The sequence below is a fragment of the Hordeum vulgare genome, chromosome 4H, assembly GCF_904849725.1.
Source record: "Hordeum vulgare subsp. vulgare chromosome 4H, MorexV3_pseudomolecules_assembly, whole genome shotgun sequence".
NCBI classification, from domain to species: Eukaryota; Viridiplantae; Streptophyta; class Magnoliopsida; order Poales; family Poaceae; genus Hordeum; species Hordeum vulgare.
The window spans coordinates 530,372,361-530,660,718 of record NC_058521.1 but is presented as its reverse complement, the minus strand read 5'-3'; the positions used below and the strand labels follow the sequence as shown (position 1 = coordinate 530,660,718).

Sequence of the window (288,358 nt, the reverse complement as noted above, 5' to 3'; positions counted from 1 at the left end):
CATGAAAGTGCAGTTTTCGATCTGAAGCAATATTGACAACAGCCAAACCTATAGCTACGTGACTCCAAATGGCATGAAAATTCACAGCATGCTAGAGAAACACAAGGGCTACAACTAACTCCATTGCAGCAACCTCAAAAGAGCTACATATCAAAAGATACAAGCAAGACAAGACAACAACAAAATATAACAAATTCCAGATCATAAGAAATATTTCAGCTCCTCCAAATCAGCACTATTTCTAGCAACTTGAGGGCAATCAAATCACACCTAAACATGCATTTCTATTGCAACTAAAAATACCAGGGGCTAGTCTAAACACCCAAGAACAGCTCCCTAGTTGACAACTTAATCAAACGGAGCACGGAGTAAATCCTATGAATTAAACAAAAGGGCATCACGGCAAAATATCACGCGAACTAATTTACTCAAAAGCTAAAACTAATATTGGATTTTTCTACCCCGAAAACATATAAAATATGTGGGGTTGCGCAACAAAATAATACCACACGTAAATGCGAGACATTGTCCTAAGCACGGGAAAATAAACTAGCGGCAATCCCTACACGCAAAAATACCAATGATCACTCTAAATTACATGGAAAATAGGTTCCTAAAACATGGGCATTTTATCTACGACATACGATCAATCCGGGCTTGCGCGAAAATTGAATACGGGGCGCAACCTATTGAAACAACATGTTAATCTAGGCATATGGCAGCTCAAACGTCGTCAAACAATTATGCAAGTTACGAAAACGGATTCTACGCGCAAAACTACACGAAAAACATATCTAATTCATCGCAATCCGACTAACGGTTTAAAATATACACGCGTTTTAATATCGACTACTTTTCTGGAATTTTATTATAATTCCGAAATTCCTACTAACCTAATGGGCCAAAACCTAAGGCGCACTATAGCATAAAAATGCTCTGGGCGGGGAATAGCCTCAGGATCACCTTGGTTGGGCCTCTTGGCCTGACGCTTGGGAGGAGGTCGGCCGAGGCCTGGGCCGGCTCGGGGCGGAGGAGGCCGAGGGGGCAATTGGGCTGTTGGCGCGTTGTTGGGCCAGCGCGGGGCGACCGAGCTGGGCCGGCTGGCCCACGTGGTGACAGCGGTCAGCGCTGCTCGGCTGGGCGAGCGGGAAGTCTCCCCGATCCGATCTGGATCGTGGGTTGACCCGGCGGCGGCGACGAAGCAGCGAGGGACGAGACCAAGGGTGGTGGAATCCGGCGCGGGACGACGTGCAGCGGCAGCGCGGGCGGCAGGAGGTGCTGGCCGGCGAGTGGAACGGCGACAAGGGAGCAGGCGGCAGCGACGAACATTTGGTCGGAGGCGGGCTGGCGGCGACGCTGGCGAAGTAGGCCACGGCGGCGGGGGCACGCTCCGGCAGCGGCGGCTGCTGGCCGGTGGCGGGCACGGCTCCCTGCGGCAAGGGGCGAGGTGGGGCTGCAACTCGGTGGCGGCGCGGCGACGGGGAAGGCGCGGGTGGAGGAGGGCTGCAGGGAGCTCGGGCTCCTTCCGAGGACGGCTCGGTGGCTCGGGCCCGTGCGGGATCCAGATGGGCCTGGGCGGGCCCGCGGCGGCTGGAGGCTGAGGGGAGGAGAGAGAGGTGGGATTAGGGTTTGAGGGGCACGGATCCCGAGGCAAGGAAGAGGGGCTGTCTAAAAATGCACTCGGGAACTATATATAGACAAATGGGGGGGGGGCTAGGTTTAGCAAAATTTCGACCCGGATCCAACCGCGCAGTCGGATTCAGACGATTCCGAACGCGGGAACGGTTACGAGGCCGTGTAGAGGGGATATCCGGAGATGAGAGGGAGAACGGGCGTCGCGGCAATGCGTTTTAAAACACCGACAAACGTCCGATGAATAACCGAAGACGGTGCCGCTACGGTCGACCGTTCAGGTACCAGACGGACTCCAATCGCAACGAAATTCGACAGGCGGCGTACCTATATTAAAACAACACCGCACGTCAAATCTCACCCAAATTAGAGAAAGTTTTACGCACACTTTTAAAACAAGGTTCGAACGATGCCGCGGGCGCATGCGTGTGTGGCCGGGCTCCGAACGGGCATCGACGAGAACCGGCAACTATCAACGGATGCAAGTTTTGAAAACTGGCGGCAATGGAGATGCCGACGCAATGCAGATGATGCACATGATGCGATGATGATGCAACAAATAAAAATACCCACACGACGGAAATGGAAAGGTAAGGGGAATCTTCTGAAACGTCAGAATCGGGCTGTGACACAAGCAATGTGACTAAGGAGTTAGTTACGGGATTTTGTATTACAGAACGAGTAAAGAGACTTGCCAGTAATGAGATTGAACTAGGTATAGAGATACTAACGATCGAATGTCGGGCAAGTAACATACCGATGGACAAAGGGAACATCATAAGAGATTAACTGAATCCTTGACATAGAGGTTCAACCGATACAGATCTTCATAGAATATGTAGGAGCCAGTACGGGAATCTAGGTCCTGCTATTGGTTCTTGACCGGAGAGTGTCTCAGGTCATGTCTACATAGTTCTCGAACCCGCACGGTCTGCACACTTAAGGTTCGGTGACATTTCAGTATTATTGAGTTATGTATGTTGGTGACCGAAGTTGTTCGGAGTATCGGATGAGATCCCGGACGTCACGAGGAGCTTCGGAATGGTCCGGAGGTAAAGATTGACATATAAGAAAGATGCATTTGGCTCCCGAAAAGTTTTCGAGCATTACCGGTAAAGTACCGGGACCGACGAATGGGTTCTGAGGTTTTACAAGGAGGGGCCACCCACCCGGGAGAAAACCTAATAGGCCTAAAAGTGGTGCACCAGCCCTTAGTGGGCTGGTTCGGCCAGCCTAAGAAGGCCTATTTCAGCCAAGTAGCAAAAGGGAAAAGAAAAGGGAAAAAGGGAAGGAGGAGACCAAGTGGAATCCTACTGAGAGTAGGATTGGAGGTGGACTCTTCCACCTCCACCACTTCGGCCAAACCCTTTGGGTTTTGGGGCTACCTCCTTCCCTCCCTCCCTCCTATATATACTAGAGGATTTGAGGGCATCCCTAACCCTTATAAGCCACAGGTTGCCCTCTCTCTCTAGGTCATTTTCTCCTCTAGATTAGTTCAGTGGAGCTTGGCGAAGCCCTGCTGAATTAGTTCACCACCACCACCACACTGTCGTGCTGGAGAACTCATCTACCTCTCTGTCGCTCTTGCTAGATCAAGAAGGCGATAATTGCCATCGAGCTGTATATGTTCTGAACGCGAAGGTGTCGTCCGTTCGGCACTAGATCAGGATGGATCGTGATGGGATCGTAGGACGGATCGTGATGATATCGTGGGATGGGCTGCGATTTGGATCACAAAGATGTTCCACTACATCAACCGCGTTATATACGCTTCCGCTTAGAGATCTACAAGGGTATGTGGATCCAATCTATCCTCTCGTAGATGATCATCACCATGGATAGATCTTATGTGCGCGTAGGAAATTTTTTGTTTCCCATGCAATGTCCCCCAACAATGTTTCCATAGGACACATAGGAATATGGGGGCTTAAGTGATTCGCCACCCAACTTATTTTACCACAACGATAATGTCAACAATAATAAATCATGATCATCCAAATCCACTTGGGTATATAAATCTGAATCTTTCATAAACACATGGTGCTTGTCACTATAGGATTAATAGGCTGAAAGAGGAATAAACTTTATTGACTCAAGTATAGAATTGAGCTCCTCAAAGTAAAAGACAGACCCTTCATAGAGGAAAACAGAGGTTGCCATGCGCTTTTAATTTGTTGGATGTGTGTACTCTTAATTGAAAGGAACGTCACTTTATATTGTCCCTTATGATAGCAAACTTTATCATGCACTCTATCGCTTTTATTTCTTTGCCATCACAAGATCGTACAAAGCTTATTTTCCCTTGTAATAAAATATCATACATATTTAGGAGCAATTTTTATTGCTTGATGCATCGATGAGAACTTAGTTGAAGGTTCTTACTCATTCCATAGGTAGATATGATGGACTCTCATGGCAAAAAACTAGGTTTCAGGGTTATGGATGCAAAAGTAGTATATCTACTTAGTGCAGAATTTTTGGGCTAGCAAAGGATGTAAAGCAAGCATCACATATTGAAGGATACAAGACCATATAACTTCTTTATGAATATAAACTACAATGATCATTACGTTGTCTTCCATGTCCAATATCAACACTTCATCATTATATAATAACTGATGAAGACTCACAATCTTAAAAGATCTCCAACATAGTGTATTTATATGTGAGTCTCGTCTCCTCTATCATAATCTTGCTTAGATTGCAGCAATGGCTAATACTATGTTTGTTTACTATCGACAACTTTTATCACTTATACCCTTTTTGTGTGAAGTCATTACTTCTCATGAGATGAGCATATGACCTTTATCTTTCTTTTTATTGTCATCTTGTGATGATGGGTGCCCATAGGTAAAGCACAAAAACTCAACTAATCTTTATGCTATAACTCGCATACTCGATTACAAGGATAGATGAAACTCGAAGCAAATCTGAAATTTATTTCTCTAAATCATGAAACAACTAAGGATCTAACTAAGATAGATAGTAATGATGGAAGTGACGGTGATACCATACTGGGGCACCTCCCCTAAGCTTGAGATAACCCAAGGGTGGTGCACATACCTAAGTGCTCAAGTGATGGTGATGGTGATGTAGTAGCATTCTTCTTCTCCAACTTATGTCGGAGGATAAAATTCTCCTCCCTCAGGTCATCACTTTCTTGCTCAAGTTTCAATATTATTTTGCATAATGCCATCTTTCTTTCCTGTAGAAAATGTGATGGGATAAATTGATCCTTAGATTTATTTACCCCGTTTGGGAGACTTGACTTCTTGAATTCCCCATGCATATCTTTAGGCTGGGGTAGTGGAACTTCATCTTCATCTAAGATGCTTCCTTTGTTCCCTCCAAATCATTGTCCTCCTCCTCGTCCATGGACCAAACGTAGGGATAGATATCCCCAAAGATATTTGGGTCCGAAATGTAGTGGGAGACAAATCTCTCTCCATCGGAATCTTGGGACGACATATTCCGAGGCCCGCCAGAAAAATGGCTCGAAACAAGAATAGAGGAAATCTTGCGATGCGGTGGTCAAAACACATGAGAGTATATATAATGAATGTTTCCAGGTTAGAATACATGCTTGGGAAGAATTTAGAGCCCCGGAGGCACACGAGGGCCCCACAATCCATCACGGCGCGACCTAGGGGGCGCCCTCTTGGATTGTGCCTCCCTTGTGGGTCCCGTGGACTCTGTTTAATTTTAATGTTTTTCTAAAATATCAAAACTAGTAAAAAAATATTTTTTGGAATTTTTGGAGTGTGTTTACTTACCGTACCATGTATCTACCTCTTTTTGGGTTTTTTGAGCGTTTCGGAAGACTTCCTTTATGTGCTCCTCCGGTTTTATGACTTGGATGACATTAGTTTCCTCATTAATGGGTGTACCTGAAATATAATGTTTGATTCTTTTTCCATTCACCACTCTCAGGTTTTTACATTTGAAGTTATTAATTTTTATAGCATCGGAGTGGTAAACTTGCTCGACGACATAAGGTCCTTCCCATTTGGAGAGGAGTTTCCCTGCAAAAAATCTAAAACGAGAATTGTACAAAAGCACTAGGTCTCCTACATTGAATTATCGTTTTTGAATTCTCTTGTCATGCCATATTTTGACCTTTCCTTTAAACAACTTAGCATTTTCAAAAGCTTGTGTCCTCCATTCATCCAGTGAGTTAATATCAAATAACCTCTTTTCACCGGCAAGTTTAAAATCATAATTAAGTTGTTTAATTGCCAAATAAGCTTTATGTTCCAACTGAAGAGGTAAATGGCAAGCCTTTTCATAAACCATTTTATATGGGGACATCCCCATGGGATTCTAATAAGTACTCCTATAGGCCCACAATGCATCATCAAGTTTCTTAGACCAATTATTTTTGGACCTATTGACAGTCTTCTACAAGATTAATTTTATTTCACATTTTCTCAATTCAACTTGACCACTATATTGAGGGTGATAAGGTGATGCAATTCTATGGTTAACGTCATATTTCGTTAAAAGTTTACGGAAAGCACCATGAATAAAATGTGAACCACCATCAGTCATTAAGTATCTAGGGACACCAAACCTCGAGAAGATAATATCTTTAAGCATTTTAATGGAAGTGCTATGATCAGCACTACTAGTTGGAATAGCTTCTACCCGCTTAGTAACGTAATCAACAACAACTAAAATATGAGTATATCCATTAGAGGAAGGAAAAGGTCCCATAAATTCAAAACCCCAACCCCACACATCAAATGGTTCAATAGCAAGTGAATTGTTCATAGTCATTTCCTGACATTTACCAATATTACCAAGTCTTTGGCACTCATCGCAAGAAACGACATACTTACGAGCATCTTAAAAAAGAGTAGGCCAGTAGAAACCGGGTTGTAATACCTTGTGTGCAGTTCTGTCACCGGCATGGTGTCCTCGATAGGCCTCGGAATGACAGTTCCATAGAATTTTTTCGTGCTCATGCTCACGTATAGAACGTCTAATAACACCATCTACTCGTTCTTTATAAAGATGTGGGTCATACCAAAAGTAATTTTGTAAATCATAGAATAATTTTTTTCTTGTGTTTATAGGTGAAGCTAGGCATAATAATTTAGCAACAACGTAATTAGCATAATCTACATACCAAGGAGTACTATGTGAAGTGTTTATAACAACAAGTTGCTCATGAGGGAAATTATCATCAATAGGTAATTGGTCATCAAGAGCATTTTCCATCCTAGACAAGTTATCTACTACATTGTTCTCAACCCCCTTCCTATCAACGACATGCAAATCAAATTCCTGGAGTAATAACACCCATCTAATGGGTCTAGGTTTAGCATCTTTATTTTCCATAAGGTATTTAATAGGAGCATGATGAGTATGAATAGTTACTTTAGAATCAACAATATAAGGTCTAAACTTATCAAACGCAAAAACAACTGCTAAAAATTCCTTTTCAGTAGTAGCATAATTTCTTTGAGCACTGTCTAGGGTCTTACTAGCATAATGAATAACATTCAATTTCTTGTCAAATCTTTTCCCTAGAAGAGCACCAACATCATAATCACTAGCATCACACATAATTTCAAATGGTAGGTTACAATCAGGTGGTTTGACAATAGGTGTTGAAATTAAGCTTTATTAAGTATTCCAAAGGCTTCTACACAATCATCATAAAAAAAGGAACATATTTTTAAAGAAGATTAGTTAATGGCCTAGAAATCTTTGAGAAATCTTTAAGGAAACGCTTATAGAAACCAGCATGACCAAGGAAACTTCTTATACCTTTGATATCTTTTGGGCAAGGCATTTTCTCTATTGCATCAACTTTGGCCTTATCCACCTCAATACCTCATTCAGAAAATTTATGCCCAAGCATTATACTTTCATTCACCATAAAGTGGCATTTCTCCCAATTCAAGACGAGGTTAGTTTCTTCACATCTTTGTAAAAATCGATCAAGGTTGCGTAAGCAATCATCAAAGGAAGTCCCATAAACGAAAAAACCAGCCATGAAAACCTCAGCAATATTTTCATAAGAGTCAGATAATATAGCGGTCATGCATCTTTGAAAGGTAGAAGGTGCAGTGCATAAACCAAAATTCATATGCCTATAAGCATAAGTTCCAGAAGGGCAAGTAAAGGTAGTTTTACCTTGGTCCTCTTTTGACACAGGTATTTGAGAGAATCCAGAATATCCATCAATAAAGCAAATGTGTGTGTGCTTGGATAATGTTTCTAACATTTGATCAATAAAAGGCAAGGGGTAATGATCTTTTCTTGTAGCCTTATTCAATTTCCTCAAATCGATTACCATCCTATAACCAATTACTATCATTTGTGGAATAAGTTTATTTTTATCCTTAGGAACAACGGTTATACCACCTTTTTTAGGAACACATTGAACATAACTTACCCATCTACTATCAGCAATATGATAGATTATACCTGCTTCCAAAAGTTTTAATATTTGAGTTCTTACCACCTCTTTCATCTTAGGGTTTAGACGACATTGATGATCAACAACTGGTTTAACATCAGGTTCCATATTAATCTTGTGCTGATAGAGAGTGGGGCTTATGCCCTTAAGATCATCAAGAGTATATCCAATAGGATCCCTCCGCTTCTTTAAAGTTTTGAGTAATCTCTTTTCTTAATGTTCTGAAAGGTTAGCACTAATAATAACATGATATATCTTCTTGTCATAAAGATAAGCATATTTCAAAGTATCAAGTAAAGCCTTAATTAAGCTCAAATACAGGTTCTCCCCTGGGTGGAGGAGGATCACCTAAAATTTCAACTAGTAAATTTTTCTTAGGGATAGGTTGTTGATCAAAGATTATCCTATCTACTTCATTCATTTCATTAAAATGCATATCATTCTCATGGGCTAGCAAATATTGTTCTAGTGGATCGGTAGGAGGTACAACAATAGAAGGAAGACCAATTATTTAATCCTTACTAGGAAATTCTTTTTCATGTGGTTGTTTTATAAACTTGGAGAACTTAAACTCATGTGAATCACCAAATCTCACTTTGACCTTCTGAGTATAACAATCAATTTCAACATTAACGATATTCAAGAAAGGTCTAGCAAATATGATGGGACAAAAGTTATCTTGTTCCAAACCAAGTACTAGGAAATCAGTGGGGTATTTTACTTTTCTGCACAAGACTTCAACATCTCTAACGATCCCAAGTGGTTAAATATTATGTGGGTTTGCAAGCTTAATAATGACATCAATATCTTCAATTTCAGAGGGTGCTATATCATGCATAATTTCTTGATATAAAGTAAAAGGTTGTCACATCCCTAGTCTTTCATTGCTTGTGCTAGTTAGAGTGTGCATCATGTTTAAATTTTTGCTATTTTCAAATGGGTATTAACATAAACCCTAGCACCTCACCTAATTAAAACAATTCAAATAGTTGTGATTTTCATCGAACCCAAAATGGCCTTAAAAATGTTCATCTTTTCTGAAAAATATTGGAAACAATATTTCAGAGGAGTATTTTATTTTAGACATCCCTTTTGGCAATTAAAATAATCCAACAAAGCTTCTCAAGATGGCAATTAATGCACTAAAATTAGTTAGTTGCTCCAAAATTGCTGAAACTTTTGTGAGAGTTTGAAAATATTCAAACTATATTTTATAAAATGTTTCAGTCATTTTGTGCTAAGTATTTCTGGCCAAATAAAATAAAAACAAATGTGAGAAATAGCAAAACATAAACAAAATAGAAATAAAATAAAAAGGGAAAGCTAACCTCGGCCACTTACGTGGTCCAGTGGTGGCCCAGCCCACCACCGAGTCCCCCTTTGTCGTCTTCTTCCTCGGCTAGTAGCCAGAGGATAAGGAGACCACGACGAGCGGGCTGGGCGCCATGCCGACAGCTGCCTGGCTACCTCATCCATCGCATTGGCGAGGGGCATAAGCTCCAGAGCCGCGTGGATCCATTCCAACTCCCCATTTCGCCCTCTCCTCTCTCCCTCGCTCTGTGGCCATGGCCGCCACACCCGCGCTCTTGTAGCCGTCGCTAGGCTAGCTCCGCAACCCTCCATCGCCCCTGAGCAGTTCAATATCTCCGCCCTAACATGCTACTGCTCATTGCCAAGCAAATCGACGCGAGGAGCTCCCCAGTCACCGCCCCAAGGTCATATTCAACCTCCGGCCACCGAAGATGCCGTCGTCGATTCATCGTCATCAGGCCATCTTTGAGCATGCTTTCAACAGCAATGAACTCACAGTGAGCTTGTGAACCCATTTCCCCTCTTCCCCCGGTCGATTGCGCACCATAGCCACCAATTTTGTCACAGCCCGAAGAGCTCCGCCGTGCAAGCTCGACACCGGCGACACTCTCGTGCCCCTCAGGTCCAACCAGTACCCCCGTTAGGACTGCATGATCGTGTAGGGCATGTAGGTGGTCTTAGGTGGGGATTCCACCCCCTGTGGCGTCAGCCCGAGCTCACCCGAGCTCAGACAACCGCAAGGCTCGCCCTCGGCGACATTCTGGGGGTGGAATTCCGCCCCCTCCATCGTTAGTGGTGCCATCGGTGGCTCAACGCCGATGAGCCCGACATGTTTGACCATGGGGTTGACCGCCCTGGGTCACTGGTAGGTGGGGCCTAACCCTTGATTAAATTGGGATTAGGAATAATTTAATTAACTTAATCACTCACCGATAGTGGGCCCAACCCCCACTAATTTAGTTTAAAGTTAAATCTTAACCCTGTTTATTGTGTGGGTCACTGACCAGTGGACCCCACCAGTCAGGTTTGACCTACAATGGTCATTTGACCAGCTGACGTCATGCTCACATGTTGTTGATGCAATAAAGACATTCCCGATCTAATTTAATTCCAGAATTAGTTTAAAAGTTCTAAAATTCATAGAAAATAATCTGTAACTCAAATTGAAATAAATTATATATGAAAAATTATCAGAAAAATCCAACGAATCCATTGGAGCTATTATCATGCATGATAGAACAAGTTATACCTGCTCATGGGGTCAAATTAATTGAAGGGTATTTCAAAATACCCCATTTGAAGCGGAATTTGAATCTTTGATCCAAACCAGCTTCAACCAATTTGTTAATAGATGCATTAGCTCATCCAACATAGTATTTTCATGTCATGATCATGCATCATATTGTTTCACTTGCCGTGTGTTGATTGTTACTTGTTTGCATTGCGGTAGGCTCTGCTTCGCCCGATACTTTTGAGTATCATAATGAAGAAGAGTTTCCCTCTCCCGATCATCAAGGCAAGCACCCCCTTTGAGAATTCTGATAAAATGCCATGTTCTCGCTCCTGCTCTCATTTATTGCATTAGGACACATCATTTCAAATTCTACTTCCTTCAATAGTTGAACCAATTCCTCTTCATGACGTGTCATTGTCATAGTAAATACCTAAACCATGCAACCTAGCATACCTGGTAGATGCTTGAGCCATGATGTGCCTTACCTTGCTAGGCTTTCTATGCTTAGAGTTGTGTCAAGCCTGTTTCATCTAGATGATTAACTCGAGTGAATGAATGTGTTCCCATGACCAAAGTGAAACGATGAACCCGATTTGGTAAAGGTATAGATGAGAGGCTGTGTAGGAGTACATGGCGGGTTGTCTCATTGGAACCAGTCTTACGAATTGAGTTTCGTGTATATGATCCAAGATTAGCTTCTACCACATATTGGGTTCCGGTAACTCGGTCCCTCTCGGCTTATTAATCGTCTAATACTCTGTCCAGGAGTTGCAAGTAGTTTCTGATGTTTGTAGCTAATGCTGGGGCCTCACATAGCGCTGACCTTAGAGGTGGGCTGTGATGCGGTAGGCAGTGGCGTGGTTTACCAAGTGGCACCCGAATGGTGGGCTTGGGAACCCTGCGCACATCATTTGAGGCTGTAGTGGGAACTTCGGCTGGATTTCCGTGCGTGTTCAGTCTCAAATAGGCGATAAACCTGGACTAGGTGCTTGAGTCGTTAACGGTCGTGGCCGATTCCCTCGCTGGGCTTCTGCTTGAAGGTTGTCGAGGTGTATGAAGTACACATGGCGATAAGTGGGGAGAGCGTGTGTAAATAAGTACACCCTTCAGGGTTATGATCTATTTGAATAACTGCGTCCTCAGATACGGACTACTTGGGAACATATTATGTTCATAGATAACTTCAATGGCTACTCATAAAAGTATAAAGACAAGTGTGAGTACCGTGGATGGGATTCTCGTAGGGAGACGAGAAAGGATCCATGGTAGTGTATTGTTGTGGAGATAGTGGACTCGTGTACAACTTCTCAAACTTGTTCAAAAGTACTCGTATTCGTAGTACAGGTTAGCCAAGAGTCAAAGCTGGCTTGCTGCATGAAACCCCACAACCCCTCTTGTTGATACATATGCATGAGTAGATAGATCTGATTTAAAGTCTTGCTGAGTACTTTTGTACTCATGTTTGCTTAATAACTATTGCAGACAACACCCACGAACCATTAGGTGGGTTCTACCTAGATGTCGACGACATCGACTAGCTGGTGTCCTAGCTACGATCTGGTCCCTTCGGAAGGGATTTGTAGATAGTCACGCTTTATGCTTTTCACCTTTCATTTGTTTGTACTCAGACAGCTTTAAGCTTCCGCATGGCTTGGATGACTTTGTGTGTATGACTTGAGTGTCTGGTCATGTGACGCCTACGTGTATGAACATATTATGCAAGGCTCTTCTGAGTCTTCTAAATAAATGTTGTGATGTTGTATGGTTATGTTGTGATGCCATTGTTGTACCTATGCATATTGAGTATGTCATGCGTACATGTGATGTGATGCGATATGTATGGGGTTCGACACCTAGTTGTGTGCCTTTAGTAGTGCTCTTTACATGGAAATGCCCATTTGTGCTTCCACTGAGCCTTGGAAGCTTGCTACTACTCCAGACACATTGGTTAACCAACATGTATCCTTGTTTGTTGTTGTGTCTATCCCTTCGGGTAAATGTCACGTGGTGTAATGGAGTCCATGTAGCTTGTTACGACTCCTCTACACTCGCTGATGACCAACACCTGCATTGTTGGTTTATGTATGCTTGTCTCTGTACGGATGTGCCACTTGGGTTTATAACTAGTTATGTCATCCGGGTTCTTTGAAATTGGAATGCTGGCGGCACATTCACATACGTGAGTCAAAAGACGCAAACGGTCCCGGCCAAGGTAAGGTGGCAGCCATGGGTATAATCGTGCGTGAGACCGCAAAGTGATGTGATGTGTTACAGGCTAGATTTCTATGGCTTAGGATTGGGGTCCCGACAACGTTGGTATCAGAGCCTGACTAACTGTAGGATTATCGAGCCAAACTGGTCGAAGTCGAGTCTAAAAACGTTGTAGTTATATAAGGGAACTGATTATGAAAGGGAACGTAAGGCTCTTTTTGCTTCTCTTATCAAGTCATTCTATTCTGAGTCACTCTCATATTTTCTATGGTGATTAAGAACTAGGCTTCTTATCTATCTCTCAGGATCACGTGTTACTACTCCGTAGACTTGTAGGGAAAATTATTTGAGAGTCAACTCCAGTTTTCAAGTTTTCCTTTGTGAGTAAAAAATGTTGACCATGGAACCCTCAACTTGAAAATTGAGTGGTTATGCTATCCAATCTTTTGCATGATGTCTCAAAATGGTTTTCGAGCATTTCCAGCCGTTATGCTGCCCGATTTTTGCTAAGAGCTCTAATGCCTTTGCATTATTCTCTATTTCACATGCCTTCTCGTCCTTCTCGTTAGGTGGTCTGTTTGGCTAGGTGCATCGATGTACCGGGTCACATGGCCATGTTTGTCAGAGTGATGTCAGTAACCGGTTACCGCTAGTACCCAGAGTATAAAGTGGAGGAGCAGTACCGGGACTTTAATCAGAGTGAGTATCTCTGTATTGTTAGGGTATATCCATCATACCCTGGAGCTGTGCAACCAATCCATTGGTCTTATGGATCGGGAATTACCATTGATATGCCAGTCCAGGATGCCGCTTACTCAATGTTGACCATTATGAGAGCCAATCATGCATTACTGAAGAACACAGAGTTTTACTATATCCTAGTCTCTCATCTAGGAGAAGAAGGTTATCTTAGTGGAGTTTTCTGTGATTCTTCTTCGGAGGACCCGTTGCTGCAGGTTACCACTCAGATGCTAGATAACAGGGACCAAGATGCTCGTGCTCTTCGCATGGAGCTTTATGCTACTCACGCCCGTCTATGGACATCTTTGATGCAGCTAGCACATGTAGTTCAGACAACCTATGGAGACATGGAGATGTTGAACCCGATACAGACTCATTTGCCAGCTCATGAAGGTTGGCTTGCTCTTGGAGGTGTTACCCCTCTTCGTGGCCCTATGTTGCCACCAACCAGGGGACCTAGGTCACATCCGTGTAATTATGGTTCCTAGGGATCTCAGGCTAGGGTGTTTCCTGACCCTCAGGTTCATCTCCGAGGTCACGGGGGAAACCTGTATGAGATGTTCTACGCGGATGCTTGATTTCGTGAGTGGTTGTAGTAGTGTTGTAGCAGTTGTATTTGCCACAATCCTGCGTGTCTTGTGGAATATGACTCAGATGTGATTTTAGTTTCAGAGGCTTAGATAAATAATATATAGGAAGCTTGGAATGCCTTTGATGAGTGGTCCCATCTTTTAAGTAGTTTGCTTTTCAGCTTGGGCTTGTACTGAACTATATTATGGTGTGTATGAACCATGGTGTATATATGTCAGTTTACTTGTTACCATGATGTTCGGATGTTTATTCCCGCATTCCATATTGTTCAGTGCATTCTTTAACTCCTTTGTTAGAGTTGATGTCTTCCTTGTCTAATATGTGATTTTTGCTTGTCACGATGGTGTTCACTAGGCTCAACCGTTCTCCTGCTCATGAGCAGGGTGAGAGGAGTCAAGCAGCTGAGGAGAACCTGCCTCACCAGCTATCGTTGTCGGAGGTTATGCTTGAGGCAGAAAGAAACAAAGAGAAACCAACCGTCTGTTGGAGCGTATTGAGCAGAATATGGCTCGCCAACAACGCAATGATGTAGTGACCCTCAATGATTTCATGAAGCTGAATCCAACCAAGTTTCACCACTCCATCGACCCCCTTGATGTAGATGATTGGCTGACTAGCATGGCACGCAAGATTCGTTCTACCAACGTCCCTCAAGCTGATAAGGTGACATTTGCTGCCTACATCCTGGAAGGCCCTGATACGTCTCCAACGTATCTATAATTTTTTATTGTTCCATGCTCTTATATTATCATTCTTGGATGTTTTACAATCATTTTGTAGTCATTTTATATCATTTTTTATACTAACCTATTGACATAGTGCCCAGTGTCAGTTGTTGTTTTCTGCATGTCTTTTTACATCGCAGGAAATCAATACCAAACGGAGTCCAAACGCAGCGAAACTTTTTGTGGATTTTTTTGGGCCACAAGACATCCAGTGGGCCAGGAACACACCTGAGGGGAGCATAACCCACTAGGGTGCGCTTGGGGGCCCAGGCGTGCCCCGATGGGTTGTGTCCTCCTCGTTGGCCTCCCGCACCGCCTCTTTGCTCTATAAATACCCCCATATTCCACAAACCCTAAGGAGGGGGACGAAAATAAATTCCGGCCGCCGCAGAGTCCAGAAACACCAGATCCAATCTAGACACTATCACGGAGGGGTTCATCATGTCCATTGGTGCCTCTCCGATGATGCGTGAGTAGTTCTTTGTAGACCTACGGGTCCGTAGTTAGTAGCTAGATGGCTTCCTCTCTCTCTTGATTATCAATACAATGGTCTCTTGGAGATCCGTATGATGTAAGTCTTTTTGCGGTGTGTTTGTTGGGATCCGATGAACTTTGAGTTTATGATCAGATCTATGTTTTTATCCATGAAAGTTATTTGAGTCTTCTTTGATCTCTTATATGCGTGATTGATTATAGCCTCATATTTCTTCTCCAATATTTGGGTTTTGTTTGGCTAACTTGATCTATTTATCTTGCAATGGGAAGAGGTGCTTTGTCATGGGTTTGATCTTACGATGCTTGATCCCAGTGACAGAAAGGGAAACGACACGTATGTATCGTTGCTATTAAGGATAACAAGATGGGGTATGTTTCTACATAAATAGATCTTGTCTACATCATCTCATCGTTCTTATTGCATTACTCCATTTTTCTATGAACTTAATACACTAGATGCATGCTGGATAGCGGTCGATGTGTGGAGTAATACTAGTAGATGCATGCAGGAGTCGGTCTACTAATCTTGGACGTGATGCCTATATAATGATCATTGCGTGGATATCGTCATGATTATTTGATGTTCTATCAATTGCCCAACAGTAATTGGTTTCCCACCGTTTGCTATTTTTCTCGAGAGAAGCCACTAGTGAAACCTACGGCCCGCAGGTCTCTTTTCATCATATTTGCCTTTGCGATATATTTTCCTTTGCTTTCATTTTTAGATCAGTAAAACCAAAAATACAAAAATACCTTGATGAAATTTATTTGTTCCGCGATCTATTTATCCTATCTACCACTTTTACCTCACATTATTTGCCTATCTTGAGGCGCCGTACCCGAAGGGAATTTTGGCACCGTTGCCGGGGAAGATCAATTCAATATAGTCTCCCGCCAACGTGCCAATTTCAGGCGCTATACCGGAAAGGGATTGATAACCCCTTTAACACGTCGGGTTGCAGGTATTTGTTATTTGTGTGCAGGTGCTGTTTACGTGGTGTGAGAAGGCTCTCCTACTGGTTCGATAACCTTGGTCTCATCACTCAGGGAAATACCTACCATCGATATACTGCATCATCCCTTCCTCTTTCGGGAAATACCGACGTAGTTCTAGTAGACATCAAAAGGAATTTCTGGCGCCGTTGTGAGGGAGGATTTTCAACATCAACCAGGTTCCTAATCACAAATCTCATCTCCTCGCAATTTACATTATTTGCCATTTTCCTCTCGTTTTCCTCTCCCCCACTTCACAAAAATTTGTTGTTTTATTCGCCTCTTTTCCGTTTGCCTTATTTCTTGTTTGCTATCTTTGCTTATATTGCCATGTGCCTTCTATTTGCTTGCATATTTTCTTGCTAAAATCTATTGATATGGATCCTCATCCACTTGCTAATCTTTTCAAGAGATCCAATTATGATGAGCCAATTGCTAGTGAGTTGAGTGTACTTGATTATCTCTATGACGTTTTGCTTGAGATTCGTGAAACTAAAAATTGTGATGAAGTGATTCACAATGTTTCCTTGAATGAAAAGCATGATTGCAATGAAATTTTTACAAATTCTATTAATATCAGTTGTGCTAATGATATGCAAACCCACAAGCTTGGGGATGCTATATTTGATGAGTTTGCCATGACCGCTACTTATTGCAATGATCATGATTGGGGTGATAATGCTTCTTATGATCTTGATAATTTATTTAATACTCTTGATGAATATGATATTGAAAGTGGGTTTGGAAGAGTGTCAACTTTAGGCATTATTGATCGCACTATTTTGTAGAGTGTTCAATCTTATGAAATTTTTGATAGAAGTGGGTTTGGAGAGGTCATGGATTTATTTGATGATAATCCCACTATTTTGGAAGAGTGTCAACTTTGCATGCATGTAGATCATGAAGAGAAAATTTTATATGTTAGCTATATTGTTGAATTTGAGTATGATCTTACATGCAATTATTATGAGAGAGGAAAATATGGTCCTAGAATTTTTCATATTACTATTTTACCTCTCGTTATGTTGAGATTGTCAATCCTTTATTCTTCTCCCTTGCATATGCTAGTTTTTGCTTGCTTTGATAATTTGTTTGCTTATAAAATTCCTATGCATAGGAAGTATGTTAGAATTAAATGTGTTTTTTACATGTTGAAAGGACGTGGATGTCGCCTAGAGGGGGGCGTGAATATGCGCTTTTAAAATAGTTACGGTTTAGGCTTGAACAAATGCGGAATAAAACTAACGTTTAATTTGTCAAGCACAAAACCTACAACAACTAGGCTCACCTATGTGCTCCAACAACTTATGCTAAGGAAGATAAACAACTAAGTGATAGCAAGATATATGATAATAAACAATATGGCTATCACAAAGTAAAGTGCATAAGTAAAGGGTTCGTGTAAGAGATAACCGAGGCATGCAGAGACGATGATGTATCCCGAAGTTCACACCCTTGCGGATGCTAATCTCCGTTGGAGTGGTGTGGAGGCACAATGCTCCCCAAGATGCCACTAAGGCCACCGTAATCTCCTCACGCCCTCGCACAATGCAAGATGCCGTGATTCCACTAAGGGGCCCTTGAGGGCGGTCACCGAACCCGTACAAATGGCAACCCTTGGAAGCGATTACCGGTACCCGTACAAATTGCTCGGGTCAATCTCCACAACCTAATTGGAGACCCCGACGCTTGCCCGGAGCTTTACACCACAATGATTGAGCTCCAAGACACCACCAAGCTTCTAGGACGCCAAAGCATCCACGAAGAACAATCTCTAGGGTACTAAGTACCAAAAGGTAATATGGCTTCTCAAACTTCACTTCCACGTATCACCATGGAGAACTCAAACCGATGCAACTCATGCAATGGCAAGAACACACAAAGTGGTCAAGTCCCTCACACTCAAATCCCTCCACAAAAACAAAAGCTATGGAGTCCAAGGGGTTCCCCTCACATAGAGGAGAAAGTGATTGGTGGAGATGTGGATCTAGATCTCCTCTCTCTCTTTCCCTCAAGAACAAGCAAGAATCATTGGAGGGATTGAGAGTTAGCAAGCTCTAAGAAGGTCAACAATGGGGGAAGAACACGAGATCAACAGATAGATAAGGCCAAGGGGGAAAAAGACCCCCTTTATATAGTGGGGGGGGAGGAATCAGACCGTTACCACCACTTACAGCCCGAGCCTAGCGGTACTACCGCTGACCCTCCAGTGGTACTACCGCTGGCTGTAGTGGTACTACCGCTGAGCCCATGGTAGCGCAAAGATACTACCGGGCCAACCACCGCCAAGAAAGTCTTCGCAAAAAGTCTGACGTAGTACAACCGCAAGGATGACGGTACTAAAGTCCTAGAGCGGTACTACCGCAGACCACGGGAAGTACTACCGCTGGTTTAGCGGTACTACTGCCAGCTCTAGCGGTACTACCACTAGGGCCAGCGGTACTATTGCTAGATCCAGCGGTACTACTGTTAGGACTGGAGCGGTACTACCGCTCGCCATTGAAACAGCCATAACTTTCGCAAACGAGCTCCGAATCGATCAAACCCAAGCTTGTTGGAAATCTTAAGACCATGTAGATATGAAAATGCCAATGATATAGAGATGTGAGTCCTCTATGAATGAAGAACCGGCAAAAACTCCAACATCGAAAACATCATAGTAGATGCATATGGACTCCGTTTTCGATGAACTCGAGCTTGTCATGAAGATGACCATAAGCTCTAGAACCCACAAAGAGAAACACCAAATAATAACCAAGAAGTATGATGCAAGGATGGAAATGGTTTGAGCTCTCAACAAACGATACGATCGAGCTACTCACTTGAGAGCCCCCCTTGACAGAACGACAATCTATCCTAAAACAGAAAACCTATCAAGGGCAAACCTATACCTTGCACCTCGTCCTCTTGAGCTAGATGACGATGATCTTGGCTTCCTCGAGATGGACCACCTTCTTGATTGCATTGGCTTGATGAAGAATAGTTGATTGCTCCCCATACTCACTATGGGTGAGCCACTCTTCAACATATCTTCACAAGTCCATTGCCACCACAATGGACGACAAGCTTCAAGCATGATATATTCGTGCTGATCCACTTGAACTTGCACACCGCAATCTTGATGATGATCACCACTTGATGTCATCCTTCATGGGTTGTATGAGATCTTCCTTTTGACGCAAGCCCATGGAAGCACACTTAACCCCCACATAGAACTCTCACGAAGACCATGGGTTAGTACACAAACACGTAATGGACAATGCTTACCATACCATGGGATCACTTGATCCCTCTCGGTACATCTTGTACGCTTTGTGTGTTGATCATCTTGATTTACTCTTTGTTTGAGATCTTGATCAACCTTGTGTCTCTATGACCATTCTTTGGATAATACCTTGAATACCATCTTTGTCATCATATAAACTCCTTGAACCCAACAGATGGACTTCAAGAAGTGCCTATGGACAAATCCTATAAATATAACTTAAGGCAACCATTAGTCCATAGGAATTGTCATCAATTACAAAAACCACATATGGAGATATATGCTCTAACACATGCCATATGATCTTCTCTTTGTGCTTCAATTTTTGTCTTTCGTGAGAGCACCATTAAAATTATCAATGCCTAGCTAAAAGGTTTTAAAGAAAAGCGCTTGTTGGGATACAACCAAATATTTTTATTTTCTGTTTCAAATAAAAGTACACAAATATTCCTCTGATTAGATGTGTTTTTGTGGTTTAAATTAGTGTTTGTGCCAAGCAAAGCCTTTGGGATGATTTGGGTGAAAGTTGTTTTGATCTTGCTGAAAAACAGAAACTTTTGCACTCACGAAATTATTTTTTGTTTTTAACAGAAGAGTGCTTTTGAGTTTATTATTTTGCACAAGATTAATAAATAAATTATTCAGGTCTTCCTAAGTTTTCAAAATTTTTGGAGTTACAGAAGCATTCGAAGTAGTCAGATTGCTACAGACTGTTCTTTTTTGACAGATTCTGTTTTCTTTGTGTTGTGTGCTTGTTTTGATGATTCTATGGTTTTCTTTGATGATTTTTTGCCATAGAAAAGTTGGAATACAGTAGATATAATACAAAAATAAAATATGAATAGGTTTGCAACAGTACTTATAGTAGTGGTTTGCGAAAGTGCGTTATATCGACTAGAGGGGGGTGAATAGGCGATTTTTAGAATTTCATCACTCAGGAAATTCCTGGTGAGGAAATTCCTCAATGATGAATTATGTGCAGCGAAAATAGCACAGGATTGGAAGTGCAAAGACTACTACAACAGATTACTTGGTGAAGATTATGAGAATCAGTTTGCACAGTACGCAGGTACACAGAACGCAGGTGAAGATTAACTCGAGTGAAGAATTTGAGGTTGAGGAAATTGAGAGAAAGTCTTCAAACAACACAGACGAAAGTCTTCAACATACAATTTTGAGGAAATGAAAGAGTTGAAGAAATAGAACCCGTATCACGATGAAGACAGTTGTTGATGACCCAGTTCCAACTGTTGTGACAGTTGTACGTCTGGTTTGGAGCGGCTTGGTATTGAAACTAAGGGACACACAGTCCAGGGACACACAGTCCCTAACATATTCTCCTTGAGCTAAGGACACACAGTCCTCGCCCAACACTCGTGGTAAGTCTTCAGGGCAGACTTCCAAACCCTCACAAACTTGATCACCCGACGATCCACAATTGACTGCTGGATGCTTTAGACCATGATGCCTAACCGTTTGGAGGATGCACAATCCTCAAAGGTAAAAGGCTTCAGTTCCACACATGAACAAATTCTTCAGTGATGCTCAATCACTTGGTTTTTGGTTTGGGGTATTTCCACACTTGATGATTTACTCTCGAAGACTCTGAGGAATTTGGGTTGCTCTAAATGAAAAGTGTCAGTTTCTCTCGGAGTAGCCAACGAGCTAGTGGTTGTGGGGGCGGCTATTTATAGCCTGGGAGCATCCCGACAAGATTTGACATAAATGCTCTTAAATAATGTGACCATTGGGTGGATAAGATAAGTGAGGTGGCGCAAGTCGCGGCAACGGTCGGAACTTTCAACTGTTAAAGTCCTCATGTCTCTCATATTCCTCACTTTGAGGCTTTGGTAGGTTTAGGCTTGGGTTGAGCATCATGAGGAAATTCATTCCGTAGTATTACTTCGACCCCTTTAACAGTACGGTGTTCCTATGACTCAAGAGTAAAGAAAATGAAACATGAAGAGAAAATCTTCAAGCTTCAAAGTCTTCACACTGTTTTTCTTCAGTACACACCGAGTTCCTCATCTTCAATATCTTCATGAGGAATATCAATTTCATCGCAATTTCTTCGTGATCAAGGTCTTCAAGTTAAGGCCGATTTCTGGAGCCGAAGACGTTCATTTTTAGGGGTCGATATTCATCGTATAACTCAAACTCCTCAACGACTTATAGAGTCTGTGTACACTTATAAACACATTAGTCACTTAACCTATAAGTCTTCAAACCACCAAAATCACTAAGGGTACTAGATGCACTTACAATTTGCTTTCTTATACTAACGGATCTCACAAAGGTTTTGTTGAGTTTTGTGTGATTCAAGTTTTCAAGTTTTGGGTGATCTTACAACGGATGAAGGTATAAGGATTAGCAAAAGGCTAAGCTCAGGGATGCCTGAGGCACCCCAAGATAATATTCAAGAAGTAGCAAGCAACTGAGCTTGGGGATGCCCCCGCGTCGCATCCCCTCTTTTTTCTAACAACCATCGGTATTTTAGTTGAAACTATATTTGCACATATTATGAGTTTTGCTTGGAGCGTCTTGTATGATATGAGCCTTTCTTGTTTTTCTTTGTGTTTTAAGTCTTGAATCCTTGCTGGAAACACCTTTTTGAGAGAGACAAAAATTATGCTATGCTTGCTCCTATGCTTCACTTCAACTTTTAGAGCCATGGATTTGCTCTAGGACTTCACTTATATCTTTTTGAGCACGGTGTGCTTTGTTATTTTTTAAGAAATGCTCTCATGCTTCACTTAGATTTATTTGGGAGTTAGTAAGTTTTTAAATAAATTATGTCTTGCTTCACTTAGATTATATTGAGAGAAAGAAAAATTATGCTCATGTTCTTCACTTAAATTTGTTTGAGCTTATGAAAAGCAACATATGAAAATAGTCCCAAAGTGATAGATATCCAAGGAGGATATAATAAAAACTTTCATGAAGATCATTGGACAAAATAAACTTGACTCTTAGTAATGGTTTTGAGATATGACGATATGATATGTGAGTCATGTTAATGAGTAACTCTGCTTTAGTAAGAATATTGATGTTAAGGTTTGTGATTCCCTATACAAGCACGAAAGTCAATAGTTATGCAATGAAATTTATATCCTACTTGTGGTGCATTATTCGGTGTTACTTATGTTTAATTCTTGGGTACAAGATTTTCCGTTCCTTGGTTGGTCGCTTCTCAATCTTTTTGCTAGCCTTCATTTTGCACTAAGTATGATCACTACTTGTGCATCCAAAACCCTTTAAACCAGTTTTGCCATATGAGGCCACTATACCTATCTATATGCGGTATTGCCATACCGTTCTAAGCAAATTTGCATGTGCCATCTCTAATTTTCAAAAATAAGTTTCACTTTTGTGTGCTCTACCGCTTGCCAGGCGGTGAGGGGTGGCCAATATTTTCCATGCTAGATGTTTTATTCTCACGATGAGTGTTTATTCACGTGTCATTGCACGAGAGTACGACAAAGGTATTAGGGATGCCCAATGCCGAAGTGAAAAAAATGAATTTACTTTTTGTTGTCAAATAATAAATTCCTTGGAAAGTGTTGGTATGGAGGGCAAGGGCACCCGTGGATACGGACAAGCCATGGAAAGTGAAAGTAATGGTGGAAAAAGGAATAAACTTTATTTTCTGTTTGGGAACCACCTATGATGAATCTAGCATGGAAAGTGTTGGGAGCTCTAAGTCGTTTTCGTTGGTGGGAAAAGTATGCCTCCCAAAATGTTTTTATCTCTCAAATTTTGCTTTGAGCTCTGGCACTTCTACAAATCCTTACTTCCCTCTGCGAAGGGCCTTTCTTTTACTTATGCAATTTTTATTTTGAATTTGAGTCTCCAACTTCTCTCATAAAGCACCAACTAAGGGGCACTATGATCGTATTTGAACATTGGGTGCAGCTAATATTTGAGTGTGTTTCATGAATGGATCAATGATTGAGCATAATGGGCTATGGATAACTTGCTTTAGTGTTGATATGTTGAAAGACATGGTTGCATGTTGGTATTCTTGAGTATTCAAGTCTTCATGTCAAAACTAGACTATTGCTTTGAACCATATAAAAGTCCAAATGTCCATGCTATAAAGTAAAGAAATGTGATGAACATGTTAGGCATCATTCCACATCAAAAAATCTGTTTTTATCATTTACCTACTCGAGGACGAGCAGGAATTAAGCTTGTGAATGCTGATAAGTCTCCAACATATCTATAATTTTTTATTGTTCCATGTTGTTATATCATTTTATATCATGCTGTTATATCATTTTATATTATCAAGTGCCACGGATGTTTTCTGCATGTTTTTTACATCGCAGGAAATCAATACCAAACGGAGTCCAGACACAGCGAAACTTTTTGCTCTATAAATACCAAACGGAGTCCCTCACCGCCTCTTTGCTCTATAAATACCCCAATATTCCATAAACCCTAAGGAGGGGGAAGAAAATCAATTCCAGCTGTCGCAAAGTCCAGAAACACCAGATCCAATCTAGACACCATCACGGAGGGGTTCATCATGTCCATTGGTGCCTCTCCGTTGATGCGTGAGAAGTTCTTTGTAGACCTACGGGTCCGTAGTTAGTAGCTAGATGGCTTCCTCTCTCTCTCTCTCTCTCTTGATTATCAATACAATGGTCTCTTGGAGATCCTTATGATGTAGGTATTTTTGCGGTGTGTTTATTGGGATCCGATGAACTTTGAGTTTATGATCAGATCTATGTTTTCAATCCATGAAAGTTATTTGAGTCTTCTTTGATCTCTTATATGCGTGATTGATTATAGACTCGTATTTCTTCTCTGATATTTGGGTTTTGTTTGGCCAAATTGATCTATTTATCTTGCAATGGGAAGAGGTGCTTTATGATGGGTTCGATCTTACGGTGCTTGATCCCAGTGACAGAAACGGAAACGGCACGTATGTATCGTTGCTATTAAGGATAACAAGATGAGGTCTATTCTACATAAATAGATCTTGTCTACACCATGTCATCATTCTTATTGCATTACTCTGTTTTTCCATGAACTTAATACACTAGATGCATGCTAGATAGCGGTCGATGTGTTGAGTAATGCTAGTAGATGCAGGCAGGACTCGGTCTACTAATGTTGGACGTGATGGCTATATAATGATCATTTCCTGGATATCGTCATGATTATTTGAAGTTCTATCAATTGCCCAACAGTAATTGTTTTCTCACCATTTGCTGTTTTTCTCGAGAGAAGCCACTAGTGAAACCTACGGCCCCAGGTCTCTTTTCATCATATTTGCCTTTGCGATCTATTTTCCTTTGCTTTTATTTTCAGATCTATTAAACCAAAAATACAAAAATACCTTGCTGCAATTTATTTGTTCCACGATCTATTTATCCTATCTACTACTTTTACCTCACGTTATTTGCCTATCTTGAGGCGCCGTACCCGAAGGGAATTTCTAGCACCATTGCCGGGGAAGATCAAGTCAAGATAGTCTCCCGCCAACGTGCCAATTTCAGGTGCCGTACCCGGAAGGGATTGACAACCCCTTTAACACGTCGGGTTGCGAGTATTTGTTATTTGTGTGCAGGTGTTGTTTACGTGGTGTGAGGAGGTTCTCCTACTGGTTCGATAACCTTGGTCTCATCACTCAGGGAAATACCTACAGTCGCTATACTGCATCACCCCTTCCTCTTTAGGGAAATACCGACGTAGTTGTAGTAGACATTAGGCCCCGCTAACCAGTGGTGGGAAAATTATGAGGCTATGCGCCCTGCTGGTCCAGCAGCCACCTAGGCTGACTTCAGTGCAGCTTTCCTCTTGCACCATATCGGAGAAGGTCTAATGGACCATAAAAGAGAAGAGTTATATGCTTTCACTCAAGGGAAGTTAAGTGTGGATGCTTATAGCCACGAGTTTGGAAATCTCGCCTGCTATGCGATAGAAGAGGTGTCGACTGATGCCAAGAAGTAGGCAAGGTTCCGCAAGGGACTTAGCCGTGAACTTCGTCGTGAACTGCGCCTACATGAGTGTGCGAGCTTCTAATTTCTAGTTAACAAGGTATCCGTGCTAAAACCGGACAGACCGATTATGAAGCAACCAACAAGCACTCTCGTGATTCTCGTTCCTCATCCGGCTCTGGATTTCAGAAGCGCCGGGTGTGCGTCCCGAACAACTCTCTGTCTTCAAGGTACACCGTGAGGCCATCCTATCGGGCGCCTCGTGTAAATCAGACCAACCCTCCAGCCAAGACATATGGTGGTCCAGCTACCAATGCTGTCCCATGAGCCCACATAGTGGTCAGTTAAATGTGGAGAACCTGGTCACTATTCATGTGAGTGTCCTCAAAACAATGCTGCCAACCAACCTAGAAAGTCTGTTGGACGTGGCAAGCCAGGCAAAGCATATTATGTGAATCCAACCCCTGCACGTGGACGTGTGAATTACGTCTCAGCCGAAGAAGCTTATCAAGATCCCGACGTCATTCTGGGTACGCTTCTTGTCAATCGCCATCCAACATCTGTTTTTTATACTGGGGCATATCATTCATTCATTTCTGAAACTTATGCGCAGTTGCATAACATGACATTTTGTGATATGCCCACTTCATTAGTGGTTCGGACTCCTGGTTCTAAATGGCAGACTTCTAGAGTAAACCATGACAATGAAATTCTTGTAGACAGGCTAGTCTTCCTAGCATCTTTGATAGTCCTTAAATCTTAAGATATCAATATCATCTTGGCTATGAAATTCTTGTAGACAGAGCTAGAATATATTCCGGTAGTCCGTGACTTTCTGGATGTCTTTCTGGAAGAACTGCCAGGCATTCCAGCTGACTCGGATGTAGAGTTTGTGATAGATCTTATTCCAGGAACTGTCCCAATAGACAGAAGTCCCTATAAGATGGCACCCTTAGAGCTAGCCGAACTTAAGAAACAACTCGATGAGGCCTTGAATAAACGTTTCATTCATCCTAGCTCTTCTCCTTGGGATTGTCCTGTCCTCTTTGTCAAGAAGAAGGATGGCACGAATTGGATGGTTGTAGATTATCAACTAGTTAATCTGGTTACCATAAAGAACAAGTATCCGCTCCCTAGGATCAACAACCTATATGATCAGCTCGCTGGATCCTCGGTCTTTTCCAAAATGGATTGGAGGTTGGGCTACCATCAAATCAAAATCAAGAACAAGGTCATTCCAAAAACGGCCTTTGTCATTCGTTATGGCCAATATGAGTACACCTTCATGTCCTTCGGTTTAACCAATGCCCTAGCCACTTTCTCTCTCTTGATGAATTTGATCTTCATGGAGTATTTGGATAAATTCGCCGTGGTTCACCTCGGTGATACACTCATTACTCGAAGAACAAACAAGAACATGTTGAGCATCTAAGGCTGGTATTGATGAAACTTCGAGAGCATCACCTTTATGCCAAGTTCTCTAAATGTGAATTCTGGTTGCCAGAAGTGACCTATCTAGGCCTCGTAATCCTTGGTAAGGGTATTGTGTCAATCCCGAGAGAGTTCAAGCTATCCTTGATTGGACTCAACCTGAATCGGTTAAGCAAGTTAGGAGTTTTCTTAGTCTAGCGAGCTATTGTCTCCGTTGTCGTGGATATAAGCCTGCAAGTAGATGTGTAGGATACGAAAGTAGAGGGCAGAGTCTTAGCTACAGCAAGGTTGTATGAGTTCAGGCCCCTCTGCGGTGGAGGTAACAGCCCTACGTCTCAGTGCTCTTGGAGCTTTAGTGTCGAGTGGAATATGAATGTTACAGAATGCGAACCCTTGTGCCAGAGGGGAGGGGTGGCTTATATAGAGTGCGTTTCCCCTCATAAGTGTCCAGCCTTCAAGGGTGCAATACGTGGGATTGAATGCATACATTACAGGTAAAGTATGCCATCAATGACATTAACTACAATCGTCTAACGTCTGACCGTTAGCCTTGCTGGAGTGGCTTCTAGTCTTCTATGTCGACTGACTTCTGGTCTTTACCGAGTGGAATCCAGTCGTCAAGTATTAGGTAACCTTCCGAGTGGATCAGAGCTTGTCTTAATCCAGTCGGTAAGTATCTTGTGATCCTTAACCTAACAATGAGGTGCCCTTGGGTAGGACTTATAGGTCAGGCCTATGACCCTACCCTAGGGCTATAACCCCATCATTAGCCCCCGAATGGATCAAGGTTAGGGTGGTGAAGGTGCAACTGCAAATCTTAGTATAGCAGACTGAATTTGAATGTTCTTCAAAGTTTCGCCGAATTGGATGTCGATTGCAATCTTCATCGTTTGCCTTGATAAATTCTGCTTGGTATAAAATATCCGAGTGGATTCAAAGATCCAAATGAGCAAATGAAATGGCGCGTCTCACAGGATCTTTTGATGTGACCAATCGCCGTGTCAGTTCTGGATTTTCTAGGATGTGAAAATTTCGGTTGACGCGAGTTACGCGGTGGTGATGCCATCACCATCAACTAGATCCCCGTCGCCTCGATTCTTGCGCCTCAATCTCCGCCACGTATCTTGCGGTGGCTCGCAAAGAGATAGGCCAAGGGTCCACTTGCTAGAGACTCGGTCGGCTGGTTATAAAGGCCTTCAGCGCTAGGGTTTGGAACGGCATCGTCTTCTTCCTCTCTTCTGGTCTTCCTCCTCCTTAGCCACCAGTGCACACCTGAAAAAGGATCGAGATGGACCTAGAGGGGGGGGTGAATAGGTATAGTTCCAAATTTTAATAGTTACTTAGCAATTTTAGGCAATGGTGCGGAATATGAGAGTGAGCCTAATAATTGCAAAGCCAAGAACTAAGCTATTTAGTGTAAAGTAAGGCAACCGGTAAACTATAATCAAATGCAAGTACGTAATAAGGATTAACACAAGTAGAGAGTTAGGGTTAGGGATAACCAAAACTCCAAGAGAGACGAGGATGTATCCCGGTGTTCACTTCCTTGGAGGGAAGCGACTTCACCGTTAGAGGGGTGGATGTTACCATGAAGGCACACCAACGCCACGAAGGCTCACCCTATTCTCCCTTTGAGACAACACCACGAAGGCGTTTCTCAACCACTAGTGGTAAGCCTTTGAGGTGGCTTCCAAACCTTCACAAAATTTTCGGGGGTAATCACAAGGATTTGGTTCCTCTCCGAAGACTCCTACCGCCTAGGAGTCTCCAACCTCCAAGAGTAACAAGATCACGGGGATTGCTCAAAACTTGCTCAAATCACAAATCGCTTTGGTAGAGAGGAGGAGGAGGACACAATCTATCTTTTGATTGGAACAACACTCAAAGGGGCTCACAAATGCTCTTGGAAGATTGGGTGTGGGCAAGAGTGAGTGAGGAAGAAGGTGTATTTGTAAGTGTTCTTGCTGTGTTGGTCAACTCCTCACGAAGTGGGAGGGGGTATATATATATAGTGGGGAGTCTAAAGTAACCGTTGGGGTCACTTAAGTCTGACAGTGGTCGGACATCCGACAGTTCTCGGATGTCCGGACGCCCACAAGGGGCCGGACGTCTGACAGTGGTCGGTCGTCCGAGGGATGTATATATATCAGGAACCACTATGTAGTCGAACAGGGGCCGGATGTCCGGAGGAAGCCGGATGTCCGAGAATTTGGCTCTGTTCAAGGTTCCGGATTTCCGAAGTGATCCGGCGTCCGGCCCTCGGACGTCCGGAGGAAGCCGGATGTCCGAGGCATTGGTTCTGTTTTGAGATCAAAGCAGAGCAGTGGAGGTGTGGTATGAGCAGAAAAGTAGAGATGTAGTTTGAGCAAATTCATCGCAAAACCTGTGATCCCCTCTTAATAGTGCGGGATCCCTATACTCAAGAATAGTAAATTAAAGGATAGGCTACATCATCTTTTCTCAATCCCGAGCCTTCTTGACATATAAGTCCCGATCTTCTCAAGCCACCTTGACACATAATTCTTGATCTACTAAGAGTACTTTAAAAGCCATCCTGAGATATATTCAACAAATAATATTAGTTTCCTATGTATGTGTTGTCATTAACACCAAAACTCGATTAAGGGCATGATTGCACTTTCTATCTCCCCTTTTTGGTAGTTGATGACAACATATAAATAGCTCTCAAAAGATTTAACATACATTTTAGCTTTGGAGAGGTTTAGTTCGGAGCTCCCCTTAGTATGTGCACAGTAAAAATAACGGAGCTCCCCCTTAATGTGTGTATTGAAGATATCATAGGACTTAGTAGAGATAATAGATCATCATATGAAGTAATAGAGAAAAACATAATAACATACAGTGATATCATAGCAATCACGCCATTCATAGGTAGCCATACATAGTGCATCACAGTTGTTTATCCATTACATTATTCAAACATGCAAATTGAGTTTAAAAACTAAATCTCCAAAGACTAAAAACTAGGATACATTACTCCCCCTTTGGCATCAAGTACCGAAAAGGGAGGCACCAAAAGCATCAACCATGCTCAGAGATCATCAGCACCATCATCCTCATCATCCTCATTCTCAGGCAAGCCACTGCCACCAGGCTCGTCAAGAAAATCAGCCCACTCAGGACCAGATGGGAAGCCAAAACCAGAAAGAGGAATAGCAGGAATAGCCTCATCGTCACTGACATCAAGAGTGCCCGAGTCTCTCAGACGAGCCTTGAGGTCATTCTTGGAGGAGATCAAGCGCGAAACCACATCGTGGTTCTGAGCGCACTGGAAGGAGAACACCTTCATCAGGGCAGAATGTGCCTTGCCAATGAATTTGGCAAAGCGATCGAGAGTAGCTGAGCTGGATGAAGGGGTTGCTGATTGGGCAGCAGTGCGACGAGTGGAGGTGGATGAGGTTTTCTTAGGAGCATAGTAATCCGCCATGTGATTGGGAATGGCCCACTTGTGATGCGTGTGAGTGGGAGCAACAGTGAATTCAGCAACATGGTGAATAAAGGCCTAGATGAAGGGGCATGAGGGAAGGCTCGCTTGTATTGAAGACTAGCGAGCCGAATCTCATGCCAGAGAAAGTGAGGCACATTAATCTTGCGCTTGGGGAACTCGTGTAAATGTGACATGATATCAATACAGTAGCCGCTGCAGGTTCCCCTGTCACCCATCTTGGGATAGATGGTGCGGATAAGACACTGAAATATGATAAAGAAGGGAGAGCGCTAGATGGATACTTGGTTAAGATCCTTCATCCGTTCGTCTGCATCAAGTTCATGAAGTAGTTTGAGGAGAAGGCCACACGCCTCAATGGGCTTAGGTGCATGGTTAGGATCACTCTTATGGATTTTAGTGCCGGAGTCGGGGAAACCGAGTGCAGCAACAAACTCAGATAAGAGGCTGTGAACTCAACATCAGAAGTCATCCAGCTAATAGTGTTGTTTGAGCCAAAGAAACACGTGGCATAAAATTGATGAATAGCGGCACTGTTAAAATCGCACCGAAAAGCAAAGGGGGCAGTGAGCCCCGATGACTCAATGAGCTCAAGGCACCCGGGTATTTTGCCGGGTGAGTGCGAATATGCTCAAGATCAATATAATGATGTACTGAGAGACCCGAAGGAACGATGACAGTAGAAAAGATGTCCGCTTGGACGTGTGTGTGGAAACGTGAGTCCATAGAGTCACGTTCAACAGAAAATTGGTTAACATCGCGGTGGAATGTAAAGTAGGAAGACTTAGGAACCTTGGTGAAGTCCTTGACTTCATGACCTAAAGCAGGAGGAGGTTCAAGGGAGATGCGACGAGCATCACCTTCGGGCTGTTCAGGAGGAGGTGGTGGCATATATGAGGGCCTGCGAGTCCCCGACTCCGGCATAGTCTTCCGAACGGCAACGTATTTAGCATGTTCCTCAGCAGCAAGCTCATCCTCGAAGTCAGAGCCATCAGACGAGGAGCTGGGCTATGGAGGAGGACGCCGGGCGAGCCGTTTGAAGGGACGACGTGGTACATCGGAGTCATCCGACCCCATGCCAGGAGTGGCATGAGCGGATGAGCCAGCAGAGTTCTTCCGGCCAGTGTGCTTAATCTTGGGCATGATGGAAAAAGGCCTACACAATTGGAAACCCAATGGGGAACGGTCACGGTCAAAACACATGAACGAACACATGAACTAGTGAGAAGGGGAACCAATCACGAGAGAAACCGAGAGGATACCTGCAGATTGAGAGAGAAGAGGAATGGAAGAAGGATCCCACGGAGGAGAACAGCCAGATCGCAGGGTAGGGCCCCCGTGGCGGCGAGGTCGTAGGGCCGAGCTCCTCAGGCAGCTGGTGGCGGCTGTGAGAAAGGGGGGGGCATGGGGGCTAGGGAAAGGCCCAACCCCCGCCCCTCTATTTATAGAGGCTCCCGATGTGTCGGATGTCCTACGGGCGTTGGACATCCGGAGAGCATCAGCCGTCGGACGACCGACATGTGACGGACGTCCGGAGTGTGTCAGCCGTCGGACGTCCGAGACTCGTCGGACGACCGAGAGAGAAGTAGGCAGAGGCAATTTCTGGGATCTGGATGATGAGGTGATTTGACATGGTCTATCACAAGGGACACCCAACAGTGTTGCCTATAAGAATTATATATACTACTTGTGGAAGGTAGTTGATTTATGCATATTATAGGGTTAAAACAAAAATTATGACGTGAGTGCTAGTGTCTCCCCCTAAATGCATGCCGACATCAAGACAAGAACATAATGTGAGTGTGTGCATGTGTACAGGATTTCAAGTGATGTTATCAGGCTCCAAGATACCAAGTTCACGCCTAAGTTGACAGAATCTTGCTACGCATAGTGGCTTGGTGAAGATGCCAGCGAGCTGCATGTCGATACCCACATGAGCAATATCAATGTCACCCTTTTGCACATGGTCTCTCAAGAAATGATACCTAATATCAATGTGTTTTGTACGAGGGTGATCAATGGGGTTCTCGGAGATCTTGATGGCACTTTCATTATCACAGAGAAGAGGCACGTGTTGATAAGTGATGCCATAATCCTTTAGGGTTTGCCTCATCCATAGCAGTTGGGTTGCACATCTTGCGGCTGCAATATATTCGGCCTCGGCCGTGGATAGAGAAACACAATTCTGCTTTTTCGAGGACCAACTTACCAAGGAACGTCCAAGAAACTGACATGCACCGGAAGTGGATTTTCGTCCCACTTTGTCACCAGCCCAATCTTCATCCGAGTACCCAATGAGATCAAACTTTGCATCCTTAGGGTACCATAAGCCTAACTTTGGAGTGTGAACAAGGTATCTAAGAATATGCTTAACCACCGTATGATGGCTTTCCCTAGGGGAAGCTTGAAATCTAGCACATATGCCTACACTTAACATGATGTCCGGTCTAGATGCACAAAGATAAAGCAACGAACCAATCATAGAGCGGTAAGTAGATGGGTCAAAAGGAATACCGTTGGTGTCTTCATTTAGAACAACATCTGTGGCCATGGGTGTCTTCATTGGTTTAGGATTTTTCATATCAAAATTTTCTAGAATGTCCTTGAGGTATTTAGTTTGAGACAATAAAATTCCTTCTTGAAATTGTTGTATTTGAAACCCAAGAAAGAACTTCAAGTCCGTGTTGAGTGACATCTCAAAGGTCTTGGTCATGGAGGCCACCAACTTCTTGCATAAATGGATGTTAGGAGAACCAAAAATGATGTCATCCACATAGATTTGGCATAAGATCAAATCACCGTTTTCCCTCTTAGTAAAAAGAGTGTGATCGATCACCCCTCTGACAAAGCCATCATTGAGTAAGAACTTCTTAAGATGATCGTACCAAGCACGGGGTGCTTGTTTGAGGCCATACAGGGTCTTGTGAAGTTTGTATACATGGTCTTTGTGATGGGGGTCAACAAACCCAGGTGGTTGTGATACATATACCTCTTCTTGTAGAGGACCATTAAGGAAAGCACTTTTCACATCCATTTGATGCAAAGTAAAACCATTGAAAGCAGCATAGGCCAATAGAATGCAAATGGATTCAAGACGAGCAACAGGGGCGAAAGTCTCACCAAAGTCCAAACCTTCAACTTGGAAGTACCCCTGTGTTACTAACCTTGCCTTGTTGCGGAGGACAGTCCCATTCTCATCTTCCTTGTTCTTGAAGATATATTTAGTTCCAATGACATTGTGTTCCTCAGTTGGTCATTCTACCAATGACCATACTTCGTTGCGTGTAAAACTGTTTAACTCTTCTTGCATAGCAAGGAGCCAGTCGTTGTCACACAATGCATCCTGAACCCTGTGTGGCACAGTACTAGAGACAAACGAAAAGTGAGCACAAAAGTTTGTTAATTGTTTACGAGTCACTCTACCTTCCGACACGCCGTTGAGGATTTGATCAATATCAACACGATCGGCCACACTTGGCATGATGGAGGTCAGGGTTTCATGAGGTTCGACTTCGTTTCCATCATCAACGTCCTCAACATATGGATCATTAACGTGCGGTGGAAGATATTCTTCTTCGCGTTGCACCTTTTGAGGTTCATCATCAACCATATCCATACTTTGGTCTAGCTCTTGAAAGTCAACTTGTTCTTGAGTGTGATCAGGGTGAGAGACATGTTCTCCCACTTGATCCTGAACAACTGGCATGATATGTGTGCTAGTATCTTGTGGAGGTACGGGCAGTGAACTGTCTTGAGGATGAGAAATACTCTCATCATCTTCATCATCATCATGGGGTTTTTGTTCCATGGGAAGAAGTGCACCTACACCCATGTTCAAGATATCTTGCGAGGAATCTTCTTCACCTGCATCACTTAGATCAACTTGCTCCCCATGGGAGCGGTTAAATTCATCAAACGTCACATCACAGGTTTCTATAACACATCCATTGGATTTGTTGTAGACTCTGTAGGCGTGACAGTTTGATCCATAGCCAACAAAAATCACTTCAATTGTTTTGGATTGAAATTTTCCTAACCGGTCCCGTTTGTTGAGGATGAAACACTTGCATCCAAATACATGAAAGTACTTGACATTGGGCTTGTTCCTGGTTAGGAGCTCATATGGAGTCTTTTCCAATATTGTTCGAAGGAAAAGCCGGTTTGATGCATGACATGCTGTGTTGACAGCCTCAACCCAAAAACTATGTGGTGACTTGTATTTGTCTAACATGGACCTTGCCATTTCCACAAGTGTCCGGTTCTTCCTCTCTGCTACACCATTTTGCTGAGGGGTGTAAGGTGCGGAGTACTGATGTTCAATTCCCCCATCACTAAGAAATTCTTCTAGGGTGTAATTCTTGAACTCGGAGCCATTATCACTTCTTATTGCCTTGATGGCCTTGTCAAACTTGCGCTGGACTTGTTTGGCAAAATCAATGAAGGTGATCTTCGTCTCGTCCTTGGACTTGAGAAAGAATACCCATGTGTATCTTGAGTAATCATCAACAATGACTAGTCCATACTTTTTCCCACCAAGACTTGCCCATGAAGGAGGCCCAAACAGATCCACATGAAGGAGCTCTAAAGGCCTTGAGGTGGATACAATATTCTTGGGTGGGTATTTTGATTGATGTTGCTCCCCAGCTATGCATGCACTGCACACACGATCTTTCTTAAAAGATACATTAGTTAGTCCAAGGATGTGATTGCCTTTTAAGAGATTTTGAAGATTTCTCATGCCGACATGGGCGAGCCGGCGATGCCACAGCCATCCCATGTCAGCCTTGGCCATCAGACAAGCTGTATGGAAAGTGCTCTCTTTCGAGAAATCAACCGTGTAAAGGTTGCCATCCAACTCTCCAACAAAGGCCACTTCGAGAGTGTCTCTCTTAAAGACTTTCACATCCGTTAGTCCAAATAGTGTGTCATAACCAATGGAAGCCAATTGGCGAACTGAAAGCAAATGATATTGAAGAGATTGGACAAGCATGACATTTCCAAGAGACATGTAATTAGTGATTGCCACCTTGCCCAACCCAATTACCTGCCCTTTCGACCCTCCTCCGAATACAATGCTCATGTATGGTCGAATTGCTTGCATGAAGTCATAGAGCAAGTTACTATCTCCGGTCATATGATTGGTGCGTCCATTGTCGATCACCCATTTGACTCCTCCGGAGAAAACAGCCTGTGCACGAATTAAGACTTGATTTGAGGTGCCCATTTCGTCATGGGGCCTCTCACATTAGTTACAAGAGTCTTAGGGACCCAAATAGCATGAAACCAGAATGCATTATGGGGACCAACAAATTTAGCATAAACCTCTCCTTCCTTTGACTTGCGAAGTACATAGGATGGAGGCATGAACTCTGTTGTCTTGTTGAGAGTGGGCAAACCCCTAGTGGCCAACCCACTCACAACCTTACCTCTCTCCTTGTGTCCCTCTCGTACAAATGTTTCTTTAAGCGGGGTGGTGCACTTGAGAGGAGATACACTTTTCTTGGCGGTGCTTGGATTAAACCCAAGCCCTTCCCTGGCAAAGACCTCATTGTGTTGACCTAAGATCTCATTGAGAGTATTTTGCCCTTGTGCGCATGTCATGAGACCTCTATCTAGCTGTGCCTTTAGCGAACAGTTTTCCTCAAGAATAGATGCCAGTTCACTACTAGAGTTAGCAGCGCAGGTATCAACATTAATAATAGGTGAGGAGTAAGCCTTAGCTAGAGTGTCAAGGTAAGTAGCCTTGAGTGCCTCAAAGCTCTATGTAAGAACAGTGAGTTTCTCTTCCTTGTCCTTGAGAGACAAGGATAGGCGCTCACAGTCCTTAGAAAGAGAAGCATGAGAATTCACAAGTCTATTTTTATCATTTAATAACTCTTTGCACACAGATTCAGCCTTTTTCAAAGAGGCAAGATCGTTAGCATGTTTATCAAGGTTTTCACCAACTTTTGAGCATAATGCATCATTTTGTGCTTCCTCATACAAGACTTTCTGCTCAAGGATTTCATTCCTTTCCTTCTCCCCAGTGATGAGGGTTTCGAGTTCCTTGATGGTATTGGTGTGCTTACTCACCATTTCCGTAAGTATGCGAAACATAGTGAGCTTCTTTCCTTTAAGAGAGCACATAAATTTGTTTATTTTGGCAAACATTGGATGATCTGAGTCATTGTCCTCATAATGATCCTCCGCATCAAGGTACTCATCAGATGAGGTAGACACTAGACTGAAAGAGTTTAACCGTGGAGTTACCTTAACCTTATCATGGGAGCTTTGGTCTTCCTCATCTTCTATGGCAGTCTTTGCCATCAAACACTTGTGGGTGTTGCCCTTGTAGTCTTTCATATAGTTGTAGTGAACAACATCGCCACTTTTGTTAACGAGCCTCAAGGTGTTTTGTGTATCCTGAGAAACTCCGGCAACCCCACCAATGTCTTCTGGATCTGATTCTTCTTGTGCAACCATTGCTCTTCCATCTCTCCTCTTGAGCTTGGAGTTCATAGGGTTTGGCAATTTCTTCTTTACAAAGGTCTTCGGAAACCTTGGTTTATCTTCTCTCTTCTCATAAGGGCAGTCATTTGAGAAGTGGTTGGTTTCCTCACAGTTATAGCATTTTCTTACTTTCTTCTTTGAGAATCTTCCCTTGAATTTTCCTGCACTGAACTTCTTTACAAAGAGAGCAATGTCCTCATAAGATGGGCTTTCATCAGAGTAAGCATCATCACCATCTTTGCAGTCTTCATCACCCTCTTCGTCTTCACTTTCTTCTTCGTCACATTCATGCTTGGCTTTCAAAGCAAGATTGATCTTTGATGTTGAAGTACCATGCATGGCAAGGTGCTTTGTTGCATTTGCCTTTGACTCTTGAAATAATTGGAAAGTGGATATGATGTCATCTGGGGTCATTTCTTTGAACCCATGGTGCTGCCTTATGTCCCATACCATTTGATGGTGGTACGGAGCAAGGGCATGAAGTAACTTGTCCACGAGAAATCTCTTGGTCAGGTTGAAACCATCTTGCGTCTTGTCACAGTCACAGGACTTAATGTCCGCGGCGAGAGTCATGAGCCGTTCTAGCAGTTGCTTGGGAGATTCACCCTTTTCCATACAGAAGTTCTGTAATTGCCCCTTGGCAATTTCATATTGAGCAAGCCGAAGAGTGGAGGTACCGGTCTTGGTCCTTATAATGCTATCCCACAGTTCCTTGGCGCTTGTGATGTGTATGTAAGGTCTCCGTTGCTTGTCATTCATCCCTTTTCTGATGCACATGATCGCAGTGTCGTTGAGATGCTTGTCATAAGTTTCTCTGGGAGTGAGGCACCTTGGATCTACAAGGTGGTAGCCATGCTCGAGGATGTCCAACATCTCATCATTGGCATACCTAAGATGATCCTGCATACCAACTGTCCATAAAGCAAAATCGGAATTGTCATCAAGCAAAGGAGGTTTTCCTCCAGGATTGTACTTAGGTTTCTCAACTTGAGATCTAGCATAAAGCCATGGAACACTAGTTTGGTTATTGCCTGGAGGTTGTTCGCCAAATGAAGAACCAGGCACATTTTGCCCTGAGGCCCTCGGAGATGTGGCTGTCCCCGTGGTTAATGAGGCCAGTCTCATTTGGACCAAGGCCTCAAGAGAGGCATCATGCTCCTCTTTTTGCTTGGCAAGGGCCTGTTCCAGGTCCTCAAAGGTGAAGGACCTGACTTCCGTGGAAGTCTCGTCCCTCTCCACTGGAGCTACAGTAATGGGAGTCCCGTCCATCTCGCTCTAGGGCGGTTAAGCCACAAGAATAGAGCATGAGGCTCTGATACCAATTGAAAAGGATCGAGATGGACCTAGGGGGGGGGGTGAATAGGTACAGTTCCAAATTTTAATAGTTACTTAGCAATTTTAGGCAATGGTGCGGAATATGAGAGTGAGCCTAATAATTGCAAAGCCAAGAAGTAAGCTATTTAGAGTAAAGTAAGGCAACCGGTAAACTATAATCAAATGCAAGTACGTAATAATGATTAACGCAAGTAGAGAGTTAGGGTTAGGGATAACCAAAACTCCAAGAGAGACGAGGATGTATCCCGGTGTTCACTTCCTTGGAGGGAAGCTACGTTACCGTTAGAGGGGCGGATGTTACCATGAAGGCACTCCAATGCCACGAAGTCTCACCCTATTCTCCCTTTGAGACAACACCACGAAGGCGTTTCTCAACCACTAGTGGTAAGCCTTGAGGTGGCTTCCAAACCTTCACAAACTTTTCGGGGGTAATCACAAGGGTTTGATTCCTCTCCGAAGACTCCTACCGCCTAGGAGTCTCCAACCTCCAAGAGTAACAAGATCACGGGGATTGCTCAAAACTTGCTCAAATCACAATTCACTTTGGTAGAGAGGAGGAGAAGGAGACGATCTATCTTTTGATTGGAACAACACTCAAAGGGGCTCACAAATGCTCTTGGGATCTAAGATTGGGTGTGGGCAAGAGTGAGTGAGTAAGAAGGTGTATTTGTAAGTGTTCTTGCTGTGTTGGTCAACTCCTCACGAAGTGGGAGGGGGTATATATATATAGTGGGGAGTCTAAAGTAACCGTTGGGGTCACTTAAGTCTGACAGTGGTCGTACATCCGACAGTTCTCGGATATCCGGACGTCCACAAGGGGCCGGACGTCCGACAGTGGTCGGTCGTCCGAGGGATGTATATATATCAGGAACCACTGTGTAGTCGAATAGGGACCCGATGTCCGGAGGAAGCCGGATGTCCGAGAATTTGGCTCTGTTCAAGGTTCCGGATTTCCGAAGTGATCCGGTGTCCGGCCTTCGGACGTCCGGAGGAAGCCGGATGTCCAAGGCATTGGTTCTGTTTTGAGATCAAAGCAGAGCAGTGGAGGTGTGGTATGAGCAGAAAAGTAGAGATGTAGTTTGAGCAAATTCGTCGCAAAACCTGTGATCCCCTCTTAATAGTGCGGGATCCCTATACTCAAGAATAGTAAATTAAAGGATAGGCTACATCATCTTTTCTCAATCCCGAGCCTTCTTGACATATAAGTCCCGATCTTCTCAAGCCACCTTGACACATAATTCTTGATCTACTAAGAGTACTTTAAAAGCCATCCTGAGATATACTCAACAAATAAGATTAGTTTCCTATGTATGTGTTATCATTAACACCAAAACTCGATTAAGGGCATGACTACACTTTCAACACCGAAGCGACCAATCTTGCCACTGCCACTATGACGAAAGGGCGGACCGGCAAGCTAGAGAAGGCGAAGAAGAAGGGCGTCGCCAAGTCGAAGAAGCAAGCTCTCCCACCGGGCTGGATCTATGGGGATTTCCTCCCCTCCACTTTGCGAAAGGAGGATCCCCTCGACCTCGTCGAGCACGACATGCTGATGGACAAATCTTGGCGCCTTCCTGGAGATGAGGCTGAGCCTGAGCCGCGAGAGGGGGAGCGGGTCCTCCTCCTGACTCATGTAGAAAGAGGTTTCTCTCTGCCACCCCATCCTTTCATTCGGGGTTTTCTGAAATTCTTTGGGGCACAGTTGCATCACTTTCTGCCGAATGCTATTGCCCACCTTTCTTGTTTTATCACCTTGTGTGAATGTTTCTTGGGGTGTCCTCCTCACTAGGGACTCTTCAAATCCATCTTCACTGTGTGATCTCAGTTGGTGAAAAAAGTTAATCCGACTGATGACAAGACTAACGTCATCCAGTTATGCGGAGGTTTCGGGCTCCAGAAGAGAGCCAAAAGTAGCTATCCTGCCATGACCTTTCGTGAATCGATTTGTAACTAGCAAGCTACTTGGTTCTACTGTACTGATATTGCTTTCCCAAACATGTCGAGTGGACTCCCTCCGTTTACTCTAGAGCGACCGAGTGCTCCGATGACGCTAACATTGACGAAGGAGGAGAAAAATCAGGTTGATCCCTTGGTCAAAGCACTAATTGGACTGGTCCGCAGCGGAGTGACAGGAATGGATCTATTAGAGACCTTCTTGGGTAGACGCATCCAGTCTCTCCAGGCTCGTGACCACACCATGTGGCATTATATTGGTCCTGAAGATTCCACTCGGTCTCATCCCGAGTAAGTGAGTGAAGAGACAGTAGCAAAGTGGATCCATGGAATAGCTAGTCCTTGCGATAATCCAATGGGGGCGAAAAGGGTCCTGCCCTTCTCGGCTGACAATCCGCCGACCAACAAGGTTAGCTCTGCTCTGTTAAACATTGTTGCGTTTGAACCGAGTGCTTGTGATTTCCTTGTCGACTCAGTTTGTGGATTGTATCTTGCAGGAGTGGACGAACTACATTCTCCGGTCCCAAATGGCAACACAATCGACCTTGACAAGGGGAGCATGGAGGACAGTGCAGAGAGTGAGGACTACATAGACGATAGCAAAGAGACGGAGGAGGAGGAGTCGGAGGAGAGTGAGGAGGAAGATTCGTCTCCTTCTCGCCCTGAGCCTCGGACCAAGCAACGTCATGACCCTGCAGGCACTCCAAGTAAACCTTTGGCGCCTAGTGGCAGGATTGCCAAGAGCGTCAGGGGATCGTCTGGAGAACCAGTGGAACAACCCGCGAAGGTGTCCAAGCCCAGCGGACCCAAGCCTCGGAAGGTCCTGTCTAGGATGAGGATTACCATTCCAGTCGCCTCCGCGTAAGTGCTTGATCTTACGCTCTTATCCGGGAGAACATTTTGGTTGCTGACGAATGACTGAGATTGTCTTGACAGAGCTGCCACTTTTATCACGTCGCCGCCGCGAGGAGACGAAGATCTCATGGAAGTTGACACCGCGAACGCAGCCACCTCACAACAAGGTGCGAAGTTGATTTCTCATTCCGTGTCACTCTTCTGCATGTATGTTTTCCTGACTGTAACTTCTGATGTTTCTGTTTGCCAGCTGTGCCTGCTGCGAGAGAAGTCATCCAGCTGGAAGACAACGATCAAAGGCAGCCAGCTGCTGCGGTGGAACCCGTTGTGTCCAAGGTGCGTGTGGTGACAATTGCTGTAGTGAGCGCTTTGCCTGTTAGTTCAGTCGTTGTCACCATGACTCCGGCTGGAATGCAGTCAAGCGTTCCAGTTGTTTATGTTGCGGCTTCAGGATTAATGTCCCCCGTGACTGTGTATGCCATGCGTCGTATCCCTGAAGATCAGACTAGTGCCGCCAAGGAAGCTATGATCCAGGCAGGACTGATAACGCAACAAGCAAAAGGAGCCTATGACGCCATCGTCTATGTGTACAACAACAGTGTGGTGCTGCAAGAAAACATCCGAGTAAGTTCAACCGTAAGTTTGAATTCCAACCCACACCCACCGGGGGTTGCTTTTTGTAGAATTGTCTTTGTTTCATTTGTGTTCTAATGGGGTCACTCTGAGTGAACCCACTGGGTGTAGTCCCAGAGACCATTGTCGAGTGCTTGCACTGGCAGTGGTCTTAATTAGTAGAGACTTTTTTGCCGTTCAAAATCAACCAGAGCAGATCTAGTTGAGTTTTGAATCCAGTGGGGGCACACTAAGTGCACCCACTGGGTGTAGTCCCCGAGACTATTATTAGAGTGTATAGTGTATTTGACTCAGCAGGGCAGACCTTGTCGAGTGTTAAACCAGTGGGGTCACGCCGAGTGAACCCAGTGGGTGTAGTCCCCGAGACTACTGTTGAATGCTTGCATCATCAGGAGTCTGGATTTGAATGCTTGCATTATTTGTCGAATGACTTGTATTTCTCTACTCGGAAGTAGAAGAATATGCGTGTTGAGTGAAAGTGATTTTTCCACTCGGATGTTTTTTGTAGAAGGCTTGCGAGATTGGGTCGCAATACGCCAAGGTGGAATCAGAGAAGAACAAGCTAAAGTTGGAGTGTGATGCCATGAAAAAGTTGCTGGAAGCCAAGGATGTGGTCCTTGCCGATCTAAAGAAGAAGTCCGAAGCTGATGAATTGAAGCTTGCGGACGTTGAGGATTTGAAGGCAGAAAATGAACAGATGACGACCGAAAGAGACGAATGGGCGAAGAAACTCCAGTCCATTTCGAAAAGAGGAAATGCCTTAGAAAGTTTTGTAAGAGACTGCCTAGCAAAGATGCTTGAGTCTCTCATTGGTATGTTTCCTTTACCGAGTGAGTCTTTGCATTTTTTGTCGACTGACATGCAACTGATATTTCGTTGGTCTTCCGCTGCAGAATTCTGTCCTGATTTCGAGAAAGAGACATTCGAGGTGGAGCCATACTTGGATCCCATCAAGTTTCCTGTTCCCGATGACCTGGTCGTGGATATGTATCGCCTCAATTGTCGCCTCATTAAAGTCGAACGATACTTCACTCGTCTGCGAGCTGCTGTGGGAAGAATCGACAAAGAGCTATGGCTTGAAGACACATTTCTCGTCGGTCTGGATGATGTGATGGAGTGCCTGGGTCGTGTCCCTGAGAGAGTCCAAGCATGGAAGAAATCAGCTGCTCGGTGTGGGGCTGATGTGGCTCTGTCTCTCATCAGGGTCCACTGCAAGGAGACTCGGGAGGAGAAGATGAAGGCGTTGCAGGTTGCGAACACGAAGAAGCTTCATTTTGAAGACTTCATGGAGACCTTCATTGATGCCGCAACTCACATCGCCGACGTCATCGACCTCGATACCTTTGTGGAGCCAGCCAGTCCAAGTGAGCCGTGAGGGAGTTGATCACTCGTGAGAAAAACAGTTATTTGCCTCAGTATGCTGAGTGGTTCTTGTAAACGCTTAAAACTTTGTTTGGGTAATAACCCGAGTACGTTTGTCCTGCGCGGATAACCTTGATCTGCGCCGGGTATTATTTATTTGCTCACTTCGACTGAATTTGATTTTATCTTTGTTGGATGAACTTTTTGTTTTCGGGGATGCTCTTGGCGTACGCCAAGTCTTCCCACCTAAGTGAAGCTTGATTCGCAATTGGGCATGGATTTGGGAGGGATTTTGTTACTTAGGCGAATCTCGTTCGCGGCTAAGTCTCTGAGTGAGAGGGTGATCCTTCACTCGGAGGAATGTTTTAACTTAGGCGAATCTGGTTCGCGGCTAAGTCCCCAAGTGAAAAGGTAGCGATTCACTCGGAGGAATGTTTTAACTTAAGAGAATCTTGTTCGCGGCTAAGCCTCCGAGTGAGAGCTTAACTCTTCACTCGCAGAAGTTTATTAACTTTGGCGAACCTCGTTCGCGGCTAAGCCCCGAGTGGGAGGTTAGCTCTTCACTCGGAGAAGTTTTTTAACTTAGGCAAATCTGGTTCGCGGCTATGCCCCCGAGTGAGAGTGTAGCTCTTCACTCAGAGAAGTTTTTTAAGTTAGGCGAATCTGGTTCGCGGCTAAGCCCCCTAGTGAGAGCGTAGCTCTTCAATCAGAGAAGTTTTTCTAACTTAGGCGAATCTGGTTCGCGACTAAGCCCCCGAGTGAGAGGGTAGCTCTTCACTCAGAGATGTTTTTTAACTTAGGCGAATCTGGTTCGCGGCTAAGCCTCCGAGTGAAAAGTTAGCTCTTCACTCGGAGAAGTTTATTAACTTAGGCAAACCTGGTTCGTGGCTAATCCCCCGAGTGAGAGGTTAGGTCTTCACTCGAAGAAGTTTTTTTAACTTAGGCGAATCTGGTTCGCGGCTAAGCCCCCGAGTGAGAGCGTAGCTCTTCACTCGTAGAAGTTTTTTAACTTAGGCGAATCTGGTTCGCGGCTAAGCCCTCGAGTGAGAGCGTAGCTCTTCACTAAGAGAAGTTTTTTAACTTATGCGAATCTGGTTTGCGGCTAAGCCCCTGAGTGAGAGCATAGCTCTTCACTCGGAGAAGTATTTTAACTTAGGCGAATCTAGTTCGCGGCTAAGCCCCCGAGTGAGAGGGTAGCTCTTCACTCTGAGAAGTTTTTTAACTTCGGCAAATCTGGTTCGCGGCTAAGCCTCCAAGTGAGAGGTTAGCTCTTCACTCGGAGAAGTTTATTAACTTAGGCGAACCTGGTTCACGGCTAAGCCCCCGAGTGAGAGGTTAGCTCTTCACTCGGAGAAGTTTTTTAAATTAGGCGAGTCTGGTTCGCGACTTAGCCCCCGAGTGAGAGCGTAGCTCTTCACTCGGAGAAGTTTTTTAACTTAGGCGAATCTGGTTCACGGCTAAGCCCTGGAGTGAGAGCGTAGCTCTTCACTCGGAGAAGTTTTTTAACTTAGGAAAATCTGGTTCGCGGCTAAGACCCCGAGTGAGAGGGTAGCTCTTCTCTCGGAGAAGTTTTTTAACTTAGGCGAATCTGGTTCGTGGCTAAGCCCCCGAGTGAGAGCGTAGCTCTTCACTCGGAGAAGTTCTTTTAACTTAGGCGAATCTGGTTCGCGGCTGAGCCCCCGAGTGAGAGGTTACCTCTTCACTCGAAGAAGTTTATTAACTTAGGCGAACCTGGTTCGTGGCTAAGCCCCCGAGTGAGAGGTTAGCTCTTCACTCGAAGAAGTTTTTTTTAACTTAGGCATATCCGGTTCGTGGCTAAGCCTTCGAGTGAGAGGTTAGATCTTCACTAGCAGAAGTTTATTAACTTAGGCGAACCTGGTTCGCGGCTAAGCCCCCGAGTGAGAGGTTAGCTCTTCACTTGGAGAAGTTTTTTATTTAGGAAAATCTAGTTTGCGGCTAAGCCCCCGAGTGAGAGCGTAGTTGTTCACTCGGAGAAGTTTTTTGACTTAGGCGAATCTGGTTCGCAGCTAAGCCCTCGAGTGAGAGCGTAGCTCTTCACTCGGAGAAGTTTTTTAACTTAGGCGAATCTGGTTCGCGGTTAATCCCCCGAGTGAGAGGGTAGCTCTTCACTTGGAGAAGTTTTTTAACTTAGGCGAATCTGGTTCGCGGCTAAGCCCCTAAGTGAGAGCGTAGCTCTTCACTCGGAGAAGTTTTTTTTAACTTAGGCGAATCTGGTTCGTGGCTAAGCCCTTGAGTGAGAGGGTAGCTCTTCACTCGGAGAAGTTTTTTAACTTAGGCGAATCTGGTTCGCGGCTAAGCCCCCGAGCGAGAGCGTGGCTCTACACTCGGAGAAGTTTTTTAACTTAGGCAAATCTGGTTCGCGGTTAAGCCTCCTAGTGATATGATTGTTCTTCACTCATAGAAGTTTTTTAACTTAGGTGAATCTGGTTTGCGGCTAAGCCCCCGAGTGAGAGCATAGTTCTTGACTCGGAGAAGTTTTTTCACTTAGGTGAATCTGGTTCGCGGCTAAGGCCCCGAGTGAGAGGGTAGCTCTTCACTCGGAGAAGTTCGCTAGACCGGAGTCGACAGATATATTGTGGTCACCTAAACTTCTGGCAAGTAAATTGCTTTATGGAATCTTGTTCGTCACATCAAAACAGTTGTAAATCAGGCATAGAAACGCTTGAGTAAGTCTCTGTTCCATGCTCGCAGCTCGTCGAACCTCTTCTCCAAATTGTAGAGTATGTATGCTATGTTGTTCAGCAGCTTGGAGACGATGAAGGGTCCTGCCCAGGCGGGGGCCATGTCGTGGTTTTGTCACGGCACATGTACTCGTGAAAGGACTTAGCGAAGGAGCCATCGCACCTTGGTGGCGACTCAAAGGGGGTGAGCAGAAGCGAGACTCAGATTTACCCATGTTCGGACCCTCGTGTAGAGGTAAAAGCCTACGTCCTCCTTTATTTATATTGATGGTAGTTTGGATTACAAGGAGGGTGTAACTCGCCTGACCTAGCTCTCGATGATTTCTAACGTGATCTATCTGTCCCAGAGACTCGCCTTTATATACAGGTCGAGGCCCTAGGGTTTACAAAGTCCCGGCCACGTTACAAATCGTGGCCTTCCTTATCTCTAGGTCGCCGTGCTCATCAAGTCAAGGGAAACTCCTTGGCGGTTTATCTCCTTTGTCATCCTTGAACCGCCATCCGGCTCATGGGCCGTTGCGGTCTTCTTAGAAGATCTCTCTACACACCTCAGGCCCAAACCAAGGCTTATATTGGTCATGTATGTATGTGTCGCCACTCTCATGACTCAGCCCATTAGGGCGGGTCATACCGCACGTAATATCCCCAACATTAGGCCCCAGTTTGACTTGAATTTATTCATGCCAACAAATCTTCTCTCCTATTTTTGGTGACTCATCTCATTCCCATCTTTCCTTCAACGAAAGACAAGCCGCCAACTTCCTCAATTTGCTTGAGTCGCCAGGTCATTTGTTGACGACGTCACCTTCTCCACTATTCCAGGAATTCCAATGGCATCACTCCCAACGGATCCTTTTTCGTCCTTATCTTATCATCCTGAAAATTTAGGCGCCATCATCTCCAGATTTCAATACGTCGCCTTGATTCCCATGCCTGCCGTCTTTTCCTTGTCTTGCGTGGGCCTTTAAATAGCCACGGGGGAGTGGGAGGGCAACGCCACCTACCCCCACTTTCTTCTTCCAGACGCATCGTCTTCTCCAGCCGCACCTCGAGCACCTCGTCACCGTCGAAGGCTCGCCTCAGTTTGTTGCTCTCCAGCCGCTTCATGAACCAGTCAAAGGCACGGCCGCCGTCGCGGGACTCCGACAATCCTCGCCTGGCATCTCCTTCCTTCAGGTAAATCCCTTTCTCCCATTAAGAGTAGATCCAAATCCGCGTGCTTTTTAGGTCAGCACCCAAACTCCATGAACGTTGCATCCTCCTTGCTTTTTAGCCCATCTGGATGTGGTATCGTAGATCCATATAGGAAACAGTAATGGCGGTAGTTCCTGTTATGTTCCCTATTAATCCGTCATTCCTTCGTTGCTCATGGACCTACGCTCCATTTTTGTTTTGCGTTCTGCAGTATTCAATCCCCCAGCCAGCATTATTTTTTCCATTGACAGTGCCCGTAGATCTGTAAATTATCACCTGACGTTAGAAACATGTTTGTCCTCCAATAGAGAATATCCCTAAGGAAAATACCCTCTTAGAGCCGTAACCTGTCTCCTTTTTCCATGAAGAGTTAGGATACTCCGGTAGATGCATCGTTGCTTATTTAGCCGGAGAGTTGTAATATCTCAATAGATACACCATAGACCATTTAGCTGGCGAGTTGTAATATCCCAGTAGATACACCATAGATCATTTTGGCCGGCAAGTCGCCATTCCGTAGTTCCTGACAACCCGCCCTGCTCTTTTCCTTTTGTAGTTATGAGTACTATCTCGAAATGCAACTGGCTGCCAACAGAGGTCAATGATGCCTATCTTGACAATTTTGTAAAAACGGGTAATTTAGATCCCAAGGAAGTTATTGGGTGGCGGACTGCCTTTGGGGAAACAATTCCCCAACCCGCCGAAGGAGAGGTAGTCGTGTTTGCTGATCATTTGGAACGAGGTTTCAAGCCGCCCGGCTCAAAGTTTTTCAGAGATGCCCTGCATTTCTTCCGCCTTCATCCTCAAGACTTGGGACCAAACTCCATCAGTAATCTTTGCCAATTTCAAGTTTTCTGTGAAGCTTATCTGCAAATCGAGTCGACTCTGCTGTTATTACGGAAATTTTTCTATCTGAACCGCCAAACAGAATTTGCCCATGGACCTAGCTTAGAGCTAGGGGGAGTCAACATTCAGCAGCGTCGTGAATGCGGGTTTCCGGCAGTCACTTTGCCCAGTCATCCCGAAGGCTGGGCAAAGACTTGGTTTTACTGCCGCGACACTTCTCCACCCAATGAGAACCCTCTGTCGGGCTCAGGGAAGATCGCCTACCTATGGACTTTGAATTGCCTGAAAAGTTGACTGAAGAAGAAGAAGCCACATTCGTTCCTATCTTTGGAAATCTGAGGGCACTCACCACCAACGGTCTTACTGGCATCGACTTGATCCGCTGTTGGGTAGAATGGAGGATTCTGCCCTTAAGCCACCAGAATGGTTTGATGTGTGAGTATGATGGCGACTTGAACCACCCCCAATGCTATTTCAATGTGAGGCTCTCAGAAGAATACATTGTCAATATCATAAAAATGCTATGTGGCGAGCCTATTGAAAATTGCTCCCAAATTGGGCTCAAACCCTTCTGCATCACCAACCCGGCTCCAGAGGTAAACAACCCGGCTCGATAACGTAACTCTTTCATATACTCATCTATATTTCTAGTCTTGAACCTTCCATCATATTTAATCAGAGGGATTTGGCATTCTGGACCCGGAGAACCAAAACTATCGTCAAGAAGACAACCAAACCTCCCTCCAAGACGACGAAGAAGAAGAAGAGCAAAGGCAAAGTTGCAGCCAAAGAGTCATGTGTCGTTGGCGAGTCTCGTGCTGTTGAAGAGCAATCAGAGGTAAAATTCCTCATCTTTATTGCTTCATTTTGACTTGCACTTATGCTTTTACCACCTTTTGTTTATAGGACGATGACTATGAGAGCCAGGATGAAGATGTCGAGGTAATTTCCGTTTCTTCCGACTCAACTTCTTCTCCTCCCAAGCCGGCCAGGCAAATTTGTAAGAAAGTTCCCATGTCTCACCCAGATGCTCATCTGGACCCCAATTTCCTTTTGAAGAAGGCGAGTCACACACCTAAACGTCATACTCGAAGCCATTCTGGAGACCTAGTGTCCGGCTTACCAGAAAAACAACTAGTCGAAAACGACAAAGCGTGGTATGTTTCCGCGAACATCCTTTCCTTCTTGTGTAAAATATTCTCATAATTTATTCATTCATTGGATTCTTGTTTCATCAGGTCTCACCTCCTTCGTCCGGTGACTCAGCAATGTTGACTCTCCCCCCGATGATTTGTGTTCAAGGGTAAATTTCTTTACTAACATGTTCTTTCAATCATCAATGCTTTTTGTTCCAACATTGGTACCTTTGTTTCTTAGAGCACAAGCAAAGAAGAGGAAGACAGGCGACTCATCCTCAGCTCCCAAAGTAGCTGAAATGTCTGGTAAAGGCGCCTCCATCCTAGAGGCTCCAGAAGATCCAATTGAAATCCATGGCGGTACTTCTGATGATATTCCTGATATCCGGGTCGAGCCTTCAAGCCCTCAGAAGGAGGTGAGTGAAAACATCAACCCGCCCAGTTCTGCTAAGATGCCCGAAGATCCAGACGCAGTCATTGTTACTGCCACTGGTTACTCTAAGCGTGCAACCACGGTGTTAACCAGACATACTCCAAAAGATGCCCAAACATTTGCAGAGAAAGATATCACCAAGCTGAAGCTTCCGCATTATGAAAAATTGGAGTTTGAAGAGTTATATTCTGGTTTTGTGAGCCTCATGGAAGCAAGCCGTGAGATGGAGAAAAGTCTGGCAAACTTGATGCGAGTTAAACATGAGGTATGGCATCTTTATTTTTATGAATATATCCTCCCATTAGCCCTCGAAAGGGCGGGTCATCCATGATGAATCATACTTGTGCATTATTCAACCATGTGTAGCCCCGAAGGGCCGGGTCATCTTTTGAAATATGAGCCGGGTCTTGGAATATAGAATTTCTTCAACCTGTAGTCCCCAGGGGCCGGGTCATCTTTTGAAAGATGAGTCGGGTCTTTGAATATAAAATTTCTTCAACCTGTAGCCCCCAAGGGTCGGGTCATCTTTTGAAAGATGAGCCGGGCCTTTGAATATAAAATTTCTTAAACCTGTAGCCCCCAAGGGCCCGGTCATCTTTTGAAAGATGAGCCTGGTCTTTCAATATAAAATTTCTGCAACCTGTAGCCCCCAAGGGTCGGGGTCATCTTTTGAAAGATGAGCCGAGTCTTTGAATATAAAATTTCTTCAACCTGTAGCCCCCAAGGGCCGGGTCATCTTTTGAAAGATGAGTCGGGTCTTGAATGAAGGTACGGCTTAAAAAGAATTAATTCATACATTAGCCCCCAAGTGTCAGGGATATTGCTTGCAATGGTCTTGAAACTTGCTTCCCAAATTTTTGTTTACAGGAATCCTTGACTCGGGCCGACTCAACCTTGACCAGTTTAAAAGAAAACTTAGCCGAACAGCAGGATGCTTGGGTTAAGCCTGAAGAAAAATTTCACCTGGCCCTTGCTGACATGGTGAAGATGAAAGTTGAACACCAAAAGTTTGAAGAGAAGGCCCATGCTGAACAAGCCGCCATCTTGGAGCGGGCGGAACAAGCCGAAGAAAAGCTAAAAGCCGCTCTTCAAGAACTCTCCGGCTTAAAGCATCATATCTCCAATATGACCCAAGCTATCTTTGGTAAGAGTCAATTCCGTTTTTCTGAAAAGTGTTGCAAAGCATATTGCAAATGCTAATTATCTCGTTTTGTCCTGCGTAGGTCCGCGAGCCGCCACCCTACAGAATAATTGCATTCTGAAGCTGAAGGCGATTTATACTTTCACAGAGCAGTTATACACGGGAGGCATGATGACTATGAAGGCCGTGATGGGCAACAAGGAGCCCATAAAATACATCAAGCACATATTGGGTTGCCTGTCAACATTGCCGCCTCAGGTAGAAGAATTAAAAAGGTCAGCCGCCCATAAAGGAGCACTGACCACCCTAAGCCGGTGTCTGGCCTATGCTCCTGAACTTAAGCCGGAGGAAGTAGCTGCTGGCTTTCCTGAATTAAAAGATGGTGCGTTGGAGTTCACCGAGGAGGATTACCATCATTGTGTGAAAGAGTCTCGCTCTGCAGCGACTCAACTAGCAGCCAGCCTGGACTTATGCAAATACCAAGCGGCTTATGATGAAAGCAACAAAAAGGTGATTGCTCCTTCGTATGAAGTTACCAGCCTGAGTCCATGACATCGTAAGAATCCCTTTGACTTTGACGTTGATCTGTCCACCATATTGAGTGATGAAGAAGAGTCCGTCGCCTTGACCAATTGCAATTGGAAACTGGATGACTTACAGATCGAAGACGGTGAAGGCTCAAAGCAGGATCACTCGGAGGCGGCTTGAACCGACTTGTCATGAAATTGCTTCTCCAAGAACATTTTGATTCCTTTCTGACCGGTGTATGATGCCCGGTATGGCCTGGTGAGCCATGTAATAGTCTTAGGTTTCAGGAAAACAGTATGATAACCGTACCTTGCGACTGGTCTTTGGAAATTTTAGCCTTCACTAATATGAATCGCCTTTCCCAATGCTTTATCATGTCTTGACAAAAAATGACCTTGTTTTATCAGAGAAAACAAAAAGCTGGCTCAGTGAGTCGTGACAGGTTATAGACAATAAGTCGGCTCAGTGAGTCGCGGCGGGTTATATAAATTTTATGAAACCTTTGTCGATGCCACAAAGATATCCATAAAGTTCGTCGGCTCGATGAGTTACGACGGGATAGGACAAGTTTGCAAAACTCTAGTGCTACCCCAAGAAGGCTTTTGCAACAGCCTTTAGTTGTTTAGACCGGCTGATCAGGCGCAAGTCAAGCTTCATTGAAGCAGGTTCAGTGAACCCATGGTTTGTCTATTTTCCATCTGTCGACTCTTGCCAGTACCTTTCATGTTTTAACCAAGGCAAGTTCAGGGTCCATAAGTGGATTGACTCGCCAAGAGTACATAGGACCATAGGGCGAGTCGTCAAACACACAATCTAGTATAACCATTGTAATGCGTTAATTTTTTGCTAGCCAAGAGGGTATTCAGGCTGAACTCAGTGAGTGGAAGCCCCCAAATGACCTATGATTAGGGAAAAAACCACATATAGGATTGCAAAAGTGTATACGCTCTTACTGCAGCCCCCAAGTAAGCCGGCTTAATTCTCAAAACCATATAAGGTGCCCATGTTTGAACCGTGCAGCGTGGCAACTTTGGTCCTCTTTGGCGTATCAACATCCAGTTTTGAAATAAGCGCGATGTGGCGACTTATGCTCTTTGATGATGATAGCGTCCATGCTTGGATGACTTGTAGAACAATAAAGGCTCATGCTTTCAAGAAGCTGAAATGACAAAGGACCCCGAAGTTCGTGGGTGCCGGCTTTATTGCTTTGTAAATAAGATAAAAGATTACAAATTCGAAATTGTAAACATAGGTAAGGAGCCAGTGTCTCTAAGTATAGTATGGCCGCAAGTGGGTGATGTTCCATGGGCGAGTTGTCTCAACCTCTGTCGTTGGCCTATCTGGGCGAAGATCCACCAAGTAATATGAACCATTACGGAGATTCTTGCTGATGACAAATGGTTCTTCCCATGGAGGGGATAACTTATGCATACCAGTATGATCTTGAATCAATCGGAGCACTAAGTCGCCCTCTTGAAAAGCTTGGCTCTTGACCCGGCGGTTGTCATAGCGTCGCAAGTCTTGTTGATAAATCACCGATCGTGAAGCGGCCAAGTCACGCTCCTCCTCCAAGGCGTCTAACGAATCTTGACGTGATAACTCGTTGTCTTGTTCCACATAAGCGGCGACTCGTGGCGAATGTCACTTGGCAATACTGCCTCTGCCCCGTGGACCAGGAAAAAAGGAGGAAAACTCGTAGATCGATTTGGGGTGGTTCTGATGCTCCATAAAACTGAAGGCAGTTCTTCAACCCAACATCCCGGGGTATGTTCCAGAGGTACCATAAGCCGGGGTTTGATTCCTCGAAATATTTCTTGATTCGCCCTCTCTGCTTGTCCATTGGACCGAGGGTGTGCAACTGCAGAAACGTCAACCTGGATGTGCTTCCTTGCACAAAACTCTTGCATAACGCCTTTTGATAAGTTAGTACCATTATCAGTAATGATACTATGAGGATACCCGAAGCGGAAAATCAACTTCTTCACGAACTTGAAGGTCGTGTCTACATCACAGCTACTAACCGATTCTGCTTCAACCCACTTGGTAACCTTGTCAACCGCCACCAATAGGTGAGTCTTTTATTGGACGACATTTTGAAAGGTCCAACCATGTCCAGCCCCCAGACTGCAAACGACCATGTGATTGGGATCATCCGTAATTCCTGAGCCGACACATGCATCTGACGCCCAAATTTTTAGCAACCATCACATCGGCGAACTATATCCTCAGCATCCGCATGAGCCATCAACCAGTAAAACCCATGCCTAAAGGGTTTGGATACTGATACCTCTCCAATGTATCTATAATTTTTGATGGTTCCATGCTATTATCTTGTCAAACATTGGATGTTTTGTATGCCTTTTATATCTTTTTTGGGACTAACTTATTAACTAAGTGACAAGTGCCAGTTCCTATTTTTCCGTGTTTTTGACCCTTTTCATAGGAGGATTTTTAACGGTGTCCAAACGTAATAAAACTTCCGAAAAGATTTTTTCCGGAACAGAAGATACGCGCAAGACTTGAGAACCAAGGCAGGGGCCACCAGGGGACCCCACAAGCCCCTAGGCGCGGCCAGGGGGGCGCGCCTAGCAGGCTTGTGGGCCCCTTGTTGCTCGTCTGCCCTACCTCTTCCGCCTATAAATTCAGAAAAATTCCAAAACTGACGAGAAGATCAACGAAAATACTTTTCTGCCGCCGCAAGCTTCTATCTCTGCAAGATCCCATTTGGGGCACGTTCTAGTGCCCTGCCGGAGGGGGGATTCGGATACGAAGGGCTTCTTCATCAACACCATGACCTCTCTGATGATGCGTGAGTAGTTCACCATAGACCTTCGGGTCCATAGCTAGTAGCTAGATGGCTTCTTCTCTCTCTTGGATCTTCAATACAAAGTTCTCCATGATCTGCATGGAGATCTATCCGATGTAATCTTCTTTTGCGGTGTGTTTGTCGAGATCCGATGAATTGTGGATTTATGATCAGATTATCTATGAATCTTATTTGAGTTTCTTCTGATCTCTTATATGCATGATTTCATATCCTTGTAATTCTCTTCGAGTTGTGGGTTTTGTTTGGCCAACTTGATCTATGATTCTTGCAATGTGAGAAGTGCTTGGTTTTGGGTTCATACCGTGCGGTGACCTCACCCAGTGACAGAAGGGGTAGCGAGGTACGCATCGTGTTGTTGCCATCAAGGGTAAAAAGATGGGGTTTTCATCATTGGTTTGATTTTATCCCTCTACATCATGTCATCTTGCTTAAAGCGTTACTCTGTTCGTCATGAACTCAATACACTAGATGCATGCTGGATAGCGGTCGATGTGTGGAGTAATAGTAGTAGATGCAGAAAGTATCGGTCTACTTGTCTCGGACGTGATGCCTATATGTATGATCATTGCCTTAGATATCGTCATGACTTTGCGCGGTTCTATCAATTGCTCGACAGTAATTTGTTCACCCATCGTATTATTTGCTATTTTGTGAGAAGCCTCTAGTGAACACTATGGCCCCCGGGTCTACTTCACACCATATTTTCAGCCTTACTATTTTACTTCGTTGTAATTTCCGCCTTCAGATCTCACTTTGCAATTAATCTTGAAGGGATTTACAACCCCTTTATAGCGTTGGGCGCAAGCTCTTTTGTGTTGGCGCAGGTACTATGGACTTGGCGCGATTCTCCTACTGGATTGATACCTTGGTTCTCAAACTGAGGGAAATACTTACGGCTCCTATGCTGCATCGCCCTTTCCTCTTCAAGGGAAAAACCAACGCAAGCAAAAGAGGCAGCAAAAGGATTTCTGCCGCCGTAGCAGAAGAATTTCTGGCGCCGTTGCCGGGGAGGATCAAGTCAAGAACTCATCCAAGTAAGTGTCGCAAACTCATCTCTTGCATTTACTTTTTTGCCTCTCGTTTTCCTCTCCCCCACTTCTGAAAAATAGAAATTTACAAAAATATTTGCCTTTTTCGTTTGCCCTTTTCTCTCGCTTGCTTTCTGTTCGCTTGTGTGCTTGCTTGCTTGCCGAAGTCACCATGACTGAAAACACCAAACTTTGTGACTTCTCGAATACTAGTAATAATGATTTTATTAGTACTCCGATTGCTCCCGCCACTAGTGCGGAATCATACGAAATCAATGCTGCTTTGCTGAATCTTGTTATGAAAGAGCAATTCTCCGGCCTTCCTAGTGAAGATTGATACGTCTCCGTCGTATCTACTTTTCCGAACTCTTTTGCCCTTGTTTTGGACTCTAATTTGCATGATTTGTATGGAACTACCCGGACTGACGCAGTTTTCAGCAGAATTGCCATGGTGTTGTTTTTGTGCAGAAATGAAAGTTCTCGGAACGTCCTGAAAATTTACGGAGATTTTTTCTGGAATAAAAGAAAAAACCTGCGCAAAGTTCTACTTGAGGGTGCGTGCCAGTGGGCCACAAGCCCGTGGGCCGCGGCCACCCCCTATGGCCGCGCCATGAGGGCTTGTGGGGCCCATGTGGCACCACCATCCCCAATCTCAGTCCTATATGTTCCATTTCACGTGAAAAAAAATCAGAGAGAAGGTTTCATTGCGTTTTGCGATACGGAGGTGCCGCCACATCCTGTTCTTCATCTAGAGGGCACATCTAGAGTCCGTTTCGGGCTCCGGAGAGGGGAAATCGTCGCCATCGTCATCACCAACCTTTCTCCATCGACAATTCCATGATGCTCTTCATCGTTCGTGAGTAATCTCATCGTAGGCTTGCTAGACGGTGATGAGTGGGATGAGATCTATCATGTAACCGAGTTAGTTTTTGACGGGGATTGATCCCTAGTATCCATTATGTTCTAGATTGATGTTGCTACTACTTGGTTATACTTAATGCTTGTCACTAGGGCCCGAGTGCCATGATTTCAGATCTGAACCTATTATGTTGTCACCAATATATGTGTGTTTTAGATCCTATCTTGCAAGTTGTACCCACCTACTATGTGTTATGACCCGGCAACCCCGGAGTGACAATAGTTGGAACCACTCCCGGAGATGACCATAGTATGAGGAGTTCATGTATTCACCGTGTGTTAATGCGTTGGTTCGGTTCTTTATTAAAAGGAGAACCTTAATATCCCGTAGTTTCCATTAGGACCCCGCTGCCACGAGAGGGATGGATAATAGATGTCATCCAAGTTCTTTTCCCTAAGCACGTATGACTACATAAGGAATACATGCCTACATTAGATTGATGAACGGGAGCTAGCCACATATCTCTCCATGTTATAGCTGTTACATGATGAATCATATCTGCCACACTCATCCATCACCTATCCACTGCCTACGAGTCTATTACTACTGGTTCTCGCTATGTTACTTTGCCTACGCTTGTCCCTTGCTACAAGAGGGATTGGGCCACTTTGCTGCTGCTATCACTTTGCTTTTGTTGCTACTGTTGTTACTTGTTACTTTGCTGCTGAAACTACTATTCCTTGCTACCCCGCTGTTACTTGTTGTAAGCCTTTGTTGGCGCTAACATCCCGTCAACACGGCCTTTTCTGGCGCCATTGCTGGAAATTGTCAAGGCTTTTTCTGGTGCCGTTGCTATCATACTACCTTGCTACTGATACTTTGCTTGCAGACACTAATCTTTCAGGTGTGGTTGAATTGACAACTTAGCTGCTAATACTTGAGAATATCCTTTAGCTTCCCCTTGTGAGCGAATCAATAAATTTGGGTTGAATACTCTACCCTCGAAAACTGTTGTGATCCCATACGCTTGTGGGACATCAAGGCTTTTTCTGGCACCGTTGCCGGGGAGGCACAGCTATTTCTCCGAGTCACTTGGGATTGACGTCTGCTGATCACTGTGAGGAATTCGAAAGATCCAAGAACTAAAATCCTGCCTTCCACTACGAGGAGAGGTAAGGAACTGCCATCTAGCTCTGCACTTGATTCACCTTCAGTTATGAGTAAGTTTGCGACTTCGCCTCCTTCTAGAAATCTCGATATGTCGCCTGTGCTTGATGATGCTACTTCGGTTGCCCATGATGCTTATGATGATGCTATGCTTGATACTATGCCTGATAATGCTATGCTTGATACTATGCGTGATGATGCTATGCTTGGTACTATGCCTGATGATGCTATGCTTGATACTATGCCTGCTATAACTGGTACTGCTTTGCCACTTGGTTCCCTTGATGCACAAATTGCTAGAATTGTTGCTAGATGTGATGATACTTCTGAAACTGCTGATACTATTGAAGTAGAACCTGCTACTATGCCTGAATTGCCTATTATGCCTGATACGCGCTATGTTATGGAGGGAGAGATAGATGAGGATTTTCTTGCATGTAAGGATAGCTATGATGTCGAGAAACTTCTGCACAAGTGGAAACAAAAATCTCTGAACGCTAGGATGAAATACGAGCCGAAGTTTGCCACTTCACCTATCTTTGTGACCGATAAGGATTATGAATTCTCTGTCAACCCTGAGTTAATCACTCTAGTCGAATCTGATACCTTTCACGGTTATGAGTCTGAAACGGTTGTAGCCCATCTTACCAAACTGCACGATATAGCCACCCTATTCACTAGTGAGGAAAAGATCCGCCACTACTGTATGCTCAAGCTGTTTCCTTTCTCGCTAAAGGATGATGCTAAGACCTGGTTCACTTCTCTTGCTCCTGGTTGTGTGCGTAGTCCCCAGGATATGGTCTACTACTTCTCTGAAAAATATTTCCCTGCCCATAAGAAGCAAGCTGCCTTGCAGGAAATATACAACTTTGCTCAAGCTGAAGAAGAGAGTCTCCCACAAGCTTGGGGGAGGCTCATCCAACTACTGAATGCTTTGCCTGATCACCCTCTTGAGAAGAATGAAATCCTTGATATCTTCTATAACGGACTTACCGATGCTTCCAAAGACCAACTAGATAGTTGTGTCGGTAGTGTTTTTAGGGAAAGAACTGTAGAACAAGCTGAGATTCTCTTGAACAACATCTTGTGCAATGAGAATGCTTGGACTATTCCCGAACCACCTCCTAAGCCAACTCCGAAGAAAAGTGGTATTCTATTCCTTAGTCCTGAAGATATGCAAGAAGCCAAGAAATCTATGCGAGAGAAAGGCATTAGATCTGAGGATGTCAAAAATCTACCACCTATCGAAGAGATCCATGGTCTTGATAACCCGATACAAGTAGTAGAAGTAAATTCTCTGCGTAGGTTTGATGAGAGTGATATTCCTTTTGATAAACCTGCTAGCCTATGCATGGATGAATTTGATAACTTTGTTGCCAAACAACAGAGTTTCAATGATTATGTTAGCAGACAATTGGAAAAGAATGCTCGTATGCTTAGTCATTTAAGTGCTTGTGTAGACAGAAACGTGAACGATCTCAAACTTCTGAGTAAACATGCATCTATGGTTACTACTCAGGTAGAACAAGTACTTCAAGCTCAGAATGACTTGCTCAATGAGTTGAATGACAATGCCGTGAGAGTCATTACTAGAGCGGTAGAATGACCCAGGAACCTTTGTATCCTGAGGGTCATCCGAAGAAGGTTGAAAAAAGGAAGATGATAGGAACCTGCTCGCTACACCTGAGAATCCAAACGATGTCTCTGTCTCTGATGCTGAAACACAATCTGGTGATGAACATGAGCCTAATGATAATATCAATAGTGATGTTCATGTTGATGCTCAACCTAGCAACGATAAGGATGTGGAGATTGAACCTAGTTTTGATCTTGATAACCCACAACCTAAGACTAAGAGATACGATAAGAATGACTTCGCTGCTAGGAAGCACGGTAAAGAAAGGGAGCCATGGGTTCAGAAACCTATGCCCTTTCCTCCCAAACCATCCAAGAAAAAGGATGATGAGGATTTTGAGTGCTTTGTTGAAATGATCAGACCCGTCTTTCTGCAGATGCGTTTGACTGATATGCTCAAGATGTCTCCGTATGCTAAGTACATGAAAGATATTCTGACTAATAAGAGGAGGATACCTGATCTTAAGATCTCCGCCATGCTTGCTAACTACACTTTCAAGGGTGGAACTCCGAAGAAACTAGGTGATCCCGGTGTGCCCACTATACCTTGCTCCATGAAAGGCAACTACGTTAGAACTGCGTTGTGCGACCTTGGAGCCGGTGTTAGTGTTATGCCTCTCTCTCTCTCTCTTTATCGTAGGCTTGAACTTGATAAGTTGACACCCATTGAAATCTCTATGCAAATGGCCGACAAATCAACTGCTTTCCCTATCGGCATTTGCGAGGATGTGCCTGTTGTGGTTGCTAACACCACTATGTTAACAGACTTTGTTATCTTGGATATTCCCGAGGACAATGCCATGGCTGTCATCCTCGGAAGACCCTTTTTAAACACTACAGGGGCTGTTATAGATTGCAACAAAGGCAATGTCACTTTCCATGTCAACGGTAATGAGCATACGGTGCACTTTCCGAAGAAACAATATCGAGTACATTGCATCAATGCCATCGAAAAAACTTCATCGATTGTTATTGGGAGATTTGAATGCCCTATTCCTTGTGTCAAGATGAAGTATGACTTGCTTGTTGGGGAGATACACATCCCCATTGAGGTGACTTGGTGACTATTCGAAAATTCTCCGTTCTCTTTTGCGATTCGAAAAGTTTTTTCGAGGGGATTTGATCAACCCCATTGACGGATTTCTTTCGATGACCATGAGATGGATGAATCAAGGAGTCACAAACCTCTATTTCAAGCTTTCACTTTAGGTTGCTTAGAAGAAAAATGATAGATTTAGTTTATTTTTCCCGGTTTTCTGTTTTAGCGTCCGGTAGAAAAATACCCCGAAAATCAAAGTTCTCCGAACGCTGTGAAAATCAAGTACGATTTTTTCTGGAATATTTGAAAAATATAGGGACAAAGAGTCTGTGTGGGGGCCACACCAGTGGTCCACAAGCCCTAGGGGCGCGGGCACCCCCCTGGCCGTGCCACCCAGGCTTGTGGGGCCCACAGGCACCCCCTCCACTCATTCTTGCTCCCATCCAGTTCTCCTACCTCCAGAAAAAATCGTTTCGCAGCTCAAACCCGTGTTCTTGCTCCTCTTGCTGGGATTTTCGATCTCTTTGCTCAAATCACCGTTCTTCGAACTATTTTGGGGAAATTACTCCTTGGTAAGTGACTCCTCCATTGGTCCAATTAGTTTTTGCTCTAGTGCCTTATACTCCGCATATATTTGCTGCCTTGGTGACCATGTTCTTGAGCTTTGCATGCTGATTCTAGCTGGTCCCAAGTAGTTTTGATGCGTAATATGGTCTCTAGGCACTTGTTGGAGTAGTTGCTACAAGTTTCGTTGAGCCTTATTCACCTTCCCTTATAATCGCTAAAAAATTCAGAAATTTTCAGAGATAGAAAGGGAAAAGATGAGGAGGTTCTTGAGAGGCTCGTCAAGCCGTGACCCCAAGGATGATGGGAGTGAGAAGAAGCCCAAGTATCCAGTCCCTTGAGTCACGTAAGTTCGAGCGTGCGAGTGGCCAAGCGACGTGTTCTTACGCGCCGCTGGAATTTATGAGGACTTTTATCACTTGGTGGAAAACGCAGGCCTTACCGCCTTCGTTGAAGATAAGTGTTTGCAATACCTCCTCCTCACTAATCTCTTCGTAGAAAGCTTTAACTTCTATCCGAGGAAGAATCCTCGTATGGTTGAGTTTAAACTTTATGATGTCCCCCAGCGCATGTCACTCCAGGATTTTTGCAATGTTTGCAAATTACCTTACGTCGGGGATATTCATGAACCTCGTCCACAGGACTTGGAAGCTTTCATCGGTACAATTGCTGTAGGAGGGGAGAGAGGAGTGTCTTGCGCTAGAGCTGCTAGCATTCATTTTCCAGTGCTTCGGTACTTCTCATTATTTGTGGGGAAATGTTTGATTGGTCGTGGGAAAGCTGGGTCACTTAGTTCCCCAGATCTTGCGGTCTTGCACGAAGCCCTTTATAACGATAAAACTTATAGCTTGGGCGCTATAGTAGCTCAACGGTTGAACCTGAACCATTCTAAGGGTGTTATGTATGGAGGTATCTACGCTACTCGTCTTGCTAGAAACTTTGAGATACCCATTAGACTTGAGGAGGAAGAAGAGATGCTTCTTCCCGAGAGATATCTAGATTACGATAGCATGGTTCGCCATGACTTCCTTGATAGAGATATAGGTGGAAGGATGATTTATAACGTGGTATTTAGTCAGGGTACTCGTGAGACTATTACTTTGCCTGCTCCTTCTCTGTTCAATCTTCATGCAGGCAGGTACATTGTTATGCCCTCGGACATCTACGCATATTGGGGCTTAGCCCAACCACAGGTGCACGTGCCCGAGCCGCCAGTCGAGTACCAGACGTCAATTTATTAGTGGGAGCAGGAGGAGCTCACACAGTAGTGGCATCCACAGTCCACTCTGGAGTACCTAGGAGCTGGTTATTACCCTCCTTGGGAGTAGACCAAGCTAGGCCAAAAGCCTAAGCTTGGGGAGTACGTGTTCTCACCGACTTTACATTCTTGCTGATGCTTTCACCTTGTTAGCCGGTGTTCACACTTTGCCACTGTATCATCCATGCTAGTTTATTTTATTTTTCTAGTTTTATTTTCGTGTGTCTGTCTAGTTTGAGAAAAACCAAAAATATTTTCTTTTCTTCTTTTGCTTGTTGGGAGCTTTCCCATGTAGATAGTTTTCTTTTTCTTTAGGCCAAGGTAGAAGATATTGGTTACAATGTTTAGTGGCTCTTGCATGCATACCTGTTTAGCTTTCAAAGAGCCATATTACTTTGTCTTCTCCTTTGTGTTTGCCTGCAAATTCTAGCTTTAGTCCAATGCACGAGCACTCTTTATTATTGTTCACATCGTTCGGTCGTGCAAGTGAAAGGCAATAATGACGATATATGATGAAGTGACTGAGCCTGGAAAAGCTGGTATGAACTCGATCTATTTTGTTTTTGTAAATATGACTAGCTCATCATGCCTGATTCAGCTTTGTTGTGAGAGAAACATGTTTGCAATGACAACTCAGAGATCATAGTTGCTTATGCCATGCTTACTTAGCTAGGAGCTTATAATGGTTTGTCTTGGTTGCCAACATGAATGTTGAGATGACTATGATGTAGTATGATAGGATGGTATCCTCCTTTGAATGTTTCAAGTGGCTTGACTTGGCGCATGTTCACGCATGTAGTTGAAACAAAATCAACATAGCCTCTATGATATTCATGTTCATGGTGATTTATGTCCTACTCATGCTTGCACTCAATGTTAGTTACTCTCAATGCATTCTGATGACTGTTGTCGCTCTCTAGTTGGTTGCTTCCCAGTCTTCTGCTAGCCTTCACTTGTACTAAGCGGGAATACTGCTTGTGCATCCACCTCCCATAAACCCAAAGTTGTGCCATATGAGTCCACCATACCTACCTATGTGCGGTATCTACCTGCCGTTCCAAGTAAATTTGCATGTGCCACCCTCTAAATCCTAAAGAAATAATCTGTTTTGCATGCCCGAACCGCTCATGTGGTGACAGGGGGCTATTGGTATCTTCCATGCTAGGCGTGTTATCCTCGATATGTGTTTATTCACTATCATACACGAGAAAGGGGCCGGTAATTGGAATTCCCAGTTCAATGCTCAAATCGAAAAGATAATTGCAAACAAAACTCCCCCAGGATTGACGTTGGTATGGACGGTACCCGAGGATTCGGCTAGCCGTGGAGTGTGATTGATTGGTTGTGGGAGAGTCAAAACTTTACTTTTCTGTTTGGGAACCGCCTATAGCATGTGTAGCATGGAAGATGTTGAGAACTCTTAGTCATTGTGTTGACAATGAAAGCATGCCACCCAAAATTATTATCTCTGTTTTCAAAGCTTGAGCTCTGGCACCTCTGCAAATCAATGCTTCCCTCTGCGAAGGGCCTGTCTATTTATGTTCCTGTTGAGTCATCCTCCTCTTACAAAAGCACCAATTAGAGAGCACCTCTGTCATTTTTATGCTTTGCTTTTAATTGTGTAGAGTATGACTATGATTGGATATTCATTGCCATGAATTACAATGTTTAGTCAGCCCTTGGTCTTTTAAGGTGCTCTGCATTTATGTTTTGCGGTCTCAGAAAGAGCTAGCGAGATACCATCTATTTGTACTGCTTCATGTTGTTTTGATTGAAGTGTTGACACTTGAGGCTTATTATTATTTGTTCGCTAGTTGATTATGCCATTAATATGAGTTTATCGTGAGACCTAGATGTCATTTGCTTTTGTGGTTTGCTTGTGATGTTGCTGAAGTTGTGGTCATAAGTTAGACATAGTTGCAACAACAAGATCAAACAGAGTTCGTCAATGTTTTTCTTTTGTCTCTCTCAGTTTGTCAACTGAGTTGCTTGAGGACAAGCAAGGCTTTAAGCTTGGGGAGTTGATACGCCTCCGTCGTATCTACTTTTCCGAACTCTTTTGCCCTTGTTTTGGACTCTAATTTGCATGATTTGAATGGAACTAACCCGGACTGACGTTGTTTTCAGCAGAATTGCCATGGTGTTGTTTTTGTGCAGAAATGAAAGTTCTCGGAACGTCCTGAAAATTTACGGAGATTTTTTCTGGAATAAAAGAAAAATACCTGCGCAAAGTTCCACGTGAGGGGGCGTGCCAGTGGGCCATGGCCAGTGGGCCACCACATCCTGTTCTTCATCTGGAGGGCAGATCTGGAGTCCATTTCGGGCTCCGGAGAGGGGAAATCGTCGCCATCGTCATCATCAACCTTTCTCCATCGACAATTCCATGATGCTCTTCATCGTTCATGAGTAATCTCATCGTAGGCTTGCTGGACGATGATGAGTGGGATGAGATCTATCATGTAATCGAGTTAGTTTTTGACGGGGATTGATCCCTAGTATCCACTATGTTCTAGATTGATGTTGCTACTACTTGGCTATGCTTAATGCTTTCCACTAGGGCCCGAGTGCCATGATTTCAGATCTAAACCTATTATGTTGTCACCAATATATGTGTGTTTTAGATCCTATCTTGCAAGTTGTAGTCACCTACTATGTGTTATGACCCGGCAACCCCAGAGTGACAATAGCCGGAACCACTCCCGGAGATGACCATAGTATGAGGAGTTCATGTATTCACCGCGTGTTAATGCGTTGGTCCGGTTCTTTATTAAAAGGAGAACCTTAATATCCTGTAGTTTCCATTAGGACTCCGCTGCCACGGGAGGGATGGACAATAGATGTCATGCAAGTTCTTTTCCCTAAGCATGTATGACTACATACAGAATACATGCCTACATTAGATTGATGAACGGGAGCTAGCCACATATCTCTCCGTGTTATAGCTATTACATGATGAATCACATCCGTCACACTCATCTATCACCGATCCACTGCCTACGAGTCTCTTACTACTGGTTCTCGCTACGTTACTTTGCCTAGGCTTGTCCCTTGCTACAAGAGGGATTGGGCCACTTTGCTGCTGCTGTCACTTTGTTGCTGTTGCTACTGTTGTTACTTGTTACTTTGCTGCTACTACTACTGTTCCTTGCTACCCCGCTGTTACTTGTTGCAAGACTTTGTTGGCGCTAACATCCTTTCAACAGGGCCTTTTCTGGCGCCATTGCTGGAAATTGTCAAGGCTTTTTCTCGTGTCGTTGCTATCATACTACCTTGCTACTGATACTTTGCTTGCAGACAATAATCTTTCAGGTGTTGTTGAATTGACAACTCAGCTACTAATACTTGAGAATATCCTTTAGCTTCCCCTTGTGAGCGAATCAATAAATTTGGGTTGAATACTCTACCCTCGAAAACTGCTGCGATCCCATACGCTTGTGGGACATCAAAGATGCCGCATCCCATATTAATACCTTCATTGAGCTTTGGGATATGCATAAGAAGAAAGATGTGGATAATGATGTGATTAAATTGAAGCTTTTTTCCTTTCTTGTTGCGGGATCGAGCAAAAACTTGGTTTTTGTCTTTGCCCAAAAATAGTATTGATTCTTGGAATAAGTGCAAAGATGCTTACATATCCAAGTATTTTCCGCCGACTAAGATTATCTCTCTCCGTAATGATATTATGAATTTTAAGCAACTTGATCATGAACGTGTTGCACAATCTTGGGAGAGAATGAAATTGATGATTAGAAATTGTCCCGCTCATGGCTTGAGTCTTTGGATGATTGTACAAATCTTCTACGCTGGCTTGAATTTTGCTTCTAGAAATATCTTGTACTCCGCCTCAGGTGGAACGTTCATGGAAATCACCTTAGGAGAAGCCACAAAACTCCTAGACAATATCATGACAAACTACTCTCAGTGGCACACTGAAAGGTCACCTACTAGTAAGAAGGTACACGCTATAGAAGAAATTAACTCGTTGAGTGCTAAGATGGATGAGTTAATGAATTTGGTTGCTAGTAGAAGTGCTCCTTTAGACCCTAATGACATGCCCTTGTCTTCCTTGATTGATAGTAGCAACTCTAGCTTGGACGTTAATTTTGTTGGTAGGAATAATTTTGGCAACAACAATGCTTTTAGAGGAAACTATGTTCCTAGGCCTTTTCCTAGTAACCCCTCTAATAACTTTGGCAACTCCTACATCAATACTCATGGAAATTACAATAGATTACCCTCTCATCTAGAGAGTAATATCAAATATTTTATCAACTCGCAAAAGATTTTCAATGCGTCCATAGAGGAAAAACTACTCAAAATTGACAATTTGGCTAGGAGCTTCATAGAATGTCTAGTGATATTGATGCTTTGAAAGTTAGATGTGCTCCTCCCAAGATCAATATGGATGAAACTTTGAAAGCTATGTGTGTTTCCATGAGTGAGAGCAAAGAAAGAACCGCCCAAATTCATGCTAGACATGAATGGCTTAAAAGGGCGTGTTCTCGTGATAAGAATCACGAAGATCTTAAAGTGCTTGGTGTGACTCCCATTGAATCTTTGTTTTGTTGTGTCAAACCTAATGATGATGGGGCTGGATATGAATCCACTTTGGTTGAAAAACATCCCAATGATTCGGAGTCCATCTATCTTGATGCTAAAAGCATTAAAAGTGGAGTAGAAGATATTAAAACCTTGAGTAGTAATGAAACTACCACTTTGGATTTCAAGGAATTCAATTATTATAGTTGCTCCTTGCTTGAATGCATTTCCTTGATGCAATCCATGCTAAACTCTCCACACGCTTATACCCAAAACAAGGCCTTTACCGATCGTATCGTCGATGTTATCATAAAATATCTTGAAGGGAAACTTGAATTAGAAGTTTCTATCCCTAGAAAGCTTCATGATGAGTGGGAATCTACTATCAAAATCAAAATCAAAAATTATGAATGCAATGCTTTGTGTGATTTGGTTGCTAGTGTTTCCGCGATTCCAAAGTCTTTATGTGATGTTCTGGGTTTTAATGAGATTGAGGAGTGTTCTCTTAATTTGCATCTTGCGGATTCTACTATCAAGAAACCCATGGGAAGGATCAATGAAGTTCTTATTATTGCAAATAGGAACTATGTACCCGTGGATTTCATTGTGCTTGACATTGATTGCAATCCTACATGCCCTATCATTCTTGGTAGACCTTTCCTAAGGACTACCGGTGCTATCATCGATATGAAGGAAGGGAATATTAGATTTCAATTTCCTTTGAAGAAAGGCATGGAACATTTTCCTAGAAAGAAAATAATATTGCCTTATGAATCTATGATGAGGGCTACTTATGGTTTGAGCATCAAAGACAACGATACGTGATTCTATCTCCTTATGCCTAGCTAAGGGCGTTAACAATAGCGCTTGTTGAGAGGCAACCCAATGAATTTATCTTTTTCTTTCTGTTTGGTTGCGTCTACAACATCATAATTTTGTTATAATTGTGTCTTTTGTGTTTCTTTTTGTGTTTGAGCCAAGCAAAACCTTTATGACTAGTCTTGGTGATGGTTGTTTGATCCTGCTGGAAAAAGACAGAAACTTTTCGCTCGCGAGATTATTTTTCATTTTTATTCAGAAAGAGCTTTTGAGTTGATTATTGTTGTTGCTGGTTGATATGCCTTTTTCCCAGGCAGTTGTAATTGTTCAGTAGTTTTGAGGTACCAGAAGTATACGAAGTATACAGATTGCTACAGACTGGTCTGTTTTTCATAGATTATGTTTTTGTTGAGTTGGTTGTTTGTTTTGATGAAACTATGGATAGTATCGGGAGGAACTAGCCATGGAGAAGTGAGAATACAGTAATTTAACACCAATATGAATAGAAATCAAGTTTTCTGCAGTACCTAAAGAGGTGGTAGTTTGTTTTCTTGTGCTAATGATATCACGAGTTTCTGTTTAAGTTTTGTGTTGTGAAGTTTTCAAGTTTTGGGTGATGTTCTCATGGACAAAGGGATAAAGAGTGGAAAGAGCTCAAGCTTGGGTATGCCCCAGGAAGTCATCCCCTCTTTCGTCTTCAATCCATCGGTAACAATACTTGGAGCTATATTTTTATTCACCACATGATATGTGCTTTGCTTGGAGCGTCTTGTATCGTAGGAGTCTTTTCTTTTTGTTGTGTCACAATCATCCTTGCTGCACGCCTTTTGAGAGAGACATGCACTCATCATGAATTTACTAGAATGCTCATCGTGCTTCACTTATATCTTTTGAGCTAGATAATTTTTGCTTTATGTGCTTCACTTAGATCTTTTAGAGCACAGATGTGCATGACTTGGTAGTTGGTTTGTGCTATGAAAGTAGTCCCAAAGGTGATATGTACCCAAAGAGGATACAAAAAACTTTCATGTTCACGTGCATTGAGTAGAAAGAGAAGTTTGATTCCTCTCAATTAGTTTTGAGACGTGGCTTTGGTAATATTAAGAGTTATGTTAGTAGGGTGTTGTGAATCTAGAAATACTTGTGTTGAAGTTAGTGATTCCCGTAACATGCACGTATGGTGAACCACTATGTTAGGAAGTTGGAGCATAATTGATCAATTAATTGTCATCCTTTGTGTTGCGGTCGGGATCACGCGATGGTTAACACCTACCAACCCTTCCCCTAGGAGTATGTGTTTAGCACTTTGTTTCGAGTACTAATAAAAACTTTCACAACAAGTATGTGAGTTCGTCATGACTAATGTGAGTCCATGGTATAGATGCACTTTCACTTTCCGCCGTTGCTAGCCTCTCTAGTACCGCGCAATTTTTGCCGGTGCACAAGCCCACCATATGCCTTCCTCAAAACAGCTACCATACCTACCTATTATGGCATTTTCATAGCCATTTCGAGATATATTGCCATGCAACTCCCACCGTTCTGCCTCATGACTTGTGCCGTCACTCTCATATTGCCATTGCATGATCGCAAGATAGCTAGCGAGATGTTTCAATGTTATACTCCAAGCTAGATCGTTGCACATCCCTGTACACTGCCGGAGGCATTTCCTACAGAGTTATCATCGTTCTAAGCTTTGAGCTGTGAGTAAATAAAAGTGTGATGATCGTCATTATTAGAGCATTGTCCCATGTGAGGAAACAAATAAAAAAAGAGGCCAAATATCCCAAATAATAAAAAAAATAGAAGAGATAAAAAAAAGAGGCCAAAGAGCCCAAATAAAATAAGAGAGAAAAGGAGAGAAGGGACAATGCTACTATCTTTTTCCACACTTGTGCTTCATAAGAGCACCATGTTCTTCATGATTGAGAGCCTCTTGTTTAGTCACCACCATAAGCTAGTGGGAATTTTCATTATATAACTTGGCTTGTATATTCCAAAGATGGGCTTCCTCAAATTGCTCTAGGTCTTCGTGAGCAAGCAAGTTGGATGCACACCCACTAGTTCTCCATTTGAGCTTTCACATACTTATAGCTCTAGTGCATCCTTTGTATGGCAATTCCTACTCATTCACATTGATATCTATAAATGGGCATCTCCATAGCCCTATAATACGCCGAGTCAATGTGACCATCTCCTCCTTTTTATCTCACAACCACCACCACACTCTATTCCACCTATAGTGTTATATCCATGGATCACGCTCATGTATTGCGTGATAGTTGAAAAAGGTTTGAGAAAGTAAGAGTGCGGCAACAATTACTTGGCCAATACCGGGGTTGTGCATCATTTAAATTAGTTGTGTGGGGATGATGGAGCATAGCCAGACTATATGCTTTTGTAGGGATAACTTTCTTTGGCCTTGTTATTTCGAAAGTTCATGATTACCTTGCTAGTTTGCTTGAAGTATTATTGTTTTCATGTCAATTGAAAACTATTGTTTTGAATATTACGGATCTGAACATTCATGTCACATGAAAGAAGTTACAACGGAGAACTATGCTAGGTAGCATTCCACATCAAAAATCGAGTCTTTATCACTTCCCTTCTCGAGGACGAGAAGGAGTTAAGCTTGGGGATGCTTGATACGTCTCCAACGTATCTATAATTTTTGATGGTTCCATGATATTATCTTGTCAAACTTTGGATGTTTTGTATGCCTTTTATATCTTTTTTGGGACTAACTTATTAACTCAGTGCCAAGTGCCAGTTCCTGTTTTTCCGTGTTTTTGACCCTTTTTAGAGGAGGATATTAAACGTTATCCAAACGGAATAAAACTTCCAAAAATATATTTTCCGGAATAGAAGATACGCGCAAGACTTGAGAACCAAGGCAGGGGCCACCAGGGGACCCCCACAAGCCCCCTAGGCGTGGCCAGGGGGACCTCCGCCTAGCAGGCTTGTGGGCCCCCTATTGCTCGTCTGCCCTACCTCTTCCGCCTATAAATTCAGAAAAATTCCAAAACTGACGAGGAGATCCACGAAAATACTTTTCCGCCGCCGCAAGCTTCTGTCTCCGCAATATCCCATCTGGGGCACGTTCCGGTGCCCTGCCGGAGGGGGATTCGGATACGGAGGGCTTCTTCATCAACACCATGACCTCTCCGATGATGCGTGAGTAGTTCACTATAGACCTTCGGGTCCATAGTTAGTAGCTAGATCTCTTCTTCTCTCTCTTGGATCTTCAATACAGAGTTCTCCATGATCTTCATGGAGATCTATCCGATGTAATCTTCTTTTGCGGTGTGTTTGTCGAGATCCGATGAATTGTGGATTTATGATCAGATTATCTATGAATCTTATTTGAGTTTCTTCTGATCTTATATGCATGATTTCATATCCTTGTAATTCTCTTCGAGTTGTGGGTTTTGTTTGGCCAACTTGATCTATGATTCTTGCAATGGGAGAAGTGCTTGGTTTTGGGTTCATATCGTGCGGTGACCTCACCCACTGACAGAAGGGGTAGTGAGGCACGCATCGTGTTGTTGCCATCAAGGGTAAAAAAGATGGGGTTTTCATCATTGGTTTGAGTTTATCCCTCTACATCATGTCATCTTGCTTAAAGCGTTACTCTGTTCGTCATGAACTCAATACACTAGATGCATGCTGGATAGCGGTCGATGTGTGGAGTAATAGTAGTAGATGCAGAAAGTATCGGTCTACTTGTCTCGGACGTGATGCCTATATGTATGATCATTGCTTTAGATATCGTCATGACTTTGCGCGGCTCTATCAATTGCTCGACAGTAATTTGTTCACCCACCGTATTATTTGCTATTTTGAGAGAAGCCTCTAGTGAACACTATGGCCCCCGGGTCTACTTCACACCATATTTTCAGCCTTACAATTTTACTTCGTTGCACTTTCCGCCTTCATATCTCACTTTGCAATCAATCTTGAAGGGATTGACAACCCCTTTATAGCGTTGGGTGCAAGCTGTTTTGTGTTTGCGCAGGTACTCTAGACTTGGCGCGATTCTCCTACTGGATTGATACCTTGGTTCTCAACCTAAGGGAAATACTTACTGCTCCTGTGCTGCATCGCCCTTTCTTCTTCAAGGGAAAAACCAACGCAAGCTCAAGAGGCAGCAGAAGGATTTCTGTCGCCGTAGCAGATACCAGGGAGTGTGACCCGGCGTGATGACCACAGTCGCATGCATGAATCTCGTTAAGAATCGCACACCCTTCCTCAGAAGGGACACACCTTTGAAATACGCCGGAAGTGCTTCGCTTGTGTAACTCACCTTTATGTATGACCATGGATTTGCATCGACTAACGATTTGGCGGGCCAACAACTCATCAGTAGGTAGCTCGCCTCATGCCAAATACGCCATGTAGGGGATGGTCCAATCTGGGGTAGCACGGAGAGCCACCACAAGTTGAGACTCAGGATCATGAACCGCCAAGTCTTCCTCTGAAGGCAGCCTTGCCGATGGGTTATGCAATACATCCAAAAAGACATTAGGGGGAACCGGCTTACGCTATGAACTAAGTCATGAAAGAGCATCCGCCGCCTCAATAAGTCGACGATCAATGTGATCCACCTGATAGCCATGAAAATGACCCACCACATCCGACACGGCTCGCCTATAAGCCGCCATCAAGGGATCTCTGGAATCCCACGTGCCACAAACTTGTTGTGCTACTAGATCTGAGTCGCCCAAACATCTGACTCGGTTGAGATTCATCTCTTTAGCGAGTCGCAACCCATGGAGCAGAGCTTCATACTCCGCCACATTGTTGGTACATGGGACCATGAGTCGGAGGACATAGCAAAACTTGTCACCCTAAGGCAAAGTCAACACCATGCCAGCCCCCGAGCCTTCCAGCTGCCTGGACCCGTCAAAATGGATGGTCCAGTATGTGTGATCGGGTCTGTCTTCTGGAATCTGCAACTCGGTCCAATTGTTGATGAAATCCACTAGTGCTTGAGACTTAATGGATGTGCGAGGGGTATATCGCACATGGTGAGGTCCTAGCTCAATGGCCCACTTAGCAATCCGTCCAGTCGCTTCTCGATTCTGTATAATATCACCGAGGGGGTAGAACTAACCACCATGATAGGATGCTCTTGAAAGTAGTGTTTCAACTTCCGATCCGCCATAAACACCCCAAAGACCAGCTTCTGCCAATGCGGATAGCGTTGTTTGGAGAGGGTTAGGACTTCGCTGATAAGTAGACTGGTCGTTGAACCAAGTATTCCTTCCCTTCTTCTTCGCGCTCAACGACCACTGCGACGCTTACCCCTTTAGAATTGGCCGCGATGTACAAGAGCATAGGCTCCTTGTCAGTTGGAGCAGCCAATACACGCGGCTTAGCTAATTGATGCTTCAGGGCTTCAAAGGCTTCGTTGGCTTCATCCGTTCAAACAAAATGATCAGTTTTCTTGAGCAGCTGATAAAGAGGGATGGCTTTCTCCCTAAGGCGACTTATGGAACGACTTACAGCCACGATGCGACCCGCAACGCGCTGAACTTGATTGATATTGGCCGGCTTGCCTAGCAAAGTGATCGCTTCAATTTTATCTGGGTTAGCTTCAATGCCTCGCTCTGACACCAGAAAACCCAATAACTTTCCTGAGGGAACACCAAAAACACACTTGGTAGGGTTAAGTCTCATCTGGTACATGCACAAATTGTCAAAAGTCTCCCTGAGATCCTCCAAAAGTGATTCCTTCTTTTGGGACCTGACCACGATATCGTCAACGTAGGCGTGAACATTGCGTCCGATCTGGCTGTGCAGGCAATTCTGGATGCAACGTTGATAAGTCGCCCCGCGCTCTTGAGCCCGAACAGCATGGACACGTAACAAAAGGCTCCAAAGGGGGTTATGAAGGAGATTTTCTCCTGGTTCGCCGCAACCATCTTGATCTGGTGGTATCCTGAGTAAGCATCCAAAAAACACAACCGCTCGCAGCCCGCCGTAGAGTCAATGATTTCATCAATGCGGGGAAGGGCGAAGGGGTCCTTTGGGCAGGCCCTGTTGAGGTCGGTGTAGTCGATGCACATGCGGAAGGTGCCATTCTTCTTGAGCACCAAGACCGGGTTAGCCAACCATTCAGGATGGAAAACCTCAATGATGAACCCAGCGGCCAAAAGCCATGCGACTTCCTCCCCAATTGCCTTACGCCGTTCTTCATTAAACCGACAAAGATATTGCCGAACCGGCTTTATTTTAGGGTCAATATTAAGATGGTGCTCAACGAATTCTCTCGGCACACCTGGCATGTCTGAAGGTTTCCATGCGAAGATGTCCCAATTCTCACGGATGAATTCGATGAGCGCGCTTTCCTATTTGGGATCCAGACTCATCCCAATCGTGAACTGCTTGGTTGAGTCGCCAGACGTGAAGTCTATCACCTTCGTGTCATCCGTTGGTTTAAACTTGAGGGGCGGCTCTGAGTCGATTGTGGATCTCTTAATTGGTGTCATATCTGACGGGTCAACATTGGCTTTGTGAAACTTGAGCTCCTCGGCCGCGCAAGCCAACTCGGCATAAGCCGCGTCTCCTTCCTCACATTCTTGGGCTATTTTCCTGTCCCCATTGATCGTAATAGTCCCCTTAGGGCCAGGCATTTTGAGCTTGAGGTAAACGTAACATGGGCGAGCCATGAACCGAGCGTAAGCCGGTCTTCCAAATAGCCCGTGGTAAGGGCTCTTGATCTTGACCACCTCAAACATGAGGGACTCGCTCGTGTAGTTAGACTACGTGCCAAAAGCTACATTAAGTTTGATTCGCCCAATAGGGTATGCCGACTTACCCGGAACAATACCGTGGAAGACGGTGGAAGATGGCATCAAGTCTTTTTCTGAGAAATTCATCCGCCAAAAGGTATCAAAATATAAGATGTTAATGTTGCTGCCGCCATCCATAAGGACTTTGGAAAGGGTGTAACCTCCGACCTGGGGAGCCACGACCAAAGCCAAGTCATCGGGATTATCAACTCGGTGTGGGTGATCTTCCCTACTCCAGATAATGGGTTGTTCAGACCAATTGAGGTACCTAGGGAGCACCGGCTCAACCACGTTAAAAGCTCTGTGTTTCACTTTTTGGTCCCGTTTGCAAGTGCTGGTGGTGAACACGTGATATTGCCCGCTGTTCAACTTCTTAGGATTATTCTGAAAGCCACCATTGTCATCCTGCTGCTGGGGATCACCTTGCGGGGGCGGTTGCTGAAACACACCCTGCGTGTTGTACCACTGTTGATTGTGAACCTGGTATTGCCCGTCATTAGACTGTGATCCACCCCACGGGCCCGGGTTAGGGAACCCACCGAACGGGCTTCGGTGTTACCCGGGCGTGCCGAACTGTTCCTGACGCCCACCTTGGTCACCTCCTTGACCTTTCTTGAGCGCCTCAGCTCGGAATTCCTGCATCACATAGCAATCCTCCCAAGAGTGGGTAGACGACCCTTCGGCGGTGGCATGCTGTGGGTAGGGGCCTCTGAGCATCTCGTGATAGTTGCGTGGCTTCTTCCTGCTGAAGCCCCTTTTCTTCTGGCGTTGGTTCCCGTTGCTAGCATTAGTATTAGCAACAAAGTCTGTGGCGCCTTCATGCTGTCTCCTTTTACTTTCTCCCACGTGGTTGCGGTTGCCCCGCCCCTGGAATTGGGAGTGGCCTTTTGACAACTTGCCTCTCCTGGCGGTGTTGACCTTGTCGTCATCTTCCCCGGGATCTTTAGTGTCGTCTGACTCGGCGTACCTGGTCAGGGTGTCCATCAATTCGCCCATGTCCTGCACCTTACGCTTGAGTCGCCCAAGCTTCAGCACCAAAGGTTCGTAATGACATTTTTTCTCCAGAATTAGTACTGCCTGAGCCGCCGAGATGCCATCTCATGAACGGATAACTTCTGCAACCTGCCGCGTCCAATGATGGGCAGACTCATCCGAGCGTTGGATGCAGTGCTGTAGGTCAACGATGGTCATCGGGAGTTTACAGGTTCCTCAGAATTTTTTGATGAAACGTTCCTTCAACTTGGCCCAGGTGTTGATGGAATTGGGCGGTAGGTTTTTCAACCACGTGCGCATTGTTCCCTCGAACATCATGGTGAAGTACTTAGAGCAGACCGCCTCATTCACGTCGAGCATATCCATTTGAAGCTCGTAACTTTCGATCCATGACCCTGGCTCGAGATCTGGTGTGTAATTGGGCACTTTTCTTGGTCCTTTGAAATCCTTTGGCATACGCTCATTGCGGAGGGCGGGTGTTAGACAGGGCACCCCGAGGCTCGTGCCGCATCCACAAGATCTTGAGCCCGTGTCTCGGGCATCCCGGGTGGGTTGGTCTGCAGCAGGCGCCGTTGCTCGCTGGTCATCACAGGCAGGTCATCATGGCGACTCCTGGTGTGACTCGCCTGGAGCATGGAGTGTAACCGATCGCGGCTATGTGAATATTGCGCATGTTGTACCACCGTTGTTTTCAGCATCTCGATAGTGTTTCTCGCCTCCACTTCAGCCCGGGAGTTCCCGTAAATCGGGAGAGACTCCAGGTGGTGGGTTGCCGCCAGCACGTTACCACGGGATTCGAGAAGTGACCCCGTGGTGTCTGGAAACGGGTGCACGAGCCTCCGTTGGTTGAGGCGGCTGCGGGTTAAGCGGCGGTCGAGCCAGATCGTCTCCTCGAGTGGCCTGCCAAGGCCGATCGGGTACCATCCCGGGGGTATGAGGGCTGTCGAAGAGGCGAGTCGGCGGCCACGATGTCTCCTCTGGTGGATCGCATCGGAGGCACGCTGCTGTCGCTCAAGCCGCCAGCCTTTAGTATTCCAACGCTCCGTCTCCACGGTGATCTGGGCCTGCTGTGTTGCCATCCTGGAGGCTTCCGCTTCCACGTCCCACTGAGTCTTGGCCATCTCCTCCCTTAGTTTCGTCAATTCGGCATTGATTGTTTCCTGGTTCTCCGCCGTCACAGCGATCGCCATGAGTTTGACTGTCTCCGCTGCGAAGTCTGCCATGGCCTGAGCCGGAGCTTTCGTTGACCCGCAAGCTTCCTTGTTGCCCGCCGGGTTTGGCTGAGGCGGTGTTGCCGCCGCCACGTAGATGGCGACTTGTCGATGTGGTCCCGCAAAGCCCTCGGAGTTTGCCGCCCGTGGTAACCCTCCGAGTTGTCCCTCGTAGAGAGGGTAGATTGAATCTATGTCGCCCATGGATGACTCGTCGTCCGAGTTGACGGGGGTGATCTCCTGGACTACCGGCTCGTCCGGTAGGTCGATTCCCTGCGTAAAACCAACGAAAACGTGGCGTCCCTTGACCCGATGTTCGGTGGGGTGGGCTTAGCGGGCCGGCTCGACGATGTCGGTGAAGGTGTCTGGCTCAGGTACGGGTGCCCCAAACTTGCCAATGAAGACGTGTATCTTGCCGAAGGGGACCCTGTACCCAGATTCGATTGAATCGGCTTCAGGCCCCCACTGCGAGTTGTCGATGTAGTATTTTCCACGATGGCTCTTTGTCATGATGCCGACCGCATAGCTCCCTGACCCTGGATGGGCTCCCTTTGAGAACTCAACTCCACCGTCCGCTAGCCCCACGGTGGGTGCCAACTGTCGTGGTTTTGTCACGGCAGATGTCCTCGTGAAAGAACTTAGTGAAGGAGCCATCGCACCTTGGTGGCGACTCAAAGGGGGTGAGCGGAAGCGAGACTCAGATTTACCCAGGTTCGGCCCCTCGTGTAGAGGTAAAAGCCTACGTCCTTCTTTGTGTATATTGATGGTGGTTTCGATTACAAGGAGGGAGTAACTCGCCTGACCTAGCTCTCGATGATTTCTAACCTGATCTACCTGTCCCAGAGACTCGCCTTTATATAAAGGTCGAGGCCCCAGGGTTTACAAAGTCCCGACCACGTTACAAATCGTGGCCTTCCTTATCTCTAAGTCGTCGTGTTCATCAAGCCAAGGGAAACTCCTTGGCGGTTTATCTTCTTTGTCATCCTTGAACCGCCATACGGTTCTTGGGCCGTGGCGGTCTTCTTACAAGATCTCTGAACATGCCCCGGGCCCAAACCAAGGCTTATATTGTTCATGTATGTATGAGTCGCCACTTTCATGACCCGGCCCATTAGGGCGGGTCATACCGCAGGTAATATCCCCAACATGCGAGCTTGTGTGGTCTCTGCTGATGCACTCGGAGCACCAAATCGCCTGCTTGAAACGTCTGACTCATGACGTGCCTGGAATGGAACCGTTCAAGTCTTTCTGGTAGATCGTTGACCGAATCAAAGCCATCTCAGGCTCCTCCTCCAAGAGATCAACTCCATCCTGTCGGGCTTGTTCAGCTTCGGCTTCTGAGAAGAGCTCAACTCTAGGGGAATTGTGAAGCAAATCACTCGGAAGGACAGCTTCTACACCGTACACAAGAAAGATTGGAGACCGCCCAGTCGACCTGTTCGGGGTCGTTCTGAGCCCCCGGAGCACAAAAGATAACCCGGTGACCCAAGCACCTGCAGCATGTCCAATCTCCCTCATGAGACAAGGTTTTAACCCATGAAGTATGAGTCCATTCGCTCGTTCAGCATAGCCATTTGTCTGGGGATGAGAAACAGATGCGTAATCCACTCGGATTCCTTGGTTGGAGCAAAAACTCTTGAATTCGTCCGAGTCAAAGTTGATCCATTGTCAGTGATGATGTTGTGTGGGACTCCAAATCTGACAGTGATTTCTCTCATGAATTTGATTGCAGTGCGAGCATCTAGCTTTTTGATTGGCTTGGCTTCTATCCACTTAGTGAATTTGTCGAGTGCAACTAGCAAATGAGGAAATTCGCCTTGCCCTGTACGAAAGGATCCAACCATGTCCAAGCCCCACATGGTAAAAGGCCATATGAGGGGGATTGTCTTCAGAGCAGATGACGGCTTATGCGATTTGTTGGAGTAGAATTGGCATCCTTCATAGCGGTCTACAAGCTCTTTAGCCATTTTGCCTGCACATGGCCAGAAGAATCCAGCTCGGAATGCCTTAGCAACGATGGCTTTGGAGGAGGCATGATGACCACACGTTCCCGAATGAATTTCTTCCAAAATCAGTCGGCCTTCCTCAGGGGAAATGCACTGTTGAGCTACGCCAGACACACTTTCCTTATAGAGCTGATCTCCCATAATTGTGAAAGCTTTTGATCTGCGAACAATCTGTCTAGCTTCATCTTCGTCTTCGGGCAGTTCTTGCCTCAGGATATATGCGATATACGACACTGGCCAATCGGGCATGACTACTCGAATCTCCATGATCAGGTCAACAACTGCCGGGATTTCAACTTCATCCGGATCAACTACACTTGTAGGTTGAAGAGGTTCTTCAGTGAATGGATCCTCTTGGACTGAAGGGGTATGTATGTGCTCCAGACAAACATCAGCAGTCACAATTTTCCGAGTGGATCCAATTTTTGCCAACTTATCAGCAGCTTGATTCTTCAGTCGAGGAACGTGACGAAGTTCCAAACCTTCAATCCTTTTCTCAAGTTTTCTTACTGCGTTGCAGTATCCAGTCATGGCAGGGTTTCTCACATCCCACTCTTTCATTACTTGATTAACCACTAGATCCGAGCCACCGTATACCATCAAGCGACGGACGCCGAGTGAAATGGCCATACGCAACCCGTAAAGGAGAGCTTCATACTCTGCATCATTGTTAGAGGAATCAAAGTGAATCTGCAATACATAACTGAGCTTGTCGCCTTTTGGGGACATAAGAACTATGCCTGCACCAGAACCACTCAGCATCTTCGAGTCGTCAAAGAACAAAGTCCAATGTGCTGAGTGAGTAGGGGTTGGTTGCTGTTGTTCCACCCATTCAGCCATAAAATCTGCCAGAGCCTGAGATTTGATGGCTTTCTTGGCTTCGAACTTTATGTCACAATATAATAGCTCCATTGCCCATTTCTCCACTCGGCCCGATGCATCTCGATTGTGAAGGATTTTAGACAATGGGGCATGACTGACCACACACACCGAATGATCTTGAAAATAATGAGCTACCTTCTTCGCAGTCATATAAATCCCATAAAGGATCTTCTGGTAGTGGGGATATCTATGCTTCGAAGGAGTCAATACCTCAGAAACATAATATACTGGGCGTTGAATCTTGTAAGCCTTGATTTCCTCCTCTCGCTTGACTGTCAGGACTGTGCTGACAACTTGATTTGTAGGCGCTATGTATAAGAGGAGTGACTCTTTGCTGTACGGAGCAGCAAGAACCGGCCGGGTGGATAGCAGAGTCTTTAACTCGACGAATGCATCTTCTTCTTTGGGAGTCCACTCGAAGGTATCTGACTTCTTCATGAGTCGGTACAATGGTAAGGCTTTCTCTCCGAGTCGAGATATTAATCTGCTTAATGCTGCGAAGCATTGTGTAGACTTCTGGACGTCGTGCACTTGCATAGGGCTGTAACGACCAAACCTCGAAGGATTTGAGTCTCTGTGCTTTACTGTGCTAGTCCCTGGATCGACTCGCTAGCACACACAGTATAGATGAAAACCAGATATAGCAAGTGCATCATTTATACTAACGTATGATCCAGAATTTATAAAAATATAACAATCTGCATAGCATTTAGCTAGCTTTATTCTAATAAACAACGGAAAAGTAGCAGAATAATAACGATGAGTCCCATCATAGCCCACTGGCGATGTTGAGTGAAGACTCGCGACCCTAACGGTACCTTACTCCTCGTCTGAATATCCTGCAACATGATACTGTTGGAATTATGCCCTAGAGGCAATAATAAATATAGTTATTATTATAATTCCTGCATCAAGATAATCGTTTATTATCCATGCTATAATTGTATTGAATGAAGACTTATATACATGTGCGGATACATAGACAAAACACTGTCCCTAGCAAGCCTCTAGTTGGCTAGCCAGTTGATCAAAGATAGTCAGGGTCTTCTGACTATGTACAAGGTGTTGTTGCTTGATAACTGGATCACGTCATTAGGAGAATCACGTGATGGACTAGACCCAAACTAATAGACATAGCATGTTGATCGTGTCATTTTGTTGCTACTGTTTTCTGCGTGTCAAGTATTTGTTCCTATGACCATGAGATCATATAACTCACTGACACCGGAAGAATGCTTTGTGTGTATCAAACGTCGCAACGTAACTGGGTGACTATAAAGATACTCTACAGGTATTTTCGAAGGTGTTCGTTGAGTTAGTATGGATCGATACTGGGTTTTGTCACTCCGTGTGACGGAGAGGTATCTTGGGGCCCACTCGGTAATACAACATCACACACAAGCCTTGCAAGCAATGCAACTTAGTGTAAGTTGCAGGATCTTGTATTACGGAACGAGTAAAGAGACTTGCCGGTAAACGAGATTAAAATAGGTATGCGGATACTGACGATCGAATCTCGGGCAAGTAACATACCGAGGGACAAAGGGAATGACATACGGGATTATGTGAATCCCTGGCACTGAGGTTCAAACGATAAGATCTTCGTAGAATATGTGGGATCCAATATGGGCATCCAGGTCCCGCTATTGGATATTGACCGAGGAGTCACTCGGGTCATGTCTACATAGTTCTCGAACCCGCAGGGTCTGCACACTTAAGGTTCGACGTTGTTTTATGCGTATTTGAGTTATATGGTTGGTTACCGAATGTTGTTCGGAGTCCCGAATGAGACCACGGACGTCTCGAGGGTTTCCGGAATGGTCCGGAAACGAAGATTGATATATAGGATGACCTCATTTGATTACCGGAAGGTTTTCCGAGTTACCGGGAATGTACGAGGAATGACGAATGGGTTCCGGGTGTTCACCGGGGGGGGTAGCCCACCCCGGGGAAGCCCATAGGCCTTGGGATGGCGCACCATCCCTTGGTGGGCTGGTGGGAGAGCCCAAGAAGGCCCTATGCGCGAGAGATAGAAAATCAAAGAGAAAAGAAAAAAAAAAGGATGTGGGAAAGGAGAGAAAGACTCCACCTTCCAATCCTAGTTGGACTAGGATTGGAGGAGGACTCCTCCTCGCTTGGTGGCGCAGCCCTTGGGGCTCCTTGAGCCTCAAGGCAAGCCTCCCCTCCCCTCCTCCTATATATATGGAGCTATTAGGGCTGATTTGAGACAACTTTTGCCATGGCAGCCCGACCACATACCTCCACGGTTTTACCTCTAGATCGCGTTTCTGCGGAGCTTGGGCGGAGCCCTACTAAGCTTAGATCACCACCAACGTCCGGAGCACCGTCACGCTGTCGAAGAACTCATCTACCTCTCCGTCTCTCTTGCTGGATCAAGAAGGCCGAGATCATCGTCGAGCTGTACGTGTGCTGAACGCGGAGGTGCCGTCCGTTCGGCACTAGATCGTGGGACGGATTGCGGGACGGTTCGTGGGACGGTTCGCGGGGCGGATCGAGGGACGTGAGGACGTTCCACGACATCAACCGCGTTTATTAACGCTTCTGTTGTGCGATCTACAAGGGTACATAGATCGGAAATCCCCTCTCGTAGATGGATATCACCATGATAAGTCTTGCGCGTAGGAATATTTTTGTTTCCCATGCTACGTTCCCCAGCAGTGGCATCATGAGCTAGGTTCATGCGTAGATGTCTTCTTGAGTAGAACACAAAAGTTTTTGTGGGCGGTGATCTGTGTTTTGCTGCCCTCCTTAGTCTTTTCTTGATCCTGCGGTATTGTTGGATCGAAGCAGCTCGGACCGACATTACTCGTACGCTTACGAGAGACTGGTCTCATCGCTACGAGTAACTTCGTTGCTCAAAGATGACCGGCGAGTGTCGGTTTCTCCAACTTTAGTTGAATCGGATTTGACCGAGGAGGTCCTTGGATATGGTTAAATAGCAATTCATATATCTCCGTTGTGGTCTTTGCGTAAGTAAGATGCGATCCTACTAGATACCCATGGTCACCACGTAAAACATGCAACAACAAAGAGGACGTCTAACTTGTTTTTGCAGGGTATGCTTATGATGTGATATGCCAACGATGTGATGTAATATATTGGATGTATGAGATGATCATGTTGTAATAGATAATATCGACTTGCACGTCGATGGTACGGCAACCGGCAGGAGCCATAGGGTTGTCTTTAAAACTAACGTTTGTGCTTGCAGATGCGTTTACTATTTTTCTAGGATGTAGCTTTAGTAGTAATAGCATGAGTAGCACGACTACCCCGATGGCGACACGTTTACGGAGATCATGGTGTGGCGCCGGTGACAAGAAGATCGTGCCGGTGCTTTGGTGATGGAGATCAAGGAGCACATGATGATGGCCATATCATGTCACTTATGAATTGCATGTGATGTTAATCCTTTTGTGCACCTTATTTTGCTTAGAACGACGGTAGCATTATGAGGTGATCTCTCACTAAAATTTCAAGACGAAATTGTGTTCTCCCTGACTGTGCACCGTTGCTACAGTTCGTCGTTTTGAGACACCACGTGATGATCGGGTGTGATAGACTCAACGTTCACATACAACGGGTGCAAAACAGTTGCACACGCAGAACACTCGGGTTAAGCTTGACGAGCCTAGCATGTGCAGACATGGCCTCGGAACACATGAGACCGAAAGGTCGATCATGAATCATATAGTTGATATGATTAGCATAGGGATGCTTACCATTGAAACTATACTCAACTCACGTGATGATCGGACTTGAGCTAGTGTAAGTGGGTCATGAACCACTCAAATGACTAGAGAGATGTATTTTTTGAGTGGGAGTTTAGCAAATAATTTGATTAAGTTAAACTCTAATTATCTTGAACATAGTCTAAGTCCACTTTGAATATATTTGTGTTGTAGATCATGGCTCACGCGACAGTCACCCTGAATTTTAATACGTTCCTAGAGAAAGCTAAGTTGAAAGATGATGGAAGCAACTTTGTAGACTGGGCTCGCAATCTTAAGTTGATCCTACAAGCTGGGAAGAAGGATTATGTCCTTAATGCTGCGCTAGGAGATGAACCACCTGCTACGGCTAACCAAGATGTTAAGAACGCTTGGTTAACACGTAAGGAGGACTACTCAGTAGTTCAATGTGCAGTCTTGTATGGCTTAGAGCCGGGACTTCAACGTCTCTTTGAGCATCATGGAGCATATGTGATGTTCCAGGAGTTGAATTTTATCTTTCATAAGAACGCCCGGATCGAGAGGTATGAGACCTCCGATAAATTTTATGCTTGCGAGATGGAGGAGAATTCGTCTGTCAGTGAACATGTGCTCAAAATGTCTGGGTACTCAAACCTTCTAGCTGAGCTGGGGATTGAACTCCCGCAAGAGGCTATCACTGACAGAATTCTTCAATCACTGCCGCCAAGCTATAAGGGATTTGTGTTGAACTACAACATGCAAGGGATGAACAAGTCACCCGGCGAGTTGTTTGCGATGCTGAAAGTCACAGAGTCTGAACTCCGTAAAGAGCATCAAGTGCTGATGGTGAATAAGACCACTAGTTTCAAGAGAAATGGCAAAGGGAAGAAGGGTAATTCAAAGAAGAGCGGCAAGCCTGTTGCCAATCCGACGAAGAAACCCAAAGCTGGACCTAAGCCTGAAACAGAGTGCTACTATTGCAAGGGTATGGGTCACTGGAAGCGCAACTGCCCCAAGTATCTGGCTGATAAGAAGGCGGCCAAAGAAAAATCAGGTATATTTGATATACATGTTATTGATGTGTACTTAACCGGCTCTCGTAGTGGTGCCTGGGTATTCGATACCGGTTCTGTTGCCCATATTTGCAACTCGAAACAGGAACTGTGGAATAGGCGAAGGCTGGCGAAACATGAAGTGACGATGAGCGTAGGAAATGGTTCCAAGGTTGATGCAATCGCCGTCGGCACAGTTTCACTTCAGTTACCATCAGGATTAGTTATGAACTTGAATAATTGTTATTTAGTGCCTGCATTGAGCATGAACATTATATCTGGATCTTGTTTATTGCGAGACGGTTACTCTTTTAAGTCAGAGAATAATGGTTGTTATATTTCTATGAGTAACATCTTTTATGGTCATGCACCCAATGTGAGAGGATTGTTCATATTGAATCTTGATAGTGATAATACACATATACATAACATTGAGACCAAAAGAGTTAGAGTTAACAATGATAGCGCCATATTTTTGTGGCATTGCCGCTTAGGTCATATTGGTGTAAGGCGCATGAAGAAACTCCATACCGATGGACTTTTGGACTCACTTGACTTTGATTCACTTGACACGTGCGAACCATGCCTCATGGGCAAGATGACTAAAACTCCGTTCTCCGGAACAATGGAGCGTGCCAGTGACTTATTGGAAATCATACATACCGATGTGTGCGGTCCGATGAGCGTGGAGGCACGCGGCGGATATCGTTATTTTCTCACCTTCACTGACGATTTGAGTAGATATGGTTATGTCTACTTAATGAAGCACAAGTCTGAAACATTTGAAAAGTTCAAGCAATTTCAGAGTGAAGTTGAAAATCATCGTAACAAGAAGATCAAGTTCCTACGGTCTGATCGTGGGGGTGAATATCTGAGTTTCGCGTTTGGTGCTCACTTAAGACAATGTGGAATTGTTTCACAGTTGACACCGCGTGGAACACCACAGCGTAATGGTGTGTCCGAACGTCGTAATCGTACTTTATTAGAGATGGTGCGATCTATGATGTCTCTTACCGATTTGTCGTTATCGTTTTGGGGTTATGCATTAGACACAGCTGCATTCACTTTAAATAGGGCACCATCAAAATCCGTTGAGACGACACCATACGAACTGTGGTATGGCAAAAGGCCAAAGTTGTCGTTTCTTAAGTTTTGGGGATGTGATGCTTATGTCAAAAAGCTTCAGCCTGAAAAGCTGGAACCCAACGCGGAAAAGTGCATCTTCATAGGTTACCCAAAAGAGACAGTTGGGTACACCTTCTATCTCAAATCCGAGGGCAAAGTGTTTGTTGCTAAAAACGGAGCTTTTCTCGAGAAGGAGTTTCTCTCGAGAGAATTGAGTGGGAGGAAGATAAACTTGATGAGGTTGTCGAACCTCTCATCCCTCTGGATGGTGGCGCAGGGCAAGGGGAAACCCCTGTCGTTGCGACACCGGTTGAGGAGGAAGTTAATGATGATGATCATGAAACTCCGGTTCAAGTTCCTATCGAACCACGCAGGTCGACGAGACCACGTGCTGCTCCAGAGTGGTACGGTAATCCCGTTTTGTCAATCATGTTGTTAGACAACAATGAACCTGCAAATTATGAAGAAGCAATGGTGGGCCCAGATTCCAACAAATGGCTGGAGGCCATGAAGTCCGAGATAGGATCCATGTATGAAAACATAGTGTGGACTTTGGAAGTACTACCCGAGGGACGCAAGGCTATTCAGAACAAATGGATCTTTAAGAAGAAGACGGACGCTGATGGCAATGTGACCATTTATAAAGCTCGACTTGTGGCAAAGGGTTTTTCACAAGTTCAAGGAGTTGACTACAATGAGACATTCTCACCAGTAGCGATGCTTAAGTCCGTCAGAATCATGTTAGCAATAGGTGCATTTTTCGATTATGAAATCTGGCAGATGGATGTCAAAACGGCGTTCCTTAACGGTTTCCTTAAGGAAGAGTTGTATATGATGCAACCCGGAGGTTTTGTCGATCCTAAAAATGCTAACAAGGTATGCACGCTCCAGCGATCCATTTATGGACTGGTGCAAGCATCTCGGAGTTGGAATAAACGCTTTGATGAGGTGATCAAAGCATTTGGGTTTATACAAGTGGTTGGAGAATCCTGTATTTACAAGAAAGTGAGTGGGAGCTCTGTGGCGTTTCTAATAATATGTGGACGACATATTACTGATTGGAAACAATGTAGAGTTTTTGGAGAGCATAAAGGATTACTTGAATAAAAGTTTCTCTATGAAGGACCTAGGAGAAGCTGCTTACATTCTAGGCATTAAGATCTATAGGGATAGATCGAAACGCCTGATAGGACTTTCACAAAGCACATACCTTGATAAAGTTTTGAAGAGGTTCAAAATGGAACAGTCCAAGAAAGGGTTCTTGCCAGTTCTACAAGGTACGAGATTGAGTAAGACTCAATGCCCAGTAACTGATAAAGATAGAGAGCATATGAGCATCGTCCCCTATGCTTCAGCCATAGGATCTATCATGTATGCAATGTTGTGCACTAGACCGGACGTTAGCCTGGCCATAAGTATGGCAGGCAGGTTCTAGAGCAATCCAGGAGTGAATCACTAGACGGCGGTCAAGAATATCCTGAAGTACCTGAAAAGGACTAAGGAGATGTTTCTCGTGTATGGAGGTGACGAAGAGCTCGCTGTAAAGGGTTACGTCGATGCAAGCTTTGACACAGATCCGGACGACTCTAAGTCGTAGACCGGATACGTATTTATTCTCAATGGGGGTGCGGTAAGCTGGTGCAGTTCCAAGCAAAGCGTCGTAGCTGATTCTACATGTGAAGCAGAGTACATGGCTGCCTCGGAGGCGGCTAAGGAGTGTGTCTGGATGAAGCAGTTCATGAGAGATCTTGGAGTGGTGCCAAGCGCACTGAATCCAATAACCTTGTTCTCTGACAACACGGGTGCCATTGCCTTAGCAAAGGAACCACGGTTTCACAAGATGACCAGACACATCAAACGACGCTTCAACCTCATCCGCGACTACGTCGAAGGGGAGGACGTAAATATATGCAAAGTGCACACGGATCTGAATGTAGCAGACCCGCTGACTAAACCTCTTCCACGGACAAAGCATGATCAACACCAGAACTGTATGGGTGTTAGATTTATTACAATGTAATTCGCATGGTGGTGTGAGGGCTAAATTATTGACTCTAGTGCAAGTGGGAGACTGTTGGAATTATGCCCTAGAGGCAATAATAAATATAGTTATTATTATAATTCCTGTATCAAGATAATCGTTTATTATCCATGCTATAATTGTATTGAATGAAGACTTATATACATGTGTGGATACATAGACAAAACACTGTCCCTAGCAAGCCTCTAGTTGGCTAGCCAGTTGATCAAAGATAGTCAGGGTCTTCTGACTATGTACAAGGTGTTGTTGCTTGATAACTGGATCACGTCATTAGGAGAATCACGTGATGGACTAGACCCAAACTAATAGACAAGCATGTTGATCGTGTCATTTTGTTGCTACTGTTTTCTGCGTGTCAAGTATTTGTTCCTATGACCATGAGATCATACAACTCACTGACACCGGAAGAATGCTTTGTGTGTATCAAACGTCGCAACGTAACTGGGTGACTATAAAGATACTCTACAGGTATTTTCGACGGTGTTCGTTGAGTTAGTATGGATCGATACTGGGTTTTGTCACTCCGTGTGACGGAGAGGTATCTTGGGGCCCACTCGGTAATACAACATCACACACAAGCCTTGCAAGCAATGCAACTTAGTGTAAGTTGCAGGATCTTGTATTACGGAACGAGTAAAGAGACTTGCCGGTAAACAAGATTAAAATAGGTATGCGGATACTGACGATCGAATCTCGGGCAAGTAACATACCGAAGGACAAAGGGAATGACTTACGGGATTATATGAATCCCTGGCACTGGGGTTCAAATGATAAGATCTCCATAGAATATGTGGGATCCAATATGGGCATCCAGGTCCCGCTGTTGGATATTGACCGAGGATTCACTCGGGTCATGTCTACATAGTTCTCGAACCTGCAGGGTCTGCACACTTAAGGTTCGACGTTGTTTTATGCGTATTTGAGTTATATGGTTGGTTACCGAATGTTGTTCGGAGTCCCGGATAAGATCACGGACGTCACGAGGGTTTCCAGAATGGTTCGGAAACGAAGATTGATAAATAGGATGACCTCATTTGATTACCGGAAGGTTTTCGGAGTTACCGGGAATGTACCGGGAATGACGAATAGGTTCCGGGTGTTCACCGGGGGGGCAGCCCACCCCGGGGAAGCCCATAGGCCTTGGGGGTGGCGCACCAGCCCTTGGTGGGCTGGTGGGACAGCCCAAGAAGGCCCTATGCGCCAGAGATAGAAAATCAAAGAGAAAAGAAAAAAAAGGAGGTGGGAAAGGAGAGAAGGACTCCACCTTCCAATCCTAGTTGGACTAGGATTGGAGGAGCACTCCTCCTCCCTTGATGGCGCAGCCTTTGGGGCTCCTTGAGCCTCAAGGCAAGCCTCCCCTCCCCTCCTCCTATATATATGGAGCTATTAGGGCTGATTTGAGACAACTTTTGCCACGGCAGCCCGACGACATACCTCCACGGTTTTACCTCTAGATCGCGTTTCTGCGGAGCTCGGGCGGAGCCCTGCTGATATTAGATCACCACCAACCTCCGGAGCGTCGTCACGCTGCCGGAGAACTCATCTACCTCTCCGTCTCGCTTGTTTGATCAAGAAGGCCGAGATCATCGTCGAGCTGTACGTGTGCTGAACGCGGAGGTGCCGTCCATTCGGCACTAGATCGTGGGACGGATCGCGGGACGGTTCGTGGGACGGTTCACGGGGCGGATCGAGGGACGTGAGGACGTTCCACTACATCAACCACGTTTCTTAACACTTCTGCTGTGCGATCTACAAGGGTACGTAGATCGGAAATCCCCTCTCGTAGATGGACATCACCATGATAGGTCTTCGTGCGCGTAGGAAATTTTTGTTTCCCATGCTACGTTCCCGAGCAGATATGTTGTAGCCATATAGGTCAATACTTTGAATGTATTGGCAAGTTACACAGGAAAAATAATATAACAGACCTACATGTATATGCATAGTATAACAAGAGAAAGGTTGATGGTTATTTTGCAGAAAGCTGATTTTATCCTCATAGCTACCTAATAGTCAAGTTTTGATTTGTTTGCTACAATAACTCACATATGGTTGAATTGGCATCTCCAACTCCAACCTATTACCATTATTAAGTTTCCCACCAAGTTTTATTAAATATGTCATCTGTCAAGATCATCCAACAACTGTAATGGCCTAGCTGCTCAAAATTGTCCATAACCGGGGACACGACTAATCATGATTAGTTTATACACTCTGCAGAGGTTAGTACGTTGTACTCACTGGACCCAACCCGAAGATTGAGACGAAGTCTTTCAGAAGCAGTCACCTAGTCCCACAGGAGGCCCATCCCACCTATCATAGCTACATCAGCTGGCACATCCGGGTACGGTTTCCACGACTGATCAACTAAGCCAGAGCCCATAATAGCCAGTGGTCGCACAAGGAAGCTACTAGTCACTAAGTCTGTTTGATCTTTTTGAACCTGGGCGGCATCCACTTACATTCAGAGGGTAGAAACCATGATGTTCTTGAAACCACCCAGCAATACCATATCCGCCCAGAGGTGAATTAAATCCTTAATTACTACTCAAATTTATTTTGTAGTAATCCTCACATATTCTCAATGAATACAGGAACCAATCCCCGTCTACATAGCATAGCAAAATTACAAATACCACGATCTTCAATGACGAGGGATATAGCTCAATAGCATAGCAATAATAATATTCCTATACATGCATAATTTTCATAGGGTGATATAATACTACATGCATAGAAAAAGAATAGGTAAAGGATGATCAACATGTAACTTGCCTTGATTCTGGTTCAGAAAGTCACACTCCTGACAATAGTTTGCGTCGCACTCCGCACAATCTACACGTTGCAAACAATCACACCAATCAATCACCACAATCACATAACAACAAATAAAACAATTGGCAATAAAACAACTTGTTTAAAACCAAAGCATAAATAGCATGGCGGTAGGTATAAAATCATCTACATGCTGATACGATGACAACGCAAAAAGAATCAACTAAACCGGATGAACGGTTTGCAAAATATGGCCTCCGGTAGGTCTAAAATAAATCTGATTTAACAAACAAACAAAAATTAATTTTCGTAAAACTGAAAACTACTGGTTCTAACATGTTCTACTCATCAATACGAGATCACAGGAAAAAAAAATCCTGATTCGGAGTTACGAGTAAAAAGATAAACGTGTTTCAAAATTATACCAAGAATCTGACAGAGCTAAAAACAGATTAAAAACAGATTTTATTCGCCCAGAAGCTGTTCATCGGGGTTTGATGAATCGGCTCGTGCGTGCGTTCTCACCACGAACAGCGGGGAAAAATGGAACCGTCTCGGTGTGGTGCCTCCGATGGTGCTTCTCCGATGACTGTCGGACAAACTCCGGCGACGTGCGCAAACTCCGGTGAACGGCTTCGCGAACTCCGGTGGACGGTGAGGTGCTCCAGCGATGGCGGCTCCGGCGTCGGCGCGGTGAGGGGCGGCTCCTCTACGATCTAGGCGAGATGGGGTGACAGGAGAAAATCGGGACAGGGGAAATCGGGGCCTCGTTTGTGTGGGGCCTCGGTTCCTCGGACTATATCCTCGCGAGGAGTCCTCGCGAGGCTCACGAGTTCGGCTCGGTGTGGGAGGGAACGAGGCGCTGGGATCCGGCTTGGGATGAAATACGGTGTGGGCCCTCCCCTGGCAATAACAGGAGGCTGGGGCGCTGGGCGCTGTGGGGCTCGGTGTTGCTGACCCTGGTCAACGCCAGAGCTGGGCTAGCGCTGGGCACTGGTGCGCTGGGGCCCAAGCGCTGGGGATGAGATCGCTGGCCTCGTGGAGTTGTGGCTCGTGCTGGGAAGCTGCGCTGGGCAAGTGCCTGAGCGATGGGGCTGGTCAACGCTGGCTGGGCTGAGCCAGCCTAGCTCGGCCTGGCCAGCTGGGCCCCCTTTTTTTAAAGAAAAAGAACAAACAGCCATAAAAGAAAAAGAAAAAATATATATAAATAATAAAAAGTATATATATATATATATATTTCTAGTAAAATAAAATACCAGAAAATCACATACATATATACTATAATGCTTAAAAAAATAGAAAAATATATACAACTAATATATATATATAATATATATACATATACATATAATATATCTCTAATATATACTATATATATATACTATATCTATAGGAACCCTAGTTCCACCTAATGCAAACTTTTGAAAATAGCTTTTAATGCAATAGGCCAGGCAAATAGCATTTGAAAACTTAACTAAAAATAATTTCGGACATTATAAAAATTGCAAAACCAACTCGGTAACTCCAAGTAATATTCTAAACATCATGAACTTTAATTCGGCAAGGGAGAAGTCATATTATCTCCACTCCAATAAATTGCCGGAGTTGCATAATGAATAGAATTTTCAGAAGAGCAAATAATGCATAGAAGAATATGAGATGCATATGAATGATCTATTAACATCCGAATTTAAGAAAATTGGGATGTTACAAACCTACCCCCCTTAAGATGAATCTCGCCCTCGAGACTCGGGTTGGCTAGCAAATAGGTGTGGGTGATCCTGCTTGAGATCCTCCTCTCGTTCCCAAGTAGCCTCTTCTTCTGTATGATGATCCCACTGAACTTTGCATAATATGATTGCCTTGGTGCGAGTAACTCTCTCTACTGTCTCCAGAATCTTAACAGGCTTCTCCTCATATGTCAAGTCAGTCTCCAACTGAATTGCCTCAAGTGGCACTGTACCTCTCAAAGGAACGTCTGTCATCTCGGCATGACACTTCTTCAGCTGGGATACGTGAAACACATTATGAACTCCTGACAAAGCTTCTGGCAACTCCAGCTGATAAGCTACCTCTCCTCGACGCTCCAAGATCCTGTAAGGCCCCACAAAGCGTGGTGCTAACATACCTTTGATCCCAAACCTCTTAATTCCATGAAGTGGTGAAACTCTAAGGTATGCACAGTCTCCTACCTCATATGTCACCTCCTTACGCTTAGCGTCTGCATAACTCTTCTGTCTGGACTGTGCTATCTTTAGCCTGTCACGAACCAACCTAACCTTCTCCTCGGCATCTCTAATCAAGTCTGGTCCAAAGAACTGACGCTCTCCAACCTCATCCCACATCAATGGTGTCCTGCACTTCCTACCATACAGAAACTCAAACGGTGCCATCTGCAAACTAGCCTGATAACTGTTATTATATGAGAACTCTGCATATGGTAAATTATCATCCCAACTAGACCCGTAGTCCAAAGCACAAGCTCTCAACATATCCTCCAATATCTGGTTCACCCTCTCAGTCTGCCCATCTGTCTGTGGATGGAATGCTGTACTGAACTCCAGTCTAGTACCCAATGATTCATGTAATGGACGCCAAAATTTAGAAGTGAACTGAGTACCTCTATCAGACACTACCTTCTTTGGAACTCCATGCAGACAGACAATTCTGTACATATAAATCTTAGCTAGCTTAGCACTGGTATAGGTAGTCTTTACCGGGATGAAGTGAGCGACTTTAGTCAAACGATCAACAACTACCCAAATAGAATCATAACCTGATCGAGTCCTGGGTAATCCAGTGATGAAGTCCATACCAATCTGATCCCACTTCCAATCAGGTATAGGCAAGGGTTGTAACAAACCTGCTGGTTTCCGATGCTCTGCTTTAACTCTCTGGCACACATCACATACTGCAATATACTCAGCAATTTCCCTCTTCAGGCTAGGCCACCAAAATCTCTCCCTCAAATCCAAATACATCTTAGTATTACCTGGGTGGATAGAATAAGGTGAATCATGCGCTTCCTGAAGAATCAACTTCCTTATATCTGCATCCTGAGGTACACAAATACGCTTCTCAAACCATATGGTTCCGTGTTCATCCTCATGGAAATCTTTTGCCTTCCCTTTTAGCATATTCTATTTTATCTCAGCAATATACTTATCATCCTTTTGAGCTCCTCTAATTCTGTCAAGCAAAGTAGGCCTTACCTCAAGTGTAGCCAAATAGCCTCTAGGGACCATCTCCAATCTCAGATTTCTGAACTGCTCACATAACTCCGATGGCATATCATCAATATTAATTGCATTAGCATGGCTCCTACGACTCAATGCATCAGCAACAACATTAGCCTTACCAGGGTGATACTATACATTCAAATCATAATCCTTAATAAGCTCCAACCATCTCCTCTATCTGAGGTTTAATTCCCTCTGAGTAAATATGTACTTCAGGCTCTTATGATCAGTAAATATATCACAATGATTACCAACGAGATAATGCCTCCAAGTTTTCAATGCATGCACCACTGAGGCAAACTCCAAATCATGTGTAGGATAATTATGCTCGTGATTCTTAAGCTGACGTGAAGCATAAGAAACAACTTTACCTTCCTGCATCAAAACACTCCCAAGTCCCTGACGAGAAGCATCACAATATACCTGGAAGTCTTTATGTATGTCTGGCAGAGTTAAAACTGGTGATGTGACTAAATGTTGCTTCAACTCCTGAAAGCTAGCTTCACAATCATCGGTCCAAACAAACTTATTCCCCTTCTTCAACAATTCAGTCATAGGCTTTGCAATCTTTGAGAAATTCTCAATAAACCTTCTGTAATAACCTGCTAGGCCCAAAAAGCTGCGAATCTCACCAACTGACGTGGGTGTCTCCCACTCTGTAACAGCAGCAACCTTGGATGGATCAACTACAACTCCATTACCTGATATAACATGGCCAAGGAATGCTACCTCATCCAGCCAAAACTCACATTTACTGAACTTGGCATACAACTGGTGCTCTCTCAGTTTCTCCAACACCAAACGCAGATGCACTTCATGCTCTTGCTTATTCTTGGAGAACACCAATATATCATCAATGAAAACAACCACAAATTTATCCAAGAACTCCATAAACACCTTTATCATCATATTCATGAAGTATCCTGGGGCATTAGTCAATCCAAATGACATAACAGTATACTCATACAGCCCATACCTCGTAGTGAAAGCGGTCTTTGGAATATCTTGCTCACGAATCTTTAATTGATGATAACCAGAACGAAGATCAATCTTAGAAAACACAGTAGCTCCCTCCAACTGGTCAAACAAATCATTTATCATGGGCAAAGGATACTTATTCTTAATGGTTACCTCATTCAGAGAACGATAATCAACACACATCCTCAAGGTCCCATCCTTCTTCTCAACAAACAAAACAGGGGCTCCCCAAGGTGATGAACTTGGGCGAATAAATCCTTGTGCCTGTAACTCCCTCAACTTCTTCTTCAATTCCTCCAACTCTCGAGGAGGCATTCTGTATGGTCTCTTTGCAATAGGTCCAGTACCAGGCATCAAATCAATGAGCAACTCAATATCTCTATCTGGTGGCATACCTGGCAACTCCTCCGGAAACACATCTGGATAATCCTTCACAACTGGCACCTCTTCCAGGATACCCCCCTTAAGAGAGTTCACCTGCATCCTCTTATGCTGGTACTTACATACATATTTGATTCTCTTCCCTCCTGGTGCACTGAGAGAAATAGATCGACTAGCACAATCGATAACTCCTTCATATAATTGTAACCAGTCCATACCCAAAATAATATCCAGACCTTGTGACTTCAATATGATCAAATCTGTAGGGAACTCATGCTTCCCAATAGACAAGTTTAACTGATGACAACCAACACCTGCTATCATCTCAGCTCGTGGGGAACACACTCTAATAGGCATACTAAGGGTTTTGGTTGGCAAGAATAGATAAGTAATAGATAGAGTAGGTCTAAAGGAATATAGATATTCTACCCATATGCATATTATGATCAAGGTAATATATATGAGGCAACAAAACATCATAACAAATAACACAAACAAGCATAACAATAATCAAACATATCTATATATAGTCGAATAATTCCGACAAGATCCTAATTTAACAAACAAGCAAAATAACAATCAAGCAAGCAACCTAGTATCGTCATGCCACAAAGCGGGCATAATCAGATACGCTAACACGTTAATATCGCAATAAAAACAAAGATAAGTGGTGGTCTCAGCACTAGTTCCTACTTAAGCTGGTCAAGATACTAGAGTGGTTATCTAATGAAAGAGTAAGATGTAGACAAAGTGTATAGAATAAAGTTTCACTCCTATGGCTTTTCTAATCCATTTTCTAGGGCCACAACCTACAGTCAACGCATTGCTCTGATGCCATCTGTAACGACCAAACCTCGAAGGATTTGAGTCTCTGTGCTTTACTGTGCTAGTCCCTGGATCGACTCGCTAGCACACACAGTATAGATGAAAACCAGAATAGCAAGTGCATCATTTATTATAACGTATGGTCCAGAATTTTACAAAATAAAAACAATCTGCATAGCACTTAGCTAGCTTTATTCTATCAAACAGCGGAAAAGTAGCAGAATAATAACGATGAGTCTCAACATCGCCAGTGGGCTATGATGGCTTCGAGGTTTGGTCGTTACAAGGGCTTTTCATTCGGACGATTGCCCCGATCTTTTCGGGGTTAACATCGATTCCTCATTCGGAAACGAGAAAACCAAGTAACTTGCCGCTGGGGACTCCGAATGTGCACTTGGCTAGGTTGACCTTGATGTCGTACCTTCGAAGGTTGGCGAACGTTTCAACCAAGCCAGCCAGCAGGTCGGAACCTTTGCATGACTTGACTACGATATCGTCCATGTATGCCTCCACGTTCCGACTGATCTGGTCGAGGAGGCATTTCTGAATCATGCGCATAAAAGTGGCTCCTGCATTTTTGAGACCGAATGGCATAGTGATGTAGCAGAAGCACCCGAAAGGGGTGATGAAGGCTGTTTTTATTTCATGTGGGCCATACAGACGGATCTGGTGGTACCCAGAGTAAGCATCTAAAAAAGACAATTGCTCACATCCCGCGATCGAGTCAACGATCTGATCTATGAGGGTGAGTGGGAAGTGGTCTTTCGGGCAGACCCGATTGATATGCTTGATGTCGATGCACATTCGGAGTGACTTGTCCTTCTTAGGCACCAGGACAACATTCGCGAGCCACTCGGAGTGGTAAACCTCTCGAATGAACTTGGCCTCTAGGAGATTAGCCACCTCCTCACCGATTGCTTCCTTTTTCTGCGTGGCAGACCGACGCAGATGCTCCTTGACAGGTCGAGCTTTGGGGTCGACCCTCAGCCAGTGCTCAACCAGTTCCCTGGGTACACCAGGCATGTCAGCGGGCTACCATGCGAAGATGTCCCAGTTCTCATGGAGGAACTAGATAAGCTCGGCTTCCTATTTAGGGTCAAGGGTTGTTGAGATGTTTGTCGGGGCAGCTATAGGATCCGTCGGGTGGATGCTGACCTTCTTGATTTTGCCTGCCGACTGGAATGTAGACTCGGAAGCTGGCTTCTTCGTGCGCATCAGTTCGGCAGGATCTGCTGTCTGCCGGTACTCATCGAGCTCTGCCATTGCCATCTATTGGTCGGTGATCTTGGAGCCCTGCTGCAAACATTCTTCTGCTCTCTGCCAATCGCCAGTGATGGTGATGACTCCCTTCGGTCGTGGCATCTTCACCTTCAAATAAACATAACATGGTCGGGCCATGAAACGTACATACGCTGGTTGACCAAGTATGGCGTGGTAGGCACTCTGGAAGTCCACCACCTCGAACGTGAGTTTATCCTTGCAGAAGATCTTGTCAGAGCCGAAGACGGCATCTAATGCGATCAGATTGAGTGACTTGGCCTTCTTCCCTGGGATCACTCCGTGAAACTGCATATTGTTGTCGCTGAGCTTGGACATCGGAATGCCCATCCCTTTGAGAGTGTCGGTGTACATGATGTTCAAACCGCTCCCTCCATCCATCAAGACCTTGCGGAGTCGAACTCCTTCTACCACCGGGTCGACAACAAGAGGCTGACGTCCCGGAGTGGGGACATGGGTCGGGTGATCTGACTGGTCGAAGGTGATAGCAGTCTGCGACCACTTGAGATACTTCGGGGCGGAAGGAGCTGCCATGTTGACCTCTCGGTTGACCACTTTCAGTCGACTCTTTCTTTCTACGCCAGCGAAGATCATCAGAGTGGCATGGACCTTTGGGAAGGGGTCTTCTTGTTCTTTGTCCTCTTCCTCTTGGTCTTTCTCACTCGACTGATCCTCTCCAAATCTCTGGATCAACAGCTTGCACTGTCGAGTGCTATGTTTAGGCACAATGGTGTTGCCTTCTTCATCTATCTTCGTATGAATTGCACACGGCTGATCAAGGACATCTGGTCCCGACTGCTTCTTGAATTTCTTTGGGGGGAATCAGATCTTGCCCTTTCCCTTGAACTTTACCGCTCCCAGAGCGGCTGCTTCTGCCGGCGGTGTGTGCTCCACCTTCTGCTTCTGCTTTCGGTTGGAATTGGCAACTCCGTCGACTGCTTTGCCTTTGCCGCTGCGCAGGCGGTCTTCTTCTTCTCCATTGGCATAGCGGGTTGCTATCTCCATCATCTTGCTCATAGACATATTTCCTGTCTGACCGAACTTCAAGTACAACTCGCGGTACCTGACGCCTGCCTTGAAAGCGCAGACTGCTTGATGCTCGGTGACGTTCTCCATAGTGTGGTGAAGAGTGGTCCAACGCTGGATATAATCGCGCAAAGACTCACTCGGCTTCTGGATACAATGTTGTAACTTTGAGAGGCCAGCAGGGCGCTTGCAGGTGCCCTCGAAGGTCTTGATGAACACTCGGGCCAAATCTGCCCAGCAGTATATGATTGATGGAGCTAGTTGATTCAGCCAGGCATGGGCCGAACCATCCAGCATCAGGGGCATATGCTTCACTACGACATTGTCATTGCCGCTGCCGATCTGAACTACCACTCGGTAATCATCTAGCCATGTCTCTAGCTTGGATTCTCGAGTGAACTTGCTTATTCCGGCCGCCAATCTGAAGTTGGGGGAATATCAGCGGAGCGGATTGCTTGGCTGAAACACTCGGGTCCGAAGATGACAGAGCCACTTCCACTCGGACGATCACCATCGTATCCGTCATGATGGGCTCGTCCTCTATCAACACTCTTCTGAGTGAGATAGTCTCTTACATCACACCTTTGGTCGTGGTCGTCGCCCACCGATCGCCTTTCGTCGTTGCATCGGAGTGCGTACGATCCACTCCGTGAAGGAGAGCGTGAGTGATGACGACCTTCATGATTGAACCAGGGGGAAGCGGATTCCGCCCCTAGTCTCTCACCGATTTTCTAGGTGATCTCCTCCTCTGCGACACTGGGGAGAACCTGGGCTGTAAACCGACCGAACTGTGTCTGCTCGGACGAAATTGTTGTGCAGTCTGTTGTGAGACTGAGATACAGCGGAATTCTGTTGTTGTGCCGTGCAACAAGGCACGGATCTGGTGCACTCCTCTGCCCACTGATGAATTTGACGGTTGTATGGAGTCTGCAATCCTTGCGGCCGCAGCCAAGTTGAGGATAGGCGTGCGGAATACCTCGATGTTGTCGTGATGAGAACGCTGACCGGATGCTGGAGGGCGCGGATGATGACGCGCACCCGACGTCTCTCCGGATTCCCACTTATCCTGATTGATCCTTGGCGGGCTCTCGTGTGAGCCGGCCATGAAAACCTCCGTCGCAGGGCTGCGGTTCTCACACTCGGAAGGAGAGCTAGACAGATCTGACACTGAGTGAGATGCAGCACATGGAGGTGTAGCAAGTTCAATGGCTCCCACGTGCGGCGAAGAAGCTTGACACGCGAGTGCATGACGCACCCAGCGCTAGAGCCATGAGCGACCGGATCGCTTGTTGCCACGTGCGATGGGGAGTACAGTCGACGACGGAGTCGACGGTTGGCGAAGAAGGACTCCGCAGGAACTAGCGATGAAGAACGTCGCCCCGCGAACTAGAAGCGCCTCGATGTCGAGAGGCGCCTCCCGAAGCCATGCCGAATCGTCGGCGATGAAGACGAGTGTGTTGAACACGATCTCGTGGCCCAGGCACAAATCACCGCCGGAAGACATGGTGAAGAGGAAAAAATGCAAACTTGTGAGAAGTCGCCTAGATGCCTGCCCCACGGTGGGCGCCAACTCTCGTGGATATAAGCCTGACAGTAGATGTGTAGGGTACAAAAGTAGAGGGCGGAGTCTTAGCTACGACAAGGTTGTATGAGTTCAGGCCCCTCTGCGGTGGAGGTAACAGACCTACGTCTCAGTGCTCTTGGAGCTTTAGTGTCGAGTGGAATATGAATGTTACAGAATGCGAACCCTTGTGCCAGAGGGGAGGGGTGGCTTATACAGAGTGCGTTGCCCCTCATAAGTGTCCAGCCTTCAAGGGTGCAATAAGTGGGATTGAATGCATACGTTACAGGTAATGTATGCCATAAATGACATTAACTACAGTAGTCTAACGTCTGACCATTAGCCCTGCTAGAGTGGCTTCTGGTCTTCTATGTCGACTGGCTTCTGATCTTTCCCGAGTGGAATCCAGTCGTTGAGTATTAGGTAACCTTCCAAGTGGATGCTTACCGAGTGGATCAGAGGTTGTCTTAATCCAGTCGGTAAGTATCTTGTGATCCTTAAGCTAATAATGAGGTGCCCTTGGGTAGGACTTATAGGTCAGGCCTATGACCCTACCCTAGGGCTATAACCCCATCATCCTCTTCGTCGAGAACTTCTCCAAGGTTGCAAAGCCTGTAACTGAACTCCTCAAGAAAGATAAAAAAAGTTTGAGTGGACCCCACAATGCAAGCATGGTTTTCAAGAACTGAAAAGACGCCTGACTTCTGCAACCGTATTGGTACCCCCGGATTTTTCTAAGGACTTTGTTATCTATTGCAATGCCTCGCGACAAGGATTAGGTTGCATTCTCATGTAGGATCGCCATGTGATTGCATACGCATCTCGACAGTTGATCCACATGAGGATAATTATCCGACACATGATCCAGAGCTTGCAGCTGTAGTCCATGCCCTGAAAACCTGACGACATTACCTTCTGGGTAATCATTGCAAAATTTACACTGATCACCAAACTCTGAAATACATCTTCACCCAACCGGATTTGAATCTCACGCAAGGACGGTGGGTTGAGTTGATCACAGATTATGACTTAGGGATAACTTACACCCCAGGGAAAGCCAATGTCATGGCTGATGCACTAAGTTGTAAGTCTTATTGTAACAATCTAATGTTACAACAAAGTCAACCAGTTCTCCATGAGGAATTTCGGAAGCTAAACATTCACATTGTTCCTCAAGGATTCCTTTCTACATTGGCGGCGAAACCTACCCTAGTGGACCAAATCATAGAAGCCCAGAAGCATGATACTGGGATTTCTCAGATCAAGAAGAATATTAAAGGGGGATGCTAAATGCTTCTTGGGAGATGATCGGGTATTGTTTTCTTTGAGAATCACATGGTGGTTCCCAAGAAACAACATCTGCGGCACTTGATCCTTAAGGAGGCTCATGAATCTCCTCTCATGATTCATCCTCGTAGCACCAAGAGGTATCAGGACCTATGCCAAAGGTTCTCGCGGACTAGGATGAAGAGAGAAATTGTTGAGTTCATTGCAAACTGTGACGTTTGTCGTCATGTTAAAGCAGAACATCAAAGGCTTGATGGCGCCCTTCAAGCTTTAGCTATTCCTGGATGGAAATGGGATAAAGTCGGTATGGATTTCATCATTGTATTTCCCATGACCAAGAGAGGGAATAATGCTATGTTTGTGGTCATTGATCGTCTTTCCAAAATGGCTCACTGTCTTCCTGTTCGAGAGAGTATAACAGCTTGCCAGCTAGCGGAGTTATATATCTCCCGAATAGTGCCTCTTCATGGTATTCCTTTGGATATTAACTCAGATCGTGGAAGTATTTTTTACTTCTCGTTTCTGGGAAAGCTTCCAAAATGCCATGGGGACTCGTCTCTCCTTTAGCACTTCTTTCCATCCTCAATCAAGTGGTCAAGTAGAAGGAGTCAATCAAATCTTGGAAGATATGCTTAGAGCTTGTGTTATATCTTTCGGCATGAATTGGGAGCAATGCCTTTCATTTGCCGAATTTTCTTATAACAATAGCTATCAATCAAGCTTAGGCAAGGCTCCTTTTGAAGTTCTCTTTGGACAAAGGTGTCGAACGCCTGTTAACTGGTCATAAACCGAAAAGAGGCAACTCTTTGGTCCGGATATGATACACAAGGCAGAAGAGCAAGTTCGCATTATTCGTGAAAATTTGAAAACACCCAATCTCATCAAAAGAGCCAATATGATCGCCATCATAAGGTTCTGACTTTTGAATTTGACGAGAAGGCTAACCTTCGGGTTACACCTCTGAAGGGTACCCATCAATTCGGTGTCAAGGGTAAATTGGCTCCTCATTACATTGGTCCTTTTCACATTCTTGCCAAACGAGGAGAGGTTGCCTACCAATTGGAACATCATCCGCACCTTTCCAAGGTCCATGATGTTTTCCACATCTCGCAACTCAAGCGTTGCTTCTTGGATCCTACCTATGAAGTGGACCACGAAACGCTTGGTCTTTAGGATAACCTGTCATATCGAGAATACCCTCTTTGCATTCTTGATCAAGCTGAGCGTACCAGTCGATGTTGAAACATCAAGTTTCTCAAGGTTTAGTGGACAAATCATTCTGAAAAAGAAGCAACGTTGGAAAGGGAGGACCGTCTCCGACTAAAGTACCCCGTACTCTTCCCGATGACTACTAAATCTCGGGACGAGATTCTTTTGAGTGGGGGTGAGTTATCACATCCCTAGTCTTTCATTGCTTGTGCTAGTTAGAGTGTGCATCATGTTTAAATTTTTGCTATTCTGAAATGGGGATTAAGAGAAACCCTAGCACCTCACCTAATTAAAACAATTCAAATAGTTGTGATTTTCAATGAACCCAAAATGGCCTTCAAGAATGTTCATCTTTTCTGCTAAATACTGGAAACAATATTTTAGAGGTGCATTTTATTCTACACATCCCTTTTAGCATTTAAAATAATCCAACAAAGCTTCTGAAAATGGCAATTAGTGCACTATAATTAGTTAGTTGCTCCAAAATTGCTGAAACTTTTGTGAGAGTTTGAAAATATTCAAACTATATTTTACAAAATGTTTCAGTCATTTTGTGCTAAGTATTTTTGGCCAAAAAAATAAAAACAAATGTGAGAAATAGCAAAACAGAAACAAAATAGAAATAAAATAAAAAGGGAAAGCTAACCTCGGCCATTTACCTGGTTCAATGGTGGCCCAGCCCACCATCGAGTCCCCCCTGTCGTCTTCTTCCTATGCGAGTAGGCACAGGAGAAGGAGGCCACAGCGGGCTGGCTAGGTGCACACTTTCAATGGCAACGAACTCACAGTGAGCTCGATGCCGACGACACTCTGGTGCCCCTCGGGTCCACCCAGTACCCACGTTAGGGCATGTAGGTGGTCTCAGGTGAGGATTCCACCCCGTGTGGCATTGACCCCGAGATCACCCGAGCTCCGACAGCCACAAGGCTCGCCGCCGACAACATTCCGGGCCACTTCAGCCCCTGGGGCTTGCCTCATTAGATGCACGGGCGAGAGGCCATTCCATAGGTGGTTTCCGCCAGCCAAATGGTGGGATTATGTCCCCCTCCATCGTGTCTGGTGCCACCAGCAACTCAACGTCGGTGTGCCCGACTTGTTTGACCATGGGGTTGACCCCCGTGGGTCACTGGCTGGTGGGGCCTAGCCCCTGATTGAATTTCGAATAGGAATAATTTAATTTAATTAATTAATTAACTTAATCACTCACTAAAAGTGGGCCCAACCCCCACTAATTTAGTTTAAAGTTAAATCTTAACCTTGTTTAGTGTCTGGGTCACCGACGAGTGGACCCCATTGGTGAGGTTTGACCTACAACAGTTGTTTGACGAGCTGATATCATGTTGACATGTTGCCGATGCAGTAGAGACATATCGATATAATTTAATTCGAGAATTAGTTTATTACGTCTAAAATTCATAGAAAATACTGTGTAACACAGATAGAAATAAATTATATATGAAAAATTATCAGAAAAATCCAAGGAATCTATTGGTGCTATTATCGTGCATGATAGAACAAGTTATACCTGCTCATCAGGTCAAGTCAATTAAAGGGTATTTGAAAATACCTTATTTGAAGCCGGTCAAAAAAATACCTTATTTGAAGTGGAATTTGAATCTTAGATTCAAACGAGCTTCAACCAATTTGTTAATAGTTGAATTAGCTCATCCAACATATTATTTTCATGTCATGATCATGCTTCATATTGTTGCACTTGTCGTGTATTGATTGTTACTTGTTTGCATTGCGGTAGGCTCTTCTCCACCCGATACTTTCGAGTATCAGAAAGAAGAAGAGTTTGTCTCTGCTAGTCATCAAGGCAAGCACCCCTTTTGAGCATTCCGATAAAATCCCATGTTCTCGCTCCTGCTCTCATTTATTGCATTAGGACACATCGTTTCAAATGCTACTTGGTTCGGTAGTTGAACCCATTCCTCTGCATGACCTGTCATTGTCATAGTAAATAGCTAAACCATGCAACCTAGCATACCTCATAGATGCTTGAGCCATGATGTGCCTTACCTTGCTATGCTTAGAGTTGTGTCAGGCCTGTTTCATCTGGACGATGAACTAGAGTGAATGAATGTGTTCTGGTGACCAAAGTTAAATGATGAACCCGATTCGATAAATGTATCAATGAGAGGTTGTGTAGGAGTACATGGCGGGTTGTCTCATTGGAACCGCTCTTAGGAACCGAGTTTCGTGTATGCGATCCAAGATTATCTGCTACCACACATTGGGTTTCGGTAACTCGGCCCTCTCGGCTTATTAATCGCCTAGTATTGTGTCCATGAGTTGCAAGTAGTCTCTGGTGTTTGTAGCTAATGCTCGGGTCGTGCATAGTGCTGACCTTAGAGGTGGGGTGTGATGCGGTAGGCAGTGGCACTGTGTACCAAGTGGTACCCGGATGGTGGTCTCGGGAACCCTACACACATCGTTTGAGGTTGTAGTGAGAACTTCGGCAGAACTTCCGTGCGGGCTCAGTCTCAAATAGGCGATAAACCTGGACTAGGTGCTTGAGTGGTTAGCGGTGGTGGCTGACTCCCTCGCTGGGCTTCCGCTTGAAGGTTGTCGAGGTGCATGAAGTGCACATGGCGATAAGTGGCGAGAGCGTGTGTGAAGAAGTACACCCCTTCAGGGTTATGATCTAGTCGAATAGTCGCGTCCTTGGATATGGACTACTTGGGAACATATGTTGTTCATAGATAACTTCAATGGCTACTCATAAAATATAAAGACAAGTGTGAGTACAGTGGATGGCATTCTCGTAGGGAGACGAGAAAGGATCCATGGTAGTGTACTATTGCGGAGATAGTGGACTCATGTACGACTTCTCAAACTTGTTCAAAAGTACTCGTAGTTGTAGTACAAATTAGCCAAGAGTCAAAGTTGGCTTGCTGCATGAAACCTCACAACCCCTCTTGTTGGTACATATGCATGAGTAGATAGATCTGATTTAAAGTCTTGTTGAGTACTTTCGTACTCATGTTTGCTTAATAACTATTGCAGACGACGCACACAAACCATTAGGTGGCTTCTACCTAGATGTCGACGACATTGAGTAGCTGGTGTCCCAGCTACGATCTGGCCCCTTCGGGAGGGATCTGTAGATAGTGAGGCTTTATGCCTTTCACCTTTCATCTGTTTGTACTCAGACAGCTTTAAGCTTCCTCATGGCTTGTATCACTTTGTGTGTATGACTTGAGTGTCGGGTCATGTGACCGCTACCTGTATAAACATATTATGCAAGGCTCTTATGAGCCTTCTAAATAAATATTGTGATGTCGTATGGTTATGTTGTGATGCCATTGTTGTATCTATGCATATTGAGTATGTCATGGGTATGTGGGATGTGTTGCGATATGTAGGGGTTCGACACCTAGTTGTGTGCCATTAGTAGTCTTCTTTACACGGAAATGCCCCTTTGTGCTTCCACTGAGCCTTGGCAGCTTGCTACTGCTCCGGACACATTGGTTTACCAGCATGTATCCTTCTTTGTTGTTCTGTATGTCCCTTCGGGGAAATTGCACGCGGTGTAATGGAGTCCATGTAGCTTGCTATGACTCATCTACATTCGCTGATGACCAACACTTGCATTTATGTGTTATGTATGTTTGTCTTTGTACGGATGTGCCACTTGGGTTTATAACTAGTTATGTCGACCCGGGTTCTTTGACATTGGAATTCTCGCAACACAGTCACATACGTGAGTCAAAAGACGCAAATGGCCCCGACCAAGGTAAGGTGGCAGCCGTGGGGATAACCATGCGTGAGACTGCAAAGTGATGTGATGTGTTACAGGCTAGATTCATATGGCTTAGGATCGGGGTCCCAACAAAGGTACAACACTAATACTAGCACCAATATCACACACGCCATGATAGCAATGATATCCAATTTTAACTGAGATAACTGGTGTGCCTGCCACTGGTTTATTTTTATCTAGTTTATCTCGTTTGTTTCTAATAGGTTTTGCAATTCTAGCACCTTCATCACAGATATAAATAACCTGCCCACCAATATTATCAACTGAGATCTTTAACTATAGCCACGTTCAGCTCCACATTTATTTGTTCAGAATTTGTAGGTGTTCTAACATAACTCTTATTAACCACTATTGTAGCCTTAGCATGTTCTCTAATCCTAACAGGAAAAGGAGGTTTCTCAATGTAAGCGGTAGGAATAATTGGATCAACATGGTTAACAATTATTTCTTCCTTCTTAATTCTAACAGGTTCCTCAGGTAATTTTTCAATGGGAGGATAATATTTAAACCACTTTTCCTTGGGAAGGTCAACATAGGTAGCAAAAGATTCGCACAAAGTAGCTACTATCTTAGAGTCAAGGCCATATTTATTGCTAAACTTATGAAAGGAAGAAGTTTCCATGAAAGATTTAACACAATCAAAATCAAGCTTTATACCTGACTCTTTACCTTTGTTGACTTCCCAATCTTTAGAGTTGCGTTTAATACTTTCCAAAAGATCCCATCTAAATACAATATTCTTCTTTATATAAGAACTAGCAGCACAAGAATCAACTAACGTTCGATCATCATGAGAAAGTCGAGCACAAAAATTTTGTATAATCAATTCTCTTGGAACCTCATGGTTGGGGAAGGTGTGCATCATCGATTTAAGCATACCCCAAGCTTGAGCGATACTTTCTCATTCACGACACCACCAATTATAAATAAAATTCCGATCATGATGAATTAGATGCATAGGATAAAACTTCTGATGAAATTCTTGCTTCAAGCGATTTCAGTCCCATGATCCAATATCATCTTATATCATGTACCATATTAATGCCTTTCCATCCAAAGATAAAGGGAAAACTTTCTTCTTCACTTTATCTCTGGATAGACCTGAAAGCTTAAACAATCCACAAGTCTCATCGACAAATATCAAATGGTAATCAGGATGAGTCGTACCATCATATGGATTAGATAACAATTTTTCAAACATGCCCGAAGGAATTTCATAATAAATATTTTCAGTAGGTTAAGAAGGTTGAGGAAAAATTTCCTCATCTTTAGTTCGAGGCGAAGATGCCCCGAACAAACCACTCAAAGGGTGGTCGTTCATAGTGACAAGCATCAGTAAATTTCAGCACGTGTAGAGAATTATTCCTTACCAATTCCCACTTACCAAAGGAACTTTGCTCCCCGGCAATGGTGCCAGAAAAGAGTCTTCATGACCCACAAGTATAGGGGATCAACCATAGTCCTTTCAATAGGTTATAGTGTCGAACCTAACGAGGAGCACAAGAAAATGATAAGCAGTTTTCAGCAAGGTATTCTCTGCAAGTGCTATAAGTGGCAGTGATAGATTGTTTTGTAGCAAGATAATTTGTAACAAGTGACAAATAACAATAGTAGAAAAGGTGCAGCAAGGTATCCCAATCATTTTTATAGCAAAGGAAAGTCCTGAAAGTTCTCTTATATAAAGCAAGCACTCTTGACGACACATGGTAATTTCTGTCTAGTCATGTTCATCATATTGAGTTGATTCACATTCGCTACTTTGATGATTTGATATGTGGGTGGACCGGTGCTAAGGTGTTGTTATTACTTGAACTAACAAACTTCTTATGATTACCCCCTCTCGCAAGCATTTGCAACTATGAAATAAGAATTAAGATAAATCTAACCATAGCATGAAACACGTGGTTCCAAATCAGCCCCTTATGAAGCAACACATAAGCTAGGGTTTAAGCTTCTGTCACTCTCACAACCCATCATCTACTTGTTACTCCACAATGACTTCCCTTAGGCTCATAACACGTTCACATGACACCACTAAGAGAAGTAACAACATCCATATCATCAAAATATCTAATGAACACAATCTTTATATGATTACTTATAACAATACTTCTCCCATGTCCTCACTAACAATAGTTACTACTCACACATCATAAACATGTTCAAGATCAGAGGTGTAATAATAATAATTAAGGATCTGAACATAATATCTTCCACCAAGTAATCCAACAAGCATCAATTACAAGATGTAATCAACATAACTAGTAACCCATGGGTACCAATCTGAGGCTTTGAGACAAAGATTGAATACAAGAGATGAACTACAGTTGGAGATGAGATGGTGCTGGTGAACATGTTGATGAATATTGGTCCTCCCACGAAGGAGGAAGCGTTGGTGATGATGATGGCTTCGATTTCCCCCTCCCAGAGGGAAGTTTCCCGAGTAGAATCTCTCTGCGAGAGAGCAAAAGGGCATCTGCCCAGGTTTTCGCCTCGAGACGATGGCGCTTTGTCCCGAAAGATGGCTTATGATTTTTTTCTAGGGTAAAACACACCATATAGGAGAAGATGGCCGCTAGAGGGCCAGATGGGGCCCCACAAGCCATCATGGTGCAGCTTGGGGGCGCCCTCTTGGCTTGTGCCCAGCTGGTGGCCCCTCTCTGGTATATTTTTGTCCCATAAATTCTCAAATATTCCCAAAAAAATCTTCGTAAAGCTTCAGGTCATTGGGAGCAAGTTGTTTTTCTGCCTTTTTCTCGGTTTCCTGGTCCAGAATTCTAGTTTCCAGATATTTCCCTCTGAGTGATGTACCGTGCATATTCAGGGAGAAAGAGCATAAGAATTTTATGATACTATAGGATAATGGGCAGGATCAACACAAATATAAATAGTAATTTGTGATGCAAAATGAGTGTATCAACTCCCCAAAGCTTAGACCTCGCTTGTCCTCAAGCGGAAGCCACCTCAAAAATAATGACCACATGATTTGAGAGAGAGGTTGAAAGTGCATGCTATGCCCCTAATCATCTTTTGGTGTTAATGACAACACATACATAGGAAACTAATTCTACTAGGCATATAATTTTATATAGTGATGGAGGTGTAGTAAGATATTTTTCCGGGGAAAATAGGTAACAACACAATCATATTAGAAGAGAGGTGAGAAATAGGTAATGCTCAGAATGTTGCGAAGAACTGAAATGTTTTCTGACAAAAACATATACCTCTCTTTGCATCAAGAATTATATTGCTGAGATAATATAGAACAATCGAACACATGAGATAAGACTATTATGTGGCACATGCCAGTGTGTCCACAATTTTTTTGTTCCTTCGGTCGAACATAGATGGATAATTGAGTAGTACTGATGATGGAGACCAAAAGGCCATAGCTTGCGAATATGGTCATACCAAAGGTTAGAATTATTATCATATAGACATTAGATAATTTTTCTAGTCTAAATGGCAATTCTAATTTTCGATCTTGAGGAAACGTAATACATGTTGAAGAATACTATTCCCCAATTAATCTACATCGGCACTGATAAAATCTTATATTTGACAGCCTTATTAGAGTGTGGACCCTGGAAGACATTGACTAAACTATCAATCTAGCCGTACTGGATCAAATAGAAAAGAGCTATAACTATCACATGGAGACATGGCTAAACAGCAAGATAGCGATACACAGTACCCCTCATAGTTTGTACATCCAGAAGACGTGATCAATTTTAACACGTACGGAGTACATATGAAGAGGAAATTCTATCAGTCTTCTATTACACGTGATAAAAAATCCTTTACTGATACTCAATTTCCCCATGCGCCTCACACCCTAATTTTCTACAAGACCAAGAAACTCAATTAATGCGATGCTGAATATCCCAAGATCTACTTTTTAAATCTTATTTACATTGTGCTAGACTCATCTTGAGGACATCAGTAGTTTTTTGCAGTGATGAAGGCTTGAACAGTTTACTTGTTTACAACAGACAAAACAGACGGGCAAGGCTAGCATTAGCAACGATCCTGCGCAGCAGCTATACACAATCAAACCTAAACTAATAGCATGAGTCGACTAAAAATGTGTCAGTGTCCTCACCTGTAATTATGTATATTTTTGCGCCATCTCTGATTTATGAATTATGAATTGTGATAAACCGGGAGTGCATGGGAGGTATCTGCCTTGTCGAGTAGAAGCCTTCCCATAGATTATGTAGCTCCACACCTGTATTTGTAGTACGTCTCATATCATGGCTCATGGGGCATGGGCCATGGAATTCGCTTTCTACTGGCAGATGTCGCTGCCGCTTTGTCCAAGGCATCACGACAACTATGGGCGTCTTCATCGTAGCACGGGCCACTGCATCACCCGCACCATATGTGAAGCCATGCATAATCCTGCTTCTAATCCCATCTACCGCCAGGGAGAGTGAGGACGTTTCAGGAGGAGAAGAACACACCAGCAGCCACAATCGGGCTAGTGCATCTCCTACTCGAGCGATGTGGACCTCACATGGGGAGATGTTCTCCAAGAGATATGCCCAATCGTGGGTTCGTGTCCATGCCGCATGGCACCTGGAGGCTAGGGCGCTGCTCATGTATGATTGGAAGATGAGGAGAACGATGGATGGAGACATGTTGGATAGTAATCTCGTCCTCACGAGATCAAGAAGGAATCAACAAATAAGTGATTTGCATATGTACCTTGCATCTGCATAGCACAAACCAATCAGAGGCATGGCTAGCTGTTTGGCTGGATAATAGGAGATCGCATGGCTAGCTGCTTGGACGAATAATAGGAGATCATTTGTTTTCTAGAATCTAGAAGAAAAAGGAGAGAGATGGGTTTTCTGTAGGGAGAAAAAGGAGAGAGATGGACGATAGGAATCGCGCCACACATGGCTACCCAAAGGTACGCGTTCATGTATTCAATAAAAAAAAGGTATGCGTTCATCATATACAACTTTAGATAGATTATATGGGTTCTGCTCAAAAAAGATACATTATGGGTTAAAAAACTAATCCTATTGAAATATTTCCACCATAAAACTTAGTCCCACCAGAGAAAGGGATCTCCGGTGAAAAAACTTTTTAACCCTGTCGAAAGATCTCCACCGTAATAACTTGGTCCCACAAGATAAACGGATCCTAATTTCTGATTAACATGAGAATTTCTGGAGAGTCCCTAATTAGTATAAGTATAGATTTGGTGAGTGTATCTCAGGATGGCAAGTACTTTAGTAGATTGAGAATTATGTGCCAAAGGTTGTGTGAGAAGTTTGGGGATTTATATTTCGAGAAGGCTTGGGATTAAGAAAAGATGATGTAGACTAGTCTTTTGAGTTTACTGATATTGAGTATAGGGATCCCGCACTATTAAGAGGGGATCACAGGTTTTGCGATGAACTTGCTCATACCACATCATTACTGTCATACCCAATACCACATATTCTCCACTCTGTTCTTATATCAAAACAGGCTTATTGCCTCGGACATCCGGCTCCCTCCGGATGTCCGGCTGGCTTCGGAAATCCTCAGCTCTTCACCAGAAGTTTGTGAGTCATATAACTCGGAAATCCGGCTCCCTCCGGACATCCGAGGGCCGGACGTCCGACAGGCCCCGAAATCCGGAGCCCTGCACCAGTAGAAGTTGAGTTCTATAACTCGGATTTCCGGCTCCCTCCGGACGTCCGAGGGCCGGACGTCCGACCTCCTTCGGTAATCCGGAACCTACCACCAGAAGAAGTTGAGTTGTATAACTCGGATTTCCGGTCCTCTCCGGATGTCAGGTCGCTATTCATTTCAAAACAGTTCAGTCGTATCTACAGGCCTCGGACGACCGACCCCTGTCGGGCGTCCGACCCCTCGCGGACGCCCGGACTTCCGGCAACTGTCGGACGTCCGGACCCTGTGTGACTTAAAGTGTCCCCAACGCCTGTATTTTACTCCCCACTATATATACTCTTCTCCCACCTCGTGAAAGGGTGTTCAACACAGCTAGAATACACCCAAGAACACCTTTCCTCTCACTCACTCTTGTCTACACAAAATCCTAGATCCCAAGAGCATTTGTGAGTCCCTTTGAGTGTTGTTCCAATCAAAAGATAGATCGTCTCCCTCTCCTCCTTCCCACCAAAGTGATTTGTGATTTGAGCAAGTTTTGAGCAATCCCCGTGATCTTGTTATTCTTGGAGGTTGGAGACTCCTAGGCGGTAGGAGTCTTTCGGAGAGGAATCAAACCATTGTGATATCCCCCGGAAAGTTTGTGAAGGTTTGGAAGCCACCTCAAGGCTTACGACTAGTGGTTGAGAAACGCCTTCGTGGAGTTATCTCAAAGGGAGAATAGGGTGAGCCTTCGTGGCATTGGTGTGCCTTCGTGGTAACATCCGCCCCTCTAACGGTGACGTAGCTTCCCTCCAAGGAAGTGAACATCGGGATACACCCTTGTCTCTCTTGGAGTTTCGGTTATTCCTAACCCTAACTCTCTACTTGTGTTAATCCTTATTACGTACTTGTATTTGATTATTGTTTACCGCTTGTCTTACTTCACTCTAAATAGCTTACTCCTTGTCATAGCAATTATTAGGCTTGCACTCATATTCCGCACTTTTGCCTAAAATTGCTAAGTAATTATTAAAATTTGGATTTGTACCTATTCAGCCCCCCTCTAGGTCCATCTCGATCCTTTTCATAGGTGTCAATAAAAATAGAATACGAGCATGAGAGTTTCATGAATATTAGCATAGCAGCAAATATTTTATCGTATACTTCTCATAAGCAAGTAATAATCCATTCTCAACTACTGGAGAATGAATCATAAACTTTATTGAAAATCAACAAACTATGGTCTCAGTCATTGGGGCAATCATAATTCATCATAACCCAGAGGACAGTCTATATAAGAGCTTTCTTTTTGGCTGGTTCACATACTCAGCTATCATTTAATCTTCTACGATTGCTCACGCTCGAGGCATATTTTTGTAGCTCATATTTCCATATGACACATATGAATATATATTGTTTATGAGTCATTTGGGAGCCTCCGACTTCGTGTGGAGTTGAACCAAGAATTTTGTAAGGACAAGGAGATTGCCTACTTCATGAAGATCTACCCTGAGTAAGTCTATTCCTTCATGGACATAAGCCATGGTGGAATAGACAAGGTTGCTTCTTAGTGGACCCCTTGTGGGTGGGGACCTCCATGGATTCTCGTGACCATTACCGTCTGTGGGTTGGAGTCTCCATTAGCGTGGACGTATGATAGCACCACCTAACGGAACCACGGAAAAAAATTCCATGTCCCCTTTGCGTTTGATCTTCCTATCTCTACTCCTTACTTAAATGTGCATGTCGCTAATTTCCACTTCTATACACTTAGAGTTGCATGTGTAGGGTGTGCTTGACTTGGTATTATTACTAAAACTTGCCAACTTTTAATATTGGGAAAATTCTAAGTTTTTAATTTTTCAAGTAGTCTATTCACCCCCCCCCCCCCTCCTCTAGACGTTCCTTCAGTGATCCCATAATTGGTATCAGAGCTTTTGTCTCCATAGCTTTGGTTTAATCACCATTGGAGGAAGATGGATGTGTCTAGTTTGGGGAGTATTAGTTGTAGAGTACCTATTCTCAATGGGGAGTAGTGTTGTCAATTGAAAGACAAAATGCTTGATCTATTTGATGAATTCCATTTGAGCAAGTATGTTAAAAAATCCCTATGTGCCTCCCATTGATCCCTTACATCCTTATCATTAGGAAGAAATTGATATGTGATGACCCACAAGTGTAGGGGATCTATCGTAGTCCTTTCGATAAGTAAGAGTGTCGAACCCAACGGGGAGCAGAAGGAACTCACAAGTGGTTTCCAGCAAGGTATTCTCTGCATGTGAAATTATCGGTACCAGATAGTTGTGTGATATGATAATTCATAGCAAGTAGCAAGTAACAATAGTAACATAGGTGCAGCAAGATGTCCCAATCCCTTTTGTAGCAAGGGACAAGCCTGGACGAACTCTTATAAGAGGTAAAACGGTCCCGATGACACATAGGAATTTCTGTCAAGCTAGTTTTCATCATGTTCATATGATTCGCGTTCGCTACTTTGATATTTTGATATGTGGGTGGACCGGTGCTTGGGTGATGCCCTTACTTGGACAAACATCCCACTTATGATTAACCCCTCTCGCAAGCATCCGCAACTACGAAAGAAGAATTAAGACAAAGTCTAGCCATAGCATTAAACTAGTGGATCCAAATCAGCCCCTTACGAAGCAATGCATAAACTAGGGTTTAAGCTTCCGTCACTCTAGCAACCCATCATCTACTTATTACTTCCCAGTGGCTTCCTCTAGGCCCAAATAATGGTGAAGTTTCATGTAGTCGACGTTCACATAACACCACTAGAGGAAAGACAACATACATCGCATCAAAATATCGAACGAATACCAAATTCACATGACTACTTATAGGAAGACTTATTCCATGTCCTCAGGAACAAAAGTGACTACTCACAAAGCATAATTATGTTCATGATCAGAGAGGTATTGAATAGCATTAAGGATCTGAACATATAATCTTCCACCGAGTAATCCAACTAGCATCAACTACAAAGACTAATTAACACTACTAGCAACCTTACAAGTACCAATCGGAGTCGTGAGACGGAGATTGGTTACAAGAGATGAACCAGGATTTGGAGATGAGATGGTGCTGATGAAGATGTTGATGGAGATGAGTCCCCTCCGATGAGAGGAGTGTTGGTGATGACGATGGCGATGATTTCCCCCTCCGGGAGGGAAGTTTCCCCGGCAGGACGGCCCTGCCGGAGCTCTAGATTGTTTCTGCTCAAGTTCCGCCTCGTGGCGGCGGCGATTCCTCCCAAAAGCCTTCTCTTCGTTTTTTCTGGGACGAAACCCTCCTTATAGAAGAAGATGGGAGCCGGAGGGGCAACAAGGGGGCCCACAAGCCACCTAGGCGCGGCCAGGGGGGTAGGTCGTGCCTGGCAGGCTTGTGGCCTCCAGGTGTCTCCCCTCCGGTACTTCTTCCGTCCAGTATTTTTTATAAAATCCAAAATAATTCCTCGTTGATTTTCACGGCTTTTGGAGTTGCGCATAATAGGTATCTCAAACTTGCTCCTTTTTCAGACCAGAATTCCACCTGCCGGCATTCTCCCTCTTCATGTAAACCTTATAAAATAAGTGAGAAAAGGCATAAGTATTGTACCATAAAGTGTAATAACAGCCCATAAAGCGGTAAATATCAACATAAAAGCATGAGGCAAAATGGACGTATCAACTCCCCCAAGCTTAGTTCTCGCTTGTCCTCAAGCGGAAGCCGAGATCAATAAATATGCCCACATGTTTAGAGATAGAGGTGTCGATAAAACAAAATACGGACATGCAGGCATCATGATCATCATTGGAACAGAAATATCGTCATATAATCTCTTATGCTAAAGTGAAAATTCCTTCACAAAGTAAAGTATGGATCAAGAACCCTATTGAGAATTAACAACCAATAGCCTTTAGTCATTGAAGCAATTGCAATTTATCATAACATCGGAAAGAGTCAAATAAGAGCTTGTAAAGCAAATCCACATACTCAATCATCCTTTCGTCATCTACAATTGCTAAAACTCACGTGGTACTCATGAGATCAAAGTTTGAGTAGGACACTAAGAAAGATAGGGGCTTATAGTTTCGCCTCCCAACTACTTACCTCAAGGGTATTGTCAACAGTAATAATTCATGAATACTTACTTCCAAGTTGACATATGAATATAGATCTTTCCCTAGCACATGACGCTAGCCAAGGTAATGGTGAAATAAGGAATTGGTGTTGATCACCATGGCTCTTTCAAAGATAAAAATTAAAGGTGCAAGATAGGCCCTTCGCAGAGGGAAGCAGAGGTTGTCATGCGCTTTTGATGTTTGGATGTGTGACCTCTTAGTGTGAAGGAATGTCACTTTATATTTCCTCCTGTGATAGAGAACTTTATTATGCTGTCTGTCGCTTTTATGTCTTCCTCATCACAGGTTCGTACAAAGTTTATTTTCCACACACTAATAGATCATACATATTTGGGGAGAAATTTTTATTGCTTGCACCGATGACAACTTACTTGAGGGATCTTATTCAATCCATAGGTAGGTATGGTGGACTCTCATGGCAAAACTGGGTTGAAGGTTTATGGATGCACAAGTAGTATCTCTACTTAGTGCAGAATTTTTCGCTGAGATGAGGTGGAAGCAAGCGTCACATGCTAAGGGATATCTAGTCATATAACATTGTTCGGAACCAAGCAAACATAATTCATTATGTTGTCTTCCTTGTCCAACATCTACTTCTAAGCATGTAATAGTTTAATGAGTGTTCACAACCATAGACGGTGTCAAAGATGATATAATTATACGTGAACCTATCTTTCTTTATTACTTCCTATTAATTGCAACAATGACCAAGGTCTACGTTTGTCCACCTACAACAAGTTTCAATCAACATTCTTTTTATATGTGAAGCCATCACTTCCCATAAGATCATTATGTAGCGACCCGACTCAAGACGAGTCAAGCCTCTGTGTTTCTGTGCCATCCCTGGATCAGTATGCTGGCACACACAGTACATCAATGTATATATCAAAGTGCAATCACATGTAAATAGCATAAAACTGATATATACCTTAAATATCTCAGCGGAAGCAGTCAAGGGAGTGGAGTCCCAATAAACACCAACGGCAAGTTGAGTGTAGACCGTAACCCTGAATCGTACTCTTACTCGTCGAAGAAAAATATCTGCAACATAAGACGTTGCAGCCGTGTAGGTCAGCATATTGAATATGCCGGCAAGTCACATAAGAGAGGGGGTAAAATGTCATCTATACTATATGCATATATGGCAGGTGGGGCTATAAGTTTTTAGCGAAAAGCAAGTTTTCTCCTACATCAAGAGAGGCTAAAAGCAAAATATTACTACGCTGTTGGTTGTTAATGAGATGGTTCCGCCAACCAGTTCTCATACCCGAGTTATCAATATTACCCTCATCAAGTATTTATAATGGTGTTGAGAATTTTAGATAACTTCAGTTCCTTTGGCTCAAGTTGTCCATGACCGTGGACACGGCTAATCGATTAGGTTTGAGTACTCTGCAGAGTTTTGCACACGTTCCCCACAAGATTTGATCGCCTCCGTGTATGTCCTCGCACTTCAGGGTGTTTGAAGACCGGATGATCAAAACATGGTCTTTCAACGGGTCCCTCTGAATCCCTGTCAGTGCCCATCCAATCCTACCGTTCTTCTACATCTGCTAGCACCGCCTGTCCAGAGTCGCCGCGTTGTCCAACCAAGCCAAAGCCCATAATGACTTGTGGATGTGCAGGTAAGCCTTGGGTCTTCAAAATATCCGTCCGTCTCTTTGAGCGTGGGTGAAGCTTTCCGCAGGATGTCATGGCCTCTCCAGCATCCCGGGTCATCCACTGGGTTCTCCAGGGAGCCGATCAACCGTCCTTCACCCAGAGTTGCATTGCGTCCGAGGTCTTGAAAATCTTGTCTTAACCGGTCTTGATTATTTAATCAACCTTGCATCACTCGTGTTATGCACTCAACCGAAATCCCGTCTACTCAAGCATAGCAATATGAAATTTGTCGTCCCGGGGCCAAGTATCGGGGTTGTTGTGTGCCTACTACATGATACTACAATCTATACTAAAATTTCCAAGTACCTACTGAGCATGCAATTGGGCATAGGATGGTAGAACTACGATGCATAAAACATAGGTGATAGTATGATCAAAGTGACTTGCCTGGTGATGTTGACGAAGAAGAATTTCTCGAGAAATAACTTGATAGACTACTCGTCACTCTCCGATGAAATCTATATAACACAACATATCATTCACATAAGCACTCATACTAGCAATCAATTCTAGCAATCAAAACAAAAGAGAGAGCGAGTAGGAATCCGAAGGAAACTCCAAATAAGACTAGGGAGTCTTCTACTACGTCAAACACAAAATAGTTTTTGTCTAACAGAAAATAATAACAAGGAACTAAGATATAAATTTAACTAAGATAAAATAAAGTATTTTTCACAAAACTATTTGAAAGTATTTCCAAACGGGATTTGAAACAGTGGAGAAACCAATTGCAAGTTACTAAGGAACTAGAATTGATTTCATGAAAACAAATAAAATAAAAACTTGTTGCAAAACTACTGTTTAACTAACATAAACAAAACAATAATCTTTCTGAAATAATAAAGAAAATAATTTAAAACAAAAATAGAAAAGGAAATAGCCGAAATCCTAAAAGAGGTGAAACAGAAATTGTTTCACAAGAAACCATAAGCTCAAATACTCAAACAAATCTGAAATTTCTACCACTGATAAATAAGATCACTAGTGATCAGTAGCAAAAAGAATCAAATTAAAATCTATTTTTAAACTTCTGGAATAGGCAAAACAAGGTTTAAACTAAATCTGATCTAATTCAAATTTGCAAATTTCAAACATAGACAAATTATATGTTTTTAAAAACTAAAGGAAATTTGTGAGCTACTGGAAAAATAATCAACTCTATTTGAGTTGTGGATAAAAAGTTATGGGCTAAACAAGATTGGAACTTTTCTATTTTTGGAATTAAACAGAAAAATGAAAAATCCAACTAACGGACAGGGTGTACACGTGGTGCTCTCTGATTGGCTAAGGCGGTGTTTGCTGCGAGACATATAAGCAAACGGCCGAAATCTAACTAATAGCTCCGGCTAAATGTTAAGTAAATAAAAACGAGCGCGGTTCTTTTGTTTAAAAACCGAAAGGTTATCCTACTCTAATCTACACCGTTGACTAAGATCTAACGGATAAAAATAGGGGGAGAAGCTTACAGGGGTGGTGGTGCTCCGGCGTGGTTGCCGGCGAGGCCGAGGCAGAGCCGGCGATGGGGAGGGGCTCCGGTGGTCCTCCGGCGGTGGCGACGTGACGGGGAGGCGGCGGCGAGTTCCCTCCGGCGAGTGGTGGCGACGGCGAGGCGATGGAGGCTTCGGGGTGAGCTGCGGGGCTTGGGGAAGTCTTGGGTGGAGCTCGGCTCCGGTGAGGGTGACGGGGCGGCGCTGCGGTGGCGGGGAGCTCGGGCTGGTCGGGGGAACGGGGTGCGGCGGCGGCGCGGAGCCTTTGGTGGCGTCGGGGGGGAGGGTTGGGGGCGGCTAGGGGAGGCAGAGCAGGGTGCCGGGGTGAGCTGTGGTCGGCTCCGGCGAGGTGGTGCGGGCGGGGTGGCGGTGAGGGGTGGAGCAGGGCAGCGGCGAGGAGGGGGTGCTCGGGGCGGTGCTTTATAGGGAAGAGGAGGGGCACCGAGGGGAAGGGGAGGGAGATCCGGCGGGGATCGCGGCGTACTGGGGGGCTCGGGCTCGGGCTCGTTCTTAGGAAAGGGGAGAGGCGACGGGAGGAAGGAGGAGACCGAGGGAAGGGGAGGTCGGGGGGTGGGGCCCAGGCGTCGGTGAGGGAGAGAGGAAGGGAAGGGGATCGGCCACCCGATCTGGAGGGGTTTCGGTCCCGGGCCTTAAGGGATTCGGCCCAGTCCCTTAAATGCCGCCCGCGGCGGTTTCCTTTTAAAAAAAAGTTTCCTATTTTAATCTTTTTCCGAAAGAGAAACTAAAATAAATAAAAAGGCAACGAACAAAAATAATTAATATAGGTTATTATATACCAAAATTTTCAGAAAAATATCCTCTACTCGATTAACATTTTTCCAAGGCAAAAATAAATACTTCAGAAAAAATTATTTTCACAAAATTGCCTAAAAGATTTATTTTCTTTTGCAAATAATTTTCAAATGACCCTCTAAGTTTTAGGGTTCAAATAACTTTCAAAATGCCCGTGTGTTTGAGGGTCATGTTCCTCCGCTCTTTCTTGCGTGCAAGAATTTTGTCGGGGCATTTTCTCGGGGAAGAAAAATATAGAAGCAAGGGCAAATATTTTGAAAGGATTCAAATGCAAACTCCGTTCAAATTCTTTATAGTTGAAGAAGTCATGTCATCTTCTCTCTTTGCTTTTAAATGATTGAATTTGAATTCACCGGAGAAGGGGAAAGTCATTTTATTCCTCTCATTCAAAAGTTTTTGAAAAGTTTCAAATTTCACACAAGTTTCAATCACTCAAGCAAACAAACAAACAATCAATCTAATAATTATATTAACATTCCAGAATTTATAATTTTGGGATGTTATACATTACATGATCTTTCATGCTTTTGTTCTTTTCTTATTCTTTTCTTTAGATCATGGCATGAAGCAACGCCCTTAACTAAAGAACTCTTTATTATATGACTCAGGAACACGATTACATAAGGGGTAACACAAGGCAAAACTCAAACCAAGATCATATTAAGAACTTTATTCTACTAGAGAAAGATAAAACCAAAAAGGATCGAACAAGGAAAAAGGTAAAGGCAAAAGATGTGATGGTGATACGATACCGGGGCAACTCCCCCAAGCTTGGCACAAGCCAAGAGGAGTGCCCATACCCGTGCTTAATTGTCTTCCTTCGAAGGTGATGGTGGTGGAGTTGTCCTGTCTTTTGATTCCAAGAGGGCCATCATTCTTTGATTTATACTTTGGAGCTCTGTGATATGTTTCTCCAGCAAAACAACTTCACGGGTGAGATAAGTATTATGAACACGAGTTATTTCACATAACCTCAAGAGTTCAATCAAGGATGGAGGTAAAAGGTGGAGGTAGGGTTGAAGAAAATCCTCTTCCTCAGCTTCTTCCTTGTTGGGCACAAATTGCCCTTCGTCTGATGCCGGATTCTCCTCCTTAGTTTTGCCCTTAGTTTCTTCCAGCACCCCTTCCTTGGCCTCCATGAGCTCCATTCTTTTCAGATCAGCATTTACTTCTTCATAGACTTGAGGGAAATCATTCTCCCCCACAGATTCCTGAGACGACATCCTTGCCCTAAATCTGCTGCTGAAATAGGCTCGAAACGAAAATAGAGGATATTTGCGTGATACGAGGGTCATGTTGGAAATATGCCCTAGAGGCAATAATAAATTAGTTATTATTATATTTCTTAGTTCATGATAATCGTTTATTATCCATGCTATAATTGTATTGATTGGAAACACAATACTTGTGTGGATACATAGACAAAACACTGTCCCTAGTAAGCCTCTAGTTGACTAGCTCGTTGATCAAAGATGGTCAAGGTTTCCTGGCCATAGGCAAGTGTTGTCACTTGATAACGGGATCACATCATTAGGAGAATCATGTGATGGACTAGACCCAAACTAATAGACGTAGCATGTCGATCGTGTCATTTTGTTGCTACTGTTTTCTGCGTGTCAAGTATTTGTTCCTATGACCATGAGATCATATAACTCACGGACACCGGAGGAATGCTTTGTGTGTATCAAACGTCGCAACGTAACTGGGTGACTATAAAGATGCTCTACAGGTATCTCCGAAGGTGTTCGTTGAGTTAGTATAGATCGAGACTGGGATTTGTCACTCCGTGTGACGGAGAGGTATCTCGGGGCCCACTCGGTAATACAACATCACACACAAGCCTTGCAAGCAATGTAACTTAATGTAAGTTGCGGGATCTTGTATTACGGAACGAGTAAAGAGACTTGCCGGTAAACGAGATTGAAATAGGTATGCGGATACTAACGATCGAATCTCGGGCAAGTAACATACCGAAGGACAAAGGGAATGACATACGGGATTATATGAATCCTTGGCACTGAGGTTCAAACGATAAGATCTTCGTAGAATATGTAGGATCCAATATGGGCATCCAGGTCCCGCTATTGGATATTGACCGAGGAGTCTCTCGGGTCATGTCTACATAGTTCTCGAACCCGCAGGGTCTGCACACTTAAGGTTCGACGTTGTTTTATGCGTATTTGAGTTATATGGTTGGTTACCGAATGTTGTTCGGAGTCCCGGATGAGATCACGGACGTCACGAGGGTTTCCGGAATGGTCCGGAAACGAAGATTGATATATAGGATGACCTCATTTGGTTACCGGAAGGTTTTCGTGCATTACCGGAAAAGTTTCGGGCTTATCGGTAGTGTACCGGGAGTGCCGGGAGGGGTGCCGGGGACCATCGGGAGGGGTGTCACGCCTCAAGGGGTCTCATGGGCTATGGGAAGAGATAAACCAGCCCCTAGTGGGCTGGAATAAGTTCCCACTAAGGCCCATAAGGTTTGAGAAGGAAAAAACACAAGGTGGAAAGAGTTTCCAAGTGGGAAGGTGGAATCCTACTCCAAGTAGGATTGGAGTAGGACTCCTCCACCTCCAATTTCGGCCAAACCTTTAGGTTTTGAGGCTGCCTCCTCCCCTCCCTCCCACCTATATATACGGAGGTTTTAGGGCTGATTTGAGACGACTTTTCCACGGCAGCCCGACCACATACCTCCACGGTTTTTCCTCTAGATCGCGTTTCTGCGGAGCTCGGGCGGAGCCCTGCTGAGACAAGGTCATCACCAACCTCCGGAGCGCCGTCACGCTGCCGGAGAACTCTTCTACCTCTCCGTCTCTCTTGCTGGATCAAGAAGGCCGAGATCATCGTCGAGCTGTACGTGTGCTGAACGCGGAGGTGCCGTCCGTTCGGTACTAGATCGTGGGACTGATCGCGGGATTGTTCGCGGGGCGGATCGAGGGACGTGAGGGCGTTCCACTACATCAACCGCGTTCTCTAACGCTTCTGCTGTGCGATCTACAAGGGTACGTAGATCACTCATCCCCTCTCGTAGATGGACATCACCATGATAGGTCTTCGTGCGCGTAGGAAAATTTTTGTTTCCCATGCGACGTTCCCCATCAGTGGCATCATGAGCTAGGTTCATGCGTAGATGTCTTCTCGAGTAGAACACAAAAGTTTTTGTGGGCGGTGATGTGCGTTTTGCTTCCCTCCTTAGTCTTTTCTTGATTCCGCGGTATTGTTGGATTGAAGCGGCTTGGACCGACATTACTCGTACGCTTACGAGAGACTGGTTTCATCGTTACGAGTAACCCCCTTTGCTCAAAGATGACTGGCAAGTGACGGTTTCTCCAACTTTAGTTGAATCGGATTTGACCGAGGAGGTCCTTGGATGAGGTTAAATAGCAATTCATATATCTCCGTTGTGGTGTTTGCGTAAGTAAGATGCGATCCTACTAGATACCCTTGGTCACCACGTAAAACATGCAACAACAAAATTAGAGGACGTCTAACTTGTTTTTGCAGGGTATGATTGTGATGTGATATGGCCAATGATGTGATGTGATATATTGGATGTATGAGATGATCATGTTGTAATAGAAATATCGACTTGCACGTCGATGGTACGGCAACCGGCAGGAGCCATAGGGTTGTCTTTATACTAACATATGTGCTTGCAGATGCGTTTACTATTTTGCTAGGATGTAGCTTTAGTAGTAATAGCATAAGTAGCACGACAACCCCGATGGCAACACGTTGATGGATGATCATGGTGTGGCGCCGGTGACAAGAAGATCATGCCGGTGCTTTGGTGATGGAGATCAAGAAGCACGTGATGATGGCCATATCATGTCACTTATGAATTGCATGTGATGTTAATCCTTTTATGCACCTTATTTTGCTTAGAACGACGGTAGCATTATGAGGTGATCTCTCACTAAAATTTCAAGATAAAATTGTGTTCTCCCCGACTGTGCACCGTTGCGACAGTTCTTCGTTTCGAGACACCACGTGATGATCGGGTGTGATAGACTCAACGTTCACATACAACGAGTGCAAAACAGTTGCGCACGCGGAACACTCGGGTTAAGCTTGACGAGCCTAGCATGTGCAGACATGGCCTCGGAACACATGAGACCGAAAGGTCGAGCATGAATCGTATAGTTGATATGATTAGCATAGAGATGCTTACCACTGAAACTATTCTCGACTCACGTGATGATCGGACTTGAGATAGTGGATTTGGATCATGTACCACTCAAATGACTAGAGAGATGTACTTTTTGAGTGGGAGTTCTTAAGTAATATGATTAATTGAACTAATTGTCATGAACATAGTCTAATGGTCTTTGCGAATTACGATGTAGCTTGCGCTATAGCTCTACTTTTTATATGTTCCTAGAGAAAATTTAGTTGAAAGTTGATAGTAGCAAACTTTGCAGACTGAGTCTGTAAAACCGAGGATTGTCCTCGTTGCTGCACAGAAGGCTTATGTCCTTAATGCACCACTCGGTGTGCTGCACCTCGAGCGTCGTCTGTGGATGCTGTGAACATCCGACATACACGTTTCTAATGACTACACGATAGTTCAGTACAAAAATACTGAATGGCTTAGAAGCAAGGCGCCTAAAACGTTGTAAAACGTCACGGAACACAAGTGATGTTCTAAAGAGATGAAATTGTGATTTCATGCTTGTGCCCTTGTTAAGAGGTACGAGACCTCCGACAAGATTCTTTGTCCACAAAGCACAGGAGAAAAGGCTCAATCGTTGAGCATGTGCTCAGATTGTCTGAGTACGACAATCGCTTGAATCAAGTGGGAGTTAATCTTCCAGATGAGATAGTGATAGTTCTCCAAAGTTACTGCCACCAAGCTGTGAGAGCTTCGTGATGAACTATAACATAGCAAGGATACATACAATGATCCTTGAGCGATTCGCGATGTTTGACACTGCGAAAGTAGAAATCAAGAAGGAGCATCAATAGTTGATGGTTTGTAAAACCACTAAGTTTCAAGAAAGGCAAGGGCTAGAAGGGATACTTCGTGAAACGGCAAAACAGTTGCTGCACTAATGAAGAGACCCAAGATTAAACCCAAACCCGAGACTAAGTGCTTCTGTAATGAGGGGAACAATCACTGAGGCGGAGCAACTCAAGATACTTGGTAGATAAGAAGGCTGGCAAAAGTCGAAAGAAGTGTATTTGATATACATGATGTTGATGTGTACTTTACTAGTACTCCTAGTAGCACGAGGGTATTGGATACCGGTTCGGTTGCTAAGTGATTAGTGACGCGAAATGAAAGCTACGGCATAAACGGAGACTAGTTAAAGGCGAGGTGACGATACGTGTTGGAAGTGTTTCCAAGATTGATATGATCAAACGTCGCACGCTCCCTCTACCATCGGGATTGGTGTTAAACCTAAATAATTGTTATTTCGTGCTTGCGTTAAGCATGAACGTGATTGGATCGTGTTTATTGCAATACGATTATTCATTTAAAGAGAATAATGGTTACTCTATTTTCTTGAATAATCACCTTCAATGGTTTATTGAATCTCGATCGTAGTGTTACACATGTTCATGATATTGGTGCCAAAAGATACGAGGTAATGATGATAGTACCACTTACTTGTGGCACTGCCGCTTGAGTCATGTTGGTATAAATTGCATGAAGAGGCTCCATGCTAATGGATTTTTATACTCACTTGATTTTGAATCACTAGTGACATGCAAATCATACCACATGAGCAAGGCCTTGTTTTCATTGAGATGAAATAAGATAGTAACTTGTTGGAAGTGATACATTTTGATGTATGTAGTCCAATGGGTGCTGAGGCACGCAGTAGATATCATTATGTTCTTACTTCAATGATGATTTGAGTAGATACTAGAGTATTTACTCAATGAATCACAAGTCTGAAATGTTGAAAAGTTCAATTCCGTTTCAGAGTGAAGTTCGTCGTAACAAGAGGATAAACTGTCTATGATACGATCATGGAAATGAATATCTGAGTTACGAGTTTTGGTACGCAGTTAAGACAATGTGGAAATTGTTTCGCAGTTCATGCCACCTGGAACATCATAGTGTGATGATGTGTCTGAATGTCATAGCCACGCACTATTTGGTATGGTGCATACTATGATGTCTCTTATCGAATTACCACTATCGTTTATGGGTTATGCATTAGAGACAACCGCACTCACTTTAAATAGGGCACCGCGTATTTCCGTTGAGATGACACAGTATAGACTGAGGTTTAGAGAAATCTAAACTGTCGTTTCTTGAAAGTTTGGGGTTTCGACACTTATGTGAAAAAGTTTCAGTCTGATAAGCTCGAACCCAAAGCGGATAAATGCATCTTCATAGGATATCCAAAACAGTTGGGTACATCTCCTATCTCAGATCCGAAAGCAAAGTGTTTGTTTCTAGAAACGGATCCTTTCTCGAGGAAAGGTTTCTCTCGAAAGAATTGAGTGGGAGGGTAGTAGAACTTGATGAGGTTATTGAACCATCACTTCAACCAGTGTGTAGCAGGGCGCAGGAAGTTGTTCCTGTGGCGCCTACACCAATTGAAGTGGAAGCTGATGATGGTGATCATCAAGCATCGGATCAAGTTACTACAAGCCTCGTAGGTCGACAAGGTCGCGTACTACTGCAGAGTGGTACGGTAACCCTGTCTTGGAGGTCATGTTGTTGAGCAACAGTGAACCTACGAGTTATGGAGAAAGCGATGGTGGGCCCGGATTCCGACAAATGGCTGGAAACCATGAAATTCGAGAGAGGATCCATGTATGAAAACAAAGTGTAGACTTTGGAAGAACTACTTGATGGTCATAAGACTATTGAGTAAAGATGCATCTTTGAAAGGAAGACAGACAATGATGGTGACAAGTCACTATTAAGAAAAGCTCGACTTGTCGCAAAGGTGTTTTCGACAAGATCAAACAGTTGACTATGATGAGACTTTCTCACTCGTAGCGATGCTAAAGGTCTGTTAGAATTATGTTAGTTCTTGATGCATTATTTATGAAATATTGCACGTAGGATGTCAAAACATTGTTTTCTCGACGGTTTCCTTGAGCAAACATTGTATGTGATACAACCAGAAGGTTTTTGCCGATCCTAAAGATACTAGCAAGTATGCAAGCTCCAGCGATCCTTCAATGGACTGGTGCAAGCATCTCGGAGTTGGAATATATATACTTTGATGAGATGATCAAAGATTTTGGGTTTGTACAAGGTTTATGAGAAACTTGTATTTCCAAAGAAGTGAGTGGGAGCACTATAGAATTTCTGATAAGTATATGTGGTTGACATATTTTGGATCAGAAGTAATGTAGAATTTCTGTAAAGCATACAAGATTGTTTGAAAGGAGTTTTCAAAGGAATACCTGGATTGCGCTACTTGAACGTTGAGCATCAAAGATCTATGGAGATAGATCAAAAGCGCTTAATGAAAGTTTCAATAAGATGCATGCCTTGACAAGTTTTGAAAGAGTTCAAAATAGATCAGCAAAGAAGGAGTTCTTGGTTGCGTTGTAAGGTGTGAATTTGAGTAAGACTCAAAACCCGACCCCGGCAGAATAAAGAGAATAGACGAAGGTCGTCTTCTATGCCTTAGCCGTAGAATCTAAAAGTATGCCATGCTGTGTACCGCACCTGATGTGTGCCTTGACTCAAAGTATGTTGAGAGGTACAGAGAGTGATCCATGATTGAATCACTAGCAGCGGTCAAAATTTATCCTTAGTAACTAATGGACTAAGGAATTTTTCTCGATTATGGAGGTGGTTAAAGAGTTCGTCGTAAAGGGTTACGTCGATGCAAGCTTTGACACTAATCCGAATAACTATGAGTAGTGAAACGGATTCGTATAGTAGAGTAGATATTTGGAGCATTTCCGAATAGCACGTAGTAGCAGCATCTATAAGATGACATAAATATTTGTAAAGAATGCACGGATCTGAAAGTTTCAGAACCGTTGACTAAAACCTCTCTCACGAGCAAGACGTGATCAGACCCCGTAACTATATGGGTGTTGGATTCGTTGGAATCACATGGTGATGTGAACTAGATTATTGACTCTAGTGCAAGTGGGAGACTGTTGGAAATATGCCCTAGAGGCAATAATAAATTAGTTATTATTATATTTCTTAGTTCATGATAATCGTTTATTATCCATGTTATAATTGTATTGATTGGAAACACAATACTTGTGTGGATACATAGACAAAACACTGTCCCTAGTAAGCCTCTAGTTGACTAGCTCGTTGATCAAAGATGGTCAAGGTTTCCTGGCCATAGGCAAGTGTTGTCACTTGATAACGGGATCACATCATTAGGAGAATCATGTGATGGACTAGACCCAAACTAATAGACGTAGCATGTCGATCGTGTCATTTTGTTGCTACTGTTTTCTGCGTGTCAAGTATTTGTTCCTATGACCATGAGATCATATAACTCACGGACACCGGAGGAATGCTTTGTGTGTATCAAACGTCGCAACGTAACTGGGTGACTATAAAGATGCTCTACAGGTATCTCCGAAGGTGTTCGTTGAGTTAGTATAGATCGAGACTGGGATTTGTCACTCCGTGTGACGGAGAGGTATCTCGGGGCCCACTCGGTAATACAACATCACACACAAGCCTTGCAAGCAATGTAACTTAATGTAAGTTGCGGGATCTTGTATTACGGAACGAGTAAAGAGACTTGCCGGTAAACGAGATTGAAATAGGTATGCGGATACTAACGATCGAATCTCGGGCAAGTAACATACCGAAGGACAAAGGGAATGACATACGGGATTATATGAATCCTTGGCACTGAGGTTCAAACGATAAGATCTTCGTAGAATATGTAGGATCCAATATGGGCATCCAGGTCCCGCTATTGGATATTGACCGAGGAGTCTCTCGGGTCATGTCTACATAGTTCTCGAACCCGCAGGGTCTGCACACTTAAGGTTCGACGTTGTTTTATGCGTATTTGAGTTATATGGTTGGTTACCGAATGTTGTTCGGAGTCCCGGATGAGATCACGGACGTCACGAGGGTTTCCGGAATGGTCCGGAAACGAAGATTGATATATAGGATGACCTCATTTGGTTACCGGAAGGTTTTCGTGCATTACCGGAAAAGTTTCGGGCTTATCGGTAGTGTACCGGGAGTGCCGGGAGGGGTGCCGGGGACCATCGGGAGGGGTGTCACGCCTCAAGGGGTCTCATGGGCTATGGGAAGAGATAAACCAGCCCCTAGTGGGCTGGAATAAGTTCCCACTAAGGCCCATAAGGTTTGAGAAGGAAAAAACACAAGGTGGAAAGAGTTTCCAAGTGGGAAGGTGGAATCCTACTCCAAGTAGGATTGGAGTAGGACTCCTCCACCTCCAATTTCGGCCAAACCTTTAGGTTTTGAGGCTGCCTCCTCCCCTCCCTCCCACCTATATATACGGAGGTTTTAGGGCTGATTTGAGACGACTTTTCCACGGCAGCCCGACCACATACCTCCACGGTTTTTCCTCTAGATCGCGTTTCTGCGGAGCTCGGGCGGAGCCCTGCTGAGACAAGGTCATCACCAACCTCCGGAGCGCCGTCACGCTGCCGGAGAACTCTTCTACCTCTCCGTCTCTCTTGCTGGATCAAGAAGGCCGAGATCATCGTCGAGCTGTACGTGTGCTGAACGCGGAGGTGCCGTCCGTTCGGTACTAGATCGTGGGACTGATCGCGGGATTGTTCGCGGGGCGGATCGAGGGACGTGAGGACGTTCCACTACATCAACCGCGTTCTCTAACGCTTCTGCTGTGCGATCTACAAGGGTACGTAGATCACTCATCCCCTCTCGTAGATGGACATCACCATGATAGGTCTTCGTGCGCGTAGGAAAATTTTTGTTTCCCATGCGACGTTCCCCAACAGGTCAGACCTTTTGGGAGAATATATAATGAATTTTTCCCGACCAGAAGGAGTACTCCGCAAGAAAACGGAGTCCGGGAGACACACGAGGTGCTCACAAGCCCCCCAGGTGCGGCCAGGGGGTAGGTCACGCCTGGCAGGCTTGTCGCCTCCTCGTGCGCTTTCCGACTACTTTAAATTTTTCTATTTTTCTAAAAATTCCAAAACGGAGAAAAAATGCTACTGGAAAAGTTTTGGAGTCGGTTTACTTACCTAATCACATACCTCTTCGTTTTTGGAGTCTGAAACAGGCTGGTAAATATCCCTTATGTACTCCTCCGGAGTTATGGTATTAATAATATTGCTTTCAACATTTATGGGAGTACCTCAGATATAATGCTTGATTCTTTACCCATTTACAACTCTCGGAAAAATCCCTTCCGTGTTGTTGATCTTTATGGCACGGGAACGATATACTTCCTCAACAATGTAAGGACCTTCCCATTTAGAGAGAAGCTTGCGTGCAAAAAATCTTAAACGAGGATTGTATAGCAAGACATAATCACCTACATTGAACTCACTTTTTTGTATCATTTTATCATGCCACCTCTTAACTTTTTCTTTAAACAACTTGGCATTTTCATATGCCTGAGTTCTCCTTTCATCAAGTGAGCCAATATCAAATAACCTCTTCTCATCAGCAAGTTTGAAATCAAATTTGAGCTCTTTGATTGCCCAATAAGCCTTATGCTCTAGCTCAAGTGGTAAATGACATGCTTTACCGTAAACCATTTTGTAAGGAGACATGCCCATGGGATACTTATAAGCAGTTCTATAAGCCCACAGTGCATCATCAAGCTTCTTAGACCAATTATTTCTAGACCTATTAACAGTCTTTTGCGGAATTAGTTTAATTTCTCTATTACTTAGCTCTACTTGACCACTCAACTGAGGATGATAAGGAGATGCAATTATGTGGTTGACATCATACTTAGCAAGCGTTTTACGAAAAGCACCATGAATAAAATGTGAACCACCATCAGTCATTAAATATCTAGGGACTCCAAATCTAGGGAAAATAACTTCTTTGAGCATCCTAATAGAGGTGTAGTGATCAGCACTACTAGTTGGGATAGCTTCTACCCACTTGGTAACGTAATCAACAGCAACTAGAATATGAGTATACCCATTAGACTTTGGAGAAGGTCCCATATAATCAAAACCCCAAACATCAAATGGTTCAATGACAAGTGAATAATTCATAGGCATTTCCTGACGTTTACTCATATTACCTATTCTTTAACATTCATCACAAGACAAGACAAACTTACGGGCATCCTTGAAGAGAGTAGGCCAATAAAATCCAGATTGCAATACCTTGTGTGTAGTTCTATCTCCCGCATGGTGTCCTCCGTAAGCCTCAGAGTGACACTTCTGTAGGATATGTCCCTGTTCATGCTCAGGTACACAACGTCTAATAACACCATCTACTCCTTCCTTATAAAGGTGAGGATCATCCCAAAAGTAATGTCTCAAATCAAAGAAGAATTTCTTCTTTTGTTGGTATGTGAAACTAGGTGGTATATATTTGGCAACAATATAATTTGCATAATCAGCATACCAAGGTGTACTACGTGAAGCATTGATGACATTCAATTGTTCATCACGAAAGCTATCATCAATAGGTTGTGGGTCATCAAGAACATTCTCCAACCTAGACAAGTTATCTGCTACGGGGTTCTCAGCACCTTTCCTATCAACAACATGCAAATCAAATTCTTTTAGCAAGAGAACCCATCTGATAAGTCTAGGTTTAGCATCTTTATTTTCCATGAGATACTTAATAGCACCATTATTAGTGTGAATAGTAACTTTGGAATCAACAATATAAGATCTGAACTTTTCACATGCAAACACGACTGCTAAAAATTCCTTTTCAGTAGTAGCATAGTTTCTTTGGGCACTGTCTAGAGTTTTGCTAGCATAATGAACAACATTCAATTTCTTATCAACTCTTTGTCCTAGAACAGCACCAACAGCATAATCACTAGCATCACACATAATTTCAAAAGGGAGGTTCCAATCAGGTGGTTGAACAATAGGTGCGGTTATCAAGGCCTTCTAAAGTATTTCAAATGCTTCCTCACAATCATCGTCAAAAACAAAAGGAATATCCTTTTGCACTAGATTGGTAAGAGGCCTAGAGATCTTGGAGAAGTATTTAATGAACCTTCTATAGAAACCAGCATGACCAAGGAAACTTCTTATACCTTTGATGTCTGTAGGGCATGGCATTTTCTCGATCGCATCAACTTTAGCCTTATCGACTTCAATACCTCTTTCAGAAATTTTATGTCCTAAGACGATGCCTTCATTAACCATAAAGTGGCACTTCTACCAATTCAAGACAAGGTTGGTATCTTTACATCTCTACAAAACTCGATCAAGATTGCTGAGGCAATCATCAAAAGAAGACCCGTAAACGGAGAAGTCATCCATGAAAACCTCAACAATCTTTTCACAAAAGTCAGAGAATATAGCCATCATACATCTTTGAAAGGTAGCAGGTGCATTACATAAGCCAAAAGGCAAAAGTGGTTTTCTCCTGATCAGATTGTGCAAGTAGTATTTGGGAGAAACCAGAATAACCATCTAGAAAGCAGAAGTGTGTGTGTTTAGACAATCTTTCTAGCATTTGTTCAATAAAAGGCAAAGGGTAATGATCTCTACTAGTGGCTTTATTCAATTTCCTAAAATCAATTACCATCCTATAGCCAGTAACAATCGTATGTGGGATCAATTCATCTTTATCATTAGGGACAACGGTAATACCTCCCTTCTTAGGGACGCAATGCACCGGACTTACCCAATCGCTATGAGCAACATGATAGATAATATCTGCTTCTAGGAGCTTTAGTATTTCTTTTATTACTACCTCTTTCATCTTAGGATTTAATCTCCGTTGATGATCGACAACTGGTTTGGAATCAAGGCCGGTTTTAATTTTATGCTGGCATAGAGTGGGACTAATGCCCTTAAGATCATCAAGAGTATAGCCAATAGGAGCACGGTGCTTCCTCAGAGTTTTCAATAACTTCTTTTCTTCATGCTCCGAAAGGCTAGCACTAATAATAACAGGATATATCTCTTTTTCATCAAGATAAGCATACTTAAGAGTATCAGGTAATTGTTTAAGCTCAAACACAGGATCACCCTTTGGTGGGGGTGGATCTCTAAGTAGTTCAATAGGAAAATTATTCTTAAGGATAGGATGTTGTTCAAAGATAACTCTATCTATCCCATTCCTTTCAACCATATGCATATCATTTTCATGCTCAAGCAAGTATTGCTCTAAAGGATCAGTAGGAGGCACATCAATAGAAGTTAGGGCAATAATTTCATCCTTACTAGACAATTCATTTTCATGAGGCTGTCTACCAAACTTGGAGAAATTAAATTCATGTGACACACCTTCAAAGCCAAAAGTGACATTTTGCTTCTCACAGTCAATATGAGCATTGACAGTATTGAGGAAGGGTCTACCAAATATGATGGGACAAAAGCTATCTTGTGTGGTAGCAAGAACGAGAAAATCAGCACGATACTTGGTTTTACCACACAAGACTGCAACATCTCTAACAATTCCCAAAGGGCAGATAATATCTCTATTGGCAAGCTGAATAGTAACATCAATAGGTTCCATCTCGACAAGTGCAATATCGTATTTAATTTAATCATATAAAGATTGAGGTATTGCACTAACACTAGCACCCACATCACATAAACCATGATAACAATGATCTCCTATCTTAACAGAAACAACAGGCGTGCCAATAACAGGCCTATGTTTGTCTGTAGCATGAGGTTTAGCAATTCTAGTAGCATCCTCACAGAAGTGAATATCATGCCCATCAACATTGTCGGACAGGAGATCTTCGATAATAGCAATGCTAGGTTCAACTTTAATTTGCCTAGGGGGTGTACGTGTTCTAATGTAGCCCCTACGTACCACAGTTGAAGCTTTAGCATGATCCTTTATTCTAACACGGAAAGGTGGTTTCTCAATGTAAGCACTAGGAACAATAGGATCATTATAAGCAATGACTTTCTCTTCAACTGGATTGGGTTTAACTACATTGACTTCTATGGGAGGATGATATTTATACCACTTCTCTTTAGGGAGATTAATATGAGCAGCAAATGATTCACATAATGAAGCTACTATCTCAGAGTCAAGTCCATGTTTAGCACTAAAATCACAAAAAGTATTTGTTTCAACGAAGGATTTAATGCAATCGAACTTGAGATTCATACCTGACTCCTTACCTTCATCAAACTCCCAATCTTCAGAGTTGTGTTTAATTCTTTCCAATAAATTCCATTTGAAGTAAATATCTCTCTTCATAAAAGAACCGGTACAAGAAGTGTCAAGCATGGTGCGATTATCATGAGAAAGCCGAGCATAGAAGTTCTGAATAATAATTTCTCGAGAGAGCTCATGGTTGGGGCATGAATATAACATTCACTTAAGCCTCCCCCAAGCTTGAGCGATACTTTCTCTATCACGAGGCCAAAAATTATAAATATAATTTCGATCACGATGTACCATATGCATAGGATAAATTTTTTGATGAAATTCCAATTTCAATCGGTTGTAGTTCCATGATCCAGTATCATCACATAGCATGTACCATGTTAATGCTTTATCCCTCAAAGATAAGGGAAATACCTTCTTCTTGACCTCATCCTCGGGCAAACCTGCAAGCTTAAATAAACCACAAACTTCATCTACATAGATTAGATGCAAGTCGGGATGTGATGTTCCATCTCTTGTAAAAGGATTAGCCAACAGTTTCTCTAGCATACCCGAAGGAATTTCATAACAAATATTTTCAGTAGGTGCAGTAGGTTGAGGAGCAACTCCTTGTGCTTCCGTTTGAGGTGAAGATACCCCGAACAAGCTCCTCAAAGGATTAGTTTCCATAGTGACAAGGGACAATAAATTTTAGCACACTATATAAATGTTTCCTTACCAAATTCCACTTACCAAAGGCGCTTCCCTCCCCGGCAACGGCGCCAGAAAAGAGTCTTCATGACCCACAAGTGTTGGGGATCTATCGTAGTCCTTCCGATAAGTAAGAGTGTCGAACCCAACGAGGAGCAGAAGGAACTGACAAGTGGTTTCCAGCAAGGTATTCTCTCCAGGCACTGAAATTATCGGTAACAGATAGTTGTGTGATAAGATAATTCGTAGCGAGTAGCAAGTAACAACAGTAACAAAGGTGCAGGAAGATGGCCTAATCCCTTTTGTAGCAAGGGACAAGCCTGGACGAACTCTTATAAGAGGTAAAGCGCTCCCGAGGACACATAGGAATTTCTGTCAAGCTAGTTTTCATCATGTTCATATGATTCGCGTTCGCTACTTTGATATTTTCATATGTGGGTGGACCGGTGCTTGGGTGCTGCTCTTACTTGGACAAACATCCCACTTATGATTAACCCCTCTCGCAAGCATCCGCAACTACGAAAGAAGAATTAAGACAAAGTCTAACCATAGCATTAAACTAATGGATCCAAATCAGCCCCTTACGAAGCAACGCATAAACTAGGGTTTAAGCTTCTGTCACTCTAGCAACCGATCATCTACTCATTACTTCCCAATGCCTTCCTATAGGCCCAAATGAAGGTGAAATGTCATGTAGTCAACGTTCACATAACACCACTAGAGGAAAGACAACATACATCGCATCAAAATATCGGACGAATACCAAATTCACATGACTACTTATAGCAAGACTTATCCCATGTCCTCAGGAACAAAAGTGACTACTCACAAAGCATAATTATGTTCATGATCAGAGAGGTATTGAATAGCATTAAGGATCTGAACATATAATCTTCTACCGAGTAATCCAACTAGCATCAACTACAAAGAGTAATTAACACTACTAGCAACCTTACAAGTACCAATCGGAGTCGTGAGACGGAGATTGGTTACAAGAGATGAACTAGGGTTTGGAGATGAGATGGTGCTGATGAAGATGTTGATGGATATGAGTCCCCTCCGATGAGAGGAGTGTTGGTGATGACGATGGCGATGATTTCCCCCTCCGGGAGGGAAGTTTCCCCAGTAGGACGGCCCTGCCGGAGCTCTAGATTGGTTCTGCTCAAGTTCCTCCTCGTGGTGGCGGCGATTCCTCCCGAAAGCCTTGTCTTCATTTTTTCTGGGACGAAACCCTCCTTACAGCAGAAGATGGGAGCGGGAGGAGCAACAAGGGGCCCACAAGCCACCTAGGCGCGGCCATGGGGGTAGGCCGTGCCTGGTAGGCTTGTGGCCTCCTGGTGGCTCCCCTCCGGTACTTCTTCCGTCCAGTATTTTTTATAAAATCCAAAATAATTACTCGTTGATTTTCACGGCTTTTGGAGTTGCGCAAAATAGGTATCTCAAACTTGCTCCTTTTTCACACCAGAATTCCAGCTGTCGGCATTCTCCCTCTTCATGTAAACCTTATAAAATAAGAGAGAAAAGGCATAAGTATTATACCGTAAAGTGTAATAACAGCCCATAAAGCGGTAAATATCAACATAAAAGCATGATGCAAAATGGACGTATCAATATGCTTCGTAATCTTAGAATTGTTAATCTTATCATTAGAGGATTGCCAAGAATTGTGTTGCATCAAATGGAAAACTTTGAGTGTGCTTATAGTTTGTGGAAAGATTTAGATAAGAAATATCCAAACTACTCTCTGAAAAATCTTGATGTCATTTTCCATACAAATATTGCCTTTCACAAAATAAAGTCTATTGATACAAACTATGATAAATAATTGTTTGGGCCTGGTGATCTCATTTGTTCTAAAGGAGATGTCATTTCCATCAATAACATCATTGTGGAAGCCATTCGCATTCATGAACTTGAACATTGTCATGGTCACAATTCTAACGGGTCTCTTGATTTTTGTGACGAGGATATTTCATTTGACAATGACGATGTGGAACATGGCTACTACAACGAAGATGAGAAGTTTAACATTGAATGTGAGAAGACTATGAAGAGTCTAAGTCTCATGGAAAATTGAGTGGATTCTTGATAGTGGATGCACCGATCACATGACGGGAGATAGAGACATGTTTCAAGAAATCACACCAAACCATGGATCACGGAGGTATGTGACTTTTGGAGACAACTCCAGGGGTAAGGTACTAGGTATTGGTAAGGTGTCCATATCTCAATATAGTTCTATTCAAAATTCCATGCTTGTTGAATCCCTTGGCTACAATCTTCTTTCCGCATCTAGACTAGCCGACTTCGGTTTCAATGTGCTATATACTAAAGTATATTGTCAAGTATTTCGTCAAGACAATCATAACATGGTCTTTGCCGGTTTTCATAGAGGTGATCTATACATTGTCGATTTCACCTGAAGATTGGTTATGGCATACTCCCTCGTACTTGTCTTATTAAAAAGTCACCTGAAGATTGGTTATGGCATACTCCCTCCGTCAGGGAATAAGTGTACATCTAGCTTTTGTTGTACGTCAAAGTTTTAAAAAAATTACCAACTTCATAGAAAATAATAATAGCATATCTGACATCAAATTGGTACACTATGAAACTACATTTCAAAATGAATCTAGTGATACTAATTTAGTGCCATAAATGCTGCTACTTTTTCCTATAAAGTTGGTCAAAATTTCAAAACTTTGACTTAGGACAAAACTTAGATGTACACTTATTCCCGGATGGAGGGAGTAGAAGGCTATGGCATGTAGGTATGAGTAATCTAGACAAGCTTATCAGAGGTGATCATATACTTGGTGTTAAAGATGTTATCTTTGAGAAAAGATAGACTTTGTAGTGCTTGTCAAGAAGGAAAAATAAGTGGGTGGAAGTCACCCCATAAAAAACATCAGGAGTGCTAGGAGACTACTCGAGCTGCTTCACATGGATCTCTTTGGTCCCAATGCTTACAAGAGCATCGGTGGAAATTCTCTTGGTCTATTTATAGTTTATGATTTTCTAGATTTACATGGGTATTCTTTCTTGATGACAAGTCACAAGTTCAAAAGATCTTCAAGAACGTCGCTAACAAAGCCCAAAATAAATTTGAAGTGGATCAAGAAAGTGTGGAGCGAAAACGGATTGGAGTTCAAGAACACTAATGTGGATATCTTTCTTGATGAAGAAGGTATCTCACATGAGTTCTTGGCTACATACACACCTCAACAAAATGGAGTTGTTGATAGGAAGAACCGGACTCTCATAGAGATGGCAAGAATGATGCTCGACGAATACAAGCTGCCAAGACACTTTTGGACAGAAGCCGTGGAAACAGCTTGTCATGCTACGGACCGACTCTACCTACACAAGATTCTAGGTAAAACGGCATACGAGCTACTCACCCGTAACAAACCCCAAGTTGGATACTTTCGGGTATTCGACTCAAAGTGCTACATTCTTGATAAGCATCATCTTTCTAAATTTGCTTTGAAATCATGAAGGTTTCCTACTTGGTTATGGATCGAATTCTCACTCTTACCGTGTTTACAACAACTTCACTTGAAAATTTGAAGAGGCGGTAGATGTGTAGTTTGATGAGTCTAATGATTCATAAGTCGAACAATTGCCAACTCATGTAGGAGATAAGGAAACTTCAGAAGCCATTCAAGACTTGTCCATCAGCAAGATACGTCCCAAGGAGGTGAAGGAAAGTACTTCATCAACACAAGTGGAAGCTTCTACCTCGCGCCAAGGTGAACCACAAAATGACATGGAGGCATCCACAAGAGGTACACGACAAGATGAAGAGGAGGAAGAAGTACATCGTGATGATTCACCTCAAGCTCCTTCACCACCACCTCAACGAGATGACACTAGTAAACCACAAGTATAGGGGATAAATTTTAGCCTTTCTCGATAAGTAATAGTGTCGAACCCAACGAGGAGCTAAAGGTAGAACAAATATTCCCTCAAGTTCTATCTTCCACTGATACAACTCTACGCACGCTTAACGTTCGCTTTACCTAGAACAAGTATGAAACTAGAAGTACTCTGTAGGCGTGATAGGATAGGTTTGCAAGAAAATAAAGAACACGTAAAAAACAAGGGGCTGCTAAGACAAAGAAACAACTAAGTTGGTCTTAGTAGAGATCTTTTTGTCACAAGAAGGTTATTTGTCCCCAGGCAATCGATAACTAGACCGGTAATCATTATTGCAATTTTATATGAGGGAGAGGCATAAGCTAACATACTTTCTCTACTTGCATCATATGCACTTATGATTGGAACTCTAGCAAGCATCCGCAACTACTAAATATCATTAAGGTAAAACCCAACCATAGAATTATAAGGAATCAAGTCCTCTTTATTCCCATACACAAACAACCTACTTGCTCGGGTCTGTGCTTCTGTCACTCACGCCACCCACCGTAAGTGAATCATGAACACATTGCAACACCCTATAGCGGGGATCCCTCACGCTTGCATGACACAGAGAGCACCATAGGACAACACCAATAATAAAACATGCAACTCAAACCAATCATGATCATCAATCAACCCATAGGACAAAACGAATCTACTCAAACATCATAGGATAGCCATACATCATTGGAAAATAATATATAGTGTTGAGCACCATGTTTAAGTAGAGATTATAGCGGGGAGAAGGGGTGTTACACCGCTGCATAGACGGGGAGAGAGTTGGTAATGACAGCGGTGAAGTTGTTGGTGTAGATCGCCGTCACGATGATGGCCCCGGCAGCGTTCCGGTGCCACCGGGAGAGAGCCCTCTCCTTCTTATTCTTCCTTCACCTCCCCCTAGATGGGAGGTGGGCTTACCCTCTAGTCCTTGGCCACCATGGCGGTAGAGGGGCGAGAGCCCCTCCGAGATAGGATCTCTCTCTGTTTCTTTCTGTTTCTACGTACCCAGATTTTGGCCTTCACCGTTTCTTATATTCTCGGAGATTCGTAACTCCGATTGAGCTGAAGTTTTGCCACAATTTTTATCCAGAAATTATCTTTCTTGAGGCGAAAGAAGGGCACCAACCTCCTTACCAGGTGTCCACAAGCCTGCCTGGCGCGACCTACCCCCCCCCCCCCCGGCCACGCCTCTATGGCTTCTGGCCCCCTCAGGCACCGCCTTCTGTTGATTCCACTTCCCAAATTTCACAAATATTCCAAAAAAATCTCCATAAGTTTTTATCCCGTTTGGACTTCGTTTGATATGGATTTTCTGCGAAATGAAAAACATGCAACAAACAGGAACTGGCACTGGGCACTGGATCAATATGTTAGTCCCAAAAATAGTATAAAAAGTTGCCAAAAGTATATGAAAACTATATAATATTGGCATGAAACAATCAAAAATTATAGATACGACGGAGACGTATTAGCATCCCCAAGCTTAATTCCTACTCTTCCTTGAGTAGGTAAATGGTAGAAAAGATAATTTTTGATGTGGAATGATACCTAGCATAATCTTGATCATATAATCTAATCATGACATGAATATTAATACACGAGTGATTCAAAGCAATAGTCTATCATTTGACATTAAGACAATAATACTTCAAGCATACTACTAAACCAATCATGTATTCTCAAAATATCATGGCTAAAAGAAAGTTATCCCTACAAAATCATATAGTTTGGCTATGCTCCATCTTCATCACACAAAATATTAAATCATGCACAACCTCAGTTTTAGCCAAGAAATTGTTTCATACTTTAGTATTCTCAAACTTTTTCAACTTTCACGCAATACATGAGCGTGAGCCATGGATATAGCACTATAGGTGGAATAGAATATGGTGGTTGTGGAGAAGACAAAAAGAAGGAGATAGTCTCACATCAACTAGATGTATCAATGGGCTATGGAGATGCCCATCAATAGATATCAATGTGAGTGAGTAGGGATTGCCATGCAACGGATGCACTAGAGCTTTAAGTGTATGAAGGCTCAAAATAAACTAAGTGGGTGTGCATCCAACTTGCTTGCTCACAAAGACCTATGGCAATTTTAGGAAGCCCGTCATTGGAATATGCAAGCCAAGTTCTATAATGAAAAATTCCCACTAGTATATGAAAGTGACAACATAGGAGACTCTTTATATGAAAAACTTGGTGCTACTCTGAAGCAAAAGTGTGGTAAAGGATAGTATAATTGCACCTTCTCTCTTTTCTCTCTATTTTTAGGTGGGCTTCTTTGGCCTCTTTTTTAATTTGGGCTTCTTTGGCCTCTTTTTTTCATAAAGTTCGGATACTCATCCCAACTTGTGAGAGAATCATAGCTTCCATCATCCTTTCCTCACATGGGACAATGCTCTAATAATGATGATCATCACACTTTTATTTACTTACAACTCAAGAATTACACTCGATACTAGAACAAAATATGACTCTATATGAATGCTTCCGGTGGTGTACCGGGATGTGCAATGATCTATCATAGCAATGACATCCAAAAATGGACAAGCCATGAAAACATCATGTTAGGTATCTTACGATCATGCAAAACAATATGACAATGACGGTGCGTGTCATAATAAACGAAACGATGGAAATTGCATGGCAATATATCTCGGAATGGCTATGGAAATGCCATAATAGGTAGGTATGCTGGCTGGTTTGGGGAAGGATATATGGTGGGTGTATTGCACCGGCGAAAGTTGCGCGGTACTAGAGAGGCTCGCAATGGTGGAAGGATGAGAGTGTGTATAATCTATGGACTCAACATTAGTCATAAAGAACTCACATACTTATTGCAAAAAATTATTAGTCATCGAAACAAGGTACTACATGCATGATCCTAGGGGAAGGATTGGTAGCAATTAACCATCGCGCGATCCCGACCTCCACGCAAAGGATGACAATCAATAAATAAATCATGCTCTGACTTCTTCACATAACGGTTCACCATACGTGCATGCTACGGGAATCACAAACTTTAACACAAATATTTCTACCAATCCACAATTACTCACTAGCATGACTCTAATATCACCATCTTTATATCGCAAAACTATTGCAATGAATCAAACATATCATATTCAGTGATCTACAAGTTTTTTGTAGGGTTTTATGACTAACCATGTGAATGACCAACTCATGTTAACTCCCTAAATAGATATAAGTGAAGCATGAGAGTTTAATTCTTTCTACAAAAGATATGCCCACGCTCTAACAAATATAAGTGAAGCAAAAGAGCATTCTACAAATGGCGGTTTTCTATGTGAAGAGAAATAGGCAATCCAAACTTCAAATGATATAACTGATGGTTGTTAGAAGAAAGAGGGGATGCCTTCCGGGGCATCCCAAGCTTAGTTTCTTGGGAGTCCTTGAATATTACCTTGTGGTGCCTCGGGAATCCCCAAGTTTAGTCTCTTTCCACTCCTTATTCCTTCATCCATCGTTATCTCGCCCAAAACTTGAAAACTTCAGCCACACAAAACTTAACGAAACCCTCATGAGATTCGTTAGTAATAATAAAGCAAACTAAAACTTTACATACTATTGAAAACCAATTCATATTTTGTTTTTGAATTTTATCTAATGTCATATAACTTTTCCATGGCTTATACCACCGATATAATCGATAGTTTCATCAAAACGAGCAAAACAATGCATCAAAAACAGAATCTGTCAAAAATAGGACAGTCTGTAGTAATCTGTACATTCACCATACTTCTGTAACTCTTAAAATTCTGAAACATTAGGAAGAAATAAAAAAATCATAGAAGTATGTGTAAAAAATTTAGAAACTTTTAACATTCCAGTAAAAAATGTAAATTCACGCACTACAGCCAAAGTTTATGTTTTTGCACTGCACACAACAAACAAGCAATCTAATCATCCTAAAGGCAAATCTTGGTACATTAATTTATAATACAATGGATTTATACAAGGGGATAATTATTTTTATTGAAAAGTTTATGTAATTAAGATTCTCAAAGTTTCCATGGGCATGGACAAAGTTCAAGGAGCTCCCCCACTTCAACGGTGCTCGTCCTTCTTACTTTCTCTTCTCTTTTTGAAAAAGTTTTAGGTACCCCTCTTTAAAAAAAATTCTTAAACTATATGAGAGCACACAACAGATTAAAATGAGTCTCTAAAACTTCCGGGTTGTCTCCATGGCAACGCTTTCTTTAAAGCCATTAAGTTAGGCATAAAGTGCTCAAGTAATTGATCCACCCGGATCCCAAGGTATATCAAAGCCAATTTTAATTAACAATGATTTGTAATTTAGTAGTGAGCACAAAGTAACATATATCACACAACAATGAATTCTAACTCTTTTCCTGTGCATCGGCATGCCATAAAAGAACAATTCATGCACACAAAGTAAAGGCCAATACATAGCATAAGCAGTTTCTTGCAATTTTATCATATTGGAAACATAGAGAGGTGGAGTAGTTCCTCTCTCATAATAATTCAAGTAGGAGAAGCAAGCACATGCATATTATACCTATCAAAACCATCATGTGCAATGGTAAAACGCAACCCATCAATATAAACCTTAATAAGCGCAAACTTCTCCGATATAGTGTAGTTGGGAGAATTCAAAAAGATAATAGGACTATCATGTGTGGGTGCAATAGCAACAATTTCATTCTTAACATAAGGAACTATAGCAAGTTCATCTCCATAATAATCATTCATATTGGCATCATGGCCACAAGCATAGCAAGCATCAAGTTCATCGAAAAAGGATATTTCAAACGAATCCAAGGGATTATAGCAATTATCATAGCATTCATCCTTTGATAAGAACGAAGGGAAATTAAACAATGTATGAGTTGAAGAGTTACTCTCATTAGAAGGTGGGCACGGGTAGCTAATCCACTCTTCCTCCTTTTGTTCTTCGCTCTCCTCCTCATCTTTTTCATCCAATGAGCTCACAGTATCATCAATTTATTCTTCCATAGATTCCTGCAAAATATTAGTCTCTTCTTGGATAGCAGAGACTTCCTCAATAAACCGATAAATATGGGCATTATATTCATAATTGGCATAACAATAACAAAGCATAGCCAAATTTTGAGATCGGTAAACAACATCATCATAATCTTCATACTTTTCAAACAGAGCTTCAACTTCATAAGCACCCTTAAAAGCAACAAATTCTTCTATTTGTTCCACATCATAGTAATCATATATACCATTCGCATAAGAAGCCAAGGTTTCATTATCATCAAATTTACATGAAAAGGGAAGGTGTATCCTTCATCCTAGAGCAAGAAGTAATATAATATCTCAAGCATAGATTCCAAGCATACCATTTCAACATATGAATTTGATCCCATAATTGTTTCCCTTTTTGAGTCAAGCGATAATCCCTAAAGTATTCACTTTGATCCAACGTGTCTCCCATTATATAATTGAATGGGGGTTTTCTCAGGATTATTAAAGTAGTGCATAATATCTTCCAGATAATGAGCATCGAGGGTTTTAGGAGGTTCCCCATCTCCATGAGTAGCAAGTACACCTATTTTTTTGGTATTTCGTGTTCCATATCCATAAGTAAAGATAGAGAACAACTTAAACAACAAATAAAATCTACTTAGTGATAAAGCAAAGAAGGACACACGAGAATATTCACCCCACGCTATTGGTCCCCGGCAACGGCGCCAGAAAAAGGTCTTGATAACCCACAAGTATATGGGATCAATTGTAGCCTTTATCAATAAGTAATAGTGTCGAACCCAACGAGGAGCTAAAGGTAGAACAAATATTCCCTCAAGTTCTATCGACCACCGATACAACTCTACGCACACTTAACGTTTTCTTTACCTAGAACAAGTATGAAACTAGAAGTACTTTGTAGGCGTGATAGGATAGGTTTGCAAGAAAATAAAGAGCACGTAAATAAAATTAAGGGCTCCTAAGATAAAGAAACAACTAAGTTGGTCTTATTAGAGATATTTTTGTCACAAGAAGGTTATTTGTTCCTAGGCAATCGATAACTAGACCGGTAATAATTATTGCAATTTTATATGAGGGAGGGGCATAAGTTAACATACTTTATCTACTTGGATCATATGCACTTATGATTGGAACTCTATCAAGCATCTGCAACTACTAAAGATCATTAAGGTAAAACCCAACCATAACATTATAAGCTATCAAGTCCTCTTTATTCCCATACGCAAACAACCTACTTACTCGGGCATGTGCTTCTTGTTGGAAATAAGCCCTAGAGGCAATAATAAAATGGTTATTATCATATTTCCTTGTTCATGATAATCGTCTATTGTTCATGCTATAATTGTATTAACAGGAAACAGTAATACATGTGTGAATAAATAGGTCACAATGTGTCCCAAGCAAGCCTCTAGTTGGCTAGCTCGTTGATCGATAGATGATCATGGTTTCCTGATCATGGGCATTAGATGTCATTGATAATGAGATCACATCATTGGGAGAATGATGTGATGGACAAGACCCAATCCTAAGCATAGCACTAGATCGTATTGTTCGTATGCTAAAGCTTTTCTAATATCAAGTGTCTTTTCCTTCAACCGTGAGATTGTGCAACTCCCGGACACCGTAGGAGTGCTTTGGGTGTATCAAACGTCACAATGTAACTGGGTGACTATAAAGGTGCACTACGGGTACCTCCGAAAGTGTCTCTTGGGTTGGTATGAATCGAGATCGGGATTTGTCACTCCGTGTGACGGAGAGTTATCTTTGGGCCCACTCGGTAGAACATCATAATGAGCTCAATGTGACTAAGGAGTTAGTCACAGGATGACGTGCTACGGAACGAGTAAAGAGACTTACCGGTAACGAGATTGAACAAGGTATAGGTATACTGACGATCGAATCTCGGGCAAGTTCTATACCGACACGCAAAGGGAATTGTATACGGGATTGATTGAATCCTTGACATTGTGGTTCATCCGATGAGATCATCGTGGAACGTGTGGGAGCCACCATGGGTATCCAGATCCCGCTAATGGTTATTAGCCGGAGAACGTCTCGGTCATGTCTGCATGCTTCCCGAACCCGTAGGGTCTACACACTTAAGGTTTGATGATGCTAGGGTTATAGGGAAATGTTATACGAGGTTACCGAAAGTTATTTGGAGTCCCGAATGAGATCCTGGACGTCACGAGGAGCTCCGGAATGGTCCGGAGGTAAATATTGATATATAGGATGGATGGTTTTGGACACCGGAAATGTTTTGGGCATCACCGGTAGCGTACTGGGACCAACGGGACCATTGGAAATGGTCCCGGGGGTCCACCGGGAGGGGCCACCAGTCCCAAGAGGTAGCATGGGCCAAAAGGGGGAGGGAAACCAGCCCAAAGTGGGCTGGTGCGCCTCCTACAAGAGGCCCAAGGCGCATGAGGGAGAGAAGGGGGGGAAACCCTGGCGCTGGTGCGCCACCCCCTCCCCCTGCCCTAGCCGCCGCAGCTCCCATATGGGGGGCTACCGCACCACCTAGGGGGGAACCCTAGGGGTGGGACCCCCTCCCCTCCTCCTATAAATACCTAGGGGTTTGGGACTATTTTGCACACGGTTTCTTCTCCTCTCGGCGCAGCCCTGCTCCCCTCCTTCCTCCTCCTCCCACGGTGCTTGGCGAAGCCCTGCCGGGAGACCTCGTCTCTCCATCACACCACGTCGTCGTGCTGCTGGAGATCTTCCCCAACCTATCCTTCCTCCTTGCTAGATCAAGGTGCGGGGGACGTCACCGGGCTGCACGTGTGTTGAACGCGGAGGTGCCGTGGTTCGGCACTAGATCGGAATCTCACCGCGATCTGAATTGCCGCGAGTACGACTCCATCAACCGCGTTCTAGCAACGCTTCTACTTAACGATCTTCAAAGGTATGAAGATGCACTCACCCCTCTCTCATTGCTGGTCCCTCCATAGGAAGATCTGAATATGCGTAGGATTCTTTTTGAATTTATGCTACGTTACCCAACAGTGGTATCAGAGCCAGGTTTTCTATGTGTAGATTCTATGCACGAGTAGAACACAAAAGGTTGTGGGCGATGATTTGCAATTTCTTGCCGCTACTAGTCTTATTCTTTTCCGGCGGTATTGTGGGATGAAGCGGCCAGGACTGACCTTACACGTACGCTTACGTGAGACTGGTTCCACCGACAGACATGCACACCGTGCATAAAGGTGGCTAGCGGGTGTCTGTCTCTCCTACTCTAGTCGGATTGGATTTGATGAAAAGGGTCCTTATAAAGGGTAAATAGCTTTGGCATATCATCGTTGTGGCTGTCACATAGGTAAGAAGGCGTTCTTGCTAGAAACCCAAATCAGCCACGTAAAACTTGCAACAACAATTAGAGGACGTCTAACTTGTTTTTGCAGGGTTTGACATGTGATGTGATATGGCAAAAGTTATGATGTTGCATGTATGATGTATGAGATGATCATGTTATTGTAATAGGTTTCACGACTTGCATGTCGATGAGTATGACAACCGGCAGGAGCCATAGGAGTTGTCTTAATTTATTGTATCAGATGCAACGTCATGTGCTTACTACTTTTACTTCATTGCTAACGGTTAGCTATAGTAGTAGTGATAGTAGTAGTTGGCGTGACAACTTCACAGAGACACGATGATGGAGATCATGATGATGGAGATCATGGTGTCACGCCGGTGACAATGATGATCATGCGATGCTTGAAGATGGAGGTCGAAAGAGCAAAGATGATAATGGCCATATCAGGTCACTATATGATTGCATTGTGATGTTTATCATGTTTTTCATCTTATTGCTTAGAACGACGGTAGCATAATAAGATGATCCCTCTTAAAATTTCGAGAACGTATTCCCCTAAGTGTGCACCGTTGCGAAGGATCGTTGTCTCGAAGCACCACGTGATAATCGGGTGTGATAGATTCTAACGTTCGCATACAACGGGTGTAAGCCAGATTTACACACGCGAAACACCTAGGTTGACTCGACGAGCTTAGCATGTACAGACATGACCTCGAATACAAGAGACTGAAAGGTCGAACATGAGTCGTATGGTTGAATACGATCAGCATGAAGTTGCTCACCATGGTGACTAGTCCATCTCACGTGATGATCGGACACGGGTTAGTCAACATGGATCATGTATCACTTAGATGACTAGAGGGATGTCGATTTAAGTGGGAGTTCATACTTAATTTGATTAAACGAACTTAATTGTCATGAACTTAGTCTAAAAGTTGTCTTTATAAATATTGTAGATGGCCAATGTCAACCTCAATTTCAACGCATTCCTAGAGAAAAACAAGCTGAAAGATGATGGTAGCAACTATGCGGACTGGGTCCGCAACTTGAAGCTCATCTTGAAGTAGCTAAAAAGGCTTATGTCCTTGATGCACCGCTAGGTGACCCTCCCACTCCCGCATCAGCCTAGGACATTCTGAACGTCTGGCAAACGCGGAGTGATGACTACTCTCTCGTTAGGTGTGGCATGCTATACAGTTTGGAAACGGGGCTCCAAAGGCGTTTTGAGCAACACGGTGCATATGAGATGTTCCAAGAGCTGAAACTAGTTTTTAAAGCTCATGCCCGTGTCGATAGATATGAAGTCTCCGACAAGTTTTTTAGCTGTAAGATGGAGGAGAACAGTTCTGTCAGTGAGCATATACTCAAAATGTCTGGGTTACACGGTCGTCTGACTTCACTTGGAGTCGAACTTCCGGATGATGCCATAATTGACAGAATCCTTCAGTCTCTCCCACCAAGCTACAAAGGTTTTTTGCTGAACTATAACATGCAAGGGATGGAGAAGACCATTCCCGAGTTGTACTCGATGCTCAAGTTTGCAGAAGTAGAAATCAAGAAAGAGCATCAAGTGTTGATGGTCAACAAGACCACCAGCTTCAAGAAGGGCAAGGGTAAGAAGAACTTCAAGAAAGACAGCAAAGCCGTTGCCGCGCCCGGTAAGCCAGATGCCGGGAAGAAGAAAAAGAATGGACCCAAGCCTGAGACTGAGTGCTTCTATTGCAAGGGAAAAGGTCACTACAAGCGGAACTGCCCCAAGTACTTAGCGGACAAGAAGGCCGGTAACGTTAAAGGTATATGTGATATACATGTTACTGATGTGTACCTTACCAGCGCTCGTAGTAGCTCCTGGGTATTTGATACCGGTGTTGTTGCTCACATTTGCAACTCAAAGCAGGAACTGCGGAATAAGCGGAGACTGGCCAAGGACGAGGTGACGATGCGCGTCGGGAATGGCTCCAAGGTCGATGTGATCGCCGTCGGCACACTACCTCTACATCTTCCGTCGGGATTAGTTTTAAACCTTAATAATTGTTATTTAGTACCAGCTTTGAGCATGAATATTGTATCAGAGTCTTGCTTAATGCGAGACGGCTACTCATTTAAGTCAGAGAATAATGGTTGTTCTATTTATATGAGTGATGTGTTTTATGGTCATGCTCCGCTGGTGAATGGTTTATTCTTGATGAATCTTGATCGTGATGTTACACATATTCATAATGTGAGTACCAAAAGATGTAAAGTTGATAATGATAGTCCCACATACTTGTGGCACTGCCGCCTTGGTCATATCGGTGTTAAGCGCATGAAGAAGCTCCATACTGATGGACTATTAGAGTATCTTGACTTTGAATCATTTCACACATGTGAACTATGCCTCATGGGCAAGATGACTAAGACTCCATTCTCAGGAATAATGGAGAGAGTGATCGACTTATTGGAAATAATACATAACGATGTGTGTGGTCCAACGAACGTTGAAGCTCGTGGTGGTTATCGTTATGTTCTCACTCTCACCGATGATTTGAGTAGGTATGGGTATATCTACTTGATGAAGCACAAATCTGAGACGTTTGAAAAGTTCAAGGAATTTTAGAGTGAGGTCGAGAATCAACATGATAGAAAAATTAACTGTCTATGATCTGATCGTGGAGAAGAATACTTGAGTCACGAGCTTGGCACACACCTAAGGAAGTGTGGAATCGTTTCACAACTGACGCCGCTTGGCACACCGCAACGCAACGGAGTGTCTAAACATCGTAATCGCACTTTATTTGATATGGTACAATCTATGATGTCTCTTACCGACTTACCGCTATCATTTTGGGGATACGCATTAGAAACTACAACATTCACTTTAAATAGGGCACTGTCTAAATCCGTAGACACGACACCGTATGAACTATGGTTCGGCAAGAAACCTAAGTTGTCGTTTCTTAAAGTTTGGGGCTGCGATGCTTATGTGAAGAAACTTCAACCAGAGAAGCTCGAACCCAAAGCGGAGAAATGTGTATTCATAGGATACCCTAAGGAAACTATTGGGTATACCTTCTATCTTAGATCCGAAGGTAGAACCTTTGTTGCCAAGAACGGATCCTTTCTAGAGAAAGAGTTTCTCTCGAAAGAAGTAAGTGGGAGGAAAGTAGAACTTGATGAGGTAATTACACCCCCTCTCGAACCGGAAAGTAGCGCAGCGTGGGAAATTGTTCCTGTGGCACCTACACCAACTGAAGAGGAAGTTAATGATAATGATCATGAAGCTTTAGATCAAGTTACTACTGAACCACGAAGGTCGACAAGGGCACGCTCCGCACCAGAGTGGTACGACAACCCTGTGATGGAAATCATGTTGTTGGACAACGGTGAACCTTCGAACTATGAAGAAGCAATGGCGGGCCCGGATTCCAAAAAATGGCTTGAGGCTATGAAATCCGAGATAGGATCCATGTATGAGAACAAAGTATGGACTTTGGTGGACTTTCCCGATGACTGGCGAGCCATAGAAAATAAATGGATCTTCAAGAAGAAGACTGATGCAAACGGTAATGTGACCGTTTATAAAGCTCGACTTGTCGCAAAGGGTTTTCGACAAATTCAAGGAGTTGACTACGAAGAGACTTTCTCTCCCGTAGCGAAGCTGAAATCAGTCTGGATCATGTTAGCAATTGCCGCCTTTTATGATTATGAAATTTGGCAAATGGACGTCAAAACAGTGTTCCTTAACAGGAATCTGGAGGAAGAGTTGTATATGATGCAACCAGAAGGTTTTGTCAACCCTAAGGGTGCTAACAAAGTGTGCAAGCTCCAGTGCTCCATCTATGGGTTGGTGCAAGCATCTCGGAGTTGGAACATTCGCTTCAATGAGGTGATTAAAGCGTTTGGGTTCATACAGGTTTACGGAGAAGCCTGTCTGTACAAGAAAGTGAGTGGGAGCTCTGTAGCTTTCCTCGTACTGTATGTGGATGACATATTATTGATGGGGAATAACATAGAGATGTTGGAGAGTATAAAGGCCTATTTGAACAAGAGTTTTTAAATGAAGGACCTTGGAGAAGCTGCATACATATTAGGCATCAAGATCTATAGAGATAGATCGAGACGCCTCATAGGTCTTTCGCAAAGTACATACCTTGAGAAGATATTGAAGAAGTTCAATATGGAAAACTCAAAGAAGGGGTTCTTGCCAGTTTTGCAAGGTATGAGATTGAGTAAGACTCAGTCACCGACCACGGCAGCAGATAGAGAGAAGATGAGTAATGTCCCCTACGCTTCAGCCATAGGCTCTCTAATGTATGCCATGTTGTGTACCAGACCTGATATAAACCTTGCCATAAGTTTGGTAGGGAGGTACCAAAGTGATCACGGTATGGAACACTGGACAGCAGTCAAGAATATCCTTAAGTACCTGAAGAGGACTAAGGAGATGTTTCTCGTTTATGGAGGTGACGAAGAGCTCGTCATAAAGGGTTACGTCGATGCTAGCTTCGACACATATCCGGATGACTCTAAGTCACAGACCGGATACGTGTATGTTTTGAATGGTGGGGCAGTGAGCTAGTGCAGCAGCAAGCAAGAAGTCATGGCAGCATCTACATGTGAAGCGGAGTACATAGCTGCTTCAGAAGCAGCTCATGAAGGAATTTGGATGAAGGAGCTCATCGCCGACCTTGGTTTGGTTCCAAGCGCGTCGGGTCCAATGACACTCTTCTGTGATAACACTGGGGCCATTGCCATAGCCAAGGAGCCCAGGTTTCACCAGAAGACCAAGCACATCAAACGCCGCTACAACTCCATCCAGGACCATGTCCAGAGTGGAGTAATAGATATTTGTAAAGTACACACGGATCTGAATGTTGCAAACCCGTTGACTAAACCTCTTCCTCGAGCAAAACATGATCAACACCATAATGCTACGGGTGTTCGATACATCACAATGTAACTAGATTATTGACTCTAGTGCAAGTGGGAAACTGTTGGAAATAAGCCCTAGAGGCAATAATAAAATGGTTATTATCATATTTCCTTGTTCATGATAATCGTCTATTGTTCATGCTATAATTGTATTAACAGGAAACAGTAATACATGTGTGAATAAATAGGTCACAATGTGTCCCTAGCAAGCCTCTAGTTGACTAGCTCGTTGATCGATAGATGATCATGGTTTCCTGATCATGGGCATTAGATGTCATTGATAATGAGATCACATCATTGGAAGAATGATGTGATGGACAAGACCCAATCCTAAGCATAGCACTAGATCGTATTGTTCGTATGCTAAAGCTTTTATAATGTCAAGTGTATTTTCCTTCGACCATGAGATTGTGCAACTCCCGGACACTGTAGGAGTGCTTTGGGTGTATCAAATGTCACAACGTAACTAGGTGACTATAAAGGTGCACTACGGGTACCTCCGAAAGTGTCTCTTGGGTTGATACGAATCGAGATCGGGATTTGTCACTCCGTGTGACAGAGAGGTATCTTTGGGCCCACTCGGTAGAACATCATAATGAGCTCAATGTGACTAAGGAGGTAGTCACAGGATGACGTGCTACGGAACAAGTAAAGAGACTTACCGGTAACAAGATTGAACAAGGTATAGGTATACCGACGATCGAATCTCGGGCAAGTTCTATACCGACAGACAAAGGGGATTGCATACAGGATTGATTGAATCCTTGACATCGTGGTTCATCCGATGAGATTATCGTGGAACGTGTGGGAGCCACCATGGGTATCCATATCCCTCTAATGGTTATTGGCCGGAGAACGTCTCGGTCATGTCTGCATGCTTCCCCAACCCGTAGGGTCTACACACTTAAGGTTCGATGACGCTAGGGTTATAGGGAAATGTTATACGAGGTTACCGAAAGTTGTTCGGAGTCCCGGATGAGATCCCGGACGTCGTGAGGAGCTCCGGAATGGTCCGGAGGTAAAGATTGATGTATAGGATGGATGGTTTTGGACACCGGAAGTGTTTCGAGCGTCACCGGTAGCGTACCGGGACCACCGGGACCACCGGAAATGGTCCCGGGGGTCCACCGGGAGGGGCCACCAGGCCCAAGAGGTAGCATGGGCCAAAAGGGGGAGGGCAACCAGCCCAAAGTGGGCTGGTGCGCCTCCCACAAGAGGCCCAAGGCGCAGGAGGGAGAGAAGAGGGGGAACAGTGGCGCTGGTGGGCCTAAGGCCCACCTAAGGGGTGCGCAACCCCCTCCCCCTGCCCTAGCTGCCGCACCTCCCATCTGGGGGGGCTGCCGCACCACCTAGGGGGGAACCCTAGGGGTGGCACACCCCTCCCCTCCTCCTATAAATACCTAGGGGTTTGGGGCTGTTTTGCACACGGTTTCTTCTCCTCTCGGCGCAGCCCTGCTCCCCTCCTTCCTCCTCCTCCCACGGTGCTTGGCGAAGCCGTGCCGGGATACCTCGTCTCTCCATCGACACCACACTGTCGTGTTGTCGGAAATCTTCCCCAACCTCTCCCTCCTTCGTGCTGGATCAAGGTCCGGGGACGTCACCGGGCTGCACGTGTGTTGAACGCGGAGGTGCCGTGGTTCGGCACTAGATCGGAATATCACCGTGATCTGAATCGCCACGAGTACGACTCCATCAACCGCGTTCTAGCAACGCTTCCGCTTAATGATCTTCATAGGTATGAAGATGCACTCACCCCTCTCTTGTTGCTGGTCTCTCCATAGGAAGATCTGAATATGCGTAGGAAATTTTTTGAATTTATGCTACGTTACCCAACACTTCTGTCACTCACGCCACCTACCATAAGCGAATCATGAACACATTGCAACACCCTACAACAGGGATCCCTCACGCTTGCACGACACGGAGAAGACCATAGGTCAGCACCAATAATAAAACATGCAACTCAAACCAATCATGATCATCAATCAACCCATAGGACAAAACGGATCTACTCAAACATCATAGGATAGCCATACATCATTGGGAAATAATACATAGCGTTGAGCACCATGTTTAAGTAGAGATTACAGCGGGGAGAAGGGGTGTTACACCACTACATAGAGGGGAGAGAGTTGGTGATGACGGCGGCGAAGTTGTTGGTGTAGATCGTCGTCACGATGATGGCCCCGGCGGCGTTCCGGTGCCATCGGGAGAGAGGGGGAGAGAGCCCCCCCCCCTTCTTATTCTTCTTACTTGGCCTCCCCCTAGATGGGAGGAGGGTTTCCCCTCTGTTCCTTGGCCTCCATGGCGGCGGAGGGGCGAGAGCCCCTCCGAGATTGGATCTCTCTCTCTCTCTCTCTCTTTGTTTCTTTCTGTTTCTGCATTCCCAGATTTTGGTATTTCACCGTTTCTTGTATTCCCGGAGATCCGTAACTCCGATTGGGCTGATATTTTAACAAAAATTTTATCCAAAAACTATCTTTCTTGCGGCGAAAGAAGGGCACGAACCGCCTTACGGGGTGGTCACAAGCCTGCCCGGAGCGACCTACCCCCCAGGTCGCGCCCTTATGGCTTGTGGCCACCTCGGGCACATCCTTCTATTGATTCGACTTCCCAAAATTCACAAATATTCCAAAACAAATCTCCCGTAGGTTTTATCCCGTTTGGACTTCATTTGATATGGATTTTCTGCGAAACAAAAAACATGCAACAAATAGGAACTGACACTCGGCAGTGGATCAATATGTTAGTCCCAAAAATAGTATAAAAAGTTGCCAAAAGTATATGAAAGTTGTAGAATATTGGCATGAAACAATTAAAAATTATAGATACGACGGAGACGTATCAGACATCTTCAACAAAAATGAAGAAGATAATGTGGAGGAAGCTCCACCATCCAACAAGCAAAATCTACCACGAGTTTGAGCAAGAGTGAGCAAGAATCATCCCGTAGAACAAATTCTCGGCGACATACAAACCACGAGAATCACTCGCTCTAAAACTCATTTAGCTAACTGTTGTAGATTACTCCATTATCTCTATCATAGAGCCTATGAAGGTAGAATAAGCACTCGAAGACCCGGATTGGGTAAATGCCATGCACAAAGAGCTACACAACTTTGAGAGGAATGAAATATGGACACCAGTGGAGAAGCTCAAGGGCGAGAACAACATCATTGGTACGAAATGGGTGTTTTAGAACAAGCAAGATGAAGATGGTCAAGTAGTATACAACAAGGCACTTCTCGTAGCTCAAGGTTACAGTCAAGTCAAAGGTTTGGGCTACGGTGAGACTTACTCCCCCATTTCTAGACTTGAGGACTTCGTAAAGCTCTAGATGGTCTTAAACAAGCCCCTCGAGCTTAGTATAAATGCCTAACGAAGTTTCTTATTGAAAAGGGTTTTGAAATTGGTAAACTTTACGCAACCTTATTCATGAAAATAGTTAATGGTGAATTATTTGTGTGACAAATTTATGTGCATGATCTTCTCCTTGGATGTACTAACGCACATTTTAGTGAGAAATTTGGAAGGTTGATGTCCGAGAAATATGAGTCGTCCATGATGTGTGAGCTAAAAAAATTCCTTGGTTTGCAAATCAAGCAAACGAGAGATGGGACATTTATCTCTCAAACCAAGTATACCAAGGAATTGATCAAGAAGTTCGACATGCAAGAATGCAAAAGTTATCAATACTACCATGCCTACTAGTTGACATGTTGACCTCACCAAGGAGTACAAACCGGTTGATCAAAAGGTCAATCTATCAATGATCGGTTCATTACTATATCTATGCGCCTCCCATCCCGCAGGGCCAGTTCTAAGATTTCAGGGGCCTGGGGCAAAACTAGGACTAGGGGGGCGTTAATACTGACAAACATCTATATTATTATTTTAAACCTTCATGGCAAAGATCGCATAGTGAATATAACATAGGGTTTTTACGAATAGAGAGTTAGAGACTTGCATTCCTTCTCTGAATTTCGAGGTCCTTTCTCGATATGTGTGGCAGCATGAGGGTTAGCAACAAGGTGTCTCTGTCCAGATACCAAATTTGCGGTATTGCCCGCATCATAGGTTAGGCCACATAGAAGAATCACAAGGCGCGCTATCGTAGGAAAGGCAATGTTGCATGTTGCTGCATGGTGATGTGAAACAAATGACGAAAACATGGTTGGTTGCTTAATAATATGAACATAAGTTTGCCACATCTGTAAATTTGTTGATAAGATACCATGTCGAAGCAACTATTCATGTTAAGTATTCTACAACAAAATAAGATTTAGTACTCAAGATTTTTGTGATGTAATACCTTCAACGGTAGCATCATGCCCTTTTTTGTAGTATTATTATTGAACTTGTAGCTTGATCCATAGTCACCTAACTCTTTACAAGAAAATTTTGATCAACTGAAAGAACAGATCAAGAAAGCAAATCGGTTTATGTCCAAGCGTCTAATAAAATCAAAAATTGTCAATGGGCACAAAACACGTTCTTCATTGGAAAATAATTTATATTCCCATATGATGCTTTTCTTGTTCTTAATTAGTACACGGCAAGAAAGTTTTTCATTTGAAACAATTACATGGCAATGAAGTAGTCAAAACAAAGAACAACAACTGATTTAACAAACCTAGATCGATTTCGGTCTCGATACACCGAGCAAAACTTGGGGAACAAGTCTGGTGGCGTGTCACTTCTTATCCATCGGTTGTCGTTTTGGCCGGCTGTGGCGTATTGGAGAATAATTGGAAGACCAAATTACCGATTTGGGGAACTGGAGAAGAAAGAATCGAGCACTTGCTTTCTCTACGAGAAACCTCGCTGCCGGCAGCTATACGGTATACGTCAATGCACCAGATCGCTAACCTAGATGTTCTTTTTCTAGAGTGAATTAAGATTTCTGGCCTGTGTGGACCTGCTTCGGCCAGGCCCAGTAGTCTGTAGGCAGCATACAAAGAACTAAACTTCTAGAGGGCCCTTGGTGGGGGGGGGGGGGCTGGGGCGGCCGCCCCCTTACCCCTCCTTAGGGTCGGGCCTGCCATCCCGATATCATGCTAAGTGTTTGCATGTGTGCACGATATCAAGCGACACCCAAAGAGTGTCATCTTAAGGCCATGAAAAGAATTGTGATATACATAATACATAGACCAAATTTTGGCATCGGGTATCCCAAGGGATCTTCTTTTAACCTTGTTGGCTATTTCGACTCGGACTATGCCGGAGATAAGGTTGATAGAAAATCCACCTCGGGTACTTCTCAATTTCTTGGGAGATCTCTTGTGTCTTGCTCATCCAAGAAAAAAAAATGGTATCTTTATGTACCGTCGAAGCGGAATACATTGGCGTCGGATCATGTTGTGCGCAATTGCTATGGATGACACAAACTCTTCAGGATTATGGCATACATGTGAAACATGTTCCATTGTTATGTGACAATGAAACTGCTATAAAGATTGCTCATATTACCATGCAACATTCTTGAAATAAACATATTCAAGTTCGTCATCATTTCATTCATGATCATGTTGCCAAAGGAGATATTAATCTCAAGCATGTTCGTACTAATAAACAATTGGCCAATATCTTTACTAAGCCACTTGATGAGAAAGTGTTTTGTCACTTGAGGAGTGAGTTGAACATCATTGATGGTTCAAACTTGAGCTAGAATCACTTGGATGCAAGGAACGGCATGAGCTTGATTGATTATTCCTTGGTAATATTGATATGACACTATCATATACCTTGGAAATCTATGCTCCCTTGTATTGCATCAACCTTTTGTTGGTACTTGGATGAACCTTACTCCACAATATTGCCATCAACGCACACCACAAGCAATCTTCTCATGGCCAAGTATCAACAATCCTTCTTTGATGATGGAGGAAGAAGACAACACAAAGCATATCCTTGACAACTATTTGTTGAACAATTTCACTCTTGTCATTTGGATATATCATGTTCTTCCTTGCATGATTAACCCATGTAGGTGAGAAGTGTACCAAAACAATCAAGGGTTGCTCCCAACTCAAGATGATCTTCATCAACCTTGAGAATCCACAATAAGTCCACCTACAAGTTATGTCATCTACATCTTTCGAAGGTATGCACTCATATCCTTGAATAGCTTTACTCCAAGTCATGAGATAAAGCAACTCATGCAATATGAAGACAATAAATGCTTAAACGAAAAATGGTAACCCCATTTTGAGCTTAACGATGAGTATGACCTATGATCAAGCATTCTTGCTTGGCTCCTTACGTTAATATACTCTAATATAGGTGACCTAGTCGACGGTCATCATCTAGATAAGTTTCTTGTATGGTTCATCTTTTAGTTGCATGCTTTCTCAGAATCATTCAATCTCCATCTAGTTGAGAAAATTCATTGTGAATCTTTTGAAAATTCCTTGCAAATATTTTGAAAATTCCTTACAAACCTTATGAAAATTCATTGCAAATCTTATGGAAATTCCTTGCAAACGTGAAGAGAATTTTCTGAGTACATTGGCCAAATCTTTTTGAAAATTTTGTTCGACAAAATGGCCAAGAATGTCTTTGCCAAGTTTCTATTTGCATCTCGAATCTTCTGAATCAGGAAAATCGGCTTCACCGATGCAGCAGATAAACTGCTGAGAGTTACTTTGGTAAAACCGACATAAAACTCTTCGGTGTCAACGATTTTCCACAGAACCCAATATTCATATCGTCTCAACTGATATATATCAACTCGGAGCCTCCGACATTTTCTACTACTTGTGTTCTTTCACATTCTCTCAACTTTTTCGGTAGAAGTTCTCAATGACACTTACTCTTAAGGATTCCTTACACTATGACCCTTTTTGGAAAATAATGCCAAAGGGGGAGAAATATCAAAGCTTATGCTTACCAAAGGGGGAGAAATATTCAAGGGGGAGAAATATTAAGCTCACACAAAGGGGGAGTAACACTACATTAAGGGGGGAGAGATATCAAATGTACTATATATCTTCAAAGGAGAGAGAAAGTGTGTTTTAGATTGCCTAAATGTTAGACTTATCTCACCCTACATACTAGCAATATCTACATGCCAAGATTCAGGGGGAGAGGAGAAATTAGTGTTCATATTCAGGGGAGAAAGTTCTAAATGCTCTTGGAGACATATCACTATTAAGAAATACTATTTCCTATATGTCGTGTACACCATGGTACATTTGGATTCTTTTGTATTTGGATGAGAAGAATGCACTTGTGTTATCTAACAATTGTTTTCTCAAGTTTGTTCCTACTGTTAAAATGCTCAAGAACCTCAAGGTAAATATATGCATCATATCCTTCGTGAGGATGATCTCTTGTTTCTAGCACATATTGTTTGCAAGAGTGAATCTTGAACATGGATGCACCTTTAGTCACATATATTTGATGCATATAGCCAAGGTACACATGACTTATCATGTCCCTTCTACTATGTGTGTGTCCATGCATTCCAAAGCAATCATCCTTTAAAAAGGATTAAACACATTTAGGGGGAGCTTGTTTCAGTCATGTGTCCTTCAAAGCTATCATATATTAGTGCCTATCTTAAATTGAACCTTTGGTTGTATGTTGTCATCAATTACCAAAAAGGGGGAGACTAAAAGCACATATGCTCCCTTGGTGGTTTTGATAATTCATGACAACATACATTGTCTCTTAGACTAATAATTTTATCTAGTTTATTTTCAATGAAGTCCACACACAGAATTGGCTTGATTCTGAGGAGAAGACCCAAGGAAGTATAAGAATAGGATTGTCCAAGATTCAAGCTTCAACACTCTACATTTTGCATTTTGTGAGAAATCACATTTCAGTCCACATGAAAGCCAATACCATTAAAACGGGATGAGGTATCTATGATGATGTGGTTGCTCAAGTGCTTATAGTTAGCCACCAAAAACCCTCATGAAACTCTCCCACAAAATATTCTATCGAAATCTTAACACACAAATTTGGTGCCACCAACTACTCCAAATCGCCCCTACCGAGTGTCATCCTAGGAAAATCCAGAGACAAACCCTATCCTTCTCGGCGCCACCAAGTTTGATTTCGGTGCAACCGAAATCAGTGACCAACTTTCCGTTAGCCAATTTATAAAAATTGGAATTTTTGAATTTTAGAAATCGGTGTATCGAAACTAGTAACTGCCTAAGCCAACCAAACCGGACTCATCGAGAATTATATAACGGTCTCATCAAAACGCCAAATGTTGCCACATTTTGCACTAGTAAGTGCAACCGTTTTTTTTGCTTCGATTTCATCGTGGTGGGCAATAATGTTGTAACGGTTGGATTTTCGAAGATGCCTATATATACCCATCCACCTCCGTCTCATTCGTTGAGAAAGCACTCAGAACAAGACAACACTTGTCATATCTATTTTCTGAAAGAGAACCACCTACTCATGTATTGAGATCAAGATATTCCACTCCAACCATATGAATCTTGATTTCTAGCCTCCCCAAGTTTCTTTCCGCTCAATCAATCTTTTCTACCAAAGCCAAATCTGTGAGAGGGTGATTGAGTATTGACGAGACTATCTTTTGAAGCACAAGAGCAAGGAGTTCATCATCCATACTACATCTATTATATTTTGGAGAGTGGTGTCTCCTAGATTTGTTAGGAGTCGTTTGGGAGCCTCCGACTTTGTGTGGAGTTGAACCAAGAAGTTTCTAAGGGCAAGGAGATCGCCTACTTTGTGAAGATCTACCCCAAGTGAAGCTAGTCCTTCGTGGATGTAAGCCATGATGGAATAGACAAGGTTGCTTCTTTGTGCACCCCTTGTGTTTGAAGCCCTCCGTGGACTCTCACGATCGTTACCCTCGGTGGGTTGAAGTCTCCATGAGAATGGACGTATGATAACACCATCTATCAGAAACCACAGGAAAAAAATTTATGTCCCCTTTGTGTTTGACCTTCCCATGTCTACTCCTTACTTACATGTGCATATCGTTACTTTCCGCTTCTATATTCTTAGAGTTGCATGTGTAGGATGTGCGTGAATTGGTATTATTGCTAAAACTTGCCAACTATTAATATTGAGAAAAGGCTAAAAAAGTTTATTTTGCCCACTATTCTATTCACCCCCCTCTAGACGTTCCTTGAGTGATTCCACATATGTAGACAAGTTTATGCCCATGGGTTATCCGATGGGTCACCCAATTAATATTATTAATTACATTATATTTTTTATGTGTTATATATTATAGACATGGGCTAACATCCACTCGCTAAGCCAAAAAGTAGCACAAAGAAACAAGCCGCGTGTTTTTTTGATACAATGTTGTGAAGCTTTATTAATTTGTCACAATGTTTATACGGACGGATGGGAGATTCCCTGGGTGTCCTGACCAAACATGGTGGCCATCTCCGAGCGATAAAGCATGCTTCTCTAAGTTGTGAGCCTCATAATTTGAGCTCCTAAACTCATGACTAGAGGTACAAAAATCAAAGGATGAAAAATGGTCCACTATCTCATGTAAGAGCGCTCTGTAGCAAGCCGAATTCTCCTTCGTTATATCTTGAACCACCACTTTGCAATCTGAAGCTACTTGAATGCGTCTCAAATATAGGTCATCTGCCAAAGCGAGGGCTTCTCTAATAGAGAGGGCTTCAAGAGTCAGCAATCCACAATATCTCGAAAGGAAAGGGTCGAAGCTCCCATGAACATGCCTTCATGTCTCGGTAGATCACACCCACTGAGCCAAACCCATGTCTGGATACAGTAGCACTCACGTTGACCTTTGCATTGCGAGTGATCGGGGCCAGCCATGTAGATGGTCTCGCGGTAGATGGAGTTGTTGCCGCTGGAAGCTTTGCGGTGGTCAGCTACAGTTCACCCAAATAGCTCGAAATGAAGCTGTTAACCAAGAATGGTGGCTGGAAAAAATCTCATGAATTGCCTCCGCCTGACACCCCAAAGATCCTATAGTCTTAGCACTAAGCGATCGAAGAGGTCCTTCGTTAGTATTTCATGTAGTGAGTAGAGCCACTCCTTCGGACTTTCTTCCCCTCGCTCTACCATGTGTTACACTAACTCCTCAGGTGCCAGGGACCACACACTCGCCGCCATCGGACAGGTGATCAGCGCATGTTTCCAGGTGTTCACCGCCCCACACAAAAGGCAAGTATCCTCCGTCGCCATATGCCGATGCTTCGGGACTGAACCTGTCGGCATTGATAGTCGGGCAAGACACCACAAGAACACCTTGAGTTTGGAGGGTACGTGCACATGCCATATCATGGACCATTTGTTGGTTTCGCCGTGCTCATATGATGTTCCATACGAGGAGCTCGACCCATCTAAAATGTCCCACGTGAAGCCTTTCCTTACTCATCCGAGTCGAGGAGCTCGACCCATCTAAAATGTCCCACGTGAAGCCTTTCCTTACTCATCCGAGTCAATGTTCATAACTTTACTATGGCCCAAAGCATAAAACAAACATCGCCCCATGCAAAATACTTCCTCTGTTCCTAAGTATGACTTTTTAGAGATTACACTAAGGACTACATACGAAACAAAATAAATGAATCTATACTCCAAATTATGTCTATATATATTTATATGTAGTATTTTAATTAAAACCTCTAAGAAAACTTATATTTAGGAAAGGAGGAAGTACGTAGCCCGGAAGCTAGTCGCACCGCTGCATGCCTCGTACTCGCTCAGCTATATATATTTATATGTAGTCTTCTAATTTTATTTATTTCATAACTATTTGGAAATTTTTGATTTATTTTATGAAAAAGACTACATGAAATTTCGAAAAAAGTTCATTGAATTAGAAAAGAAAATCACCAAATTTGGCAAAAGTTCATCGAATTTGGAAATAAAATCATTGATTTGAATTTTTTTATAATTTAAAAAAATATCATCCATATTTTTGAATAGGACATCAAACTTGGAAAAAACTTCATAGAAATTGAAAATAGTTCATTGATTTAAAAATGCCACAATTTGAAAAAAGTTCATCATTTTTAAGTAAAGTTCACGAATTTGTAAAAAAATTCTTCAAACCATGAAGAAGATAAATAGAAAAAAGTAAACTAAAAAAAAGCTAATCAGTTATGGAAAGAGTTCATTGATTTTGAAAAAAACATTTCACCTAACTGAAAAATGATTATCGGTTTGCAAAAAGTTCAAAAAAAATTCATCAGTTGTCAAAAAACATTGATGAAATTAAAAAATAACCCATCTTGAAAAAAGTGCATACAATTTAGGAAAAAGTATATCAATTTTGAAAAGCAAATTTACAAATTTGAAAACGAAACCGCTTATTTAAGAAAACAGAAACGTTCAGTAATTTGAAAATGTTCGCACGCGTAAGGAAAAAAAGATAAATAAAACGAAATCTCGATTCACAACGAACTTGAGCGTGAATAAAAAGGAAAAAAGAAGGATACTAGCCACGTGTTTGAAAAAATGTCACAATTTGAAAAAATGTACCTGTTTTCAAACAAAAATCATTGTTTCAAAGATTATTGACATATTCTAAAAATATATGTTTTTGAAAATTCTTTAGATATTCAAAAGTATTTCCATTCATAAATTTTGTTCGTAAATACAAAAGGCTGTTTATGTTTCAGAAATTCAAATGATTTCAAAATAGTAACCTTCTAAAAAAATAGAAGGAGAAACACAAAGAAAATGACGAACAAGAAAAAAATAAAAAAAATAAAAGGAAAATGAAAAGAAGTAAATAAAAAGGGAAAAAGTGGGAAAAGATTAAAAAAACGAGCTGGTTAAGTGTGCCGGCCCAGTCACTTTGCTAGCGCCCTGCCTGTGTGAACCGGCGGCAATTTACCGCAATGCGCTCCAGATAGGAATTCCGCATCCTAACAGGCAAAGAGGTGGAGCCATCGGCTGCATCGCCTAGTCCAGGTAGACCGCCGCTTGTGAGCACGATAGGCTTGAATTCGACAGTGTACATGTTACATTTCTTCTTGTTCTGATAATATTTCCAAAACATAAAATTACTCTTAGAAAATAAAATAATACCAAATTTATAAAATTGTAAACACATATTCAAAAAATATTTGTAAAACTAATCGGGCATTTGAAAAATATTAAACAGATATGGATATATGATTTTGATTTATACGAAAATGCACTACGTGTATGAAGAAAAGTAGTCACCAAAACATGTATACAAAATGTTAATCATGTATTTAAATGATGTTATCCCGGTCTAATTTATTTCAATATAGTTTTTCAAAATATTAATATCATTAAAGGATTAACATGTATTTTCAAAAGGCATAAAGGTATTTAAAAATCATAAACATGTGCTTGAAGCAATGTTAATCATGACTTTGAAGAAAATTAACATTCATAAAAAATATTTAGGTGTATATTAAAATGGACAATATCTTTTAAAAAATAGACATCAAAACATATATTCTAATAAATGTTAAAAATGTATTTGAAAGATCTTTAACATGCTTTGGTAAATGTTTTAGGTATATATAACAAATATGTAATGTGTATGAAAACAAGTAGAAATCAAGATATATATTTAAAAATATCTATATACCATGCATATGAAAATGTACAATATCTATTTAAAATGTTGTTGTTGTATACGAAAAATGTGCAATTTGTATGAAAACTATCGACATGAGAACATATATCTAGAAAATATTTATGAAGTAAATGAAAATTATTCCAAAATGTATAAAATATTGTTCCTGTTGTATAAAAAATGTAAAATACTTCTGAAAAATGTAGTCATGTGTTGAGAAAAAACCCTCAAGAATAATCAAAAAAGAAAACAAAAAAATGAAAAACAAAAAGAAAACAAAAAAAATAGAAAACACGAAGAAACTGATGCAAGAAGTGAAACACACTGAAAGTGAATAGAAGTGATGAAAACCAAGAAAAAGACATAGGAAACCGAATAAAAAAGAAAAACAAGAACCAAGTAAATCAATTAACACATTGAAGCACTCTGAAAAACAAAGAAGACCATTGAAAACTGAGAAAGCACAAAAAAACGAAGGAAAGGGAAAGGGGAAAAGGAAATTAAAAAAACGGAGAACACAATGTAAGAGAAAAAAATCAGTGCAAATTATTTGTGTCATATCTCGACAAAATATTTGTTATTTGAACTTGAGCAAGACAGATGCTAGGGCAAATATTCAAAAATGTAAAGAGAAGTCACACATATGAGTACCAATCGAGGATGCTTAAGTGGAAATATTTGTTGATCGTGTGTTTCACATAATCTTTTTGATTGTTTTCTCAGGTAATCAAGTGACCTCACTTATGCTCTACACACTGGTACGTACTCTTCCTCATATGTTACATGTTTCCTTAATATTGAATCACTTTAGAAGACAACCGCTCTAGAACTGGAAAGTGTAACGACGTGTGTGTTTGCTTCTTTCTGTCAGCAGTTACCAGTGCAGTCGATTTTGCACGGAACATAAGAAATAGCTCTCATGCCCATTTTCAAGATCATGGTTTATTGAATGATTATTTAAGTGTTGGTAAATTATGTGTGGTTTTCATGAAAATATATGTTTGATGGTCATGCATGTTATGTGTGTTTTCACTGTCAAGTTGAGGAGTTGGATCCACAGTATTGTATTTCCTAATCAAGCCTTTTGGAGTATCTTTATGTTGTTTCATTGATGTTTTATTTCTGCTAAATTTCATCCTCTGAAATGGTGGATATATAGTGTATATGTCTCAAAATCCTAGCTTTTGCCGCATCGACACCCTTTTACAATTCCTTCTGTTTTCTAATTTTGGTCCTCCTTTTTAACCGTGTGGAGAACTCAACGTATTTGTTGTTGGCTAATGTGGTGTTTGCTGATGCATTTGTGGATCTACAAATCCACAAAAAGGAGACCCCAACGCATGACCAGTCAACACCACCACATCAAACATTTGGATAAAAGAAAACACTACATTTTCCAGATAAGAAGCAAATCTATCTATAAATAGAAGTACCAGTGGGCAGTAGCGAATCTAGCACGAGACTGAAGGGTAGGCTCAAAACATCAAGTCTCTAATCTCAATTAGCAAATGCATTGCGATTAGCATGTTAAACACCTTGGTATAATTGTTAAGTGGTATATTTAGCTGAAATAGGAATTCTAGAGGGTAGGATTCAGCCTATTGAAACCCTCCTAGTGGAATCGCCACTGCGAGTGTGCAAGATCTAAAATGCACACCTCCAGCACTCTTTCACTTCATGTAACAGGCAAAGCAACATGCAGGCAACCAGACTTTGAATGGCACATCCAACCATCTCCCTGCCCCTTCCCGGCAACAATGTCATCTGAATCCTTCGCATAGTTAACCATGCAAGGAATTTTTTTCGTCGTAAAAAAAAAAACTTTCTTGCATGTTGCTATGACATCCCCAGCTTTTACAAATAAGGAAGTACGAGGACATGCATGAACTCGCTAAATACACATATACTTTCACGCCATCAGCTGGCTTTTTGATCCACTTTTTTCCCATGACCCCTCAGCCCGTTAGTTATTGAAAACAGTTTTGCTAAGTTCAATCAACTGAGACTTTGTTATGTTTCAGCCCATGCTATATCTCTTTGATCTTGCATAAAGATTCGTATATATTTTTTATGTTATGTTAACTGACTGAGACGACTGAGACCTAGCTATACCCTACTACCTCCGTTCCGGTGTATAAGTTATTCGTGTAGTTCTAGGTCGACAATTTAACTATCTAAATATGTATCATATTTGATAAAAATATATATATTTAGAAACTACATCCGTGTAGAAATCTAGTGGTATACTTTTCATGACATATAACACGTATTTAATTCCTCAAATCGGTGACCTAGAACTACGCAAATGACTTATACACCGGGACGAAGGGAGTACTAAGGCCCTGTTTTTTTAAGAAGTCCTAGGACTTTTTTTAGTCCCAACTAAAAAATCCCTAGTCCCTATCCGTTTCTTTTCAGGGACTAAACAGGGACTAGGAGTCATTAAATGACATGCAAAAAAATTATGTTACTCCTAGTAATGTACTAGAAGTTATTAAATGACATGCTAAAAATAGGGACACTGTTGTAAAAAATGTTAAAAAAGTCCCAAAAAGCCCCACCCATAGAAACTTCTTCCTATAGTCCCAAATACCCATTTTTAGTCTCCAAAAATCGTTCATGTTTTTTTCACATGAGATTAAAAGAGACTTTTTTTAGTCCCTACAGCAAAAAGTTTCTCTAAAAAAACACTTCCTAAAAATTGAAACTGGGAATGCATGCATGTAATGTGGGCTCCCAAAAAGGGCAACTGAAGTTACGTAGTAGTACCATCCAAATCAGAAATCGCACCACATCAAATCCCCTCCTCCACCTTTCAACGCCATCTGCGCCAATAATCAGCACCGCCACGAAATTTCGCCCGGCTGGCCCCAACACGATCCACAGTTGCGCGCTCAGAGCCTCGTCATCGCAGTACGACCAACAAGGCAGCAACACAAACACACGGGGTGACACGACACCCTCCCCATTTTCCGGCCAAGTGCCGTGCGCCGCGCAGGCAGGCAGGCAAGCGCAAAGCAGCAGTGAGAGTCAGCCAGCCGGACAGCCCCACGGACACTACTAGCAGTGCCTCCGCCACCGCCAGTACAGTACCACTGGCCCTGCAGCGAGCGAATCGATCAGATCGGGCGGACGTGCGCTGGAAATCCGCACAATTAAGCACTGCGACACTGCTGCCGGCATCGCTAACTAGGTAGAGCACTGGTAAGCCATGCATGTAGCATCTAGCCGCGGGCCGCAGCGACGCGAAACATGGAGCTACGTAGGCCGCAGCGGCCCGACGCTGAGATTAGCGGCATCATGGCATCGCTGCCGCCGAACCGCAGCATCAATTTGGATACAGGATATCTCATCTCTGGTGTGCGATATGCAATGTGGTATGGAGCGCCCAAAACCCCAAGAAAAGTGTTGAAATTTGGAGGTGGGCTTTAGGCCCATTAGAGAATTTTAGAAAAATCTCCAAGGGCCCATGTAGGTGGTGGCATGACAAGGTGGTGGGAGTTTAGTCCCACCCCGCTAGTGAAGGAGAGTTGATCCCTTTATAAGGGTCTCTCTTCCACATGCTATTGGAGAGTGAGAAGAGAAGATGCCTCGCGCACTCCTCCTCCGCCGTCCGCCTCGCCACGCCTCGCCGCGGGGCTTCACTATACGGGATTCCCATCGGTACTTGAAGGGCATAGTGATGCGAATTGGATCTCTGATGCTGATGAGATGAAGGCCACTACTGGGTATATGTTTACTCTTGGGGGTGGTGCTGTTTTTCTGAAAGTCTTGCAAGCAAACGATCTTAACAAGATCGACAATGGAAGCAAAATTAACAGCATTAGACACATCTGGTGTCGAAGCAGAATTTCTTCGAGATCTTTTGATGGACTTACCTGTGGTTGAGAAGCCGGTTCCGGCTATCAACAATATGAAGTCCAACAAACATATAAGAATGAGATTGAAGTCTGTCAGACGTTTGAGAAACTCCGGAGTGATAGCGTTGGATTATATCCAAACGGCTAAGAATCTGGCAGATCCTTTTACTAAAGGGCTATCACGTGTTGTGATAGATAGTGCATCGAGGGAGATGGGTATGAGACCCACATGAGTTGTCATGGTAGTAACCCAACCTATATGATCGGAGATCCCGTGAAGTAGGACCTGGGAAAACAAGCCAGTGGTGAACCGAGGAGAGTAAATTTACTAACCCACTCCGTTGGACTCAGATACTGTATGGTAGGATGACTACTGTCTTAATGTGTTCTAAAGCTTATATGTAAGCAAGATGCTGTCCTACAGAGCGATCTTTGGAGGAACACACCTATATGAGCTTGACTGCTGGCCACAGTCTATGAGGTTTGGGTGATCTCTAGTAAACTCATGAATAGGCCAGGAGTGTGACTAATATGCTCCACCCGAGGGGTCACCTTCAGCAGTCTAGTACTAGTAAGACTTGTGGTGAAGCTCCTTTACGCCAAACTGACAATTCAAGGCGTAGTCCATTGTTCAGTTGTAAAGGGGTGTAGCTACTTGTTCTAGGTGAAGCTCAACCTTAATAGGTCTTCACTGAAATGCTGGTATATTAAAACAGTGATTGGAACGAGGGAACACGATGTGCCCTTGAGATCTGGTGGGGGATTGTTGAAATTTGGAGGTGGGCTTTAGGCCCATTAGAGAATTTCAGAAAAATCTCCAAGGGCCCATGTAGGTGGTGGCATGACAAGGTGGTGGGAGTTTAGTCCCACCCCGCTAGTGGAGGAGAGTTTGGATCCCTTTATAAGGGTCTCTCTTCCACATGCTATTGGAGAGTGAGAAGAGAAGGTGCCCTCGCGCACTCCTCCTCCGCCGCCCGCCTCGCCACGCCACGCCTCGTCACGACGCGCCGCGGGTTGCGGGAATGAGCCGAGCCGAGCTCATACCTAGCAGGCCTCCGAAACCTCGCCTCTCCGGTTCCTGTACGGGAGAGGGGCGATTAGGTTTTTGGGGAGCGATCACGCGACTGCTCGCCTCCGTCCGTCTGCTTCGTCTACGTCCGCGTCGCCCTCGTCATCGCCATGTCTTCACCAAGCGAAGCTGACCGTCTCCGCGAGAAGGATACCGCCGCTGCTGCTACGGCCAACTGGCCGATTGGAGGATATGACTCGTTTATCCTCATGTTCGTATTTATCCTAGCAGTACTGCTTGTCTGCATAGATGTATCCACTATATGCGTAGTATGTGCTAGGTTAGCTCAAGATCAGTATATCATTAGTCTAGTCAATGCCATGCTAGTTATTATCTCGTGGATTAATATACTCGGAAAATTGCCTATTTACTCAACAATCCAAAAACCTAATGTCTCTAGGAATTTTTCGAGTAATGGTTTTGCTGCTGCACTGAAACCGGATAAGTTTACCGGTACCTTTTTCAAGCGTTGGCAAACGAGAACCACCTTATGGCTCACAACTATGAACGTGTTCTGGGTAGCCGGTGTCACTCCTATAGAAACTATCACTCCTGAACAGGAGAAGATGTTTAAGGAGGCCACCGTCCTATTCCTTGGAGCAGTCATTAGCGTGATCAGAGATAAGTTGGTTGATGCATATTTACATATGCATGTTTGCCAAGGACTTGTGGGAGGCGCTCGAATCTAAATTCGGGGCCACCGATGCTGGGAGTGAGATGTATGTTATGGAGCAATTCCACGATTACAAGATGGTTGAAACCCGTTCTGTATTGGAACAAGCTCATGAGATAATATGCATAGCTAAGGAACTTGAGGTTCTTAAGTGCAATTTGACGGGCAAGTTTGTCGAGGGCTGTATAATTGCTAAGCTCCCTAATTCCTGGAGGAACTTTGCTACTACTCTGAAACATCAGAGGCGTGAGTTCTCAGTAGAGGACATCTGTTGGAATTATGCCCTAGAGGCAATAATAAATATGGTTATTATTATAATTCCTGTATCAAGATAATAGTTTATTATCCATGCTATAATTGTATTGAATGAAGACTCATTTACATGTGTGGATACGTAGACAAAACACCGTCCCTAGCATGCCTCTAGTTGGCTAGCTAGTTGATCGATGATAGTCAGTGTCTTCTGATTATGAACAAGGTGTTGTTGCTTGATAACTGGATCACGTCATTGGGAGAATCACGTGATGGACTAGACCCAAACTAATAGACATAGCATGTTGATCGTGTCATTTTGTTGCTACTGTTTTCTGCATGTCAAGTATTTATTCCTATGACCATGAGATAATATAACTCACTGACACCGGAGGAATGCTTTGTGTGTATCAAACGTCGCAACGTAACTGGGTGACTATAAAGATGCTCTACAGGTATCTCCGAAGGTGTTAGTTGAGTTAGTATGGATCAAGACTGGGATTTGTCACTCCGTGTGACGGAGAGGTATCTCGGGGCCCACTCGGTAATACAACATCACACACAAGCCTTGCAAGCAATGTAAGTTAGTGTAAGTTGCGGGATCTTGTATTACGGAACGAGTAAAGAGACTTGCCGGTAAACGAGATTGAAATAGGTATGCGGATACTGACGATCGAATCTCGGGCAAGTAACATACCGAAGGACAAAGGGAATGACATACGGGATTATACGAATCCTTGGCACTGAGGTTCAAACGATAAAATCTTCGTAGAATATGTAGGATCCAATATGGGCATCCAGGTCCCGCTATTGGATATTGACCGAGGAGTCTCTCGGGTCATGTCTACATAGTTCTCGAACCCGCAGGGTCTGCACACTTAAGGTTCGACGTTGTTTTATGCGTATTTGAGTTATATGCTTGGTTACCGAATGTTGTTCGGAGTCTCGGATGAGATCACGGACGTCACGAGGGTTTCCGGAATGGTCCGGAAACGAAGATTGATATATAGGATGACCTCATTTGATTACCGGAAGGTTTTCGGAGTTACCGGGAATGTACCGGGAATGACGAATGGGTTCCAGGAGTTCACCGGGGGGGCAACCCACCCCGGGGAAGCCCATAGGCATTGGGGAGCCACACCAGCCCTTAGTGGGCTGGTGGGACAGCCCACAAGTGCCCTATGCGCCAAGGAGAAGAAAATCAAGAGAGAAAGAAAAAAAGGGAGGAGGTGGGAAGGAAGGGGGACTCCCTCCCACCAAACCTAGTCCAACTCGGTTTGGGGGGGGAGAGTCCTCCCCCTTGGACTCGGCCGACCCCCTTGGGGCTCCTTGAGCCCCAAGGCAAGGCCCCCTCCCTCCCACCTATATATACGGAGGTTTTAGGGCTGATTTGAGACGACTTTTCCACGGCAGCCCGACCACATACCTCCACGGTTTTTCCTCTAGATCGCGTTTCTGCGGAGCTCGGGCGGAGCCCTGCTGAGACAAGGTCATCACCAACCTCCGGAGCGCCGTCACGCTGCCGGAGAACTCTTCTACCTCTCCGTATCTCTTGCTGGATCAAGAAGGCCGAGATCATCGTCGAGCTGTACGTGTGCTGAACGCGGAGGTGCCGTCCGTTCGGTACTAGATCGTGGGACTGATCGCGGGATTGTTCGCGGGGCGGATCGAGGGACGTGAGGACGTTCCACTACATCAACCGCGTTCTCTAACGCTTCTGCTGTACGGTCTACAAGGGTACGTAGATCACTCATCCCCTCTCGTAGATGGACATCACCATGATAGGTCTTCGTGCGCGTAGGAAATTTTTTGTTTCCCATGCGACGTTCCCCAACAGTGGCATCATGAGCTAGGTTCATGCGTAGATGTCTTCTCGAGTAGAACACAAAAGTTTTTGTGGGCGGTGATGTGCGTTTTGCTGCCCTCCTTAGTCTTTTCTTGATTCCGCGGTATTGTTGGATTGAAGCGGCTTGGACCGACATTACTCGTACGCTTACGAGAGACTGGTTTCATCGTTACGAGTAACCCCCTTTGCTCAAAGATGACTGGCAAGTGTCGGTTTCTCCAACTTTAGTTGAATCGGATTTGACCGAGGAGGTCCTTGGATGAGGTTAAATAGCAACTCATATATCTCCGTTGTGGTGTTTGCGTAAGTAAGATGCGATCCTACTAGATACCCTTGGTCACCACGTAAAACATGCAACAACAAAATTAGAGGACGTCTAACTTGTTTTTGCAGGGTATGATTGTGATGTGATATGGCCAACGATGTGATGTGATATATTGGATGTATGAGATGATCATGTTGTAATAGAAATATCGACTTGCACGTCGGTGGTACGGCAACCGGCAGGAGCCATAGGGTTGTCTTTATACTAATGTTTGTGCTTGCAGATGCGTTTACTATTTTGCTAGGATGTAGCTTTAGTAGTAATAGCATAAGTAGCACGACAACCCCGATGGCAACACGTTGATGGATGATCATGGTGTGGCGCCGGTGACAAGAAGATCGTGCCGGTGCTTTGGTGATGGAGATCGAGAAGCACGTGATGATGGCCATATCATGTCACTTATGAATTGCATGTGATGTTAATCCTTTTATGCACCTTATTTTGCTTAGAACGACGGTAGCATTATGAGGTGATCTCTCACTAAAATTTCAAGACGAAATTGTGTTCTCCCCGACTGTGCACCGTTGCTACAGTTCGTCGTTTCGAGACACCACGTGATGATCGGGTGTGATAGACTCAACGTTCACATACAACGTTCACATACCACGTGATGATTGCATGTCGTTGCGCACTCGGAACACTCGGGTTAAGCTTGACGAGCCTAGCATGTGCAGACATGGCCTCGGAACACATGAGACCGAAAGGTCGATCGTGAATCATATAGTTGATATGATTAGCATAGGGATGCTTACCACTGAAACTATACCCAACTCACGTGATGATCGGACTTGGGATAGTGTAAGTGGATCATGAACCACTCAAATGACTAGAGAGATGTACTTCTTGAGTGGGAGTTTAGCATATAATTTGGTTAAGTTGAACTCTAATTATCTTGAACATAGTCTAAGTCCACTTTGAATATATTTGTGTTGTAGATCATGGCTCACGCGACAGTCATCCTGAATTTTAATACGTTCCTAGAGAAAGCTAAGTTGAAAGATGATGGAAGCAACTTTGTAGACTGGGCTCATAATCTTAAGCTAATCTTACAAGCTGGGAAGAAGGATTATGTCCTTAATGCTGCGCTAGGAGATGAACCACCCGCTACGGCTGATCAGGATGTTAAGAACGCTTGGTTAGCACGTAAGGAGGACTACTCAATAGTTCAATGTGCAGTCTTGTATGGCTTAGAACCGGGACTTCAACGTCGCTTTGAGCGTCATGGAGCATTTGAGATGTTCCAGGAGTTGGAGTTTATCTTTCAGATGAACGCCCGGATCGAGAGGTATGAGACCTCCGATAAATTCTATGCTTGCAAGATGGAGGAAAACTCGTTTGTCAGTGAACATGTGCTCAAAATGTCTGGGTACTCAAACCGTCTAGCTGAACTGGGGATTGAACTCCCGCAAGAAGCTATCACTGACAGAATCCTTCAATCACTGCCGCCAAGCTACAAAGGCTTTGTGTTGAACTACAACATGCAAGGGATGAGCAAGTCTCCCGGCGAGTTGTTTGCGATGTTGAAAGTCGCAGAGTCTGAACTCCGCAAAGAGCATCAAGTGTTGATGGTGAATAAGACCATTAGTTTCAAGAGAAACGGAAAGGGCAAGAAGGGCAATTCGAAGAAGAGTGGCAAGCCTGTTGCCAATCCGCCGAAGAAACCCAAAGCTGGACCTAAGCCTGAAACGGAGTGTTTCTATTGCAAGGGTATGGGTCACTGGAAGCGCAATTGCCCCAAGTATCTGGCAGATAAGAAGGCGGGCAAAGAAAAATCAGGTATATTTGATATACATGTTATTGATGTGTACTTAACCGGCTCTCGTAGTAGTGCCTGGGTATTTGATACCGGTTCTGTTGCTCACATTTGCAACTCGAAGCAGGAACTGCGGAATAGACGAAGGCTGGCGAAAGACGAAGTGACGATGCGCGTAGGAAATGGTTCCAAGGTTGATGCAATCGCCGCCGGCACAGTGTCACTTCAGCTACCATCGGGATTAGTGATGAACTTAAATCATTGTTATTTAGTGCCTGCGTTGAGCATGAACATTATATCTGGATCTTGTTTATTGCGAGATGGTTACTCTTTTAAGTCTGAGAATAATGGTTGTTCTATTTCTATGAGTAACATCTTTTATGGTCATGCACCGAATGTGAGAGGATTGTTCATATTGAATCTTGATAGCGATACGCATATACATAACATTGAGACCAAAAGAGTTAGAGTAAACAATGATAGCGCCATATTTTTTGTGGCACTGCCGCTTGGGTCATATTGGTGTAAAGCGCATGAAGAAACTCCATGCTGATGGACTTTTGGAGTCACTTGACTTTGATTCACTTGACATGTGCGAACCATGCCTCATGGGCAAGATGACTAAAACTCCGTTCTCCGGAACAATGGAGCGTGCAAGTGACTTGTTGGAAATCATACATACCGATGTGTGTGGTCCAATGAGCGTGGAGGCACGCGGCGGATATCGTTATTTTCTCACCTTCACTGACGATTTAAGTAGATATGGTTATGTCTACTTGATGAAGCACAAGTCTGAAACATTTGAAAAGTTCAAGCAATTTCAGAGTGAAGTGGAAAATCATCGTAACAAGAAGATCAAGTTCCTACGTTCTAATCGTGGGGGTGAATATCTGAGTTTCGAGTTTGGTGCTCACTTAAAACAATGTGGAATTGTTTCACAGTTAACACCGCCTGGAACACCACAGCGTAATGGTGTGTCCGAACGTCGTAATCATACTTTGTTAGAGATGGTGCGATCTATGATGTCTCTTACTGATTTGCCGTTATCATTTTGGGGTTATGCATTAGAAACAGCTGCATTCACTTTAAATAGGGCACCATCAAAATCCGTTGAGACGACACCATATGAACTGTGGTATGGCAAAAGGCCAAAGTTGTCGTTTCTTAAAGTTTGGGGATGTGATGCTTATGTCAAAAAGCTTCAGCCTGAAAAGCTGGAACCCAAAGCGGAAAAGTGCGTCTTCATAGGTTACCCAAAAGAGACAGTTGGGTACACCTTCTATCTCAAATCCGAGGGCAAAGTGTTTGTTGCTAAGAACGGAGCTTTTCTCGAGAAGGAGTTTCTCTCGAGAGAATTGAGTGGGAGGAAGATAGAACTTGACGAGGTTGTCGAACCTCTCATCCCTCTGGATGGTGGCGCAGGGCAAGGGGAAACCTCTGTCGTTGCGATGCCGGTTGAGGAGGAAGTTAATGATGGTGATCATGAAACTCTAGTTCAAGTTTCTGTTGAACCACGCAGGTCGACGAGATCACGCGCTGCTCCAGAGTGGTACGGTAATCCCGTCTTATCAATCATGTTGTTAGACAACAATGAACCTGCAAATTATGAAGAAGCAATGGTGGGCCCAGATTCCAACAAATGGCTAGAAGCCATGAAGTCCGAGATAGGATCCATGTATGAGAACAAAGTGTGGACTTTGGAGATACTACCTGAGGGCCGCAAGGCTATTCAGAACAAATGGATCTTTAAGAAGAAGACGGACGCTGACGGCAATGTGACCGTTTATAAAGCTCGACTTGTGGCAAAGGGTTTTTCACAAGTTCCAGGAGTTGACTACGATGAGACTTTCTCACCCGTAGCGATGCTTAAGTCCGTCAGAATCATGTTAGCAATAGCTGCATTTTTCGATTATGAAATCTGGCAGATGGATGTCAAAACGGCGTTCCTTAACGGTTTCCTTAAGGAAGAGTTGTATATGATGCAACCCGAAGGTTTTGTCGATCCTAAGAATGCTAACAAGGTGTGCAAGCTTCAGCGATCCATTTATGGACTGGTGCAAGCATCTCGGAGTTGGAACAAACGTTTTGATGAGGTGATCAAAGCGTTTGGGTTTATACAAGTGGTTGGAGAATCTTGTATTTACAAGAAAGTGAGTGGGAGCTCTGTGGCGTTTCTAATATTATATGTGGATGACATATTACTGATTGGAAACAACGTGGAGCTTTTGGAGAGCATAAAAGGTTACTTGAATAAAAGTTTCTCTATGAAGGACCTAGGAGAAGCTGCTTACATTCTAGGCATTCAGATCTATAGGGATAGATCAAAACGCCTGATAGGACTTTCACAAAGCACATACCTTGATAAAGTTTTGAAGAGGTTCAAAATGGAACAGTCCAAGAAAGGGTTCTTGCCAGTTTTACAAGGTACGAGATTGAGTAAGACTCAATGCCCAGCAACTGATGAAGATAGAGAGCATATGCGCTCCGTCCCCTATGCCTCAGCCATAGGTTCTATCATGTATGCAATGCTGTGCACTAGACCGCATGTTAGCCTGGCCATAAGTATGGCAGGTAGGTTCCAGAGTAATCCAGGAGTGGATCACTGGACAACGGTCAAGAATATCCTGAAGTACCTGAAAAGGACTAAGGAGATGTTTCTCGTGTATGGAGGTGACGAAGAGCTCGCCGTAAAAGGTTACGTCGATGCAAGCTTTGACACAGATCCGGACGACTCTAAGTCGCAAACCGGATACGTATTTATTCTTAATGGGGGTGCAGTAAGTTGGTGCAGTTCCAAGCAAAGCGTCGTAGCAGATTCTACATGTGAAGCGGAGTACATGGCTGCCTCGGAGGCGGCTAAGGAGGGTGTCTGGATGAAGCAGTTCATGACGGATCTTGGAGTAGTGCCAAGTGCACTGGATCCAATAACCTTGTTCTGTGACAACACGGGTGCCATTGCCTTAGCAAAGGAACCACGGTTTCACAAGAAGACCAGACACATCAAACGACGCTTCAACCTCATCCGCGACTACGTCGAGGAAGAGGACGTAAATATATGCAAAGTGCACACGGATCTAAATGTAGCAGACCCGCTGACTAAACCTCTTCCACGGCCAAAACATGATCGACACCAGAACTATATGGGTGTTAGATTTATTACAATGTAATTCACATGGTGATGTGAGGGCTGGATTATTGACTCTAGTGCAAGTGGGAGACTGTTGGAATTATGCCCTAGAGGCAATAATAAATATGGTTATTATTATAATTCCTGTATCAAGATAATAGTTTATTATCCATGCTATAATTGTATTGAATGAAGACTCATTTACATGTGTGGATACGTAGACAAAACACCGTCCCTAGCATGCCTCTAGTTGGCTAGCTAGTTGATCGATGATAGTCAGTGTCTTCTGATTATGAACAAGGTGTTGTTGCTTGATAACTGGATCACGTCATTGGGAGAATCACGTGATGGACTAGACCCAAACTAATAGACGTAGCATGTTGATCGTGTCATTTTGTTGCTACTGTTTTCTGCATGTCAAGTATTTATTCCTATGACCATGAGATAATATAACTCACTGACACCGGAGGAATGCTTTGTGTGTATCAAACGTCGCAACGTAACTGGGTGACTATAAAGATGCTCTACAGGTATCTCCGAAGGTGTTAGTTGAGTTAGTATGGATCAAGACTGGGATTTGTCACTCCGTGTGACGGAGAGGTATCTCGGGGCCCACTCGGTAATACAACATCACACACAAGCCTTGCAAGCAATGTAACTTAGTGTAAGTTGCGGGATCTTGTATTACGGAACGAGTAAAGAGACTTGCCGGTAAACGAGATTGAAATAGGTATGCGGATACTGACGATCGAATCTCGGGCAAGTAACATACCAAAGGACAAAGTGAATGACATACGGGATTATATGAATCCTTGGCACTAAGGTTCAAACGATAAGATCTTCATAGAATATGTAGGATCCAATATGGGCATCCAGGTCCCGGTATTGGATATTGACCGAGTAGTCTCTCGGGTCATGTCTACATAGTTCTCGAACCCGCAGGGTCTCCACACTTAAGGTTCGACGTTGTTTTATGCGTATTTGAGTTATATGGTTGGTTACCGAATGTTGTTCGGAGTCCCGGATGAGATCACGAACGTCACGAGGGTTTCCGGAATGGTCCGGAAACGAAGATTGATATATAGGATGACCTCATTTGATTACCGGAAGGTTTTCGGAGTTACCGGGAATGACGAATGGGTTCCGGGAGTTCACCGGGGGGGGGCAACCCACCCCGGGGAAGCCCATAGGCCTTTGGGGAGACACACCAGCCCTTAGTGGGCTGGTGGGACAGCCCACAAGTGCCCTATGCGCCAAGGAGAAGAAAATCAAGAGAGAAAGAAAAAAAAAAGGAGGAGGTGGGAAGGAAGGGGGACTCCCTCCCACCAAACCTAGTCCAACTCGGTTTGGGGGGGGGGAGAGTCCTCCCCCTTGGACTCGGCCGACCCTCTTGGGGCTCCTTGAGCCCCAAGGCAAGGCCCCCTCCCTCCCACCTATATATACGGAGGTTTTAGGGCTGATTTGAGACGACTTTTCCATGGCAGCCCGACCACATACCTCCACGGTTTTTCCTCTAGATCGCGTTTCTGCGGAGCTCGGGCGGAGCCCTGCTAAGACAAGGTCATCACCAACCTCCGGAGCGCCGTCACGCTGCCGGAGAACTCTTCTACCTCTCCGTCTCTCTTGCTGGATCAAGAAGGCCGAGATCATCATCGAGCTGTACGTGTGCTGAACGCGGAGGTGCCGTTCGTTCGGTACTAGATCGTGGGACTGATCGCGGGATTGTTCGCGGGGCGGATCGAGGGACGTGAGGACGTTCCACTACATCAACCGCGTTCTCTAACGCTTCTGCTATACGGTCTACAAGGGTACGTAGATCACTCATCCCCTCTCGTAGATGGACATCACCATGATAGGTCTTCGTGCGCGTAGGAAATTTTTTGTTTCCCATGCGACGTTCCCCAGCAACATCATCGGCCATCTGAGTGTTGAGCAGAACTCGAGAGCAAAGGACTCCAATGGAAAAGCGGTGGAAAGCTCTTCTGCTGTCGATATGGTACATCAGAGGAACTTCAATTCTCACAAGCCCAAGGGAAAGAATTCTGTCCAACAGAATACCGACTTCAAGAAGAAAGGAAAGAAGCCCTTCAAGAAGAATAAGAAGGGAGATGGCTGCTATACTTGTGGTTCAGAGGAACATTGGGCGAACAAATGCCCAAACAAGTACAAGAAGCCGGCGCAGGACTCCAAGTCTGCCAACATGATTGTGGGCAACAATGAAAGTGGTGCATCTGGGTACGGTAATTTACTTACTGTATTTACAGTTTGTGAGTTCACCGATTGGTGGGTGGACACGGGTGCAAATATTCATGTGTGTGCTGACTTATCATTGTTCTCTTCTTATCAGGCCACCGGTCGCGGGTCCGTATTGATGGGGAATGGCGCGAGTGCTTCTGTTCTTGGTGTTGGCACGGTCGATCTGAAGTTTACTTCGGGAAGGATCGTGCAGCTGAAGAACGTGCAGCATGTCCCCGCCATCAAGAAGAATCTCGTTAGTGGCTCCCTTCTGTGTAGAGAAGGGTTTAAGTTGGTACTCGAGTCTAATAAAGTAGTAGTTACGAAATATGGACTTTTCGTTGGAAAAGGTTATGAATGCGGAGGTCTGTTCCGCCTTTCTCTTGCATATTTTTGTAATAAAGTCGTGAACAATATTCATTCGAGTGTTAATGAATCTGAGGTTTGGCATTCATCTCTTTGTCACATAAGTTTCGGTGTTATGTCGCGGCTAGCAAAACTGAATTTAATCCCAACTTTCACTTTAGCCAAAGGTTCTAAGTGCCATTCGTGTGTGCAAGCAAAGCAACCTCGCAAGCCTCACAAGGCTGCAGACGAGAGACACTTGGCACCATTAGAACTCATACATTCTGATCTTTGTGAGATGAATGGTGTGTTGACTAAAGGTGGAAAGAAATACTTCGTGACATTGATAGATGATTCCACTAGATTTTGCTATGTGTATCTGTTAAATACTAAAGATGAGGCTCTACACTACTTTAAAATCTATAAGGCAGAAGTTGAGAATCAACTTGAAAAGAAAATTAAACGAGTCCGGTCTGATCGTGGTGGAGAGTACTTCTCAAACAAATTTGATTCATTTTGTGTGGAACATGGCATTATTCATGAGAGGACGCCTCCCTATTCACCCCAGTCAAACGGGGTTGCCGAGCAGAAAAACCGTACTCTAACTGATTTGGTTAACGCCATGTTAGATACATCGGGTTTATCCAAGGCATGGTGGGGGCGGCTATATTGACCGCGTGTCATGTCCTGAATAAAGTTCCTACAAAAGATAATGAGGTCACTCCCTACGAGGAGTGGTCGAAGAGAAGGACGACGCTCTCGTACTTACGTACTTGGGGCTGCTTGGCGAAAGTCAATGTACCGATCCCCAAGAAGCGTAAGCTTGGACCAAAGACTATGGATTGCGTTAATTTGGGATACGCTAAGAATAGCGTAGGCTATAGATTTCTAGTAGTGAAATCTGAGGTACCTGACGTGAAGGTCGGTACAATAATGGAGTCGAGGGATGCTACATTCTTTGAGGATATACTTCCCATGAGAGATATGCAAAGCACTTCTAGACAGGAATCTGAGATAACTCCTGAGCCTGCCATTCCTATGGAATACTATGAACAAACACATGATGAAAATCCTGAGGAGGATGACGAGGAAGCCCGTGGTAGGGGCAAGAGACAAAGGACTGCAAAGACCTTTGGTGATGATTTCTTCGTATACCTCGTGGATGATAATCCCTCTTCTATTTCAGAAGCGTATGCTTCTCCATATGCTGATTACTGGAAAGCTGCGGTCCATAGCGAGATGGATTCCATCATGGCTAACGGGACATGGGAAATCACTGATCGTCCTTATGGTTGCAAACCATTGGGATGCAAGTGGGTGTTCAAAAAGAAGCTTAGGCCCGATGGTACAATTGAAAAGTACAAGGCTAGGCTTGTGGCCAAGGGCTATGCCCAGAAAGAAGAGGAAGATTTCTTCGATACTTATTCACCTGTGGCTAGACTAACCACCATTCGAGTACTACTCTCATTGGCGGCCTCTCATGGTCTTCTCGTTCATCAAATGGATGTTAAGACGGCTTTCCTGAATGGAGAGCTAAATGAGGAAATCTATATGCAACAGCCAGATGGCTTTGTGATAGAAGGTCAGGGAAGGAAAGGTGTGTAAGTTGCTGAAATCTTTATATGGTCTGAGACAAGCACCTAAGCAATGGCATGAGAAGTTTAATACAACTCTGACATCTGTTGGCTTCGTTGTTAATGAAGCTGACAAATGTGTATACTATCGCCATGGTGGGGGCGAAGGAGTTATGTTGTGCTTGTATGTTGATGACATACTGATATTTGGAACCAACCTCAAAGTAATTGAGGAGGTTAAGTCTTTTCTGTCTCAAAACTTTGAGATGAAGGACCTTGGGGTGGCTGATGTTATCTTGAACATCAAGCTGTTGAGAGATGATGAGGGTGGGATTACACTTCTGCAATCCCACTATGTTGATAAGATTTTGAGTCGCTTTGGATATTCAGACTGCAAAATTTGTCAAACACCATATGATCCTAGTGTGCTTATTCGAAAGTTTAAAGGCACAGCTATAGATCAATTGAGATTCTCTCAAATTATCGGTTCACTTATGTACCTAGCTAGCGCAATGAGGCCTGACATCGCGTTTGCTGTGAGCAAACTTAGCCGGTTTGTTGCAAACCCGGGCGATGTTCATTGGCGTGCTGTTGAAAGAATTATGCACTACTTGAAAGGTACTGTCAACCACGGGCTTCACTATACGGGATTCCCATCGGTACTTGAAGGGCATAGTGATGCGAATTGTGTTGGAAATATGCCCTAGAGGCAATAATAAATTAGTTATTATTATATTTCTTAGTTCATGATAATCGTTTATTATCCATGCTATAATTGTATTGATTGGAAACACAATACTTGTGTGGATACATAGACAAAACACTGTCCCTAGTAAGCCTCTAGTTGACTAGCTCGTTGATCAAAGATGGTCAAGGTTTCCTGGCCATAGGTTAGTGTTGTCACTTGATAACGGGATCACATCATTAGGAGAATCATGTGATGGACTAGACCCAAACTAATAGACGTAGCATGTTGATCGTGTCATTTTATTGCTACTGTTTTCTGCGTGTCAAGTATTTGTTCCTATGACCATGAGATCATATAACTCACGGACACCGGAGGAATGCTTTGTGTGTATCAAACGTCGCAACGTAACTGGGTGACTATAAAGATGCTCTACAGGTATCTCTTGAAGGTGTTCGTTGAGTTAGTATGGATCAAGACTGGGATTTGTCACTCCGTGTGACGGAGAGGTATCTCGGGGCCCACTCGGTAATACAACATCACACACAAGCCTTGCAAGCAATGTGACTTAGTGTAAGTTGCGGGATCTTGTATTACGGAACGAGTAAAGAGACTTGCCGGTAAACGAGATTGAAATAGGTATGCGGATACTCACGATCGAATCTCGGGCAAGTAACATACCGAAGGACAAAAGGAATGACATACGGGATTATATGAATCCTTGGCACTGAGGTTCAAACGATAAGATCTTCGTAGAATATGTAGGATCCAATATGGGCATCCAGGTCCCGCTATTGGATATTGACCGAGGAGTCTCTCGGGTCATGTCTACATAGTTCTCGAACCCGCAGGGTCTGCACACTTAAGGTTCGACGTTGTTTTATGCGTATTTGAGTTATATGGTTGGTTACGGAATGTTGTTCGGAGTCCCGGATGAGATCACGGACGTCACGAGGGTTTCCGGAATGGTCCGGAAACGAAGATTGATATATAGGATGACCTCATTTGATTACCGGAAGGTTTTCGGAGTTACCGGGAATGACGAATGGGTTCCGGGAGTTCACCGGGGGGGGGGGGCAACCCACCCCGGGGAAGCCCATAGGCCTTTGGGGAGACACACCAGCCCTTAGTGGGCTGGTGGGACAGCCCACAAGTGCCCTATGCGCCAAGGAGAAGAAAATCAAGAGAGAAAGAAAAAAAAAGGAGGAGGTGGGAAGGAAGGGGGACTCCCTCCCACCAAACCTAGTCCAACTCGGTTTGGGGGGGGGAGAGTCCTCCCCCTTGGACTCGGCCGACCCTTTTGGGGCTCCTTGAGCCCCAAGGCAAGGCCCCCTCCCTCCCACCTATATATACGGAGGTTTTAGGGCTGATTTGAGACGACTTTTCCATGGCAGCCCGACCACATACCTCCACGGTTTTTCCTCTAGATCGCGTTTCTGCGGAGCTCGGGCGGAGCCCTGCTAAGACAAGGTCATCACCAACCTCCGGAGCGTCGTCACGCTGCCGGAGAACTCTTCTACCTCTCCGTCTCTCTTGCTGGATCAAGAAGGCCGAGATCATCGTCGAGCTGTACGTGTGCTGAACGCGGAGGTGCCGTCCGTTCGGTACTAGATCGTGGGACTGATCGCGGGATTGTTCGCGGGGCGGATCGAGGGACGTGAGGACGTTCCACTACATCAACCGCGTTCTCTAACGCTTCTGCTGTACGGTCTACAAGGGTACGTAGATCACTCATCCCCTCTCGTAGATGGACATCACCATGATAGGTCTTCGTGCGCGTAGGAAATTTTTTGTTTCCCATGCGACGTTCCCCAACAACATCATCGGCCATCTGAGTGTTGAGCAGAACTCGAGAGCAAAGGACTCCAATGGAAAAGCGGTGGAAAGCTCTTCTGCTGTCGATATGGTACATCAGAGGAACTTCAATTCTCACAAGCCCAAGGGAAAGAATTCTGTCCAACAGAATACCGACTTCAAGAAGAAGGGAAAGAAGACCTTCAAGAAGAATAAGAAGGGAGATGGCTGCTATACTTGTGGTTCAGAGGAACATTGGGCGAACAAATGCCCAAACAAGTACAAGAAGCCGGCGCAGGACTCCAAGTCTGCCAACATGATTGTGGGCAACAATGAAAGTGGTGCATCTGGGTACGGTAATTTACTTACTGTATTTACAGTTGGTCAGTCCACCGATTGGTGGGTGGACACGGGTGCAAATATTCATGTGTGTGCTGACTTATCATTGTTCTCTTCTTATCAGGCCACCGGTCGCGGGTCCGTATTGATGGGGAATGGCGCGAGTGCTTCTGTTCTTGGTGTTGGCACGGTCGATCTGAAGTTTACTTCGGGAAGGATCGTGCAGCTGAAGAACGTGCAGCATGTCCCCGCCATCAAGAAGAATCTCGTTAGTGGCTCCCTTCTGTGTAGAGAAGGGTTTAAGTTGGTACTCGAGTCTAATAAAGTAGTAGTTACGAAATATGGACTTTTCGTTGGAAAAGGTTATGAATGCGGAGGTCTGTTCCGCCTTTCTCTTGCATATTTTTGTAATAAAGTCGTGAACAATATTCATTCGAGTGTTAATGAATCTGAGGTTTGGCATTCATGTCTTTGTCACATAAGTTTCGGTGTTATGTCGCGGCTAGCAAAACTGAATTTAATCCCAACTTTCACTTTAGCCAAAGGTTCTAAGTGCCATTCGTGTGTGCAAGCAAAGCAACCTCGCAAGCCTCACAAGGCTGCAGACGAGAGACACTTGGCACCATTAGAACTCATACATTCTGATCTTTGTGAGATGAATGGTGTGTTGACTAAAGGTGGAAAGAAATACTTCGTGACATTGATAGATGATTCCACTAGATTTTGCTATGTGTATCTGTTAAATACTAAAGATGAGGCTCTACACTACTTTAAAATCTATAAGGCAGAAGTTGAGAATCAACTTGAAAAGAAAATTAAACGAGTCCGGTCTGATCGTGGTGGAGAGTACTTCTCAAACAAATTTGATTCATTTTGTGTGGAACACGGCATTATTCATGAGAGGACGCCTCCCTATTCACCCCAGTCAAACGGGGTTGCCGAGCGGAAAAACCGTACTCTAACTGATTTGGTTAACGCCATGTTAGATACATCGGGTTTATCCAAGGCATGGTGGGGGCGGCTATATTGACCGCGTGTCATGTCCTGAATAAAGTTCCTACAAAAGATAATGAGGTCACTCCCTACGAGGAGTGGTCGAAGAGAAGGACGACGCTCTCGTACTTACGTACTTGGGGCTGCTTGGCGAAAGTCAATGTACCGATCCCCAAGAAGCGTAAGCTTGGACCAAAGACTGTGGATTGCGTTAATTTGGGATACGCTAAGAATAGCGTAGGCTATAGATTTCTAGTAGTGAAATCTGAGGTACCTGACGTGAAGGTCGGTACAATAATGGAGTCGAGGGATGCTACATTCTTTGAGGATATATTTCCCATGAGAGATATGCAAAGCACTTCTAGACAGGAATCTGAGATAACTCCTGAGCCTGCCATTCCTATGGAATACTATGAACAAACACATGATGAAAATCCTGAGGAGGATGACGAGGAAGCCCGTGGTAGGGGCAAGAGACAAAGGACTGTAAAGACCTTTGGTGATGATTTCTTCGTATACCTCATGGATGATAATCCCTCTTCTATTTCAGAAGAGTATGCTTCTCCATATGCTGATTACTGGAAAGCTGCGGTCCGTAGCGAGATGGATTCCATCATGGCTAACGGGACATGGGAAATCACTGATCGTCCTTATGGTTGCAAACCATTGGGATGCAAGTGGGTGTTCAAAAAGAAGCTTAGGCCCGATGGTACAATTGAAAAGTACAATGCTAGGTTGTGGCCAAGGGCTATGCCCAGAAAGAAGAGGAAGATTTCTTCGATACTTATTCACCTGTGGCTAGACTAACCACCATTCGAGTACTACTCTCATTGGCGGCCTCTCATGGTCTTCTCGTTCATCAAATGGATGTTAAGACGGCTTTCCTGAATGGAGAGATAAATGAGGAAATCTATATGCAACAGCCAGATGGCTTTGTGATAGAAGGTCAGGGAAGGAAAGGTGTGTAAGTTGCTGAAATCTTTATATGGTCTGAGACAAGCACCTAAGCAATGGCATGAGAAGTTTAATACAACTCTGACATCTGTTGGCTTCGTTGTTAATGAAGCTGACAAATGTGTATACTATCGCCATGGTGGGGGCGAAGGAGTTATGTTGTGCTTGTATGTTGATGACATACTGATATTTGGAACCAACCTCAAAGTAATTGAGGAGGTTAAGTCTTTTCTGTCTCAAAACTTTGAGATGAAGGACCTTGGGGTGGCTGATGTTATCTTGAACATCAAGCTGGTGAGAGATGATGAGGGTGGGATTACACTTCTGCAATCCCACTATGTTGATAAGATTTTGAGTCGCTTTGGATATTCAGACTACAAAATTTGTCAAACACCATATGATCCTAGTGTGCTTATTCGAAAGTTTAAAGGCACAGCTATAGATCAATTGAGATTCTCTCAAATTATCGGTTCACTTATGTACCTAGCTAGCGCAATGAGGCCTGACATCGCGTTTGCTGTGAGCAAACTTAGCCGGTTTGTTGCAAACCCGGGCGATGTTCATTGGCGTGCCGTTGAAAGAATTATGCACTACTTGAAAGGTACTGTCAACCACGGGCTTCACTATACGGGATTCCCATCGGTACTTGAAGGGCATAGTGATGCGAATTGTGTTGGAAATATGCCCTAGAGGCAATAATAAATTAGTTATTATTATATTTCTTAGTTCATGATAATCGTTTATTATCCATGCTATAATTGTATTGATTGGAAACACAATACTTGTGTGGATACATAGACAAAACACTGTCCCTAGTAAGCCTCTAGTTGACTAGCTCGTTGATCAAAGATGGTCAAGGTTTCCTGGCCATAGGTTAGTGTTGTCACTTGATAACGGGATCACATCATTAGGAGAATCATGTGATGGACTAGACCCAAACTAATAGACGTAGCATGTTGATCGTGTCATTTTATTGCTACTGTTTTCTGCGTGTCAAGTATTTGTTCCTATGACCATGAGATCATATAACTCACGGACACCGGAGGAATGCTTTGTGTGTATCAAACGTCGCAACGTAACTGGGTGACTATAAAGATGCTCTACAGGTATCTCCGAAGGTGTTCGTTGAGTTAGTATGGATCAAGACTGGGATTTGTCACTCCGTGTGACGGAGAGGTATCTCGGGGCCCACTCGGTAATACAACATCACACACAAGCCTTGCAAGCAATGTGACTTAGTGTAAGTTGCGGGATCTTGTATTACGGAACGAGTAAAGAGACTTGCCGGTAAACGAGATTGAAATAGGTATGCGGATACTCACGATCGAATCTCGGGCAAGTAACATACCGAAGGACAAAAGGAATGACATACGGGATTATATGAATCCTTGGCACTGAGGTTCAAACGATAAGATCTTCGTACAATATGTAGGATCCAATATGGGCATCCAGGTCCCGCTATTGGATATTGACCGAGGAGTCTCTCGGGTCATGTCTACATAGTTCTCGAACCCGCAGGGTCTGCACACTTAAGGTTCGACGTTGTTTTATGCGTATTTGAGTTATATGGTTGGTTACCGAATGTTGTTCGGAGTCCTGGATGAGATCACGGACGTCACGAGGGTTTCCGGAATGGTCCGGAAACGAAGATTGATATATAGGATGACCTCATTTGATTACCGGATGGTTTTCGGAGTTACCGGGAATGTACCGGGAATGACGAATGGGTTCCGGGAGTTCACCGGGGGGGCAACCCACCCCGGGGAAGCCCATAGGCCTTTGGGGAGACACACCAGCCCTTAGTGGGCTGGTGGGACAGCCCACAAGTGCGCTATGCGCCAAGGAGAAGAAAATCAAGAGAGAAAGAAAAATAAAGGAGGAGGTGGGAAGGAAGGGGGACTCCCTCCCACCAAACCTAGTCCAACTCGGTTTGGGCGGGAGAGTCCTCCCCCTTGGACTCGGCCGACCCCCTTGGGGCTCCTTGAGCCCCAAGGCAAGGCCCCCTCCCTCCCACCTATATATACGGAGGTTTTAGGGCTGATTTGAGATGACTTTTCCACGGCAGCCCGACCACATACCTCCACGGTTTTTCCTCTAGATCGCGTTTCTGCGGAGCTCGGGCGGAGCCCTGGTGAGACAAGGTCATCACCAACCTCCGGAGCGCCGTCACGCTGCCGGAGAACTCTTCTACCTCTCCGTCTCTCTTGCTGGATCAAGAAGGCCGAGATCATCGTCGAGCTGTACGTGTGCTGAACGCGGAGGTGCCGTCCGTTCGGTACTAGATCGTGGGACTGATCGCGGGATTGTTCGCGGGGCGGATCGAGGGACGTGAGGACGTTCCACTACATCAACCGTGTTCTCTAACGCTTCTGCTGTACGATCTACAAGGGTACGTAGATCACTCGTCCCCTCTCGTAGATGGACATCACCATGATAGGTCTTCGTGCGCGTAGGAAATTTTTTGTTTCCCATGCGACGTTACCCAACAGTGGCATCATGAGCTAGGTTCATGCGTAGATGTCTTCTCGAGTAGAACACAAAAGATTTTGTGGGCGGTGATGTGCGTTTTGCTGCCCTCCTTAGTCTTTTCTTGATTCCGCGGTATTGTTGGATTGAAGCGGCTTGGACCGACATTACTCGTACGCTTACGAGAGACTGGTTTCATCGTTACGAGTAACCCCCTTTGCTCAAAGGTGACTGGCAAGTGACGGTTTCTCCAACTTTAGTTGAATCGGATTTGACCGAGGAGGTCCTTGGATGAGGTTAAATAGCAACTCATATATCTCCGTTGTGGTGTTTGCGTAAGTAAGATGCGATCCTACTAGATGCCCTTAGTTACCACGTAAAACATGCAACAACAAAATTAGAGGACGTCTAACTTGTTTTTGCAGGGTATGCTTGTGATGTGATATTGCCAACGATGTGATGTGATATATTGGATGTATGAGATGATCATGTTGTAATAGAAATATCGACTTGCACGTCGATGGTACGGCAACCGGCAGGAGCCATAGGGTTGTCTTTATACTAACGTTTGTGCTTGCAGATGCGTTTACTATTTTGCTAGGATGTAGCTTTGGTAGTAATAGCATGAGTAGCACGACAACCCCGATGGCAACACGTTGATGGATGATCATGGTGTGGCGCCGGTGACAAGAAGATCGTGCCGGTGCTTTGGTGATGGAGATCAAGAAGCACGTGATGATGGCCATATCATGTCACTTATGAATTGCATGTGATGTTAATCCTTTTATGCACCTTATTTTGCTTAAGAACGACGGTAGCATTATGAGGTGATCTCTCACTAAAATTTCAAGACGAAATTGTGTTCTCCCCGACTGTGCACCGTTGCTACAGTTCGTCGTTTCGAGACACCACGTGATGATCGGGTGTGATAGACTCAACGTTCACATACAACGGGTGCAAAACAGTTGCGCACGCGGAACACTCGGGTTAAGCTTGACGAGCCTAGCATGTGCAGACATGGCCTCGGAACACATGAGACCGAAAGGTCGAGCATGAATCGTATAGTTGATATGATTGTTGGGGAACGAAGCATGGGAAACCAAAATTTTCCTACGCGCACGAAGACCTATCATGGTGATGTCCATCTACGAGAGGGGATGTGTGATCTACGTACCCTTGTAGACCGTACAGCAGAAGCGTTAGTGAACGCGGTTGATGTAGTGGAACGTCCTCACGTCCCTCGATCCGCCCCGCGAACCGTCCCGCGATCAGTCCCACGATCTAGTACCGAACGGACGGCACCTCCGCGTTCAGCACACGTACAGCTCGACGATGATCTCGGCCTTCTTGATCCAGCAAGAGAGACGGAGAGGTAGAAGAGTTCTCCGGCAGCGTGACGGCGCTCCGGAGGTTGGTGATGATCTTGTCTCAGCAGGGCTCCGCCCGAGCTCCGCAGAAACGCGATCTAGAGGAAAAACTATGGAGGTATGTGGTCGGGCAGCCGTGAGAAAGTCGTCTCAAATCAGCCCTAAAACCTCCGTATATATAGGTGGGAGGGAGGGGAGGAGGCAGCCTCAAAACCTAAAGGTTTGGCCGAAATTGGAGGTGGAGGAGTCCTACTCCAATCCTACTTGGAGTAGGATTCCACCTTCCCACTTGGAAACTCTTTCCACCTTGTGTTTTTTCCTTCTCAAACCTTATGGGCCTTAGTGGGAACTTATTCCAGCCCACTAGGGGCTGGTTTATCTCTTCCCATAGCCCATGAGACCCCTTGGGGCGTGACACCCCTCCCGATGGTCCCCGGCACCCCTCCCGGCACTCCCGGTACACTACTGATGAGCCCGAAACTTTTCCGGTAATGCACGAAAACCTTCCGGTAACCAAATGAGGTCATCCTATATATCAATCTTCGTTTCCGGACCATTTCGGAAACCCTCGTGACGTCCGTGATCTCATCCGGGACTCCGAACAACATTCGGTAACCAACCATATAACTCAAATACGCATAAAACAACGTCGAACCTTAAGTGTGCAGACCCTGCGGGTTCGAGAACTATGTAGACATGACCCGAGAGACTCCTCGGTCAATATCCAATAGCGGGACCTGGATGCCCATATTGGATCCTACATATTCTACGAAGATCTTATCGTTTGAACCTCAGTGCCAAGGATTCATATAATCCCGTATGTCATTCCCTTTGTCCTTCGGTATGTTACTTGCCCGAGATTCGATCGTTAGTATCCGCATACCTATTTCAATCTCGTTTACTGGCAAGTCTCTTTACTCGTTCCGTAATACAAGATCCCGCAACTTACACTAAGTTACATTGCTTGCAAGGCTTGTGTGTGATGTTGTATTACCGAGTGGGCCCCGAGATACCTCCCCGTCATACGGAGTGACAAATCCCAGTCTTGATCCATACTAACTCAACGAACACCTTCGGAGATACCTGTAGAGCATCTTTATAGTCACCCAGTTACGTTGCGACGTTTGATACACACAAAGCATTCCTCCGGTGTCCGTGAGTTATATGATCTCATGGTCATAGGAACAAATACTTGACACGCAGAAAACGGTAGCAACAAAATGACACGATCAACATGCTACGTCTATTAGTTTGGGTCTAGTCCATCACATGATTCTCCTAATGATGTGATCCCGTTATCAAGTGACAACACTTGCCTATGGCCAGGAAACCTTGACCATCTTTGATCAACGAGCTAGTCAACTAGAGGCTTACTAGGGACAGTGTTTTGTCTATGTATCCACACAAGTATTGTGTTTCCAATCAATACAATTATAGCATGGATAATAAACGATTATCATGAACTAAGAAATATAATAATAACTAATTTATTATTGCCTCTAGGGCATATTTCCAACAGTCTCCCACTTGCACTAGAGTCAATAATCTAGTTCACATCACCATGTGATTCCAACGAATCCAACACCCATATAGTTATGGGGTCTGATCACGTCTTGCTCGTGAGAGAGGTTTTAGTCAACGGTTCTGAAACTTTCAGATCCGTGCGTTCTTTACAAATCTTTATGTCATCTTATAAATGCTGCTACTACATGCTATTCGGAAATGCTCCAAATATCTACTCTACTATACGAATCCGTTTCACTACTCATAGTTATTCGGATTAGTGTCAAAGCTTACATCGACGTAACCCTTTACGACGAACTCTTCAACCACCTCCATAATCAAGAAAAATTCCTTAGTCCATTAGTTACTAAGGATAAATTTTGACCGCTGCTAGTGATTCAATCATGGATCACTCTCTGTACCTCTCAACATACTTTGAGTCAAGGCACACATCAGGTGCGGCACATAGCATGGCATACTTTAGATTCTACGGCTAAGGCATAGAAGACGACCTTCGTCTATTCTCTTTATTCTGCCGGGGTCGGGTTTTGAGTCTTACTCAAATTCACACCTCACAACGCAACCAAGAACTCCTTCTTTGCTGATCTATTTTGAACTCCTTTCAAAAACTTGTCAAGGCATGCATCTTGTTGAAACTTCCATTAAGCGCTTTTCGATCTATCTCCATAGATCTTTGATGCTCAACGTTCAAGTAGCGTAATCCAGGTACTCCTTTGAAAACTTCTTTCAAAACAACCTTGTATGCTTTACAGAAATTCTACATTACTTCTGATCCACAATATGTCAACCACATATACCTATCAGAAATTCTATAGTGCTCCCACTCACTTCTTTGGAAATACAAGTTTCTCATAAACCTTGTACAAACCCAAAATCCTTGATCATCTCATCAAAGTGTATATTCCAACTCCGAGATGCTTGCACCAGTCCTTTGAAGGATCACTGGAGCTTGCATACTTGCTAGTATCTTTTAGGATCGACAAAAACCTTCTGGTTGTATCACATACAATGTTTGCTCAAGCAAACCGTCAAGGAAACAATGTTTTGACATCCTACGTGCAATATTTCATAAATAATGCATCAACAACTAACATAATTCTAACAGATCTTTAGCATCGCTACGAGTGAGAAAGTCTCATCATAGTCAACTGTTTGATCTTGTCGAAAACATCTTTGCGACAAGTCGAGCTTTTCTTAATAGTGACTTATCACCATCATCGTCTGTCTTCTTTTAAAGATCCATCTTTACTCAATAGTCCTATGACCATCAAGTAGTTCTTCCAAAGTCTACACTTTGGTTTCATACATGGATCCTCTCTCGGATTTCATAGCCATTTGTCGGAATCCGGGCCCACCATCGCTTTCTCCATAACTCGCAGGTTCACAGTTGCTCAACAACATGACCTCCAAGACAGGGTTACCGTACTACTCTGCAGCAGTACGCGACCTTGTCGACCTACGAGGTTTGTAGTAACTTGATTCGAAGCTCAATGATCATCATCATCAGCTTCCACTTCAATTGGTGTAGGCGCCACATGAACAACTTCCTGCGCCCTGCTACACACTGGTTGAAGTGATGGTTCAATAACCTCATCAAGTTCTACTACCCTCCCACTCAATTCTTTCGAGAGAGACCTTTCCTCGAGAAAGGATCCGTTTCTAGAAACAAACACTTTGCTTTCGGATCTGAGATAGGAGATGTACCCAACTGTTTTGGATATCCTATGAAGATGCATTTATCCGCTTTGGGTTCGAGCTTATCAGACTGAAACTTTTTCACATAAGTGTCGAAGCCCCAAACTTTCAAGAAACGACAGTTTAGATTTCTCTAAACCTCAGTCTATACTGTGTCATCTCAACGGAAATACGCGGTGCCCTATTTAAAGTGAGTGCGGTTGTCTCTAATGCATAACCCATAAACGATAGTGGTAAATCGATAAGAGACATCATAGTATGCATCATACCAGATAGTGCGTGGCTATGATGTTCAGACACATCATCACACTATGATGTTCCAGGTGGCATGAACTGCGAAACAACTTCCACATTGTCTTAACTGCGTACCAAAACTCGTAACTCAGATATTCATTTCTATGATCATATCGTAGACAGTTCATCCTCTTGTTACGACGAACTTCACTCTGAAACAGAATTGAACTTTTCAATATTTCAGACTTGTGATTCATTAAGTAAATACTCCTGTATCTACTCAAGTCGTCAGTGAAGTAAGAACATAATGATATCCACTGCGTGCCTCAGCACTCACTGGACTGCATACATCAAAATGTATCACTTCCAACAAGTTACTATCTTGTTTCATCTCAATGAAAACAAGGCCTTGCTCATGTGGTATGATTTGCATGTCACTAGTGATTCGAAATCAGGTGAGTAAAGATCCATCAGCATGGAGCCTCTTCATGCAATTCATGCTAACATGACTCAAGCGGCAGTGCCACAAGTAAGTGGTACTATCATCATTTAACTCGTATCTTTTGGCACTAATGTGTAACACTACAATCGAGATTCAATAAACCATTGAAGGTGATTATTCAAGCAAATAGAGTAACCATTATTCTCTTTGAATGAATAATCGTATTGCAATAAACACGATCCAATCATGTTCATGCCTAACGCAAGCACCAAATAACAATTATTTAGGTTCAACACCAATCCCGATGGTAGAGGGAGCGTGCGACGTTTGATCATATCAACCTTGGAAACACTTCCAACACGTATCGTCACCTTGCCTTTAGCTAGTCTCCGTTTATGTCGTAGCTTTCATTTCGCGTTACTAATCACTTAGCAACCGAACCGGTATCCAATACCCTCATGCTACTAGGAGTACTAGTAAAGTACACATCAACATTATGTATATCAAATATACTTCTTTCGACCTTTGCCAGCCTTCTTATCTACCAAGTATCTAGAGTTGCTCCGCCTCAGTGACTGTTCCCCTTATTACAGAAGCACTTAGTCTCGGGTTTGGGTTTAATCTTGGGTCTCTTCATTAGCACAACAACTGTTTTGCCGTTTCACGAAGTATCCCTTCTAGCCCTCGCCTTTCTTGAAACTTAGTGGTTTTCCAAACCATCAACTATTGATGCTCCTTCTTGATTTCTACTTTCGCAGTGTCAAACGTCGCGAATCGCTCAAGGATCATTGTATCTATCCTTGATATGTCATAGTTCATCACGAAGCTCTCAAAGCTTGGTGGCAGTGACTTTTGGAGAACCATCACTATCTCATCTGGAAGATTAGCTCCCACTTGATTCAAGTGATTGTCGTACTCAGACAATCTGAGCACATGCTCAACGATTGAGATTTTCTCCTTTACTTTGTGGTCAAAGAATCTTGTTGGAGGTCTAGTACCTCTTAACAAGGGCACAAGCATGAAATCACAATTGCATCTCTTCGGAACATCACTTATGTTCCGTGACGTTTTACAACGTTTTCGGCGCCTTGCTTCTAAGCCATCAAGTATCTTGCACTGAACTATCGTGTAGTCATCAGTAATGTGTATGTCGGATGTTCATAGCATCCACAGACGACGCTCGAGGTGCAGCACACCGAGTGGTGCATTTAAGGACATAAGCCTTCTGCGTAGCAACGAGGACAATCCTCGGTTTTACAGACTCAGTCTGCAAAGGTTGCTACTATCAATTTTCAACTAAATTTTCTCTAGGAACATATAAAAACAGTAGAGCTATAACGCAAAGCTACATCGTAATTCGCAAAGACCATTAGACTATGTTCATGACAATTAGTTCAAGTAATCATATTACTTAAGAACTCCCACTCAAAAAGTACATCTCTCTAGTCATTTGAGTGGTACATGATCCAAATCCGCTATCTCAAGTCCGATCATCACGTGAGTCGAGAATAGTTTCAGTGGTAAGCATCCCTATGCTAATCATATCAACTATACGATTCATGCTCGACCTTTCGGTCTCATGTGTTCCGAGGCCATGTCTGCACATGCTAGGCTCGTCAAGCTTAACCCGAGTGTTCCGCGTGTGCAACTGTTTTGCACCCGTTGTATGTGAACGTTGAGTCTATCACACCCGATCATCACGTGGTGTCTCGAAACGAAGAACTGTCGCAACGGTGCACAGTCGGGGAGAACACAATTTCGTCTTGAAATTTTAGTGAGAGATCACCTCATAATGCTACCGTCGTTCTAAGCAAAATAAGGTGCATAAAAGGATTAACATCACATGCAATTCATAAGTGACATGATATGGCCATCATCACGTGCTTCTTGATCTCCATCACCAAAGCACCGGCACGATCTTCTTGTCACCGGCGCCACACCATGATCATCCATCAACGTGTTGCCATCGGGGTTGTCGTGCTACTTATGCTATTACTACTAAAGCTACATCCTAGCAAAATAGTAAACGCATCTGCAAGCACATATGTTAGTATAAAGACAACCCTATGGCTCCTGCCGGTTGCCGTACCATCGACGTGCAAGTCGATATTTCTATTACAACATGATCATCTCATACATCCAATATATCACATCACATCCTTGGTCATATCACATCACAATCATACCCTGCAAAAACAAGTTAGACGTCCTCTAATTTTGTTGTTGCATGTTTTACGTGGTGACCAAGGGCATCTAGTAGGATCGCATCTTACTTACGCAAACACCACAACGGAGATATATGAATTGCTATTTAACCTCATCCAAGGACCTCCTCGGTCAAATCCGATTCAACTAAAGTTGGAGAAACCGTCACTTGCCAGTCATCTTTGAGCAAAGGGGGTTACTCGTAACGATGAAACCAGTCTCTCGTAAGCGTACGAGTAATGTCGGTCCAAGCCGCTTCGATCCAACAATACCGCGGAATCAAGAAAAGACTAAGGAGGGCAGCAAAACGCACATCACCGCCCACAAAAACTTTTGTGTTCTACTCGAGAAGACATCTACGCATGAACCTAGCTCATGATGCCACTGTTGGGGAACGAAGCATGGGAAACCAAAATTTTCCTACGCGCACGAAGACCTATCATGGTGATGTCCATCTACGAGAGGGGATGTGTGATCTACGTACCCTTGTAGACCGTACAGCAGAAGCGTTAGTGAACGCGGTTGATGTAGTGGAACGTCCTCACGTCCCTCGATCCGCCCCGCGAACCGTCCCGCGATCAGTCCCACGATCTAGTACCGAACGGACGGCACCTCCGCGTTCAGCACACGTACAGCTCGACGATGATCTCGGCCTTCTTGATCCAGCAAGAGAGACGGAGAGGTAGAAGAGTTCTCCGGCAGCGTGACGGCGCTCCGGAGGTTGGTGATGATCTTGTCTCAGCAGGGCTCCACCCGAGCTCCGCAGAAACGCGATCTAGAGGAAAAACTATGGAGGTATGTGGTCGGGCAGCCGTGAGAAAGTCGTCTCAAATCAGCCCTAAAACCTCCGTATATATAGGTGGGAGGGAGGGGAGGAGGCAGCCTCAAAACCTAAAGGTTTGGCCGAAATTGGAGGTGGAGGAGTCCTACTCCAATCCTACTTGGAGTAGGATTCCACCTTCCCACTTGGAAACTCTTTCCACCTTGTGTTTTTTCCTTCTCAAACCTTATGGGCCTTAGTGGGAACTTATTCCAGCCCACTAGGGGCTGGTTTATCTCTTCCCATAGCCCATGAGACCCCTTGGGGCGTGACACCCCTCCCGATGGTCCCCGGCACCCCTCCCGGCACTCCCGGTACACTACTGATGAGCCCGAAACTTTTCCGGTAATGCACGAAAACCTTCCGGTAACCAAATGAGGTCATCCTATATATCAATCTTCGTTTCCGGACCATTTCGGAAACCCTCGTGACGTCCGTGATCTCATCCGGGACTCCGAACAACATTCGGTAACCAACCATATAACTCAAATACGCATAAAACAACGTCGAACCTTAAGTGTGCAGACCCTGCGGGTTCGAGAACTATGTAGACATGACCCGAGAGACTCCTCGGTCAATATCCAATAGCGGGACCTGGATGCCCATATTGGATCCTACATATTCTACGAAGATCTTATCGTTTGAACCTCAGTGCCAAGGATTCATATAATCCCGTATGTCATTCCCTTTGTCCTTCGGTATGTTACTTGCCCGAGATTCGATCGTTAGTATCCGCATACCTATTTCAATCTCGTTTACTGGCAAGTCTCTTTACTCGTTCCGTAATACAAGATCCCGCAACTTACACTAAGTTACATTGCTTGCAAGGCTTGTGTGTGATGTTGTATTACCGAGTGGGCCCCGAGATACCTCCCCGTCATACGGAGTGACAAATCCCAGTCTTGATCCATACTAACTCAACGAACACCTTCGGAGATACCTGTAGAGCATCTTTATAGTCACCCAGTTACGTTGCGACGTTTGATACACACAAAGCATTCCTCCGGTATCCGTGAGTTATATGATCTCATGGTCATAGGAACAAATACTTGACACGCAGAAAACGGTAGCAACAAAATGACACGATCAACATGCTACGTCTATTAGTTTGGGTCTAGTCCATCACATGATTCTCCTAATGATGTGATCCCGTTATCAAGTGACAACACTTGCCTATGGCCAGGAAACCTTGACCATCTTTGATCAACGAGCTAGTCAACTAGAGGCTTACTAGGGACAGTGTTTTGTCTATGTATCCACACAAGTATTGTGTTTCCAATCAATACAATTATAGCATGGATAATAAACGATTATCATGAACTAAGAAATATAATAATAACTAATTTATTATTGCCTCTAGGGCATATTTCCAACAATGATTAGCATAGAGATGCTTACCACTGAAACTATTCTCGACTCACGTGATGATCGGACTTGAGATAGTGGATTTGGATCATGTACCACTCAAATGACTAGAGAGATGTACTTTTTGAGTGGGAGTTCTTAAGTAATATGATTAATTGAACTAAATTGTCATGAACATAGTCTAATGGTCTTTGCGAATTACGATGTAGCTTGTGCTATAGCTCTACTGTTTTTATATGTTCCTAGAGAAAATTTAGTTGAAAATTGATAGTAGCAAAACTTTGCAGACTGGGTCTGTAAAACCGAGGATTGTCCTCGTTGCTGTGCAGAAGGATTATGTCCTTAATGCACCACTCGGTGTGCTGCACCTCGAGCGTCGTCTGTGGATGCTATGAACATCCGACATACACGTTTCTGATGACTACACGATAGTTCAGTGCAAAATACTTAATGGCTTAGAAGCAAGGCATCGAAAACGTTGTAAAACGTCACGGAACATAAGTGATGTTCTAAAAAGATGAAATTGTGATTTCATGCTTGTGCCCTTGTTAAGAGGTACGAGACCTCCGACAAGATTCTTTGTCCACAAAGTAAAGGAGAAAGGCTCAATCGTTGAGCGTGTGCTCAGATTGTCTGAGTACGACAATCGCTTGAATCAAGTGGGAGTTAATCTTCCAGATGAGATAGTGATAGCTCTCCAAAGTCACTGCCACCAAGCTGTGAGAGCTTCGTGATGAACTATAACATATCAAGGATACATACAATGATCCTTGAGCGATTCGCGATGTTTGACACTACGCAAGTAGAAATCAAGAAGGAGCATCAATAGTTGATGGTTTGTAAAACCACTAAGTTTCAATAAAGGCAAGGGCTAGAAGGGATACTTCGTGAAACGGCAAAACAGTTGATGCACTAATGAAGAGACCCAAGATTAAACCCAAACCCGAGACTAAGTGCTTCTGTAATGAGGGGAACAGTCACTGAGGCGGAGCAACTCTAGATACTTGGTAGATAAGAAGGCTGGCAAAAGTCAAGAGAAGTATATTAGATATACATGATGTTGATGTGTACTTTACTAGTACTCCTAGTAGCATGAGGGTATTGGATACCGGTTCGGTTGCTAAGTGATTAGTAACACGAAATGAAAGCTACGGCATAAACGGAGACTAGCTAAAGGCGAGGTGACGATACGTGTTGGAAGTGTTTCCAAGGTTGATATGATCAAACGTCGCACGCTCCCTCTACCATCGGGATTGGTGTTAAACCTAAATAATTGTTATTTGGTGCGTTAAGCATGAACATGATTGGATCGTGTTTATTGCAATACGATTATTCATTTAAAGAGGATAATGGTTACTCTATTTTCTTGAATAATCACCTTCAATGGTTTATTGAATCTCGATCGTAGTATTACACATATTCATAATATTGGTTCCAAAAAGATACGAGTTAATGATGATAGTACCACTTACTTGTGGCACTGCCGCTTGAGTCATGTTAGTATAAATTGCATGAAGAGGCTCCATGCTGATGGATCTTTGTACTCACGTGATTTCAAATCACTAGTGACATGCAAACCATACCACATGAGCAAGGCCTTGTTTTCATTGAGATGAAATAAGATAGTAACTTGTTGGAAGTAATACATTTTGATGTATGCAGTCCAATGGGTACTGAGGCACGCAGTGGATATCATTATGTTCTTACTTCACTGACGATTTGAGTAGATACAGGAGTATTTACTTAATGAATCACAAGTCTGAAATGTTGAAAAGTTCAAATCCGTTTCAGAGTGAGGTTCGTCGTAACAAGAGGATAAACTGTCTACGATATGATCATAGAAATGAATATCTGAGTTACGAGTTTTGGTACGCAGTTAAGACAATGTGGAAATTGTTTCGCAGTTCATGCCACCTGGAACATCATAGTGTGTCTGAACGTCATAGCCACACACTATTTGGTATGGTGCATACTATGATGTCTCTTATCGAATTATCACTATCGTTTATGGGTTATGCATTAGAGGCAACCGCACTCACTTTAAATAGGGCACCGCGTATTTCCGTTGAGATGACACAGTATAGATTGAGGTTTAGAGAAATCTAAACTGTCGTTTCTTCAAAGTTTGGGGCTTCGACACTTATGTGAAAAAGTTTCAGTCTGATAAACTCGAACCCAAAGCGGATAAATGCTTCTTCATAGGGTATCCAAAACAGTTGGGTACATCTCCTATCTCAGATCCGAAAGCAAAGTGTTTGTTTCTAGAAACGGATCCTTTCTCGAGGAAAGGTTTCTCTCGAAAGAATTGAGTGGGAGGGTAGTAGAACTTGATGAGGTTATTAAACCATCACTTCAACCAGTGTGTAGCAGGGCGCAGGAAGTTGTTCCTGTGGCGCCTACACCAATTGAAGTGGAAGCTGATGATGGTGATCATTGAGCTTCGAATCAAGTTACTACAAACCTCGTAGGTCGACAAGGTCGCGTACTGCTACAGAGTAGTACGGTAACCCTGTCTTGGAGGTCATGTTGTTGAGAAACAGTGAACCTACGAGTTATGGAGAAAGCGATGGTGGGCCCAGATTCCGACAAATGGCTGGAAGCCATGAAATCCGAGAGAGGATCCATGGATGAAAACAAAGTGTAGACTTTGGAAGAATTACTTGATGGTCATAGGACTATTGAGTAAAGATGGATCTTTAAAGGAAAACAGACGATGATGGTGATAAGTCACTATTCAGAAAAGCTCGACTTGTCGCAAAGATGTTTTCGACAAGATCAAACAGTTGACTATGATGAGACTTTATCACTCGTAGCGATGCTAAAGATGTTAGTTGTTGATGCATTATTTATGAAATGTTGCACGTAGGATGTCAAAACATTGTTTCCTCGACGGTTTCCTTGAGCAAAGATTGTATGTGATACAACCAGGAGGTTTTGTCGATCCTAAAGATACTAGCAAGTATGCAAGCTCCAGCGATCCTTCAATGGACTGGTGCAAGCATCTCGGAGTTGGAATATATATACTTTGATGAGATGATCAAAGATTTTGGGTTTGTACAATGTTTATGAGAAACTTGTATTTCCTTAGAAGTGAGTGGGAGCACTATAGAATTTCTGATAAGTATATGTGGTTGACATTTTGTGGATCAGAAGTAATGTAGAATTTCTGTAAAGCATACAAGGTTGTTTGAAAGGAGTTTTTCAAAGGAATACCTAGATTGCGCTACTTGAACGTTGAGCATCAAAGATCTATGGAGATAGATCGAAAAGCGCTTAATAGAAGTTTCAACAAGATGCATGCCTTGACAAGTTTTTGAAGGAGTTCAAAATAGATCAGTAAAGAAGGAGTTCTTGGTTGCGTTGTAAGGTGTGAATTTGAGTAAGACTCGAAACCCGACCACGGCAGAATAAAGAGAATAGACGAAGGTCGTCTTCTATGCCTTAGACGTAGAATCTAAAGTATGCCATGCTGTGTAGCGCACCTGATGTGTGCCCTGACTCAAAGTCTGTTGAGAGGTACAGAGAGTGATCCATGATTGAATCACTAGCAGCGGTCAAAATTTATCCTTAGTAACAAATGGACTAAGGAATTTTTCTCGATTATGGAGGTGGTTAAAGAGTTCGTCGTAAAGGGTTACGTCGATGCAAGCTTTGACACTAATCCGAATAACTATGAGTAGTGAAACGGATTCATATAGTAGAGTAGATATTTGGAGCATTTCCGAATAGCACGTAGTAGCAGCATCTATAAAATGACATAAAGATTTGTAAAGAACGCACGGATCTGAAAGTTTCAGAACCGTTGACTAAAACCTCTCTCACGAGCAAGACGTGATCAGACCCCAGAACTATATCGGTGTTGGATTCGTTGGAATCATATGGTGATGTGAACTAGATTATTGACTCTAGTGCAAGTGGGAGACTGTTGGAAATATGCCCTAGAGGCAATAATAAATTAGTTATTATTATATTTCTTAGTTCATGATAATCGTTTATTATCCATGCTATAATTGTATTGATTGGAAACACAATACTTGTGTGGATACATAGACAAAACACTGTCCCTAGTAAGCCTCTAGTTGACTAGCTCGTTGATCAAAGATGGTCAAGGTTTCCTGGCCATAGGCAAGTGTTGTCACTTGATAACGGGATCACATCATTAGGAGAATCATGTGATGGACTAGACCCAAACTAATAGACGTAGCATGTTGATCGTGTCATTTTATTGCTACTGTTTTCTGCGTGTCAAGTATTTGTTCCTATGACCATGAGATCATATAACTCACGGACACCGGAGGAATGCTTTGTGTGTATCAAACGTCGCAACGTAACTGGGTGACTATAAAGATGCTCTACAGGTATCTCCGAAGGTGTTCGTTGAGTTAGTATGGATCAAGACTGGGATTTGTCACTCCGTGTGACGGAGAGGTATCTCGGGGCCCACTCGGTAATACAACATCACACACAAGCCTTGCAAGCAATGTGACTTAGTGTAAGTTGCGGGATCTTGTATTACGGAACGAGTAAAGAGACTTGCCGGTAAACGAGATTGAAATAGGTATGTTGATACTCACGATCGAATCTCGGGCAAGTAACATACCGAAGGACAAAAGGAATGACATACGGGATTATATGAATCCTTGGCACTGAGGTTCAAACGATAAGATCTTCGTAGAATATGTAGAATCCAATATGGGCATCCAGGTCCCGCTATTGGATATTGACCGAGGAGTCTCTCGGGTCATGTCTACATAGTTCTCGAACCCGCAGGGTCTACACACTTAAGGTTCGACGTTGTTTTATGCGTATTTGAGTTATATGGTTGGTTACCGAATGTTGTTCGGAGTCCCGGATGAGATCACGGACGTCACGAGGGTTTCCGAAATGGTCCGGAAACGAAGATTGATATATAGGATGACCTCATTTGATTACCGGAAGGTTTTCGGAATTACCGAGAATGTACCGGGAATGACGAATGGGTTCCGGGAGTTCACCGGGGGGGCAACCCACCCCGGGGAAGCCCATAGGCCTTTGGGGAGACACACCAGCCCTTAGTGGGCTGGTGGGACAGCCCACAAGTGCGCTATGCGCCAAGGAGAAGAAAATCAAGAGAGAAAGAAAAAAAAAGGAGGAGGTGGGAAGGAAGGGGGACTCCCTCCCACCAAACCTAGTCCAACTCGGTTTGGGGGGGGGGGAGAGTCCTCCCCCTTGGACTCGGCCGACCCCCTTGGGGATCCTTGAGCCCCAAGGCAAGGCCCCCTCCCTCCCACCTATATATACGGAGGTTTTAGGGCTGATTTGAGACGACTTTTCCACGGCAGCCCGACCACATACCTCCACGGTTTTTCCTCCAGATCGCGTTTCTGCGGAGCTCGGGCGGAGCCCTGCTGAGACAAGGTCATCACCAACCTCCGGAGCGCCGTCACGCTGCCGGAGAACTCTTCTACCTCTCCGTCTCTCTTGCTGGATCAAGAAGGCCGAGATCATCGTCGAGCTGTACGTGTGCTGAACGCGGAGGTGCCGTCCGTTCGGTACTAGATCGTGGGACTGATCGCGGGATTGTTCGCGGGGCGGATCGAGGGACGTGAGGACGTTCCACTACATCAACCGCGTTCTCTAGCGCTTCTGCTGTACGATCTACAAGGGTACGTAGATCACTCATCCCCTCTCGTAGATGGACATCACCATGATAGGTCTTCGTGCGCGTAGGAAAATTTTTGTTTCCCGTGCGACGTTACCCAACAAATTGGATCTCTGATGCTGATGAGATGAAGGCCACTACTGGGTATATGTTTACTCTTGGGGTGGTGCTGTTTCCTGAAAGTCTTGCAAGCAAACGATCTTAACAAGATCGACAATGGAAGCAGAATTAACAGCATTAGACACATCTGGTGTCGAAGCAGAATTTCTTCGAGATCTTTTGATGGACTTACCTGTGGTTGAGAAGCCGGTTCCGGCTATCCTTATGAACTGCGATAATCAGACGGTTGTTGTTAAAGTGAAGAGTTCAAAGGACAATATGAAGTCCAACAAACATATAAGAATGAGATTGAAGTTTGTCAGACGTTTGAGATACTCCGGAGTGATAGCGTTGGATTATATCCAAACGGCTAAGAATCTGGCAGATCCCTTTACTAAAGGGCTATCATGTGTTGTGATAGATAGTGCATCGAGGGAGATGGGTATGAGACCCACATGAGTTGCCATGGTAGTAACCCAACCTATATGATCGGAGATCCCGTGAAGTAGGACCTGGGAAAACAAGCCAGTGGTGAACTGAGGAGAGTAACTTTACTAACCCACTCCGTTGGAGATGCAATACTCTCGGATACTGTATGGTAGGATGACTACTGTCTTAATGTGTTCTAAAGCTTATATGTAAGCAAGATGCTGTCCTACAGAGCGATCTTTGGAGGAACACACCTATATGAGCTTGACTGCTGGCCACAGTCTATGAGGTTTGGGTGATCTCTAGTAAACTCATGAATAGGCCAGGAGTGTGACTAATATACTCCACCCGAGGGGTCACCTTCGGCAATCTAGTACTAGTAAGACTTGTGGTGAAGCTCCTTTACGCCAAACTGACAATTCAAGGCATAGTCCATTGTTCAGTTGTAAAGGGGTGTAGCTACTTGTTCTAGGTGAATCTCAACCTTAATAGGTCTTCACTGAAATGCTGGTATATTAAAACAGTGATTGGAACGAGGGAACACGATGTGCCCTCGAGATCTGATGGGGGATTGTTGAAATTTGGAGGTGGGCTTTAGGCCCACTAGAGAATTTCAGAAAAATCTCCAAGGGCCCATGTAGGTGGTGGCATGACAAGGTGGTGATAGTTTAGTCCCACCCCGCTAGTGGAGGAGAGTTTGGATCCCTTTATAAGGGTCTCTCTTCCACATGCTATTGGAGAGTGAGAAGAGAAGGTGCCCTCGCGCACTCCTCCTCCGCCGCCCGCCTCGTCACGCCGCGCCGCGCCGCGGGTTGCGGGAATGAGCCGAGCCGAGCTCATACCTACGCGCTTATTTTTGCCGGTCAGGAACGGAGAATACGTAACGGACAAGGCATGATCCGAGACGTCGGATCTTGGCTGTTACCGACTCGGACGTGGGCTTGGCCCACGTCTCTCCACCCAGCCGCCTTTATAAGCACGCGATCGCCTACCCTAGCCGTCACGAGAATCAGATCACATCTGCCTCACGCGTTCGTTCCTTGAACTGCTGCTGCCGCCGGCGACTCCGTCCCGTTTACCGCGTACACGGTCGACGGGAGAGCAGGCCTCCGAAACCTCGCCTCTCCGGTTCCTGTACGGGAGAGGGGCGATTAGGTTTTTGGGGAGCGATCACGCGACTGCTCGCATCCGTCCGTCTGCTTCGTCTACGTCCGCGTCGCCCTCGTCATCGCCATGTCTTCACCAAGCGAAGCTGACCGTCTCTGCGAGAAGGCCGAAGCCGATAAGAAGGCGACAGAGGATACTGCCGCCGCCGCCGCTGCTGCTACGGCCAACTGGCCGATTGGAGGGTATGACTCGTTTATCCTCATGTTCGTATTTATCCTAGCAGTACTGCTTGTCTGCATAGATGTATCCACTATATGCGTAGTATGTGCTAGGTTAGCTCAAGATCAGTATATCATTAGTCTAGTCAATGTCATGCTAGTTATTATCTCGTGAATTAATATACTCGGAAAATTACCTATTTACTCAACAAAAAGTACATACAGAAATGAAGTAAAACCCGTCCATGCTTTGAATTCAGAAAAGGGAGAAGAATCCACGCCACTGCGAGCAAAACGGCGACCGATCGAGTTCTCAGATTCCCTCCCCTCCCCTCCCCTCCCCTCCCGGCCGATGTCCGGTGGACTCTTACGTGCATGCAGCGCGCGCCATGCTGCGCACGTACGTACGTACGCACGCGCAGCGGGGCGCAGGACGCCTCCGCTTGTTGCATTGCCAACCCGTGGCCTGCTGCAGTGCGTTTCAAAATTTGAAACCTCCGTCCATCGACCAGGTCCGTCGTCCGAGCGGCCGGCCGGCCGGACGGCAGGGCTCATGAGTCGCGGCTGCTCATGATCGGCCAGTGGATGGATGGATGGATGGCCAAGGGTAAAAGGATAGCTGGACCGGACAGTGGACAGCAACCCCCGAATTCCTCCCCGCGCGCACTCCATTTTGCCTGCCAGAGCGCTGACATGCCACGGCTGGCCTGTGATTTGGCAATTGAAAAACTACCATGCATGTGCACATGGCTTAACAGTCAATGATGGTGCCCGGATCCATGCTCATCGATCCTCATGTTGGAGTGGAGTACTGCATCTTATACCGACATTCGTCCGTTCAATTCAAACACGGTTGACCTGACCCAACAATGCATCGCTCCTCGTACGTACAGTACTATTCTACTCTAACACTACTATACACGCACCCTGAACAGAGATGATGCACGGGTAGATATACTATAAACTGTAGCGGATTAGCGATGTCATCAACAGTGTGAAATGGCCCATCTTTGCATGGGAGAGGGGTAGTAGGTGAAGCTAGTTGTGCACGCAGGTGGAGCCCGCACCCGACATTCCGCGTAATCTCCCTTGGTCCACCCATAGGTTAATGTATCCCAGTGGTCTTTCTTCTGAGTCGAACAAAAGCGCTGCTGTACCTCAGGCCCAGACAGTACTCAAGCACCCGAATTTCTCAGCCAATCATAATAATAATGCACAGTAGTACAGTGGTAGTACTGACCAGGGGACCTTCGTCCCGGATGATCATGGACATACTACCACTAGTAGCGGCCGCATCTCTAGCATCTCGGGGCATTTTAGGGTTTACCGATCTACTCTACAGGCTACAATTCTACTCCTTCAAATCTTATGGAGAAATGTCTAGGCTTGCAGGGCTCTGCTGCTTGATGACCGGTCCTTTGTTTTTTAGTTTTCGCTAGGGTTTTAAATTGAACATGCATGCATCATGCAGGCCTACTCATTGACTGCGTACGTGGTAGACAAACACTGATTGTGAGTAATTTATTTTGACAGCTTTGGCGCTGCGGTTTCAGACCTACCATACCTAATTAAGCTGGATGCCATGCATGCACGGTCAGCTAGCTTTACCTACTATCGTCACGAGCGCAGCGGACAGAGTGGCATTTAGACCTACTGACCGGGAATGGCTAGTTGTTGGTAGGGAGCATGACTCGAGTTTCAGTGACTCAGTTTCGTGTTCCTTAGGGGAGGGCACGGTACGGAGGCTGGAGCTTATGGTCGTACGTACCCACGCGCTAGGCAGTGGTGGTAGTACGAAAAACGCTAAGCCAGCGATTGGGTAAATATTCTTCAAACGGGAAATGCTCGTGCGGAATCTGAGCCGAACTCCAAGTGCATGCTGTCGAGTGGCATTGCTGACTGACTGCGTCGCCACGCCATCGATCAGCAGGTCCGCAGTCTGTCCTCCCCGTGACGGTCCGGAGGAAGGAATCGCCTTGTGTGTCCCTTCCACCAAACAAGTACCACCACTTGAGAGTTGAGACTCGACATGAGATAACATGCTTTCACTTGACCTTTCGGGCACGGCGAAGTGAAGCTCGTGTCTCCATTTGTCACTATATTTCCAGGCAAAAATGGTAGCGTATAGCAGGTCCGGTTTGTGGGAGTGAAACGGTGGAGACCAATCATGCAACCATGGGACTCGGCAGATGCTGTAGCCGGAGACGCGCACCGAATCAATCAGTCCCGTCCGCCCGGCGACCGATGGATCGATCTGCATGCACGGCTCGATCCACCGCGCCGAGCGCAGGCAGGGTGGGGAAAGCGCCCGTGACACGACGGATGTGGATGGCGACCCACTCGATCGGCTTCCCCGGAAAGAGATCGGAGCCGGCGAGGCGAGGCCAGACCATCCCCGATGGGTCGGGCACCGCACCGGCACGGAGCACGTCCCGTCCCCGGGATTCCACCCAGCGCAACGCGACGCCGCGCTCGACTCCAACCAGCGCGCTTCCCCGGCCCTCCGTTGTCAATGTCAACCGCCCGGGCATGCACGCATCAACCCTCGTGGATCGTGTGTACATTTTATCACCACGGTTTTCATATTTGAAAAACCGACCCGGCTTTGTTACAAAAGTTTCACCAGAAGTCCAAAACGCTTTAAACATACGGTTTTGCTAAAACTCAGCTAGTTGAGATATAGTATGGTCTCATTCACATTGTCAAACGTTGGATCAAGTGCTTTACGATTCGTGCAAGCTGGCACAATATTTTGTGTTGTTTGCTCGTTTTATCTGCAGCCAGGCACCAGCCACCCGCGGCCCATGTGAGCACGTGAGCAGGCGTGGGCTTGGTTTTTCTCTTTTTGTATCGAAGTGGCAGAGCTTACTCTTTCTACTCGTTCGATGTCACTAAGACTCGTCTCTGTATCTTTTTTACTTTTTTATAAAAAAAGCTTCTTCTTTTTTGGGAAGTTGTTAATCTTTTTTATGAGAAGGCATGTTTTTTATTGTTTGAACATGTATAACTTTTGTAGGTTTTTTAGGTACAATAACGAGTAGTACCTTTGAGTTTTATAACTGTACCTTTGAGTTTTAATTTGTTCTCATTCACATTCACATCAAGCTCGTTGTTTGTCTAAGCGCGTTGTGCACATGCGGCAGTTATGTGATAGGCATTTTTCTCCTTGCGAAAGGGACCGAGGGCTAAAAGTTGCGGGTTTGCTGAAACCCACCTAGGTGAGATTCAGGTTTGGTCCCATTCACCTTCTCGGCCGTTTGATTGTTTTTGCGGCTCGATTGGTGCATTCGGCCTCTTTTGTGTTTGTTGCAGTCCGTTATGTGTTTTGCGTGTAGTGGGCATTTTTTCTACTAGCCCGCACGCTGTTCACTCTAGGGGGGGTTCGTTTTCTTCTGACCATTTCCTTAAGCCGAAGCGAAGCGTCGGCGACTCGTTCCCCATTTTCTCCGTTGCAGTCTCCCACCACCACATCGCTTTTGTTCACTAGAAGGAGGAGAGCTTCAAATTCGTTGGGAAGGAGAAAGCTGAAAGGGGGAGAAGAGACAGTTGTACTGTGCGTCGCGTGTTCAAGTGAGGCATTTCTCCCCCGTTTTGTGCTTCATATTTTGTTTTGATAAAGTTTTTTTTCTATGCTCTGTGCAGATGTATGGAATGGGGAGGTTTGTCTTAGGGATTGATGTAGATTTCAGTCTTATAGGAGGGGATGTGGTGGGGATCTAAGGGGTTGATTCATGTTTTTCTCACTCGGGTTGGTATTGGTTTTTGGTCAAGAAAAATTGTGACGCATGTTATGGAGGGGATACCGTTTGTTTTCTTATTTTGGAAAGCAGTAGAAGATTTTTTGTGATGCGCACCTTTATCTTTTTTTGTAGGATTTGTAGAAGGGGGGGTGCTAGTGCATTTTCATCCCATTGTTCAAGCATCTTGGTTTTGCTAGTGTAGATTAGTTCATTTTTCTGGAGTAGGTGTTGTAGGTTCTATTTTACATTTACATGTATGCAGGGTCTATTATTTGAGTAGATGTTTTGATTATATGGAATTTTTTCTTTTTCAGTTATGTGAGGAACTAGGTTATGTTTTTTTTAGACACAACTACAGAATGAGTAGTTTCAGTGTCATACTTTTTTTAGTTTTTTCAAATATTATAGATTGTAGGTTGATGTTCTCTACGATATGTTTCTTCAAGGTCTTGTTAAAGTGGTTAACTAAAGTCATGTGAGTGTTTACAATGATGAAAGAAATATTAGTTAGTTTTTTCTGATTTTGTTGGTGTGAGCGTCCAGTGTGATTTTGAGTGGTTAGTCGTTGTAGTAGGTTGGTACTGCCTTTTTATTTGCTATATATGCTAGTTTAATTCAAGTTGAGAGATTTTGTAGGTTGATGTTCTCTAGGTTATGGTTTCTCCAAGTTTTGTTTAATGTGGTTAGCTGAAGTGGTGTGAGTGTTTACAATGAGGAAAGGAATATTAGTGGCAAGTGGCAACACACATGCTCTTTTTTTAGTAGGGGGTGTTCAATAATGAGGAAAGGATAATGCTGTTTTCTGTTTGATGCTCACTGAAGGAAAGTCGCAACTGCAAGTTTTCCAATGCACATGCCGCAACTGCAAGTTTTCCAACGCATGTCGCAACTGTAAGTTTTTCAAGTTAGCCCGCAACTGCAAGTTTTCCAGCGCATGCCGCAACTGCAAGTTTTCCAAGTTAAGCCACAACTACTAGTTTTCCATGTCCAGCCGCAACTGCAAGTTTTCTAGGTCAAGTCGCAATCGCAAGTTTTCCTAGGCAAGCCGTGACTGCAAGTTTTCCAAGGAAAACCTGGGATTTTAAAGGTGGTTTTTCACGGTTGCATGCCACCCGGGTCGTTTTGTCGCTGCTGTTTTTTTCTAAGGTAGGTCGCACCTGCAAGTTTTCCAAGGCAGGTCACAACTACAAGTTCTCCAAGGCTAGTTGCAACTGCAAGTTTTCCAACGGATGCTGCAACTGTAAGTTTTCTAAATTAGGCCGCAAGTGCAAGTTTTCCAAGTTATGACGCAATTGCAAGTTTTCCAAGTCCAGCCGCAACTGCAAGTTTTCCAAGTCATGCCACAACTGCAAGTTTTCCTAGGCATGCCACAACTGCAAGGCATGCCAACTACAAGTTTTCCTAGGCAGGCCGCAACTACAAGTTTTATTAGGCATGACGCAGCTGCAAGTTTTCATAGGGAGGCCACAACTGCATGTTTACAAGGCATGCCACAACTCTAAGTTTTTTTAGGCATGTCGCAGCTGCAAGGTTTCCTAGGCATGACGCAGCTGCAAGTTTTTCTAGGAAGTCTGCAACTGCAAGTTTTGTCAGGCATACCGAAGCTGCAAGTTTTCTTAAGCATGCAGAAACTGCAAGTTTTCCTAGGCAAGTCGCAACTGCAAGTTTTTCCTAATCAAGCCTCAATTGCAAGTTTTCTTAGACAGGCCGCAACCGCAACTTTTCTAAGGCATGCCGAAACAACTTTTTCAAAGGGAGGCCGCAACTGCAACTTTTTCGAATGCAGGCCTCTAAGTTTTCCTAGGCAAGCCTCAACTGCAAGTTTTCACTGGCAAGCCACAACTGCAAGTTTTGCAAGGCATGCTGCAACTGCAAGTTATCGAAGGCGGCATGCCGCAACTACAAGTTTCATAAGGCAAACCACAATTGCAAGTTTTCTGAGGCAATTAGAGATTTTTTTGTGAGGCAAGTTTTCATGTAGGGGATTTTATCATCTTGAGGTATTGGGAGTAGTATGTCTCCCTCGGGCGTTGTCGGCACTAGAGCTTATTTTTCTAAGGTAGGCCGCTACTGCAAGACTTAATTTCTCGCATTCATGAAGTTTCCTTTTTTCCCTATTGTCATTTTATTTTTACTGTTTTTATGCATGTTTAATTCATTTTAAGTCTTTTTTTTATTATATCATACATTAAAATCACATTTTTAGTTTTGTTTTCAACATTTTGGTTCACGTGCCATTTCAAAAAAAAATCTCTACTTAAATCATAGTTTCGATACATGCGAGGCCAAAATTGGTTTGAATGGTAGTATGCGTCCACTCAATTATGGGCTTGTGTTTGAATGTTACTATTGTAAGCCTATTTTGTTGGGCCGTGACAAACCAGGTCGTCAAGAAAAGAACGATCGTTACACTCGAAAAAAAGGAACGATCGCAAGCTGGGTTGGTCGAAGGACAACAACTAATAAAAAACAAGAAATAACAATTAATTAAATATATGGTGATATCATGTGAATGAAACCATTGTTATGTCTCAGCTAGATGAATTCTAGGTGTTCCCTTAAACATAAGAAATGACCAGCTTCAACCCACTAATATTTTGTTGTTTATCTGCCTCCTCGCGCTTGTGACACATGTCATCGTGGGAATTTGTTTTTATCCTTAAAATTTCGTTTTCCATTTCTGAATCTTCTCGTTGAAATCGTCTTCTTACTCATCGTCAATCCCATCTGCTACCCCCCAATCTCTCTTTTGAGAGCCCAGGTTGCTCATCCACCTTTTGCCTCGCCCTCTCTCTCTTCTTCATATATACTATGATGTTGCATTGGTTACACGGGACAACGTGACAAGACTTAGGTCGACAACGACCGACAGCCTCACACATGAGACGGTGATTGGCGAGAACCATGGCATGCTAACTTCAAGGCTCCGACATTGTAGGACATGCTTTGGATGCGATATGTGTGTGTCGCTCGCCATCATGATTTGGGTGAAATCCTTGACCTAAAGGAACGAGTGCTTGAGATGAAGTTTTTACAACAAAGGTCGAATACATTAAAGTGTTTGGACATGTTGTTGTAATATTTTTAACAAGGGTCTTGTTGCAGGAATACCGTGAAGATTTTCTTTTGCAACAAAAGTCTTGTTGTAGGAATACAACGAAGCTTTTTTTTTAACAAAAGTCTTGTGGCGGAGAAATGCCAAAGATATTGTTGCAGCTTTTGCAAAAAATATCTTGGTGCAGAAATGCACAGAAGAGGCCGGATATTATGTTGGAATTTTTGTAACAAAGGTCTTGTTGGAGGAATACATAGATGAAACCATAGATGCTTTTGCAATAAAGATTGTTTCGAATGGAGTTTTGCAAAAATGATCTAGTTGTAGGAAACTAAAGAAGAAAAACATTCAAATGGCTCGCGGCATACAATCGGACGGCTCGCGACCTGATTGATCCTTTAAAAAGATAGCTGGTGGACGCGTAGCACGCCCCTTCAAACAATAATTTTTTACTTTGAGCTTCCTAGACCAGAGAATGTCATCATGTTAGCAGATCCCTGGCAATAGCTAGAAAAATGATGTTCTCGATTGCTCAACAATTAGAAATTGTCTTGCAATAGCCCACGAGCGCGTGAGATCGAGGCAGTTTTCGAGGGAAGAGTATTCAACCCAAATTTGTTGGTTCGCACAACGGGAAGAGAAAGTATATTCTCAAGTATTAGCAGCTGAATGTGTCAGATTCAACCACACCTGAAAGATTAGTATTTGCAAGAAAAGTATCAACATCAAAGTAGTATGATAACAACGGTGCCAGAAACGATGTGTTGACGACAGACTATTCCTAACTGTTGTATCAATGGCGCCAAAATTTGCCCGTGGACGGGAAATATTCTTTCACGGCAGCGGTGCGAGAAAAAGTATTGTAGCAGGTAGTAGCAGTGTACCGAGTAACAACAGTGGCAAGGAACAACAGTAGTGACAGCAGTAGCAAGTAGCAACAGTAGCAAGTAGCAATAGTGACAGAAGCAGCAGGACAAAGCAAGTAACAGTAGCAGCAACAGTAGTAACAGCAGCAGAGCAAAGCAAGTAACGGCAGCAGCAACAGTAGTAACAGCAGCAGAGCAAAACAAGTAACAGTAGCAGCAGTGGGACAAAATCGTAGGCGATGGGTCGGTGATTTGTTTGGATGACATTCATCATGCAACAATTATAACACGGAGAGATATGTGGCTAGCTCCCGTTCGTCAATGTGATGTAGGCATGCATTCCGTGTGTCGTCATACGTGCTTAGGGAAAAGAACTTGCATGACATCTATTGTCCATCCCTCCCGTGGCAGCGGGGTCCGAAAGGATACTATGGGATATTAAGGTTCTCCTTTTCATAAAGAACCGGACCAACGCATTAGCACTTGGTGAACACATGAACTCCTCAAACTATGGTCATCACCGAGAGTGGTTCCGGTTATTGTCACTACGGGGTTGCCGGATCATAACACATAGTAGGTAACTACAACTTGCAAGATCGGATCTAAAACACACATATATTGGTGACAACATAATAATTTTAGATCTGAAATCATGGCACTCGGGCCCTAGTGACAAGCATTAAGCATGGCAAAGTAGTAGCAACATTAATCTCAGAACATAGTGGATACTAGGGATCAATCCCCGTCAAAACTAACTCGATTACATGATAGATCTCATTCTACTCATCACCGCCCAGCGAGCCTACGAATAGATTACTCACGAATTATGAAGAGCTTCATGGAATTGGAGAGGGAAGAAGGTTGATGATGACGATGGCGACGATTTCCCCTCTCCGAAGCCCAAAACGGACTCCAGATCTACCCTCCAGATGAAGAACATGATGTGGCGGCGCCTCCATATCGCAAACGCGACGAAATCTTCTCTCTTGATTTTTTCTGGGACGAAAGTGAATTTATAGAGCTGAATTTGGGGGCGGGAGAGCCACGTGGGCCCCACAAGCTTGGTAGCCGCCACCAGGGGGGCGTCGGCTACAGGGCTTGTGGCCCACTGGCCCATCCCCTCCGGTGGATCTTTGCACAGGTATTTTTCATATTTTCCAAAAATATTCTTCGTAAATTTTCAGGACGTTGCGAGAACTTTCATTTGTGCACAAAAACAACACCATGGCAATTCTGCTGAAAACAACGTCAGTCCAGGTTAGTTCCATTCAAATCATGCAAATTAGAGTCCAAAACAAGGGCAAAAGAGTTTGGAAAAGTAGATACGATGGAGACGTATCAACTCCCCAAGCTTAAAAGCTTGCTTGTCTTCAAGCAACTCGGTTGACAAACTGAAAGAGAAAGAAAAACTTTGACAAACTCTGTTTGATCTTGTTGTTGCAACTATGTCTAACTCATAACCATAATTTTAGTAAGATCACAAGTTAACCACATAAGTAAGCGACACAAAGGTCTCACGGTAAACTAATATCAATGGCATAATCAGCTAACGAGCAAATAATAATGAGTTTCAGATACCAACAATTCAATCAAAACAAGCATGAAGCAATATGAATAAGTGATATCTCGCTAGCTCTTTCTGAGACCACAAAACATAAATGCAGAGCACTTTCAAAGATCAAGGGCTGACTAAACATTGTAATTCATAGCAACGAAGATCCAGTCATAGTCATACTCAATATCAATCAAAAGCAAAGCATAAAAATGACAGAGGTGCTCTCTAATTCGTGCTTATATAAGAAGAGGATGACTCAACAGGAAAATAAATAGACATGCCCTTCGCAGAGGGAAGCATTGATTTGCAGAGGTGCCAGAGCTCAAGCTTTGAAAACAGAGATAATAATTCTGGGTGGCATGCTTTCATTGTCAAAGCAATGACCAAGAGTTCTCAATATCTTCCATGCTACTCATGCTATAGGCGGTTCCCAAACAGAAAAGTAAAGTTTTAACTCCCCCACCACCAATCAATCACACTCCACGGCTAGCCGAATTCTCGGGTACCGTCCGTACTAAGATCAATCCGGGGGGAGTCATGTTTCATAGTTATTTTTTCGATTTAAGCGTGGAACTGGGCATTCCAATTACCGGCCCCTTTCTCGTGAATGACAGTGAATAAACACATGTCGAGGATAACACGCCTAACATGGAAGATACCAATAGCCCCGTGTCACCACATGAGCGGTTCGGGCATGCAAAACAGATTATTTCTTGAAGGTTTAGAGAATGCACATGTAAATTTGCTTGGAACGGCAGGTAGACACCGCAAATAGGTAGGTATGGTGGACTCTCATGGAAAAACTTTTGGGTTTATGGAAGTGGATGCACAAGCAGTATTCCGCTTAGTACAAGTGAAGGCTAGCAAAAGACTGGGAAGCGACCAACTGGAGAGCGACAATAGTCATCAAGATGCAATGAGTTTGACTAACATTGAGTGCAAGCATGAACAGGATAAAAATCACCATGAATACGAACATCATAGACGCTATGTTGATTCTGTTTCAACTACATGCATGAACATGCGCCAAGTCAAGCCACTTGAATCATTCAAAGGAGAATACCATCCTATCATACTACATCATAGTCATCTCAAAATCTATGTTGGCATTGAAGACAAACCATTATAAGCTCTCAGCTAATTAAGCATGGCATGAGAAACTATGATCTCTAAGTTGTCATTGCAAACATGGTTCTCTCACAACAAAGCTGAATCTGGGACAACAAGCTAGTCATATTTACAAAAACAAAATAGATAGAGTTCATACCAGCTTTTGCAGTCTCAGTCATTTCATCATATATCATCATTATTGCCTTTCACTTGCATGATCGAACGATGTGAACAATAATAAGAGTGCTCGTGCATTGGACTAAGCTGAATCTGCAGGCAAACACAAAGGAGAAGACAAATTAATATGGCTCTTTGAAAGCTAAACAGGTATGCATGCAAGAGCCACTAAACATTGTAACCAATATCTTCTACCTTGACCCAAAGAAAAAGAAAAATATTTACACGGGAAAACTCCCAACAAGCAAAAAAAGAAAGGAAAATCTTTTTGGGTTTTCTCAGAAGGACACAAAACAAGAAAACAAGAAGAACGAAAATAAACTAGCATGGATAATACAGTGGCAAAGTGTAAACACCGACGAACAAAGTGAAAGCATAAGCATGAATGTAAGGTCGGTGAGAACACGTACTCCCCCAAGCTTAGGCTTTTGGCCTAGCTTGCTCTACTCCCAAGGATGGTCCTCGCGAAACCCAACATCATAATGGGTGTTATACGGGAGTGCTGCAGTGCCACGCCCAAGATGCGACCCTATCCTCAATTTGGCACGGGGGCCTCGTCAGGGATAGAAGCGCATCTCGTCGTGTCGCAAGAATGGATATCATTACAAGTACATGTACTGAAAAGAAGAGATATATAATGAATTGGCTTACACTCGCCACAAGCTACATCAGAGTCACATCAGTACATTACATAAACATCAAGAGTAAGAGCAGGGTCCGACTACGGACGAAATCAAACGAGAAAAATAAGAACGACGTCCATCCTTGCTATCCCAGGCTGCCAGCCTGGAACCCATCCTAGATCGATGAAGAAGAAGAAGAAGCAACTCCAAATGAACAATCAACGCGCTCGCGTCAAGTAACCTTTACATGTACCTGCAACTGGTGTTGTAGTAATCTGTGAGCCACAGGGGACTCAGCAATCTCATTTCCAAAGGTATCAAGACTAGCAAACTTAATGGGTGAGGTAAGGTTAAGTGGTGAGGTTGCAGCAGCGGCTAAGCATATATTCGGTGGCTAACTTACGAGTACAAGAAATAAGAGAGGGAAGATCTACGCATAATGGACGTGTCTACTGATGATCAAAAGAATGATCCTGAACACCTACCTACGTCAGACATAACCCCACCGTGTCCTCGATCGGAGTAAGAACTCATGAAGGAGACAGTCATGGTTACGCACACAGTTGGCAAGTTTTAATTAAGTTAACTTCAAGTTATCTAGAACCAGTGTTAAACAAAGCTTCCACGTTGCCACATAAACGCGGGCACGGCTTTCCGAAAAGATTTAACCCTCCAGGGGTGCTCCAAGTAGTCCATCACAAATTACCACAAGCCGCATAGAAATCCTCAATCACGAAGCTCGCGATCTCGTCGGATTCCCTAGTGGAAAACCTCAACTCTGAGATTACCCAAAGCATCACCGGAATCCCGATGCACAAGATATCTCGTCAAAGGTAAAACTAATCCAGCAAGGCCACCCGGTGTGTCGACGAACCCGATAGGAGCCGCGTATCTCGTTCTCAGGACACACCGTCTATGCATAGTGGACGGGAACCAAACCTCGAGTTGCCCCAAGGTGGCACCGCCGACTGCTAGGTGGGTGGATCAACACTCATGCGGAGCACTGGCCCGGGGGTTGATTAAATTATCCTCGGGGTCCGGAAAGTCCCTATGCAATTTTATTAGGTGATTAGGCAAATGTAGTACCAATGTTAGGCCTTGCCAGACCAGCTTTAATCTAAACGAATTATCAAGGGGGGCCCCATAACAACCCCAATCTTGTTAGGAGCGCTCATTTATGGAACATAACACCGGTAGCCGGAAACTAAGGGGGCAAAGGTGGAACAAAACACCAGGCTAGAAAGGCCGAGCCTTCCACCTTTTACCAAGTATATAGGTGCATTAAATTAAATAGCATTTAATATGGTGATATAACAAGGAACCCATATTATCACATGGAAGCAACTGCACCTGCAACTAGCAACGCTAACAAGAGGGTTAAGCAAGCAGTAACATAGCCAATCAGTGGTTTGCTAGGTTGAACAGGTTGAAGGTTAACATGGCATTGTTGAGAGGCAGATATTTAACAGGTGGTAGGCAACGAGACATAATCGATAGAAGCAATAAAACTAGCATGGCAATGATATTAATGGTATCTGGGGAAATGGTCATCTTGCCTGAGATCCCGCTTGGAAGAAGAATGCCTCCGTGAAGCAGACGAACCGACGTAGTCGAACGAGTCCTCATATCCGACACGCTTGCGGAACTCTATCGAGACGAAGCAAACCGGAAACACAAATCAACACACGGAATTCACCACACTATGCACAACACAAATGATGCATGAACAGCTGAATACATGCAAGTCACGGCATGACAATTCACACAATCAAACACTACACATTAAGTGAAGTTCAATATGCAACGAGTTGCATATTTACGAAACTCCACGTTTATTTATTTAGTTCTATCCCGATTAAATACACGACAATATTAAATGTGGTTACACATGGCAAGAGGTGACGCGTAATTAAACTACCTATCTAGGCACTTTAAATGAGGTCGAAAATAACATATAGCACCTCCGAGACGACCTCACATGTTAATTTACAATTCTGTCCAGATCTGAACTAATGCATTTAATTAGTTGTTAAACAGCAAAACAAATAGGTTCACGTGATTCTACGCGTCAATTCGAGCAATCTACACATAAAGATCATCTCCAACGGAGCTACGGATCAAAAGATACAAGCACCGCAAGATATGATGGCATGAATGCAATATGTGTGCAACGACGGTCACGAGCACTTCAAAACATGCAACCAGCAAGGGAAAATGAAACTACACGAGATTCTAAGCAAGTTTCATATAGGACACGATCAAATCGGAGCTACGGTTCAACAACTACGAGCAAAACAAGAAATGACTACAATCTGCCAAAATCAGCCACATAGCATTTTCTACACCCCACAACTACGGGCTACACAACTCCGATATGCTCAAGCAAGGCATGGCACGGAAGAACTAGCATGGCATCATGGATCACTAGGAAAAGAAGTCAAAAAATGGCATCTCACACACTATTTCAGACTTAGTGAAAATTACACCTCATGAAAGTGCAGTTTTCGATCTGAAGCAATATTGACAGCAGAAAAACCATAAGCTACACGACTCCAAATGGCATGAAAATCTACAGCATGCAAGAGAAACACAAGGGGTACAACTAACTCCATTGGACCAACCTCAAAAGAGCTACAGATCAAAAGACACAAGCAAGACAAGACATCAACAAAATAATAACAGATTCCAGACTTAGAAATATTTCAGCTCCTCAAAATCAGCACTATTTCTAGCAACTTGAGAGCAATCAAACTACACCTAAACATGCATTTCTATTGCAACTAAAAATACCAGGGGCTAGTCTAAGCACCCAAAAACAACTCCCTAGTTGATAACTTAATCAAACGGAGCACGGAATGAATCCTACGAATTAAACAAAAGGGCATCACGGCAAAATATCGCGCGAACCAACTTGCTCTAATGCTAAAACTAATTGCACAGAAAAATCCCATGGATTTTTCTACCCCGGAAACATATAAAATATGTGGGGTTGCACAACAAAATAAAGCCACACATAAATGCGGGAAAATAACCTATATACGGGAAAATAAACTAGAGGCAATTCCCTACACGTAAAAATACCAATGACTGCTCTAAAATACATGGAAAAATGATCCCTAAAACATGGACATTTAATCTACGGTATACTGGCAGTCCGGACACGCACGAGAAATAACTACGGAACGGATCCTAGTGAAACAGCACGCAAAATGATGCATTAGGCACTCTAAACAGCGTCAAATAAATATGCAAGTTATGGAATCGTGTTCTACTCGCGAAGCTACCCCAAAACCATATATTACACGACTCGATCCGGCTAACGGATTAAAAGATACGCGCGTTTTATCATCACCTATTTTTCTGGAATTCATATTAATTCCGAAAATCAACCTATAATCTAACGGGCCGCATTTATCTAAGTTACACAGGGGGGAAGAGGCTCACCTCGGGCCGGTTGGAGAGGGCTGAGGTGAGGAAGGCCGGCCTGGCACTGGGCCACGCGGACGGGGCGAGCTGGGCCAGGTGGAGGCGCTGGCTGAGGCGCGTGGTGGCCCAAGCGGCCCACGGGGCGGAGCGCTCGCGTGGCCCTCCTGGCGCTGGCGATGCGGGAGCTGCAGGGCCTCCCTGCTCGTTCCCGAGCGGGAGGAAGGAGCGGCGGGGCAGGTCAACGGCGACAGCAGGCGAGGCACCGGCGGGGAGGGGACCGGGAGGCGGCGGTTCCGGCGAGGGCCGGCCAGATCTGGCGCGGAGGCCGATGGGGAACCGAGGCAGGGCGGCGCTCCGACGGACGGGGATGGCGGCGCGCGCGGCCAGCGGATCCGGCGAGGAACCACCGAACGGCGGCGAGCTCGGGGAGGAGGAGGCCCATGGCGCACGGTTGGTCTCCGGCGGCGGCGGCTGCTGGCCGGACGGGCGCGGCGACGCGGGGCTCCGGCGAGGAAGGTGCAGCGGCACAGGGGAAGCCATGGGAGGCGCGAGGGGAGCACGGGGCACGGGAGGCGGCGGCGGCGGCGGATGGGCCTCGCCCGGGCCCGATCTGGGCTCGGCGGGTCCAGTGGCTGGTGGGAGGCTGAGGGGAGAGAGAGGGGGTGGAAGGCGGCTAGGGTTTGCACGGATTTCGAGGTGGAGGAGGGGGTTGTCTAAAAAGTATGATGGAGGGGGGTATTTATAGAGAAAAGAGGGGCTCGGTTAACCGGAATCGCGTTCCGGATCCAACCGCTGGGTCGGATTCGGACGATTCCGAATGCGGGAACGGTTACGTGGCCGTGTAGAGTGGATATCCGGAGACGAGAGGGAGAACGGGCGGCGCGGCACGAATTTTAAAACACCGACAGACGTCCGACGGTAGACCGAATACGGTGACGCTACGGTCGACCGTTCTGGTACCAGACGGACTCCGATCGCGACGAAATTCGACAGGCGGCCTAGCTATAACTAATCACGACCGCGTGCCAAGTTTCACCTCGATCATAGAAAGTTTTACGCACACTTTTAAAACAGGGTTCCGACGGTGCTGCGGGCGCGTGCGTGCGCGGTCAGGCTTGGAACGAACAACGACGATAACTGGCAACTAACAACGGATGCAAGTTTTGAAAACTGGCGGCAACGGAAATGCCGATGCAATGTAGATGATGCGGATGATGCGATGATGATGCGACAAAATAAAATAGACACACGACAAAAACGGAAAGGAAAGGGAATCTTCTGGAACGTCGGCATCGGGTTGTCACATGCAGCCACTGCCTGAATAGCTGCCTCACGAAGACGAGCAGCCGTCGCCTCCCTCTCATACTCCTCTGCCTCACCTATGGTTATGTAGTATCTCCATTTTACTTGAAAGTCAAAGAAAGCAGGAGCAGGAAGGGTAATATGGAAAACATGCTGCCGGTTAAATATCAAACGGTATAGGAGGGATTGATCACCCCTCTCAAGGAACTGGTAGCGTGTTAGAGCGACACGATCAAGGTAGGCTCTACAGAGAGCGGGGTCTCCTGAACGGATGGTTACTCCAAGAAAATTTGTTAAGCGTGTAGCATAAATTCCACCAAAGAAATCCCCCTCAATGGCATTATTATTCAGCCTCCTTGCTATTATAGCTCCCATGTTCAAGCTCCTGTCACCTGTTACTGCGCTCTTAAGGATACTAAGGTCGGATGCTCATAGGTGATAATGTGCACCCTTGCCGTTAATGCACCTACCTATGAAGAGGGCAAAGTAGTGCAAGGCAGGGAAATGAATGCTTCCTATGGTAGCTTGCATGATGTCTCTAGTTTCTCCAACAGTTATAATGGAGACAAAATCTCTAACCGAAGATTTAGCAGGATCATTAAGACTACCCCCATCGGTATCTTCCAAATCCTATTGAAATCCTCCAAATCCCGTGGACGAGGGTCACGAATATCCCCAACATAAGGTAATTTGCACACATTGCAAAAATCATGTAGGGTCATGCACTGGGGGACGTCGTATAACATGAACTCAACCATGGGAGGATTCTTCCTCGGATAAAAGTTGAAGCTTTGAACGAAAATATTGGTGAGGAGGAGGTATTGTGAGCACTTATCTTCAACGAACGCGGTAAGACCTGCGTTCTCTACCAAGTAATAAAAGTCTTCATAAAGCCGAGCGGCGCGCAAAAATTCATCACTTGGCCACTCGCACGCTCGAATTTTGTGACTTGAGAAACCACGTACTTGGGGTGGTTCTTCTCATCCTCCTTGGGGGTACGGCTTGAAGAGCCTCTCAAGAACCTCCTCATCTTTTTCCTTTTCTAGCTCTGAATTTTTTCGAAATTTTTAGAGACTTCGAAAGAAAAGTGAGTAAGGATTAACCCAACTCTTAGCAACTACTCCTACTAGTGCCAAGAGACCGTATCACGCGCTAAAACTACTTGGGACCAGCTAAAATCAACATTTCAAGCTCAAGAACAGGGTCACCAAGGTAGCAAGAATACGCGAAGGATAAAGCACTAGAGCAAAAACTAATTGGACCAATGGAGGAGTCACTTACCAAGGAGTAATTTTCTCAAAACGGTTTGGAGAATGGTGCTTTGAGGAAGGAGATCGAAAACCACAGCCAAATGAGCAAGAACACGGGTTTGAGCTGTGAAACGATTTTTTCTAGAGGTGGAAGAAGAGGATGGGCGCTGGAATGCGTGAAGGGGGTCCCTGTGGGCCCCACAAGCTTGGTAGCCGCCACCAGGGGGGCGGCGGCTACAGGGCTTGTGGCCCACTGGTGTGGCCCCCAGGCCAGCTCTCAGTCCCATTATTTTTCAAATATTCCAGAAAAAAATCATACTAGATTTTCACGACCATCGGAGAACTTTTATTTTTGAGGTATTTTTCTCCGGGACGCTAAAACAGAAAACCGGAAAAACTAAACTAAATCTATCATTTTTCTTCTAGGCAACAGAAAGTGGAAGCTTAAAACAGAGGTATGTGACTCCTTGATTCATCCATTTCATGGTCATCGAAAGAAATCCGTCAATGGGGTTGATCAAATCCTCATGACAAAACCTTTGCGAATCGCAAAAGAGAACAGAGAATTTTCGAATAGCCACTAAGTCACCTCAATGGGGATACGTATCTCCCCAACAAGCAAATCATACTTCATCTTGACACGAGGAATATGGCATTCAAAGCTCCCAATAAGAATCGATGAAGTTTTTTCGATAGCATTGATGCAATGTACTTGATATCGTTTCTTTGGAAAGTGCACTGTATGCTCATTACCGTTAACATGGAAAGTGACATTGCCTTTGTTGCAATCTATAACAGCCCCTGCAATATTTAAAAAGGGTCTTCCGAGGATGACAACCATGGCATCGTCCTCGGGAATATCCAAGATAACAAAGTCTATTAAGATAGTGGTATTAGCAACCACAATAGGCACATCCTCGCAAATGCCGATAGGGAAAGTAGTTGATTTGTCGGCCATTTGCAGAGAAATTTGAGTGGGTGTCAACTTATCCAGTTCAAGTCTACGATAAAGAGAAAGCGGCATAACACTAACACCGGCTCCAAGGTCACATAAGGCAGTTCTTACGTAGTTTCCTTTAATGGAGCAAGGTATAGTGGGCACTCCGGGATCACCAAGTTTCTTAGGAGTTCCACGTTTGAAAGTGTAATTGGCAAGCATGGTGGAGATCTCAAGATCTGGTATCTTCCGTTTATTGGTCACGATATCTTTCATGTACTTGGCATACGGAGACATTTTGAGCATATCAATTAACCGCATCTGCAGAAAGACGGGTCTTATCATCTCAATGAAGCGCTCAAAATCCTCATCATCCTTTTTCTTGGATGGCTTAGGAGGAAAGGGCATAGGTCTCTGAACCCATGGCTCCCTTTCTTTACCATGCTTCCTAGCAGTGAAGTCATTCTTATCGTATCTCTTAGGTTGTGGATTATCAGGATTAACCGTAGGTTCAATCTCCACATCCTCATCATTGCTAGGTTGAGCATTATTATGAACATCGCTGCCCATATTGTCACCAGGTTCATGTTCATTACCAGATTTTGTTTCTGCATCAGACGCAAAAATAACATTTGGTTCTTCAGGTGTGACAGTATTTGGTGAACTGACATGTAGGTTTCTATCATCCTTCTTCTTCTCCTTAGGATGATTGGGTGCATCAGCATTAATTCTTTGAGAATCTCGATCAATTCTTTTAGGATGGCCTTCAGGATACAAAGGTTCATGAGTCATTTTGCCTCCTCTAGTAATGACTCTGACAGAGTTGTCATTTAATTCATTGAGCAAGTCATTCTGAGCTTTAAGTACTTGTTCTACCTGAGTAGTAATCATAGAGGCATGTTTACTCAGAAGCTTCAGATCATTGACATTTCTGTCTACACAAGCACTTAAATGGCTAAGCATACGAGTACTTTGTTCCAAATGTCTGCTAACATAATCATTGAAACTCTGTTGTTTGGCAACAAAGTTGTCAAATTCATCAAATCATGGGCTAGCAGGTTTGTCAAAAGGAATATCACTCTCATCAAACCTACGTAGATAATTCACTTCTACTACTTGTATCGGGTTATCGAGACCATGGATCTCTTTGATAGGTGGTAGATTTTTGACATCTTCAGATCTAATGCCTTTCTCTTGCATAGATTTCTTGGCTTCTTGCATATCTTCGGGACTGAGGAATAGAATACCTCTTTTCTTAGGAGTTGGCTTAGGAGGTGGTTCGGGAATAGTCCAAGCATTATCGTTGATCAAGATGTTATTCAGAAGGATCTCAGCTTGTTCGACAGTTTGTTCCCTAAAAACACAACCGGCTCAACTATCTAGGTGGTCTCTAGAGGCATCGGTAAGTCCGTTATAGAAGATATCAAGTATCTCGTTCTTCTTAAGAGGGTGATCAGGCAAAGCATTCTGTAGCTGGATGAGCCTCCCCCAAGCTTGTGGGAGACTCTCTTCTTTGAGTTGAGCAAAGTTGTATATTTCCTGCAAGGTAGCTTGCTTCTTATGGGCAGGGAAATATTTCTCACAGAAGTAATAGAGCATATCCTGGAGACTACTCACACATCCAAGAGCAAGAGAAGTGAACCAGGCTTTAGCATCATCCTTTAGAGAGAAAGGAAACATCTTAAGGATATAGTAGTAGCGGAACTTCTCCTCACTAGTGAAAAGGGTGGCTATATCGTGTAGTTTGGTAAGATGAGCTACGACCGTCTCAAACTCATAACCGTGGAAAGGATCAGATTCGACTAGAGAGATTATCTCAGGGTCGACACAGAATTCATAATCTTTATCGGTGATAAAGATAGGTGAAGTGACAAACTTCGGGTCGTATTTCATCCTAGCTTTCGGAGATTTTTCCTTCCACTTGAGAAGTAATTTCTCAGCGTCATAGGCATCCTTACACGCAAGAAAATCCTCAGCTATCTCTCCCTCCATAACGTATCCCTCAGGTATATCAAGCAATTCATATCTAGGAGAGCTAGATCTAGCAGGAGCAAAAGCAGGTTCTATCTCAATAGTATCAGCAGTTTCAGAAGCCTCACGAGCATTGGCAGTAACTCTAGCAATATGAGCATCAAGGAATACCCTAGTGGCATATCAGGCAAAGTAGTATCTCTAGCAGTATCAAGCATAGCATCATCGGGCATAGCATCTCTAGCATCATCAGGCAAAGCAGTATCAAGCATAGCATCTCTAGCAGTATCAGGCATAGCATCTCTAGCAGTATCAGGCAAAGCAGTATCAAGCATAGCATCTCTAGCAGTATCAGGCATAACATCTCTAGCAGCATCAGGTATAGGAGCATCATAAGCATCATCTAGCACAGGCGACATATCAAGATTTCTAGCAGGACGTGATGTCGCAAACTTACTCATAACTGAAGGTGAATCAAGTGCAGAGCAAGATGGCAGTTCCTTACCTCCCCTCGTAGTTGAGGGCAAAACTTTGGTTTTTGGATCTTTCAGATTCTTCATAGTGATCAGCAGATATAAATCCCAAGTGACTCAGAGAATGTAGCACTCGCCTCCCCGACAACGGCGCCAGAAAAATGTTGTTAGCTGATCCCTGGCAATAGCTAGAAAAATGATTTTCTCGATTGCTCAACAATTAGAAATTGTCTTGCAATAGCCCACCAGCGTGTGCGATCGAGGCAGTTTTCGAGGGTAGAGTATTCAACCCAAATTTGTTGGTTCGCACGATGGGAAGAGAAAGTATATTCTCAAGTATTAGCAGCTGAATGTGTCAGATTCAACCACACCTGAAAGATTAGTATCTGCAAGCAAAGTAGCCCGTGGACGGGAAATATTCTTTCACGGCAACGGTAGGAGAAAAAGTATTGTAGCAGGTAGTAGCAGTGTACCGAGTAACAACAGTGGCAAGGAACAACACTAGTGACAGCAGTAGCAAGTAGCAACAGTAGCAAGTAGCAATAGTGACAGCAGCAGCAGGACAAATCAAGTAACAGTAGCAGCAACAGTAGTAACAGCAGCAGAGCAAAACAAGTAACGGCAGCAGCAACAGTAGTAACAACAGCAGAGCAAAACAAGTAACAGTAGCAGAAGTGGGACAAAATCGTAGGCGATGGGTCGGTGATTTGTTTGGATGACATTCATCATGCAACAGTTATAACACAGAGAGATATGTGGCTAGCTCCCGTTCGTCAATGTGATGTAGGCATGCATTCCGTGTGTCGTCATACGTGCTTAGGGAAAAGAACTTGCATGACATCTATTGTCCATCCCTCCCATCGCAGCGGGGTCCAAAAGGATACTACGGGATATTAAGGTTCTCCTTTTAATAAAGAACCAGACCAACGCATTAGCACTTGGTGAACACATGAACTCCTCAAACTATGGTCATCACCGGGAGTGGTTCCGGTTATTGTCTCTCCGGGGTTGCCGGATCATAACACATAGTAGGTAACTACAACTTGCAAGATCGGATCTAAAACACACATATATTGGTGACAACATAATAATTTCAGATCTGAAATCATGGCACTCGGGCCCTAGTGACAAGCATTAAGCATGGCAAAGTAGTAGCAACATCAATCTCAGAACATAGTGGATACTAGGGATCAATCCCTCTCAAAACTAACTCGATTACATGATAGATCTCATCCTACTCATCACCGCCCAGCGAGCCTACGGATAGATTACTCATGAACGATGAAGAGCTTCATGGAACTGGAGAGGGAAGAAGGTTGATGATGACGATGGCGACGATTTCCCATCTCCGGAGCCCAAAACGGACTCCAGATCTGCCCCCCAGATGAAGAACAGGATGTGGCGGCGCCTCCGTATCGCAAACGCGACGAAATCTTCTCTCTTGATTTTTTCTGGGACGAAAGTAAATTTATAGAGCTGAGTTTGGGGGCGGCAGAGCCACGTGGGCCCCAGAAGCTTGGTAGCCGCCACCAGGGGGGCGGTGGCTACAGGGCTTGTGGCCCACTGACCCATCCCGTCCGGTGGATCTTTGCGCATGTATTTTTCATATTTTCCAGAAATATTCTCCGTAAATTTTCAGGACGTTCTGAGAACTTTCATTTCTTCACAAAAACAATACCATGGCAATTCTGCTGAAAACAACGTCAGTCCAGGTTAGTTCCATTCAAATCATGCAAATTAGGGTCCAAAACAAGGGCAAAAGAGTTTGGAAAAGTAGATACGATGGAGATGTATCACATCACAGCAAGAACAAACACTTGACATGTTTGTTACCATTCACCAGTAGAAAACAGGGCTTTGGTTCAGGCCTGGCCAGCCCATTAGTCCCGGTTCTTCATGAACCGGGACCCATGGGGGGCATTAGTCCCGGTTCATGAGCCCAGGGGGGCGGCCGGGGCCTCGTGGGCATTGGTCCCGGTTCGTCTGGACCCATTTGTCCCGATTCTAGGCACGAACCAGGACCAATGGGCCGCACTCCTGGCCCACATCCATTGGTACCGGTTCGTGCCTTGAACCGGTTTAGAAGGGGGGCTTTAGCCCCGGTTTATGCCACGAACCGGGACAAATAATTTGCATGTATATACCCATCGCCGCGGCAGAGCACTCTGTTTTTTCTGGCCCGCGAGGGGAGGGCATTTGGGTGCTCTAGCTTACCTCCTATGCACATGAGGTGTTCGATGAAATGCCCGAGCCACACTAGTTAAGCTTTCTCCTCTCGAAGCTCGACCTCGGAGCTCCATTTTTTCGAGATTTGTCTAGATTTAGCGGTCCGTCACGCCCCGTCCCCGTTTTCACCGCTGGGGCACGTCCGTGTGTACGTCCGCAATGTCCTCTGCAAGCTCCTCCGCAGACAGTGAGATAATTCGATTTGGATTTTCGTTGACATTGGATTTGGGGATTTCTCATCTAGGGTTTTGCTGGATGGGTCGTAATATGTGCCTTTCTGGCTCATAGGTGGATGGTTGCAGGATTGTGCAGTTCCAATCCGAGTTTTTCATTCCCAATCCAAGTCTCTACGGCCTTGAGGAGCGCTCGAATCACCGTTGCCCGGGGCATGGGCTAATTCCTGCTCGCCATGTTTCTTGGGGTGGAGCAAGCACGGGAAGAAGGTTTTTTCGTTGTCCACTCGATATAATTCCTGAAAACATCATTTGGTACTCTGTTTTCATCGATTTATTGCAAAGTTATGAATTTCACCTAATTATGTGAACTCTGATTTAACAGCTTCCTGATGAGTGTGATTGGGTTGTTTGGATTGACCCCCCTCCCACTGAGCTAGTGGGGCAAGCTTTTGAGGAGACTTGAACATAGTTGGATCAAAGCTAGTAGGATGGAGAAGAAGGTTATGGATCTGAACAATGAAAACAAGAAAATGCAATTGAAGTTGAGGAAAAGGAATGATCTCATGGAAACAATGGGTTTTCTCTTTGTTCTTGGCATCAACATTGTGGCTAGTTTAGTTTCTATTTAGTCTAATCAAGCCAATTAAGTGGCAATGTGTGTGTTATGTTTCTGCTAGTGTGTTGTGCCCTAGATGTAATTCTATCATTTGTGCACTGTTGTGAACTTGAGCAAATGTAATGTTGTGCCCTAGATGTAATGGATATCATGTGTTGTGTTAAAATTGTCACCACTGCCAACTTGGAACCTTTTCAGAGTTCATTTCAAATGCTTTTCAATTTCATGGTCTTATAGCTCAAAATAATCAGTAAATTCATGAAAAATAACAAATGAACTCAGAAAGGGTTGTAAATTGATGATGTGGCTTTGAATGGTGCATTTGAACACAGAAAAACTATGGAGTTCAAATAAGTTCAAAAAAAGGAAATCCCTTTGTAACAGACGAGTTTCCGTATGAAACCCTGATACTTCGAAAGGGATCGTCCGCTTTGTACACGAAGTGCATCCAGTTTTTGCCGTAACCCTCTCAACTTTCTCGCACATGCTATGTGGGTGAAATGATGATACCATGCCAACTTGGAACCTTTTCAGAGTTCATTTCAAATGCTTTTCAATTTCATGGTCTTATAGCTCAAAATAATCAGTAAATGCATGAAAAATAACAAATGAAGTCAGAAAGGATTGTAAATTGATGATGTGGCTTTGAATGGTGCATTTTGAACACAAAAAAACTATGGAGTTCAAATAAGTTCAGAAAAAGGAAATCCCTTTGTAACAGACGAGTTTCCGTATGAAACCCTGATACTTCGAAAGAGATTGTCCGCTTTGTACACGAAGTGCATCCAGTTTTTGCCGTAACCCTCTCAACTTTCTCGCACATGCTATGTGGGTGAAATGATGATACCATGCCAACTTGGAAACTTTTTAGAGTTCATTTCAAATGCTTTTCAATTTCATGGTCTTATAGCTCAAAAAAATCAGTAAATGCATGAAAAATAACAAATGAACTCAGAAAGGGTTGTAAATTCATGATTGACTTTGAATGGTGCATTTTGAACACAGAAAAACTATGGAGTTCAAATAAGTTAAAAAAATGAAATCCCTTTTGTAACAGACGAGTTTCCGTACGAAACCGTGATACTTCGAAAGAGATTGTCCGTTTTGTACACGAAGTGCATCCAGTTTTTGCCGTAACCCTCTCAACTTTCTCGCACATGTTATGTGGGTGAAATGATGATACTATGTCAACTTGGAACCTTTTCAGAGTTCATTTCAAATGCTTTTCAATTTCATGGTCTTATAGCTCAAAATAATCAGTAAATGCATGAAAAATAACAAATGAAGTCAGAAAGGGTTGTAAATTGATGATGTGGCTTTGAATGGTGCATTTTCAACATAGAAAAACTATGGAGTTCAAATAAGTTCAAAAAATGAAATCTCTTTGTAACACACGAGTTTCCGTATGAAACCGTGATACTTCGAAAGAGATTGTCCGTTTTGTACACAAAGTGCATCTAGTTTTTGCCGTAACCCTCTCAACTTTCTCGCACATGCTATGTGGGTGAAATGATGATACCATGCCAACTTGGAACCTTTTCAGAGTTCATTATAAATGATTTTCAATTTCATAGTCTTTCAACTAAAATTATATAGAACTTATGCAACTAAAATTATCAAAGTATTTTCTGTTCAAAACATTAAAAGCAAAAATAATTATCATAAAAGAAAATAAATAAGTAATTAGAATTTTGTTGCAAACTTTAATAGCAAAAAGAATTATCATAAAAGAAAATAAATAAGTAATTAGAAACAAAACAGAAAGCAAAAAGAACCTATATCAAATAAAATGCCTTGTAACAGCCTTAGAACTCGTACTAAAGGAATCAACTAAAAAACTTTTATAAACCTCTAGTATTATTGAAACTAAAATTATATAGAATTTATGTAACTAAAATTATCAAATTATTTTCTGTTCAAAACATTAAAAGCAAAAAAGAATTATCATAAAATAAAATAAATAAGTAATTAGAATTTTGTTACAAACTTTAGTAGCAAAAATAATTATCATAAAATAAAATAAATAAGTAATTAGAAACAAAAAAGAAAGCAAAAAAGAACCTGTACCAAATAAAATGCCTTTGTAACAGCCTTAGAACTGGTACTAAAGGATTCAACTAAAAAGCTTTTATAAACCTCTAGTATTATTGAAACTAAAATAATATATAATTTATGCAACTAAAATTATCAAAGTATTTTCTGTTCAAAACATTAAAAGCAAAAAGAATTATCATAAAAGAAAATAAATAAGTAATTAGAATTTTGTTACAAACTTTAATAGCAAAAAGAATTATCATAAAAGAAAATAAATAAGTAATTAGAAACAAAAAAGAAAGCAAAAAAACTGGATTTTTTTTAAAAAGTGCCACCTACACGGCCATCACGGCTTGCATACGACTAGAAACCCATTACTAGGGCCATGATGCAGGCCTAAAGTAGGCCGTCCATCCTTTATAACAGCCTTAGAACTGGTACAAAAGGAATCAACTAAAAAGCTTTTATAAACCTCTAGTATTATTGAAACTAAAATTATATAGAATTTATGCAACTAAAATTATCAAAGTATTTTCTGTTCAAAACATTAAAAGCAAAAAGAAAATAAATAAGTAATTAGAATTTTGTTACAAACTTTAATAGCAAAAAGAATTATCATAAAAGAAAATAAATAAGTAATTAGAAACAAAAAAGAAATCAAAAAAACTGGATTTTTTAAAAAAAAGTGGCACCTACACGGCCACCACTGCGTGCATACGACTAGAAACCCATTACTAGGGCCAGGATGCAGGCCCGCAGTAGGCCCAATAGGCCCACAAGCACACATAATGATTTTAGGCCCGTAGGCCTGCAGTGGAGAGTAGCTCGAAGTGGTTGGTTCGGCACGGCTTATAAACCACTCCGAGCCCCTCTCGGCTAGCGAGGTGGGACTAAACATAGCACCGCACCGCGCAAGGCCTTTGGTCCCGGTTGGTGGCACCAACCGAGACTAAAGGGGGGCATTGGTACCGGTTGGTGCCACCAACCGGGACCAAAGGCCTCTGCTTCCCGCCCTTCGGACTGCTGAAAAGAGATCTTTGGTCCCGGTTGGTGACACCAACCGGTACCAATGCCCCCTTTTAGTCTCGATTGGTGCCACCAACCGGGACCAAATGCCTCTGTTTCCTGCCCTTCGGGCTGCTGAAAAGAGATCTTTAGTCCCGGTTGGTGGCACCAACCGGGACCAATGCCCCCCATTAGTCGCGGTTGGTGCCACCAACTGGGCGGTAGTTTAGAAATTTTGAGCTCTCCCCCTCTCTCCATTCGATCCCCACGCCGACGTCGCCCCTGCCGCCCCGACTCTGCCCTACCCTGTCGACGGTGCCATCCCTCTGCCCCGTCGACGCCGTCGTCGCCCCTGCCCGGACCACGCTGCCGTCCTCTACACCGACGTCGCGTGCCCCCGACCCACCCCGTCGACGCCGTCGTCGCCCCTGCCCCTATCTTCTTCTTCCCCTCCGGTGCCTACTCCTCCGCCACCGTCGTGTTTGAGGACGTGTGGCTCGCCGTGGTGGACAAGCCCGCCGACGTCTACTGTGAGGCCCTCCTCCGCTGCCGAATTTGTTTGTTTAATGTCTTGGCATAATTAAATCATATTATGCACTTGGGGGTTTGTTAGACATGTATTCGGCGGAAATATGAACATTTGTCACCGTTCATGGTCACTAGTTTCTGTGTTGACTGCTCATGGTCACTTCTGTTTTCAAGCCAATACAATTTTTTTGGTATATAAGAATTTTGAGGATGTTTACAAAAGAAACGATATTCAAGGTACCATGCCACGAGAGGAACTTTTTCTACCCATGTTCTCTTTTATAAACTGTGTCTGTTTCTCGGCTTCTCGGCGATGCCGCCTCTACATATGCATATGTGGATATGCTAATTTACGACATCTTTGATTATTTTTCTGCTCAATCAAATTTATTCCCTAGAGTATATGTTTATTTTACCACTAAATCAAGTATATTCCCTTGTGCCTTTCCTGTCATATGTCAATGTCATTAAACACAAACAACTCATGATTTTTTGCATTTTATGATTTTGCTATTAAGTTATTCATGAGTGTAATTTCTTAGTTTTAACTGGTTTAATTGTGCATAGATCCCACATGACTGCTTTTAACTGGTTTAGTTTTGATATTGGAGCAAACGTGATTGGAGATTCACATAGTGGGAGAGCGAAAACTCCGCTTTAATTATCGACCCCCTCCCGGATAACTTTGACATGAGGGGCGGTCGATATATATACCCCCTCTCGACCGTGATAACTTATACCACGGGAGCACACCCCCCCCCCCCTGTCCTCTCGCTCGACCAAAACTCTCTAGGACACCCAAACCCTAGAAAAAACGATGTTGGTCTCCTACCCCCTCCTGCCGTGCCCCTACCCAACAAACTCTCTCGAGGCCATCCAAATTTACCAAGTTAAAAGAGCGTTGTCATCGAGGCCACCCCAAACCCTTGAAGCGTTGTCGAGGCCACCCCAAACCCTTGAAGCGTTGCCGAGGCCACCCCAAACCCTAGAGAAGCAGCGTCGAGGCCACTAATATGATTCCTTATTGTGATTAGCTATCTAGTTCTACGTTTGCCACTAATATATCCATGTGTTATGTTTGAATAATAATTGCCATGTTGTAAATATTTGCAGAAACTATGGAGCACCCCCGAGACGAAGCAACAGAAGAGATTTTGGGGGAAATAATCGCAAAAGGAAGTGATGTTGTCTTGTCGTTTCTCAACGACACCGATGGTCTGAAAGGACAGGGTGAAGAAGAAGGCTATGCTTATGATGGCTCTGGTGACCCATTAATACCGGTACAAGAAGAAGGCTATGATTATGATGGCTCCGGTGACCGAACCGAGTCCGGCCAGGTATATATATTAGTTAAGCCTTTGCTGACTAGCTAATTGATGCATTCATTGTTTTCGTATGTACACATATTAATTAACTCTCGTCTTTCTTCTTTTTCTAGCCCTCCGGATCGAGCACAACTTCGGTAAAGAGATGAGGCCGAAGAAAAAGTTGCGCTCGGATGAAAGGTTTGAGATCACAGCAATCGCACGCGATGGCAAGCCGATTGAACCGTACCGGACAAAGGAAGCATTTGCTAATCAGTGCGGGGTTCTTGTTAGGGACAACATCCCGATCAGTATCCAGCAATGGTTAAAGCCTAAGAAGGAAGACCTTGAGGTGTCTTATGTCTCCGATATGCAGAAAGAAGATCTTTGGACAACGCTTAAGGCAAATTTCACCCTACCGCCAGAGGAGGATCCGGAGAAGCCAGTTATAGAGCAATTGATCAAGTCGCATGCTCTTAAGAAGATGGCAGAACTATTCAGGAGGTGGAAAAATGAGCTGAAAACATTTGTCGACAAAGAAATTACACCAGAATTCACCGGCCGGTTTGAGAAGATCAGAGATCACTGGCCCGCATTTGTGGCTCACAAGACATCGGAAAAGAGTAAGAAGATGTCAACGACAAACAAGGAAAATGCTACAAAGAAGAAGCATCACCATCGCACGGGGTCAGGTGGCTACCTCAAAGCCCGACCTTTGCAGGACAAGGCTGAGAATGACCTGATTGCTAAAGGGGTCGAACCAGAGACATTGAACTGGCCAGACCGTTCCGGGACTTGGTTCTTCGGGGTTGGCGGAACCTTGGACCCTGTATTAGGGAAGTGCGTTTGGACGGAAGAGCAACTGCGAATACCCGTCATGAGGCTTAAGGAGTATATCGAGAAAGCGTAGCAAGGGACGTTTGTTCCAGACAGAGAGAAGGACGAGCTCACAATGGCCCTCGAGAATCCTGAGCACCCTGGACGGACACGAGGCACGCCAGGCTCCGTTCCGTGGAAGGTTGGGTTTCGGGACGCAGGGGGTTACAAATGCGAGGAGAGGAGGAAGAAAGTGGAGCATAGCCAACTGCAGGTGCTGCACGAAAGGGTACAAGGGCTAGAGGATAGAGAAGCACATCGCAGCAAACGACCTGCCGAAGCTTCCCTTGAAGCTACCCTGCCATCTCAGCGGAGAAGCATCGTGGCTTCCACCGAGAAGTCTCAGTAGTTGGACCCTGTCTTCACGGCTCCTGCTAGCTACCCCGTGGATGCTATCACGGAGTCTCAACATTGCCACCTTATGGCGCGATCAATGACATTGAAAGTCAAGGCGGCTGTTGGAGTTGTTTTACCTACTGAACCTGGCACAACCTACCACGGCTAGTCGATTCCAGAAGGATATGCTAGGGTGATGGTGGATCAAATAACAGACGGATTTGTGGACCTTGAGCTTGACCACCCTACGGGTGAAGGGCAGATTCGGCTGGGTTCTTCTGTGAAGACTTCATGCCTATGGCGGAAGGAGCTCATCAACCTTCCGAACTGGACGCCTCCTCCTCCTCCTCCTCTGGCAAGTCAGGGCACTCTGCCTCCTCCTCCGGCGAGTGATCAGGGCACTCAGTCTCCTTCTCCTCCTCTGCCTCCTCCTCCGCCTCCTCCTCCCGCGAGTGATCAGGGCACTCAGTCTCCTTCTCCGGCGTGTGGCGGCACTCCGCCTCCTTCTCCGCCTGCGCCGGCGCGCCCGAGCAGCCAACCTCCTCCTTCTCCGCCTCGTCAACAAGGGCGGAACAGACCCACCGCCGCTCCGGCTACTCCGGCGCGTCGTCCTTCTACTCCGCCTCATAAGAAAGGAAAGACAGCCGCAGCCGCTCCGTCTGCTCCGGCGTCTAGCAGTACAACCAGAGGCAGACAATACAAATACGGTCCTTCTCTGAAGACTCCAAAGAAGTTACCATACGAGAGGAGCCAGGAGGAAAACGCGAAGATCGTGCAAGCCGAAGTGAAAAACTTCTTTGAAGGGGTGAAAGCAAAGAATCATCCACCTCCGGAGGAGAAGATAGATCCGGTAAAAGCAAAGCGTACTCTGGCTGCCCTAAAGAAACCACCAAAGTCTCCGGCGAAAGGCAACTATGAGCGCATTATTAGAAAGTCATTTATCGAAGCGGGGCGGTCGGGAAGTACTGTCAGTGGTCAAAGGTTAGCAAAAGGACGAGCTGGGAAAAAAGTTGCCCAGCTTGGCGAACAAGCGAACCAATCATTCCCCCCGCTCAAGGTGCCTAGCGATATCGTCGCTAATCATCCGGGGATCTTGTTGCCCGGTACCAATCCTGCAGATTACCTGCCCAAGATGCACATTTTGATTTCTTGGAGGTGGACGAACACAAATACGTGTACGGGAAGCCTCTTGTCAAAGATGGTAGATCTCTAACAACGATGATGCGAAGATTCCATGATTGGTACATGAAAACCTGAAGAGAGTCTGAGGGGAGTAATATTTTGACACTAAGAGTTAGAGAGGAGCATGACCTCGTTGGAATTGAACTGTTGAATGTTCCATTTGAGGAGTTCTTCCAGTTTTTCAATCTCTTGGCCCTCGATAAATTAATGATCACTTGCTACTGCCTGTAAGTAGTACTACTTCTGTCATTAAGTATCTATATATAGGTCAGCTCTTTCATTGCATATATTTTTAATTATCCTCACTATATTATATGCAGATTGAAGATCGCCGAATTGAAGAAAAGACAAATCGGTGATATTGGGTTCATTAACACAAATCTCGTAGATGCATTTATGATTGAATTTTAGGCCAAAGATACCAAGGCCAACCTGCTACAATCGTTTGTATTGAATCAAAACAAAGCTATAATACTCTTCCCTTACGAATTCCAATGAGTGTTACTGTCTTGTGCATATTTGGTTTCCCTTATTAGTCAAGGTTATAGTAATGTAATTGATGAGTTATGCATGTGTGCGCAGCTTCCACTATATTCTCCTAGAGATTAAGCTTGAGCAGGGACTAGTAACCGTCTTAGACTCAAGACGAAAAGATCCCAAGGAGTATGCGGACATGACTGAAATTCTACAGAAGTAAGTTAAATCGATCATTATCGCACCATATCGGCAACTTTGTTCATTTCCTGATATCAAGTAATTGTTTTCTTTGTCTGGCAGGGTTTGGAAAAAATTCACCTCAAAAACTCCGGGACTGCCGAAGAAGCTGCAATTTAGACACCCGAAAGTAAGTACTATAGTAGCATGTTCCACGCATCTCCTACTGATTCAAGCGCTAGTTTCATCAATACCATTTAGCATGCTTGCTAACTATCCGTTTGATTGACCTCTATTTCTTGTAAAGTGGTTGTGGTAGGAACCACAGAATGATTACTCTGGATACTATATTTGCGAGTCCATTCGCCACACTACCTGTGAGCGGGGCTATGATACGTCTCCGTCGTATCTACTTTTCTGAACTCTTTTTCCCTTGTTTTGGACTCTAATTTGCATGATTTGAATGGAACTAACCCGGACTAACGTTGTTTTCAACATAATTGCCATGGTGTTGTTTTTGTGCATAAATAAAAGTTCTCGGAATGTCCTGAAAATTTACGGAGATTTTTTCTGGAATAAAAGAAAAATACCTGCGCAAAGATCCACCTAAGGGGGCGTGCCAGTGGGCCACAAGCCCACAGGCCACGGCTACCCCCTATGGCTGCGCCGTGCAGGCTTGTGGGGCCCACGTGGCACCACCGCCCCCAAACTCAGCTCTATATCTTCCGTTTCGCGTGGAAAAAAAATCAGAGAGAAGGTTTCATCGCGTTTTGTGATACGGAGGCGCCGCCACATCCTGTTCTTCATCTAGAGGGCAGATCTGGAGTCCGTTTCGGGCTCCGAAGAGGGGAAATCGTCGCCATCGTCATCATCAACCTTTCTCCATCGCCAATTCCATGATGCTCTTCATCGTTCGTGAGTAATCTCATCGTAGGCTTGCTGGACGGTGATGAGTTGGATGAGATCTATCATGTAATCGAGTTAGTTCTTGACGGGGATTGATCCCTAGTATCCACTATGTTCTAGATTGATGTTGCTACTACTTGGCTATGCTTAATGCTTGTCACTAGGGCCCGAGTGCCATGATTTCAGATCTAAACCTATTATGTTGTCGCCAATATATGTGTGTTTTAGATCCTATCTTGCAAGTTGTAGTCACCTACTACGTGTTATGACCCGGCAACCCCGGAGTGACAATAGCCGGAACCACTCCCGGAGATGACCATAGTATGCGGAGTTCATGTATTCACCGCGTGTTAATGCGTTGGTCTGGTTCTTTATTAAAAGGAGAACCTTAATATCCCGTAGTTTCCATTAGGACCCCGCTGCCACGGGAGGGATGGACAATAGATGTCATGCAAGTTCCTTTTCGTAAGCACATATGACTACATACGGAATACATGCCTACATTAGATTGATGAACAGGAGCTAGTTACATATCTCTCCATGTTATAGTTGTTACATGATGAATCACCTCCGTCATACTCATCAATCACCGATCCACTGCCTATGAGTCTTTTACTACTGGTCGTCGCTACGTTACTTTGCCTAGGCTTGTCCCTTGCTACAAAAGGGATTGGGCCACTTCGCTGCTGCTGTTACTTGTTACTTTGCTGCTGCTGCTGCTACTGTTGTTCCTTGCCACTTCGCTACTACTTGTTGCAAGACTTTTCTGGAGCCGTAGCCGGGGAAGCATTCTTCTTAAGAATAATCCCCCGTCAACGTGTTGGCGCCATTGTTACAACAGTTAAGAATAGTCTGCCTTGTCACGAGATCATTTCTGGCACCGTTGCTATCATATTACTTTTCTACTGATACTTTGCTTGGAGACACTAATCTTTCAGGTGTGGTTGAATCTGACACATTCAGCTGCTAATACTTGAGAATATTCTTTCGCTTCCCGTTTTGCGAACCAAAAAATTTGGGTTGAATACTCTGCCCTCGAAAACTGCCGTGATCCCATACGCTTGTGGGACATCAAGGATTTTTCTGGCGCCGTTGCCGGGGAGGCACAGCTATATTCTCTGAGTCACTTGGGATTGACGTCTGCTGATCACTATGAGGAATCCAAAAGATCCAAGAACTAAAATCTTGCCTTCCACTACGAGGAGAGGTAAGGAATTGCCATCTAGCTCTGCACTTGATTCACCTTCAGTTTTAAGTAAGTTTGCGACTTCACCTCCTGCTAGAAATCTCGTTATGTCGCCTATGCTTGATGATGCTACTTCTTCTGCCCATGATGCTTATGATGACGCTATGCTTGATACTATGCCTGATGATGCTATGCTTGATACTATGCCTGATGATGCTATGCTTGATACTATGCCTGATGAAGCTATGCTAGATACTTTGCCTGATGATGCTATGCTTGATACTATGCCTGATAGTGCTTTGCCACTAGGTGCATTCCTTGATGCACAACTAGCTAGAATTGCTGCTAGATGTGATGATACCTCTGAAACTGCTGATACTATTGAAGTAGAACCTGCTACTATGTCTGAATTGCCTGTTATGCCTGATACGCGCTATGTTATGGAGGGAGAGATAGCTGAGGATTTTCTTGCGTGTAAGGATAGCTATGATGTTGAGAAACTTCTGCGCAAGTGGAAAGAAAAATCTCTGAACGCTAGGATGAAATACGACCCGAAGTTTGTCACTTTGCCTATCTTTGTGACCGATAAGGATTATGAATTCTCTGTCGACCCTGAGTTAATCACTCTAGTCGAATCTGATCCTTTTCACGGTTATGAGTCTGAAACGGTTGTAGCCCATCTTACCAAACTGCACGATATAGCCACCCTATTCACTAGTGAGGAAAAGATCCACCCTATTCACGATATAGCTAAAGGATGATGCTAAGACCTGGTTCACTTCTCTTGCTCCTGGTTGTGTGCGTAGCCCCCGGGATATGGTCTACTACTTCTCTGAAAAATATTTCCCTGCCCATAAGAAGCAAGCTGCCTTGGAGGAAGTATACAACTTTGCTCAAGCTGAAGAAGAGAGTCTCCCACAAGCTTGGGGAGGCTTATCCAGCTACTGAATGCTTTGCGTGATCACCCTCTTGAGAAGAATGAAATACTTGATATCTTCTATAATGGACTTGCCGATGCTTCCAAAGACCATCTAGATAGTTGTGCCGGTAGTGTTTTTAGGAAACGAACTATAGAACAAGCTGAGATTCTACAGAATAACATCTTGTGCAATGAGAATGCTTGGACTATTCCCGAACCACCTGCTAAGCCAACTCCGAAGAAAAGAGGTATTCTATTCCTCAGTCCTGAAGATATCCAAGAAGCCAAGAAATCTATGCGAGAGAAAGGCATTAAATCTGAAGATGTCAAAAATCTACCACCTATCGAAGAGATCCATGGTCTCGATAACCCGATACAGGTAGTAGAAGTAAATTCTCATGCGTAGGTTTGATGAGAGTGATATTCCTTTTGATAAACCTGCTAGCTTATGCATGGATGAATTTGATAACTTTGTTGCCAAACATCAGAGCTTCAATGATTATGTTAGCAGACAATTGGAAAAGAATGCTCGTATGCGTAGTCATTTAAGTGCTTGTGTGGACAGAAACGTCAACGATCTTAAACTTCTGAGTAAACATGCCTCTATGGTTACTACTCAGGTAAAACAAGTACTTAAAGCCCAAAATGACTTGCTCAATGAGTTGAATGACAATTCCGTCAGAGTCGTCACTAGAGGCGGTAGAATGACCCAGGAACCTTTGTATCCTGAGGGTCATCCGAAGAGAATTGAACAAGATTCTCAAGGAGTTAGCACTGATGCACCTAGTCATCCTAGAAAGAAGAAGAAAGATGATAGGAACCTGCACGCTAGCAACCCTGTTGCTACTACACATGAGAGTCCAAACGATGTCTCTGTCTCTGATGCTGAAACACAATCTTGTGATGAACATGATCCTAATGATAATATCAATAGTGATGTTCATGATGATGCTCAACCTAGCAATGAAAAGGATGTGGAGATTGAAACTGTTGATCTTGATAACCCACAGCCTAAGAATCAGAGATACGATAAGAATGACTTCGCTACTAGGAAGCACGGTAAAGAAAGGGAACCATGGGTTCAGAAACCTATGCCCTTTCCTCCCAAACCATCCAAGAAAAAGGATGATGAGGATTTTGAGCGATTCGTTGAAATGATCAGACATGTCTTTCTGCAGATGCGTTTGACGGATATGCTCAAGATGTCTCCGTATGCTAAGTACATGAAAGATATTGTGACTAATAAGAGGAGGATACCCGAGGTTGAGATTTCCACCATGCTTGCCAATTACACTTTCAAGGGTGGAACTCCTAAGAAACTAGGTGATCACGGTGTGCCCACTATACCTTGCTCCATTAAAGGCAACTACGTTAGAACTGCGTTATGCGACCTTGGAGCCGGTTTTAGTGTTATGCCTCTCTCTCTTTATCGTAGACTTGAACCGGATAAGATGACACCCACTAAAATCTCTCTGCAAATGGCCGACAAATCAACTGCTTTCCCTATCGGCATTTGCGAGGATGTGCGTGTTGTGGTTGCTAACACCACTATCTTAACTGACTTTGTTATCTTGGATATTCCCGAGGACGATGCCATGGCTGTCATCCTTGAAAGACCCTTTTTAAACATTGCAGGGGTTGTTATAGATTGCAACAAAGGCGATGTCACTTTCCATGTCAACGGTAATGAGCACACGGTGCACTTTTTGAAGAAACAATATCGAGTACATTGCATCAATGCTATCGAAAAAACTTCATCGATTCTTATTGGGAGCTTCGAATGCCCTATTCCTCGTGTCAAGATGAAGTATGACTTACTGGTTGGGGAGATACACATCCCCATTGAGGTGAACTAGTGACTGTTCGAAAATTCTCCGTCTTCTTTTGCGATTTGAAAAAGTTTTGTCAAGGGGATTTGATCAACCCCATTGATGGATTTCTTTCGATGACCATGAGATGGATGAATCAAGGAGTCACAAACCTCTGTTCCAAGCTTTCACTTTAGGTTGCTTAGAAGAAAAATGATAGATTTAGTTTAGTTTTCCCTGTTTTCTGTTTTAGCGTCCGGTAGAAAAGTACCCCGAAAATAAAAGTTCTCCGAACGCTGTGAAAATCAAGTATGATTTTTTCTGGATTTTTTGAAAAATGCTGGGACAAAGAGTCTGTCTGGGGGCCACACGAGTGGGCCACAAGCCCTATGGGCACGGGCACCCCCTGGCCGCGCCACCCAGGCTTGTGGGGCCCACAGGCACCCCCTCCACTCATTCTTGCTCTCATCCGCTTCTCCTACCTCCAGAAAAAATTGTTTCGCAGCTCAAACCCGTGTTCTTGCTCCTCTTGTTGGGATTTTCGATCTCTTTGCTCAAATCACCGTTCTCCGAACCGTTTTGGGGAAATTACTCCTTGGTAAGTGACTCCTCCATTGGTCAAATCAGTTTTTTCTCTAGTGCCTTATACTCCGCGTATTTTTGTTGCCTCGGTGACCATGTTCTTGAGCTTTGCATGATGATTCTAGCTGGTCCCAAGTAGTTTTGATGCGTAATATGGTCTCTAGGCACTTGTTGGAGTAGTTGCTACTAGTTTAGTTGAACCTTGTTCACCTTTCCTTTGGGTCACTGAAAATTTCAGAAAAGGAAGATGTTTAGGAGAAACTTTCATGGTGGTTCCTCAAGCAAGAGAGGTCCCCGTCTTGCGATTCGGGAGCCTGATCCTTACCAACCTAGGGACGCGCAGGTACAACCATGTGAATGGCCTTCTGATGAATTTATGATTGAGGCAGGCTTCAAAGATAAGTTTGATGCACTTGTTCACAACGTCGGACTCGAAGAATTCATCTCCGATAAATGTGAACAGTATGTTGCTCTCACTGCCTCTTTTGTTCGTAGATTCAAATTTTCAGCTGGCCATGAGCCATCCGTACTGTTTGATCTCTATGATAAATCGTATACCATGGACTTAGAGGATTTCAGTAGAATTTGCAAAATACCTACTTGGGTTAGCCTCAGTGATCCTCCTAAATCTTCAGTTAGAGATTTTTGCGCTGGCATTACGGTTGGAGAAACTAGAAAAAATACGCAAGCTACCATGGGGAGTATTCATTTTCCTGCCTTGCATTATGTTGCCCTCTTCATAGGTAGATGCATTAATGGCAAGATTGAGCCTTGTCACCTCTGCGCACCCGATCTTAGTATCCTTAAGAGCGCAGTGACGGGTCACAAAAGCTTCAACATGGGAGTTATTATAGCAAGCAGGCTGAATAAGAATGCTATTGAAAGGGATTTCTTTGGTGGGATCTATGCCACTCGCATAGCAAATTTTCTTGGAGTGCCCATACACGAAGGAGATCCCCCGCTCCATACAGCTTTCCTTGATTGCGTCGCTTTGACACGCTACCAGTTCCTTGAGAGGGATGATGAATCCCTCCTATACCGTTTGATATTTAACCGACAGCGTGTTTTCCATATTACCCTTTCTGCTCCTGCTTTCTTTGACTTTCAGGTAAAATAGAGATATTACATAACCAGAGGAGAGGCAGAGGAGTATGAGAGGGAGGCAAAGGCTGCTCGTCTCCGTGAGGCAGCTATTCAGGCAGTGGCTGCAGCGCTCCCGTATAACCCCCATTATGATTTTGGGTTTCGCCAGGACCATCCTTGGGAGTAGACCAAGTTAGGCCAAAAGCCTAAGCTTGGTGGAGTACGTATTCTCACCGACTTTACATTCTTGCTTATGCTTTCACTTTGTTAGCCGGTGTTCACACTTTGCCACTGTATCATCCATGCTAGTTTATTTTCTTTTTCTCGTTTTCTTTTCGTGTGTCTGTCTAGTTTGAGAAAAACCAAAAATATTTTCTTTTTTTCTTCTGCTTGTTGGGAGCTTTCCCGTGTAGATAATTTTATTTTTCTTTGGGTCAAGGTAGAAGATGTTGGTTACAATGTTTAGTGGCCCTTGCATGCATACATGTTTAGCTTTCATAGAGCCATATTACTTTGTCTTCTCCTTTGTGTTTTCCTGCAGATTCGAGCATATTCCAATGCACGAGCACTCTTATTATTGTTCACATCGTTCGGTCGTGCAAGTGAAAGGCAATAATGACGATATATGATGAAGTGACTGAGCCTGGAAAAGATGGTATGAACTCGATCTATTTTGTTTTTGTAAATATGACTAGCTCACTATGCCTAGTTCAGCTTTGTTGTGAGAGAAACATGTTTGCAATGACAACTTAGAGATCATAGTTGCTTATGCCATGCTTACTTAGCTAGAAGCTTATAATGGTTTGTCTTGGTTGCCCACATGAATGTTGAGATGACTATGATGTAGTATGATAGGATGGTATCTTCCTTTGAATGATTCAAGTGGCTTGACTTGGCGCATGTTCATGCATGTAGTTGAAACAAAATCAACATAGCCTCTATGATGTTCATGTTCATGGTGATTTATGTCCTACTCATGCTTGCACTCAATGTTAGTTAATCTCAATGCATTTTGATGACTGTTGTCGCTCTCTAGTTGGTCGCTTCCCATTCTTTTGCTAGCCTTCACTTGTACTAAGAGGGAATACTGCTTGTGCATCCACTTCCATAAACCCAAAGTTGTTCCATATGAGTCCACCATACCTACCTATGTGCGGTATCTACCTGCCGTTCCAAGTAAATTTGCATGTGCCACTCTCTAAATCTTCAAGAAATAATCTATTTTGCATGCCCGAACCGCTCATGTGGTGAAAGGGGGCTATTGGTATCTTCCATGCTAGGCGTGTTATCCTCGATATGTGTTTATTCACTATCATTCACGAGAAAGGGGCCGGTAATTTGAATTCCCAGTTCCATGCTCAAATCGAAAAGATAATTGCAAACAAAACTCGATTGATGTTGGTATGGATGGTACCCGAGGATTCGGCTAGCCGTGGAGTGTGATTGATTGGTGGTGGGGGAGTCAAAACTTTACTTTTCTGTTTGGGAACCGCCTATAGCATGTGTAGCGTGGAAGATGTTGTGAACTCTTAGTCATTGCGTTGACAATGAAAGCATGCCACCCAAAATTATTATCTCTGTTTTCAAAGCTCGAGCTCTGGCACCTCTGCAAATCAATGCTTCCCTCTGCGAAGGGCCTGTCTATTTATGTTCCTATTGAGTCATCCTCCTCTTAAAAAGCACCAATTAGAGAGCACCTCTGTCATTTTTATGCTTTGCTTTTAACTGTGTTGAGTATGACTATGACTGGATCTTCATTGCCTTGAATTACAATGTTTAGTCAGCCCTTGTTCTTTGAAGATGCTCTGCATTTATGTTTTGCGGTCTCAGAAAGAGCTAGCGAGATACCATCTATTCGTACTGCTTCATGTTGTTTTGATTGAAGTGTTGACATTTGAGGCTTATTATTATTTGCTCGCTAGTTGATTATGCCATTGATATGAGTTTACCGTGAGACCTAGATGTCGTTTGCCTTTGTGGTTTGCTTGTGATATTGCTGAAACTCTGGATATGAGTTAGACATAGTTGCAACAACAAGATCAAACAGAGTTCGTCAAAGTTTTTCTTTTGTCTCTTTCAGTTTGCCAACTGAATTGCTTGAGGACAAGCAAGGCTTTAAGATTGGGGGAGTTGATACGTCTTCGTCGTATCTAATTTTCCGAACTCTTTTGCCCTTGTTTTGGACTCTAATTTGCATGATTTGAATGGGACTAACCTGGACTGACGCTGTTTTCAGCAGAATTGCCATGGTGTTGTTTTTGTGCAGAAATAAAAGTTCTCGGAATGTCCTGAAAATTTACGGAGATTTTTTCTGGAATAAAAGAAAAATACCTGCGCAAAGATCCACCTGAGGGGGCGTGCCTGTGGGCCACAGGCCCACAGGCCGCGGCCACACCCTATGGCCGCGCCGTGCAGGCTTGTGGGGCCCACGTGGCACCACCGCCCCCAAACTCAGCTCTATATCTTCCGTTTCGCGTGGAAAAAAATCAGAGAGAAGGTTTCATCATGTTCTTCATCTGGAGGGAAGATCTGGAGTCCGTTTCGGGCTCCGGAGAGGGGAAATCGTTGCCATCGTCATCATCAACCTTTCTCCATCGTCAATTCCATGATGCTCTTCATCGTTCGTGAGTAATCTCATCGTAGGCTTGCTGCACGGTGATGAGTTGGATGAGATCTATCATGTAATCGAGTTAGTTCTTGACGCGGATTGATCCCTAGTATCCACTATGTTCTAGATTGATGTTGCTACTACTTGGCTATGCTTAATGCTTGTCACTAGGGCCCGAGTGCCATGATTTCAGATCTGAACCTATTATGTTTTCGGCCGAGTCACCTACTATGTGTTATGACCCGGCAACCCCGGAGTGACAGTAGCGGAACCACTCCCGGAGATGACCATAGTATGAGGAGTTCATGCATTCACCATGTGTTAATGCGTTGGTCCGGTTCTTTATTAAAAGGAGAACCTTAATATCCCGTAGTTTCCATTAGGACCCCGCTGCCACGGGAGGGATGGACAATAGATGTCATGCAAGTCCTTTTCCCTAAGCACGTATGACTACATACGGAATACATGCCTACATTAGATTGATGAACGGGAGCTAGTTACATATCTCTTCGTGTTATAGCTGTTACATGATGAATCACATCTGTCATACTCATCCATCACCGATCCACTGACTACGAGTCTTTTACTACTGGTCCTCGCTACGTTACTTTGCCTAGGCTTGTCCCTTGCTACAAAAGGGATTGGGCCACTTCGCTGCTGCTGCTGCTACTGCTGTTCCTTGCCACTTCGCTGGTATTTATTGCAAGACTTTTCTGGAGCCGTAGCCGGGGAAGCATTCTTCTTAAGAATAATTCCCCGTCAACGTGTTGGCGCCATTAATACAATAGTTAGGAATAGTCTGCCTTGTTACCAGATCGTTTCTGACACTGTTGCTATCATACTACTTTGCTACTGATACTTTGCTTGCAGACACTAATCTTTTAGGTGTGGTTGAATCTAACACATTCAGCTGCTAATACTTGAGAATATTCTTTCGCTTCCTGTCGTGCGAACCAACAAATTTGGGTTGAATACTCTACCCTCGAAAACTGCTGCGATCCCATACGCTTGTGGGACATCAGGCTACTTTGACAAACAATTTGAAGTGTGTAAATAAGAATATTCACAATTTTATCTTATTACCAATATTTGTGTTCAGTTTCATTTATTCATATATGTGTATTGACCCCCTTCTTCAAATTAGATATTTCGGATGCGGAATGAACTCCTACCAGCAGATCGTATGCGAGGAATTCAAGAGGAATTGGCGGCATTCTTTCTTGACCACGTGATTGCTAAAGACGGAGAATACCATGTGAACCCTAATCAGTTGAAATTTAATTAGGAGATTATATTGTAAGAGATAATTATATTGTATATATGTAGCCAGTAACGACGGATAGATATACGAGAACTTGTTGTTGGACCAATCTCTTAGAGAAGGAGAGGTGGTCGATATCACTTCTCTCTGTATGCATATGTTCATGACGATCTTCTGTTTCCTTCATTTTCTTACTAGCTAGCGTGTCTAGTCCTCTCTATACGTATAGTATGTAGCATCGACCAAGCACGGAGATAAGAGAGGACACTTCTCTCTATTAATTAGCTAGCTAACACAATATATGAAACACCTAAATTAACCCCCCAAAACCCCCAAACCCCCCCCCCCCTTAAAAAAACCAACACCTGAAATGCTGACGCGTGGATGCCTATTGATCCCGGGTGGTGCCACTAACCGGGACCAAAGGGCCTCCTAGCTGGGCTCACCACACCGGCCACGTGGAGGCCCATCTGTCCCGGTTCGTGTAAGAACCGGGACTAAAGTCCAAGGGCATTAGTAACGACCTTTTTGTCCCGGTTTCGAAACCGGGACAGAAGGCCCTTACGAGCCGGGACAAAAGGCCCTTTTTCTACTAGTGATTACTCCCCCTTGCGTGCACAATTTGACCTTGTCAATGACAACTCGGATTTTTTTTCATGCACGTAACTCTAAGGACAATCACCATGGAGCCAGAGACGTCATCATTGAACCATTGTATAGATCCAAATTATCTAACCGCAAATCTCTTCATCGCACACGCATAACGAGAAATCTTAACATCATCGCTCCAAGGAGAAAACAAGAATCTACCGGAGCTCCGACGACTACGTCTAGACAAAAAAAAATCCAGGAGTATCAAAACACGGAATACAAACTCGAAGAGAAAGCACAGTCGTCCGCATCTATGATGATGGGGAAAGTAATTAACCTAAACTACTAGCCACACCACAGGCACTAGGTTCCCCTCATGTGCCATCGACCGCCGGAGTGACAAACATTTAGGCGACGAATCAACTGACTCACACGAAAGACTGAATGGGATGGATTTGCCCTAGCTGTCGCAGAAAGGGGGAGCACGCGCACGTGGGCCACCCTGGTGGATTAGCTGGGCCAAGGCCCACAGAAGGGGGAGGTTTTACGTTTATTATTTTTATTTGTCTTTCTTTTTATTATATTTTGTTTTTCTTTTTAGTTTTATAAAATATAATTCTAGCACCTAAATTAGTATTACTAATTAGGCAAATGTCACATTTAATTTAGTATTTAAATAAAATACTTTGAAATTTTTATTATATAAAAGACATTTAATTAATCATTTATCCCCTGTTTTGTTTGTTTAGGGCATTTGAGTACTTTATAAAATGTGTGTTTCACCATGAAAAATATCGTGGGATTATTTGTAAAACTTTGAACTTTTTGTTTTCATGTTTGAGTAATTTGAATTTTTGACTTTAACTCAGATTTGAATTTGAGTTGGGTTTGAATTCAAGTGAGGATTAGCAACAGTAAAATGATGACATGGTACCATTAACAGGGGATTACTGAAGCTTAACTATGGGGGTGTTACATCCACCACAAACCTACGGGTCCATAGCCAGTACCTAGATGGCTTCAGCTTCTCTCTCTATTCTCTTCAATACAATGTTCACCATGATTCCCGCGGTGATGTATTCGATGTAATCCTCTTTTGCGGTGTGTTTGTTGGGATTCTATGAATTATGGGTTTATGATCATATTGTTCATTGAAAGTAACTGAGTCTCCTCCGAATTCTATTATGCATGATTATTATAGCTTCGTATTTGTCTCCGATCTATCTGTTTGGTTTGGCCAACTTGATTGATTTATCTTTCTTGGGAGTGATGTGTTGTAGTGGGTTTAATCTTGCAGTGGTCTATATACCACTGACAGATGTAGACAAGACACGTATTTGTATTGTTGTCATTAAGGATAAAACAACAGGGTGTGAACATATTGCTTGTCTTACTTTGTCTACATCATGTCATCTTGCAGCAAACATTACTCAGTTTGTCATGAAATTAATACCTAGAGAGGTAAGCATAGAAACGCTCTCGAAGTGGAGTAATAGTAGTAGATGCATGAGGCATCTACTACTTCACTGCACCTGTTTTGGGATTGTGAATTCTCACAAGATTGTTGGTTAGATATTATCCCTGCAAAAGAAAGGGGCATTTTATCATTTGACAATATTATCCTTGACATCATCATTGATGTTAGCATATATGGACACAAAGGAATGATATGATTTTTAGACAAGAGGTTCAGAGAATTAACTGCTAGAAATTCAGACTGAAAGAAGATTTCAGTTTGCTTCAACGAATAGTCAATTTTTTTTAAGATTCTCCGAGATTGGATTCATGCCCATCATTGATGCTGGCATCTAGAGCCTCATACATCACATATTAGATTATACCTCACACAGGCATGGGATAGTTCCTTTCTGGCTTCTGACTTTTCTCGCTTTTGCTTCTTTTTTCTGCTAGCTTTGTGTACATATTATTATTAACGAAATTACCTTAGAAGAATTGTTACCTGAAAGCCGAAACATAGCAGTTTATGGTTTGCTTCTTTTATCTTTTCATTTCCAGCAGTTTATGGGTAAAACAATTAATAGAATAAATTCCTGAAGAAGAGCATCTTTGCAGTTTGGTTGATCCGTTCTTAAACTAGCATGTCATGCATACTATGGGTTTCACTAGAACTGGCACCGGATAGCTGGCTAGCTTAGCGAACGCTGTTTTCTTTTTATTATTGCATGTACATATTTGACTTTCTTCATTCATGTATATGTCGTAGAACGATAGTTCTATGGTTTTTGGTTCAGATAGAACTAACCGAGATGACAAAAAAGAAAACCAGGCACCTGAAAAATAGCAAAAACGAAGGATTCAGCCAAAAAGAGCTGAAGAGACCTTCCAACAACCGTATCAACCTAGTAGCTTGCAATAATCAAAGGACCACGCTTGTGACTTGTCTTGGAAGATCTCCCCAGGTTTAGCTGGCATAAATGGGGCGATCGACCTACCGCCTAACGTACGGACGAGCCCCCACCCAAAGCGGGGAAAAGCGAAAGGCGTCCTCCTTGTGCGCGGCCCAAGGCTGCCAAAACGGTAATACATGGATGTATAACGGGAACAGTCCCATAATGCCGTTGCCCATGCCCAGCAAGAATCACACGAACGATTGCAACCAAGCACCCACCACCACGCATCGATCGGCATCCATGCATGGGATCATCAGCCAGCCCCGTACGTCCCGTCCTTGTCAAAGCCCTCGTTGTCTAACGCCATTGGCCTGCATGCACCGGCCCCTCGAGACCACATCCATGGCCGATGCCGATGGGTTTGGCGCCATGAGGATGGGACGAGCGACGGCGTTCTGCACGTCTCCACGCAGCATGCGCACAGTAACATATATCCAGCCTCTCGCGCCGCATGCATCCAGGTAGTACGTAGCTAAGCGAGGACAAGCCGCTAATGGACGCCTTCTCATCACAGGTTGCCCACTGCATACTGCCTGGATTGGTCGTTAGCTGATATACACTCTACTGTACCTACCTACGGACCCCGGCCGGGCATGTCCACGTGCGAACAGAAGCCCCATACGCTCGCGCGCGACCTCCATTGATTCCGCTGCACTGCATGTACGTACGTACGTCCAGGGTCTACTATAGCTAGCTAGCTTGTGAGTTGGGAGCACGAGTCAAGTGACTGCCAGGTGAGCTGAGCTACAGTTGCCCTCATCTGCTTGCATTCTTGCCGCTGGTGACCGCGACAGCCGAACCAACAGAGCCAGGGCCAGGCCGATTGAGTGGTTCATTCATCCATGCTCTGCCATGCCCATGCGTGGATGCTGCTAGAATATACTAGACCGGAATACGAGAGTTTCTCGATTGTGCGTTCCGTGAGCTGGTAAAGGCTTTGATCGCGTATGAATGTTCTTGGTGTGCCGGCCTCCCTCTGACCCACCACATCTACGGCTTTGGCCTTTCATAGAATGGAAAGTAAAAAAAAATCGTTTCAAATTAGTTGATGTTCTAGTTTTGCACAAAGTCAAACTTCTTTTTATTTGCGGGAATATTCAACTAAGTATGTAGAAAAATATGCAATATTGTAACATCAAAGAGATATATTTCGAGAAATTATTTTGTGACGATTCTAATAATTTGGCCTTGTGGATGTTGTTGTTTTTATGAAACTAGTAAAATGTGAATATTGTTTTTGACCTAGGACAAGGATAAAACCTCAAGTAATTTGAAACAAAGAAACTACATGTTATCTACAGTGATGCCTAGGTCAAATTAGAACTAGTTGCAAGAAAACCATAGGTACACACCCTCTATTCAAGCGGAAATTCATAGGGGCATGGTACCTGCCAAGCCCTGCCCGTCCGCTTGATTGACTCGCGATTCACGAATTAGTTGAATCCCGCACGAGGGTACCGTGAGTTTTAAGTTTTAATAATTTAAATTTATGACTTTTTTATCTGAAATTTGCGATTTTCTCGCTCGTCCTTACCAAGCTTGATAGATAAGTTGTAAAGACAATTTTTATCATTTGTAGGCACAAACATCATGATTTTATCAGTCAGTCATACTAAGTTTCGAGAGTTGACACTTAACATTTATTTTTCAACTTCGTCAAAGTGCATTCAAAATGGATCTTATTTGAAAGTCCACGTCATGAGAAACACGAATATGAAAACATAGCTTAATTTTGACTTCTCATACAAAAAATATACATATTAAAAACCGGAAGCCATAATAAACATAAGTGAGGGGGACTCGGTGCCCCGCACTCGCGTGGCCCTAATCCACTCAGTGTATCCAAGCCCACACCTGGAGGGGGTAGGAGGGGCCGTCGTTGTGGGCCCATGAAACCATGCTCCCCTTGGGATGCACATAGACTTAGAAAATACTCAGATGACAAGCAAAGAGGAAATACATAGTTACATACAGGTGAAGGTTGGTATATAATTGAGTAGATCATGAGACTAATTTATTTTTCCTGTTCGGGGTAATAATGCAAGCAAACTTTCATGAATTAAACCAGAGTGTAATAAGAATAAGGATTTTGATCGCAAATGAATGCACAAAATATGTCTATATAAATCAACCTAAAAGAGAGGGTTGCTTTGCCTCTATGGAGAAACTTTCTTAAAATAACAATAAAATATAAGTAGACAATAAATTTATGAGAGACAAACTAACTATTTGTGTAGCAAAAACATTTCTCTTTTATTCTTTCTAAATGAGACTACAAAGGAAATTATCGGTACCCCAAAAGTTACGAACTTCTATAGTTGGCAAACCTTCGTTGGGGAGGATGGTGAAAGGACGTGGATGTCGCCTAGAGGGGGGGGGGGGTGAATAGGCGCTTTAAAATAATTACGGTTTAGGCTTGAACAAATGCGGAATAAAATTAACGTTTAATTTGTCAAGTACAAAACCTACAACAGCTAGGCTCACCTATGTGCACCAGCAACTTATGCTAAGCAAGATAAACAACTAAGTGATAGCAAGATATATGACAATAAATAATATGGCTATCACAAAGTAAAGTGCATACGTAAAGGGTTCGGGTAAGAGATAACCGAGGCACGTGGAGACGATGATGTATCTCGAAGTTCACACCCTTGCGGATGCTAATCTCCGTTGGAACGGTGTGGAGGCACAATGCTCCCCAAGATGCCACTAAGGCCACCGTAATCTCCTCACGCCCTCGCACAATGCAAGATGCCGTGATTCCACTAAGGGACCCTTGAAGACGGTCACCGAACCCGTACAAACAAGGTTGGGGCAATCTCCACAACTTAATTGGAGGCTCCCAACAACACCACGAAGCTTCACCACAATGGCATATGGCTTCGAGGTGACTACAAATGCTCGGGGCAATCTCCACAACTTAATTGGAGACCCCGGCGCTTTTCCAAAGCTTTACACCACAATGATTGAGCTCCGAGGCACCATCAAGCTTCTAGGGGTACCAAGTACCCAAAGGTAATAAGCTTCTCAACTTCTCACTTCCACGTATCACCGTGGAGAACTCAAACCGACGCACCAAATGCAATGGCAAGGGCACACGGAGTGCCCAAATCCCACCAAAGCAACTAATGCTAGGGAGGAAAATGAGAGGAAGAATGAAGAAGAACACGAAGAACTCCAAGATCTAGACCCAATGGGTTCCAACTCACTTAGAGGAGAAAGTGATTGGTGAAAATATGGATCTAGATCTCCTCTCTCTTTTCCCTCAAGAACAAGCAAGAATCATTGGAGGGATTGAGAGTTAGCAAGCTCGAAGAAGGTCAATAATGGGGGAAGAACACGAGCTAAAGAGATAGATTAGTCCAAGGGGGAAGAAGACCCCCCTTTATATAGTAGGGACAAATCAGACCGTTACCCTCACTTAAACCCCGAGCACAACGGTACTATTGCTAGCCTTGGCGGTACTACCGCTAGACCCTGGCGGTACTACCACTAGACCCTGGCGCTACTACCTCTAGCCGTGGCAGTACTACCTCTAGCCCTGGCGGTACTACCTCTAGAGAAAGTCTTCGCAAAAAGTCCGACGAAGAATAACCGCTCAGAGAGAGGTACTACCATCCCGAAGCGGTACTATCGCCCACCCGGAGCGGTACTACCGCTCCTAGAACGGTACTACCGCTAGGGAGCGGTAGTAAGAAATTACTACCGCTCCGGGGGCGGTACTACCGCTCGCACCAGGAGCGGTACTACCGCTGGATACTGAAACTGCTCTAACTTTCGCATACGGACTCTGAATTCAACGAAACCAAGTTTGTTGGAAAGTTAACGACATGGGCTAACACAATCTTGATAGAAATATCAATAATAAGCAAGTGAGAAAAGGCCCGTAAGAAAATGGTGAGAAGCCTTCTTCGAATAAGACCGCTAAAAACTCCCAACATCGAAAACATCATAGAAGATGCATATGGACTCTGTTTTCGATGAGTTCGTGCTTGTCATTAAGATGTCCGTAAGCTCTAAAACTCACAAGGAGAAACATCAAACAAGAACCAAGAAGTATGATGCAAGGATGCAAATGGTTTGAGCTCTCAACGAACGATACGTTCAAGCTACTCACTTGAGAGCCCCCCTTGACAGTACGACAATCTATCCTAAAACAGAAAACCTATCAAGGGCAAACCTATACCTTGCACCTCGTCCTCTTGATCTAGATGATGATGATCTCGGCTTCCTCAAGATGGACCATCTTTCTTGATTGCGTTGGCTTGATGAAGACTAGTTGATTGCTCCCCCATACTCACTATGGGTGAGCCACTCTTCAGCATATCTTCACAAGTCCATTGCCACCACAATGGAGGGCAAGCTTCAAGCATGATATATTCGTGCTGATCCACTTGAACTTGCACACCGTAATTTTGATGACGATCACCACTTGACGTCATCCTTCATGGGTTGTATGAGATATTACTTTTGACGCAAGCCCATGGAAACACACGCAACCCCCACATAGAACTCTCACGAAGACCATGGGTTAGTACACAAAACACGTAATGGACAATGCTTACCATACCATGGGATCACTTGATCCCTCTCGGTACATCTTGTACGCTTTTTGTGTTGATCATCTTGATTTACTCTTTGTCTGACGATCTTGATCAACCTTGTGTCTCTATGACCATTCTTTGGATAATACCTTGAATACCATCTTGGTCATCATATAAACTCCTTGAACCCAACAGATGGACTTCAAGAAGTGCCTATGGACAAATCCTATAAATATAACTTAAGACAACCATTAGTTCATAGGAATTGTCATCAATTACCAAAACCAAATATGGAGAAATATGCTCTAACAGATGGTATTTGCGAACGATTTTCATGTCAATTTTAGTTATAGGGGGGTGGCAATTTCTTTCGACTAAAAAATTTGCCATCTTTGTTGTCTCGATCAAACGGTTGTGAGGGCGTCCATTGGGAGTTCCTTCCTACTAACATTCGTTAGCATTACCGTAAGTTAACTAATTGATATCGTGTTTCTATTTGGACAATGGATAGGTACATATATTGCTAACGATTGTTGACTTCATGATATACTAGACCATTATGTCATTTAATTAGCTAAAATGTAAGATTAAATGGAGATCATGCAATCTCTTAATCTAATCTCGTTGATAATTGTGATCATGACAATTCTCAAGTCTAAGAATGGTAGCCAATTAATAGATGACCGAGACTCGGTCATGCACCATGAATTGTGAATTTTTCACATAATAGCTATAAATGCAAGAATATATCATTCATGCTTTCGTTGAGATAGTCATCATTTATGTCATGAATACGTGTGATACGAAGCACATCATCCCAATCTCGATAGCAAATTCGATCATGGCCAATGAATGAGTATAATAAGGGATGTACGTCGATATGTTCAAAAGTTTGGTGGCACGTGAGTACATGACTTAAATGGCATATGGTATCACTACATTAAATCATTTTGATCGTATAGCCAACGTCTATATTTCAAAATTCAAACGGTAATGCCGTAAGCGGAGCCCTCAGTTAAAGCGTATTCGTAACGGCTCGACCGGGTCTAACATCATTAAATGAATAGATTGAATGACAAACGGCTACATTTTGATTTTGAAAACTAAAACGCTCCAAGCGGGTGTTGCAGACGCCCTCACGTTGTTTACTCCTTGTATTTTGGGATTGACGGTGTCACCCAACCGTCACCGTGATTGGTACACAAATTTTGACCTCTCAAAGGACAATGACGATATGTAGTTATCATAAAAAAATATTTCTTTTGCATTGAACTACATAGAAATACATATACCCTATTTGAAATTGTATCACGTTGTAAACCACAATAGTTACTCATATTTTCTCTGTGGTTAAACTTAGAGACGCAATCCAGCAAAAACGGGAGGTAATTAAGCAGAACAACATATAGTGTACCCATAAGTCATAACACGAGAACGATGGGCTAATTCAGGGCACCCAGCATCCTGAACCCATCGGTGAACAAGACACGAAATGGAATAGAGCTATAAACCCAGGGATCGGCACGGCCGTAAAGCACAAAGCCACGAGTTATTTTAGACCTAAATATAGCAGTGCTCATCATGGCATTGACAATGATAGGTTGAGATTCAATTTCTGAAAACATGGAGCAACTCATCATCCTCATCCTCATCATCACCAGAGATTTCTTACCATAAAAGCAAATAAAGGCGTAAAAGGGGGCCAACCTAATAATCAGACGCACCCGCTAAGCACTAGTGTATACGCGGACAGTCATCCGGTGTGGCAATCAGCCAAGAATTTCACGAGCAAAAGTCGACGACAAACCCACCGGGGCGCGCGCGCTCGGGCAAACAGACGTCCGTCTCCGTCACCGTTTCGCCGTCAGCGCCTTCGCCTTAAACGGCACCTTCGCCCCCCGCCCACGGCTTATAATACTCTCCTCCTCCTCCTACTTGTCTCCTCCCAGCCCCTGCCTGCTTCTCTGATTCTCTCCCAGTCTCAGCCTCTCAGGCCACCGCCACCGCCACCCGCTGTGCTCACCGCAGTTCGTTCACGCTCCTCCGTGTCTGCCTGCCTCGCTCGTCTCTCTCGGCGGCATGGCGAAGGTCGCTGCCATGGCCACGGAGAAGGTGGACGCCAAGGACCGGGAGAAGATCGAGGCCGTCCGCAAGCTGATGCGCAAGCAGGCGCCGCTCTCCCCCAAGCAGGTACGTACCCCTCCTCCCTCCCTCCCTCGGCGGCCATGCATGCCTTCCTCCACGATCGCTTTCCTTGACGGACGCCGGCTGGGCTTCTACCTCAGGCGGAGTACTGCAACGACGCGTGCGTGGAGCGGTTCCTCCGGGCGCGGGGCGACAGCGTGAAGAAGGCGGCCAAGACCCTGCGGGCCGTCCTGTCCTGGAGGGAGGCCATCGGAGCAGGTCCGTTTCCGGCAGCCAAAGCTGGTTTTCCGGCCTTCCATTTTTGAAATCCGCGGGGCATGCAGAAAAGGGGCCGCTCATTAATACCACTCTACTACCGCGCTGATGTGCTCTGTTTTTGTTTTCTTCTCTCATACTACTATATACCTACGGCACAGTGTATTCTGGTCGAGTTACTGTGCGTATCGAATTTATTGTGCCGGGCTCTTTGCTTCGCAAGGACGGTTTGCAACAGTGCTGCCTTGTTGGAGTATTAGTATTGTGTTTTGACTGTTTGCGCTGTTGGACGGAGCAGATCACATCATCGCCGACGAGTTCTCCGGCGAGCTCTCCGAAGGCATGGCCTACGTCGCCGGGCACGACGACGAGAACCGGCCCGTCCTGGTACGTTTCCGTGGATTGAACTGAGCAATCAACTGCAGTTGGGTCGGGTATACATGTTTCTAACCGTGTGGATTTTCTTTTGTTTTCTTGGCAGATGTTCAAAATCAAGCAGGATGACTACCCCAAGTACCAGCCTCAGAAATCGTAAGCAGACACTTCCTAAGTGATTTTATCTGAAAGAGAAGAGACGTTGGATTTTGACTAAGATTGCATTGCTTCTTCCTCCTCCTCCTCCTCCAGGTTCGTGCGGTTCCTGGTGTTCACGCTGGAGGTGGCGGTGGCGTCCATGAACCGCTTCGTGGACCAGTTCGTGCTCCTCTTCGACGCAAGTAAGCACCCGTCCATCCATCTCCACTCCGTTCCCTTGATCAAAACGGAAAGGAAAGCAGAAGCAGACATGGCGCAGTAGTGGTCGCGTCGCAATCGCAATCGCAATCGCATCCATTTTGACAATGCCCCTGCGCCTGCAAGCGGCAGGCAGGCAGGCAGTGCGCACTGACAACTCATTAGACCGGCGCCAGTCACCAGTGACCTCTCCGTCCGTCCATCTGCCGGCTCACATGCGGACGGACGGACGGAGCGCTGAATCCCTGGCCGCTCCCAACGACAGACACCTTCTCATCTCATCCATGGATGGAGGAAACGCACGAACTGCACTGCGCTGCGGCCCTTGTCTCCCATGCACGCACGCACGCACGCACTCTCTTTTTTCACCGGCTCGTCTTCCGTATGCTCCGCGGCATGGTCAAGCGCGGGCGGTCCCCGGGCTTGACCCATAGCATAGCAGCACCGTCCGCTTTACGCACGACGATGCCGACGATGGCAGCGTCGCCACGCTGCGTGCACAGTTATCGCTACAGTCTTGGCCCTGGAGGGCCGTTTGTTTGGGTTGCCGCCGGTGCGGTTTGAATCCTGGCGAAAATGATTGGGTTCCACGCTCGCTTTGCCTGGCTAGCAGGCTGCGTGGAAAGCAGAGGAGCCGTAGAATCTGCAGCAAAGTTAGGAGTGGATACAGTAGTACGTTAGGGTATGGGGAGCTGGTGGTTGACGGGACGAATCGGGTTGCTGTGACGTTTGCAGGCTTTTTCCGGTCGGCGTCGGCTTTCCTCAACCTGTTGATGGGCACGCTCAAGATCGTCGCCGACTACTACCCCGGCCGCCTCCACCGCGCCTTCGTCATCGACCCGCCCTCCCTCTTCTCCGTCATGTGGAAGGTAAAACATGCTGCATTACATTACATCCCATCCTGAATCGTGATCATGGCGGCATCACCACGCTGCATGCATGCATGCATGCTCTCGTGCGTGACAACTGACAGGTGGTGTTTTTGTACTACTAACAGGGGGTGCGGCCGTTCGTGGAGCTGGCGCCGGCGACGGCGACGGTGTGCTCACTGGACTTCGAGGACTCGCTGGAGGACGCGTCCTTCACGGCCTACCCGCGGACGGCGTCGCTGCGGTTCGAGCCGTCCGTGCTGACGGCGGGGAAGGCCGCCGGCGGCGGCGCCGTGGGCTCCGCCTCGTCGCGCTTCGCCTTCAGCGTGTCGGACAACGCGCTCAAGCCGTGGTACCTCTCCACCACGCCGGCGCCGGGCCCGCGCTCCGTCGTGCCGACCTCGTCCAGCCCTTCCCTCGTCGGCGCGTCCCCGCTCTCCGCCCGCTCCTTCTCCTTCGCCTCGCCCGCCGCGCGCTCCACGCCGCCGGTCCAGCAGCAGCAGCAGCCGCGCGCCGCCCGAGCGCCGCCGACGCCGGCCGCGGCCAAGGGAGGGCACAAGACCCCCTCCCCTCTGCCGCAGCAGCAGTTCCCGCGGACGCCGAGGCCGTCGTTCCTGCAGTCGCCGTTCACGTTCCGCAAGGACGGGCAGGCCAGCCGGGTGGAGCGCGAGCGCGAGTCCTTCCTGCCGTTCCTGCGCTTCTACCGCCGGCCCTACGACGAGATAACCTACCGCGCCATGATGCGGCGGCCGCTCGGCGGGCTCATCGCCATCGTCGCCGAGGACTTCAGGCCCGCGTCCGCTCAGCAGCCGCTGCGTCGGCACGCCGGAGCGCTCCATCACCAGCAGCACCACCACCACCATCAGCACCATCAGCACCAGCACCAAAGGATCTGAGCTCGTGTGCTGCCCGCGCGCCCAAGCGATCGAGCGTCTTCGATCTCCATACACCTTACAACATAATCCAATGCTACATCTTCTTGCTAAATGAATCTTTTGGCGACATTTTCCTCCCCGGGTACTTAGTATTTACTCCTACCGCCTATGGTATGATACCTTCTGAATCCAGCCATTGTAAGATAACAGCCCTGAAATTGTGAGTAAAATCGATCCCTTTCTGCTCCGCGTGATGTGACACTTTGCTAAATAGGAGTACCGAATTTACCAATCGTCGCACCACGTTCTTGGGTAACAAACTTTTCACCAACTTTCTGCTCTTACGTTCGGGTTGGACGTCTGAAAGTTGGTCAACTCAAACGGCGCCATGAGGATCCAACACATTTTATTTGGAGGAAGAAACTAGCTTAGTCAGCCAGTGATGGCATGCCACCATGGCCGTTGAAAATTTTGAAACGCCGAGACGAAAGCAACATGGGCAGTGACGACGGGTCCTTCCTTCCTTTTCCGTCTTTTACAGTAACGCTGTCGGCCACCTCGGGTAAGCTTCACCATTAAGCACAACACACAAGTATGATTACATGGAGCCTGCCTACATCTACATAATACTATGTACGTATACGGCCGAGTTGAGTTCCAATGCCTTTTGATTTGTTTTCTCCTGCTTGCGTAAGTTGGTTCTGCTTTGAGGAGATGACCGGCGGTACGCAGGGTCACGCTTTAAGCCCTTTTCTCCCGCAAGAGCTTACAAAAAGCATTAAAGCAGACCAGGCCGGCCATGGAGCTCAAGGACGGAGCGCATCATCTCATTGAAGTTATCGCGTGGACTGGTAGTGAGTTTTGAAGTTCAAACTTTGGACTTTTAAACTGTGGTATGCATTGCGGTAGCCCGGCGTGACGAACAGCCAGCCCTCTCTTTTCATCGACCTCTGGTAAAGCCAACAACAGTGGGCATGCAATCTTCTTTTGCGGCCGAGCTTTGCTTTCATTGATCCATATGCAGGGATCTGTCCTGGTTCGCGTGGACCTAGCTAGCTATGGGGTGTAGCTTGCTGCATGCTTTGGCTTCCTCCGAGAAGGATCGATCGCCGCTCCGTTTGCGTGTTAACTCCAGATTGATTAGCGCAAGATTAGTCCCTCCTTTTCACGGTTACATGAATCACGCCTCGCTTTTCTGTGGCTTGTCTGCTGGAATTTTTGACAGTATATTACACGCTTGCCCAGCAATGGTGCTGCACTTGCACTCATGCGGACCCCATAGCTAAATTTAGTGAATAATCATGTCTATTTGTTTAAACGAAGGCAAAAGATTTACCTCGTCCATTAATTAAGAAGTTAAGAGTTGCTTTTACAACCAAAAGCAAAAAAGATTAATACAAAGCCACTACTCTCGTGGTAGGATCATGCTCAAGTGCTTAGCGCCGGGGGTAACCTATAGCATTGCCTCGTTCTTGATGTTCTAGAGGAGGACGGACGGCAGCAAGTACTTGTTCCTAAATACTTTAGCGTTTCGTTCCCCTCAAACTGTCCAGCACACAAGCATGGTGAGGGATGCCATTGTTTTCCCGTTGCCATTAGCCTTGTATGACATGTTGAGCCACCAATCCTTGATTAAGCACTCATGCATCCATTGGGCGGTGTTGAAATGCAATTGGTTTAGCCAAATCTTGGTCATGCCCCAAGGCCTCAAGGTGTATCGGCATTTGTAGAACAGGTGGCTCACTGATTCCTGTGTCTGCTTGCCCTGTGTCTGCTTGCATAGAGGGCAGAGACCACAGTTTGGCCACCCGCGCCTCTCCGGTCTATCGGCGGTTCAAATCCTGTTCTGAATGGTCAGCGAGGCAAAAAAATTGACCTTGGGGGGAGCCCATGTCTTCCATACCGCATAGGTCATGGGTGAGCGAGTGCTGCCGTGGAACTGTGCTTTGTAAGCCGAGGTGGCGAGTATAGCCCGTTAGCCGTGTGCTTCCAGGTGATGTCGTCGGCGGTCTCCTCGTGGAGATGGATCGCCCGTAAACTGGCCCATAAGATCGCAATTTGCCGAATGTGGGTCATTGTCTAGTTCTTAGGTAGTTTAATCTTGGACAACCAAGCGTCCCCATGCATTGCTTTCCCGACCTTCCAATTCTTTCTAGTTGTTGCTTCAAAGATGAACGGTGCCATGTCCATGGGCCTTGTTCCATTGAGCCAAGGTGAGTCCCAGAAAGGCGTGAGAGCCCCATTGCCCAAGATAATGTGTGTGGACGCATAGAAGAGATGAGGGTCCAGGTCATTAGCTAGATTTTCTAACCCAACCCACAACTTTGCAGGCTCCTTCCATTCAAACCACAGCCATCTAAATCTTAGCGCCCTCGTGAATTTAGTGTTGGGGAACGTCGCATGGGAAACAAAAATTTTCCTACGCGCACGAAGACCTATCATGGTGATGTCCATCTACGAGAGGGGATGAGTGATCTACATACCCTTGTAGACCGTACAGCAGAAGCGTTAGAGAACGCGGTTGATGTAGTGGAACGTCCTCACGTCCCTCGATCCGCCCCGTGAACAATCCCGCGATCAGTCCCACGATCTAGTACCGAACGGACGGCACCTCCGCGTTCAGCACACGTACAGCTCGACGATGATCTCAGCCTTCTTGATCCAGCAAGAGAGACAGAGAGGTAGAAGAGTTCTCCGGCAGCGTGACGGCGCTCCGGAGGTTGGTGATGACCTTGTCTCAGCAGGGCTCCGCCCGAGCTCCGCAGAAACGCGATCTAGAGGAAAAACCGTGGAGGTATGTGGTCGGGCTGTCGTGGAAAAGTCGTCTCAAATCAACCCTAAAACCTCCGTATATATAGGTGGGAGGGAGGGGGCCTTGCCTTGGGGCTCAAGGAGCCCCAAGGGGGTCGGCCGAGTCCAAGGGGGAGGACTCTCCCCCCCAAACCGAGTTGGACTAGGTTTGGTGGGAGGGAGTCCCCCTTCCTTCCCACCTCCTCCTTTTTTTTTCTTTCTCTCTTGATTTTCTTCTCCTTGGCGCATAGGGCACTTGTGGGCTGTCCCACCAGCCCACTAAGGGCTGGTGTGTCTCCTCAAAGCCTATGGGCTTCCCCGGGGTGGGTTGCCCCCCCCGGTGAACTCCCGGAACCCATTCGTCATTCCCGGTACATTCCCGGGAACTCTGAAAACCTTCCGGTAATCAAATGAGGTCATCCTATATATCAATCTTCGTTTCCGGACCATTCCGGAAACCCTCGTGACGTCCGTGATCTCATCCGGGACTCCGAACAACATTCGGTAACCAACCATATAACTCAAATACGCATAAAACAATGTCGAACCTTAAGTGTGCAAACCCTGCGGGTTCGAGAACTATGTAGACATGACCCGAGTGACTCCTCGGTCAATATCCAATAGCGGGACCTGGATGCCCATATTGGATCCTACATATTCCACGAAGATCTTATCGTTTGAACCTCAGTGCCAAGGATTCGTATAATCCCGTATGTCATTCCCTTTTTCCTTCGGTATGTTACTTGCCCGAGATTCGATCGTCAGTATCCGCATACCTATTTCAATCTCGTTTACCGGCAAGTCTCTTTACTCGTTCCGTAATACAAGATCCCGCAACTTACACTAAGTTACATTGCTTGCAAGGCTTGTGTGTGATGTTGTATTACCGAGTGGGCCCCGAGATACCTCTCCGTCACACGGAGTGACAAATCCCAGTCTTGATCCATACTAACTCAACTAACACCTTCGGAGATACCTGTAGAGCATCTTTATAGTCACCCAGTTACGTTGCGACGTTTGATACACACAAAGCATTCCTCCGGTGTCAGTGAGTTATATGATCTCATGGTCATAGGAATAAATACTTGACACGCAGAAAACAGTAGCAACAAAATGACACGATCAACATGCTACGTCTATTAGTTTGGGTCTAGTCCATCACGTGATTCTCCCAATGACGTGATCCAGTTATCAAGCAACAACACCTTGTTCATAATCAGAAGACACTGACTATCATCGATCAACTGGCTAGCCAACTAGAGGCATGCTAGTGACGGTGTTTTGTCTATGTATCCACACATGTAAATGAGTCTTCATTCAATACAATTATAGCATGGATAATAAACTATTATCTTGATACAGGAATTATAATAATAACTATATTTATCATTGCCTCTAGGGCATAATTCCAACATTTAGTCAGGTCGATAATTCCCAATCCTCCAAGATCCGTAGGCCGGCACTTTGCGCATGCCCGTGACATCCCCGAAGAGATTAAGCATCGCAGCAAGATTCTCAATGTCTCCCCTAATCGGGGCCATGAAGACGGCTGCATTGTAAGCATAAAGAGAAGTGTAAAGGATTGATCTTCGACCTCTGATCTTGTGGAAGAGGCCATGAGTCATCGCCAGGTTGAGAATATGTTGAAGCGAATCAATTGCAAGGACGAACAGTAGTGGCAAAATGGGATCACCCCGGCGGAGTCCACAATGATGCGACACTAGGGGGCTCACGACTCCATTGAGCATGATCCGAGAGGATGCAGTATGAAGCAGAGTAGTTATCTGATACGTCCATTTTGCATCATGCTTTCATGTTGATATTTATCGCTTTTTGGGCTGTTATATTACTTTGTGGTACCATACTTATGCCTTTTCTCTCTTATTTTGCAAGGTTTATTTGAAGAGGGAGAATACCGGCAGCTGGAATTCTGGACTAGAAAAGGAGCAAGTCTGAGTCCTCTATTCTACACAACTCCAAATGCCCTAAAAATCAACGTGGAATTTTTTGGGAATATATAAAAAATACTGGGCGAAAGAAGTGCCAGAGGGGAGCTACCAGGGGCCCACAAGCCTGGTAGCCACCACCTACACCCCTGGCGGCGGCTATAGCGCTTGTGGGCACCCTGGTGGCCCACTAGCCCCCCTCTTTTGCTATATGAAGGGTTTCGTCCAAGAAAAAATCAGGGTGGAGCTTTTTCGTGGATTCTCCGCCGCCACGAGGTTGAGCAGAACCAATCTAGAGCCGTCGAAGGGGAGAAAATCGTCGCCATCGTCACTGTCGGGGAAACTTCCCTCCCGGAGGGGGAAATCGTCGCCATCGTCATCACCAACACTCCTCTCGTCGGAGGGGAGTCATCTCCATCAACATCTTCATCGGCACCATCTCCTCTCCAAACCCTAGTTCATCTCTTGTAACCAATCTCCGTCTCGCGACTCCGATTGGTACTTGTAAGGTTGCTAGTAGTGTTGATTACTCTTTGTAGTTGATGCTAGTTGGATTACTTGGTGGAGGAGTTTATGTTCAGATCCTTGATGCTACTCATTACACCTCTGATCATGATTATGATTATGCTTTGTGAGTAGTTACTTTTGTTCCTGAGGACATGGGATAAGTCATGCTAATAATAGTCATGTGAATTTGGTATTCGTTCGGTATTTTGATATGCCGTATGTTGTCTTTTCCTCTAGTGGTGTTATGTGAACGTCGACTACATAACACTTCACCATATTTGGGCCTAGAGGTAGGCATTGGGGAGTAGTAAGTAGATGATGGGTTGCTAGAGTGACAGAAGCTTAAACCCCAGTCTATACGTTGCTTCGTAAGGGGCTGATTTGGATCCACTAGTTTAATGCTATGGTAGGACGTTGTCTTAATTCTTCTTTAGTAGTTGCGGATGCTTGCAAGAGGGGTTAATCATAAGTGGGATCCTTGTCCAAGTAAGGGCAGTACCCAAGCGTCGGTCCACCCACATATCAAACTATCAAAGTAACGAACGCGAATCACATGAACATGATGAAACTAGCATGACAGAAATTCCCGTGTGTCCTCGGGAGTGTTTTTCCTCCTATAAGACTTTGTTCAGGCTTGTACCTTGCTACAAAAGGGATTGGGCCACTTTGCTGCACCGTTGCTACTACTTGTTACTTGTTACTTTTCACTTGCTACGTTTCATCTCACTACACCATCACTTGTTACCGCTACTTTCAGTGCTTGCAGTTATTACCTTGCTGAAAACCGTTTATCACAGCCTTTCGCTCCTCGTTGGGTTCGACACTCTTACTTATCGAAAGGACTACGATTGATCCCCTATACTTGTGGGTCATCAAGACTCTTTTCTGGCGCCGTTGCCGGGGAGTGAAGCGCCTTTGGTAAGTGGAATTGGTAAGGAAACATTTATATACGCTGAGAAACCACCTTACCCTCCTAGGAAAAAGGATTATTCTAAAGCTCCAACTGTGATACCTAGGGGTTACATTAGACCACTTGCACCCCCTGAGGAAATTAGAGTTGAACCTAGTGTTGCTATTATCAAAGATCTCTTAGCCGAAGACATAGACGGGCATGTTATCAAATTCTGTGAGGACTCCGCTAGAATTGCTTAACCTCACGCGAAAGACAAATACGGACCTGTAGTTGGCCTGCCCGATGTTTCTGTCAAGATAGGAGATCACTGTTATCATGGTTTATGTGATATGGGTGCTAGTGTTAGTGCAATACCCCGGTCCCTATACGATGAAATCAAAGATGAGATTGCACCTGCTGAGTTAGAACCCATTGATGTCACCATTACGCTAGCTAATAGAGACACTATCTGCCCTGTGGGAATTATGCGAGATGTAGAAGTCCTGTGTGGTAAGACGAAGTATCCTACTGATTTCCTCGTCCTTGCTACTGCACAAGATAGCTTTTGTCCCATCATATTTGGTAGACCCTTTCTCAACACTGTCAATGCTCATATTTATTGCATTAAACAGACTGTCACTGTCAGTTTCGAGGGTGTGTCTCATGAATTTAACTTCTCCAAGTTTGGAAGACAACCCCATGAAAAAGAGTCATCTCGTAGGGATGAAATCATTGCTCTTGCCTCTATTGTCATACCTCCTACGGATCCTTTAAAGCAATATCTGCTTGAACATGAAAATGGTATGCATATGGATGAAAGAGATGAGATAGATAAAATTGTTTTAGAACAATATCCTATTCTCAGGAATAATCTGCCTGGTTAACTGCTTGGGGATCCTCCCCCACCGAAGGGTGATCCTCTGTTCGAGCTAAAACAGTTACCACATACTCTTAAGTATGCCTATCTTGATGAGAAGGAGACATATCCTGTTATTATTAGTGCTCACCTCTCGAATCACGAAGAGAAGAAGTTATTAAAATTTTTGAGGTAGCACCGTGAGGCTATTGGATATACTCTTGATGATCTTAAGGGCATTAGTCCCACTCTATGTCAGCACAAGATTAAAATTGATCCTGATTATAAACCAGTTGTTGATCATCAAAGGAGATTAAATCCTAGGATGAAAGAGGTCGTGAGAAAAGAAATATTAAAGCTTCTAGAAGCAGGAATCATTTATCTTGTTGCTCATAGTGATTGGGTAAGTCCAGTACATTGCGTACCTAAGAAGGGAGGTATCACTGTCGTTCCTAATGATAAGAATGAAATAATCCCACAAAGGATTATTACTGACTATAGGATGGTGATAGACTTCCGGAATCTCAACAAGGCAACCAGGAAAGACCATTATCCTTTGCCGTTTATCGACCAAATGCTAGAAAGGCTATCTAAACACACACACTTATGCTTTCTAGACGGTTATTCAGGTTTCTCGCAAATATCTGTTGAACAATCTGATCAGGAGAAAACCACTTTCACCTACCCCTTCGGTACCTTTGCTTATAGACGTATGCCTTTTGGCTTATGCAATGCACCTGCCACCTTTCAAAGATGTATGATGGCTATATTCTCTGACTTTTGTGAAAAGATTGTTGAGGTTTTCATGGATGATTTCTCCATTTACGGTTCTTCCTTTGACGATTGCCTCAGCAACCTTGATCGAGTCTTACAGAGATGCAAAGATAACAACCTCGTCTTGAACTGGGAGAAGTGCCACTTCATGGTTAATGAAGGCATAATCTTAGGACACAAAATCTCTGAGAAAGGCATTGAAGTTGATAAGGCTAAGGTTGATGCAATTGAGAAAATGCCTTGCCCCACAGATATCAGAGGTATACGAAGTTTCCTAGGTCATGCTGGTTTCTATAGAAGGTTCATTAAAGACTTCTCTAAGATTTCTAGGCCTCTTACCAACCTCTTGCAGAAGGATGTTCCTTTTGTTTTTGATGAGGATTGTGAGGAAGCTTTCGAAATACTTAAGAAGGCCTTGATAACCGCACCTATTGTTCAACCACCTGATTGAAACTTGCCCTTTGAAATCATGTGCGATGCTAGTGATTATGCTGTTGGTGTTGTTCTAGAACAAAGAGTTGACAAGAAGTTGAATGTTATTCACTACGCTAGTAAAACTCTAGACAGTGCCCAAAGAAACTATGCCACTACGGAAAAGGAGTTTTTAGCAGTCGTGTTTGCATGTGAAAATTTCAGATCTTATATAGTTGACTCCAAAGTCACTATTTACTCCGATCATGCTGCTATTAAGTACCTTATGCAGATACTACTTGTGCAACCATAAACCTTCAACCCAGTTTTGCCATGAGAGTCCACCATACCTGCCTATGGATTGAATAAGATCCCTCAAGTAAGTTGTCATCGGTGCAAGCAATAAAAATTGCTCTCTAATATGTATGATCTATTAGTGTGTGGAAAATTATCTTTATACGAACCTCTGATGAGGAAGACATAAAAGCGACAGACTGCATAATAAAGTTCTTTATCACAGGAGGCAATATAAAGTGATGTTCCTCCGCACTAAGAGGACACACATCCAAACCTCAAAAGCGCATGACAACCTCTACTTCCCTCTACGAAGGGCCTATTGTTGGGGAACGTCGCATGGGAAACAAAAAATTTCCTACGCGCACGAAGACCTATCATGGTGATGTCCATCTACGAGAGGGGATATTCGATCTACGTACCCTTGTAGACCGCACAGCAGAAGCGTTAAGAAACACGGTTGATGTAGTGGAACGTCCTCACGTCCCTCGATCCGCCCCGCGAACCGTCCCGCGATCAGTCCCACGATCTAGTGCCGAACGGACGACACATCCGCGTTCAGCACACGTACAGCTCGACGATGATCTCGGCCTTCTTGATCCAGCAAGACAGACGGAGAGGTAGATGAGTTCTCTGGCAGCGTGACGGCGCTCTGGAGATTGGTGATGATCTTATCTCAGCAGGGCTCCGCCCGAGCTCCGCAGAAACGCGATCTAGAGGTAAAACCGTGGAGATATGTGGTCGGGCTGCCGTGGCAAAGTTATCTCAAATCAGCCCTAAAACCTCCGTATATATAGGGGGAAGAGGGGGAGCCTTGCCTTGGGGTCCAAGGACCCTCAAGGGGGTCGGCCGAGCCAAGGGGGGCAACCCTCCCCTTCCAAACCGAGTCCAACTAGGTTTGGAAGGAGGAGTCCTTCCCCCTTTTCCCACCTCCTCTTTTTTTTTCTTTTCTCTTTGATTTTCTTCCTATGGCGCATAGGGCCTTCTTGGGCTGTCCCACCAGCCCACTAAAGGCTGGTGCGCCACCCCCAAGTCCTATGGGCTTCCCCAGGGTGGGTTGCCCCCCCGGTGAACACCCGAAACCCATTCGTCATTCCCGGTAACTCCGAAAACCTTCCGGTAATCAAATGAGGTCATCCTATATATCAATCTTCGTTTCTGGACCATTCCGGGAACCCTCGTGACGTCCGTGATCTCATCCGGGACTCCGAACAACATTTGGTAACCAACCATATAACTCAAATACGCATAAAACAACGTCGAACCTTAAGTGTGCAGACCCTGCGGGTTCGAGAACTATGTAGACATGACCCGAGAGACTCCTCGGTCAATAGCCAATAGCGGGACCTGGATGCCCATATTGGATCCTACATATTCTATGAAGATCTTATCGTTTGAACCTCAGTGCCAAGGATTCATATAATCCCGTATGTTATTCCCTTTGTCCTTCGGTATGTTACTTGCCCGAGATTCGATCGTCAATATCCGCATACCTATTTCAATCTCGTTTACCGGCAAGTCTCTTTACTCATTCCGTAAAACAAGATCACGCAACTTACACTAAGTCACATTGCTTGCAAGGCTTGTGTGTGATGTTGTATTACCGAGTGGGCGCCGAGATACCTCTCCGTCACACGGAGTGACAAATCCTAGTCTCGATCCATACTAACTCAACGAACACCTTCGGAGATACCTGTAGAGCATCTTTATAGTCACCCAGTTACGTTGCGATGTTTGATACACACAAAGCATTCCTCCGGTGTCAGTGAGTTATATGATCTCATGGTCATAGGAACAAATACTTGAGACGCAGAAAACAGTAGCAACAAAATGACACGATCAACATGCTACGTCTATTAGTTTGGTTCTAGTCCATCACGTGATTCTCCTAATGACGTGATCCAGTTATCAAGAAACAACACCTTGTTCATAATCAGAAGACCCTGACTATCTTTAATCAACTAGCTAGCCAACTAGAGGCTTGCTAGGGACAGTGTTTTGTCTATGTATCCACACATGTATATAAGTCTTCATTCAATACAATTATAGCATGGATAATAAACGATTATCTTGATACAAGAATTATAATAATAACTATATTTATTATTGCCTCTAGGGCATAATTCCAACAGTCTCCCACTTGCACTAGAGTCAATAATCTAGCCCTCACATCATCATTCGAATTACATTGTAATAAATCTAACACCCATACAGTTCTGGTGTTGATCATGCTTTGCCCGTGGAAGAGGTTTAGTCAGCGGGTCTGCTACATTCAGATTCGTGTGCACTTTGCATATATTTACGTCCTCCCCTTCGACGTAGTCGCGGATGAGATTGAAGCGTCGTTTGATGTGTCTGGTCTTCTTGTGAAACCGTGGTTCCTTTGCTAAGGCAATGGCACCCGTGTTGTCACAAAACAAGGTTATTGGATTCAGTGCGCTTGGCACCGCTCCAAGATCCTTCATGAACTGCTTCATCCAGACACCATCCTTAGCCATCTCCGAGGCAGCCATGTAGTCCGCTTCACATGTAGAATCTGCTACGACGCTTTGCTTGGAACTGCACCAGCTTACCGCACCCCCATTAAGAATAAATACGTATCCGGTCTGCGATTTAGACTCGTCCGGATCTGTGTCAAAGCTTGCATCGACGTAACCCTTTACGGCGAGCTCTTCGTCACCTCCATACACGAGAAACATCTCCTTAGTCCTTTTCAGGTACTTCAGGATATTCTTGACCGCCGTCCAGTGATCCACTCCTGGATTACTCTGGAACCTTCCTGCCATACTTATGGCCAAGCTAACGTCCGGTCTAGTGCACAGCATTGCATACATGATAGAACCTATGGCTGAAGCATAGGGGACGGTGCTCATATGCTCTCTATCCTCATCAGTTGCTGGGCACTGAATCTTACTCATCTCGTACCTTGTAAAACTGGCAAGAACCCTTTCTTGGACTGTTCCATTTTGAACCTCTTCAAAACTTTATCAAGGTATGTGCTTTGTGAAAGTCCTATCATGCGTTTCGATCTATCCCTGTAGATCTTAATGCCTAGAATGTAAGTAGCTTCTCCTAGGTCCTTCATAGAGAAACTTTTATTCAAGTAATCCTTTATGCTCTCCAAAAACTCTACGTTGTTTCCAATCAGCAATATGTCATCCACATAAAATATTAGAAACGCCACAGAGCTCCCACTCACTTTCTTGTAAATACAAGATTCTTCAACCACTTGTATAAACCCAAATGCTTTGATCACCTCATCAAAGCGTTTGTTCCAACTCCGAGATGCTTGCACCAGCCCATAAATGGATCGCTGGAGCTTGCACACCTTGTTAGCATTCTTAGGATCGACAAAACCTTCGGGTTGCATCATATACAACTCTTCCTTAAGGAAACCATTAAGGAACGCCGTTTTGACATCCATCTGCCAGATTTCATAATCGAAAAATGAAGCTATTGCTAACATGACTCTGACGGACTTAAGCATCGCTACGGGTGAGAATGTCTCATTGTAGTCAACTCCTTGAACTTGTGTAAAACCCTTTGCCACAAGTCGAGCTTTATAAACGGTCACATTGCCGTCAGCGTCCGTCTTCCTCTTAAAGATCCATTTGTTCTGAATAGCCTTGCGGCCCTCAGGTAGTACTTCCAAAGTCCACACTTTGTTCTCATACATGGATCCTATCTCGGACTTCATGGCTTCTAGCCATTTGTTGGAATCTGGGCCCACCATTGCTTCTTCATAACTTGCAGGTTCATTGTTGTCTAACAACATGATTGACAAAACGGGATTACCTAACCACTCTGGAGCAGCACGTGGTCTCGTCGACCTGCGTGGTTCGACAGGAACTTGAACCGGAGTTTCATGATCACCATCATTTACTTCCTCCTCAACCGGCGTCGCAATGACACAGGTTTCCCCTTGCCCTGCGCCACCATCTAGAGGGATGAGAGGTTCGACAACCTCATCAAGTTCTATCTTCCTCCTACTCAATTCTCTCGAGAGAAACTCCTTCTCGAGAAAAGCTCCGTTTTTAGCAACAAACACTTTGCCCTCGGATTTGAGATAGAAGGTGTACCCAACTGTCTCTTTTGGGTAACCTATGAAGATGCACTTTTCCGCTTTGGGTTCCAGCTTTTCAGGCTGAAGCTTTTTGACATAAGCATCACATCCCCAAACTTTAAGAAACGACAACTTTGGCCTTTTGCCATACCACAGTTTGTATGGCGTCGTCTCAACGGATTTTGATGGTGCCCTATTTAAAGTGAATGCAGCTGTGTCTAATGCATAACCCCAAAATGATAACGGCAAATCGGTAAGAGACATCATAGATCGCACCATCTCTAATAAAGTACGATTACGACGTTCGGACACACCATTACGTTGTGGTGTTCCAGGCGGTGTTAACTGTGAAACAATTCCACATTGTCTTAAGTGAGCACCAAACTCGAAACTCAGATATTCACCCCCACGATCAGACCGTAGGAACTTGATCTTCTTGTTATGATGATTTTCAACTTCACTCTGAAATTGCTTGAACTTTTCAAATGTTTCAGACTTGTGCTTCATTAAGTAGACATAACCATATCTACTTAAATCGTCAGTGAAGGTGAGAAAATAACGATATCCGCCGCGTGCCTCTACGCTCATCGGACCGCACACATCGGTATGTATGATTTCCAACAAGTCACTTGTACGCTCCATTGTTCCGGAGAACGGAGTTTTAGTCATCTTGCCCATGAGGCATGGTTCGCACGTGTCAAGTGAATCAAAGTCAAGTGACTCCAAAAGTCCATCGGCATGGAGTTTCTTCATGCGCTTTATACCAATATGACCTAAGCGGCAGTGCCACAAAAATATGGCGCTATCATTGTTAACTCTAACTCTTTTGGTCTCAATGTTATGTATGTGTGTATCACTATCAAGATTCAATATGAACAATCCTCTCACATTGGGTGCATGACCATAAAAGATGTTACTCATAGAAATAGAACAACCATTATTCTATGACTTAAAAGAGTAACCGTCTCACAATAAACAAGATCTAGATATAATGTTCATGCTCAACGCAGGCACTAAATAACAATGATTCAAGTTCATAACTAATCCTGATGGTAACTGAAGTGAAACTGTGCCGACGGCGATTGCATCAACCTTGGAACCATTTCCTACGCGCATAGTCACTTCATCTTTCGCCAGCCTTCGTCTATTCCGCAGTTCCTGTTTCGAGTTGCAAATATGAGCAACAGAACTGGTATCGAATACCCAGGCACTACTACGAGAGCCGGTTAAGTACACATCAATAACATGTATATCAAATATACCTGATTTTTCTTTGGCCGCCTTCTTATCAGCCAGATACTTGGGGCAGTTGCGCTTCCAGTGACCCATACCCTTGCAATAGTAACACTCTGTTTCAGGCTTAGGTCCAGCTTTGGGTTTCTTTGTCGGATTGGCAACAGGCTTGCCGCTCTTCTTTGAATTACCCTTCTTGCCTTTGCCGTTTCTCTTGAAACTAGTGGTCTTATTCACCATCAACACTTGATGCTCTTTACGGAGTTCAGACTCTACGACTTTCAGCATCGCAAACAACTCGCCGGGTGACTTGTTCATCCCTTGCATGTTGTAGTTCAACACAAAGCCTTTATAGCTTGGCGGCAGTGATTGAAGGATTCTGTCAGTGATAGCCTCTTGCGGGAGTTCAATCCCCAGCTCAGCTAGACGGTTTGAGTACCCAGACATTTTGAGCACATGTTCACTGACAGACGAGTTCTCCTCCATCTTGCAAGCATAGAATTTATCGGAGGTCTCATACCTCTCGATCCGGGAGTTCTTCTGAAAGATGAGCTTCAACTCCTGGAACATCTCAAATGCTCCATGACGCTCAAAGCAACGTTGAAGTCCCGGTTCTAAGCCATACAAGACTGCACATTGAACTACTGAGTAGTCCTCCTTACGTGTTAACCAAGCGTTCTTAACATCCTGGTCAGCTGTAGCGGGTGGTTCATCTCCTAGCGCAGCATTAAGGACATAATCCTTCTTCCCAGCTTGTAAGATTAGCTTAAGATTATGAGCCCAGTCTACAAAGTTGCTTCCATCATATTTCAACTTAGCTTTCTCTAGGAACGTATTAAAATTCAGGGTGACTCTCGCGTGAGCCATGAGCTACAACACAAATATATTCAAAGTGGACTTAGACTATGTTCAAGATAATTAGAGTTTAACTTAATCAAATTACTTGCTAAACTCCCACTCAAAAAGTACATCTCTCTAGTCATTTGAGTGGTTCATGATCCACTTACACTAGCTCAAGTCCGATCATCACGTGAGTTGAGTATAGTTTCAGTGGTAAGCATCCCTATGCTAATCATATCATCTATATGATTCATGATCGACCTTTCGGTCTCATGTGTTCCGAGGCCATGTCTGCACATGCTAGGCTCGTCAAGCTTAACCCGAGTGTTCCGCGTGCGCAACTGTTTTGCACCCGTTGTATGTGAACGTTGAGTCTATCACACCCGATCATCACATGGTGTCTCGAAACGACGAACTGTAGCAACGGTGCACAGTCGAGGAGAACACAATTTCGTCTTGAAATTTTAGTGAGAGATCACCTCATAATGCTACCGTCGTTCTAAGCAAAATAAGGTGCATAAAAGGATTAACATCACATGCAATTCATAAGTGACATGCTATGGCCATCATCACGTGCTCCTTGATCTCCATTACCAAAGCACCGGCACGATCTTCTTGTCACCGGCACCACACCATGATATCCATCAACGTGTCGCCATCAGGGTTGTCGTGCTACTCATGCTATTACTACTAAAGCTACATCCTAGCAAAATAGAAACGCATTTGCAAGCACAAACGTTAGTATAAAGACAACCCTATGGCTCCTGCCGGTTGCCGTACCATCGACATGCAAGTTGATATTATCTATTACAACATGATCATCTCATACATCCAATATATCACATCACATCGTTGGCCATATCATATCACAAGCATACCCTGCAAAAACAAGTTAGACGTCCTCTAATTTTGTTGTTGCATGTTTTACGTGGTGACCATGGGTATCTAGTAGGATCGCATCTTACTTACGCAAACACCACAACGGAGATATATGAGTTGCTATTTAACCTCATCCAAGGACCTCCTTGGTCAAATCCGATTCAACTAAAGTTGGAGAAACTGACACTTGCCAGTCATATTTGAGCAACGGGGTTACTCGTAGCGATGAAACCAGTCTCTCGTAAGCGTACGAGTAATGTCGGTCCAAGCCGCTTCAATCCAACAATACCGAGGAATCAAGAAAACACTAAGGAGGGCACCAAAACGCACATCACCGCCCGGAAAAACTTTTGTGTTCTACTCGAGAAGTCATCTACGCATGAACCTAGCTCATGATGCCACTGTTGGGGAACGTCGCATGGGAAACAAAAATTTTCCTTCGCGCACGAAGACCTATCATGGTGATGTCCATCTACGAGAGGGGATATTCGATCTACGTACCCTTGTAGACCGCACAACAGAAGCGTTAAGAAACGCGGTTGATGTAGTGGAACGTCCTCACGTCCCTCGATCCGCCCCGCGAACCGTCCCGCGATCAGTCCCACGATCTAGTGCCGAACGGACGGCACCTCCGCGTTCAGCACACGTACAGCTCGACGATGATCTCGGCCTTCTTGATCCAGCAAGAGAGACGGAGAGGTAGATGAGTTCTCCGGCAGCGTGACGACGCTCCGGAGGTTGGTGATGATCTTATCTCAGCAGGGCTCCGCCCGAGCTCCGCAGAAACGCGATCTAGAGGTAAAACCGTGGAGATATGTGGTCGAGCTGCCGTGGCAAAGTTGTCTCAAATCAGCCCTAAAACCTCCGTATATATAGGGGGAAGAGGGGAGCCTTGCCTTGGGGTCCAAGGACCCTCAAGGGGGTTGGCCGAGCCAAGGGGGGCAACCCTCCCCTTCCAAACCGAGTCCAACTAGGTTTGGAAGGAGGAGTCCTTCCCCCTTTTCCCACCTCCTCTTTTTTTTTCTCTTTGATTTTCTTCCTATGGCGCATAGGGCCTTCTTGGGCTGTCCCACCAGCCCACTAAAGGCTGGTGCGCCACCCCCAAGTCCTATGGGCTTCCCTGGGGTGGGTTCCCCCCCCCCTCCGCTGAACACCCGGAACCCATTCGTCATTCCCGGTACATTCCCGGTAACTCCGAAAACCTTCCGGTAATCAAATGAGGTCATCCTATATATCAATCTTCGTTTTTGGACCATTCCGGAAACCCTCGTGACGTCCGTGATCTGATCCGGGACTCCGAACAACATTCGGTAACCAACCATATAACTCAAATACGCATAAAACAACGTCGAACCTTAAGTGTGCAGACCCTGCGGGTTCGAGAACTATGTAGACATGACCCGAGAGACTCCTCGGTAAATATCCAATAGCGGGACCTGGATGCCCATATTAGATCCTACATATTCTACGAAGATCTTATCGTTTGAACCTCAGTGCCAAGGATTCATATAATCCCGTATGTTATTCCCTTTGTCCTTCGGTATGTTACTTGCCCGAGATACGATCGTCAGTATCCACATACCTATTTCAATCTCGTTTACCGGCAAGTCTCTTTACTCGTTCCGTAAAACGAGATCCCGCAACTTACACTAAGTCACATTGCTTGCAAGGCTTGTGTGTGATGTTGTATTACCGAGTGGGCCCCGAGATACCTCTCTGTCACACGGAGTGACAAATCCCAGTCTCGATCCATACTAACTCAACGAACACCTTCGGAGATACCTGTAGAGCATATTTATTGTCACCCAGTTACGTTGAGACGTTTGATACACACAAAGCATTCCTCCGGTGTCAGTGAGTTATATGATCTCATGGTCATAGGAACAAATACTTGACTCGCAGAAAATAGTAGCAACAAAATGACACGATCAACATGCTACGTCTATTAGTTTGGGTCTAGTCCATCACGTGATTGTCCTAATGACGTGATCCAGTTATCAAGCAACAACACCTTGTTCATAATCAGAAGACCCTGACTATCTTTGATCAACTAGCTAGCCAACTAGAGGCTTGCTAGGGACAGTGTTTTGTCTATGTATCCACACATGTATATAAGTCTTCATTCAATACAATTATAGCATGGATAATAAACGATTATCTTGATACAGGAATTATAATAATAACTATATTTATTATTGCCTCTAGGGCATAATTCCAACACCTATCTTGTACCTTTACTTTTTGCCCTTGGAAGAGTCATCGTGATCTTCACCAATTCCTTATTTTGCCTTTGTCTTGGCTACCGTCACATGCCAGGGAAAGATCTATATTCATATATCAACTTGGAGATGAGTACTTATGCTTTATCATTGTTGACTTTACCCTTGAGGTAAATGGTGGGGAGGCAAAACTATAAGCCCCTGTCTTTCTTTGTGTCCAGCTGAAACTTTGATACCATGAGTACCACGTGAGTTGTAACAATTGTGAAAAACAAAAGAGATGATTGAGTATGTGGGATTTTCTTTACAACCTCTTATTTGACTCTTTGTGATGTTACGATAAATTGCAATTGCTTCAATGACTATGGACTGTTGTTGGCTACTTCTCGGTAAGGTTTTTGTTTCATACTTTGCTTTGTGAAGGAATTGTTACTTTCCCATAAGAATATTTATGATGTCTTGTTGTTCTATGTGTGATCATGATGCCCTCGTGTCCGTATTATGTTTTATCGACACCTCCATCCCTAAACATGTGGACATGTTTATGGATCTTGGTTTTCGCTTGAGGACAAGCGAGGTCTAAGCTTGGGGGAGTTGATACGTCCATTTTGCATCATGCTTTCATGTTGATATTTATCGCTTTTTGGGCTATTATATTACTTTGTGGTACCATACTTATGCCTTTTCTCTCTTATTTTGCAAGGTTTATTTGAAGAGGGAGAATACCGGCAGCTGGAATTCTGGACTGGAAAAGGAGCAAGGCTGAGTCCTCTATTCTACGCAACTCCAAATGCCCTGAAAATCAACGTGGAATTTTTTGGGAATATACAAAAAATACTGGGCGAAAGAAGTGCCAGAGGGGAGCTACCAAGGGCCCACAAGCCTGGTAGCCGCCACCTATCCCCATGGCGGCGGCTACAGGGCTTGTGGGCACCCTGGTGGCCCACTGGCCCCTCTTTTTCTATATGAAGGGTTTCGTCCGAGAAAAATCAGGGTGGAGCTTTTTCGTGGATTCTCCGCCGCCATGAGGCGGAACTTGAGCAGAACCAATCTAGAGCTCCGGCAGGACGATCCTGTCGGGGAAACTTCCCTCCCGGAGGGGGAAATCGTCGCCATCGTCATCACCAACACTCCTCTCGTCGGAGGGGAGTCATCTCCATCAACATCTTCATCAGCACCATCTCCTCTCCAAACCCTAGTTCATGTCTTGTAACCAATCTCCGTCTCGCGACTCCGATTGGTACTTGTAAGGTTGCTAGTAGTGTTGATTACTCTTTGTAGTTTATGCTAGTTGGATTACTTGGTGGAAGAGTTTATGTTCAGATCCTTGATGCTACTCATTACACCTCTGATCATGATTATGATTATGCTTTGTGAGTAGTTACTTTTGTTCCTAAGGACATGGGATAAGTCATGCTAATAATAGTCATGTGAATTTGGTATTTGTTCGGTATTTTGATATGTTGTATGTTGTATTTTCCTCTAGTGGTGTTATGTGAACATCGACTACATAACACTTCACCATATTTGGGCCTAGAGGAAGGCATTGGGTAGTAGTAAGTAGATGATGGGTTGCTAGACTGACAGAAGCTTAAACCCCAGTCTATGCATTGCTTCGTAAGGGGCTGATTTGGATCCACTAGTTTAATGCTATGGTTAGACGTTGTCTTAATTCTTATTTCGTAGTTGTGGATGCTTGCGAGAGGGGTTAATCATAAGTGGGATGCTTGTCCAAGTAAGGGCAGTACCCAAGCGCCGGTCCACCCACATATCAAACTATCAAAGTAACGAACGCGAATCACATGAACATGATGAAACTAGCATGACATAAATTCCCGTGTCTCCTCGGGAGCGTTTTTCCTCCTATAAGACTTTGTTCAGGCTTGTCCCTTGCTACAAAAGGGATTGGGCTACTTTGCTGCACCGTTGCTACTACATTTTACTTGTTACTTTTCACTTGCTACGTTTCACCGCACTACACCATCACTTGTTACCGCTACTTTTAGTGCTTGCAGTTATTACCTTGCTGAAAACCGTTTATGAGAGCCTTTCGCTCCTCGTTGGGTTCGATACTCTTACTTATCGAAAGTAGTACGATTGATCCCTATACTTGTGGGTCATCATTATCCACTCATGAAACCTGGGAGGGAACCCCCTTCTTTGCAGTAGCTCGATGATGTACTTCCATCTAACTGAGTCAAATGCTTTTCTGATGTCAAGCTTAAAGAGAAGTGCCGACCTTTTAGCCTTGTGTAGCTTACGAGCGATCCCACACACGTACATGAAGTTGTCATGAATACATCTTCCCTTGATGAAAGCGCTCTGGGCATGGGAGATGAGCGAATGCATGTGTGGCTCGAGGCGATTGGCCAATGTCTTTGCAACAATTTTTGCGACTGCATGAATGAGGCTAATGGGTCCATAGTCACGGATCCCCTCTGCCCCCTCCTTCTTGGGAAGTAGCACGATGCTGGCCGAATTGATCCATGAGAAGTTTGCCGCATGGAGGTTATCAAACTGGCGGATGGAGCCCATGAAATCCTCCCTAATGATGGACCAACAATGTTTGAAGAAGGCGATATTGAATCCATCCGGACTGGGAGCCTTGTATATGGGCATTTGGTTGATCGCCTCTTTGACCTCTTGCTCGGTAAGGTGAGAGTTGAGGCCGGAAAGGTTTTGTTCCCCAAGATCAAGCTCATCCCAATTGAAATCAATGGATCTCTGACGCCCTTTGCCCATCACGTTGGAGAAGTGTTCATGAACTAAATTTTCCTTTTGCTCATGGTCGATGATCCAGCCGTTGTTGTGCTTGATTCGATGAATGTGGTTTTTTTTGCGTCTGGCACTCACTCTTCGGTGAAAGAATTTAGTGTTGGCGTCGCCCTCTTTGAGGGTGGGGATTCTGGCGCTTTGCTTTTTTGTAGCTCTTTCAATCAGCGAAAGGCTGACGACCTTTCTTTTAAGCCTAGTCCGGAGATATTGTTCCTCCATTGACAGAGTCCGCTCCTCCTGAACGATGTCAAGGTGGAGGGTCACCAGAAGAGCCGCGTGGAGATGTAGTTTAGCTTTGGAGAACAGCCTCCAACTCCACTCATTGAGTTGCACACCCGTTTTCTTGAGCTTATGATATAGTCTGTGATAAGGCTAAGCATGGTTGCAATCTTCATTCCAAGCATTGAGAACCACCTCATTGAATCCTGGCATTGATATCCAAAAATTCTCGAATTTGAAGGAGTGAGGCCTACGGGGTCCGCTGTCATCAGCAAGGAGGAGGGGGCAGTGGTCCGAGAGCGATGATGAGAGGGCGTGCAAAACATGGGTGTTGACCCATTCCATATTGCAGAAAAGGGAGTCAAGCTTGCACATCGTAGGATTGTCTCTCTCGTTACTCCATGTGAACATGCGGTTTTGAAGGTGGATCTCCTTGAGCTCTGATACGTCTCAAGCGTATCTATAATTTTTGATGGTTTCACGCTGTTATCTTGTCAACTTTGGATGTTTTGTTTACCTTTTTTATCTTTTTTGGGACTAACTTATTAACTCAGTGCCAAGTGCCACTTCCTGTTTTTTCTGTATTTTTGACTCTTTTCAGATCTGATTTTGGCACGGAGTCCAAACGGAATAAAATCCCCGAAATAATTTTTTCCAGAACGGAAGAAGATCGGGAGGCTTGAGGGCCAAGCAAGTGGGCCCACAGGGAGCCCACAAGCCCTGTTGTCGCGGCCAGGGGGGAGGCCGCGGCAACCAAGCTTGTGCCCCCCCTGGTGCTCCCCTGCCCTAGGTCTTTGGCCTATAAATTCCCTAAAATCCAGAAAAAATCAGGGCATCCACGAAAACACTTTTCCGCCGCCGCAAGCTTCCGTTTCCGCGAGATCTCATCTGGAGACCCTTCCCGGTGCCCTGCCGGAGGGGACTTTGGAGTTGGAGGGCTTCTTCATCAACATCATCGTCCCTCCAATGACTCGTGAGTAGTTCACTTCAGACCTACGGGTCCGTAGTTAGTAGCTAGATGGCTTCTTCTCTCTCTTGGATCTTCAATACAAAGTTCTCCATGATCTTCATGGAGATCTATCAGATGTAATCCTCTTTGGCGGTGTGTTTGTCGAGATCCGATGAATTGTGGATTTGTGATCAGATTATCTATGATTTATATTTGAGTCTTTGCTGATTTCTTATATGCATGATTTGATATCCTTGTAATTCTCTCCGAGTCTTGGGTTTTGTTCGGCCAACTAGATCTATGATTCTTGCAATGGGAGAAGTGCTTGGTTTTGGGTTCATACCGTGTGGTGACCTTTCCCAGTGACAGAAAGGGCAGCAAGGCACGCATCATGTTCTTGCCATCAAGGGTAATAAGATGGGCTTTTATAGTAGATATGAGATTGTCCTTCTACATCATGTCATCTTGCTTAAGGCTATACTCTGTTCCTTTGGACTTAATACACTAGATGCATGCTGGATAGCGGTCGACGTGTGGAGTAATAGTAGTAGATGCAGAAAGTATCGGTCTACTTGTTTTGGACGTAATGCCTATAGATATAATCATTGCCATAGATAACGACACGACTTTGCGCGGTTCTATCAATTGCTCGACAGTAATTTGTTCACCCACCGTCTACTTGCTTTCATGAGAGAAGCCACTAGTGAACACTACGGCCCCCGGGTCTATTCACACCTATCGTTTCCACCTTTGCTTTTACTTTGCTTTGTTACTTTGTTGCTTTCAGTTCTCACTTGGCAAACAATCTATAAGGGATTGACAACCCCTTCATAGCGTTGGGTGCAAGTTCTTTGTGTTTGTGCAGGTACTTGTGATATTCTTTCACTGGATCGATACCTTGGTTCTCAAAAATGAGGAAAATACTTACCGCCGCTGGGCTACATCACCCTTTCCGCTTCGAGAGAACACCAAAGCAAGGCTCCAAGGCCACGGGGAAATCCTTTGCATATTTTCCAAGGGAGTCCCTAAAGGCGTAGCTGTAGTAGAAGGATTCCCGGTGCCGTTGCTGAGGAGTATCAAGACAAGAATAGTCTCCCGTCAGCACACTTGTTTCTGGAATCGTTGGAAGGTCTTTTGTTGCAGTAGCACAAGTATTTCTGGCGCCGTTGCCGGGGAAGGAGAGATCTATCCAAGTAGGTCTCACAAACTCATCTCTGGCATTTACTTTTTTTTGCCAGTTGCCTCTCGTTTTCCTCTCCCCCACTTCACATTTGCCTTTTTCGTTTGCCTTTTTCGTTCGCTTTTCCGTTCGCCCTTTTCTCTCGCTTGCTTTCTGTTTGCTTGTGTGCTATGTGCCTTCAATATGCTTGCATCTTTGCTTGCTGAAAATCTAGTGATATGGATCCTCATCCACTTGCTAATCTCTTTAAGAGATCCAATTATGTTGATCCAATTGCTAGTGAGTTGAGGGCACTTGACTTTCTCTATGGATTTTTGCTTGAGATGCGTGAATCTGAAAATCGTGATGAAGAAATTCATGAAGTGATTCACGAGGGCTCCTTGAATGAAAAGCATGATTGCAATGGTTTCACTATAAATTCTATTAGTGACAATCATGCTAAAAATATGCAAAACCCTAAGCTTGGGGATGCTAGTTTTGCTATGACCACTACTTGTTGCAATAATCATGATTGGGGTGATGATCTTTCTTATGATCTTGAAAATTTGTTTAAACCTCATGATGAATATGATATTTGCAATATTATTGAAAGTGGGTTTGGAGAAGTCATGACTTTGGTTGATGATAATCCCACTATTTTTTAAGAGCGTCAACTTTGCATGCATGTGGATCATGAAAAGAATATCCTATGGGATAGCAATATTGTTGAATTTGAATATGATTCCACATGGTGATGTGAGGGCTAGATTATTGACTCTAGTGCAAGTGGGAGACTATTGGAATTATGCCCTAGAGGCAATAATAAATATAGTTATTATTAGAATTCCTGTATCAAGATAATCGTTTATTATCCATGCTATAATTGTATTGAATGAAGACTTATATACATGTGTGGATACATAGACAAAACACTGTCCCTAGCAAGCCTCTAGTTGGCTAGCCAGTTGATCAAAGATAGTGAGGGTCTTCTGACTATGTACAAGGTGTTGTTGCTTGATAACTGGATCACGTCATTAGGAGAATCACGTGATGGACTAGACCCAAACTAATAGACGTAGCATGTTGATCGTGTCATTTTGTTGCTACTGTTTTATGTGTGTCAAGTATTTGTTCGTATGACCATGAGATCATATAACTCACTGACACCGGAGGAATGCTTTGTGTGTATCAAACGTCGCAACGTAACTGGGTGACTATAAAGATGCTCTACAGGTATCTCCGAAGGTGTTCGTTGAGTTAGTATGGATCGAGACTGGGATTTGTCACTTCGTGTGACGGAGAGGTATCTTGGGGACCACTCGGTAATACAACATCACACACAAGCCTTGCAAGCAATGTAACTTAGTGTAAGTTGCGGGATCTTGTATTACGGAACGAGTAAAGAGACTTGCCGGTAAACAAGATTGAAATAGGTATGTGGATACTGACGATCGAATCTCGGGCTAGTAACATACCGAAGGACAAAGGGAATGACATATGGGATTATATGAATCCTTGGCACTGAGGTTCAAACGATAAGATCTTCGTAGAATATGTGGTATCCAATATGGGCATCCAGGTCCCACTATTGGATATTGACCGAGGAGTCACTCGGGTCATGTCTACATAGTTTTCGAACCCGCAGGGTCTGCACACTTAAGATTCGACGTCGTTTTATGCATATTTGAGTTATATGGTTGGTTACCGAATGTTGTTCGGAGTCCCGGATGAGATCACGGACGTCACGAGGGTTTCCGGAATGGTCCGGAAACGAAGATTGATATATAGGATGACCTCATTTGATTACCGGAAGGTTTTCGGAGTTACCGGGAATGTACCGGGAATGACGAATGGGTTCCGAGTGTTCACCGGGGGGGGGGGCAGCCCACCCCGGGGAAGCCCATAGGCCTTGGGGGTGGCGCACCAGCCCTTGGTGGGCTGGTGGGACAGCCCAAGAAGGCCCTATGCGCCATAGATAGAAAATCAAAGAGAAAAGAAAAAAAAAGAGGTGGGAAGCGAGAGAAGGACTCCACCTTCCAATCCTAGTTGGACTAGGATTGGAGGAGGACTCCTCCTCCCCTTGGTGCGCAGCCCTTGTGGCTCCTTGAGCCTCAAGGCAAGCCTCCCCTCCCTCCTCCTATATATATGGAGCTATTAGGGCTGATTTGAGACAACTTTTCCAAGGCAGCCCGACCACATACCTCCACGGTTTTACCTCTAGATCGCGTTTCTGCGGAGCTCGGGCAGAGCCCTGCTGAGATTAGATCACCACCAACCTCCGGAGCGCCGTCACGCTGTCGGAGAACTCATCTACCTCTCTGTCTCTCTTGCTCGATCAAGAAGGCCGAGATCATCGTCGAGTTGTACGTGTGCTGAACGCGGAGGTGCTGTCCGTTCGGCACTAGATCGTGGGACGGATCGCGGGACGGTTCGTGGGACGGTTCGCGGGGCGGATCGAGGGACGTGAGGACGTTCCACTACATCATCCGCGTTCACTAACGCTTCTGCTGTGCGATCTACAAGTGTATGTAGATCGGAAATCCCCTCTCGTAGATGGACATCACCATGATAGGTCTTCGTGCGCGTAGGAAATTTTTTATTTCCCATGCGACGTTCCCCAATAGTGGCATCATGAGCTAGGTTCATGCATAGATGTAATCTCGAGTAGAACACAAAAGTTTTTGAGGGCGGTGATGTGCGTCTTGCTGCCCTCCTTAGTCTTTTCTTGATTCCGCGGTATTGTTGGATTGAAGCGGCTTGGACCGACTTTACTCGTACGCTTACGAGAGACTGGTTTCATCGCTACGAGTAACTCCGTTGCTCAAAGATGACTGGCAAGTGTCGGTTTCTCCAACTTTAGTTGAATCGGATTTGACCCAGGAGGTCCTTGGATAAGGTTAAATAGCAATTCATATATCTCCGTTGTGGTGTTTGCGTAAGTAAGATGCGATCCTAGTAGATACCCATGGTCACCACGTAAAACATGCAACAACAAATTAGAGGACGTCTAACTTGTTTTTGCAGGGTATGCTTGTGATGTGATATGGCCAACGACGTGATGTGATATATTGGATGTATGAGATGATCATGTTGTAATAGATAATATCGACTTGCACGTCGATGGTACGGCAACCGGCAGGAGCCATAGGGTTGTCTTTAAACTAACATTTGTGCTTGCAGATGCATTTACTATTTTGCTAGGATGTCTTTTGTAGTAATAGCATGAGTAGCATGACAACCCCGATGGCGACACGTTGATGGAGATCATGGTGTGGCGTCGGTGACAAGAAGATCGTGCCGGTGCTTTGGTGATGGAGATCAAGGAGCACGTGATGATGGCCATATCATGTCACTTATGAATAGCATGTGATGTTAATCCTTTTATGCACCTTATTTTGCTTAGAACGACGGTAGCATTATGAGGTGATCTCTGACTAAAATTTAGAGACGAAATTGTGTTCTCCCCGACTGTGCACCGTTGCTACAGTTCGTCGTTTCGAGACACCACGTGATGATCGGGTGTGATAGACTCAACGTTCACATACAACGGGTGCAAAACAGTTGCACACGCGGAACACTCGGGTTAAGCTTGACGAGCCTAGCATGTGCAGACATGGCCTCGGAACACATGAGACCGAAAGGTCGATCATGAATCATATAGTTCGTATGATTAGCCTAGGGATGCTTACCACTGAAACTATACTCAACTCACGTGATGATCGGACTTGAGCTAGTGTAAGTGGGTCATGAACCACTCAAATAACTAGAGAGATGTACTTTTTGAGTGGGAGTTTAGCAAGTAATTTGATTAAGTTAAACTCTAATTATCTTGAACATAGTCTAAGTCCACTTTGAATATATTTGTGTTGTAGATCATGGCTCACGCAACAGTCACCCTGAATTTTAATACGTTCCTAGAGAAAGCTAAGTTGAAAGATGATGGAAGCAACTTTGTAGACTGGGCTCGTAATCTTAAGTTGATCCTACAAGCTGGGAAGAAGGATTATGTCCTTAATGCTACGCTAGGAGATGAACCACCCACTACGGCTGACAAAGATGTTAAGAACGCTTGGTTAACACGTAAGGAGGACTACTCAGTAGTTCAATGTGCAGTCTTGTATGGCTTAGAGCCAGGACTTCAACGTTGCTTTGAGCGTCATGGAGCAAATGAGATGTTCCAGGCGTTGAAGTTTATCTTTCATAAGAACGCCCGGATCGAGAGGTATGAGACCTCCGATAAATTCTATGCTTGCAAGATGGAGGAGAATTCGTCTGTGAGTGAACATGTGCTCAAAATGTCTGGGTACTCAAACCGTCTAGCTGAGCTGGGGATTGAACTCCCGCAAGAGGCTATCACTGACAGAATTCTTCAATCACTGCCGCCAAGCTATAAGGGCTTTGTGTTGAACTACAACATGCAAGGGATGAACAAGTCACCCGGCAAGTTGTTTGCGATGCTGAAAGTCGCAGAGTCTGAACTCCTAAAGAGCATCAAGTGTTGACGGTGAATAAGACCAATAGTTTCAAGAGAAACGGCAAAGGGAAGAAGGGTAATTCAAAGAAGAGCGGCAAGCCTGTTGCCAATCCGATGAAGAAACCCAAAGCTGGACCTAAGCCTGAAACAGAGTGCTACTATTGCAAGGGTATGGATCATTGGAAGCGCAACTGCCCGAAGTATCTGGCTGATAAGAAGGCGGCCGAAGAAAAATCAGGTCTATTTTATATACATGTTATTGATGTGTACTTAACCGGCTCACGTAGTAGTGCGTGGGTATTCGATACCGGTTCTGTTGCTCATATTTGCAACTCGAAATAGGAACTGCAGAATAGGCGAAGGCTGGCGAAAGATGAAGTGACGATGTGCGTAGGAAATGGTTCCAAAGTTGATGCAATCGCCGTCGGCACAGTTTCACTTCAGTTACCATCAGAATTAGTTATGAACTTGAATAATTGTTATTTAGTGCCTGCGTTGAGCATGAACATTATATCTGGATCTTGTTTATTGCGAGACGGTTACTCTTTTAAGTCAGAGAATAATGGTTGTTCTATTTCTATGAGTAACATCTTTTATGGTCATGCACCCAATGTGAGAGGATTGTTCATATTCAATCTTGATAGTGATAATACACATATACATAACATTGAGACCAAAAAAGTTAGAGTTAACAATGATAGCGCCATGTTTTTGTGGCACTGCCGCTTAGGTCATATTGGTGTAAAGCGCATGAAGAAACTCCATACCGATGGACTTTTGGAGTCACTTGACTTTGATTCACTTGACACGTGCGAACCATGCCTCATGGGCAAGATGACTAAAACTCCATTCTCCGGAACAATGGAGCGTGCAAGTGACTTGTTGGAAATCATACATACCGATGTGTGCGGTCCGATGAGCGTGGAGGCACGCGGCGGATATCGTTATTTTCTCACCTTCACTGACGATTCGAGTAGATATGGTTATGTCTACTTAATGAAGCACAAGTCTGAAACATTTGAAAAGTTCAAGCAATTTCAGAGTGAAGTTGAAAATCGTCGTAACAAGAAGATCAAGTTCCTACGGTCTGATCGTGGGGGTGAATATCTGAGTTTCGAGTTTGGTGCTCACTTAAGACAATGTGGAATTGTTTCACAGTTGACACCGCCTGGAACACCACATCGTAATGGTGTGTCCGAACGTCGTAATCGTACTTTATTAGAGATGGTGCGATCTATGATATCTCTTACCGATTTGCCGTTATCCTTTTGGGGTTATGCATTAGACACAACTGCATTCACTTTAAATACGGCACCATCAAAATCCGTTGAGACGACACCATACGAACTGTGGTATGGCAAAAGGCCAAAGTTGTCGTTTCTTAAAGTTTGGGGATGTGATGCTTATGTCAAAAAGTTTCAGCCTGAAAAGCTGGAACCCAAAGAGGAAAAGTGCATCTTCATAGGTTACCCAAAAGAGACTGTTGGGTACACCGTCTATCTCAAATCCGAGGGCAAAGTGTTTGTTGCTAAAAACGGAGCTTTTCTCGAGAAGGAGTTTCTCTCGAGAGAATTGAGTGGGAGGAAGATAGAACTTGATGAGGTTGTCGAACCTCTCATCCCTCTGGATGGTGGCGCGGGGCAAGGGGAAACCCCTGTCATTGTGACGCCGGCTGATGAGGAAGTTAATGATGATGATCATGAAACTCCGATTCAAGTTCCTATCGAACCACGCAGGTCGACGAGACCACGTGCTGCTCCAGAGTGGTACGGTAATCCCGTCTTATCAATCATGTTGTTGGACAACAATGAGCCTGCGAATTATGAAGAAGCAATGGTGGGCCCAGATTCCAACAAATGGCTGGAGGCCATGAAGTCCGAGATAGGATCCATGTATGAAAACAAAGTGTGTACTTTGGAAGTACTACCTGAGGGCCGCAAGGCTATTCAGAGCAAATGGATCTTTAAGAAGAAGACGGACGCTGACGGCAATGTGACCGTTTATAAAGCTCGACTTGTGGCAAAGGGTTTTTCACAAGTTCAACGAGTTGACTACGATGAGACATTCTCACCCGTAGCGATGCTTAAGTCCGTCAGAATCATGTTAGCAATAGCTGCATTTTTCGATTATGAAATCTGGCAGATGGATGTCAAAACGGCGTTCCTTAACGGTTTCCTTAAGGAAGAGTTGTATATGATGCAACCCGAAGGTTTTGTCG

At 44.2% G+C, this 288,358-nt stretch overlaps 1 protein-coding gene across 1 annotated transcript; it reads left to right on the top strand.

Moving 5' to 3' along the window:
• Positions 1 to 255,869: 255,869 nt before the first annotated feature.
• Positions 255,870 to 259,107, top strand: LOC123449294 (SEC14 cytosolic factor-like). Its single transcript, XM_045126451.1, has 7 exons — positions 255,870 to 256,174; positions 256,270 to 256,387; positions 256,683 to 256,771; positions 256,866 to 256,915; positions 257,012 to 257,100; positions 257,852 to 257,985; positions 258,114 to 259,107. The coding sequence occupies exons 1-7, from the start codon at positions 256,064 to 256,066 to the stop codon at positions 258,879 to 258,881; spliced, it is 1,359 nt and encodes a 452-aa protein (XP_044982386.1). The 5' UTR covers positions 255,870 to 256,063; the 3' UTR covers positions 258,882 to 259,107.
• Positions 259,108 to 288,358: the final 29,251 nt, after the last annotated feature.

Coding starts and splice junctions, on each gene's coding strand:
- LOC123449294 (XM_045126451.1), top strand. CDS start 256,064: ATGGCGAAGGTCGCTGCCATGGCCACGGAGAAGGTGGACGCCAAGGAC. Junction 256,175..256,269: donor CGCCGCTCTCCCCCAAGCAG/GTACGTACCCCT, acceptor CTTCTACCTCAG/GCGGAGTACTGCAACGACGC. Junction 256,772..256,865: donor ACGAGAACCGGCCCGTCCTG/GTACGTTTCCGT, acceptor TTTTCTTGGCAG/ATGTTCAAAATCAAGCAGGA.